Raw genomic sequence first — 288358 nt, 5'->3', positions numbered from 1 at the left:
AAACAAGGACATACTACCAACATGTGCTAAATCAGAAAAGGTAAGCAACCAAATGTCACAAGGTCTAATGGTTATTGTTACAATTGCAATAAATATGGTCACACATCTAACCAATGTAGGACAAATCTGCTAGCAATTATCAAAAGGCAAAATTCAAAGGGTTCTGTAAAAACTACAATTGATATGGACATAGTACCGAGAAGTGTTGGTTTAAGCAAAAGAACTATATGTGGTCTGCACACCAAGCAAATACTAGAAGCTACCAAACTCACATAGATCCTAACCGACAATATGCTGCAGTACCATGGGATTACAATACAAGGATATGGTGTGAATGTTGTGGAAGATATGGACATATAAGTGCCAACTGCTTTATAAGGTATGGAATGAACAACTGAAGATCATGGAGAAATCCTAGTATGACATATTTTCATTGTCACAAAGTTGGACACTTGGCTAGAGATTGCAGAGATCAACCTAGAGGAGACACTGAGGAAATAAAAGGCAAATTATAGATGATTTGGAAAAAGAAGGAAATTGTGTCAAATGAAGAAAGCACCTTATCTACCAAGTTAGGTGCACCTATTCCAAATTAATCGGTAAAGGTATGAAGGGACTACATTCTCTCAAGGTTAAATCTTAGCAGTTCCTATTTTATCATGTACTTAATTCAAAATCTGCATAACTAAAAGATGCATTACGAAATTTGAAATTTTATCAAGTCTTTTGGAAGCATGTCTAGTCGGTAAATACAAGAAGTCTGGCTACTCCGTAAAAGCATAAAAAAGAAGTGGTACCGAGTGCATTTAATGTTTTCTGACCTAACTACATGAAACCCGATAAGGTATATTGTATACTTAAAGCTTTTGCATGGTCATTTTACACTTACCAAGTTTTCAAGAAAGTAGAGCAAAGTGATTGAAAGGCGATCAAACCTCCTCCGAAGTGAAATTCAAGGTATTTACATCAATCACATTGCATTGTCAAGCTAGTTTACTAATCATATCAGTTGTGAATATCTGTTTTACATTTGTTAAGTGGAAAGCATCTTCCATTTAAAAGTTTTCAAACCCTAAGGATCTTTTGTTAAGTGGTTATCCAAAATTTGAAATGGTACCTAAGATCCAGAAGCCCGTTGTTGTTGAGAACATTGAAAAGCCCTCACTGAAATACTCTCTAACTCTCAAAGTAGCATCTGAATTGGATGATAAAATTGCATTTTCACTCATTCCAGATAGGGTTTTACTAGGTGAGAATGTTGACCAGATTCTTCACTAAGTGTCGTGTTGAGGAACTAGGTCATGTTGAAATCAAGGACATAGATGATGAATTGTATACGGATGAAAACTAGATAACAAGTTTGAACACATTAAAGTCAAGGGATTGATCAAAGCCCTAACCTACCCGTGAGTCATCAAACCCCAATGGGTTAAATTTGTTTTGAGCAGAGTTCATGATGACTTCATGTGGTTAGAGGAGCAACCATTCAAGATCACCAAGGAAATCATCCACTTGATCACCAGTTACCCTATTTTTGATCATGCCTGAGCTCAAAAAATGATATCACAAAAGGAATTGATCACTTTAACCAGAGTTGAATCTGATTGTAGAGGACTGAAATTGAACAATGTGACAGATGCAGAGATGAAGTTTTCCATTAGAGTAATAGGTTATTGTTTCTTTCAATCGGCAAGGGAAAATAGTGTACCCTATGAAGTAGTCGATTTAGCATATAAATTTGTGAAGAAAGGAATGAAAATTGATCTATGTGAAGTATTGTTGAAAAACCTGTTTGAGAATATCAACACCATAAGGAAGCCAAAGAATAACAACTCGACAAACACACTGAAGTTTGGATCACTTTTGGTATGCTTTTTTTTCTATTTTGAGAAATTCTTTCCATTAGTCGGTAATGTAGTTTGGGAGCTACACCGACCAATCACCCATCAAATCAATAACTTCATCAAATGGCTAGGTGATAACTTCAATGATATTATGGATGATTACTTTAGGAAGTTTCAAGAAAAGATGCATAACAGGTATAGAATTCCACCCAAGTTAGTAGAGAAATACAAGGATGATATATGCTTTGAAGTGGACACCGACTACTGCTATGTCAATGCTGTGGAACTGAGAACTCAATCTTTGCCACCTATGAGTTATGAGATTGATTTTGACATCACACAACAACAGATAGATTCTTTTCTTACATTACCAAGGCATGCTACCGAGTTGAGATACGGTACATATGAAGAAGTTAAAGAGAAAGTTAAGATGAGCATTATAGTACCAAAGGCTACAAGGAAAGCAACAAAAATGATCAAGGCATTAACGGAGAAATTTGGAGAAGGTTCTTCCTCCACACGTATCAAGGGCACTCTAGTCATCACTGAGGAGGAATCTGAAGCCCAAGAGGTAGCTATTACATTGAGCACCGAGTTGCCTAAAGGGAAAATTTTGAAAAGGAAGAAACAAGATACATCAAAGGTATCACTGACTCCTTTAGTAAAGTGCCCAAACACAAGATCATCTACAGCATCATCGAGTAAGAAACCAAAGAATGTTGCCGCACCAAAGGTAACAAAAACTTATAAGAAATCTACTCAGAGACTCATTTTGACTAAAGAGTCCAATGACACTGAATCTGAAGACAAAAGTAAATTTCTAATTGTCAAGAGTAAAAAGGAAGATGTACATAGTGTTGATAATTTTTGTGCTAATCTGAAGCAATATGGCGGATTTGGAGCATTCAGATATGTAAAATATGACTCCAGATCTAATGCAGAAAAGAGACAAATTGAAGAAGCCGTAATCTGCACTCTTCTGAAATTCTGATTGGTCCCATTGGAAGTAACTAATTCTCTTCCAAAAGAATTGTATTTGCATATTGATAACAGCCGGAAATATGCCATGGACTCAAAAAAGAAGATGAGAGAAAGAAGTCTGGTACATCTCTTTCTAGACATGTCGGTAGATGAGATCAATGAACATCTGAAAAACCACTAGACAAACTTCCTAGTCAAGCAAAGAGCCTTGAAATTGATGAATGGCCTTTATCTAGATGTAGAGAATGAGACCAAGGAAAAATGGTAGGAAATATTTTGAATCAAGAATGATGGTGAGAAAGTTGAAGTTGAAATAGCTGATATCATCGAGCAAGACCCTGCTAACACTATACAAATTGATGAGGATATCATGGACACTGAGGCACAAGAATAGGAAATGATAGAAGGGAATGCATATGCCAAACTGGTATCCAGTGAGTCAGTTTTGGAACAAGTTCAGCCCTGTCCTCTGGTCACTCAGCCTGTTTCAACTAAGGCCCCTTAGGATACTGAACAAGGAACAGAGGGTCACAAGTCTATAGAAGGAGAAGCTACTTCTAAAGCCACTGGGAAATAGACTTCTCAAGCTCCTTCTAGCATTGAAAATGTTACAACTGAGACCCCGAGCAAGGATTCACCGAAGGCTAGATTAGAGGTTCAAGAAATTGACAAAAGTGTTGCCTCTACCAAGCAACCTACCAAGGGTCAACAAGCCTCCCAAGCCATTGTGTTAGTTCAACTGGTGAAAAATAAAGAAAAGAAAATGAAAAAGCATAGTTTCAAATTAGATTTGTCAAAAGCAATAGTGTTGCCAAATGTAGACATATCCAAATTAAAAGGGAAAGCACTCATTGAATTCGGTGAACTATGCAAAGCCAAAGCAGAACAAGACAAACAAATGGCTATTCAAAAGAAAAACAAAGTACTTCAAAAGGTGAAAACACTATTAACAGATATGCTACCTAAAGCTACAGTGTCAAAAGATGCAGCCATCCATATTCAACTGGATGAACTCCTCAATTAGATCGAGACATCTAGAGTAGACGCATCTAAATATTTGAGCAAATTGAAGGACAAAGAGCTCACTGCAAAAATGATTGAAGAGGTACAAAAATCCATTGCTATTAGCAAAGTAAAACTTTTCAAATTTATTGCTGAGTTGTCCCCTCAACTCAAGCACATTCTTTATTTATTTCAAAAACTATGTACATTCTCTTTATTCATTAAAGATATCAAAAATAAAATAGAAGTGATTGAGAAAGAGATCACCAATATCTCAAATAAGTTGACCACTGAGTCAAATTCTATTCAGCATTTCTATACAAAGTTACAAAAGCTCATGGCTCAATAATTGGAACTTAGGAATGAACAGCACAAAATAAGGATAGACATTATGACTCTTCAAACCTTATTCATTCCACACTTGTCCTCCATCCAAGAACAAATCAACAAGGCCACCTCCCTATCCACTCAACTAGAGGGAAGCACCTTAGATGGACTAATTTCACTGTTAGCCGACATTACAACTCAAAATTCACTCATGGATAGTGTCAAGGATGCCCTCTCTGCCGCTCTTACCGATGCAAGGACAAAGTACAAATCCATTTTTGGCTAGTTGCCTCCATCAAATGGTAACTAAGTTTTGATGTTTGATAAAAAGGGGGAGTATAGTATCAAAGTATCAAAGGGGGAGTGTAGTATACAGGGGGAGTATACCGAGCAGAATGGAGTATCCAAATGCATAGTTAAATTTGACAGGGGGAGTAGTGAACCAAGCAGTGACAATCGAGAAGTTAATATAGAATATTGATCACAGTGCATGCATAATCAGAGTTTTGTATAGTATATTGATAAGGAGAGTATATCTGAATATACTATTTTATTGACAAATGTATATATTGTCTGATTGGTCAAATTTTGTAAGTATATAGATTTTTTGAGTTATGACTTTGAAAGGAGTTTTGTCAAACATTTAAAAACTAATGTCAAAAGGGGAGATTGTTACTACTTACTAAGTTGCCATTAGTTTTATGTCCAAAGTCATTCTATATACTCTAGTCGGTTACTACTACTGAAATATTCAGTCGGTTAGCATAGAGTAGTAAGTTATAGAAGAAAGTAGTCACAAAGCCTAGTATACACCGAGTTGTCTACCGAGCAGCAAAAATGATATACTGAGTGAACACACACCGAGTGAAACATGTTACCAAATTCATTTAACCTATACACACATGGGAAACGTGTTACAAGATCGAGGAGCAGGGAATCATTATCACTTAGGAAATTGCACCTTAAAGATTTTGTATGATCTTGAGGTCATCTATCCAATGAAATATTTTGTATGGTTATTCATTCAATAAATCATGTTTGTAAGATTGAAGCAATGAACAAATCATCGACATAAGAGATCTATTTATACAACATGAATTAAGGATCAAATATAGAGGTATATGAAGCAAGACATGTGTAATAGATAAGGAAGCACTGAGTATTGTGACTGTTAGAGACACAAAGGTCACCAAGAAGGATTTTAGAGAAGAGTCAAGGAACAAAGTAAATAGAAGGGTTTACCGAGGTATGCTATAAGCAAGGTAATCTCATTTTGAGCACATAGAATCTACTATAACATTTTAGATGTAAAAATGCAGATATTTGTAAAGATTTTATTGTAATATTTTGAGTTGTAAGAGAAACCTTTAATAGGTAAAAGACTCTAACAATGTCTATAAATTGTAAAAGCTTTAAATAGGGTAAGCTATCAGAAATAGCTAAACATGTATCTCTAACCGAGCAACCTTTATTATTGTAGTAGTGAAGTTGTGGGTGCCATCCCCACCACAGTTTTTCTCTGTAACCAAGAGTTTCTGCGTAACCAAAATATATGTGTTATGGAGTGAATCTATATGATTGTTATTTATTTGTTTTAGCTTTATGTTATGTTACAACAGTTTTTGGTTTATGCTTAACAATAAAGTTATTGTTGAAGAAAGATTTGAAGTACTAATTCAGCCCTCCCCTCTCAGTATATTAACTTTCCATATTGGGCCTAATAGGGCTGACATGAAGGAGTAACTCCCACTTATATTTTGGATGGGGCTAAGGGCTCAAAATGGGTCCCAATTAGGGAGGACCAGGACATTGTGCCCTAGTCCTAGTGAGGACCAAGGTGTGGTGCCCTGGTCCTACTCCAAATTGGGTCAGGTTTAAGGGCCTATGCAAGGTACAAGATGGAAAATAAACCTTGGTTGCATGGGGGAGGTATTAAAAAGTCTCGATAAGGAATGGGGATGAGAACACTAAGGTGAGGGCCCCAAATATGGTGAAAATTGAAAAGGGTGCAATTTTAAGATGATACACTATCTATCAACTTTTCATGGTTAGTTACTTCAAGAGATGAATGGAGGACAAGTGTCTATGGGTTATACATCTTGTTTGGTGGTCAAAATTATATTTTAAATGTTACTTTATGTTGGGATCAATCCTTGAATAATAAATTTGTTATAGGATGTCAACTTATTATGTTCCATTAATGGCAATTGATCCTCGCCTATTTTATTTGGGTTAAAGCATGTCTAGGAGGTGTGTTATCATCTTGTTAGAGCCTAATATTAATTGCGTTAATCTGTAAGCTATCTTCCCGATGTCATATTAACTCTTAGGGCTAGACTATGCCTTCTCACTTGTTTCACTTATTAGGTCCTATTATACCAACCTAATTGATATTTTTGATGTTTTGAAGCATATATAGTAGGGATAAATCATTTGAGAATTGTTAGTTTTTATTTGATGAAATAATAATGTGTGAATGTATTATTTTGAAATAAGAATTGATGTAATATTTATGAAGTGTGTAATGTTAGTGTGACAGTTTCCAATGCTTCTTCTACAAAAGTTCACCTTGTGAAATACTTTGTAATGTTGAGATACATTGTGATAATGCTATTTTCCTTGGAGAAGTGATCTTCAGTATGAAACTCATTGTATATTTCCCTAGAGGATAGCGTGCCTTAGCCTGTAAGTCCAACTAGAAGTGAGATTTCTTGGTAGTGTGCCTAAAATAGACATTCTAATACTTGTTTCATATATTGTCTTTTGATTCTCTCTCCCTCATTAGGTTTTACATGTAAAAAATATTGGTGCCTTTGTGTGGTGAATGCTCTAATATTTTCTTTATTTCTGTAAATCTTAATTTATTATTTCATGAGCTAACGATTGAACAATTAAGTATTAAAAAATGGGTGAGTTTTAGTACATGCTATTTTTCCCCACCCCACTTATCATCTGGTGTGCGTTTAAAAAACTTATGGAGGCTCTAACTATTCATAATGTAATGGAGATGGGATGGTCTCTTGGTTGGAAGAAGGTTATTTGTGAATCTGATTCATATATAATGGTGGATATGCTAAACAAGAAAATGTGAGATGGGGTTAATTGGTATGTTGCCTCTATTGCTAAGAATATTCTAAATTTGTGCTACTTTTTGGATTATAATTATTTTTGTCACATTCCTTGGGAGTGGAATAAAGTGACAGATTGCCTGTCTAAATGGGCTTAAGAGAACTTAGAGAGGTGGAATGTTGACAAATGGGGAATTTTATCCTCGGAGTACTTTGAGAACTTGGAGAAGTTAATTATAGAGGATAGTCATATTCAATTGTCCTTTATGTGGGATTCTTGTTGGAACTTCATCTTGCTAGTTGATTAGGTATCTTTGTTTGGTCTGTGGCCTTTTACTTTATACTTCTTACTATGATTTGAATAAGTGTTTACTCCTTTTCAAAATACATTTTAAAATGTGTGATCAAATATGTGCACTCTCTAAGAAATGGTAAATGGTACCCCTTAAAAACATCATGTATTTCATGTGTGTGTGTGGGAATTATTTTGTATGCCTCTTATGATAAGTTTTGGTTGGTGTTCATCCTTGAGCTACTTTTGAGAGTTTTGGTGTTCCCATTTTATATGGTCACTGGGTGGCCTTGGATTGTTGGTTGGATGGATTGCCTCATCACTTATAGGAGGTATTGATGAATTTGTTTGGTTGATGCTAGAGACCACTATGATAAAATTATTTATCCCTTTTGCATTAGCCTATTTTAATTATTTTTATGACACCCATGTTAATCTTTTTATTGTGAAAGCGTTTCTTATACGAATTGTATTATGAATGCTTACTCCATAATTGGTATGAGTGAAACCATATTCCCATGTGTCTTGTGTGTATGTTCTTGGAACTTGTGACATCTCCTAGCACAAGGGAGTGGACCTTCCCGGTTTTAAAAAATTGGATGGTGTGGTAACCACGATTGGAGATCAAAGGACTAAAGGATATAGGATCATGCTAAAGTATTAGCCCATTCTCTTTAGATATTTCTTGATGCACTTAGTTCTTATGAATATGTAAAATTTATAATTTAGTAGTCAATTTGAGTCCCATTTCAATTTAAATGTAGTATGATTAATTGGGCCTCTCCTTAAGATGGATTGTAATTGAAAATGAAAAGTGTATAGTGATATAGAATTAAGTTATATGATTCAGTGTGGGAGACAAACACAAATGCATCATGATATTTGTTCATGATTAAAGGTCGTTAATGTAAAATGAATGTAGGAAAATTTTCTTTTAGCTTAAAATCAATGTAACTGTATATTAGTTGAGTCTTCAACAGTGTTAGGAGTTTTTTGTCTATTTGTCTCACCTCTATATGTTTGTGTCTATAGTGTTAGGTCATTTCAAACCATTCAGACCTCTTGTTAATAGTTGTAAAAATCATAAAGTGTTGCACCATATTACCCTTTAGTACGAGTGAGGTCCTATCTCTAAACCTTGTAGAGTTCAACTTTTGTAAAAATTTAATGGTGTTTTGGGCATCTCTTGTTAGGCCTTTTCTTTAAAGGATTCTCTAAATTTTTGAAAGGGGTAACACTTATCAACAAACACCAATCACCCAGGGTTTATTATTAGCATTAATTTTTTTTAATGGTTGTTGGGATTTGGCCCCTAGGTTTTGTCTTTAACGATTAAGCCTCTTCTTGCTATGAGGAATGACTTCTCACTAAACCTCAATCCATGAAGTATTCCTTAAAGGGATTTTTTATTTATTTTAAATGGGCCTTGGACATCAAGCTTTCACTTTACAAACACCTATAGATTTGTGGATAAGGTAGCTTGAAACCCTAACATGCAATCCACAATAAGTCCTTATCAAGGTTATATAGTTCCCAAGTTCATCTAGCTTTGTTCGACAAGTTTTAAGCTTATTTGTTATGTTTTTGGAGAAATGGGATAGTTTGAAACCTCAATCTACAAAATTGGATACCCACATTGCATTAGGGGTAAGATCAAAGGCATACTCCCATTACCTCACAATATTAGGGGTAAAGTTGAAGGCCTGCCATGAATACCTCATAGTGTCGAGTGCAAGGTTGAAGTCCTACTTCTAATACTCCAATTGTTTATATCTTGTTAGAGGTTGGGTCTTTGGCATGAGTATTTTTTTCCTAAGGGAAATAATTATTCTGAACCATTGATCACCAAGGATTGACTAGGTTGAGAGGTGTAAGGCCTCCAATTTAGTAATTATTTGATGTAGGTTGTCCATTTGTTTAAAAAGGTCTTGTTGGTGTTTCCTTCATGTTATTATGTTCCAGATGACACTGATGGTATGATGAAAGAATAAGTATTCGATAGATTATTGAGAGGGGGGTGATCAGTAAACTAAAAAACTGATACAAACTCCCAAACTAAAAAATAAACTTATCAACAAATAACTCTGTCAAGATAATATCTCAAAGATTACCAACATCAAACAACATCATCTAGTTTGACTATTATAACAACTTAACAATAAACAACTTCAATCTTGTAAACATAAAAAATGCTTAATCATATGTCAACATATTCATCTGTCAATGCTTCCAGTTATCACGCCTTATCAGAATAGTTAAGTAGTTAATCAAATCAACAAATAAGATCATAACCACAAAAAAATTCACCATTTGACACAAATATTTATACGTGGAAAACCCAAATAGGCAAAAACCACGGTGAGATGAGAATCACAAGGATAGCTATCTGAACTCTTTTGAAGTTCACCTTATTAGGAGCCTAGCCTGTTAAAGCTTTTACAATAAGTCGTATTAAGAACTGATTCTGGTAGGAATCACCTGGTTAAGTGATTTACAAATATGCCTTGATGAAAAGAACAATACCCTGTTAGGAGTAACCTCACTAGAGGATTTGAGAATGCAAACCAATGGACCACCTTGTGAGAGGATTTAAGAAGTAACCAAGCTTGTTAGAGCTTACCTGGTTGGGGGATTTCAATTTTTGCTATAATTGTTAGAAAACAACAGGTTTTCTTGATCTGTTTGAATAGCACTGCATTTGCTTGATCATATCCTTCTTAAGATTCAATCTTCCTTTACTCAAACTGCAGATCCATCTACCGGTTAGGCAATCACACACTCAACCGATTTCTGCCAATCTTGCCAACTTTTCCAACTCTTAACAAAACAATATCATCGACCTTAAATACAAATCAACTAGGTCGGTAACACAACAAACACCTAATTCTCATCATCAAGATTACAAACAAGTCGATACAATCTTGATCATTAAAAATCATAACAATCTCTTCACATTAATCTATAAAATTCCAACCACTTCAGCAGACTTTATAACTCATCATGCGCTACACATTAGATGCAATCCACTTTTCTCCTTTCCAAGATAATAAACATGACAAATCAATCTGAACTAATCCTTATTCAATGATCACACATGTCTCCATCATTACTTCTCATCATTAGATCTTAAACCAACAAACTTGATCGGTTAGGGTTTAATAGAAAATAACTAGTAGGTTTTACCAATTACATAACATAGAAATGTTTAACCCTTTACACCAATTCAACTTACAAACTACCATATACTGGTTTACATCACTTCCTCAAATTTTATCATACTAGCTATAAAACAATAACAATAACAATAATAACATCAACAATATCATGAATACCATTCATCGGTTTAATTGACATCAATGAGAACATATCATTAATGCAATCTATATGCAAAATGCCAACAATCTCCCCCTTTAGCATTGATGGCAATACAAATAACAATGCCTCTGATTGTTGTTGTGGATTGGTGAATAGGAATCCTGGTTTACATTACCAAGTATTCACCATGCTCGGTCTATCTTCAGTCTATCACTGGTTCACCTAATCAGACACAATTCTTCTCCTCAATCACATGATTCTTGTCCCCCTTTGATAGCAATGCCAAATTGAAAGTAAAACATGTAATTCCAAATTCTCACCGTGCATCAACATACTGGAACTTGATGCTCCCCTTCTGGAATACATCCACTTCCAAAAACATCAATCCATGTAAGATTCTACAAGTAATTCAGGGACTATTGCAATCAACATCATACACAACTAACTTCATGAAGAGGGACATCCCCCAAATGACTTCTAAGATACTCAAAAGTGGTCTTAGGTAGAGGTTTGGTAAAGATATCTGCAAGATGCTCCTGGGTAGAAATATGCTCTAAGATAACATCTTTACTCTGAACTTTTTCTCTCAAAAAAGTGATACTTCAATTCAATGTGCTTGGTGCGAGCATGCAAAATAGGATTCTTAAAAATATTAATGGCACTTGTATTCTCACATAAAATCTTGATAGGTTTTGAGATCTTCATCTTAAAACCTTCCAAAATGTGCCTCATCCAAATAGCTTGTGCACAATTCATATAAGCTGCTACATACTCAGCTTCCATAGTAGATTGTGAAGTACAACTTTGCTTCTTACTACTCCATGAAACTAGCCTTCCTCCTAGAAATAATTCTCCCTCGGTAGTACTCTTCCAGCCACCAACATTTCCTGCCCAATCAGCATCAGTGTATGTCTTCAATTCAAACTTTCCTCCATATGGATACCATAAGCCATAGTCAACTATACATTTCAGATATCTAAAAATTCTCTTGGTTGCTATCAGATGTGCTTCCTTTAGATTTTTCTGAAATCTAGCAACTATACCAACTGCATGGGCAATATACGGCTGACTGTGAACAATATAGTGTAATTTTCCAGTCATTGATATGTATTCCTTTTCATCTACAGACTTAAATGCATCTTCCTTGGAAAACTTACAACCTGTAACTATTGGAGTTCCAACTGGTTTACAGTCACTCATGCCAAAAGTCTTCAAAACTCATTTCACATACTTAGATTGAGTAATGAAAATACCATTCTCCATATGCTGTATTTGTAAGCCTATGAATTTTTTTATTTCCCCTAGTAATGACATCTCAAACTCATTCTTCATTTCATTTGCAAAACTGTTTCTCATGACATCATTACCTTCAAATATAATGTCATCAACAAATACTTCACTGACCAGTATTTCATCTCCTTTAGACTTGAGATAAATGTTGTTGTCATCACCGATTCTTGCAAATCCTATCTTCATCAGATGTGTATGAATTCGTTCATACCATGCTATGGGTGCTTGCTTTAATCCATATAAAGATTTATGCAATCTGCATACCATGTCTTCCTTATCTGTCAATGCATAACCATCAGGTTGCTCTATATAAACCTCTTCTTCCAATATCCCATTCAAAAATGAAGACTTAACATCCATCTGGTATACCTTGAACTTCTTATGGGTTGCAAATGAAAGTAATATTCTTACTCCTTCCAGTCTTGCTACTGATGCAATAGTTTCACCATAATCTTCTCCTTCTTCTTGCACATAACCCTTGCAAACTAATCTTTCCTTGTTGTGAACTACAACACCATCTTCATTTAACTTGTTCCTGAACACCCATTTAGTATCTATAACATTCTTGTTTACCGGTCAGGGTACCAGTGTCCAAGTGTTGTTCTTCTCTATTTGATCCAATTCCTCCATATCTTTAATCCAATAATCATCACCAAATGCCTCCTTAGCACTTCTAGCTTCAGTGGTGGAGATCATGCAAGAGTTCTCTCTAATTCTCCTTCTAGTTAGTACTCCAACATCCTTATCCCCAATATTCTTCCCAGGACTGTGATTCAGTCTCACATATCTAGGAATAACATGATAATTCTCATCAGGTTCAGCTTCTTCATTATCTTCTTCCTCTAAATTTATTTATTCCGGTTGAACAAGTACATCAAGATTTGCTTTAGTAGTTTCTGATTTAACAATTTCAAGTTCCAAAAGAAAAATGCAAGGATCTTCTTCCTTTCTCTCTGAACTGGTTCCTTCTGAAATTTCAGGACATTCATCTACATGAACATCATCACTCTAAACAATTCTTTGTGTCTGGTTGTTGAAGAATTTGTAGGCCTTACTCTTGGTGGAATAGCCAGGAAATATGCCTTCATCACTCTTAGCTTCAAGCTTTCTTATTTAATCACCTCTTTTGATAAAACATTTGCTACCAAATATTTTAAAATAGCTTAGATCAGGTGTTCTTCCATACCAGTACTCATAAGATGTCTTGTCCTTACATCTTTTCACCACAACTCGGTTCATTGTGTAGACCGTTGTACTTATAGCTTCTCTCTAAAATGTTTTCACCACATTTCCTTGTATCAACATAGTTCTAGCTACTTCAACCACTGACTAGTTGTTCCTCTCTACTATACCATTCTATTGTGGTGTCCTTGGTGCAGAAAGATGCTGCTTGATACCATTCTCAACACAATACTTTGTGAATTCCTTAGAAGTGAATTCACTGCCTTGATCTGTTCTTAGACATTTTATCTTTTTTCTGCTTTCTTTCTCAGCTAAGGTTCTGAATGACTTGAATTTACCAAAAGCTTCATTCTTATCCTTCAAGAATGTGACTCACATCATCCTTGAACAATCATTAGTGAAGATCATGATATATCTATCACCTTGAATGCTTCTTGTTCTTATTGGTCCACATAGATTTGTATGAACCAAATCTAAGAAGTGCTCTGCTGAGAAGGACTTGCTCTTGAAAGTTGAAGAAGTCATATTTCATAACTGACATTCTTTACAAAGAGCATGAACCGGTTTTTCTATCTGAGGTAGACCTCTTACTGTCTTAGACTTGCTCACTTTAACAATGTTATCAAAGTTTATATGATAAAATCTCCTATGCCAAAGCTATCTATCATCTTTCTTTACAATCAAACAGTTGCTAACTTTAGGATTAAGATGAAATAGATTACCTCTGGTTTGTTTTTCAGTTGCAATCAATTCACCTTTGCTGTCAAAGATTTTGCACATACCATTTCTAAACTCCAGTGGGTATCCTCTGTCATTAAGTTGTGCCACACTCAAAAGATTGTGCTTTAGGCCTTCAACCCAATTGACATCTTCAACACTTCTCTTCCCATTAAGAGAAATAACTCCCTTACCTTTAACCATATAGGGTGAGTCATTTCCAAATCTGACAACATCGCCATCAAATTCCTTCAAGGAAAGAAATTTGCTTTGATCACCAGTCATGTGATTTGAACAACCACTATCAATGATCCAATCATCAGAGTTATCCATCCTAGACACTAGTTCCTTCTGATCTGATATCTCTTCCTTAATAGCTATAAACACAATATCTTCACTAGCATCATCATCAGATTCTTCATCAATAATACCACTGTCAATAGCTACAAGACAATCTCTCTTACCTTTACCCTTATATTTCTTAAATTTCTCTCTCTCGTGTTCATTTTCACTATTAGGGTAATTAGCTTCTATATGACCAATCTTATTGCAAGTAAAACATTTCAACAATAGCTTACCTCTATATTTCCCAGTGCCTCTAGGTAGTCATTTTTCCAACAATTCTTCAAGCTCCACTAAACTGTCTTTATCATTAGCATCTTTGTTGGATCTAGATTCATAGCTATGATCAGTATCTCTACTTCTTCTCATAGATGGGTTAGAGACAAAAGCTCTGAATGCAGATTCAGATTTTTGTACACTACCATCATAGCCATTTAGTTCAAAAGCAATAAGTTTGCCAATGATAGAGTCAAGAGTTACCTTTGTTTTGTCAATGGGTTTCAGCTCTTGAATAACTGCAACTCGGATAGCATATACTAGTAGCAGGGTTCTCAGTACCTTACTGATCACTGTGGCACCTTCCACTTTCCCTCCTGCACTCTTTATTTCACCAACTATCTCTTTTATTCTTTGACCATACTGTTGGATATTCTCATCTTCAGACATTCTCATGTCATCAAACTTTCCTCTTAAACTCTCCTCTTTAGCAATGTTAACATGTTCATCACCACTATAAATCTCTTCAAGTCTTTTCCATACTTCATATGCAGTTTCTAGACCATGAACATCTACATATTCAGCATCAGATAGGGAACTGATAATAGGCTCTAATGCTTGATGATTCTCTTGTTGTTCTTTCTTCTGATCATTAGTCAGCATTCTAGTAGGTGCAACATACTTAATTTCTACATGATCCCAATACTGACTTCCAAGACTCTTAATGTAAATCTTCATTTTGTCACTCCATATCCCATAGTTATCTTTGTTGAACTTCAGACCTTCTTTCTTCATCATGATCTACAAGATCTTTTGCTCAAGTTGTTAGGCTTTAGGTTAAAGAGGACCTGAGACACTCTGATACCAATTAATGGTATGATGAAAGAATAAGTATCCAATAGATTACTGAGTTGGGGGGGTGAATTAGTAAATTGAAAAACTTATAGAAACTCCCGAACTGAAAAATAAACTTATCAGCAAATAACTCTATCAAGATAATATCTCACATATTGCCAACATCAACAAACATCAACCAGTTTGTTTGTTATGACAACTTAACAATAAACAACTTCAATCTTGTAAACATATAAAATGCTTAATCATATGTCAACATATACATCTCTTAATGCTTTTATTTATCATGCTTTATCATAATAGTTAAGTAGTTAATCAAATCAACAAATAAGATCATAACCACAAAAACATTCACCACTTTACACAAATATTTATACGTGGAAAACCCAAATAGGTAAAAACCACGGTGAGATGAGACTCACAAGGATAGCTATCTGAACTCTTTTGAAGTTTGCATTGCTAGGAGCCAAGCCTATTAAAGCTTTTACAATAAGTCCTGTTAAGAATTGATTCTATTAGGAATCACTCGGTTAAGGGATTTACAAATATGCCTTGATGAAAAGCACAATACCCTATTAGGAGTAACCTCGCTGGAGGATTTGAGAATCCAAACTAATGGACCACCTTGTGAGAGGATTGAAGAAGTAACCAAGCTTGTTAGAGCTTACCCAATTAGAGGATTTCAATTTTTGCTGAATTGTTAGAAAATAATAGGTTTTCTTGATCTATTTGAATAGCAGTACAACTGCTTGATTAGATCCTTCTTAAGATTCAATCTGCCTTTACTCAAACTATAGATCCATCCACTGGTTAGGCAACCACACACTCAACTGATTTTTGCCAATCTTGCCAACTTTGCCAACTCTTGACAAAACAAAATCATCGACCTTAAATATAAATCAACTAGATCGGTAACACAAGAAAAACCTAATTCTCATCATCAATATTACAAACAAGTCAGTACAATCTTGACCATTAGAAATCATAACAATCTCTTCACATTAATCAAGAAAATTCCAACCGCTTCTGTAGACTTTGTAACTCATCACGCGCTATGCACTAGATGCAATCCACTTTGCTCCTTTCCAAGACAACAAATGCACCAAATCAATATGAACTAATCCTCATTCAATGATCACACATGTCTCCATGATTGCCACTCATCATTAGATCTTAAACCATCAAACTTGATCAGTTAGGGTTTACCGGTTACATAACATAGAAAGGTTTAACCCTTTACACCGGTTCAACTTACAAACTGCCATATACTGGTTTCCATCATCTTCCTCAAAGTTTATCATACCGGTTATAACACAATAGCTATAACAATAATAACATCAACAATATCATGAATACCATTCACTGGTTCAATTGACATCAATGACAACATATCGTTAATGCAATCTATATGCAAAATACCAACAAACACTTGTATGCATGTTGTAGTGCTAGTAAGACATGTTATAACATTATATTGTGTCCTCTTATAATAAAAATATACAATGGTCTCCTTTACCCAATGTCATTGGATCCATTAACCTCAAACAATCAAATAAATAGATCCATGAGCAAAATCTAGAAAAAAAAAAGTATAATAAAATAAGGGAACAATTGATGTCACCATCTCAAAATCATAATCTATTGGACTCCCTTATTTAATGAAGAAAGCTCCTTTCTCTATAATTTCCCTTAGAATTCAATATATTTTCTATGAACCTCAAAAAATATATCAATTATGATAATGTGTATGATTGAATGGAGAAAAGCCAAACATTTGACCATTTTAATTTTGACCTATTACTAGACAATAGAAATCAATCTTGTCACCCATAGATAGATTATGATTTTACCTCTTCTTTACTCTCCATAACTTTACAAGAACTTGTACTTCTAATTTTGAAAATATTACTAATTTTTCATATACTAATTGCTACCATATATTAGTAATTTTCATATTAATTTTAAAATCTACATATAAATCTTGGGTTTACCTTTTCTCATAGCACCAACAAATTATAACTTTGCTTGCTCCTTGAATGATACCACGACAATTGAACTTGCTAGATTATATTCTTCTTTTGTTTGAAAGTATACAAGTTGACGATCAATGGTAACAGATTGAAATTCCATAGTAAGTAACGTCCATAACCTACCTTGGAAAAAAAATTGATAGCATCTTTCATCTATTGTGGAATGAAAAGTATATCATGACAAAAGGTATCATTTTGTAGGTAACAACCAAGGCAATCATCATTTTAGATCAGGGGACCATTGTGAGATCTTAAAACTATACTTGAGTTTATTAACGTTACACCAAGGAGAGCTCAGCCCATAGCCATATTTGAGAAAGCGAAGGAATTATTAATGAATATCAAAAGCAAATAAACCACATTTATGAAAGAAGTTGGGCCGGCTTGAATTTCAAGTCACAATATATTGATAGCAAAATTGTTTTGTTCAAGTTAGAGTATCAAATTTCAAAATCCTTACTTATCTATTTGATTGTTCTCTTGACTTTTAGTGATTATGGAATATCTAAAAAATGAATTTGATTGAAAATATTATATGAACTAACATGGTAACTATGATTACATTAATGTAAAGAAAAATAGTAATGTAAATTTTATCATTTGATTTTCTATTGTTATTAATAAGATTTTGTATAATATATATTTTATGTACAACAAACAAAATCAAATTTGTCATGCATTATATTAATATTTATTCTTTTTAAAAAAAAATTCATTTTCTTTTTACATGTGCTTATTATTGATTGAATTCCATTCAAATTTGACTTGTTTATTTATTCACACTATAATTATAGATCTTTTTTAGTCTATATAAAAATAGAAATATGAATACATGTTCAATACAATTTCTTTTAACTTTAAAAAAAAATCATAATATAAAATTAAAATATTTAATCATTACATTATATGAACCAGTCAAAAGAAATTGCATTGAACACGTATACTCATTCACACTTTCCACATGAAGTTTAAAAAAAAAGTCCAAATCTTTTATATGATAACCCTGAATAAAATATAGATAAGACTACTATCAATTAAGATATTATGCTTTATAAAGCAAGCTTAATTTGACCTAAAACTAGCCGCCGGTCACAAAGTAAACAATGATGACATATGTGCCCTAAATGAGGAAGAAAGATGGGAGTTCAATGGGAATAGGGGTTGCAAGTGAAAAACAGACACAAAACTTGCGCCACTGTCATTACAATTAGCAGCACGGCAGCCATGGAACCAGCAACCAGCCATGGCTTGGAAAAATAAGCACTAACGAACTCACTCCAAAGTTTCTTGTATTTTCTTCTTGTGTACTTATGCAGCCCTATTCTGACGTCATCAATTGCTTTGCAGCCCTTGACATGGGCCATCCCTATACCCAATTTGAAAAGATTAGCCAGTTTTTGGTTGCCTCCAATGAAATTGTTAATCACGTCTGCGTTTCTGAGCACTGCAACATCCTCCTCGTTGTCTATAAGCTCTTCAATAAGCAACGCAAACTGAGTTATTGGTTTCGTAGCGTACCCTCTAACGCCCACTTCCATGGCAATGACGCTACGCACGACTGAACATAACTCCAGCGTTACCTTGAATTGTGGTAAATACAATGTTGATGTTTTCTCATCAAACCTTATCGATCGAATGGCTGAAGAATATTCAAGCGATCTTGTTGAAGAATAGTCGAGCGATCTTGTTGAATCTTGCCCGACTGCCCTATTTCTATCTTTAATGAGCACTGCCTTGATCTTCACTCCTCCGCACACGAGTTCCGATGCTGTTGGGAGCTTCAGGTACACCATATCCACAGTGTTGGAAGGGATCCTATTGGAGGAGGAAGAGAACAAAGAAGGATTACACAAACGTCCACAAATAGCTTTGATTGAATCAACGCAGACCTGCCTGTGATTTTGAGACGGCGGTGGCAAATCTAGCAGTTCACCATCGGCGAAGGAGCTAAAATCGCTGCCCACCATTGAGCGGTAGACTACTTCGAGAACATGACTCTTACAATACATGTTGTAAGAAACCCTGGGTTTCCACATAAAAACTTCATGTCTAGCCGCTCTCCAAAGCAGCACATTCATTAAGTTTTCTACCTTTTGTTTTGCAGCTTCAGTAGAACCCATCTGGAATTTAAGGAGATCTTTCAAAATCCATAGAGGTATTTGGTTTTCAAATAGAAGTATATCAGTCATTAGTCTTTCTCTCATGGGATTTTGAACATCGGCATCAAACACTCCATCATATTTCCACTTGAATGCACCCACTTCCTCTTCATAAAAACATTGAACATACTCAAATTGACATCCTTGGGTTTCATATGAATGCTGAGCATTCCTGTTAACTTTTACATAATTAACAATAAATTCATAAACAAAACATGCATCCCTGGTGACCATCCATGCTAGTTCTGTAGAAGTAAGGGGAATATATTCACCATAGAAAGACCTTATCTTCTTCTCCTTGAACAGTATGTGCTGTTCAACAATTGATTTCATAGAAACGTGTGGAAAACTCCTCTGGATCCTCTTTTGCATCCTTCGAACTGCCTCAGATTTGGACTTTTCCATGCCTTGCAGCTCCTTCTTCCCGTAATGAAAAGGGCCAATGGAAACAAGATGTGGACTGTATAAATCATCTTTGGAGTATGGCGGTAGCCTTGGCACTCGGAAGATCTGACCAGAGCTTACATTAGGTATCTCCTCTTCATTCATTGTGAGATCATACCCCACTTGAATTACACAGCTGCTATCACTGGTGCAGCTCTGAGGGTTGCTCGATTTGATCTCAACTATTACCATCCCTGACCATTTAAATTTTTCAGTTGATAGGCGCTCCCTTATGAAATAAATTACATATATGCGGAGATTGAATGATTGAATGAAATACTTAAAACAGAGTGGCCAGTCAAATATCACTAATTTTCTTTGCACACATTTCTTTTTCATTGACCAGATTTTTCTCGTCCAATACTCTCAGTCCAAAGTTTTTTTATTTTTGGAAAAAAGAGCAAATTACGTATGCCTATTGCCATTCTCTTGATTGACCAGATTTTTCTGGTCCAATACTCTCAGTCACACGTTTCTATTGCTTAAAAGAATAACAAAGAAAAAAAACACGTCTAATGTATCTTCCAGTAGGTATTGTCGTGGATTAGCAAAGCCTTGCATCCTCTTGTTAAGACTTTTAAATCAGCGTGGAAGTAATTGTTCACTCACGTTGTTCAATTTTCATCAGATATACGAGTTGAAGAATTATTCGTCTACCGTCTAAGTTACCGCAGTCTAATAATAATGAAAAGTGACTACACTAATAGAAATGATTTCCTAATTTTTAAATTTAAATGTGAAGTCTTTTATTAGTTCTATATTATATCTATTGAATTTTATTTTTCTATTAATTGAATTAATCATTGAAACAAATTAATATTCTTTCTCAAAAATCATAATATCTATATTCAATTTTTATTTTGAGTAATTAAAAAAACATCTTTTTTTCTGTTTTGATTAGTTTTAATAAATACAAAAATTAATTTTACATATTTTAATTCATTTAATATATTAAATCAAATAAAAGATTAATTGGTTGAAACAATTTTGTGTAGTATTTAAGAAATTTGTCATCCATCCTATCCCCAGAACTAATTTTCATTAACGTGTTGACCAGTGTTGTCCTATTAGTCTTGTATTGCATTATTAGCTAATAGATGGCAATCTCTTTGTCATTTATATTGGGATTTTAAATAAAGGTTAAAATTAATTGATAGATTAATGTTTATGTGATAGCCTTGACATCATTCAAAAAATAAGTAGCAATAATATTATTTATTTTGGTCAACAATGGAAAATACTCCATTTTGCCTATCGAAATGTGTTGGAAAATATGGTGCAATAGTTACGTCGATAGAAATATATGCTTTGGCTAATATATTTGAGGGTAGACAAAAGTTGGAAGAAGAAAACATTGCCCTAATTAGGAGAAATTATTTAGAATATATTTGAGTTAATCTTGAAATACAGCGAAAAACTGAATATGAACAGACACAACTTATAATTTAAAATATCAAGCCATGCAAAATGTTCTAGTTAAGCATCATATTTCTCCACTTCCTTATTCAAAGTTTGTTGCAAGAGATTTGATTTAGGATGTTTATGAAGTGGAATACTTTGGGTAAATAATCTGGCAAAATGTCTAAAGTTCCTTTCCCACTTAATTGGAGACATTCATTAGCCTCTCCATTTGGGATTACAATGGTACACATAGGAAACAAATCTACATGAAGTACATGCACATTGGAAATTGCATATGAAATGGTGAGAGAGTTTATGGTCTAGAGGTTGTAGTTATGATAAAATATTTTCAAAGAAACATTATAGTATGTATTGTCTATTATTATTTTCTATTCCATATCCATATTTAGATGAGTTTTGATTTCAAGATTAAAGGAAGGGTAGGATAGGCTACTACAACCATTAGAAAAGTAAGGCTTTTCAAGTCTGTAAACTAAGTTTTTCTCATCTTGTTTTAGAGGAAACACGAGGTATGCTCACAACTATTGGTACAATTTTGTCAAAATATTAGGTGTTAAGGCAACAAGATCTATAATCGGCAAAAGAACAATGTTGTGTCACCTTTGGGGCTAACTGGCATAGTTTGGCTGAACTATTTTCTTGCTGTGTGGCACCCATTATTGTGGTCGTGGTGATTAGATGGCACCAAGAGTTCAACCAAACTCAATTATAACTGTCAAGAGCTCAACAAAACTCACCTATGTGTTAGGTGATGTGGAAGCAAAATTACCATTTTGTCTGTATTTTTGAAACTTTTCACTTCTATTATGTTTTCGTCAGGCAGAATAGTTTTTTAACAAAAACAAAAAATTCCTTTTTGTAGAGCTTGAAGTCGACAATATGGACATATTTTTTTTAATATTTTGATTAATTTTAATATTTTTATTATTGAAACATTGCAAGTAGGGTTTTTAAGTTAAAAAAAAGGTTGATTTGAAATTAGAAAAAATATTAAATGATATTTAAAATTTAAAAAAAAATTACTTTTCACTAGATGAGAGAATCTTCTCGAAAAGGGTATATTTTTTTTTTTTATATAATGATATATTTAGTAGACAAAAGGTGATGCCAAATAAAAACTACTAAATTTAGCTATGTTGGACTTTAAATATTATTACAAGAAAAGGATATATTGAAATTTTTTATTTTTTTATTTTTTTAGCACTGCATATATATGTCCTCTATTTGGAAGGATTAAAATAAGTAAAAAATAAGTTCATTTTCATTTTTTTTGGTGACACCGACTAGAACCCATAACTTTCAGTATTTTTTAGGAATAAAAAATCTTTCTTTAAATATATTAAAAAAATGTCATTTTTTTTAATTTAAAAAATAAAAAACATAAATTTCATTAATATTTCTACATTTCATCAATTTACACTATTTTAAAATTCAATTTAGAAATGTCACTTTTATGCGATTGAAGTTAAACAGTTTTAGTTGTGTTGGCCACTTCCTTTATAAAAGGGTGACACAATATTGTTCTTTTACAATATAACTATAGGAACATGCTCAACTACTCATTCATTTTCCTTATGAAGCCATCAACTAAAACACTTATGAGAACCTGACATTTGTAGTGTCAACAAGAGAAGAAAATTATTTTTAGTCAAAGTTGCTTTGATTACTCATATTGCAAGCATCTCAAATTCAAGATCTTGCAAGATGATAGTCAAGCTTGAGAACCATAAGGTATCTAGATATATTAGATCAATCAAATATACTAAAACATTGAATGACAATTTGGATATGAGAGTGGCAAAAAAGATGTAGTGAGATTTGGTAGGCATGTATGGTGCAAAATAAAAAGTTTGTGAGGGAAAAAGTATAATGGGTTTAATTTTTATTATATGGAATAAAAAGAAACTGTACCAACACTAATGCTTGCTAATTTCCTAATATATTTTGATGCATTGATGAGCCATGGTGGAAAATGATGGACAAACAAGAGCAAAACATGGTGTTATCTACTTCAACAATGTGTAGGTCGCTAACCAAGTCCGACATCCTAGTTCGGTTAATCTTGTAAAATGTTTCCTTAAATAAATCCATATTTTAATAACAAAACATACAACTAACCCACTAAGTTTTTAATTCTTCCTCACCTCCATGTGGTCACAACTACAACAACAAAGTATGTTATAGCATTCATGTTTGGGGAAACATTTCTACTCCCAAAAACGATGAGCTTCATACACAATTAGTGTAGCTCTATTTGTTAGGATCCAAAAGAAAAAGATTAAATTATTTCAATTTAATCAATTTCTAAGTAAGGTTACATGATATGTTTCAGACTTTAAAATTATTTGGAAGGCAAAAAATGTCCAAATCAAGATCATACAAGAATAATTTGAATAAGAAACCACTTCTAATTATCTCATATACTAAAATCAAAACAAAATAATTTCAAACATTAGATAAAAATTGAAGTAATCTAAGATCCTAATTTTTTTATATATGATTAAGAATGAAGAATCATAAACTATTCATAAATTGAAAGAAACCCTACAATCTTTGAAACCAAAACTGGACAGAAATCAACTTCAAAGCTCCCACTGTAAACAAAGCTAAAAGATGAATGCCTCTTTAACTCATCATTTACTTTAAATTTTGTTTTATGCAAGACTTTCTTCGTCATTCAAAATATCTTTTAAGCTATAATTCAATTATATTTTCTTCCATGATTATGAATTTCATTATGAGGTACGATTCTGCTGTGGTTTAGAGTTTGTAACATACCTATTACTGGTAGAGATCTTAATATCTATACAACAATCAAACGCAGATAACAAATTTTCCATATTCTATCAGATAGTTCATGTGCCTTGTCTATCCTTCCACATTTTGCGTATATGTCTACCAGGGCAGTTGCGACTATAACGTCTGACAAAAATTTTCTATCCTATATGTTTTGATGGATGTCTATATCGTGTTCCAAAGCTCCTATTTTGGCAAAAGTAGGGAGGATACTGGTATTGGTTGTGGAATTTGGCTTTGCACATGCCAATTGCATCTGGTTCAAAGTTTCTAAGGCTTTTTCAATAAATCCATTTTTCTCTGTGAAATAGTTCACGTGCCTTGTCAATGCTTCTACATTTTACATAAATGTCTATCAAAGCATTTCCAGCTATATAATATCTGGTAAAAATCCCCCACCCTCTATCCTTTGATGGATATCCATACCCTATTCCAAAGCTCTCGTTTTGGTGCAGGCAGGGTGGATGCTGTAAAACCTACCAATTGCATTTGCTTGAATGTTTCTTAAGGTTTTTGAACAATTCTATTTTGTTCATATCCTCCAGTCATTGCAGTTCATGAAACCACATTTCCTTGAGGCATTTTGTCAAACAGTACACGTACCTTGTACATGCGTCTAGATTTTGCATACATGTCTATTATCTAATCAAAAAACCCCTTCCATTATGGTGTTATAAATATTCATACCCTGGCAAAAAGATCTGATTTTGGCACAGAAAGGGAGGATGTTGGCAAAGATTTTGGAGTTTGGTTTCATACCTGCCAATTGCACTTTCTTAAAAGTTTCTCAAGCTTTATCAACAAATCCTTTTTATGCATATCCTGCAATCCATGAGACGACATCTTTTTGAGGCATTTTGTCAAACAACTCACATGCCTTATCTATGCTTGCACATTTTGCATTTATGTCTACCAAGGGAGTCGCAATTGTAAAGTCTGATAAAACCCGCCTTCCCTTATGCTTTGATCGATGTCCATACCCTATTTGAAAGCTCCCAATTTGGCAGAGGCAGGGAGGATGCTGGAAAAGGTTATGGAATTCTGATTTACACCTGCCAATTGCATTTCATTAAAAATTTCTAAAGCTTTATCAACACATCCATTCTATGCATATCCTGCAATGACTGCAGTCCATGAGATGACATCTCTTTGAGTCATTTTTTCAGATAATTCATGTGCCTTTCCATTCTTCCACATATTAATACATGTCTATCAGACAATTTACAACTATAATATCTGACAAAAACCCTCCTTACATTATGCTTTGATGAATGTCCATACTCTGTTCCAAAGCTCCCATTTGGGCATAGGCTGGGATCATGCTAGAAAATGTGAACATAGTGGGTTGGAAACCTGTTTGTTACATATACTGAAACAGTATGACTACCTCGTTAGGATATCTGTATCTTCTGTATGCTGGGATAATCGTATTCCATAAGGCGTTATCATGTTCTTTCACATCTTTCCTTGGCGTACATGGTAATAAGCTTATTATGAAAAGTTGTGCATGTAACAAGGAAATAAGAATAAATAGTGGATATTTTTGCCTTGTAGAAAGGGTGTTCTTAAGAATATAGGTATGAAATAGTTGGGGATCTGTGGAGTAGTCTTCAGAGGTTTGTGTGTAGCAAGTAGAATGTTCAACGTCTCCTTTCAAGTAGATTTAGATGGGTATTATTATCCACATGTGAAATATAGAAAAACTAATTTAGTCCTTATATAAAGGATCAAATAAAATTATTTTTACCATTTAATTTAAAATTATATTTTAAAAATTAAACTAAAATAAATAATTCAAATAATATTCAAATTACATAATAAATGTAAAATATTGTAAAAAATAAAATAAAACACTATGAAATTATAACTCTTCTATTTAAAATTCTCTTTTAAATGCAGAGGGGTGTAGTTTTCTTTTGCATATAAGATAAATTAAGTATATCTTTTATTTCTAAATCTAAATATTTATTTTTAAATAAATATATATTGTGAACCAAAAATCGCTAACAAGATCTAGTTTCCATTTTCTTTCAACTACACTCCACATCAAATATGAAGGGAAGAAAATTGAAGAATGAAAACTTGATGACCTAAAGCAGTGGAACTAGTCATAAACCAATAAGAAAAATGGATTAAATAGATACAAACTATTGTATACTTACTGAAAGAGCTAGAGAAAATTAATATTAAATCATCTTTGAAAGAAAAAATCTTTGTAATCTACAATGTTGGGGTTATGAACACTATAGAAGGTGATGAAATACTTAGGGTAAAATCAACTATTTAGGTGGTATAAGGATTGGGAATTTTCCTTCAAGAGAACTCTAGGCTATATTTTCTTTGAGCAAGGATTGGTGTGAACATCTCAAAACATCCATGGTATCAATGACACTTGAAATAGGTCTTACATCTCCTGAACAAATAAATATATTAGATTATGATGTTTTACAAGGATTCAATTGTGTAGTTTTTGAGTCAAACTCATTGCCTCATATTTCATGAGTAGTGGCTCACATAAAACCATATCTCATGACCATGAATTATCCACTTACCACTCATCACATCTAGATGATTGGACAAGCATAATGAATCAATCTGGAGAAAATTGTCTTAATGCGTAACCACTACTACTAAACTAGAATATTGATCAATAAGAAAAAGAACGAAAGCCCTTCATTAATAAAATAAAATTTTAGTGGGAATGAAACCCATCACTCACTGTTATTGTTTACTTTCAATGCCAAACTTTAGGGTCAATCAAAATTTCAATTGCTGTTAAAATGTAGGCTTGATTTTACCAATAAAAAAAACTTATAAAATCCTCTACATGAATCCACTTTTCTCAATGTTCGTTATATTTTCTTCTCTAAGTATTACAAAATGGAATTTCTTTGGCAATTGATTTTTTCTTTTTGATATTGTATAGAGATTATAGAATCTCTTCACAAAGCTAATGTTTTCTATTAAATAACATTTTCTCCTTATTACAATGATGCAGAGATGAATCCTACTAGCAATCCTTATGATTCCTTGGTTGTTGCAAGAAATGGAGCTCCTACAAGAATCATTACTATTGCAATATTGAATCCATACCAAAATAAATGGACAATTAAGGGTAAAGTCACTACAAAGAGCCAACTCCGGTATTTTAACAATGTAAGAGGAGATAGAAAAGATTTTAGTTTTGACTTGGTTGATTTTGATGATGGTGAAATAAGGGTAACATGTTTTAATGCTATTGTAAAACAACTTTATGGGTACATAGACATTGGGAAAGTGCTTACAATCTCAAAAGGGAGACTCAAACCTGCACAAAAAATTTCAGCCATTTAAAGAATGACTAGGAATTTTTTTTAGAAATTAATTTAATACTTGAGGTGCATTTGGAAGTGGATGGATTAATACCAAATCACTTGTTCCATTTTACACTAATAAGTGGAGTTGAGAAAAGCAAAAGAAATTCTATGGTTAATATTATTGGTGTTGTTTTATCAATGATCCAACAAGCATGATATTAAAAAAGAATGCCATATAATTGAGAAAAAAAATCTTGAAACGAAAGACATGTCAACTTGTATGGTGGAGTTAACAATGTGGCGTGGTTTCTACAATTAGGAAGGCCAACAACTTGAAGAAATGTGCAATTTAGGAAATTTTTATATTCCCTTTATAAAGGCTACATGAGTTAGTGATTTTGGTGGAAAATTTGTGAGAACAATTAGCACAACTCAACTTCTTATAAATCTAGATCTTATAAAGTCACAAAAATTGAGATCTTATAGAGTCATTTGAAATGGGAAGAGAGGGAGGAGTGAGGGGAACCTAAGAAGGAGGAGCAATGGTTTCTACAGAGGGATATGTTGAGGATGACAAGGAAGCAGATAATGTAGATGAAGATTATACTCTTTCCTTCCCCGCTCTACCTCTTGTCATGGTTCCTATTATGTTGAAGGTGTGTAGAGGAGAGAGAGCTGCAAGATATGCATGAGTGGGGGGGTGTAGAGTTAGGGGCTCTATCGCTAAGGGAGTGGAAGATGAAGTTAATGAGGATGCGAGTGATCCCCACCCCCTTTTGGTGGTTTCCATGGTTTTTGGTTTAATCTTTTCCCTATGGATGGCATGCAGAGGTTTGAAGATGTGTGGGAGCTGGAGACAATGCCTATACATTTGTAGAGGAGGCCCTAGGGTCTGGATTTCAGGCAGGAAAGATGTTGTTGGTGTTGCAGATGAGGTCAATGTTGTTGGAAATATGGTTGAGGTGGGTTTAGGCTACCTGCCTCCCTACTTTTTCCTTTGGTCCTGTATTTGTGGGTGGGTGCCCCCATTTTTCTTCTTCTTTATTCAAGCTTTGGTTGTCCCCGTTCTACCAACTGTGGCCCTCCTTGTTGGCTTATATCAACTTTTTTAGCTTGAGGGATCTAGCTAGGGTTTCAATTTGGTGGGGTTTCCCTTTGACCCTTATGTGTGCCTCAATAGGATCCATATATTGGTTCCTATGTTCATTTTCGAGAAGAGTTTTATATTTCATGTCATTAATTTTGAGGCTTTTCTCAATGGCCATATGGAGGTGGACTCTTCTTGTTGGTATGGGTTTGAAAGGGACTTCAATTACCCTTTCTATTGACTTGGTGTTGATCTTGCATATTGAGGTGGAGATTTTTGTGGTATCCTAAATTATGCCTAGTGCATTTATGACACTTACGCATGGCGCCTATTGCATCAATGACGAACTCATGATCAAAATCCCACCACTTTTGCATCATGAGCCCCGAAGACAAAGTGCCTTTGTTTTCCCTAAAAACTCATTTTGAGAAGATGACAACATGACATGTAGATGTCTACATGCTGCACTAATGTCCTGATGAATCCATGAAATCTCACATCCTGCAAATAATTAGATGCCTTATGATGCATGTCCCTAGGCTCACTTTCAGTCATAACGACTCTTCACACTTCTTTCTAGTTTAAAACCCCTTCTTTGCTAATTTGGAGGGGTTCATCTTGCCTTTCTTTGCTCCACTCTCTTGGTTACTCTTAGCTCTCTTTGATCTCTTGATAGTCTCTTGAATTCTCTAAAAACACTATCAAACTCTCTCTATCTACAATGCTCTTGTAACTATCTTACAACAACAAGAACCTATCTCAAGCTTCATCATGCTCATATCTCAAAAATTTGGATTTGGCTATATGCCTTGTCTTCTCTTTATCATTTATCTATATTTTATCATTGTATGCAATTTATCTATCATATCTTTAAATGTATCTATCATCTAGGCACATTTAACTTATCATTTTTTAATTTTTTATCTAATTGCAATAGGGGTTTGCTTCCATTAAGAGGAGTATAGTTTCTATTTGCAGTTTTATCCATTATCTTTTATCCAACCTATATATCTAGCTATCTGTGGATCTAGAAACACTAAAACAGGGATCTGACTGAGGCAGGCCCCTATACAGCCCCAACATTTTCCCCCATCTCCATTTGTGCAGGTGACGAACAGGTTTTGGGTGGTTGCAAAGAATTTTGTGTTCTTTAGTTAGAATTTGTGTTCTCAAGTCATGCAGATGATAGTGTGTCATGCTTGCGTCCATGCACTGCTTTGGCATCCAAAACGCGAGACCTTCCTAGCTCTTTGGTATAACTTATTTTTAGTCTTGCACCTCCCTCTTAATTCAGATTTTTATATTTCATCATCTTTGCATGTTGATAGTTTACTTCATTTCTCTATTATTATAGTTTTTATTTTGTTGTTATCCCCTGGCTTACCCTTAGCACCAGTTTAAGTGAGGTAGCGCTGGATCTATTTGTCCTCTAAGATTCATCATCTTAAAGGTAACAAATATCATACTCTACATTTTGGTGAACCCAACGTGCATGCCTAATTTTGGATGATCTTTTTCTCTTAGAGTTTGATGCCTTTGACAAGGCATTCTCCAAGGATGATTTTGATGTGGGATGTGGTTTTAGATGACTTCTTAGAAGAACCTCTTCCCAAAAAATATGTAAAAGAAGTGTCATCCTCCATAACATCCTCATTCAAAAATAACAACTCCATGAATGTTATTGTTGTTTATGTGGCCCCTCAACAACCAAAGAGACCTTATATTCATGTGAGCATAGCAAGTCCTTCTTCAAAGAAAGTTAAAACCATTAATGAAAAAGCTTTTAAAGGAAAAACTTTTGATTTATACATGAGGTATACACAATCTATACAATAATCTTACAACACCATTTCTCATACTTATAATACTTGAAGGAATAAACAAAATTTTGATCAACAACAAGTTTCTTTACCACCTTCTCAATCTAGCCTTCCTCAAGTGCCTTTATCGGTAGAAAAGTGACCAAGTGGTTACGATCTGATTAAGAAACTTAAGGGTCCTCCCACTAAGATCTCACTATGGTATTTAATTTGAACTGCTCTGATGTACAAAGGTATGCTACATGAAGCTTCAGAAAATATTTTACTACCCTCTTCTACGGGGCCAGCAGATGTGAATGCATTGATGAATCACATTCATGCAGATTCAACGAATATCACTTTCTATCCTCATGAGATTACATGTCCAGAAGTTAGAAATTTGGTAGATCATCTAATGATAATTGTTCATGTGAATGGTGTTGGTATTAGATGAAAAATTATGGATATAGGCTCTACACTTAATTTTTGTGGCCTGGATTTGTTACCAAAAATCAAGGTGGATCTAGACTTTTTGGAAGCATCTTCCTTGTTTATCTGAAGGTTTGACAATAGTGGTAAAACCATTGTACGAACCATCATATATCCTTGAAGGTTGGGCATGTTACTATCTCAACCCTTGTACATGTGATGCCAGGTCCTTTGTTTTATAACCTCTTTTTGGGCTGATCATGGCTTCATGCTTTGGGAGTTGTATCATCTAGACTTTATGGATCTATGTAGTTTGTAGCTAACAAAAAAGTTGTCACAATCAAGGCTAACCCTAAAGCTATGCACCTTTGTCAAATAGCAGTAGTGGGTCAAGCCTCGGTTGTGCCTTCTTTTAAAAATTAAATACTTACCTTGTCCTCTTCAGTGATGACTATTGGCATTGAAGTTGTCATTGATGTCAACATGTATGTGTGCAAGGCTGATGAAGTTGTAGAAGAGTGACATTGTTGCCATTGATGCCACTATCAACTAGGTAGGTCAACTTGCAGGTAGCAGATGTAGTAGAAGAGATCACAGTGATTAGATTGATGGATTAGGTTGATGGATCAGGTTGATGAATTATTGCAGACTCCCACAATTCCATGTGACATGTCTATGGAGTTCCTATTAGATGTCCTAAAGCTGGGAGTGTGAAAACATGTATATCGCCAAGGCCCCATTGTGTTATACCAATCATATTATGATCTGATAAATAAGAAATACAAGCAATATTGGGATCACTATACTGATCAAGTGTTGTGTAGATGAAGTGATCATATCATAATATCTTATCTGATATCGTGTCATGTGGAGGAAAGTTTTATCAACATAAGTCATGCCGATGTCAAGTTGTGTGCAATTTATATCATATTGGAACAACTAATAAAGACAGTGTAATGAGTTTATGTTATACTAATAGAACTAACTACTTTTATATCATCGTATCAAAATAGCCTATGCTAACAAGGAGATCAAGGGTGTGTTTAAGAATAGCTACTAAAGGCAGGATGACTAATTTCCTCTATGTCGATAGACTAAACTATTCTGACATTTGCCTATCAGAATACCCTATGCCGATGCAAACATCATTGGATCACATATAAGATTTGGATAGCTATTCCGACAAAGGAGAACAAAGAGAAGACTCCCTGGTAAGGTCATCGGAATAACATATGTCAATCTGTTGAAGGACTGTGGATATGTAATTTTAGAGTAACTATGCCAACGTATGTTCAGGCTGGGTCATCGGAATGGGTTGTCTTGATGGGTTATTATCGAAATTTTAATTCGATAGTGTTAACTATTTTGATGGGATACCTTATGCCGATGAAGCTTGTCACTGAGGATTTTGAGTTTTGGGGTAACCTATGCCGATAAAGGTGAGTGGACAGTGTGGAATCGAAATAACTTATTCTATTGATCTAACATGTTTTTCCTATGCCGATAGTTATAACCATTCCAATGAGTGGTCATTTGGCCTGAAGTCTTTCAACTTAGGATAATATATGCCGATAAGGTCAATCAACATGGAGATTATGCTTCGAGATAGCCTATGGCGACAAGTGTAATCAGAGTTGAGTTTTTCATCAGAATAACCAATATCGACGAAAGGAACCAAAGGCTCACATGGTCATCTACATAGCTAGTGAAAGCGAAATAGAGGCAAGTGGTCATTCTGATAGTTAAAGCTATTCCGATAGAGATTCAAGGAGATGCATCAGAATGAGACAACCCAATACGAGTAACATGGAAAAAGAGTGGATCCGCATAGGTGTTTATAGTCAACCCGATGCATTTGCAGAGCCTATCTCCAAGCAACCCAATAGTCCACATAAGCCTTGACCAAGTCTGACCTGATGACATCGCCTGTACGGAGTGAATTAGAGGATGCCTATCAAAAAGATGAAAGGGCTATTTTGCCAATAGAATTGAAGATTGTAACCAACTTTGCAGCCCTATTTGTGATTTGATAGACTCAAAGTTCCACAAGTATGCCAACTAGGATTAATAGAGAAACCTGGATGTTGAATGTGATGACATGTATGCTCCGGGTGGTCAAACATAAATGCAAGGTTGTTGAACAAGGTGTTGATGGTCTAATGAAGCTATGATTGATCCAAATAGGGCAATTAGTTGGAGAATTCATTCATGGTGGATCTGTAGCTGACTGGTGTGTAGCTCAAGAACATCAGAATATCTTCACTCTACAAGATGTCTAGGCTAGAAGTAGGTGAAGATTACTAAAGATAGTAATCAAAATCTAGTGTTTGAACTAAAAAAGAAAGCTGTTGCAATTAATGATGATAGGCAAAAAATCTGTGGAGAAGATTTCGAAGATCAAATCTACCTAATCTATTAGATGTACATTTTAATTTCATCTCTCAGTGAGAATGTATGCATTCTCTCAAGAAAAAGTGTGAATGTGTATATGGCTGATGTGGGTGAGAATGTGGTGCATGGAATTGCCACGATGACGATTATGATCTAGTCCTCCTGGTTGAATCTAGCAGATCAATGTCTAAGATTCAAAATTAATCATGCACATAGGTGTCAATGATCAATCCAATGTGAACAGAAGAGCATAATGGTGAATGTGATATAACAGGGATTGTTTCCTTGCTGCGAGTGAATTGTGAAAAATTTGCTATGAAGTTAGACTCTAGGTGAGAAGAGAAAGCTATGAGTTGTTGTAGAACAAGAGATAGACTAATGTATGTTGGTGTGAGTGGGTTGCTGATCAAGGAAGAAGGTTGTCGCCAAAAAAAGAGGTTGAAAAAAAAGAGTAGATAGAGAGAGCGGTGAGAAGTTGCAGAAATAGAATAGAGGAGAGAAATTTTGAATAGAGTAGAGAGTATGGAAGTATGTCTATAGAGAATGGAAGAGTGAATAGATAAGAGAGTGTAGAGACTAAGCCATAGAAGGGCAGACCTGAGCATGAATTAGAGAGTGACAGAGACCTGATCTAAAAATTGCAGAGCTAGAGCGGACATAATAGTAAGGTAGAAAGTAGAGATTATGAAGAGAACATAGCATGGATCGGAGTGCAAAGAGCCAAGATAGCTAGAGGCTACAAGAGATTGAGCAAAGGTTGAAAGAGCAACAAAAAGAGAGAAGAGAAAAGAACAAGTAGAGAGCTAAGATTGAGGCATTAAGACCCGAGGACAAAAGAGAGTCAATCAATCTCAAGAGCATATTAGAAAGGTGTTGCAAAACCTCATTTGCAACTAGGTACATAATTTTTATTTGTTATTTGTACTCATTGTAATCTCTGAGTGGGTGCTCAGAGCTAGGGGTTGGTGCTCTTTTAGCTTGTATCCCATAAACTGTAGGGGTTGGTTCTCCTTGGGTTGGTGCTTCTTTGGGCTGGTGCCCATAAAATTTGTAACCAATGTATTTATTATGAGGCTGGATTGGAGAAGTAGACTCCAGTAGCATTTCTCATCAAGGATTTTCCCCACCATGGGTTTTTCTCTTACATTCTGGTGTTATGGATATGTCTCTTATGTGTGTGTTCTCATGTATTTGATACCTCTACTGATTTCTTTTTAATTAAAGTTATTAATACTTAGATCTTTTAGAAGCTGAAAGTTTTTATTGACTACCACTATTTCACCACCCTCTCAGTCATCCATTGTGTTCCAACAATAAATTCTACCTCTATTTCCTCCCCTAAAAAGGAAGAGAAGAAGAAGGAGGAAGTTCCTAAAAAGAAAGATTTTGTGAAGGATAAATCGCTTAGGGAGTAGGATTCTCTAAAAGAGGATTCCCTGAAAAACAAATCTCCTCAAGGTGCAAGCCTTCGAGTCTACTCCTATTAAGTCTTCTACAACTAAATCACCTTCTCCATCAAAGATAAATGAATGATAGGGTGATGATTGGGGTACCTTATATTTCAATGACTCTCATGTTGGTGAATATAATTTGAATCCCATCCATGTGAAGTTTCCTACGATTTCATTCACTTTGGCTACAAAAGATGACTCTGAATCCATAAACATAGGTGATTCTTATCATGTTGATCACCTTTTCTACATGAAACCTCATTCATTTAAGGAGTTGCATGATATTTATAGTCCTTGATATAAGCTTGTGTCACAAATCATTTATGATGGAAAAATTTGTTGACCTAATAATCAGGGCATTTGAATTCCTTTGGAAGCCGAACCTCGTCACCACAATACTAGATTAGGGTATCACCATATCGGTCGAAGGATGAAACTATGGTTAATTGTTATCATGATTTTGGTTGACCCTCTTACTCTTAAGCTTATTCATCCTGAACTTATTAACAACACAACATCACTTAAGTAAATTCCCCCATACCTCATTCTTTTAGAAGAGTCCTTGAAGGAATTCTTAGGCGCGCATGAGAATTTTCCATCTTATCACCACAAACATTGATTTGCTTACTATTTAAATACCCAAGCATACTTTGGGGAATCCATTGAGGAAAGGGCACCCTTATCTTATAACAAAGAACGTATACCTACATCTCATCTAGAAGATTGTAGTGTACTCCTTAGTGGGGAAAATATTGATGTCATTATGAGTAGTAAAACTCTTGACAAGGCCATCAAAGTCAAAAAATGTTTATCTTCTAAAGAGTTCATGGAGTATTTTGATATTTGACACCAATTCGTTGACATCTTTTCTTTGTCTTATAAAGAAATGCCAAGCATTGATTAGTCAATTGTAGTACATAATATTGTACTTAACCTCGATCCTAAACCTATGAAATAAAAGATGAATCCTTAGGTGGCCTTATTAGTCAAGACAAGATTACAAAAGCTTTTATAAGATGGATTTATCCATCCTATCAACTATTCACCTTGGATCTCGAACATAATCCATGTTAGAAACCCTGATGGTTGAATCTGCATCTGCATTGACTTTTGAGATATGAATAAAGCTTCCCTCAAGGATGAATTTTCACTCTTTAATACTGACATGATCGCAGATTCAACTACGAGTTATGCTTTGCTCTCTTTCATGGACTATTTTTGGGGGTACAACTAGATTCACATTAATTTGAAATATCAGTATAAAACTACCTTCACAATTCCTTGGGGAACCTTTTGCTATGTTGTCATTTCATTTGGGTTGAAAAATGCAAGAGAAACCTATCAACAAGCTATGACCTTGATATTACACAATTTCATCCATAAAATATTGAAAGACTATGTCCATGATATATTGGTAAAATCTATCGCTTGTCAAGTGCATGTTGGAAATCTTCAATTAGTCTTTGAAAGGATTCAATTATACAAGATGAGGCTGAATCCCCTTAATGTATTTTTAGTGTGGATGTCGGGTTAATTTTGGGATTCATTGTCTCTCGCTGAGGAATTGAGATAGACACTCTTAAAATTGATGCAATTGTAAACATGCCTCGACCTAGAATATCTCCCAGCTCCGTAGTTTGCAAGGGAAGATTCAGACCATTCATAGGTTTGTGGTGCAATTGGCTGATTGTACCCTTACTTTCACATGAAAAATAAGAGTTAATGATCATATCCTTAAATGGATTGAGGAATGCGAGGAAGCTTTTGATTCTATTAAAAATTGCTTGGCTAATCCTCCTATCCTAGTGTTGGTTATGTCTAATAGAACTTTCTTTTTGTATATATCCACCTTGTCTCATGCTCTATTAGCTCTGTTAGATTAATGTGATGATGAAGGTCGGGAGAGAGTAGTCTATTACATTAGTCATACTTTGATGGAATATGATACTCGATATTATGATGTGGAAAAACAATGTCTAGCTCTCATCTTTGCAACATAGAAGTTAAGGCCTTACATCCTTCATGAAAAAGCATGAGTTATTTCTAAGAATGATATCCTTAAGAATATCTTCTTAAAGCCTAATCTTTTAGGAAAGTTGGCTAAGTGGGTAATGCTACTCTCTGAGTTTGACCTGAAGTTCATAACCTAGAAGGCCATGAAAGGGAAAGTAATTGCTAATCAGTTGGTTGATGCCCCATCTAAAAAATGTTTTCCTACTTTAGATCTCCTCCTCGATGAAGATGCATTAACCATTGATCAATAACCCATGTGGAACTTGTATTTTTACAGATCGAGATGTCAGACTAGTTTAGGAGCGAGTGTGGTTTTGGTCTTGCCCAAAGGAAAACCAATCCCTCTTTCATTTCATTTAGAATTTCATTACACTAAAAACATCATTTACTACGAAGCCTTTATTGATGAGTTGCATGTCGATATTGCCATGAATGTGAAACATATCCACATCCATGGAGATTTTGAGCTTATTGTGAATCAAGTTACATGTGCATATCATGTTAATCTGCTAAAGTTATCTCAATATAATGATTTAGTATAACTATACTGAAATATTTCACTACTTATACAATGGACAGTATTTCATGGAGAGAAAAATGTCATGCAAATGCAATGGGAAGTGTTGCTTCCCTTTTAGGCCCAGACTTTGGTTAGGACGAATATCATTTTGAGGTAAAAATCCTTCACTCTTCGACTATAACTAATCAAACTCAATTTGATAGTTTCATGTGTGCTCACATCAATTCAAGAGAATGGTTTGCACACATTTACATTTATAAAAAAACTAAAAGCTTTTCTGATGACACCAGGAAGATCTCACGTTTAAGAATTTAGAAGTTGGCCGCTCGCTATATCCTCTTATCCAACCTCCTTTATCGAAATTATTATAATGGTCTTCTTTTACATTATTTGAAAAAAGATGAGATACCCTTTCCCTCTAGGATGCTCATTCAGGTTCCGGAGGTGGGCATTTTGGGGGAAAATATTTGATCGATAAGATGATTCACATGAAATATTATTGGAAAACAATAGAACAAGATTCCTTTTCCTTTTTCAAGAAACGCCCCCAATATCAACAACATAATAATTTGATTCAGGCTCCCGCACATGAACTCTAAACTCAAGCTTCTTCATTTCCTTTTCAGACATGGGGATGTTGAACACAGAGTACCACTGAGAGGGGGGGTGAATTAGTGGTTCCTAGTTCTATTCTTTTTCTGAACTAAATTGAAAAAATCAATAATGTACTTAATCACATAGACAGTCAAAATCGTAATATAAGAAAGAAAGTCAAAGTGACCGTGCACACACAACCAACTCACAACACCAGATTTACGAGGAAAACCCAATATGGGGAAAAACCTCGGTGAGAAAAATTGTTGAAGTCTACTGCTTCAATTCAGCCTCACAGTAAAACACAGTTACAAAGTTTAGGGCACCAACCCAAGGAGCACCAACCCCTGCACCAATCTCCAACTTGGCAATGTATATTGAAAAACTATTTGAGTACAATTTAGGCTTCTTACTGCAAATGAATTCTGTAGCTCTTGAATCAATAAACTTTCTGTTATCTTTCTCTCCTTCTCACACATAGTTTCTCAGTACACTTTGTCACACTGGGACGTTGCCTGCTCTGCCATGCCTTACCGATAAGGCTCAACTGGTCGACTATGAAATTATCAGTAGATTCCTCTGACCAGTCTTCCTACTTACTCACACTATCACTTGATCAAAACCACTTCTTGATTTTTCTTCTTTCAACTCCTCTCCACACCACTTTCTTTCCTAAAGCATCATCAATTTTCTGTACATTGCTCCATTTTCTTATAAGATGATTTCCTGTCCAAAAAAAATTCAAAATCTAGGCGGTTAGGGTTTCTTCACCATCTTTGAGGAAAATCAAACCTAGTCAGATCTTGCAAGATCTAGTCTCCTTGAAGTCCATCAGTTCATCTCCATCATTTCCATGCTTTTTAAGACATGTTTTACAGACAGGGGAAACACAATCCTTTATATAGATTTACATCTATCAAATTGCTATTAACTCCTCTGTTGTTTTCTTCTTGAAGTATTCTTTCAATCTGATCTTCTTGCTTTGATCCAGACACCAACTACTCCCCTGATCTTCCTTTGTCATTCCTTCTTCCTCAAGCCGCAATCAGTCTGATGCAATCCCTTGATTTGCGATTTCTTTATTAATAGCGAATATCTGTTTCATCAACCATGTGGATGAGGCTTCACCAACCACACCCTACTTGCCACCTCAACTTCACACTAATAACATGACTTTTCAATTTTCAGTCGGTTCGACAAACACATACTAGCAAAACCCTTTGCCAGTAGAGTGTTCTTCACCTATTGAACGATATAGCATCCTGTACTGGTTGTACATCTTATCATTTTGCCTCTTCATTATTATCCAAGCAACCATCTACCATGTTCCATCACCACCGGTTGACATCAATGACAACTACATGCCAAAATGCCAACAGGGGATTAGATGTCATTGGCAAGATATCTCCCCCTTCTTTTAAGGGTCATACCTTCATCATCATTGCTACAGATTATTTCACAAAGTCAATTGAAGCTATACTATTGAGATCCACCACTACTGACATGATCTGTGCCTTCATTATGGATAGCATGATTTCTCATTTTGGCTTACCTGCTACCCCTATTTCTAATAGTAGCATGCAATTTAAAAACCAAGAGGTCAAGCAGTTTCTCAAGAAATTTCACAATCAACATCATTTTTCTACACCTTACTCTCAATCTAATGGTCAAGTAGAAGCATCCAACAAGACTATTGAGAAAATTCTAAGACTGTTACTAAACATGGTGAACATTGGCATACTCAGTTGGTATATGCATTTTGGGCCTATCACACGAGTGTTTGTACGGTACAAGAACAATGCCTTATAACCTCGTATATGGTGTCAATGCAATCATACCTCTTGTATTGAAGTTTCCATCATTATGCATCTCCCTTAAATGGATTACCAATGATGATTCTTATCATACTCTTCATCTTAATCAGCTTGATTTGTTGGATGGGTGCCATTTTAAGGCTCTTAAACATCTTCAAGCTTACCAAAAGTCTTTGTCTAGACAACATAAACAAAGTGTGCTACCTTGAGCCTTCAAGATAGTTGACTTGTTTCTCTGTGAGAATCATAGAAATGTCAATGTGCCACCTAATAAACAATGGAAATTTAGCCCAAATTGGCTAGCTCCATATGTCATCACTTCTATCTATGGTTTAGGTGGCTATGGTTTATCATGTATAGATAGTATACCTCACAAAGAACCTGTCAATGCTCTGCACTTGCATTGATATTATGCATAGAAGACAAGACATATGTATCAGGAGTGTGATGCTTTTACTTATATGGGAGCTACGTAATGATATATATCTTCATCAACATGATATTTGTTCATCTTTGGGTTATGAAGTGACTATGCATATCTATGGTTGCATGTGTATGTGTGTATGTGTATACATGTTTTATCTATATCTCAAAACATCTATATAATGATCATCATGGAATTTAATCATGCATATAATCAACAATATGTAAATTAGATCATGATGTTTTATATCTAATCTGAATCATCCATCACATGAGCATATAAAATGACCATGTAAAGCAAAAAGTACATCCATCCATGATAACACAAGATAGCATCAGAATGATGAATCTCTTTCTTCCCCCTCTCACTCTAAAAGGGACATAGGTAAGGATCTTGTTGAGAGACTCCATGGTATCTTAGGAAAGATCTCCCTTTTGGAATGGATTCAAACTTCCCCTTCATACCATAGGTTGATTCAAGAAGCCTTTCATAAAATGGTTCCTCATCCTTCTTCTAAACCAAATATCACATTCTCACAAGATGGATTTCCTTCTATAGAGGTTACAAATAGAGATGATCCCCTTATGATTACTTCTCACATTTGTAATCAAAACATAAAAGGTACCTTAATTTATAATGGATCAGCACTTAACATTTGTCGTGTTGATTTATTAGACAAGATAAGTTGCAATCATTCTTCTATTCAACCTGAACCTCTTTTTGTTTGTGGCTTTCATAATGATCCTAGAGAGACACTTGGTATAGTCATATTGCCTATCATATTAGCACCCATGAATTTTCCTACTCCTATTCATGTCATGTCCAACCATCTTAATTATAGCCTTCTTCTAGGTAAACTGTGGATTCATGTTATGAAAGCAGTCATTTCTACTCTTCATTGCAAAATCAAATTTATATATCACAATGAACTTCATACAATCAAGGCTAATCCTAATCCTTATGACTTTGTTCATGATGAAGTAGGATACCTTTCTCTCTTTAATACTAATATTCCTTCAATAACATAATCCAACATCAATGATGTTTTTTTAGCAAAGAATTGGGGTACATTAGACTTTATGCCTTTTATGAATGGGTATAAAATCCCTCAATCTAAGGAAGAAGCCTTGAAGGAGCCTTGTGTGTCATATCCTAACTTCTTCTAAATCAAAACTCACGTCTCCTTCCAACACATGTCTTGATGATGATAAGGGTGTTGGAAATTTGGAGGAATTTATTATGTGTTGCATTGATGTTTTATCATTGATGGAAACACCAGTTGTTTTGGTTGTTTACCAGTTTCTGGTAGACTAGTTGGATTGTCATATTGATCTGGTATGTTTTGGTATGATTTGGTTTGTGGAATTGATTTGGATCTATAATTAATTCTATTCAGATGAATATCATGATCAGTTGGTTTGGGATTTGATGACTTAGGAGCTATCATTTATTCTAGTAAGCCTTTTGGTCACTGGTAAGGGTTTTACTGGCAGAGCTTTGTTGAATATGTAACGTGTTGGAGGATGTTCCCAATGTGTTACCGACAAGATTTAATGATTGGTGTACATTTTTTTTGGCCTAAGCCGACTTGGTTGATCATTGGATTGTGGGTTTATGTTATGAATCTATTGTATCATCTTTTAGTTGGCTGATGTAATTGTTTAGGTCCCGGGTTGGTATAAATATGATGTAAGATCTCTTTGTAGATCATGGTAATGGGATATAGCACTATCCATGTGCGAATAATGTTGTAATCATATGTAGAGGTTTTGGTTGATCATAGGTGATCGAATTGGCTTGGTAAGAGAGGTTTAAGACCTCTGGTACTTAGCTTAACCAAAATTGTTCTCAAGCATAGGAGATGTTATCTTTGCAGTTCACTCTTCTTTCTGAATTGTAGTTTGGATTTATTTTGTATTCAGTGAGGCTCCTTTTATGATGAGCATTTATCTCTAGGATATTGGCTTTTGTGCATGTGCAAGCCCCTCATTTTGTAATCACATACTACAGAATTATTATCTAACTATGGGTAGGCTTCCCACCATGGTTTTTCCCTTTACTCTCCACATACAAATCTTGGTGTCATGTGCTTTGGATGGATGGTAACTATTCTATGACTTTTGTTTATGTTTAATTGCTGTATCAGTTATTCTAGTATTTTGTTTATGCATTCCAGTATTCATTTTACGTGTTTTGGTCATAAGGATTTGAATGCTTAAAGATATGTAATCTATTGACAATTGATTCAACCCCCCCCCCTCCTCTCAGTTGTCCTCTAGTTATCTGAGTTATCTAACAATTGATATCAGAGCTTAGTCCTCTCTGCAGAAGCTTAACCACTTGAGGAAGATCCTATGGCATCTAGCAGTTCAAGTTCATCAAATACATTTGTAGCTATTTTCTGGAGAGAAATCCCTAGGCTTGATGGAACAAATTATAGGGTATGGAAGATTCGGATGGAGACTCATCTGAGATGTCTTGGAAAGGAAATTTAGGAGATCATTGAGAAAGGTGTAACCTCTTTTAGTCCAGTATCTTGCAATGCTCCTCCGGTAGGTCTGGATAAGGAACTTGAGAATGATTGTAGAGCTAGAAAAGCCCTTTTCTGTGCACTTTCTGATCAGCAAATAATGGGACTAACTGAAAAATCAACTACAAAGGCTATATGGGACAAATTGGAGACTCTGAATGAAGGTGACCCTACTGTTAAAATTGCTAAACTTGATGTTTACTGGGTGAGGTATGAGATCCTAAAGATGGAAGAAGAAGAAAGGATTACTACTTTTATGGAGTGAGTTAATGAGATTGTTTTGGGAATTCAATGTTGTGGTGGATCTCTGAGCGAAGATGAAATAGTTTCTAAAGTAATAAGAGATTTTCCATTGGCTTATAAGATGAAGGATACTATAATTAATGAGGTGAGAACTATGGAAAAAGCCTCTATTAATAAGGATACCTTGGTTGGGAAGTTATCTGCTTTTGAACTTGAGGAATTTGGACCTTTTGGAGCCGTGAATCTGAACTTGTTTTTCATGCTTCTACATAATCTACCAGAAAGAGTGATTGGAAATATCTATATGTGAAGGAACTAGAGGATATGAAGAAAGAACATGAAGAGTTTAAGAAACTTGAAGCCTTATTTGCTAGAAGAGTACCTAAAGGACCAAAAAGAAGTAAGTATGAAGGAAAATCACCTTTCGAATGCTTTGCATGTAATAAGATAGGTCATTTTGCATCTAGATGTCCTGAAAGGAATTCAAGATTTGAAGAAAGAGCTAGAAGATCTTTTAGGCTTAACCATGATTATCAAAACAAGCATAAGTACAGGAGGAACAAAGACAAATCATGTTACTATGCAGATGAGGAAGGTGTGACCGACTCTGATGATGAATCAACACAAGAATCAGTTAGTGGATCTAGCAATGGAAAGGAATGGGTATTTTTGGCTATAAAGGAAGATGATCTGGTACTTGAGGAGAAGGCCCTTACTGCTAAAATTGAATACAAGGATGAATGGGTGATTGATAGTGGATGTTCACATCATATGACTAGATATAAAAGGAAGTTATTATGTTGGCAAGAATTTGATGGTGGTCTAGTTAGATTTGGAGATGAAAAAACATGCATGATCAAGGGAAGAGGAACAATATCATTGGATGGTAAGCCTAAAAATGATTATGTTTATTATGTTTAAGGTTTAAGGCATAATATTTTGAGTGTAGGACAGTTGGTGGATAAGGGACTTCAGTTACAGTTCAAGGATGGAAAATGCAAGATTATCAACAGATCTAGATTGGAGATTGTAACTGGTACACAAACTAAAGGTAATATCTTTCATTTGAACTCCAGTGAGAGGACATGTTTGATTGTACAAATTGATGAGAGTTGGCTATGTAATAAGAGGTTGTGTCATGTGAATTTTGATTGCATTTTGAAGATCATTTCTACTAAGGTAGTGAGAGATATACCTAAGATTGTAAAGCCCTATAATCTAGTATGTAAGGAATGCCGAATGTGAAAGCAAGTCAGAACTTCTTTTAAGAGTATACAAGGAAAATCTAATGATGTTCTTGATCTTATTAATACTTATTTGTGTGGTCCTTCTAGAATCAAAAGTTTTTAGGGTGATAGATATTTCATGCTAATCATTGATGACTATTTAAGAATGACATGGGTTACTTTTCTAAGGGAGAAGTCTGAAGCATTTGAAAATTTGAAAATATTTAAAGCTAAAGTTGAGATAGAAATAGGATTGAATATTAAATGGTTAAGGTTAGATTAGGGTGGAGAATTCACATCCAGTTAATTTAATAGCTATTGCGAGAAGAATGGGATAAGGAGATAGTTGTTTGCACCCCAGACACCTCAGCAAAATGGAGCCATGGAAAGGAAGAAGAGAACTATCTTGGATGCATCTAGAACAATGATGATGGAAGCTAATCTGCCTCATGTCTACTAGAGAGAAGTTATAAGCAAAACATTATACACATTTAACAGAGTTCATATCAAAGGAGATACCGGTAAGACACCTTATGGGTTATGGTTTGGTCATACATCGACAATTAAGTATTTCAGAATCTTTGGTAGTAAATGCTATAGCAAAAGAGATTATTCCATTGGAAAGTTTGATCCTAAATGTGATGAAAGAATATTTCTCGGTAATTAAAATGAAAGCAAAGCATATAGATGTTATAAGAAAAAATTGCAGAGAATTGTGGAGAGCACAAATGTCAAGGTGGATGAGAAGAATAGAAGTTGAATCAAAACTTATGAGAGAGAACCGGCATTGGAAATGATCATAACTGAACCAATAGCACATACACCAAAAAATAATGTTGAACCAATTACTCAGACAGTATTAGAAAATTCAATAGTAACTGAAGATTAGGACAAAGGAACAAAAAATCAGAAGACTCATAGGTATGTAAGATTGAATCATTCAAAAGATCAAATCATTGGAGATAAAAACAAAGGAGTAATGATAAGAAGAAGGTTTGCAGGTGATGAGGTATGTTTTATTTCTCAAATTGAACCAGCATCAGTAATTGAAGCTTGTAAAGATAAATGTTGGATGAAAGCTATGGAGGAAGAATTAGATCAGATAGAAAAGAATAATGCATGGACTTTAGTTCCCTGGCCTAAAAATAAGAATGTTATTGGAATTAATGGTTTTTTAAGAATAAATTGAATGAAGATGGAAAAGTTGTGAGGAAAAAAGCTAGATTGGTTTGTAAAAGATATTCTCAAAAGGAAGGAATTTATTATGGTGAAACCTTTGCACCGGTAGCTAGGATTGAAGCTGTGAGATTATTTCTTGCTTTTGTTGCACATAAGAACTGCAAGGTTTATCAAATGGATGTTAAGTGTGCATTTATGAATGAAGATCTTGAAGAGGAAGTTTATATTGAGTAACCTGATGGATTTTCACTTTTAGATGACAAAAGTCAAAAACATGGTTTGTAGGTTAAAGAAAGCTTTATATGGATTGAAACAAGCCCCTAGAGATTGGTATGCAAGAATGGATAAATATATTTTGAAGCTTGATTTCACTAAAGGTAATGCTAATAGTAACTTATATTATAAGATCACTGATGATGATATCATTTTTGGAGGTGAAGATAAGTTGTGTATAGAATTCTCTAACAATATGAAGAATGAATTTGAGATGTCTATTATTGGAGAGATGAGTGTTGTATTAGGTTTTCATATTACTCAAACTGATAAAGGTATTTTCAGCTGTGAAACTAAGTATGCTAGAGAGTTGTTAAAGAAAGTTGGTATAAAAAATTCTAAACCGGTTGGTACACCTTTGGTTACAAGTCAGAAATTGACAAAGAAAGATGCATCTGTATCAGTAAATCCTACAAGGTACAAGTCTATGATTGGAGGTTTTTTATATCTGACTCAAACTAGACTAGATATAATGAATGCAATTTTTATTGTATCAAGATATCAGAGTGGTCCTACAGAAAATCATGAGAGTATGGTGAAAATGATTTTTAGGTATTTGCAGGGAACAACTGAATATGGTTTGTGTGTGAAAAGTGGAATACGTATCTGTAAAGCTATAAGACACGACACTTCAATTAAGTCATTACATGTATGGTTAGATAGATACAAGCATGAATAATAAAACCACAACAAACCGACCAATTGCCTACTAAAAGATGTAAGAATAGACTTGCTCTCAGATTTGTATAAGCAACACCAATGACTAGACTACACCAAGATGAAGGATTTAATCTATAAGAGCATGATATTAAGCTAAATGGATGCAAGATGGATGCTATATGGATGAATAGTAACCTATATGAATTCAAACAATAATAATTGAACTAAATATGCAAAAAGCTAAACTAAGATGTAATAATCTCAAAAAGCAAGCACAATATCTTCAATGACTCCAGACCAAAAACTGCATAATTACAATAAATCTCCAGGGTGTTTTGAATAAGAGATGAAGGCTAATTATAGAGAATCACAAGAGATACCAATGGTCAAGATCAATTAGAAATGAGTGGTTGAGATTATTCAGGAAAAAGTACAATTTAGGATAATTGAAATAATTGAGAGAACAAATTCAGTTAACCTTGGGATAGATTCCAATTATAGCTTGATTGAAATGCATTTAGATTATAAGTTTGAGTTTGCATTGGAGACAAAATGCAATTAATTCCATGCACTTGTGATAAAAATAGGTGATTCCATGCATATTCTTTAATTTATTCAAGAAAAGAGTCTTTTCAATGCAACGGAACTTCTTTTCTCAAAAGCTTTGAGTTCCAATATTAGAGAATGATTAATAATTCACTTTAATTGTTTCAATTCAATTCAATTATTTTATTTTATTTTCAAGAAATAATATCTCAAGTTTGATTTCTCTTTCAATTCAATTGTTTTATTTTATTTTCAATTTAACTCTTGCTTTGCATATTGATTCCTCTTTTGTAATAAATTAATTCTTTTATTATGATTAATGGAAAATTATTAATTAATTAAATATTCTAAGATATTTAATAAATTAAACAGGATAATTGATCAAAATAAATTTCTTGGAATGGTTTAATTAATTAAATAAATATTTAATTAATATAGAATAATTCACTTGCCATGTGACATTTAATGATTGAAGAATTAATAAATTATGTGCTCAAGATTGACTTAATTGTCTTTGGTTAGGACATTGGTGATGTTGTCGAGATTAGGGGCCCATGGTTTACGTGACCAATTTTAGGGTATTACATTTGTCCCACTTTGAATTAATGTGCGAGCTTGGTTCAAAGAATAGTTGATGTCTAGGAGATACCAGTTCTGAACATGATTGATCATGAACTAGATGAAGAGCGAGATGTTTAACTTGATTTGAAGCAATGAAGCTGAACAAAGTTGATTAAGGTGAAACCAATCCCAAACTTTATTGAACTAGGACCGATGAAGAGAAAAGATACCAAACCCAAACTTGATTGATCAAGAAGCAGATCCTACTAATCTAGAACTTGATTGATAGATACAGTGAGCAAAGATAAAATCGATCTTGAACTTGATGGATCAAGACACAATGAGCAAAGATAAACTGTCTAGCTTGATTTGATGTGATGAAACTGAACACCTTCTTAGATTGAGCGTGTGATCAAAGATACTCATTAAAATTTTGATTTAGTTTAAATGATTAATCAGCTTGATGAAAAGCAATGAAACTGATTAACATTAAGAGACTGATTCAGATGAAGACAATATCAGCTTGAATTGAAGTGATGAAACTGATATGCCCCTAGTGATAATAATTTGTTTAATTTTCTTTAGTTGAAAATATTTTTGCATGACTTTTGATGAAGATTTGAAAATTTTCTCGACTTTGAAGATGTGAGGTCATGAGGTCATGAGTACGCCCCCTCGGGAGCAAAATCCAAAGATAGCAAGGGTACATGATTTTAGGCAATTGTGGCGATGATAATGACTTGAGCACAAAGAATGATTCAGAGGAATATTTAAAGATTTAGCGGTGATTGTTGCGAAATTGAGCGTAAATTAAAGAAAGAATGAGAATGTGATGAAAGCGCTAAGTGGTCAGTATGGATGTATGTAATGTAGATGAATATGGATGTTTGTTTTTGTTTCTTTTCATATGCAAATAAATGATGAAAATGAGTAACTAGTAATGCAAAAAATTATTTTTTCTATGCAATAATATGAATGCAAACAAGTATATAATGAAATGTATGGATCTATATATGATGCTTATTTATGCAGCTAACATCTCAATACGCAAATACTCAATTGAAAAAATGATGAAAAAGAGACCACTTAGCCAAGAAATGATGATACTTCAAACCTTCATTCAGAAGATAAAAAGATCATTCATGTCTTGGGAATTCTTTTCATCCTGATGATGAATCACGGAGTGTGATTCGAAACGTTGATGGGAAAAAAATACACACAATCAAATCCAGAAAAAATACACTAGAAAGATCATTGTTATCATGCAAAAATTACTCTAAATGCAAAAAATGCAGAATGAATGCAACCTAACCCTAGTCACTAGATTTGGAATGCTTAATTTTCATCAATAAGTGTTTATAAACATAGAAGACAGAATAGAGTTCCTTCCTTTTCATGTGCAATATTAATTATCTTGTCTGCAATGACCCTTTTTTTGTTCATATCCTAGGACAAATTACGCATACATCCAGATTGCACATTTAAAGAAATTCCCTCAAAATGGACAAATAAATGATGCCAACCTTCCTGTAGCATACAAATAAGTGGAGTCGAGGTATGTGTGGCAATTTCACCTTAATGTGAAGGCACTTATCACAGACACCCAGCTGATTAGATGTTTCTAGATCATTGGAATCATTCCTACAAGCCAAAAACAAAGAAAATATTATTACCCCAATCCTTGCTCCTCTTAGTCAAGGTAGAATTCCTCGAGCTACTCAGAGGGATAATAATCGAAAACCAATATAAAAGACAACACACAAAGAAAATTTCATGCATATTTCAAACTATTCCATGATTGTTTTCAGTAATGTTGTTTTTCTTGTTTACTCAGTGATAAAAACTCTTCAGTAGTTAGGAGACAGGTGACTTACTTAGATTGGATGACTGGGTATTACTAACAGAAAGATGACTTGGTTGATACTACTTATGATACTTAAATTGCTCGATCGAATACCCTAAGACTAGGACATTGACCGGTTTCAAGTTATGAGGGTTCTAAAAGAACCAGGATGTCATAAAAGTGACTAAAAGATATGTACAAGTGAAATCAAAGATATAGAAAAGTGGGAAATGCCAACATTGCTTTGATAGATGGAGCACTTGAGTACAACAGGCACCTGTTTTCCAGGTTTTTGCTTGCTTGGCAAAGATTTTTTTTTCTTTTTTTCAGGACATTTTAGGATTTTTAGGATTTTTTTTCAAGATATTCTCAGCTATATAGGCTGCTAAGGAAGAGAATACTAGGGGAAGAATTTCTTCAGGTGGATGGTGTTGATCAGTTCACAGAGTTGTTCTCCTTTTTATGTTGAGATTTGATAGGCACCAAAGCCAAAGACTGCAATAATGATGTAGGGACCTAGCCAGTTGGGTTCAAACTTCCCTTTGTTGTCTCAAAACTATTGATTTTTAGGATTTTCTCCCAGAACAAGGTCACCAACCTAAAATTCTTGTTGTCGAACTTTCTTATTATATCCTTTAGACATTCTCTTTTGATACACTCAAATGATCAAACACCACTTGTCGATGTTCATCCAGCAACTCAAGTTCTTGCAATCTAGATATTCTATAGTCTTCATTAGTAACAAGACCTTGCAAAAAAAATCTCAAAGATGGTATTTCCACCTCAATAGGTAAGACTGCTTCGGATCCATACACCACAGAAAAGGAGTAGCCCCAGTAGGTGTTCTAATACTTGTTCTATAAGCCCATAATGCAGGATTGAGTTGCAGATGCCAATCCCTACCAGATTTATTTGTTGTTCTGTGTAAAATAGTCAACAAATTTTTATTAGATGCTTCAACTTGTCCATTACCTTGAGGATACTATGTGGATGACCAGTGTTTTTGATTTTTGAATTTTTCACAAAGCTCATCTAGATCTTTATTCTTGAATTGTCCTCCATTTTCAGTCACAATGGATGAAGGTATCCCATACCTGCAGATGATATAGTTAAAGATTAATAGAGGTACTTGTTTATGTTGGCATTTTTTATGTTTATGTTGTGATTGTCATTGATGGACACACACTTGCATTGAGATCCCCTTTTATATGTATGAGTTAGAGCACAACTGGTATTTGTTCCAATCGGTATGTTGTATTATAGTCCTTAGACTATTGGTGTTTTACAGAATGTGTTTCCTAGTTTGAAGCGGCATGTTGACCCCAAGCAGTTTGTGGATCCCAAGTGGTACGAGGGATTAAAGCGGCATCACACATTTTTACCAGTCTTCATTTTTGTCAAACCGACAACCGACATTTTATATGAATCGGTAATACTCTGTGATGAGTTACCAACTGACATTCTGTGATGAGTTACCATCCATCAATTGTTTGACAGTGTCGACACCTTAACAGTGCTTTTTGTGTGGTGGTACCAAGTATGTCCAGGTTCATTGAACCTAGGAAATTGTTATGTAATCCTATTGGACTGACATAAAATCAGATTCCTTTATAAGGACATCATGTCTAGGGTTTTAGGTTGTTGATGTGGTTGTAGCAAAAGTTTATGTTGTTGCTAGGGTTTAAGGTGGTTGAGGAGTTGGAGAGAATATGAATGTGTAGAAGACTGAAGTAATGCTGGTGTGCATTAGGAATGAGCTATCAAGAATCTAACCGAGTAGTCTATGCTACTAGGTAGATCAAACACTTGTTGATTACTCATATCTTTGACAATTTTGTAGCCCTTAACCGGGTAGGCCCAAAAGCCTTTTGTAAATCCTCTAACAAGGTGGTTCGCATCTGTGGATCTAAAATCCTCTAGCAAGGTAGTCTTTAATCGGACTTATCTCCTAACTGAGATTGAGATTCCTAACAGGATCTATTCTAGTAAAGAACATTGTAAGACCTTAACCGGTCTGGTTCCTATTCTACAGATAGTTACTTGTGAGTTCCATCTCACCGTGGTTTTTCCCATTTGGGTTTCCACGTCAAAATCTCTTATGTTATGGTGTTTTTTTTTCTGTGGGTGAATGCATTATTAGCTATTTGGTTTACATGTGTGTTAACTGGTTTGTCTGCTAAACTGTTTTACCTATTTACTATTAGTCTTGCAAAGTGTTTAAGTGCAGAGATTTTGGCATACTAATGCACCCCCCCTCTTAGTATTCATCAATTGGTATCAGAACCTACCTTTCTATAAGTTTAACCACTTGGAAAGAGATATGGGGGAATACTCTATAAGGGAACTTACACATCGGCTCACTCAGTTTGAGCAAGCCTATGATGATCTTATTGTCAACTACAAGGCATCTCAAGCAAAAAGGAGAGAACATGCTGAAAAGCTGATGGAGCTATCTGAAAATAGTTCTTCAGATGAAGCAGACATGGAAGCCCGAATTGCAGAAGTAAATAAGTTGAATGAATCAAACTCCAACTTGAGAAAGGAGTTGGAAGGACTGACTATCTAGATGTGTCAAGAGCTTGAGAACCGGAGGAAAGCTAAAGATCTAGGGAAAGAAAGAGATCATGAGATCTCCAAGCTGAAACAAGAGATCAATGCCCTAATTGCTCAACTCCATGCAAGCAAAGTGGAAAAGGAAGACATGCAAGGAGAACTAAACATTGCCATCTCTGAGAATGAAAACCCGTTGGAAACAAATGTTGCTATTTCCAAAGAACTCTCTGAGTCAAAGGAAATACTTGCTAAGTTCAACAAGAGTACTGTCAAGCTAGGGCAAAAGCTTGAATCTGCCAAACCAGTCAAGAATACCAATGTACTTGGTTATTTTGGTCATGAGGAAGGTGAGACCTCTGGTACAAATGCTGGAACGTCAAAGAAACAACTGACAACAAAGGATAAAGGTAAGCAAAAGTTTAAACCTGTTTGCTTCAACTATCTTAAAGAAGGACATACTGCAAATGTGTGTAGGAGTAAGGCTTACAACAATTTTCCTTATTTCCTAAATGATAAGCCTAGATCCTATAGATTCAATGGTAACTATTATGCATGCAACAAGTATGGGCATAGAGCATCTGAATGCAGGCCAATTATGAACAATATTGATAGATATCCTCAGAGGACCCAAGGAGCCGGTCCTAAACCTTTTGTGAACCGGAATCACAATCGGTTTAATGCTTTCAGTCATCAGCAAAGAAGCAGTAGCTATCAAGTGGCAACCGGATGGAGAGAAAATTGTATGGTCTGTCATGGTCATGGTCATACTACTACAACATGCAGAAGGAAGAATGGAAACATGAACAATGGACCTTGGAGAGCACCTGGATTGGTCTACTATCATTGCAACAAACCAGGTCACATTGCCAGATTCTGTAGATCAAGAAAGAACATATCTGATGATATACTAGTCACTCCGAAAGGAAACATTGATGTTGACACTGTTCAAGAAGACATGAACAAAAACTAGAAGAAGAAATCAATGGTGTTACAAGAGGAACTAGTTTCTACACCTAGTGTGGAAATCACAGAATCGACAAACTAAGCTTCAGAAAAAGCTTAGGGGGAGCAAATGGCGAAATGTTTCGAACCCCCGATTTACATCTGTAAAAGACCTTAACTGGTATGTGATACCTATCATTTGGCAGAAGACCAAAAATGATAAAAAGAAAAATTAGGGTTTACACCCTAATGGAGGAGCATTAATGATGGTAGGTGAGGAATATGTTTAAAAGTATTTTTCAAATCATTTCTCACTATCAGTTTTCGAATGAAGAAAACTTTTTCAAAGAGCAGAGCAACGAAAAGGCGATTTGAGCTGAGATTTTGAGAAATTGAGAAACCGCGAAGGAGATTCAAATTCAAACTGTAAACAGTCAAGTGGAGAACACAAAGTGGTGATTTAGCAATTGACAGAGTGTGAAGTGAAGGAGAATCTGCAAGCCCTAAATTCATGTGTTTCAAAAGGTATTTCTCAAGTTCTTAAAATTTCTATCATGGCTTCCACATCTCATACCAGTTCTAGTGCATCTATCGAGTTTGCAAGTTTTATTCAACAAAAGTCTAAGTATAATGCCCTATCACAAGTTCCGGCTAGTGTGATAGTAGAAGAGGGAATTTCTGACTACATATATTACAAGATTGAAGACCTAGGGTCTCTAGCTATCCACTCCCAGTTAGGTGTATTTTGTGGAAAGGATAAGAAGATCAAACTGGAGTATAATATTTTGGAGAAGAAGAAGCTCCACAATGTTGTTTACTTCTTGGAGGATTTCACAGAGGATCATATAAGGATCATTATGAGCAAAGTCCATGGTGACAAGATGTAACTGGAGAGAACACATGATATCACGTCGTTGGCAATTCATGTAGTCACCAAATTCTACAACATAGGGGAAGTACTAGCCCTAAGGACGGTAAGCAAAACTGAAATGTCCAAGCTCACCGGTTCAGTGAGCGACTCATGAGGCATGACAGTCAATTCTATCAAGGATGATCTGGTTAAGTATGCTTACATGGTGATAGGCTACCAAACATTCTCTGCTAGCAAAATTAACTCTGTATCTGCTGCAGCGGTAAATGTCACTCACTGAATGATAAAGGAGGATGCATCATTTGACCTATGCACCGGTATGAAGAGACAACTCCTGTTGAATCTGAAGTCGATCAAATAGGATAATGCACAAAGGTTCAAGTTTGGACAACTACTAGTTGGGTTGTTCTTCTATTTGCAAGGCTACTTTCTAGGAGTAGGAGATGTCCAGTGGTCTGCTGACCAACCGGTGACCAAGAAAATCAAGAAAAGCATTCAAGCAATTCGAACCAGTTACCCTAATGTTCTAAACAATTATTTTGATGAGTTCAGATGGAAAATGAGCCAAAGAATGAGGATATCAGGTGACATCATCAAGAAATATGAAGACGATATCTGTTTTACCATCCAAGTAGATAAATGCATAATGGAGGCTGTTGAGCCTAGACAGGAAGAAGTGGAGCCAATGGGCTATGAGGTGATGTATGATATGCTAGAATGGTATGCCTCTACCCTTATTGCCTCACCTCTTGATCCTAAGGCAAAGAGGACCGGAACCTATCTGGAAAGGGTTGTACCAGTCAAGGAACCCTCTATAAAGAAAGGAAAAGAACCTACAGTGAAGAAGGCAAAGGCAGTGCCTACAGCATCAACTTTGATTACTACTGCAACTCCAAAAGTGACCAAGCGGTCAATAGCCAAGAAGAAACTGGAAGCAACACCGGCTCAAGTCTTCGAAAGGAAAAGGAAGACAAAAACCAATACACCGGACTCAGAGGAAACTGTGTCTGAGGAGCAGCCCAAGAAGGTGAGACAGCCAAGAAAGAAGACAAAGAATGAACCGACAACATCTACACCGGTAAATATTGATATCTCCTCCTATAAAGCTTTGACACATTGTCAAAGAACAATAAAAAATATTAGGAGAAAATTGCTACATGATTTAATTGAGTATTTTGATGACTTTAATGATGATGAAAAGGAAACAGTTGAAAAGGAAATAATTCAGTATTTATGTGTTAATGGCCGGTCACCTTCAGAAATTAGATCTAAAACACCAGATTCTTTGTATAAGTCCTTAGAGAATAAATGGAGCATTTCCATAGAGCAGGAAGAGGAAATGAGAGAAAAAAATTTTGCTAAACATTTTCCTGATGTATCAAATTCAGAACTGTTCGATGTAATGAACAAATACAAAGGTCTTCATGAGAAGAAGAAGACTCTTGTTACTCAAATGGAAGGCTAAGGAAGTGCTCAAGGATACACACACTCATGCTCTACAAGCTCTAAAGATGCATCAAGTGGCTGAAGCCAACCAACAAGCTGAGAAAGAACTGGTTATAACAAATCTGGATGAAGCATTTGATGATGAAGGAAACCCGGTTGATGAACCGGTCAACACTATTGATGTCGATGCCCTGGATGTAGAAGATGTTACTCAGGAAACACCATCTGAGGCAACAAGATAGGAGCAATAGGCTGAACAAGTTGATAAGCAAGCCAAGGACAGACAGGAAGCAGCAAAGGAACAGGTCGAGCAGAAGAAAAAGGATGAAGAAGAGAAGAAGAAGGATGAAGAAGAGAAGAAGAAAAAGGATGAAGAAGAGGAGAAGAAAAAGGATGAAGAAGAGAAGAAGAAGAAGGATGAAGAAGAGAAGAAGAAAAGGTATGAAGAAGAGAAGAAGAAAAAGGATGAAGAAGAGAAGAAAAAGAAGGATGAAGAAGAGAAAAAGAAGCAAGAAGATGAAAAGAAAAAGAAAGGAGAGGAAGACAAGGAAGAGGAGAAGAGGAAGGAAGCAAAGAAAAGGAAGAAGGAAGAGGAGGACAAAGAAGAGGAGAAAAGGAAAGAAGCAGAGAAGAAAAAAGGAGAGGAGGATAAGGAAGTGAAGAAGAGGAGAGAAGTGGAGAAGAAGAAAGTGGAAGAGGATAAGGTAGGAGAAGCGGAAAAGAGCACCCAGATGGAGACTCCGAAAGCAACCGGGAGTCAAGCCAAACTAGCTGATCTCACAAGTCCTATCGATCTCCAGTCTACAAGTGAAATGGAGCTAATGCAGAGCATCAAGGTTGCTCAAGAGCGCCTTGAAATTATTTGAAGGAAGAAGAAGCAGGATTTAATTCAAGTGTCTATGGACACTCTTACCGGTTTGATACCCGGTACAAATCTTCCCAACACCGATTCATCACTAGCTAAACTTAAGCTCCTATGCATAGTAGTGGATGATCAGGTGCAGAGCCTAGAAGAGGTAGTAGAGGCAAATGGCAAGAAGGAGCATCAAAAAGCTCTTAACATAGCTCTAGTGAAGAAGTTGAATGAGCTCTAGTTTGAACTTAGGAAAGAACAAAAGGATATAAGGGATGCTCTAGATGAGGGAAATCTGCTACTCAGCAAGATCTACCAACCCCATTTGTTCTATGATGATGTGCTAGCTTAGAAGCAAAAGCTTCAAACAGACTTGTAGTCATACATGAGCACATTCAAGCCACCTTATGATTCATTTACAACTTATGGGCAAATCATTCACCGGTTTCACATCCAGTCAGCAAAAATGGAGCAAGAGATCAGCACCTAGTCTAGAGATTTGCAGGAGCTACAACTGGTTCTACTCCCATGATTGCAAATTCTTCAGAAGTGCTATCTGAACCTGGATGCCTTAACAGTTACATAGGAGATGAGCATAATTGATGCCATGGAAGAACAGGTCTCCTAGATGCAGATAGAAAAAGAAGTAGCCACCTCCCTACTTGAGTCCTGGTCTTTGTCGATAAAAAAATTCTTGTAGGACTTTAAATCTGTTTTTGACAAGTATTATTCCTTATTGTCATAAACTTTTATTATTTTAATATCAAATGAAAACAAGGTTGTTCAGCTGTACTTTTTCATTGTTGGCAAAGGGGGAGAAGAATTCTATTTGGGAGAAGTATCTGGTAATCAAAATTTTGATATATGCTTTGAATATCTCAATGTTTATGCTCTATATGCAAAAGTGTTATACATTGTATTATTAAAGGGATAGTGTATATGCTTAGGGGGAGCAATTTTGCTAATGGCATGATTTTGTTATAAAACACTTAGATGTCAAAATTTTATTTTCCTAAGTGTTGCCATCAATGCCAAAGGGGGAGATTGTTGGCATTTTTTATGTTTATGTTGTGATTGTCATTGATGGACACACACTTGCATTGAGATCCCCTTTTATATGTATGAGTTAGAGCACAACTGGTATTTGTTCCAATCGGTATGTTGTATTATAGTCCTTAGACTATTGGTGTTTTACAGAATGTGTTTCCTAGTTTGAAGCGGCATGTTGACCCCAAGCAGTTTGTGGATCCCAAGTGGTACGAGGGATTAAAGCGGCATCACACATTTTTACCAGTCTTCATTTTTATCAAACCGACAACCGGCATTTTATATGAACCGGTAATACTCTGTGATGAGTTACCAACCGACATTTTGTGATGAGTTACCATCCACTAATTGTTTGACGGTGCCAACACCTTGACGGTGCTTTTTGTGTTGTGGTACCAAGTATGTCCAGGTTCATTGAACCTAGGAAATTGTTATGTAATCCTATTGGGCTGACATGAAATCAGATTCCTTTATAAGGACATCATGTCTAGGGTTTTAGGTTGTTGATGTGGTTGTAGCAAAAGTTTATATTTTTTCTAGGGTTTGAGGTGGTTGAGGAGTTGGAGAGAATATGAATGTGTAGAAGACTGAAGTAATGCTAGAGTGCATTAGGAATGAGCTATCAAGGATCTAACCGAGTAGTTTGTGCTACTAGCTAGATCAAACACTTGTTGATTACTCACATCTTTGACAAGTCTGTAGTCCTTAATCGGGTAGGCCCAAAAGCCTTTTGTAAATCCTCTAACAAGGTGGTTTACATCTGTGGATCTAAAATCCTCTAGCAAGGTAGTCTTTAATCGGACTTATCTCCTAACAGAGATTGAGATTCCTAACATGATCTGTTACGGTAAAGAACATTGTAAGACCTTAATCGGTCTGGTTCCTATTCTATAGATAGTTACTTGTGAGTTCCATCTCACCGTGGTTTTTCCCATTTGGGTTTCCACGTCAAAATATCTTGTGTTATGGTGTTTTTTCTTCTATAGGTGAATGCATTATTAGCTATTTGGTTTGCATGTGTGCTAACCAGTTTGTCTACTAAACTATTTTTCCAATTTACTATTAGTCTTGCAAGGTGTTTAAGTGCAGAGATTTTTGGCATACTAATTCACCCCCCCTTTTAGTATTCATCAATTTACCGGTTTCTTTGATGAGCGGAATCACTTCTACCCTCTTAGTGAAGTACTCAGTGGCAGTTATGATAAACTTGTGTCTGTGAGATGATGCAGGATATATTTAGCCAATGAGATCAAACGCCCATTGCTGAAAAGGCCAATGTGTAATGAAGGGTATGAGATCCGTTGCTAGAGAATGTATGAGATTCCCATGTAGCTGACACTTCTCACAAGTTCTAGAAAATAATATAACATCTTTCTCCATGTCTGGCCAGTAGTATCCAACCCTTAGTAGTTTCCAAGCTAAATTTAGATTGTTTGAATGAGATCCACAAATACCTTCATGTACTCTAGATAATGCGCATTGGGACTCTTCAGTTTCTAAACACCTAAGAAAATTTCTATCCAAATCTCACCTAAATAGATTGTTAGAGATGGTGACATACAATAAAGCATTACGGATTAGGTTCCTTTTCTCATTACTGGTAAGATTTTCGGGGACAATTTGGTCTCATAGATAAGAGTAAATGTGTTTGTAGCGAGATGAGTCATGTCCAATAATAGAACAGACCATCTGGGACTTAGGAGAATCATAGGCAAGATAATATAACTCTTCCACCAAGAATTCAAAGCGAGAACTAGATTCTTGTAACTCTGGTATAGATGCCAAGGTGGCCATAGCATCTGGTGCTCTGTTTGCTAATCCAGGGATCTACTGAAATGACACAAAAGTAAAATATTTCTTGAGATCATCAACTATTCTCTTATAAGGTATTAGTTTCTCAACTCAAGTCTGATATGTATCATTGATTTAGTTGATAATTAGTTGTGAATCTCCATAGATGTGTAATTCGAGAACCTTCCATTCGATAGCCAACTTGATCCTGTTTACCAAAGCTTCATATTCTGCAATGTTGTTTGTGCAAGGGAAAAGAATCTTGTAATTTTTTGGGATATAATATTTTTGAGGGGTAATAAAAAATTATTCCAGCACCGGAATCATGTTGAGTGAAAAACCCATCAAAGAACATCTTCCATGATTGTTGAGTAAGGTGCATGATAGATTCATTGAGAAATTCTATATGCAAAGGTTAAGTGTCTTGAAGTGGAGCATCAACAAGTAGATCTGCAATTACCTTTCCTTTGATGAATTTGCATTCTACATATTCAATATCAAACTCTGTAAGAACCATGACCCATTTATTCAATCTTCCGATAAGTGTTGCTTTGCTGAGAAGATATTTGAGCAGATCAATCTTAGCTACTAGCTTGATGGAATGTGCTAACATGTAGTGTCTCAATATTTGTGATGCAAAGACTAATACCAAACATTATTTTTCTATTATAGTATAGTTCATTTCATAAGACACCAAAATTTTGCTGATATAATATATAGCTCTTTCCTTTTTATTCTCATATTGTTGCACCAGAAGTGCCCCTAGTGATGTATCGGTAGCTGATATGTATAGAATCAATGCTTTACCTTGAATTGGTGGCATCAATATTGGTGGATTAGATAGGTATTCCTTGATTTGTTGAAGGTTCTTCTCACATTCTTGATCTCATTTGAATGATATTCTTTGGAGGTGGAATTTCCATTATAGCTTGGACCTTCTTAGGATCAACCTCAATTCCTTTCTTTGAAATAATGTACCAAGTAATTTTTCTGATGTCACTCCGAATGCACACTTTTTAGGATTTACCCAGAGCTTGAATTTTCCCATTCTATCTAGTATGAGGTCTTGCTCTTGAATATGTGTCGATCTCTTCATAGTCTTTACTAAGGTATCATCAACATAATCTTCCATGTTTTTATGCATCATATCATGAAAGATAGTTGTTACTTCTCTTTGGTAAGTTGCTCCTGCATTCTTTAGAACAAATGGAATGACGTTCTGGCAAAAGGTTCCCCATGCATAGGTGAAAGTTGTCTTTTCTTGATCTCTAGGAGCTATTTTGATCTTATTATAACCAGAGAATCCATCCATTATTGAGTACAAATCATATCCAAGAGTCATATCCACTATCATATCAATATTAGGCAATGGAAAATCGTCTTTCGAACAAGCTTTATTGAGATCTTTGAATTCTACGCAAACCCTAATAGATTTGTCTGCTTTTGATACAGGTATTATGTTTGAAATCCATTCATTATAGTCTATAGCTCTGATAAATCCATCTTTTAGCATTTTTTCTAGCTTGGTCTTGACTAGCAGTGCCACATGAGGTGCATCTTATGGAGCTTTTGCTTGACTGGATTCACTCTTGGTCTAATAGAATGATGGTGCATGATAAGATTAGGATCTAGGCTTGGCATATCGAAGTATATCCATGTAAAGTTGATCTTCCCTTCTAAAAAGAGATTGCTGAAATCTTTTAATTCTTCTATTGACAGTGATTGAGCTAAGTGAATGACATGTGGTGTCTCTTGACTCCCAATATTTACTAGTTGAGTTGGTTCAATCAATATAGAAGACCTTTCCTAGAAGTGACTTGACAATATATCAAGTATCTCACCTTCAGGTACCTCAAAGAGGTTTTCACCCTTAAGTACATCCTTTATTTTCTTTATTTTTTATTCTGACACCTCTACAATGTGGTTGTCGCCATCAGATCTTTTCTTTTTCTTTTTAAATTTTTTTTTTTGAGACTAAGATACTTGATGTAATGCCCACCAAAATACCCCAGACAAATATAGCTAAAAACACACTAATTTAATTTTTTTTTTAAACAATACAACACATAACATCACATAAGCAATGCATCGAGCACACAACAAAATTTAAGTATTAAGAACATAGAATAATTCACTCAAGCTATTCAAACAATTACGCAAGCGGAATACAATAAATCATTACTACTATAGGGTATCTCAACAACATTACTTAATCTACCTACATAAGAAATAAGAATTTACTTTCTTCTAGTTCAATACCTCATAATCTTAATCATTATACACACATAGGTGCAACATAGCAATACCTAACACTCATGATATGCAACCTTCTTAATCTTTCATTTAATATGATATTCTATCTTTCAATGCACCACTATTTCTTTTTTCACTTAGATTCATTTTATACACCAAGTCCAAATGTTCCTATTACCATTAACCAAACTTTGACTATAAACATCACCATACACATACCAAGATTAATCCCTTACATTGCATTAACATAATTTCCATTTACAATTAACTTCTACATAGTCATTTATAATTCTATGCTCCTAGCATACTTATTACTTCATCATGATTCCAAAAGAACATAATGCAATACTCACAAAGTCTCCTTACAAATTTAACCCATAGCCTGTTTCATAATCATAAAATCTCTTACACTATATCAATTAACCAACAATCATCTCATTACAAATCAGGTAACTACATGAATTCATCTCAACACAAATTATGATACAATATCCTAATTCCATGACCACTAATAGCATCCACCAAATGGAGATATAAATTTAAACTATAACACATGATACACTATAATCCTTTCCTAAAAGACAAGCATTCATTTTACCATCTACCCATACACTTACTAGTAATTTCCATTAATCAGATTACCAATTCATTCACTAAGAAGATCCATACAATATTTTATAAGGAACCTTCAATTACACCCCAATCATTATAAGATTTCAATTCAGTCATGATATCACTGTCTACGAAGTATGATACTATAATTTTAAATTCTTTAATCACAACTCATAAACATGTCCTAAGATATCTTCCACCATTAATCAAACTCATACAACCTATCAAGGCATAACATTTCCTCTACTTAAATCATTAGTTAAAGACATCTTTTCAAATCAAATAACATTATCATAACATTTACCTGATTTACTTTTAACATGGTTCATCAAGAATACAAAATACATCATTTAGTTTCAAACAACAATACTTATCCACATCTCATGCATGAATTTCATTTAATATAAATATGTTACAATATAACTCAAGGTTCATCATTACAATCACATACCATAACCAAAAGATATCGCTATAACAAGAACAACATAGTCATTTCTCATATACATGACTTCTTTTACAACCGTTACATAACAATTTCATTACATAAATCACATCATCATTTACATTCTTGCTGCAATTATTGTCCATGACCAATCTAAAGAAGCATCCTCATCCATGTAAGAAGAATCAAAAGAGAGGAACATCCCAATGGTTTAAAAGCACCAACCAACCAACCATGTGGAACCAAAGGAACCACCCTCCGTGCTAGGAGATGACACAAGGTCCCAACACACACTCTACATCTAGGCTAACACTCAAAACCAAAGAGACTAACCAACAAAGACTCTCAAGCAAGAATTCACATAGATCCACAAGAATAAACTCCCAGAGGCGTAAAACTCATCAGGACATAAATGCATCCAATAAGCATAATCATAAATCATAAAGGGGGAACACATGTAGGAGTGGAGTGTCATCACATGCCATCCTCATAACATAATAACACAAGGCACTAGCATGATGGACATGTGGAGCCATCTCAACCTATGAGAGACCAAGGGAGATTAGCTTACCATCTTCATGGCCTTCTCATGCTTATCCTAAAACATCCTCCCTAGGACTAAACCATGAGGCTCAAAACTATTCATTATCTTGTTTAAATGAGTTATAATTTTCCCATCCCAATTAATTCATTATCAATGTTATCACTTGCTTACAAATCATGGAAAACTTCAATGTGCCTTGGTGGTCTAGACTTCATACATCCTTACAAGGAACCTCATGCCAGCCTATCTCTCATGACCTCAGTCATCACAAGGAAGCCAACTCCTCCTAACATGGCCCAACAATAATTCACAAGAGGCTCTAAAATAAAATACCAATCTGCAACATAACACTCATATGCATCTAATGGCTTACTCCCTAAAATAAGGATATTCAAGTAGACAAAATCACAATGAACCTCTTTGGAATACCACATCAAAAGCTATAATTAACCCTCAATAAAAAGCATCATAAATATCATAAAAGGCTTTTTATTCAAATCCAATATAAATCTAAGACAAAACTGAAAAACAAAACAACAACCAAACTCATATTCATAAAGCCTTATGACAAGGAAACTTGACACAGTCAAAGCTACAACAACATAAAAAAAAAAGCCTCTTGGCCAACAATAAACATAGGCATATCAAGCCATAAAATTTGTTGTCATTAATGAAAGTAAAACCACAACAAGGCCAACTCACTTGCTGCCCCAAAACAACAACACTTCCAACTCACCACCAATATCCAAATCAATCTCATAAATTCATTCACCAAAGATGCCAACTCCCGTGAATGCACAGGAAGGCCTATTTATCAAAAATAAAAAAATAAAACAAAAAGAAGCAAAACCATCCTTCAATCAAAATATTTCAAAAATATTATATTCCATACCTACCTTCCCAAAGTTCAAGAAAATAAAATATATTTTCTACATACCATAATCTTCCAGCCAATCAAATCCAAGGGTAGGTAAAATAAATTAAACCATTGACCTAGGGTGAAAATGACTTTTAAATAAAAAAATACAAATTGCCCCCTTTTAAATTACTTAATGGGTAAAATAATATTACCCAATAAATAAAATTTACTTCAACATTAAATAAGTAATAAATACTTGAAGGCCAATATTAAATGAAAACTCCATGTACGACATAGAACATAGAAGGCTTTCAGCAAACCCAGAAATACAAATATTTCCCACAAACTATAAAATAAAACCTTACAACAAATTTATGCCTTCATATATTTCCTTCCTCACTATACAAATTTAAGATTCAATTCTCCAAGCTCACACATTCAATCTGCAGACACAAAGCATACAGGAAAAATGTAAAATAAAATATAAAAAAGGTAGAATACATCTCCAACCTGCAACTCGTGTTATGGAAGAAGTTGAAGAAGAGATTCCACCAGCCAAACCAAATCCAACCCAACATCCAGCTAAAATCCAAGAGATAAGAAAACTTGCTGGAGAAAATTTTGTAGGGAGGAACCAACCCCTGAAAACTTCACGGGAAAGAAAATAAAAAGACAAGCATTAACCAAAAACCCTAGCATCAATCTCAGCCAATCAAAATATTCCAATCGATAATATATTTTACCAACCCCATGATATAATATAATTTTACCTACCTTTTTAAATTCAACCAATAAGAGAAGATGGTAGGTAAGGTAAATATAAATCATGCTTTTTACAATTTGGTGGGAATGTTTTATCATTTTATTATTTATACAACTCACTTAACATAAATGTCAAACTAATAAATAAAACATGAGCCACAATTAAATAAGTCAAATGGAGAAATTAAATTAAATAAACCAAAGGCTCATAAATGAATTAATGAACAGATAAACACTAAAAGCCAAATAAATATTAAAACATAGGTGATTAAATAAATAAATAAATAAATACCAATAAAGGTCAAATTACAAATAAATATAAAACACATCATAAGCTAAACAATAAAAATTAAATAAACATTTAAATATCAAATAATCAAATAACCAAAAATGCAAGAATCCAATAAATTAAATTAAACATTAGATAACCAAATAATCAAATCGCTATTAATCGAAATAATTAAAATAAACATCATTAAGTATTTAATCTTGCATCAATAATCAAATAGTCAATCTCAACATAAAAGGAATAATCAGGCAATACTAACATACTCACATCACAGAAGAAACCCAGCTTACTAAGTATCATGATGACTTGCGCCAAGACACTAACGACTCACACTGAACAACTTAGATCTAGAGTATGTGAGGGGAAATTGTGCCAAATCCGAAACACATACCATTGGGATTAAAGACATGCTCAGACTTGTGGAGCTAGGTGGAGTCGATGTCTGGTACCTGCAAATCCTGCATCCACAAAGAACGATACAACATATGCATCTATATATTATAACAGACAAGGGTTAGAGAGTCGCAATGACACATCCCGCTCACAATGAGTGATGTGGCATTGTCTCTATCACAAAGACAAATAGACAACAATCAAACACAACATATGATCAACTCATTATAGATAATCATTAAATATGGTTAGTACATAAAAACATCATCAAGTACATGATCAGTATAGTTCATGATTATAGTAAGACATGCAAAATTCATCAACACTTATGCTCATCAAAACACATGATTAATATAATCTTTCGATAATTAATCACATAATAAGTATATAGTGACTAATAAATCACACGATCAATAATGATAGTATCAACATCATATAAATCATCTGAAATAGCCTATGCCCAATAATGCCTATCATGCATGAATTAAAAGTCAACTCTAGTCAAAACAAGTAAAGTTGAGGGTGGACACTACATCCTCCCTCCTTAGACTTGACTTACTCCTAAAAGTTGTAAGAGATAGAGTTTCAACTAGCACACATAAATAAAAAACTTCCTTTAAACACAAACATATTATAATATTTTCCAACTCCAAGGAAGATAATGGCAACTAAATTTCCTCCTTATGCTTCAATTATTTGAAATAAACACGTTACACAAGAGGTAAATGAAGCACCAACTTCTATTAATTATGATATGTACACTAAATTGTTAAAATATTTACAAGGGAACTTCATTTTAAGCACGCTTGCAAATACAAAAATGTAACTTTAGTCAATGAGTTAAGCATCAATAAGAAGAAATCACTATATTTCACATCAATATTCATAGTAACACTCCTTCAGCATCTAGTTGCATGCAAATAGAGAGAGAGAGAGAGAGAGAAAGAGAGAGAGAGAGAGAGAGAGAGAGAGAGAGAGAGAGAGAGAGAGAGAGAGATTTATACAATATCTTACACATATGCACCTATTATATTATTGAACAAATCATTTCATAAGTCTAAATGAGGGAAAATTTACTAAAAATAAGCTTCCTCAAGTTAAATATGTTCTAGACATCACATGATAATCAAGCATATATATCCTATTTATTTTGAACAACAAATTTCATGGCATTCAAATATCCTAATTACCACCATGCTTACTTTGCACTATACTTTATACAAACATCAGTTGCAATCCTTATGTAATCAAATCATTCAAAGGGCATTCTTAATCCATTATGTGTACACAAAGATTTTGAAGGCAAGAAATCAACAACTGCTTTTTATTTAACTATTCCATAAATTTCAACTTCACAATTCCAAGGCACTTCTATCTACCGTAAACTTTAGAAAGTTACCAATAAATTTCATCTTATTAACACTTTTTGTTTACTTATCTAATAACAATATTATCTAATTGTTTTTCTTATTCTAGTACACTTTTCCACGATGTCCTCCCTCGCACACACTATCAGCGGTCCAGAATGAACATGATAGAGACAACACTGGCTCAACAATAAATCACAAGAGGCTCTAAAATAAAATACCAATCTAGAACATAACACTCATATGCATCTAATGGCTTACTCCCCAAAACAAGGATATTCAAGTAGCCAAAATCACAATGAACCTCTTCGGAATACCACATCAAAAGCTATAATTAACAGTCAATAAAAAGCATCATAAATATCATAAAAGCCTTTTTATTCAAATCTGATTTAAATCTGAGACAAAACTGAAAACAAAACAACAACCAAACTCATATTCATAAAGCCTTATGACAAAGAAACTTGACACAGTCAAAGCTACAACAACATAAAAAATGATCCTCTTGGCCAACAATAAACATAGGCATATCAAGCCATAACATTTGCTGTCATTAATGAAAGTAAAACCACAGCAAGGCCAACTCACTTGCTTCCCCAAAACAACAACACTTCAAACTCACCAGCAATCTCCAAATCAATCTCATAAATTCATTCACCAAAGATGCCAACCCCCGTGAATGCACAGGAAGGCCTATTTATCAAAAGAAAAAAAAAAAAAAAAGCAAAACCATCCTCCAATCAAAATATTTTAAAAATATTATATTCCATACCTACCTTCCCAAAGTTGAAGAAAATAAAATATATTTTCTACATACCATAAACTTCCAACCAATCAAATCCAAGGGTAGGTAAAATAAATTAAACCATTGACCTAGGGTGAAAATGACTTTTAAATAAAAGAATACAAATTACCCCCTTTTAAATTACTTAATGGGTAAAATAATATTACCCAATAAATAAAATTCACTTCAACATTAAATAAATAATAAATAATTGAAGGCCAATATTAAATCAAAACTCCATGCACGACATAGAACACAGAAGGCTTTCAGCAAACCCAGAAATACAAATATTTCCCACAAACTATAGAATAAAACCTTACAATAAATTTATGCCTTCATATATTTCCTTCCTCACTATACAAATTTTAGATTCATTTCTCCAAGCTCATACATTCAATCTGCAGACACGGAGCATATAGGAAAAATGTAAAATAAAATATTAAAAAGGTAGAATACATCTCCAACCTGCAACTTGTGTTATGGAAGAAGTTGAAGAAGAGATTCCACCAGCCAAACCAAATCCAACCCAACATCCAGCTAAAATCCAAGAGAGAAGAAAACCAAAACCAAGAAGAAAATATGCTGGAGAAAATTTTGCAGTGAGGAACCAACCCCCGAAAACTTCATGGGAAAGAAAATAAAAAGACAAATATTAACCAAAAACCCTAGCCTCAATCTCAGCCAATCAAAGTATTCCAATCTATAATATATTTTATTAACCCCACCATATAATATAATTTTACCTCCCTTTTTAAATTCAACTAATAAGAGAAGAGGGTAGGTAAAATATAAATCATGTTTTTTACAATTTGGTGGGAATGCTTCATCATTTTATTATTTATACAACCCACTTAATATAAAAGTCAAACTAATAAATAAAACTTGAGCCACAATTAAATAAATGAAATGGGAAAATTAAATTAAATTAACCAAAGGCTCATAAATAAATTAATGAACCAGATAAACATTAAAAGCCAAATAAATATTAAACCATAGGCGATTAAATAAATAAATACCAATAAATGTCAAATTACAAAGAAATATAAAACACATCATAAGATAAACAATAAAAATTAAATAAATATTAAATCATCATTAAAATAAATAAACATTTAAATATCAAATAATCAAATAACCAAAAGGGCCAGAATCCAATAAATTAAATTAAACATTAGATAACCAAATAATCAAATTGCTATTAATCAAAATAATTAAAATAAAGATCATTAATTATTTAATCTCGCATCAATAATCAAATAGTCAATCTTAACATAAAAGGAATAATCAGGCAATACTAACATACTCACAACACAGAAGAAACCCAGCTTACTAAGTATCATGACGACTTGCGCCAAGACACTGATGACTCACAATGAACAACTTAGATCTAGAGTATGTGAGAGGAAATTGTGCCAACTCCGAACCACATACCATTGGGATTTAAAGACACGCTCAGACCTATTGAGCCAAGTGGAGTCGATGTATGGTACCTGCAAATCCTGCATCCACGAAGAACCATACAATATATGCATATATATATATTATAACAGACAAGGGTTAAAGAGTCGCAACGACACATCCTGCTCGCAATGAGTGATGTGGCATTGTCTCTATCCCAAAGACAATCAGACAACAATCAAACACAACATATGATCAACTCATCATAGATAATCATTAAATATGGTCAGTACATAAAAACATCATCAAGTGCATGATTAGTATAGTTCATGATTATAGTAAGGCATGCAAAATTCATCAACACTTATGCTCATTAAACCACATGATCAATATAATCTTTCGATAATTAATCATATAATAAGTCTATAGTGAGTAATAAATCACACTATCAATAATGATAGTATCAACAACATATAAATCATCTGAAATAGCCTATGCCCAATAATGCCTATCATGCATGAATTAACAGTCAACTCTAGTGAAAACAAGTAAAGTTGAGGGTGGACACTACATCCTCCCCCCATTAGACTCGACTTACTCCTGGAAATCATAAGACACAGGGTTTCAACTAGCACACATAAATTAAAAACTTCCTTTAAACAGAAACATATTATAATATTTTCCAACTCCAAGGAAGATAAAGACAACTAAATTTCCTCCTTATGCTTCAATTATTTGAAATAAACATGTTACACAAGAGGTAAATGAAGCACCAACTGCTATTAATTACGATATGTACACTAAATTGTTAAAATATTTACAAGGGAACTTCATTTTAAGCACGCTTGCAAATACAAAACTGTAACTTTAGTCACTGAGTTAAGCATCAATAAGAAGAAATCGCTATATTTCACATCAATATTCATAGTAACACTCCTTCAACATCTAGTTGCATGCAAATAGAGAGAGAGAGAGAGAGAGAGAGAGAGAGAGAATATCTTACACATATACACCTATTATATTATTGAACAAATCATGTCATAAGTCTAAATAAGGGAAAATTTCCTAAAAATAAGCTTCCTCAAGTTAAATATGTTCTAGACATTAGATGATAATCAAGCATATATAACCTATTTATTTTAAACAACAAATTTCATGGCATTCAAATATCCTAATTACCACCATGCTTACTTTGCGCTATACTTTATACAAACATCAACTGCAATCCTTATCCAATCAAATCATTCAAAGGGCATTTTTAATCCATTATGTGTACACAAAGATTTTGAAGGGAAGAAATCAACAACTATTTTTTATTTAACTATTCCATAAATTTCAACTTCACAATTCCAAGGCACTTCTATCTACCGTAAACTTTAGAAAGTTACCAATAAATTTCATCTTATTAACACTTTTCGTTTAGTTAGCTAATAACAACATTATCTAATTGTTTTTCTTAGTCTAGTACACTTTTCCGTGATGTCCTCCCTCGCACAAACTATCAGCGGTCCAGAATGAACATGATAGAGATAACACTGGCTCAAGATTTGGGCCCACAATACATCGACACTTAAAATGGCTACCATAGACAACAAAAGAGGAGGTCAAAGGAAATATCCTCAAATCAATTCATTAAATTAAAAGAGAAGAAAAGTTGCCGGTGAAATCAATCAAGAAATTTAAGTGACAAGTGCCACCACAAGGAAAAAATAAAAGAAAGAAGAAATTAGTGGTCATCCAAAAGTAAATAAATCTAAAAAATACACATTAATCCTTACGACACATCACATAAATGAAAAATTAACTCAAAGCAAAATAAATGATTCATCCAACTCACATCACGAGGTAACCAACATTAGTCACACTAAAGGGAGTAATCGCTACACAAAATCCAGTGGTGAAATGCCTTGAATGTGTTAGGGAGTGCACGCTATATTTAAGACTTCTATTGTATCCGTATGTCCATATTACTTTTATTATTTTTTAAAGAAATTCAAATTTTCAAAAATATAGGCAATTATCCTTTATGAAAGTTGACATAGAAAGGAAGAGACAAAGAAACTATGCACTCACACTTGCACAAGGAATATACCCATACCATGAGTAATGATCAAGATATCTTATCTCTACCATGATCATACTCACCAAGTTATAACAGAAACAAAGGTTAGAGATTCAATTACTCACTTGATAGTAAACTACAACACACATTATTTCCATTAATGCACAAGTAATAACCTATAGAAGATTAGAAATTCCTTCATAAGGTCTTTAAGAAATTTAGTCAATCATATATTTAAACAAACAAAATAGGTATCATTACAAAATCCAAAGTTTAATATCAATTTCTACTCTTACCAATAATAATCTTCTGACATACTTCTAGTTATCTAAGTTAAGAATATCTCAGTCCCACTTCCATAACTTAGTTTTCTTTTCATCTAATACCACTTAAATTACAAGAACACATGCATCATTCTATTTAAAATCACTTCCTATTATTACTTGATTACTATCATTCACAGACTATGTATTTTCAACATTTCAAGAAAAATTGGCATTTAGAACCCCAACACAATATCACATAACTAATTATTATTTTATCTCATTAGAATTTGCTAAGGAAACACTTCTTAAAATTAAAATAAGGCAATGATATAGTAACCTTTCTTAATTTATCCATCTAGTTAAGAGAAATATTTATTCAATGCCACACAATTCCTACACAAAGCTAAAACTTTTATCTTGCCAAACCAAATAAAGACACAATGATATCATTTCGATTTCTACATATGCAATACACCAATCCTTTGTTCAATACATATATTTATCTCCTTTTAGTTTCGTGATATATTTCCTAATTAAATGATGGGATATTCTATTTAATCAATTTTTCCTCTAAAGAATAAGGATCATGAATGCAATACCTAAATTTTAGTCTCCAATGTAAATTAACTTCATCTAATCTTCCCTTTAACGTATACGAGTCATATTCATCATTTATTATCCAATTCTTCTGCTTAATATCAATAACCCCCAAGTATTTGTATCTTTTACCACAAGGAGAGAAGAGAAAGGAAGGGATATTGCCACACAAATCAATACACACAAATTTATGCAAACTCAGTTTGAATTTCCTAGTCATGCCAAATGCAGCTATCACTTTTAAAGGTATGCAATTTCAACTTCCATAAGATCTCCTACCCATACATGTGCAACTAGCAATCAAAAATCCTTTGATAGCTATGATTTCCTCAAACAATCTTTTATTACATACAAAATCACACATATACCAAAACAACCAATAGTTCTATGGGGAAATTATTACATTACCAACTAACCTCCTTACATTTCACATAAGAGATTAAATAAGGAAAAAGGCATTCCAACTACTTCTATTAAGCACCGCATACAATTCCTTCGATTTACACATCATGATCTATACTAAATTCTTCCTAAATGTATAATACAAACACTTCATCCTTCTATTCATAGGAAGATCAACATAACATACTAATTTTATGATCATCACATTAGTTAAGAGGATACACACACTCTTTTCTCAATCTACCACAAAATTAATTATGTATAAGGAAAACAACCCTAATCATCCAAGTAAGCACTACAAATTTATAGAGCAAGTAAGAACATATAGACACTTCTCTTATTCTGAAGACATGCATATTGAATAAATACACACTTTGCTTAAAGTTATGATTCCTATAAAGAATTAGAGAGAAACACAAGGCATAGATATCTAAGATTCCAAAAATTCCAATAACACTTCTTCTAACAGAAATATCAAAGAGTAACTTAATTCAAGTAACATCAAGGCACACTCACAAGAGTAATAGAAATCTCCTTAACCAGAGATCCCAGTGTTACAACTTGGGCTCTGATACCAAAAGTAGTGCCCACCAAACTACCCCGGAGAAACATAGCTAAAAACACGCTAATTTAATTTTTATTTTAAAACAATACAACAAATAACATCACTTAAGCAATGCAGCGAGCACACAACAACATTTTAGTATTATGAACATAGAATAATTCACTCAAAATATTCAAACAATTACGCAAGCGGAATACAATAAATCATTACTACTACCTCCCTAGGGTATCTCAACAACATTACTTAATCTACCTACATAAGAAATAAGAATTTACTTCCTTCCAGTTTAATACCTCATAATCTTAATCATTAGACACACATAGGTGAAACATAGCAATACCTAACACTCATGATATGCAAACTTCTTAATCTTTCATTTAATCTGAGATTCTATCTTTCAATTTACCATTATTTCTTTGTTCACTTAGATTCATTTTATACACCAAGTCCAAATGTTCCTATTACGATTAACAAACCTCTGACTATTAACATCACCATACACATACCAAGATTAATCCCTTACATTGCATTAACATGATTTCCATTTACAAGTAACTTCTACATAGTCATTTATAATTCTATGCTCCTAGCATACTTATTACTTCATCATGATTCCAAAAGCACATAATGCAATACTCACAAAGTCTCCTAACAAATTTAACGCATAGCTCATTTAATAATCATAAAATCTCTTACACTATATCAATTAACCAACAACCATCTCATTACAAATCACGTAACTACATGAATTCATCTCGACACAAATTATGATACAATATCCTAATTCCATGACCACTAATAGCATCGACCAAATGGAGATATAATCTTAAACCATAACACATGATACATTATAATCCTTTCCTTAAAGACAAGCATTCATTTTACCATCTACCCATACACTTACTAGTAATTTCCATTAATCAGATTAGCAATTCATTCACTAACAAGATCCATACAATATTTCATAAGGAACCTTCAATTATACCCCAATCATTATAAGATTTCATTTCAGTCATTAGATCACTGTATACGAAGTATGATACTATAATTTTAAATTCTTTAATCACAACTCATAAACATGTCCTAAGATATCTTCCACCATTACTCAAACTCATACATCCTATCAAGACATAACATTTTTTCTACTTAAATAACTAGTTAAAAACATCATCCCAAATGTAATACCATTATCATAACATTTACCCGATTTACTTTTAACATGGTTCATCAAGAATACAAAATACATCATTTAGTTTCAAACAACAATACTTATCCACATTTCATGCATCCATTTCATTTAATATAAATATGTTACAATATAGCTCAAGGATCATCATTATAATCACATACCATAACCAAAAGATATCGCTATAACAAGAACAACATAGTCATTTCTCATATACATGACTTCTTTTACAATCGTTACATAAGAATTTCATTACATAAATGACATCATCATTTACATTCTTGCTGCAATTATTGTCCATGACCAATCTAAAGAAGCATCCTCATCCACGCAAGAAGAATCAAAAGATAGGAACATCCCAATGGTTTAAAAGCACCAACCACCCAACCATGTGGAACCAAAGGAACCACCCCCCGTGCTAGGAGATGACACAAGGTCCAAACACACACTCTACATCTAGGTTAAAACTCAAAAACAATGAGACTAACCAACAAGGAATCTCAAGAAAGAACTCACACAGATCGATAAGAATAAACTCCCAGAGGCATAAAACTCATCAGGACATAAATGCATCCAATAAGCATAATCATAAATCATAAAGGGGGAGCACATGTAGGAGTGGAGTGTCATCACATGCCATCCTCATAACATAATAACACAAGGCACTAGCATGTTGGACATGTGGAGCCATCTCAGCCTATGAGAGACCAAGGGAGATTATCTTATCATCTTCATTGCCTTCTCATGCTTATCCTGAAACATCCTCCCTAGGACTAAACCATGAGGCTCAAAACTATTCATTATCTTGTTTAAATGAGTTATAATTTTCCCATCCCAATTAATTCATTATCAATGTTATCACTTACTTACAAATCATGGAAAACTTCAGTGTGCCCTAGTGGTCTATACTTCATGCATCCTTACAATGAACCTCATGCCAGCCTATCTCTCATGACCTTGGTCATCACAAGGAAGCCCACTCCTCCTAACATGGCCCAACATTAAATCACAAGAGGCTCTAAAATAAAATACCAATCTGCAACATAACACTCATATGCATCTAATGGCTTACTCCCCAAAATAAGGATATTCAAGTTGCAAAAATCACAATCAACCTCTTTGAAATACCACATCAAAAGCTATAATCAACCCTTAAAAAAAAGCATCATAAATATCATAAAAGCATTTTTATTCAAATCTGATATAAATCTGAGACAAAACTATAAACAAAACAACAATCAAACTCACATTCATAAAGCCTTATGACAAGGAAACTTGACACAGTCAAAGCTACAACAACATAAAAAAATGAGCCTCTTGGCCAACAATAAACATAGGCATATCAAGCCATAAAATTTGTTGTCATTAATGAAAGTAAAACCACAACAAGGCCAACTCACTTGCTACCCCAAAACAACAACACTTCCAACTCACCAGCAATCTCCAGATGCATCTCGTAAATTCATTCACCAAAGATGCCAACCCCCGTGAATGCACAGGAAGGCCTATTTATCAAAAATTTAAAAAAATAAAACAAAAAAAAGAAAAACCATCCTCTAATCAAAATATTTCAAAAATATTATATTCCATACCTACCTTCCCAAAGTTCAAGAAAATAAAATATATTTTCTACATACCATAAACTTCTAGCCAATCAAATCAAAGGGTAGGTAAAATAAATTAAACCATTGACCTGGGGTGAAAATGGCTTTTAAATAGAAAAATACAAATTACCCCCTTTTAAATTACTTAATGGGTAAAATAATTTTACCCAATAAATAAAATTCATTTCAACATGAAATAAATAATAAATACTTGAAGGCCAATTTTGAATCAAAACTACATGCACGACATAGAACACAGAAGGCTTTCAGCAAACCCAGAAATACAAATATTTCCCACAAACTATAGAATAAAACCTTAAAACAAATTCATGCCTTCATGTATTTCCTTCCTCACTATACAAATTTTAGATTCATTTCCCCAAGCTCACACATTCAATCTGTAGACATGGAGCATACAGAAAAAATGTAAAATAAAATATAAAAAAGGTAGAATACATCTCTAACCTGCAACCCGTGTTGTGGAGGAAGCTGAAGAAGAGATTCCACTAGCCAAACCAAATCCAACCCAACATCCAGCCAGAATACAAGAGAGAAGAAAACCAAAACTAAGAAGAAAACTTGTTGGAGAAAATTTTGCAGAGAGGAACCAACCCCTGAAAACTTCATGGGAAAGAAAATAAAAAGACAAACATTAACCAAAAACCCTAGCTTCAATCTCAGCCAATGAAAATATTCCAATCTATAGTATATTTTACCAACCCCACCATATAATATAATTTTACCTCCCTTTTTAAATTCAACCAATAAGAGAAGAGGGTAGGTAAGGTAAATATAAATCATGCTTTTTACAATTTGGTGGGAATGTTTTATCATTTTATTATTTATATAACCCACTTAATATAAAAGTCAAACTAATAAATAAACCATGAGCCACAATTAAATAAAATAAACCAAAGGCTCATAAATGAATTAATGAACCAGATAAACACTAAACGCCAAATAAATATTAAACCATAGCGGTTAAATAAATAAATAAATAAATACCAATAAAGGTCAAATTACAAATAAATTTAAAACACATCATAAGCTAAACAATAAAAATTAAATAAATATTAAATCATCATTAAAATAAATAAAGATTTAAATATCAAATAATCAAATAACTAAAAAGGCAAGAATCCAATAAATTAAATTAAACATTAGATAACCAAATAATCAAATCGCTATTAATCAAAATAATTAAAATAAACATCATTAATTATTTAATCTCGCATCAATAATCAAATAGTCAATCTCAACATAAAAGGAATAATCAGGCTATACTAACATACTCACAACAGAGAAGAAACCCAACTTACTTTGTATCATGACGACTTGCACCAAGACACTAATGACTCACAGTGAACAACTTAGATCTAGAGTATGTGAGGGGAAATTGTGCCAACTCTAAACCACATACCATTGGGATTTAAAGACACGCTCAGACCTATGGAGCTAGGTGGAGTCGATGTCTGGTACCTGCAAATCTTGCACCCACAAAGAACGATAAAACATATGCATATATATATTATAACAGACAAGGGTTAGAGAGTCGCAATGACACATCCTGCTCGCAATGAGTGATGTGGCATTGTCTCTTTCCCAAAGATAGTTAGATGACGATCAAACACAACATACGATCAACTCATCATAGATAATCATTAAGTATGGTCATTACATAAAAACATCATCAAGTGCATGATTAGTATAGTTCGTGATTATAGTAAGGCATGCAAAATTCATCAACACTTATGCTCATGAAAACACATGATAAATATAATCTTTCGATAATTAATCACATAATAAGTATATAGTGACTAATAAATCACATGATCAATAATGATAGTATCAACATCATATAAATCATCTGAAATAGCCTATGCCCAATTATGTCTATCATGCATGAATTAAAAGTCAACTCTAGTCAAAACAAGTAAAGTTGAGGGTGGACACTACATCCTCCCCCCTTAGACTTGACTTACTCCTAGAAGTTGTAAGAGATAGGGTTTCAACTAGCACACATAAATCAAAAACATCCTTTAAACACAAACATATTATAATATTTTCCAACTCCAAGGAAGATAATGACAACTAAATTTCCTCCTTATGCTTCACTTATTTGAAATAAACACGTAACACAAAAGGTAAATGAAGCACCAATTGCTATTAATTACGATATGTACACTAAATTGTTAAAATATTTACAAGGGAACTTCATTTTAAGCACTCTTGCAAATACAAAACTGTAACTTTAGTCACTGAGTTAAGAATCAATAAGAAGAAATCACTATATTTCACATCAATATTCATAGAAACACTCCTTCAACATCTAGATGCATGCAAATAGAGAGAGAGAGAGAGAGAGATACATTTATACAATATCTTACACATATGCACCTATTATATTATTGAACAAATCATATCATAAGTCTAAATGAGGGAAAATTTCCTAAAAATAAGCTTCCTCAAGTTAAATATGTTCTAGACATCACATGATAATCAATCATACATAACCTATTTATTTTAAACAACAAATTCCACGGCATTCAAATATCCTAATTACCACCATGCCTACTTTGCGCTATACTTTATACAAACATCAGCTGCAATCCTTATCCAATCAAATCATTCAAAGGGCATTCTTAATCCATTATGTGTACACAAAGATTTTGAGGGCAATAAATCAACAATTGTTTTTTATTTAACTATTCCATAAATTTCAACTTCACAATTCCAAGGCACTTCTATCTACCGTAAACTTTAGAAAGTTACCAATAAATTTCATCTTATTAACACTTTTCGTTTACTCAGCTAATAACAACATTATCTAATTGTTTTTCTTAGTCTAGTACACTTTTCTGCGATGTCCTCCCTCGCACACACTATCAGCGTTCTAGAATGAACATGATAGAGACAACACTAGCTCAAGATTTGGGCCCACAATACATCAACACTTAAAATGGCCACCATAGACAACAAAAGAGGAGGTCAAACGAAATATCCTCAAATCAATTCATTAAATTAAAAGAGAAGAAAAGTTGCCGGCGAAATCAATCAAGAAATTTAAGTGACAACTGCCACCACAAGGGAAAAATAAAAGAAAGAAGAAATCAGTGATCATCCAAAAGTAAATAAATCTAAAAAATACACATTAATCCTCACGACACATCACATAAATAAAAAATTAACTCAAAGCAAAATAAATGATTCATCCAACTCACATCATGAGGTGACCAACAATAGTGACACTAAAGGGAGTAATCGATATAGAACATCCAATGGTGAAATGCCTTGAATGTGTTAGGGAGTGCATGCTATATTTAAGACTTCTGTTGTATCCGTATGTCCGTATTATTTTTATTATTTTTTAAAGCAATTCAAATTTTCAAAAATATAGGCAATTATCCTTTATGAAAGTTGACATAGGTAGGAAGAGATAAAGAAATTACACACTCACACTTGCACAAGGAATATACTCATACCATGACTAATGATCAAGATATCTTATCTCTACCATGATCATACTCACCAAGTTATAACAGAAACAAAGGTTAGAGATTCAATTACTCACTTGATAGTAAACTACAACACACATTATTTCCCTTAATGCACAACCAATAACCTATAGAAGATTAGAAATTCCTTCATAAGGTCTTTAAGAAATTTAGTCAATCATATATTTAAACAAGCAAAATAGGTCTCATTACAAAATCCAAAGTTTAATATCAATTTCTACTCTTACCAATAATAATCTTCTGACATACCTCTAGTTATCTAAGTTAAGAATATCTTAGTCCCACTTCCATAACTTAGTTTTCTTTTCATCTAATACCACTTAAATTACAAGAACACATGCATCATTCTATTTAAAATCACTTCCTATTATTACTTGATTACTATCATTCATAGACTATGTATTTTCAACATTTCAAGAAAAATTGGCATTTAGAATCCCAACACAATATCAAATAACTAATTATTATTTTATCTCATTAGAATTCGCTAAGGAAATACTTCTTAAAATTCAAATAAGGCAATGATATAGTAACCTTTCTTAATTTATCCATCTAGTTAAGAGAAATATTTATTCAATGCCACACAATTCCTACACAAAGCTAAAACTTTTATCTTGCCAAACCAAATAAAGACACAATGATATCATTTCGATTTCTACATATGCAATGCACCAATCCTTTCTTTAATACACATATTTATCTCCTTTTAGTTTCGCAATATATTTCCTAATTAAATGATGGGATATTCTATCTAATCAATTCTTCCTTTAAATAATAAGGATCATTAATGCAATACCTAAATTTTAGTCTCCAATGCAAATTAACTTCATCTCATCTTCCCTTTAACGTATACGAGTCATATTCATCATTTATAATGCAATCCTTTTGCTTAATATCAATAACCCCCAAGTATTTGAATCTTTTACCACAAGGAGAGAAGAGAAAGGAAGGGATATTGCCACACAAATCAATACACATAAATTTATGCAAACTCAGTTTGAATTTCCTAGTCATGCCAAATGCAGCTACCACTTTTAAAGGTATGCAATTTCAACTTCCATAAGATCTCCTACCAACACACGTGCAGCTAGCAATCCCAAATCCTTTGATAGCTATGATTTCCTCAAACAATCTTTTATTACATACAAAATCACACATATACCAAAACAACCAATAGTTCTATGGGGAAATCATTACATTACCAATTAACCTCCTTACATTTCACATAAGAGATTAAATAAGGAAAAAGGCATTCCAACTACTTCTATTAAGCACCAGATACAATTCCTTCGATTTACACATCATGATCTATACTAAATTCTTCCTTAATGTATAATACAAACACTTCATCCTTCTATTCATAGGAAGATCAACATAACATACTAATTTTATGATCATCGCATTAGTTAAGAGGATCCACACATTCTTTTTTCAATCTACCACAAAACTAATTATGTATAAGGAAAACAACCCTAATCATCCAAGTAAGCACTACAAATTTATAGAGAAAGTAAGAACATATAGACACTTCTCTTATTCTGAAGACATGCATATCGAATAAATACACCCTTTGCTTAAAGTTATGATTCCTAAAAAGAATTAGAGAGAAACACAAGGCATAGATATCTAAGATTCCAAAAATTCCAATAACACTTCTTCTAACACAAATCTCAAAGAGTAACTTAATTCAAGGAACAATTCACAAGACTAATAGATATATCCTTAACCAGAGATCCCAGTGTTGCAACTTGGGCTCTGATACCAAATGTAATGCCCACCAAAATACCCCAGAGAAACATAGCTAAAAACACGCTAATTTAATTTTTTATTTTAAACAATACAACACATAACATCACTTAAGCAATGCAACGAGCACACAACAACATTTAAGTATTACGAACATAGATTAATTCACTCAAGCTATTTAAACAATTACGCAAGTGGAATACAATAAATCATTACTACTACCTCCCTAGCGTATCTCAACAACATTACTTAATCTACCTACATAAGAGATAAGAATTTACTTTCTTCCAGTTCAATAACTCATAATATTAATCCTTATACACACATAGGTGCAACATAGCAATACCTAACACTCATGATATGTAACCTTCTTAGTCTTTCATTTAATACTAGATTCTATCTTTCAATGCACCACTATTTCCTTTTTCACTTAGATTCATTTTATACACCAAGTCCAAATGTTCCTATTACCATTAACCAACCTCTGACTATAAACATCACCATACACATACCAAGATTAATCCCTTACATTGCATCAACATGATTTCCATTTACAATTAGCTTCTACATAGTCATTTATAATTCTATGGTCCTAGCATACTTATTATTTCATCATGATTCCAAAAGCACATAATGCAATACACACAAAGTCTCCTTACAAATTTAACCCATAGCTCATTTAATAATCATAAAATCTCTTACACTATATCAATTAACCAACAATCATCTAATTACAAATCAGGTAACTACATGAATTCATCTCAACACAAATTATGATACAATATGCTAATTCCATGACCACTAATAGCATCCACCAAATGGAGATATAATCTTAAACCATAACACATGATACATTATAATCCTTTCCTAAAAGACAATAATTCATTTTACCATCTACCCATACACTTACTAGTAATTTCCATTAATCAAATTAGCAATTCATTCACTAAGAAGATCCATACAATATTTCATAAGGAACCTTCAATTACACCCCAATCATTATAAGATTTCATTAGATCACTATCTACGAAGTATGATACTATAATTTTAAATTCTTTAATCACAACTCATAAACATGTCCTAAGATATCTTCCACCATTACTCAAACTCATACATCCTATCAAGACATAACATTTCTTCTACGTAAATCATTATTGAAAGACATCATTTCAAATCTAATACCATTATAATAACATTTACCTGATTTACTTTTAACATGGTTCATCAAGAATACAAAATACATCATTTAGTTTCAAACAACAATACTTATCCACATCTCATGCATCCATTTCATTTAATATAAATATGTTACAATATAACTCAAGGTTCATCATTACAATCACATACCATAACCAAAAGATGTCGCTATAACAAGAACAACATAGTCATGTCTCATATACATGACTTCTTTTACAACTGTTACATAAGAATTTCATTACATAAATCACATCATCATTTACATTCTTGCTCAAATTATTATCCATGACCAATCTAAACATGCATCCTCATCCATGCAAGAAGAATCTAAAGACAGGAACATCCCAATGGTTTAAAAGCACCAACCACCCAACCATGTGGAACCAAAAGAACCACCCCCCATGCTAGGAGATGACACAAGGTCCCAACACACACTCTACATCTAGGCTGACACTCAAAACCAAGGAGACTAACCAACAAGGACTCTCATGCAAGACCTCACAAAGAGCCACAAGTATAAACTCCCAGAGGCATAAAACTCATCAAGACATAAATGCATTCAATAAGCATAATCATAAATCATAAAGGGGGAACACATGTAGTAGTGGAGTGTCATCACATGCCATCTTCATAACATAATAACACAAGGCATTAGCCTGATGGACATGTGGAGTCATCTCAACGTATGAGAGACCAAGGGAGATTATCTTATCGTCTTCATTGCCTTCTCATGCTTATCCTAAAACATCCTCCCTAGGACTAACCCATGAGGCTCAAAACTATTCATTATCTTGTTTAAATGAGTTATAATTTTCCCATCCCAATTAATTCATTATCAATGTTATCACTTGCTTACAAATCATGGAAAACTTCAATGTGCACTGGTGGTCTAGACTTCATGCATCCTTACAAGGAACCTCATGCCAGCCTATCTCTCATGACCCCAGTCATCACAAGGAATCCTACTCCTCCTAACATGGCCCAACAATAAATCACAAGAGGCTTTAAAATAAAATACCAATTTGCAACATAACAGTCATATGCATCTAATGGTTTACTCCCCAAAACAAGGATATTCAAGTAGCCAAAATCACAATGAACCTCTTCGGAATACCACATCAAAAGCTATAATTAACCCACAATAAAAAGAATCATAAATATCATAAAAGCCTTTTTATTCAAATCTGATTTAAATATGAGACAAAACTGAAAACAAAACAATAACCAAACTCATATTCATAAAACCTTATGACAAGGAAACTTGACACAGTCAAAGCTACAACAACATAAAAAAATGAGCCTCTTGACCAACAATATACATAGGCATATCAAGCCATAAAATTCGCTATCATTAATGAAAGTAAAACCATAGCAAGGCCAACTCACTTGCTTCCCCAAAACAACAACACTTCCAACTCACCAGCAATCTCCAAATCAATCTCGTAAATTCATTCACCAAAGATGCCAACCCTCGTGAATGCACAGGAAGGCCTATTTATCAAAAATAAAAAATAAAAACAAAAACAAAAACAAGCAAAACCATCCTCTAATAAAAATATTTCAAAAATATTATATTTCATACCTATGTTCCCAAAGTTCAAGAAGATAAAATATATTTTCTACATACCATAAACTTCCCACCAATCAAATCCAAGGGTAGGTAAAATAAATTAAACCATTGACCTAGGGTGAAAATGACTTTTAAATAAAAGAATACAACTTACCCCCTTTTAAATTACTTAATGGGTAAAATAATATTACCCAATAAATAAAATTCACTTCAACATTAAATAAATAATAAATACTTGAAGGCCAATATTAAATCAAAACTCCATGCACGACAAAGACTCAGAAAGACACAAAAGGTTTTCAGCAAACCCAGAAATACAAATATTTTCCACAAACTATAGAATAAAACCTTACAACAAATTTATGCACAAAAGGTTTTCAACAAACCCAGAAATACAAATATTTTCCACAAACTATAGAATAAAACCTTACAACAAATTTATGCCCTCATATATTTCTTTCGTCACTATACAAATTTTAGATTCATTTCCCCAAGCTCACACATTCAATCTGCAGACATGGAGCATACAGGAAAAATATAAAATAAAATATAAAAAGGGTAGAATACATCTCCAACCTGCAACCCGTGTTATGGAAGAAGTTGAAGAGGAGCTTCCACCAGCCAAACCAAATCTAACCCAAGATCCAGCCAAAAGCTAAGAGAGAAGAAAACCAAAACCAAGAAGAAAACTTGCTGGAGAAAATTTTGCAGAGAGGAACCAACCCCCGAAAACTTCACTGAAAGAGAATAAAAAGACAAACATTAACCAAAAACCCTATCCTTAATCTCAACCAATTAAAATATTCCAATTTATAATATATTTTGCCAACCCCACCATATAATATAATTTTACCTCCCTTTTTAAATTCAACCAATAAGAGAACAGGGTAGGTAAGGTAAATATAAATCATGTTTTTTACAATTTGGTGGGAATGTTTTATCATTTTGTTATTTATACAACCCACTTAATATAAAAGTCAAACTAATAAATAAAACATGAGCCACAATTAAATAAATCAAATGGGGAAATTAAATTAAATAAACCAAAGGCTCATAAATGAATTAATGAATGAGATAAACATTAAAAGCCAAATAAATATTAAACCATAGGTGATTAAATAAATAAATAAATACCAATAAAGGTCAAATTACAAATAAATATAAAACACATCATAAGCTAAACAATAAAAATTAAATAAATATTAAATCATTATTAAAATAAATAAACATTTAAATATCAAATAATCAAATAACCAAAAAGGCAAGTATCCAATAGATTAATTAAACATTAGATAACCAAATAATCAAATCACTATTAATCAAAATAATTAAAATAAACATCATTAATTATTTAATCTTGCATCAATAATCAAATAGTCAATCTCAACATAAAAGGAATAATCAGCCAATACTAACATAGTCACAACACAGAAGAAACCCAGCTTACTAAGTATCATGACAACTTGCACCAAGAAACTGACGACTCATAGTGAACAACTTAGATCTAGAGTATGTAAGGGGAAATTGTGCCAACTCTGAACCACATACCATTGGGATTTAAAGAGACGCTCAGACCTGTGGAGCCAGGTTGAGTTGATGTCTGGTATCTGCAAATCCTGCATCCACAAAGAACGATACAACATATGCATATATATATTATAACAAATAAGGGTTAGAGAGTCACAACGACATATCCCGCTCGTAATGAGTGATGTTGCATTGTCTCTATCTCAAAGACAGTTAGACAATAATCAAATACTGCATATGATCAACTCATCATAGATAATCATTAATAAATATGGTCAGTACATAGAAACATCATCAAGTGCATGATTAGTATAGTTCATGATTATAGGTAAGGCATGCAAAATTCATCAACACTTATGCTCATCAAAACACATGATCAATATAATCTTTCGATAATTAATCACATAATAAGTATATAGTGACTAATAAATCACATGATCAATACTGATAGTATCAACATCATATAAATCATCTGAAATAGCTTATGCCCAATAATGCCTATCACGCATGAATTAAAAGTCAACTCTTGTCAAAACAAGTCAATTTGAGGGTGGACATTACACTTGATATTTGTTTCAGTCATTTTCTCACTTTGTTCGCTGGTGGAAGACTCCATTGGTTCAACTGCATTAATGTAGTAGGATAACGTGTAATTATTGGAAAAGATAGGTAAATTCACAGGTTGGTCTTGTAGACTACAATCAATTAGTTCAAGATGTACCAAGGATAAAGTTTGAATAGCTTCGAGGGAGTTCACGGTATTATCATCATAATTTCAGACCGACAAGTCGAGTTCTAGAAGACTACCTTACGTAAATGTCCCAAGACCAGGAAGCGTTACAACATGATCATTGAAGTGTACGTTAATATTTATTTGACCTAATCCAATTGACCTACTCCTAGCACCGTTCTCTATGCCAGGATGGACTACATATCGTGGTTTGACAGTAACAGGATCAATAGATAGATTCCCAACATTTATGACTGAGCAGTCAAAGTTTGATGTTGAATATATAGAACTATTGTCGGAGTCATCAGAGTCATATGATGAAGTTTCTAACTCTTCTTCAAGTGATTAAGTGAAAGTATGTGTAGTGTCAATACCTACATCTTTGATGTTGCAAGTTCCTTCATGATTTGTTTAATTTATCACTTGTATATGACATACTTTTTGACATAACCTTGATGGTTCTGTGACTCTCTATCGTCTACTCCATTCAGCTTCTTCTAGACTAATGGTTGGCTTTGTTTCTGTAGCTTCCAATTCTTTTTGTGTAGTTCCATACCTGATTTAGAGGATTGTACAAAGAGACCATCATATATGACATTTGGAGTGGAAGTCTGTGGCTTCATAACCTCTGATGGTTTTCTTGACTATTTGGTGATGGAGGAAGAGAGATTAGTGAAAGTACTGGTTCTATCTTGTATCCATCAATGCCAGTATCTGTAATTTTCAATTTCTTTTCTAAATCCTTCATCAAGCTTTCTGAACTGTCAGTTGTAGAGGTTACTCTATTATGAGGCACAAAGGTATAACACTCTTTGTCAATGCATTACAGGGGGAGTTTGTATCAGTAGGGATACTGACTTCAACTCTGTTATAAGGAAATTTCAAGCACTGATGATATGTAGATGGAACTGCCTTCATTTCATGAATCCATGGCCTGCCCAGTAAAATGTTGTATGAAAGAGGGAGATCAAGCACCTGAAAAATAACATCTCTTTCCGCACGTCCTACCTTGATTGGTAATAGTACCAGACCTTTAGAGGTTCTTTCTTCTTCATCATAAGCTTTTATTGTTATTTTCTTGGCCGGATCAATGACATTTTCAAAAAAGCCCAGTTGTGTAAGCAGATTATAGGTGCAAATATTCAACCCAGAGCCTCCATCTATCAAAACACGTTTAACTCGGTGTTTATGGATCATAGCTTCAATGTGAAATGGCTGGATATGTGGGTGATTCAATGAGATGTCATCTTCTTCAGAGAAAGTGAGATAATGAGGAGAAGTCAGGTGACCCACCATAGATTGAAACCGATCGATATCTAAATCTTTTGGGACAATAGTAGTGAGCAACACTTTGTCTAGGATTTCTTTATGAGTAGAAGAGATTTTGAGCAATTCAAAGATGGAGATTTGAGCATTCATTCTTTTTAATTGTTCGACAATGCTATAACCAGGAGAGAATAATGAAGCCAGCAACTTGGATTTAGCCATGATTATATATGTTTGTCTATTTGAAGAAGTTGGTAGGTTTGATGATGTTTGAGCGGGACTTGAAGAACTGGCTCCTTGGAGAGTGACTTTCTTTTGAGCACGGGTAACAACATTTGCATTTTGTGATTTATTTTGTTATCTTTGATTATTATCACATTACAATATTTAGGTTGGGAAGACTCAATCATGTTGATCATATTTTCATTGTTGGTATATATGTAATTAACTTTGACACCTCCTTTTGACTTTGAGGAGTCGCCTTGTTCATAAACAGGTAAGGGATCTTTAAAAGATTTGTGATCAACATTGGTTGTGTGATTCTCGACAACATTTTTTCCAGGATCAATGATATCTTGAATCTCATGTTTGAGCTTCATGTAGCTATTTGTGTTATAGCCTTTGTTTCAATGGTATTCACAATATTCGTTTTCTCTCCACCATTTTGGTTTGACTTCGAGATCATATGGCCTAGAGTTTTCTGGTAAGGTTATCAGATCATTTTCCAATAAAGTTTTGAAAGTGGATTCGTATGATTTTTCCAGAGGAGTGAAGTCGCATTTAGGTTTCAAAAGCCAAGGTTTCTCTTTAAACCACTCTTTTACTTTATTTGAAGGATTTTTCGGCTACAATTTCAGTTGCTTTGAGTGCTTGTGTGCCACTAGCTAGATTAAATATCGTGGATTTTGATTTTGCTTTAACAGTGTCTACCATGCCATCATTAACAACATTTTTATTGTTGTCTTTGCCATATTTCTAATATTTGATCTTTTCTTTGGAACTAGAACCTTGTTGTGTTTCTTTCCAAATTGAGATATCTCCCTTCTTTATAAGCACATCTTCCATTCTGAGGGTGCTATCTACCATTTTATTGAATGAAGGGTATACTTGCATTTGAATACTGTATTTCAACTCAAGGATCAAATTATTGCCGTAGATATCCATCTTCTTAGAATCTGGAATAGGCTATGAATATCTAGAGAACATCTTTCTCCATCATTGGAGGAAAGTGAGAAACGGCTCCCCTGTTTTCCATTTGGTATTACAATCCTCAATCATAGTGATGGGGTGATGAATATTATAGGAGTATTATTGTAGAAACAATTGGATTAATTATTCAAAAGTTTTTATTCCCATAGGTAGGTTTGAGAACCATTCCATAGCATTCCCTCCTAGACTTCTTGAGAAAAGGTGCATGAGATATGTTTGTTCATTCATGAACTCCATACATAAAGCACAAAATTCTCTAACATGGTCTTGAGGATCTAAGTTGCCATCATATTTGTCAAATTTTGGAATGTCCACTGATGAAGGAAATAACGACATGTAAAGGTTTTTATCAAATGGAAATGGGCATATCATGCTCAAAGAATATTGTTTTGATGATTTATCCTTGTTTTTCAGTTCTGTGATTTCAGTCTGTAATGTTTGCAATTGTTTGTTTGCCATTGCTAAGGGTGTCTCTTCCTCTTTAGTGATGAGGGTTTTAATGTTACAACAAGTAGGAAGTTTAGCACCTTTTTTTGCTATTTCTAGAAAATAGTCTTCTTTTTCTCTGGCCATGATAACCTTCATCATTTTTCGGAAACATATATCCTTTTGACATTTATGTATATCAATTTCTAGACGTTCAGAGGCTTCAGATTCGCCTGATGAGGAATCACTGTTGGTAGTATGGATACTGAGATTGTCATGAGCAACGTGTTTTTCTTGTCTTGTTCTAGATATGGTGGGAGACAAGGGTTGATCAAAAATTGTTGTACTTGATGATTAAGGTTTATTACTAATAGGGTCCTCTATGTAAAATGGATTATCTTGATATGAAAAGGATGGTCCTTTGCCTCTATCGACTTTCTTATGAGCACTTCTAGTTTGAGTAGGCATTTTTATGACTGATGTGACCTAGAGTTGTTTTTTATGTAGAAGTCAAGATCAATTTTGGAGCTAGTTGTTTGTTTAACATATTATTTGAGAGAAGAAACTAAGATTTAGTCTGGTTTCAAGAAAGATCTATCCCGTTGTTGGTGAACAGATTGTCCTCTTACTTAATTTCTCTTAATTTACTCTATGCCCAATGTTATGAAGAGAACAGAATCTTTCACTACAGTTGAGAAAGTATTAGTTTCATTTTAACTTCCTCTCTGAATTTTTCTAAAGGTACAGCTCCCTTATCTGATTTACAATGAATTCATTTTTTTTTATACGATTACACTTTTTCCTGAAAGTGCGTAAGGTTCTCTCAACTACTCCTAGGTAGTGAGGTAATTACAAAATACAGATCACAGATAGAAAAATTCACATATATATAATCAACAAAATCTATTTCAAAGAATGGATTTTCTGCTAGATTTTCCACATATATCAAGACAGAAAATAGATGAACTTACAATTAACCAACAGCAATAAGGAAATTCCGAATCGCTGAATTATCTCCACAAAGTGATAATAATTCAACACTCAGAACACAAAGTTTCAAAGCATAACTCAAAATCTTTCATATATGTATATCCAACTTCAATGCACAAAGTCCTTGGAAACTAAAACATGCATATACTATCCTTCATCACTGTTCTTCGAAAAATCTATATAAAAAAAAAACTATATTTAACTTCCTATTCTTTCCTATTCTATATGCCCTCCAAAAAAATCCCCTGAAATAGTTTAATGCCCCAGCATTTATAGTTATTTTTGAAATCCCGAAGGGCCTCCCGTAAAACTCAGCCCTATCAGTTTAATACAAGAAACCATTATAAAACTTAAAAGCAGTTAACGAAAAGATAGAACGCCAGCAGGTGATGATTCAATTTCCGCTATATTCACCGGTTTCTTCTTCATTTCCGACGGTCTGACATACCAGCTTCCAGCTCTGGAAAGAAGACATGAATTTTTGCGTGGCCTATGAGTGCGGATTCTTTAAACTCATCAGCCGAGCTCTACATGCATCCTTCTGCCACCTGTATTCCTTCATTTTTAGGCTCTGACATGGCATCAACTTCTCATTGAGGCGCAGCATGGATTCTATACCTGCCAATGAAGTGAAATCATCGACCTTGGGCGTTTCTTTGTCCCTAATCCGCTCGACTGCTTTGGTGAAACTTTTAGTTAACACTTCAATGTCCATGTTGCCTTCATCCAATTGTAGGATGCCTGTGGGGTTGACAGTCTTCATATCCTTAACCAGTTCCTTATGTATGTCTGTGATTTGATTCTTGATGCCCTGGACTTCTTTGATGGCTTCTTGGTAGATGGACTCCTTCCAGCTCATATTACTTTTCAGGATAAATAAGGTGCACGGGTCCACGGCCTTCATGGAGTTTTCACCTAAGAATTTGAGAACTCCAAACTTTTCAACCTCAATTACCCGGGAAACTATGGTTTGACACCGTGACAATTCTGTCTCCCATACTGGTATCAAAGTTTGAATCTCTTCGAGCAATGCTTCACCCTCGAAATAGATGCTAGTAATTTCTGAAATAAACTTATTCCCTTGCTCTAATATGTTATTTACCCAACTAACCACAGCGTCAGACAATAATTTTCCCCTCTGCGTCTGTTTCATCAATTGCTGGCTTTCGGCAGAATTTGGGTCGAATGGCTGAGGCAGCTAGATTATTGAGTTAGGCCCTAAATTAGTCAACGAATTGATGTATGTGGCCATCGTCACCACCATTGCTTTCAGTTCTTTCTTCTCTTTAGAATCTTTTTCTGATTGAGTGAGCATGTGGTCAGCAGAAAACTTAAAGAAATTATTGCCAGTATTCCTGTTAAGGGTACCTAGTTCAATAGAAGTGACTTTGAATCCTTCCTCATCAATTTCCCCTGACTCCCTTTTCTGCTTATAAGTAGCCACTTCCGCTATGATTTTCCCCATCACCGGATCCTTAGTGAGACAAGCATCCGTTTTCATTTTCTTTGCTTTAGACCCTCTAGCCGCGTACCTAGTGACAATGTCCTTTACTGGCGAGGCCACTGGTTGTAAACTCCATTTCTTATTGATTGAATTTGACAACCATAAAGGAACAGTGGGAGTGGTTGATACCATCTGAGTATCTTTAGTCAGAGTCAAGAACTTGGGTTGATCTACCTTTGGTGTTTCAATGAATTGGACTTCATCGTCTGCTTCATCTCGAAAAGGAGACTTGTCACTTGAATCCCGCTCTGGTGATGTCATTTTCTGCTTCTGGGAACTAGGCTGCTTCAAAGCTTTGTTCCTGGAATGGGATCTCGTTCTAGGAGCCGTGACTTGGGAAGGGAACTTTATTTTCTTATCTGAGGCCAATGTATCACCTGCAACATGAGAAAGTGGAATGTCAGATTGAAGCGGTTCCGAGAGAGAAATCACCTTAGTAGAAGACTCAGTGATGTTTCCAGTCTTTTTCCTCTGCAGCCAATCATCCGTATAAGTTAATATGGATCTGGCTCTCCAATTAATATCATCATCTTCCTCCTTGCTCCAATCAACTGTCAAGAATTTTGTTTCATTTGATTCTTCCCATTCGGGTTCAACTAGACATGAACCATCCTCAACGATCCCTTGTGTTTTGAACTTCAAATTGAAAGAATTAATTTGCTGCAGGGTGAGTCTAGAATGGTCCTTTTTCAAGACTTCTTCTTCATTTTCACAATCTTCCCATAAATCTTCTAGCTGCGGAGCAACTGTTGAGTTGATTTCAAGGCCGAGGGTTAGAGCTGCATATCCTTTACTGTCGAAGTTTCTCCTGCTACGATAGAAACCAAAATTGAATCCCAGCAAATTGCTTCCGATGATGGAAGCGTCATTCATGTTATTACACACCAGAGAGTGCAGCTTGATAGGGAAGGCCGTTTCGCATTTATCCTGAGGGAGGTTATCCTTAATAACAGCAGAAAGTTGCCTGCACAATTCGTCTAAAATGAAACAATCAAGGACATATCGAGGTAACCTCACAGGTTCTTCCTCAAACCCTCTGATTCTCAAATATGTGAACCTGGGGAACTGAATAAAAGAACTCCCATAATGTTGAACCAGCTTCAGCGATTCAGAAGAGAGTCGTGGCATCTGAACACCTTCTAGAGCCAAATAAATTTTTTCAAACAATATATCATGCACTTTACGGAAATCCTCCAGGACTCTGTCTTTTTGCAACAACGGGCAATATTGGAAAATGGTCATTTCCTCATTCCATACCTCATGTGGAAGAGCGGCGAGATCATAGGTGCAGGCAATACAATAAGTCAAATATGAGGCCATACGGAAATCTTCTCTAGATTCTTTGGCGCGTTTGAGCTGGCTTCTCAGGGAAGTGGCAATAATCTCCGCCCAATCTATCCATTGTTCACCTTTTAAGATAATTTCAATGTACCTATACATCCATTCTTCGAACAAACATACATCAGCTGAACCTTTCACCCTGTGTAATAATACCACCAGGTCATGTATGTGGGGTTTCATGTGGCTTCTAGTAACGACCTTGGGAAGTCTAGACCCCCCTCCATAGTTAACCTTGGTCCATTTCCTGGCAAGAGTGTTTCGGTACACACTAGGGTTTTCCCGATACTCAGCTTCAGCTTGAATGGGCGAGAAAACGGAAAAGGTACTTGTTGTTAATTTCAAAACAGAAGAAATGGTTTCTCTGGAGACAGAAAGTATGACATTACCATTTTTGCTTACTATGCTCTTGCTTCTTACATCATAATGGTCAATGCAGAGTTGTAAGAGTTCAGGGTGTACGAAGGCAGGGGGAAACGCAGTGGCTTCAATTAACCCACTCGTTAATATTTCCATACATCCCTTAACCTCTTCCGTATTCGCAAGAAAACTTGCTTGAAGGTTTTCCACATTTACCCCTTCTAAATTGATATCACAAATCACTGGTCTTTTACATTCAAGGCTAGAAACATTACCGAGAAAATGCATAACCGACTTCATTCTTAACTTAAACAAGCAAGACTTCTTTCAGACAAACCTTTGAAAATAACAGTTTTGCAGAACAGAACAAAGGTTACCAAACTCTCACCTGTTTTCCATTGAAAAGCAAATAATCTCCTCTAGCTTCCCTAACAGCTCCTTTTCTCCGAAATCAGACCCCCTCTCCTTTATCCTTTTTCTTTGTTTTCGGATAACTTACCAGGCAACTAAATGAAAATTTATCACAGGGGAATTTTATACATGAGAAAATCAGATAATGATGGTTTATCGGCTCACATCAGGATTGACATGCTCGAGGCGTTGATGCATAAATGCCTCGATTAATGATTTACCCTTCCGCATGAGTTAATAATAATTTATTTCGTGCGATATCCAGTCTTGCATGAAATGAAGGTTTACTCACACTCATTACAATGATGCCCTTTTCCTTGAAAAAGAAATAAAATCTTTTGATTTGACATGCCGACGGGACCATTGATTGCTCTGAGAGAAAGGCGGCGCAACGTACTCCAAAAATAAACTCCTGACGTCGGTACTTGCCAAAACTGCTTTGAATAGGTTTGAACCAAGCTTCAAAACGGTTCAAAGTGTTTCAAAAAGGACCACCGCGATAAAGATACTTCCTGCCAAAGAAAGAGTGTTAGTATGAAAAATTTGGTCGAATTACTTTGAACTACTTCGAACCGAGGTTCGAAATGATTCGAAGCGATTCACAGGGAGGGGAGCAATGACCGTGGAAACTTGCGACCTTGACCAACTTTATTCAAAAGACGATAGATACTTAGATGGTAAAGAAGAGACCTCGAATAAGATAGGTGGAATTTTTAAAGGGGGGACCTTTGAAATAATATGGCGACTCTAAACACAACTAACATCCGTGTAAGATGTGATCTAAGTTACCTACTTTGATTTGAGAGAAGTGAGTAAGACTCAGTCTGGTTTCAGGAACGATCTAACTTGTGTAAGATGTTATCTAAGTAACTCAAGTTTGATAAATGGATGATTGAACTAGCTAAAAGATGATCAACAAAATCGTGCAACACAATGATAGAAGTACACTATTTAGATTTGTTTATGCTCATGATGATGATAACCAGTTTTATGCTTATTGTAGACTATTTTCAAGCAATTTTGATTGTTTTGGGTTGACAAAATCAGAGATTCGTACGTCAGGGTTTACAAGACCAGTCGACAGTTAATAGCTTCAGGACGATGAAAAAAGTATTTCATATGAGTTTTCATCTAGGTTCGTACGACAGGTGGGTATACCTTAGACAATAAACTGATAAATGTGATTATTTTTCATACGACACAGGACCAGGGCTCAGGTGATACTTCCCTAAGTAGGACGATAGTTTATTAGATTTCGTACGACAAAAAATTGAGTCTTAGATGACAGACTGTAAGGCTTGATGAATTTTCATACGAAAATAGGTATTTAGCATGACGATAAATCAGAAGACTCGTACGATAGTTTACTGGATAGAGGCAACACTTTTGACAAATAGAGTTTTCAATGACTCATGACTACCAGTTTTGAGATGGACTGAGTCTTTGATAGCGGATGTAGGTTAGTTTATGACATGGATAGAGTTTTGACCACTAAGATAGACTAGTTTTTGATACAGATAGATTTTTGACCACTGAGTTGTTTATTGTTTTCTCCAGTTTTGGTATTCTAGTTTCAATTTTAGCGATGAAAACATAGTAAATATGCAATATGTATAATAACTTCAATCACAGCATGCTAACCCTATGGAAATTGGTGAGAGAAGAAAACCTTTGCTTGTTGACTTAGGTACATACCTAATAGTTAATTAGAATACGGTTGCTGAGTCTCACACAATGGATTCTCAATGTCGTATTGTAAAGCGAAAAATCGCGATCGAACCCTAGTTGTTCTCCCCTCTTCCAACTCCGAGGAGAGAGAAGGGAGGTTTGCTAGGATTCGATGGTTTTCACTTAGGGGAGAGACTTTACATTCAAAAGAGGGGTTGAAACCCACAAGATCCAATCCCCACACAATGCAAGATTGGATGCTAAGTGTGTTTCAAGGGTCAAGACAGCAAGGCTACCCTCTTTTGTAAAGAATATTGATAAAGGAATTAAGCTAAGCATGCATAGAAAGTGACAAAGATTCGCTTATAAACTAAGTTAGGGATATAGTATGAAGCTGTGGACCTGGAATTAGCAGTAAAATGTCGATACGGCACTGTCCTACAAATTTGAGCAAAAGTTGTTGGGACGATGGCACCCGGTGCCACGGTCCTCCGAAAAATCAGCGAAACGAAGGGGGATCTGTTCGTCCCTGCACAAGGATTCCAGATCTTCAATTTCAGCCACGTACCTGCAACCTACACACAGAAAAGCAAAGACGATTGGGGGGTTAGGGATTAGGGGTTTGCCTTTAGGTCAAACCCTGGTTTTGGAATTAACCAAGAAATGAGCAAGAGCTGTAAATGTAAATGACTGTAAAACAAGTACTAATACCTTGTTCTAAGGATGTTTGTATCCTTATGTGCAAAGGTTTAGATGTTGTATGTTATATGTTGTAGCATATAGTATGTTGTATGTGATCTCCACTTCAATGGTTGAATACTTGTCTTGAATGCAACACTGAGCCTTGAATGGAGACTTGGAATGAATGCTTGAATGTTTGAATGCTTGAATGCTTGAGTATAGTTTCCATGCTTTGTACACATATCCTCCTCATGCCAAATGAGAGAGAAAAATGTAGTTTATATACTTGTCAATTAGGGCTGATAGACTGATTTTCCCGACCTTAGGCCGACCAGGAAATGTAATTTCCAAATTGCAAACAAAAAGACCCGCAATCTCCTTAGGAGACCGGGCCCAAAATAGGACCCAGGGACCAGGGCGCTGGGCGCCATGGTCCTCGGGACCAAGGCACTGGGTGCCCTGGTCCTGAGGGACCAGGGCGCTGGGCGCTCTGGTCCCACCTCCCGGGACAGCAGGGTGCAAGGAGGTTCAGGCCAGGGTGCTTGAAAAATGCAGTTTTCAGTGTCGTGAGCAAGTTTCGGGGTCTCCATTCAGGTTGCATGTTGCATCGCCATCGTGAAGACCGAAATGCAGTCGAAATTGCAAGTGTCGCAATTTTAGGACGCTACATTTAGCCCCCACTTTAGCGGGAGTATGTATGCTCATACTTCCGGTAAAGTACAAGGAAACAATATTGAAAGACTTTCACCACGTCAAGGAGGCAAGACACACCAAGCCCCCAGTGGACTAAGGATCTTACGACTTCGATTGACAAAGTAAAAGGGAAGATCACGAGGAAGAACCATGACTGTCAGTAGTAAGGTTCCCTCACTATGAGTCATGCAAGAAAGATATCAAAAATTTTCAAGGCAAGGCTAAATTTACCAAGAAATTTTCAAGTATCTTGAAAAGATATGAACGGGATGTATGCCCCCCTACGTTAAAGCGATCGCACACGCCTCACCGGGGGTGATTGTTTTAACGTAGTGATACATATAAGAATGAGAAAGGAAAGGAGCACGTCATCGCAAGGATTTAGCCCCCAAGTGTGAGATAAACCCAAGGATAATAGACACAAAACACAAAGCACGAGGTGACTTCGCTTTCCTCGGGGTCAGTATGCTGTATGATAATTCATGTATATATATCATATGTATGTATGCATAATTGTTCTTCATTCCCCAATCAAGGAAGGTCACCTAGAAGAAGGGAACACATGTGTCTTTTGAGTCAACATGAGAGAGATCGAGAGATCTCAATACTTTGCATCGTCCTCAAGTAGACAACACTAAGGAAAACAAATAGAAGAATGAGAATAACATATAGAAGAAGTAACAAAAGAGAGGAGGAGAGAATCTGCTATGCTAATGTAACTAGTCTAGCACGTCATCTACCCCCCAATCTTGTTGATCAATGTTTCGAGAAGGTAGGAAACACGCTAGAGGAGGAACATCCAACACAGCAGATGGAGCTATCACAAGATCCAAACACGGGCTATGTTCATGTTCCGAGCCACATTGTTCTTGTCTAGGAGCTAGGATAAGTGCTTTAGAAAATTCATTAGATAAATGGTTATCAACATCAACAAGTTCATATTCACTATCAGAAGCAAGAGGAGTAACATTTTCATCATGAATAACATTTTCATCCATATCATCATCAAGATTTATAAAAATAGGATCTTTAACTCGCACCGGATCGAGACCATCATGCATCTTATGTTTAGGAGATTTAGGCTCAATGTCTGGCTGAGGAGAAAATGGAATAATGCTTGTTGAAGGTGTTTTTGGAGATTGCAAAGTTTGAGCTCTAAGACGATGCTTTCGCCAGCGTTCACGTGCAGAACGATTTTGTCTAGTCTTAGTAGGAAGTGGAGAAGATTGAGGAGGAGGAATGTTCTCATCCTTAGTACTTGGGTGTTTAGGTTGTGGTCTCTTAGGCTGGACAATAGGAGAAGAAGAAGGTCTCTTCTCTCTATAAAAAGAAGGAGGAGGAACTGCTCCATATAAAGGAGGAATTTTTGGTTTAGGGAGAAGACCAAGTCCATCATGATGAGGAGGTATAGGTCTACTCTTAGGAAGTTTATTAGGCATAGACATAGTCACATCCATAGGGATGGGTTGGGAATCTTCTTGAGGAAAGACATTAGTTTTATCTTTCAAAGGAAGAACTTCCTTCTCAAGAATGATAGGAATGTCAAGTTTAGGTGTTCTAGGTTCACTTAGAGATAGGATCATATCTATTTTCCACTTTTGATAAGATTTGAAAAGATGATCACTTCGCGGAGGAAGAGATTGGAATTGTTTAGGCCAAAAGTAATCAATAGGAACACTAGAAGTTCTTTCAGCTGGTTTAAAGAGACTATGATTGACAGTAACAACTTCACCATTATGGGGAAATTTCAAACACTTATGAATAGGAGAAGCAATAGCTTTCATGGAAGATAGCCAAGGATAACCAAGCTTCACACGAAATTGTTCGGCAGATGGAATAATAGCAAAGTTCACATCAAGAGATTTGTTATGGACCTCAATAGGCAATGTAATAGAACCAATTGCAGGAGAAGAAAATGCATCAAATAATTTCACCATCACATCTGTTTTGTCATATATCACTTGATTCAATTGCAAAGTAAAAAGGAATTCTTCAGTAATAACATTAATCATGCACGAAGGATCAATAAGCACTCCACGGCAAGGTGTGTTCTTAACTTTTGCAACTATGTATAAAGGACCATCAGGTGCCCTAATGGTTTCACTGGAATCAAATGTGATGGAAGGTTCTTTAGGGATTTCTTGCTGCTCTACAAAGTTAATCACATTCGGAGTCATAGACACAAGACCATCAGATAAGAGAGAGGAATCATTATCCTCAATTGCATTAGAGGTATGAGAAGGTAATGGATCAGTGAAAATCTGAAGATTTTGGTTAGGAGGAGCTACAGATGTGTTGCCTTTATCATTCACTCCAGAAACAGAAATAGTATTATTATCAATCAAATCTTGAATTTTACCCTTTAAAGAGAAACATTTTTCAGTATCATGCCCAGGCTGACGATGAAATTGACAAAAAGATTTGTTATCAAAATAAGGTGAAGTAATCTTTGCAGGATCAATTTGCCTTATAGGAGGAAGAGTAAGCACATTTTGTTCAAATAACTTATTCATAATACTATGCAATGATTCATTCAAAGGAGTATACTTTCTTTCTTTCTTGAAAAATTTAGAAATAGGAGGCACACCTGATGCTGCATTCACATTGTTGTTGATGATGTTTTCATTGAATTTGATGGATTCTCTGTTCGGTTTAAACTTCCCAAATGGTTGTTGACTGCTATCACCCTTATCACTCGGAGCCATAGGATGTGATTGTTCCATTTGACTCATAGTCAGTTGATAATTGTGAAGAGTTGCACACAACTGTTGGAAAGAAGTAAACTCAGAAAACAGAAGTTTGTCTCGAATATCTTTTTGTAAATTAGAAATAAAGATTCTTTGAATATCATTGTCAGGCACTGGAAAAGAAATTTGAGCATACAAATGCTTATATCTACCAATGAAATCAGTCACTTTTTCTTTAACACCTTGTTTACAATGCATTAAATCAATCAAAGTAACTTTAGGACTTATATTGTTTTGAAATTGTTGAATGAAAGCATTTGCAAGTTGTTCGAAAGAATTAATAGAATAAGAAGGCAACGAGCAATACCATTGTAGGGCTTTGTCTCTTAATGTTCTAGTGAACAGTTTTGCAAGCAACCTTTGGTCATAAGCAAAATCAGTACAAATTGTTTGAAAAGTCTTAACATGTGTTAGAGGATCTCCTTTACCATTATAAAGTTCCAAATGCGGGATTTCAACATGTTAAGGAGGGATAGCTCGAACAATGTCAAGAGAAAGTGGGCTCGCAACGTCAAATGTGGGCACACTAAACTTAGATTGATTCATAGAGGCAATTTGTTGCTGTAAAGAAGAGACAGTTTGTGCAAGATTGTTAATGGTCGCTTCAGTCGAAGAATTCATATTGGATGTGTTAGATTGAGATGGAGGTGTTATGTTATTGAAAGAAGGTAAAGAGTAAGGTGGTGGGACTCTATGATAATTAGTCATAGGAGATGATTGGGCAGGAGGAACACTACAAGGAGGAATGGAATGGTTAAACGAATTGCCCCCTTGCGTCATGTTCATTTGTGGTGATATAATAGGCACACTCATTGAAGGAATGAATGAAGAAGTCGGATTGAATGAAGGAAGAGGGTTAACTGAAGAAGAAGGGTTGCCCCCATGACTAGTGATCACAAGAGGAATGTCTTGTGTAGAAGTAGCCATTATGTTTGATGTAAAGGTAGGTATGCTAGCAATAGGAGTTGTCAAAGGAATAGAATGATTGACTTGTGTAGGAGGTTGTGTATAACCTAAATTTTCAGCACAACTCTTCATAGGCATCACATTTGAATCCACAATGTGTGCAATACCACACAAAATATCAATTCCATTCTTATCACTTTGAAGCATACGTTTTAGACCCTCAACTAAAGGAAGAGCTTGACTATCAGGGTATTCTTGAGACATCCATTGTCGAAAATCGTCAAATTGGTTATCCAATTTCAAAAGTTGTTCTTCAGAAACCTCATGGAGAGCTTCTTCATCATTAGGAGGATTAGAGGAATTACCCATGTCCTCGTTAAAAAGGCTATTCAAATTAGGTTCCATCTCCTCAGTAGTTAAACCTTGGAAAGACTTAATTCTACGGCTTCGCCTAACGGGAATAGTGTAAGTAGGGCTTATTGTTGTAAAACTCATGCACTAGAGAGAGAGAGAAAGTTTTGAATTTTAGAGGTAGCAATTTTCAGTAAAATCAGCCAATCTTCTAGATTTAAGCTGTTAAATGCAATCACGACAGTCTCCCGAAATTTCGGAAAAAAATGTCCGGGACCGTGGCGCTCGGAGTGCAACACGGTCCTTGCAACTTTTTTCAAAATTTGTAGGGATGAAAGGTATGATGATTTTAGAGCTAATCTGAAAAAATTGAGTGATTTTACGATCTGTAGATAGGCCAAATTAAAGTTGCAATCTCGAAATTGAACCCTACCAAGATTGTCGAAAAATGCAAAATTTGAATTTTGAAAAAGAGAGGGAAACTGAAATTTTGAATTTTATGATTTTAGAGGGAATGTCAAGAGCAATGCAAATTTTGAAATTTGAAAATTGACTCAATTTCACGTAAAATTCAATTTTGAAAGCGGAAATCAAAGTTGTTGTAATTAAGCACTTAATTTCAAAAGTCACAAATTGCAAGAATTTGAATAAAGCACTGAAATTTTTAATGAATGATAACACACTTTTCAGATTTAGGACAGTAAGAACACAATTTTGACACAAAATTTCAATTTCAATGATTTTTGAATGTTTAAAAGCCTTAATCCAAGCAATCACAAGACCAACTTTGACTGTAATTTTGAAGGTGTTATATTTGATAAAATCAGCCAAAATTCTGGATTTTAGCAGGAAAATACAGTAAGATCTTGCTCCCGAAATTTTGAAAAAAATGTCGGGGATGATGGTGCTTGGCGCCACGGTCCTCGCAACTTTTTTCCAAATTTTCAGGGATGAAAGATGTGATTTTATTGTGGAATCCAAAGTTACAGCTGATTTGGAGATGTTTTGATCAGTGAAATTGTCGGACAAAGGTTGAATCAAGAGGGTTTCAAAAATTAGGGTTTTGACACTTAACCACTTAGTTTTCAAAATTAAAGCATAGATATGAATTGATAATTTGCAATAGAAGGGCAGATCTGAAACAAGCATTAACATTTAGACATTTCACAAGCTTAATTACTAAAAAGAAATTTTAGGGTTTTAATGCAATCACCTCTAAAATTTTGCAAAAGATCAAACATGGAAATGTAATCAATTTTTTCAGATCTAAGCATGAAAAATCAGAAAGGATGTTCACATCGGGTTCACCAAAATGTAAAGCGGAAAATCGCGATTGAACCCTAGTTGTTCTCCCCTCTTCCAACTCCGAGGAGAGAGAAGGGAGGTTCGCTAGGATTCGATGGTTTTCACTTAGGGGAGAGACTTTACATTCAAAAGAGGGTTGAAACCCACAAGATCCAATCCCCACACAATGCAAGATTGGATGCTAAGTGTGTTTCAAGGGTCAAGACAGCAAGGCTACCCTCTTTTGTAAAGAATATTGATAAAGGAATTAAGCTAAGCATGCATAGAAAGTGACAAAGATTCGCTTATAAACTAAGTTAGGGATATAGTATGAAGCTGCGGACCTGGAATTAGCAGTAAAATGTCGATACGGCGCTGTCCTGCAAATTTGAGCAAAAGTTGTCAGGACGATGGCGCCCGGCGCCACAGTCCTCCGAAAAATCCATGAAACGAAGGGGGATCTGTTCGTCCTTGCACAAGGATTCTAGATCTTCAATTTCAGCCGCATACCTGCAACCTACACATAGAAAAGCGAAGATGATTGGGGGGTTAGGGATTAGGGGTTTGCCTTTAGGTCAAACCCCGGTTTTGGAATTAACCAAGAAATGAGCAAGAGCTGTAAATGTAAATGACTGTAAAACAAGTACTAATACCTTGTTCTAAGGATGTTTGTATCCTTATGTGCGAAGGTTTAGATGTTGTATGTTATATGTTGTAGCATATAGTATGTTGTATGTGATCTCCACTTCAATGGTTGAATCCTTGTCTTGAATGCAACACTTAGCCTTGAATGGAGACTTGGAATGAATGCTTGAATGTTTGAATGCTTGAATGCTTGAGTATAGTTTCCACGCTTTGTACACATATCCTCCTCATGCCAAATGAGAGAGAAAAATGTAGTTTATATACTTGTCAATTAGCGCTGATAGACTGATTTTCCCGACCTTAGGCCCACCAGGAAATGTAATTTCCAAATTGCAAACAAAAAGACCCGCAATCTCCTTAGGAGACTGGGCCCAAAATAGGACCCAGGGACCAGGGCGCTGGTCGCCATGGTCCTGGGGACCAGGGCACTGGGTGCCCTGGTCCTGAGGGACCAAGGCGCTGGGCGCTCTGGTCCCACCTCCCGGGACAGCAGGGTGCAAGGAGGTTCAGGCCAGGGTGCTTGAAAAATGCAGTTTTCAGTGTCGTGAGCAAGTTTCGGGGTCTCCATTCAGGTTGCGTGTTGCATCGCCATCGTGAAGACCGAAATGCAGTCGAAATTGCAAGTGTCACAATTTTAGGACGCTACACGTATTAGCTGACTTCAAATGCTAATGGGGGCACGATATGGCAAGTCTCTTGGGAGATTGACTATCTCTCATTTACAAAGATTATCCCTCCTTTCGAAGGTGAATCGGGTAGTCTATATCTTATAGTTCTTAGTCATAAATTTCATTCGAAATTAACCCTTGAAATCATGCAAGCATGATTGAGGCCTATATCCCAACAAGGTAATGAAACAAGTTGTAGTCACGTAAACATGATTGAGACTGTGAGGCCCTATAAAATGCTTGACATAAGAGATCTCAAAGAGAAAACTCAAATAATCTCATCCTCTAAGACTTTAATCAATAAGAGGCCTATTTATTATAGTGAGTTAGAATACCCAAGTCCAGTTGTACTCACTTGGGTCATTCTCATAGGGTGATTACTTTTTCCCACTATGACAAGACCACTAAAGGTACACAAATCTCAAACTTTATAAAAATCCTCAAGGGTCTGGATTTCTAATTGTCTATGTAGATAAGAGCATACTCTTCTACCTCTCAAAAATTTCTTTAAAAATGAAGCACAGATTTGTTCATTAACCAGATAGAAATTTAGCTACCTAAAATGACTTTAAAGAATACACGATGTTTACTCAAATCTCCTCAGGTATCCTACAAAGATAATGAATCAATAGTCATATTGTCTTTGTTTTGCAAGCATATTCTTTGACAAGCATTCTACAAAAACTGATTAGGTTATAAAAATTCCTCAGACAAATGAACAAGCCAGGGTCAATGTTAGTATGATAAAAATTTGAATAAGAAATCCTGAAGAATGAAATCTGCTTTTAACCCAAAAATACATAATACCATATGATGATTCTCACTGAGTCGTATGATAATTTGTATGAGATCCCATGATATCTGCAGTTTGTCGTTTGGGCATATGGGAAATATCGTATGATATTTAGCAGTAACTATATGAACAAAATTCCGAAAAAATAGAAATCTAAAAAAAAAAAAGATAAAGTTAGTCTTCGAGGTCAAAAGATGTAGTCTTATGCCCCACAGTAGGCACTAGAAATGTGTGTATGAAAAGTGGAATAAGTATCTGCAAATCTGTAAGACACAACACTTCAATTAAGTCATTACATGTATGGTTAGATAGATATAATCATGAATAATAAAACCATAACAAATCAACCAATTGACTTCTAAAAGATGCGAGTATAGATTTGCTCTCAGATTTGTATAAGACATACCAATGACTAGACTACACCAAGATGAAGGATTTAATCTATATGAGCATGATATTAAGCTAAATGGATGCAAGATGGATTCTAGATGGATGAATAGTAAGCTATATGAATTCAAGCAATCATAATTGAACTAAATATGCAAAAACCTTTAAGTTCCAATTTTAGGGAATGATTAATAATTCACTTTAATTGTTTTTTTGATTTTAAGTTATCTCAATTTAGAAGAAGAAATCATATCTCAAGTTTGATTTCTCTTTCAATTCAATTCTTTATTTTATTTTCAATTTAACTCTTGCTTTGCATATTGATTCCTCTTTTGTAATAAATTAATTCCTTTCTATGATTAATGGATAATTATTAATTAATTAAATATGCTAGGATATTTAATAAATTAAACAGGATAATTGATCAAAATGATTTTCTTGGAATGATTTAATTAATTAAATAAATATTTAATTAATATAGAATAATTCACTTGCAATGTGACATTTAATGATTGAAGAATTAATTAATTATGTGCTCAAGATTGATTTAATTGTCTTTTGTTAGGACCTTGGTGATGTTGTCGAGATTAGGGACCTATGGTTTAGGTGACCAATTTTAGGGTATTACATTTGTCCCACTTTGAATTAATGTGTGAGCTTGGTTCAAATAATAGTTGATGTGTAGGAGATACCAGTTCTGAACTTGATTGATCATCAACAAGATGAAGAACGAGGTATTTAACTTGATTTGAAGCAATGAAGCTGAACAAAGTTAATTAAAGTGAAACCAATCCCAAACTTTATTGAATTAGGACCAATGAAGAGTAAAGATACCGAACCCAAACTTGATTGATCAAAAAGAAGATCCTACTGATGTAGAACTTGATTGAACTAGACACAGTGAGCAAAGATAAAATAGATCTTGAACTTGATGGATCAAGACATGATGAGTGAAGATAAACAGTCCAGCTTGATTTGATGTGATGAAACTGAACACCTTCTTAGATTGAGCGTGTGATCAAAGATACTCTTTAAACTTTTGATTGAGTTTAAATGAATAATCAACTTGATGAAAAGTGATGAAACTGATTAATGTTAAGAGACTGATTCAGATGAAGACAATATCAGCTTGAATTGAAGCAATGAAACTGATATGCCCCTAGCAATAATAATTTGTTTAATTTTCTTTAGTTGAAAAGATTTTTGCTCGACTTTTGATGAATATTTGAAAATTTTCTTGACTTTGAAGATGTGAGGTCATGAGGTCATGAGTATGCCCCCTCGAGAATGAAATTGAAAGATAGCGAGGGTACATGATTTTAGGCAATTGTGGTGATGATAATGACTTGAGCACAAAGAATGATTTAGAGGAATATTTAAAGATTTAGCGATGATTGTTGTGCAATTGAGCGCAAATTGAAGAAAGAATGAGAATGTGATGAAAGCGCTAAGTGGTCGTAATTGTGCGAAATTGACTAGAAGAATGATCTTAGATTTTGATTTTGATCCCAAAAATGGAATCAGGATGGGAGAATTAGCTAAGGATACAATTTTCATGTCCATCGGAGAAAGTTAAAAAATTAGGGTTTTGGCTATATAAGGGGTCCAAGTGTCATTTACAATCCATTTTAACCTCCCAAGTTTGAAATTTGAAAAAGCCTTCTGTGAAGAAAATGGTCATTCCAATCCAAGAGCTTCAATTTGAGCACAAGAGACATCACAACAAACCATAGAACTATGAGCCAGCGGTAAGTAATCAATTTGAAGCCTTTGCATTTCATCAATTTTGAATTTTGGTTGAATTTTTTTGTTTTTTCATGTCGTTCAAAACCAATCATTGTCATTTTGTCATGTGAGATGATACTGTCTCTCATACGACAAAATGTCCTTTTATAGTTTGTCGTATTATGCCATATGTTTGATCGTCTTGGGTCATCCCAAGTATCGTACAAGGGTTTGCTTAAAAGACCATTTTATCATGCAAATGCATGCATTTTATCATATGGGAGTCTTTTATCATGCTACATGAATTCTTGACTCGTACAAGTTTCTGCTTACACTGTGAAATGTTGTATAGAAAACAATGAGCATTTTTAAGGGCCAAAACATGAAACTTTTGATTTGGCATTTTGTGTATTTGGTTTTGCGTATTATTTTACATGTTGTATAGCATAATTTGGATGACTTGTTGATGCTTTATTGTTTGATATTTGTAGGTTTGATTGCCACATATCTTGTTTAGGTGTGTCTATCCTCCTACTATGAGGCTAGTCTGTGAGCTATCTGATATAGATAGAGCACATATTGATTTATGTGGCTTTACTCACGTATTAGATATGCCTAACATCCATGTGAATCACACGATGCTTACTGCACTTGTTGAGCGATTTCATTGTGAGCATAACACATTCCATTTACGAGTTGGGAAGATGACCATCATGCTAGAGGATGTTTATAGGATATTGAGGATTCCATTTGTTGGGGATAAGGTCGCCTATGATTCTACTCAGCATCCTATTATATTAGCCCTCAGACACATATTTCATGATGAAGACATTCTTGAGCGGGCTATCAGCTAGGATGATATGATGGCTAGATACAGTGAGAAGTTTCCGCTGGCATGTGTATTACCAGGGTTCATTGGTTGCTTTGTTATGCCAAACAGGGGACAACAGGGCTTCTTATGTGGCTGGGCTAGGATGCTAGAGAGACTTCTGACTCATCCAGAGATTGGGGTGGGGTTCATGCCTATTAGCCCACATGTACCGTGAGATGCATGAGATTACATACAGGGATGGGAAGAGCATGGCAGCAGGAGTGTTGGTTCTGCAGATCTGGGCTAGGGAGCATATCCCAGTTTATAGACCAATTGTGGATGATGCCAAGGATCCACATCAGTCGATCGTTTATCGATATTCTGGATACGTTACTCAACCCCATCTAGGAAATATAGAGTTTTGGCGATGACAGCTTGATCATCTGTTCATTGTTGTATTGAGACTGTATAGGGGTCTAGAGCCGTGGGATGACTAGAGAGCTCAGCGAAGAGATATGTTTATGACCCATCCACTTATTGGTAGATCTGTTATGGTGATTGACCAGTTTGTTATATCTTGGGTTATGAGGTAGTATGGCAGGCTTCAAGGGATTTCATAGGAGTTCACCACCTATGCCTGTTATGGGGACGAGGATAGATGAGGATGGGCTCTTGGGTTGTCATACACATTGAGCATGTAGGATCTTGTTGGATTGCAGTGGCTTTGATGGGACTATCTAGAGGATATTACAAATGTAGGGTTATTGCCCCAATACAGAGATTGGTTCTAGCATCATTCGTTCCCTAGAGTCACAGATCTAGCTGAGCATGCATCTCTTATAGAGGAGGTTGAGGATGAAGGTTTTGCATAGATATAGGGATAGGGATGGAGAGAAAAAGCTCCTAGGTGGATAGGTGGTGATCCTAGTGCGAGTAGCATCAGGGTACTGGCAGGGGGAGATAGAGGCAGAGAGGAGAGGGTGGATCCCTTAGAGTTGTTGGTGTGGGAGTTAGTGGTGCTAGGGCAGCAGAGGGTGGAGGTGAGGAGGGGCGAGTAGCTCCTAGATAGGTTTGGCAGTGGAGGGATGAGCAGGGTGGAGAGGAAGGTGAAGATCGAGGCAGAGATGGAGGTGGAGAGCCTGTTAGGGGGTAGAGAGCAGTTGGTCCATTATGCTCTATGAGAGCCAGATTAGCAGGTCTGTAGTCACAGTTGATAGTAGCTCAAACACAGCTTGTCGAGTGAGACCAACAACTGGAGGAGGTCAGAGCAGAACGAGATACTCTCTAGTGAGAGGTTTTGCACCAGATGAGTCGCACAACATACTATGTTGCAGCTTATAGTGTGCCAGTTCCTATAGCGTAGCAGGTTGTCCCATATTCTCAGTATATGGCATGATCTGAGGGAGCTCAGGCACCTAGGCAGGATGCTGGTCTGTAGGCTCCACCTCCTCCACCACCTGGCAATGAGGGAGAGGCAAAGAGCTATATTTTATAGCTCTTAGATTTTGTTATATACCAAATTTTTTTGTAGCCTATACGATTCTTACTCCAATGGGAGATTGTAGATAATAGTTGATATCATTTGTACCTTGAGACTTTTATTCATACTCCGAGATATTTATGATGATATATATGAGATCTTGATTTGATTTCATCATACTTATGTTGATTTATTATGAGATGTTTTTCTATATGCTTTATTCTATATATATGCATATTTGTTCAGTATGGATGTATGTAATGCAGATGAATATGCATGTTTGTTTTTGTTTCTTTTCATATGCAAATAAATGATGAAAATGAGTAACTAGTAATGCAAAAAAAAAAATTATGCAATAATATGAATGCAAACAAGTATATAATGAAATATATGGATCTATATACGATGCTTATGTATGCAACTAACATCTCAATACACAATTACTCGATTAGAGAAATGATGAAAAAGAGACCACTTAGCCGAGAAATGGTGATACTTCAAACCCTCGTTCAGAAGATAAAGAGATCATTGTTATCATGCAGAAATTACTCTAAATGCATAAAATGCAGAATGAATGCAACCTAACCCTAGTCACTGGATTTGGAACGCTTAATTTTCATCATTGAGCATTTATAACACATAGAAGATAGAATAGAGTTCCTTCCTTTTCATGTGCAATATTAATTATCTTGTCCACAATGACCCTTTTTTCGTTCATAGCCTTGGATAGATTATGCATACATCCAAATTGCACATTTAAAGAAATTCCCTCAAAAAAGACAAAGAAATGATGCCAACCTTCCTGTAGCGTACAAATAAGTGGAGTTGAGGTATGTGTGGCGATTTCACCTTAATGTTAAGGCACTTATCATAGACACCTAGCTGATTAGATGTTTCAAGATCATCAGAATCATTCCTACAAGCAAAAAACAAAGAAAATATTATTACCCCAATCCTTACTCCTCTTAGTCAAGATAGACTTCCTCGAGTTACTCAGAGGGATACTAATTGAAAACCAATATAAAAGACAACACACAAAGAAAATTTCATGCATATCTCAAACTATTCAGTGATTGTTTTCAGTAATGTTGTTTTTCTTGTTTACTCAATGATTAAAACTCTTCAGTAGTTAGGAGATAGGTGACTGACTCAGATTGGACGACCGGGTATCACTAATAGAAAGATGACTTGGTTGATACTACTTATGATACATAAATTGCTCAGTCGAATACCCTAAGACTAGGACATTGATCAATTTCAAGCCATGAGGGTTCTAAAAGAACTAGGATGTCACACAAGCAACTAAAATATATGTTTTCCAGGTTTTCACCTGCTTGGCAAAGATTTCTTTTTTTTCAGGACATTTTAGGATTTTTAGGATTTTTTTAGGACATTTTTAGCTATACAGGTTGCTAAAGTAGAGAATACTAGGTGAAGAATTTCTTCAGGTGGATGGTATTGATCAGTTCATAGAATTGTTCTCCTTCTGATATTGAGATTTGATAGGCACCAAAGCCAAAGACTGTAGTAATGATGTAGGGACCCAGCAAGTTCGGTTCAAACTTCCCTTTGTTGTCTTGAAACTGTTGAGTTTTAGGATTTTCTCTCAGATAAAGGTCACCAATCTTAAATTCTTGTTGTTGAACTTTCTTGTTATATCCTTTAGACATTCTCTTTTTCTACACTATCAAATGATCAAATGCCACTTGTCAATGTTCATCCAGCAACTCGAGTTCTTGCAATCTAGATATTCTATAGTCTTCATTAGTAACAAGACCTTGCAAAGAAACTCTCAAAGACGGTATTTCCACCTCAATAGGTAAGTCTGCTTCAGATCCATACACCAAACAAAAATGAGTAGCCCCAGTAGGTGTTCTAATACTTGTTCTATAAGCCCATAATGTAGGATTGAACTACAGATGCTAATCCCTCCCAGATTTATTTATTATTCTATGTAAAATAGTCAGCATATTTTCGTTAGATGCTTCAACTTGTCCATTACCTTGAGGATACTATATGGATGACCAGTGTTGTTTGATTTTGAATTTTTCATAGAGCTCATCGAGATCTTTATTCTTGAATTTCTCCTCCATTGTCAGTCACAATGGATGAAGGTATCCCATACCTATAGATGATATAGTTAAAGATTAACAGAGCTACTTGTTTACCAATTGCTTTGATGAGTGGAATTGCTTCTACCCTCTTAGTGAAGTACTCAGTGGTAGTTATGATAAACTTGTGTCTATTAGATGATGCAGGATATATTTAGCCAATGAGATCAAATGCCCATTGTTGAAAAGGCCAATGTGTAATGAAGGGTATGAGATACCTTGTTGGATCATGAATGAGATTCCCATGTAGCTGACACTTGTCACAAGTTTTAGAAAATAATATAGCATCTTTCTGCATGTCTGGCCAATAGTAGTCAGTCCTTAGTAGTTTCTGAGCTAGAGTTAGACCATTTGAATTAGATCCACAATTACCTTCATGGACTTCAGATAATGTGCATTGGGACTCTTCAGTTTCTAGACACCTAAAAATATTACTATCCAAACCTCACCTAAATAGATCATTAGTGATGATGACGTACCATGAAGCATTTCAGATTAGGCTCCTTTTCTCATTACTGGTAAGATTTTCAGGGACAATTTGGTCTCGTAGATAAGAGTAAATGTGTCTGTAGTGAGATGAGTCATGTCCAATAATAGAACAGACCATCTGGGACTTAGGAGAATAATAGGAGAGATAATGTAACTCTTCCACCAAGAATTCAAAGTGAGAACTAGATTCTTGTAACTCTGGTATAGATGCCAAGGTGTCCAGAGCATCTGGTGCTTTGTTTGCTAATTTGGGGATCTGCTGGAAACACACACAAGTAAAATATTCCTTGAGATCATCAACCATTCTCTTATAGGGCATCAGTTTCTCATCTCTAGTCTGATATGTATCATTGATTTAGTTGATAATTAGTTGTGAATCTCCATAGATATGTAATTGGAGAACCTTCCATTCAATAGCCAGCTTGATCCTATTTTCCAAAGCCTCATATTCTGCAATGTTGTTTGTGCAAGGGAAAAGAATCTTGTAAGCCTTTGGGATTTAATACTTATGAGGGGTAATAAAAAGTATTCCAGCACTGGAATCATGCTAAGTGAAAGACACATCAAAGAACATCTTTCATGATTATTGAGTAAGGTGCATGATAGATTCATCCCAAAATTCTATATGCAAAGGTTGAGTGTCTTCAAGCAGAGCATCAACAAGTGGATCTGCAATTACCTATCTTTTGATGGCTTTGTGTTCTACATATTCAATATCAAACTTTGTAAGAACCATGACCCATTTAGTCAATCTTTCGGTAAGTTGTGCTTTTTTAAGAAGATATTTGAGCAGATCAATCTTAGCTACTAGCTTGATGGAATGTGCTAACATGTAGTATCTCAATTTTTGTGATGCAAAGACTAATGCCAAACATGCTTTTTCTATTATAGTATAGTTCATTTCATAAGACACCAATTTTTTTCTGATATAATATATAGCTCTTTCCTTTTTATTCTCATCTTGTTGTGCCAGAAGTGCCCCTAGTGATGTATTAGTAGTCGATATGTATAGAATTAATTCTTTACCTTGAATTGGTGGCATAAATATTGGTGGATTAGATGGGTATTCCTTGATTTGTTGAAGTTTCTTCTCACATTCCCGATCCTAGTTGTTTGTAACTCCTTTCCTTAATACAATTGTGAAGGGTTGAGCTTTATCTGCTAGCTGAGAAATAAAGTGCCTGATTGACAAGAGATGTCCTTGTAAACTTCTCATTTGAATGATATTCTTTGGAGGTGGAATTTCCATTATAGCTTGGACCTTATCAGGATCAACCTCAATTCCTTTCTTTGAAATAATATAACCAAGTAGTTTCCCTGATGTCACTCTGAATGAACACTTTTTAGGATTTACCCGGAGCTTGAATTTTCCCATTCTATCTAGTATGAGGCCTAGCTCTTGAATATGTGTGGATCTCTTCATAGTCTTTACTAAGGTATCATCAACACAATCTTCCATGTTTTTATGCATCATATCATGAAATAGAGTTGTTACTTCTCTTTGGTAAGTTGCTCCTGCATTCTTTAGCCCAAATGGCATGACGTTCTAGCAAAAGGTTCCCCATGCATAGGTAAAAGTTGTCTTTTCTTGATCTCCAAGAGCTATTTTGATCTGATTATAACCAAAGAATCCATCTATTAATGAGTAGATCTCATATCCAACAGTGATATCCACTATCATAGAAATATTAGGCAATGGAAAATTGTTTTTCGGACAAGCTTTGTTGAGATCTCTGAAGTCTGTGCAAACCCTAATAGATTTTTTTGCCTTTGATACAGGTACTATGTTTGAAATCCATTCTGCATCATCTATAGCTTTGATAAATCCATCTTTTACATTCTTTTCTAGCTCGGCCTTGACTAGTAGTGCCATATGAGGGTGCATCTTACAAAGTTTTTCCTTGACTAGTTTCACTTCTGGTGTAATAGAAAGATGGTGCATGATAAGATCAAGATCTATGCCTGGCATATCGGAGTATATACATGCAAAGTTGATCTTCTTTTCGAAAAAGAGATTTCTAAAATCTTTTAATTCTTCTCTTGATAGTGATTGAACTAAGTGAATGACATGTTGTGTCTCTTGACTCGCAATATTTACTAGCTGAGTTGGTTCAATCAATATAGAAGACCTTTCCTAGAAGTGACTTGGCAATATATCAAGTATCTCACCTTCAGGTGCCTTAAAGAGGTTTTCACCCTTAGGTACGTCCTTTATTTTGTTTATTTTTTATTTTGACACTGTACAATGTGGTTTTCACCATCACATCTTTTATTTTTCACTTTTTTTTTTTTTTGCAACTAAGATACTTGATACTTGTTTTAGTCATGTTCTGACTTTGTTCGTTGGTGGAAGACTCCATTGGTTCAACTGCATTAAGGTAGTAGGCTAATGTGTAGTCATTGGCAAAGATAGGTACATTCATAGGTTGGTCTTGTAGACTACAATCAATTAGTTCAAGATGTACCAAGGATAAAGTTTGAACTGCTTCAAGGGAGTTCATTGTATTATCACCATAACTTCAAACCGACGAGTCGAGTTCTAGAAGACTACCTTGCGTAAATGTCTCAAGACCAGGAAGTGTTACAACATGATCATTGAAATACATGTTAATATTTATTTGACCTAATCCATTTGACCTACTCCTAGCACTGTTCTCTATGCTAGGATGGACTACATATCGTGTTTCGACAGTAACAGGATCAGTAGACAGATTCCCAACATTTATGACTGAGGAGTCAGAGTTTGATGTTGAATATATAGAACTATTTTTGGAGTCATCAGAGTCATAGGATGAAGTTTCTGACTCTTCTTCAAGTGATTAAGTAAAAGTATGTGTAGTGTCAATACCTACATCTTTGACACTCCAAGTTCCTTCATGATTTGATTAATTTATCACTTGTATCTGACATACTTGTTGACATAACCTTGATGGTTTTGTGACTTTGTCATCTATACTCCATTCAGCTTCTTCTAGACTAATGATTGGTTTTGTTTTTGTAGCTTCCAATTCTTCTTGTTTAGTTTCATACCTGATTTGTTCTGTCCTATTAGAGGGAGACATGGTAGGGGAAGAATTTTCTTGTGTTCTTCCTTCCTTCAGCTTTTGGTCATAATCTTCTTGTCTTTTTAGTCTTATTTATTCTATCTCTATTTGTAGCTTTAAGAATAATAGCTCTTGTGTGTCATCTATGATATCATTGGACTCTTCTAGAGTTTTTGTACTAGATGTATCTGAGAGATGATCTGGACCCCATTCATACTCGTTTGAGTCAGTTTCTGAATCATCTACTTGTTGTCTACTAGTGTATGCAACTAGAATTTTCAGTGGTGCAAACAATTCTCTGATTCTTTCTACCTCTTCTCTCATATCCTCTGGGACTTATACTCCTTGTAGTGTTGTAGTTGATACCATTGAAACTTGAGTACTAGTTGTTTTCTCTCTCTTTATTGCTAGTTCTTCTTGTTCCTTTTGATACTCTTCTTGAATTTGTTGAGTGTTTATTTCCTATGTAGTTGAAGGTAGTATCTTTTTCTTCCACTTAGACTAATGTTGGGAAGTATGTTTCTAGTTTAATGTCTTTCCTAGATTGTATCCTAGTCCAACTTTATCATTTGTAGACTTAGTTTGTAGATGAATAGGTTTAATAATACCTTCTTGATTTTTTCCCAGAGGATCAGTACCTGAATATCCCATGCGTTGAATCATTTTATAGCCTAGACCATATTGCATTGGGAAAATCTTAGAATGTCGTGCTTGTTTGAAAAGTCATTTGAGAACAACATTCTCTTCTATTTCATCTGCAAGAGAAGTAGAGGATTGTATAAATAGACCATCATATATGACATTTGGAGTGGAATTTTGTGGCTTCATAACCTCTGATGGTTTTCCTAACTGTTGGTGATGGAGGAAGAGAGATTAGTGAAAGTACTGGTTCTATCTTGTATCCATCCATGCTAGTATCTATAATTTTCAATTTCTTTTCTAAATCCTTCATCAAGGTTTCTAAACTGTCAGCTATAGAGACTGCTCTATTATGAGGCACAAAGGTATCAACACTCTTTGTCAATGCATTACAGGGGGAGTTTGTATCAGCAAGGATACTGACTTCAACTCTGTTATAGGGAAATTTTAAGCATTGATGATATGTAGATGGAACTGCCTTCATTTCATGAATCCATGGCCTACCTAGTAAAATATTGTATGAAAGAGGGAGATCAAGCACTTGAAAAATAACATCTCTTTCTACAAGTCCTACCCTGATTGGTAATAGTACCAGACCTTTAGAGGTTCTTTCTTCTTCATCATAAGCTTTGATTGCTATTTTCTTGGTCGGATCAATGACATTTTCAAAAAAGCCCAGTTGTGTAAGAAGATTATAGGTACAATATTCAACCCAATGCCTCCATCAATCAAAACATGTTTAACTCGATGTTTATGGATCATAGCTTCAATGTGAAATGGCTAGTTATGTGGGTGATTTAATGAGTTGTCATCTTCTTCAGAGAAAGTGAGATAATGAGGCGAACTCAGGTGACCCACCATAGATTGAAATCGATCGATATCTAAATCTTTTGGGACAATAGTAGTGAGAAATGCTTTGTCCAGGATTTCTTTATGAGTAGAAGAGATTCTGAGCAATTCAAAGATGGAGATTTGAGCATTTGTTATGTTCAATTGTTCGACAATGCTATAACCAAGAGAGAATAATGAAGCCAGTAGTTTGGATTTAGCCATGATTGTATCTATTTGTCTATTTGAAGAAGTTGGTAGGTTTGATGTTGTTTGAGAAGGAGTTGAAGAACTGGCTCCTTGGAGAGTGACTTTCTTTTGAGCATGGGTCACAACATTTGCATTTTGTGATTCATTTTGTTTATCTTTAATTATGATCACATTACAATATTCAGGTTGGGAAGACTCAATCATGTTGATCATATTGTCATTGTTGGTATAGGTGTAATTAACTTTGGCACCTCCTTTTGACTTTGAGGAGTCACCTTGTTCATAAACAGGTAACGGATCTTTAAAAGATTTGTGATCAGCATTGGTTGTGTGATTCCTGACAATAATTTTTCGAGTGTCGATGAGATCTTGAATCTCATGTTTGAGCTTCATGAAGTTGTTTGTGTTATGACCTTTGTTTCAATGGTATTCACAATATTCATTTTCTCTCCACCATTTTGGTTTGACGTTGAGATCATATGACCTATAATTGTCTGGTAAGGTTATCAGATCATTTTCCAATAAAGTTTTGAAAGCGGATTCGTATGATTCTTCTAGAGGAGTGAAGTCACGTTTAGGTTTCAAAAGCCAAGGTTTCTATTTAAACCACTCTTTTACTTTATTCGGTGGATTTTCGGTTGTAGTTTCAGTTGCTTTGAGTGCCTTTGTGTCACTAGATAGATTAAATATCGTGGATTTTGATTTTGCTTTAATAGTGTCTACCACTCCATCATTAACAATATTTTTGTTGTTGTCTTTGCACTATCTACCATTTTATTGAATGAAGGGTATAATTACATTTGAATACTGTATTTCAACTCAGGGATCAAATTATTGACGAATATATCTATCTTCTCATAATCTGGAATAGGCCATGAATATCTAGAGAACATCTTTCTCCATTGTTGGAGGAAAGTGAGAAAGGGCTCTCCTGTTTTCCTTTTGGTATTGCAAAGCTCAATCATAGTGAATGGGTGATGAATATTATAGGAGTATTGTTGTAGGAACAATTTTATTAATTCTTCAAATGTTTTTATTCCCATAGGTAGGCTTGAGAACCATTCCATAGCATTCCCTCTTAGACTTCTCGGGAAAAGGCACATGAGATATGTTTGTTTGTGCATGAACTCCATACATAAAGCACAAAATTCTTTGGCATGGTCTTCATGATTTGAGTTGCCATCATATTTGTCAAATTTCAGAATCTCCGCTCGTGAAGGAAATTAAGGCATGTAAAGGTTTTTATCAAATGGAAATGGGCATATCGTGTCCAGAGAATATTGTTTTGATGGGTTATCCTTGTTTTTCAGTTCTGTAATTTCAGTCTGTAATGTTTACAATTGTTTGTTTACCATTGCTAAGGGTGTCTCTTCCTCTTTAATGATGAGGGTTTTATCCTTGTAACAAGTAGGAAGTTTAGCACCTTGTTTCGCTAGTTCTAGAAAATAATCTTCTTTTTCTCTGGCCATGATAACCTTCATCATTTTTCATAAATATTTATCCTTTTGACATTTATGTATATCAATTTCTAGAGGTTCAAAGGCTTCACATTCGCCTGATGAGGAATCACTGTCAGTAGTATGGATACTAAGATTGTCATGAGAATCATGTTTTTCTTGTCTTGTTCTAGATATGGTGGGAGACAAGAGTTGATCAAAAACTGGTATACTTGATGATTAAGGTTTATTACTAATAGGGTCCTCTACATAAAATTGGATTATCTTGATATGAAAAGGATGGTCCTTTGCCTCTATCGTCTTTCTTACGAGTACTTTTGGTTTGAGTAGGCATTTTTACGACTAATGTGACCTAGATTTGTTTGTGATGTAGAAGTCAAGATCAATTTTGGAGCTAGTTGTTCATTTAATGTATTATTTGAGAGAATAAACTAATATTTAGTTTGGTTTCAAGAAAGATCTATCCCAGGTAAGATGTGATCTAAGTTACCTAGCTTGATTTGAGAGAAGTAACTAAGACTTGGTTTCATTTCAGGAACAATCTATCCTATGTAAGACGTTATCTAAGTAACTCAAGTTTGATAAATGGATGATTGAACTAGCTAAAAGATGACTGACAAAATCATGCAACATAGCGGCAGAAGTACACTGTTTAGATTTGTTTATGCTTAGGATGATGATAACTAGTTTTATGCTTGTTGTAGACTATTTTCAGGCAATTTTGATTATTTTGGGCTGACAAAATCAAAGATTCATACGTCAGGGTTTACAAGACTAGTTGACAGTTAATAGCTTCAGGATGATGAAAATAGTATTTCGTATGAGTTTCTGTCTAGGTTCGTACGACAGGTGGGTATACCTCAGATGACAAACTGATGAATGCGATTATTTTTTGTATGACATAGGACCAGGGCTCAGATGATACTTCCCTAAGTAGGATGATAGTTTATCAGATTTTGTACGACACAGAATTGAGTCTTAGATGACAAACTCTAAGGCTTGAGGAATTTTCGTACGAAAATAGGTATTTAGCATGATGATAAATCAGAAGGTTCATACGATAGTTTACTGGACAAAGGCAAAAATTTTGACAGATAGAGTTTTCAATGACTGACGACGACCAGTTTTGAGATGGACTAAGTTTTTGATAGTTGATGTAGGTTAGTCTATGACATGGATAGAGTTTTGACCACTAAGATAGACTAGTTTTTGATACGGACGAAGTTTTGACCACTGAGTTGTTTATTGTTTTCTCTAGTTTTGGTATTCTAGTTTCAGTTTAAGGGATGAAAATACAATAAACACACAATATGTATAATGAATTAAATCATAGCACGCTAACCCTATGTAAATTCTTGAGAGAAGAAAACTTTTGCTTGCTGACTTAGGTACACACCCAATAGTTAATTAGAATATGGCCACTAAGTCTCACGCAATGGATTCTCAATGTCGTATTAGCCGACTTCAAATTCTAATGGGGGCATGATATGGCAAGTCTCTTGGGAGATTGATTATCTCTCTTTCACAAATATTATCCCTCCTTTCTGAGGTGAACCGGGTATCCTATATCTTATAGTTCTTAGTCAGGAATTTCGTTCGAAATTACCCCTTGAAGTCATGCAAGCATGATTGAGACCTATAGCCCAACATGGTAGCGAAACAAGTTGTAGTCACGTAAACGTGATTGAGACCGCGAGGCCCTACAAAATGCTCGATATAAGAGATCTCAAAGAGAAAACTCAAATAATCTCGTCCTTTAAGACTTTAATAAACTGGAGGCCTATTTATTATAGTGAGTTAGAATGCCCAAGTCTTGTTGTACTCACTTGGGTCATTCTCACAGGGTGATTACTTTTTCCCATTGTGACAAGCCCACTAAAGGTACACAAATCTCAAACTTTATAAAAAGCCTCAAGGGTCTGGATTTCTGATTGTCTATGTAGACAAGAGCATACTCTTCTACCTCTCAAAAATTTCTTAAACAATGAAGCACAGATTTGTTCATTAACCAGATAGAAATTTAGCTGCCTAAAAAAGAGTTTAAAGAATACACAATGTTTACTCGAATCTCCTCGGGTATCCTGCAAAGATAACGAATCAATAGTCATATTGTCTTTGTTTGACAAGCATATTCTTCGACAAGCATTCTACAAAAACTGATTAGGTTGTAAAAATTCCTCAAACAAATGAACAACAAGCTAGGGTCAGCGTTAGTATGATAAAAATTTGAATAAGAAATCCTGAAGAATGAAATCTGCTTTTAACCCAAAAATACATAATATCGTACGAGGATTCTCACTGAGTCATACGATAATTTGTATGAGATCCCATGATATCTGCAGTTTTTTGTTTGGGCATATGGGAAGTATTGTATGATATTTAGCAATAACTGTACGAACAAAAATCTAAAAAAATAAAAATCTAAAAAAAAGGAAAAAGTTAGTCTTCGAGGTCAAAAGATGTAGTCTTATGCCCCACGGTAGGCGCCAGAAATGTGTGTTTGAAAAGTGGAATAAGTATTTGCAAATCTGTAAGACACAACACTTCAATTAAGTCATTACATGTATGGTTAGATAGATATAATCATGAATAATAAAACCATAACAAATCAACCAATTGACTTCTAAAAGATGTGAGTATAGACTTGCTCTTAGATTTGTATAAGCAATACCAGTGACTAGAATACACCAAGATGAAGGATTTAATCTATATGAGCATGATATTAAGATAAATGGATGCAAGATGGATTCTAGATGGATGAATAGTAAGCTATATGAATTCAAGCAATCATAATTGAACTAAATATGCAAAAATCTAAACTAAGATGCAATAATCTCAAAAAGCAAGCATAATATCTTCAATGACTCCAGAGCAAAAACTGCATAATTACAATAAATCTCTAGGGTGTTTTGACTGAGAGATGAAGGTTGAATTTATAAAGAATCACAAGAGAGACCAACGGTCAAGGTCAATTACAAACGAGTGGTTGAGATTATTCAAGAAAAAGCACAATTTAGGATAATTGAAATAATTGAGAGATCAGATTCAGTTAACCTTGAGATAGATTCCAATTATAGCTTGATTGAAATGCATTCAGATTATAAGTTTGAGTTTGCATTGGAGACAAAATTCAATTAATTCCATGCACTTGTGATAAAAATAGGTGATTCCATGCATATTCTTTAATTTATTCAAGAAAAGATTCTTTTCAATGCAACTGAACTTCTTTTCTCAAAAGCTTCGAGTTCCAATTTTAGAGAATGATTAATAATTCACTTTAATTGTTTTTCTGATTTCAAGTTATCTCAATTTAGAAGAAGAAATAATATCTCAAGTTTGATTTCTCTTTCCATTCAATTCTTTTATTTTATTTTCAATTTAACTCTTGCTTTGCATATTGATTCCTCTTTTGTAATAAACTAATTCCTTTTTTATGATTAATGGAAAATTATTAATTAATTAAATATGCTAGGATATTTAATAAATTAAACAAGATAATTTATCAAAATGATTTTCTTGGATTGATTTAATTAATTAAATAAATATTTAATTAATATAGAATAATTCACTTGCCATGTGACATTTTATGATTGAAGAATTAATTAATTATGTGCTCAAGATTGATTTAATTGCCTTTGGTTAGGACCTTGGTGATGTTTTTAAAATTAGGGGCCCATGGTTTAGGTGACCAATTTTAGGGTATTACAGATATCAGAGTGATCCTAGAGAAAATCATGAGAGTGCGGTGAAAAGTATTTTTAGGTATTTGCAGGGAACAACTGAATATTGTTTTTGGTATCCTAAAAATGATTTTACATTATGTACATATACAAAAGCAAATTGGGCTGGAAATGTTGATGATTAGAAGATAACATCCGGCAGAGCTTTCTTTCCTGGAAAGAAACATGTTTCATGGATCAACAAGAAAAATTCTTGTACCTCTTTATCTATTGTTGAAGCTGAGTATGTTGTTGCTGCTACTAACTGTACACAAGTTCTATGGATGAAGAAAATGTTGAAGGATATACAGGTGGATTATAATGAACCAGTAGTTATTCACTGTGATAACTCTGCTTCTATTGATATATCAAAGGATCCGGTATTTCATTCTAAGACAAAACACATATCTATCAAGTATAACTTTTTGGAGGAGAAGGTGGAAGCAACTAAAGTCAGACTGGTTTATGTGAACACTAAAGTGTAGATTGCAAACATCTTCACTAAATCTATTAATGGTAAAAATGGAAACAACAATATTGAAAGACTAAATAGATTCAACCACAAAAACCCTAGCCTAACAACAACAAAGATCCACGATAACATATGAAGATTACCTAAGACAATGTAAATCAAATGAAATCACAAAGATTATACTATCACATGTCCAATAGGGATTGGATCTCTATTCTTCCTATCTCCATTGATCTTGCTTGATATATTTGCTCTCAGATTTTATGTGTGCACAAGAGCTCAACAAAGAACAGAAATATGGTTGCAAGTAGGCTTGATCACATGTGAAAATTCAAAAACATAGTTGGGGAGTCACCCGATTAGGGTTGATAATGAAGGAAGCATCTCCTTATATAGAAGACACTATAAGAAATGGAGGGATAAGATTGAGAGGTGTAAAAGATAAATGGTCGGCTAGGATTAGAGGGTAGGTAGAGGAAATAAGAAAATAATGAGAGGGTAGGTAGTGTAGGAATTAAGAGATGAATGACATGTGTCATGGGTAGAAAAGGTTAATGAATTAATTAAATAAATAAAGATTTATTTAATAAATAGAAGAAGTAGGATCAATTAAATAAATAAGAGTATTTATTTAATTTAAGAGAAAAGGGATAATTTAAATAAATAAATAAATTTATTTAAATGAGAAATAAGGCTAGAAGAGTATAAATGAATTAATTAAATTAATAAAGATTTATTTAATTAATAGAAGAATTAAGCTAAAATAATTAAATAGATAAAAATATTAATTTAATTAGACAGGACAGTTTTGGGTGTCTACATTTTGCCCCTCTTTGAGACAATGCAACTTGTCACGTTGTTTCAAAGAAGATAAGATGAATTGATACAAAGTTTCCCCAAGATGGGAATGATATGCCCCCTCAAGAGATTGGATGAAAATGTCTGAAAAGATCACAGACAATCTCTCGATAATAAAGAAAGGGTAGAATGGACTGACCAAATAGGATAGAGTGACAGAGTCACAGGATAAAGAAGACTGACTCGGGAGACTCTTGCTAGGGTAGTCTATAAGATAGACTATTAGGGAAAACATCCTCATTGTCATCCACACACCTAAGAGATCAGAGTGCAGAGAGAGCAAAGAGCAGTCAGCAGCGATGGCATTGGTGCCTAGATTTGATCGTGTTTGCTGATATCAGAGGCCAGCAAATGCAGGAGAGTCGGTGAGTACCACAAAACCTCCTTCTACCTTGCTGCAGTAGTTGTTGTCATAAATGCATGCTAGGTAGGTCAATAAATGTGCATTGGGTAGGTTGCAAAAAAATGTCAAGCGAGGTAAAAACACTAAGGCGTGTCTGCGTCGTTGCTAGGCACATCTATGACTATAATAGCATCTATGTTCAATGCGAGCATGTCTATGTCTTGCACACGTGTTTCTACAGGACAGGTGCGTTTGTGAAGTATGTAAGCGCATTTGCATCATGAATGCGCATTTATGTCTTTAAGGTCAAATCGACAGTTCTGTGATAAACATACATTGTCGATTGGATAAGCTGCTGAGAGGATACACTCAAGCAAGTCCTCTAGGGAAGACTAGGATAGCAGATAGGGCTAGCACTGAAAATTCTATGATAGAACATACATTGCCAATCAGGAAACTACTCAAGAGGATACACTCAAGAAGAGGCCCTAGGATAGGATAGAGCAAGGCACTTTGTAATGAACAAGGAATACCATAGAAATTGATAATTTTGTGATAGAACATACATTGTCAATTGGATTAGGCTAAAATTGACAATTTTGTGATAGAACATACATTGTCAATTGGACAAGCTACTCAAGAGGATACACTCAAGTAGGTGCCCTAAAGATAGGATAAAATCAGCACTTTGTGATGAACATGGAATGCTACTAGGATAGAAAACATCACTTTGTGATGAACAAGGAGTACCACTAGGATAAAAAGTAGAACTTTGTGATGAACAAGGAGTACCACTAGGATAAGAAGCAACACTTTGTGATGAACAGGGAGTACCACTAGGATAAGAAGTAGCACTTTGTGATGAATAGGGAGTACCACTAGGATAAGAAGCAACACTTTGTGATGAACAGGGAATGACACTAGGATTGACACTATTGATTTGCTTGATTGTAGGAGGACCTACCAATGTTGGAGTCACGACAGAGATTCCCGTCAACTTAGAGTTTATGACCATAACTAACACTCAAGGATATAGAAGTAGTTGCGGCCATGGGGTTGTGATACATTATGTATATGCCTGAGTTTCAGGAAAATATGGGATTGTTGACTGCATTAACTGAGAGATGTCACTCAGAGACTTGCACATTTCATTTGTCGATGGGTAAGATGACAGTCACCTTGGAGGATGTGTATAGAATACTGCAGATACCGATCGATGGGGAGTTAGTTCCTTACGATTGAGAGGGAGACAGGGATGCACTGAGATGAGTGTGTCAAGATCCAGGACTAGAGATGAGGGCTATACATGTGGCTTGGGATACCATGACAGCAATAGGATTGGCGCTACTGATGGTGTTGGGAGGAGTGATCAGCAAATTCCTCTATCCTAATAGGGTGACACGAGGGTTGGTTGTGGGATGGGGGAGGACTCTAGATACATTGGTGGCAGAGCAAACCAAGTTTGCATGGGGGTTGTGTCTGCTGACACACTTGTATTATGAGTAGCATCAGTTTGTTTGTCATGGATCAACAAGATTGGGATGCGGGGTGACATTGTTGTAGGTAGGGCATATGAGCATCTATCGGTTACATGTCTGATACAGTTTAGAGGTAGGGGACATGGGCACAATTATGTGTATTTATATGATATGATTACGTCACAACCATGGATTGGGAGACTGGAGTATTGGCGCAAGGTTATCGATGAGATAGACATTGTGGTATGGAGGTCATACTTAGACTATGAGTAGTGGGAGGATGATGTAGTGGAGTTGTCATATGTATTCAAGAGCAGGTATCTGATAGGGAGGACACCATATGTGATTGAGAGGCAGTTGATAAATAGGGTATGCAGGCAGTTTGGCAGGATACAGCGGATGCCACGGGGTTCAGGGATGTATGCATAGACAATGAGGGATCAAGTGCATTTGGGGCCATTGCTTTCTTATGATCAGGATATGACACAGATGGTCGAGATGGTTCCCATGCCTTGGGATATATGGGTAGATATAGAGGATGCAGGGATGGATGCACAGTAAATTGCATATTGGGGAGATCATCCCTTTCCACGGCTAATGAATCTAGGGGAGCCGATAGAGGGAGATGGTGGAGGTGATGGAAATGATAGTGGGGATGGAAGAGGTAGAGGCCGACGGCAGAGGCAGGATGCAGTGGCAGAGAGGAGAGTGGCTTAGAGGAGAGAGGGTAGAGAGGAGAGATAGACTCATGTAGTGAGGGGTAGAGGTGGATTGCCATTATAGGTGCTAGTAGCATAGGTTCCCAGAAAGGTACAAGCTCCTAGATAGGTACAAGGATGGGGATAGGGATAGGGACAAGGATAGGAGTAGCCACAGGAGCAGCCACAGGGATAGGGTGAGGGGGGAGAGGAGGAGGATGAGCTACTATCCTTGAGGAAGATCTACCAGGGACAAGTAAATGAGATCCAAGATCTGGAGAGGGAGATAGCTGAGGGACACTAAGCGGGAGAGGGATCGGGCTATTTAGCACTATACAGAGGCTGAGATAGCACTGAGGGTAGGGAGGCAGTAAATAGAGGACACAAGGGCCATATACGCCTATGTTCTATAGGCAAGGAGGAGATAGGCTATTGGAGAGACCTATACTATGGAGTGGTGCCACTAGATTAGTGGGCTAGGAGCTTCCGGAGACCATCACGGATGTTGACGACCTTTGGAGGGATAGATAGGAGATAGGCATCTAGCGGTGGGGTCATGGGTCCTCCACCACCACTAGATAGAGAGGGTAGGAGAGATGATCCTGGGGCAGGTCCTTCTAGGGCTCAGACTCCATCGAGGCTAGTCGACTCTGAGGGAGGGAGTTCATCATAGCCTTAGAGGGCTCCCTATGTATCAGTTTTGTACCATTTTTTGTATGACGATGTAGACACCTTCGGGTGATTGTGTAGCCATATGTATTTTGACATCATTGTATCATGACACTTATGATTTTTTTGATGTATATACGAGATGGTTCATCCTTGCGGCAGCTATATGCATGTGTATCTATGTGATGTATGTTTCTATGTGATGCTTATGATATGGATGCAAATATGTACATGAGGAAAGGCAATACTTTTGTTCCTTTATGTTTTTAATATGTTATGCCAATGTGAATGTATGAAATGCAAATGAATATGCTAATGCAAATAACTATTTACATGATGAGAATGTAAAATGTGCTATCATGTGTTGTGTGCAGAATGTGATGCAATTGTGATATCTATATGAATGAAATGCTAATATGTGGTAATGTAGGTGTAAACTATATGAAATGCAAATATTTTTGGCATGTCATTGTACTCAGTCATGTGATAGAAGGCTACACAGACTCAGGAAAGACTATGGAGGTCAATCAAGAAAGGGGGATTGAAGATAGAATATATGAAAGTGAAAGAGCTTCTTGTGCTATTATCATCATTGAGCTTTATTATGGCAAGTAGGTTATGACAATCTGGGTATATGTTCGACCCAGAAAGTCATTGTACCTATTTGCATGGAGATCAGACAGTTGCAAACAAGGAATGCCCTAGTTCATACTAGACTCATAGTGTCCTCATATATTTTGACGAGTCATAGCATTACTAAGAGACAATTCATAGATAGCAAAAGAAAAATAGGTGACGATACCCCATCCTTGCCTTTCTAGTCAAAGACATCCTGGAGATAAAATCTCTAGTCAGAGGCATCCTGGAAAAGCTAAAAGACATGTTACCAGAAAGATAAAATCAAAAGAAAACCAAGAATCGACACCAACATCCACTGTAGTCCTCAAGTTTAGTGTCTCCTGTCACTTGTATAAGTCTATTTGATTGTGGTCATAATGTTTACTTTCACAAAAGGATATATAGCACTGAATGATAATGTTGTTTGAGTCTATTGAAAGATTTGATTTGTTGAAGCCTATTGTTGTTGTTGTGTCTCATCTAAAACTAACTAAATCCATGCAATTGATACTTTATTGTGGAGAAGATAGAACTTTATTGCGGATTGGCGGTGCAAATGTTGCTTTATTGTGGATTGTGCGTGGATAGACTGTAAAAAATTGGAAGAAACCATACTCCTTGAAACATGTGATGCACTTAGTTCCACACCCATCACTAGACATAGGATTTTCCTTAGCCACAGATAGGATCTGATTTATTATGGATGGAAAGGGGTGAAAAGGAGGGATTATTATGAATGGCTAACCAATCTTGGGTAGATCAATAACAAGACATGATGGGAATGGGTAAGTTTATTATGAATGGATAGGCTATGAGTGTGTGGAAAGTGAAAGGAAGAAATGGAATCCTGAAGGAGGGAGGAGCAATGTCTCTACACATGGCGCTGGTGACCCGGTTTTCCCCATGGTACTTGCCCAAGGTACCACTGAAGTGGTTTTCACCATTGGACAAATTTTTATTTTTTTTAATTTTTTTTAAAATTAGGATACTCTGAAGAGCTATGTGTAAAACCTATGAAAGTGCATGTTGCTAATAGGATCCTCCAAAGGTTCTCCCTCTATATTTGAGATTTGATATGCATTGGATCCATAGGATGTTGTGATGATGTAAGGACCAAGCCAATTCGGTTTGAACTTTCCCTTCTTCTCTCTGTCTTGCTGATTTTTTGGTTTTTCCTTGAGAACTAAGTCACCCACTTAAAATGTGCAAGGATTCACCTCATGGTTGTAAATGTTTTGTTCCTTAACTGAATGATTTGTATCTCCCTTGATTATCTTCCTTGATAAAGGAACTGAGATAGAATTACTAGTGTGTTGACTACACAGGCCTGTATGCGTGTCACCTAAAGAAGTTTGGGCATCACTGACAACAAAGTCCTTCAAGGAAGCTCCATTAAAGGTCCATGATGTCTCGCCAGAAGGTAATGGATGTGTGGAATAAGTAGATGAGGAATGAAGGCTTATGATTGTGAAAAGAAGTGAATGTAGCATAGCATGATGGAGACTTAGGATCAACAAGTGTTCTTTTTTACTTGAAATTTTAGAACTTTTTTCCCCTAGTTATTTTGATATTATGGGAGATCAACTCTTGTTCTTTTTTCTTCATAGGATTTTTATCCTTGACTTTGATTTTTGTAGAGTCCAATAGGTTTTGATTTTTATTTGGCGTAAAGGCCTTTTCTTTATTTTTGACTTTTATATTTTTCTTTTCAAAGCTTGATTTTTCATCCCTGATGATAGGGGCTTTTGTAATTCTTGTTGATCCAAGTCTGGGAGAGGAATGTAAATGGAAGGAATGGATGAAATAGTAAGGCTATGTGAGTTCTCAAGAGGGCTGGTGATAGGCTCATTAGATTCTAAGAGTTCAACCACTCTTAGGACTATTGATATCAAGAGCTGCTTGCACCAGTAGAGGAGATTTGTATTCCGACTTAGTAGCCACAACACTAGGTGGTTCACACCGAATTCCTTGATATTGAAAATTGTTTATAGATTGTTCCTATTGACTGAATACCTTAGGAGATATTGGGATTTGATCAATATAAAAGATATACTCACCACATCCCAAGTCTTTAACCTTGAAATTTTCTTTGAGCTCTGCTTGTTTGGATGTAGAAGATTTTAAGGATTCTGGATCAACATATTTTGAAGATGGAACAACTTCTCGATTGGCTGGAATTATTATTTCTAATCTAGGTCATAGATTGTTGCAATATATGAATGGATTTGGGTAAGCTTTGATGGTCACTTCAACTCCATTGTATGGAAACTTGATACATCAATGATATGTAGATGGTACTACACTCATCTGATGAATCCATGGACGTCCTAGCAGTATGTTATATGTGAGCTCTAGATCAAGGACTTGACAAACCACATCTTTTGTAACTAGCCCAACTCTGAGAGGTAAGGTGATTGTGCCCTTGGATGAGTGCTCTTTGTCATCATATGCCTTGATGGTAATTTTGTTTGTAGAATTCATAGCCTTTTCAGAATATCCCAATTGTTTAATACTACTCAATGTACCAATGTTTAGACCTACTCCTCCATCTATCAGGACTCATTTTAATTGTTGTTTGTGTAGGAAAGCTTCAATGTGTAAAGGTGCATTATGTGGTTGGATTACGAAGGCATCATCAGCTTCAGTGAATGTAAGGGAGTGTGGAATGGAAAGGTATCCCACCATGTCTTGAAACTGGTCCATGTTCAGATCAGTGGGGATGGAAGTGTCTCTCAAAGTTTTGTCAAAAAATGGCTTTATGTGTGGGGGATATGCATAAAAGTTCAAGGATGGAGGTAAGCGCAGGTGTTTTCCCTAACTGTTCTATAAGGTCATACTCAAGTTTGGTTGCTGAGGAAGTGATGTTTTTAGCTGGAGCACCTTGCAAAGTGAATTTACCTCAATGAGTTGTAACATTACATTTAGAGGTGGGTTCAGAAGAAGTTCCAATGCCTTTTAGGACAACCTTGGGTCTTTGGGTAGAATTTTCAGGTGTTTTTTCCTTTATGATAATGATAGAGACATAATTGTCCATCAAAATGTGATTAGTAGTTAAATCACAGTTATAGGATGCTCTAGTATAGTTGGTTTGGTCATCTGTGGCTTTGGATTTTCCCTTGTCATGTTTTGGGAATGGTTCTTTAAAGATTTCATGTTCTTGGTTAGATGAGTGTCCCTCGATCTCAATGTCACCTCTATCAATAAGATCTTGTATAATGTTCTTCAAATGATGACAATTTTCTATTTTATGTCCTTTTCTCTTGTGATATTCACAGTATTCATTGTCATTCCACCAATTTGGTTTGACCTTTGGCTCATATGGAGGCATATCCAGAATTGTTATTAATTTGTTTTCCACTAGCTTCTTGAAAGCTGACTCAAGTGGTTCTCCCAATGGGATGTATTTCCTTCTTGGTTTTGAAGTTGTTTGAGTATTCACTTGATTGTTTGTAGAGCTTGATCCAGAAAAAATGATTTTGGGTCGTACTGTATTGGCATCAACAACACCATCATTGATTGTGCTCTTTTTTTTATTCCAAAATGTTGGCTTGTCTTTTCCTTTAAAGTCCTCTTTGTTTTCTTTGAATATTTTGATGATGCCTTGCTCAATTAGGACCTTCTTTGTTGCTAAGCCTTTTTCAATGATGTCCTTGAAGGTGGACAAACAAGCTTTTCTCAATTCATAACCAATGTATTTGTTGACATTTTGGATGAACATCTCTACCATTTGTTTTTGTGGAATTTCACAAGAGCATCTGCTAGCTAGATTTCTCCATCTTTGTAAAAATGATGAAAAAAACTCTCCATCCTTTTGCTTGGTGTTGCACAAAGTAGTGACTGATATGTCTGTCTCTATGTTGTATTAGAAATGTTGGATAAATGCCTCTGCTAAGTCACCCCATGTCTTAATTCTAGGTGGGAGTTGGGAGAACCATTTCATATCTTGATCACCTAAGCTCTGTGGGAATAATCTCATCAAATATGTCTCTTATGTTGCTACCTCAATGCAAGCTATGAAAAATTGTCTTATATGTGCCTTAGGATCCCCTTTTCCTTTGTACTTATCAAACTTAGGTGTCACAAAGTATGTAGGAAATGGATGCATTGGAATTCTTTTGTCAAATAGATAGGGACATATATCTCTCATTTTGTAAGTTGGCTTCATTGTATTTATGTCCTCCAAATTCTTTTGTAAGTCCTTAATTTGTTGTTCCAAATTGTTATTAGGTGGAGATCGACTTCTTGGACCATACCCAATGCCTGAACCACTGGGTGGAGGAGAATGTTGCATATATGGATGGTATTGATCATACACATGTTCATATGGAGGAGGTCTATAGTGATGTTGCGTATAAGGACCACTTGGTATAGAATCATGATGAGGAATGAAATATCTATTTTGTCCATGTATACCATACTCTACAAGCATGTCATGAGTTTGTTCTAATGTGTTGCCCCCAAATTTGATGCGGGGTTTCCTTGTGTCCAAAATTTTATCATGCCTTTGGATATCCAATTGCTTTGATGGTTGGTCCTTAGCATTGGTATGTGATTGAGTATTATTTTCTATATAAGACTTCCATAATGGTCTGCGAAGGTGAGTATCATATGCTTGACCATGTGAATGTGGGACCTCTGGTTTTTGAAACAAAGATGATGGTGATTCAAGCACCATATGTGGTCCTCTATTTCCTCCACTATTAAGCCTCCTTTGATCAATGTTGAGGTGAGGTTGTTGCAAAGGTCGATGTTCCATTATTTGAGACATATCAAAATCATGAGGTATCTTGATTCCACTTTGTGCCATCACTTGTAAGAAATATTGTCTATCTCTTCTCATGATTTCTACAACCAATCTATTAAAATGGGGATCCATGATGGAGTCTTCCACTTATGCTGAATGTACAGAAAAGTTGTCCATGTTGTCATTGTGTGTATCATTGCTGGTTGTAGTGTCCATGTTCTCAAGATTTGGAATGTTTCTATAGGCATCCATGTTAGGTAATGTGGTATGATCATAATTGAAAAAGACATCATTGTCATACTCATAGGCACTCATGTTTGCAGACTCTTGAGTCTCTTTAGCTTCTCTCCTAGATTTTTGGGAACAGGTTTCAACCATGAACTAGGTCTTGACCAAGATGTGTGAGACTAGATGAAGATGGAAAGAGTATGAAAGACCAAGAGTTGGATGGAATGTAAATGAATATGAGGTTTACTTGCAATGTCCAAAGTGTAAGACCAAGTATGTATGTAGTAGAGTAGGTGTGGCTTCCAAAGAGATGATAGCTTTTCTTGATGAGGTAAGTTGACATTGACTCTAAGTAAGACCAACTGAGACCCAAAGGTGATAGACCTTGATGAGGGACCACTTAGAAAAATGTTGTTGTATGTAGTGTGTTGACAAAGCAAGATGAGGACAAGCAGGTGACCTTTTGACTAAAATTTTAGATAAATGTGAATGTAATGTAAGGTGTAAATCAATGATGAACTTTGTGAGACCCAAAAATAGGTTGAATTCTAGATGAAAACCCGGAGGGATAACGTAGGAAGCTCAATAAGTCTAAAACTCACTACTCTTGTTTGTTGGACTGTAAATTTTTCCAATTTTGAACATAGACGTGCTTGTATACTTCATAGATGCGGTTAAATGACACAGACATGGTTGAACACTACACATACACGTTTTTGAGATTTTATGAATGCAATTTTCTTTAGGATGACAAAGATGTGTTTCTGTACTTCACAGATGCGGTTAAATCACATAGACGTGTTTCTGTCAGACACAAACGCGTTTCTGGAAACTGATTGCAATTTTTTCAATTTGTGAAGTTGTTGTTGTGACCAAATCTGAATTTGTTTGACTATTTTTCGTGACAAGAGGACACAATGTTGATGAAGACTCAATGTTTGTAAGTGTTTAGACTCAAAATGACTCAAAGAAAAGTGTGTTGTTTGATGTAAAAATGTTTTGCATACACTTGAAGACACAATGTTTTGATGTTTGATCTTGAATGTTTGAATGTTTAAAATAAGACAAGCACAATTCATATGGTTGGCCAAGAAAATAGTTGTTGATCCCACATGGGGTTTCCCCCGAGGTTATGCTATTCAGAGTGGATACTTAGATGCTTGACCCCACTAGCTCCACCCTCGTCACTCACTTCTCCAGGGCAGCCAAACATCAGTCCCCATGAAAACTCCCTATGGAAAACTTTGTATCTCTACTAAGAACCGTATGTGTGTGGGCCGCTCTACAGGTCTGACCTCCTGCCCCAACAACTAGAAGGATTTTGGCTTTCTAAAATAAAAAGGTGCTAGTAAGGGCATCCGCTCATGTGGCCATACATGTGGCACTTTCAGCTCTGTAAATACAGAAGGCTCCCAGTCGGTAGGGGTTATGCCCTACAACTAATCAAATAAAATTGATAAAATGGGTTTATGGGGAGACATAGTGCTGGTATGAACTAATCAGCACACGTTACCCATGGCTTTCACCATGCATACAGTTATTTATAGTGGTTTGAAAGAGGTGGGTTTTCCTCGCTACCACTTGGATCATTCCCTCCTCACTAGTAGTCCTAATGACCACATGGGGAGACAGGCCCTCTAGAGACTAAATAAAAAGAGCCTATTTCTCAAGACACAAAAGACATTGGTTCAATTTTAGTGCACCAATTGAAGTGTTTGCTAGTCTATGAAAACAAGGCACATAATAGAGATCAAAAACCCTTGCCAAAGTTCTGCAACAAATATTTGTTAGTAGTTTTGTAGTATTACCCCTCCTGCAAGCACAAAAGTTAGGTAAAATTTAGATCCAAAAGACTTTGTGAGAAAGGGGCTTTCAACAATGAGATTTACTTCAAGGACAAGCTACACCAACTTGTTAGCTAGATCACAAGATATTAGCCCAAATAAACCAGATTTGAAATCAAATGACGAAATAAAGCCTCGAAATTGGATTTAAAAAAAACAAAAAAAATTGAAAGATGTAAAATCCAAAACACGGACATGATTAAACCTAACGCAGATGCAGCATAAAATCACAAACGCACCTAAATCCGTCGCAGACATGCCTAGATAACACATACGCGACTCCCAAACATAGATGTGTCTGAAAGGTTCACATACACGATTTGAAAATAGAGACGCAACCCTACAATCTACATAATAAAATAAAATAGTGTCGAACACAGACACGATTATGAAGGTCACATACATGATAGAAAAGAAAAAACGCAGTTCCAGAATGCGCAAATGCAAAACTATCAAAATATTGTCAGAAATTTCGGATCTGCAACTTCCAAGACACAAAATCTACAACAAAAGATGTTAAATGCAAAAGGGACAAGAGTCCCACCGGGCGTGCCAAAATGTTTATGGTAAAAATGGAAACAACAATATTGAAAGATAAAATAGATTCAACCACAAAAACCCTAGCCTAACAACAACAAAGATCCACCATAACATATGAAGATTACCTAAGACAATGCATATCAAATGAAATCACAAAGATTATACCATCACATGTCCAATAGGTTTTGGATCTCCATTCTTACTATCTCCATTGATCTTGCTTGATATATTCGCTCTTAGATTTTATGTGTGCACAAGAGCTCAACAAATAACGGAAATGTGGTTGCAAGTAGGCTTGATCACATGTGAAAATTTGAAAACATAGTTGGGGAGTCAACTGATTAGGGTTGATAATGAAGCAAGCATCTCCTTATATAGAAGACACTATAAGAAATGGAGGGATAAGATTGAGAGGTGTAAAAGATAAATGGTCAACTAGGATTGGAGGGTAGGTAGAGGAAATAAGAAAATAATGAGACGGTATGTAGTGTAGGAATTAAGAGATGATTGACATGTGTCATGGGTAGAAAAGGTTAATGAATTAATTAAATAAATAAATATTTATTTAATTAATAGAAGAAGTGGGATCAATTAAATAAATAAGAGTATTTATTTAATTTAAGAGAAAAGGGATAATTTAAATAAATAAATGTATTTATTTAAATGAGAAATAAGGCTAGAAGAGGATAAATGAAGTAATTAAATAAATAAAGATTTATTTAATTAATAGAAGAATTAGGCTAAAATAATTAAATAAATAAAAATATTTATTTAATTAGATAGGACAATTTTAGGTGTCTACAAAACCTTTGTCTAAAGAATCATTTGAGTACTTCACAGAGAGATTGGGGGTTTATACTCATACGGTAGAGACCTGAGTGATGTTGACTGGCATCAGTCTGGTATATATTATCAGAGCTATTACTCATTTTGGATTGATGTGGTGGTGCTACTACTCAGGGGGAGTATTCAGCTATGAGAACCAGAGGATTGATGATTTTTTTTTGGATGTTTATGTCAGATTTTTGACATTGATGTCAAAGGCGGAGAGTTATTCTGGTGAAAAATATAAGAGAGATATATTCGTTAGGGGAGTTTTGTTTAGAGCTTCATTGCTATATCATTATGTGGGAGATTATTGGATGTCTTCCATAGGGGGAGACCTTTTTGGCATTTCTTGGCACTTGGATGTTTTTCACATATAGTGTTGCCATCAATACCAAAGGTGGAGTTTGTTGGCAATTTGGAGGAATTGATTATGTGTTACATTTACTTTTTATCATTGATGGAAACACTGGCTATTTTGGTTGTTTACCAGTTTCTGGTTGGTTCTGATAGAATGGCTGGATTATAATATTGATCTGGTATGTTCCAGTATGCTTTGGTTTGTGGAATTGATTTGGATCTGTCATTCATGATATTCAGATGTTTATCATGATCATTGGATTTGGGATTTGATGACTTAGGAGCTATCATTTGTTCTAGTAAGCCTTTTGGTCACCGGTAAGGGTTTTACCGACAGAGCTTTGTTGAAGATATTTTAATGCACGTCATAAATGGTGTTGGTGCAGCTTCTAGATGACTTTTGGGATGTTGTTGGTTATCTTGTTTGTGGTCTTGTTGATTGGTGGTGTTGGATTTGGTTTATGATGAACTATTTTGGGTGTGGTGCTATCTAGGATATGGATCAGTTTATGTAACGTGTTGGAGGATATTCCTGATGCATTACTGGGGGGATTTAATGATTGGTTTACATTTTTTTGGCCTAAGACAACTTGGTTGATCATTGGATTGTGGTTTTATGTTATGCATCTATTGGATTATCTTTTAGGTGGCCAACCTAATTGTTTAGGTCTGGGTTGGTATAAATATGATGTAAAATCTCTTTGTAGATCATGGTAATGGTATATAGGACTATCTATGTGGGAATATTGTTGTAATCATATGCAGAGGTTTTGGTTGATCATAAGTGGCCGAATTGGGTTGGTAAGAGAGGTTTAAGACCTCTGGTACTATGCTTTACAAGAACTATTCTCAGGCATAGGAGATGCTATTTTTGCAGTTCACTCTTCTTTCCAGATTTTAGTCTAGATTTATTTTGTAGTCAGTGAGGCTCCTTTTGTGATGAGAAGTGCACTCTAGGTTGTTGACCTTCCTACATGTGTAGGCCCCTCATTTTGTAATCACATACTTACTATAGAAGATCTAACTGTGGGTAGGTTTCCCACCATGGTTTTTCCCTTTATCGGTTTTTCCAAATACAAATCTTGGTGTCATGTGATCTGGATGGATGGTAACTTTTTTGTGATTTATGTTTATGTTTAATTTCTATATTAGTTATTCTGGTATTTAGTTTATGCATTTCAGTATTGAGTTTATGCATTCCAGTAATAAGGCTTTGAATGCTTAAAGTTCTATAATTTGTTGACAACTGATTCACTCCCCCCCCTCTCAGTTGTCCTCTGGTTATCTGAGCTATCTAATAGAGGATTCTTTAGATTTTGATACTAGGAATGAACCCTCTCCTCTATATATTTCAACATCTATGTATCAACACAATGGATATGGTTTAGGATGTGTGCAACAAAGTTTTGATAGTCATGTGAAATCTACATCAATGTCTTCTTACAACTTCTCATCACAAAAAGAGAATATATTATTTGAGATTCCTAAATCCAACTTGATTAATTTACCTTTAAAAATAAAAGAAATAATAGTAAAAAAAATCAACACAATTATTCTTTTAACAAGTATCATCAAATCCCTAGCCATGCCACAAATGAATGTCATGATTTAGTAGATAAAATTCAACAACTTATTGTAACTGGTACCCTACAAATACTAGATGGAAATGAGTTGTACTCTCATATTTTTCCTTTCACATAACATTTAAGTTCCTATTATGTTTCTCTTAATAATGTAACATTGGTAGCATTCTTATTTGGGGCTCATTGTCATTCATGGTGGTACAATTTCAGGTGTAATCATACTCTGGTAGCAACATAATAGTAGTTTTTATTCTTGTCTCCATGCTTGGGGGTAGTAACATCTTTTCAATCATCCTTCTCACTTTATCTTGGTGAAGTAGGAGCTTTATTAAGGATCTCTTATCGAGCGTGGAGGTTTATATCCCTATCGAGGATCTCCTTCCCCTTATTGGAACAAGTATCCCTAATGAGGATCTTATCTTTGCCTTATAAGTGCATATACTTAATTGGATCTCTTCCTTAGTGTTGAAAGTCTATGGTCATTCATCAAAATCTTCTCTTTATTTAGTTGTATCTTTTATAATGAACCCTTCTATATTGTGATATGCATCCCTCTTGAGGATCTTTTGCTTATTTTAGAAGAGTGTTGCTTTTTTAAATGATCTCTCTTTGGTGTCCTTGTATCCATGCTTTGGGGGAAAGAATAATGGTTCAACTCTCTCTCTCTCTCTCTCTCTCTCTCTCTCTCTCTCTCTCTCTCTAAAGATTTCCTTTTTCCTTGAGTTTCATCTTTCATAATTTGATGTCATTTCTTATAAGTGTGTATACATTCCTTTTTTGAAATGGTGTATATTTTATGAAAAATCTCTCCTTAGTGAAAGTGTGTAATCCTAAGAATCTACTTTGGAGAAGGTGTGTATTCTAGTCCTCTTATCCTTCCAAGATGTCATCTTTATTAAGGATCTCCTCTACTCTTTGAGCTAGACATATTTATGCAAAGATCTCTTCATCCTTTGTTAATCATGCATCTCTCAAAAGGATCTCTTTATATTTATAGTAATATATCTCTTTTACAATTATCTCATCCTTGCCTAAAGAAATAGATCCTACTCAAGAATATTTCTTTCTATCTTGGAGTGCATGCATTATTTATTAATGGATATTCCCTTGGTGTTAAAGGTGGGTGTCCTTGTTTCTATCTACCTTAAGACATAATCATAGGACTATGTTGACATCTTAAGGTGGGGGGGGCTACTCTTGGAGGTAGATATCTTTATGCAAAGATCTATTCATCCTTTGTAAATCATGCATCCCTCAAAAGGATCCCTTTACATTTGTAGTAAGATATCTCTTTTACAATTATCTTCCTTGTCTAAGGAAATGAAGCCTATTCGGGAGTATTTCTTTATAGCATGGAGTGCATGCATTATTTATTAATAGATATTCCCTTGGTTTTAAAGGTGGGTGTCCCTATTTCTATTCACCTTAAGACATCATCATAGGACTATGTTGACATCTTAAGGGTGGGCGGGGGCATATATGTAGCCTCCTGGTTGCATTTTGACTATCAATTATCAATATGGGATTATTGCATACTCATGTTTCATCCATATTTTATCCATAATTATAGGATTATTGCATCCTCATTCTTAATCCTCATTTCATTTATCAATATGGGATTATTGCATCGTCATGATTAATCCTTATTTCATTTATCAATATGGGATTGTTGCATCCTCATGCTTCATCCTCATTTTATGCATCAATACATGTCTTAAATAGGTTGAAGCACGGTTGAAACTAGAGGAAACAAACTCTTATATCAGGTGCTATACACTTGAAACCAAACATCACTTGCAAACATGGACAAGGATGAGTGGAACAAGCAGAATAGGGCTAGACTATTCCTACTCTCCTCCTCCACATGGATCACCTAGGTGCAAACATCTAGGGGTGAGGTATCTATGTTCTCCTCTTCTTCATCATTCTTCTCATGGATCACCTAGATAAACACATCTAGTGTGTATTCATTCTCTCTCTTCTTCTTCTCATGAACTCATAGCTTTCCTATTGATATTTCATGAATGATGTTTTCTTTTCTCTTTTATGCGATTAGTGGTTGAGACATTTTAATATCAAGGTCTCTTTGGCTAGTTGACTTGAGGTCTTGTTTTTTGTTCTTATCTATTGTTTCTTGTGTGTCCTTTTATCTTTTTGTCTTTATTTTTGTGTGCCCTCACATATGTTTGAGTGAGATAAGATCCTAAGATTGGGGGCTTGGTTCCTCAAAATTAGCAATGTCTTATAATCCTTGTGATTTTGCTCCACATTCCTCATCTTCTTAATCTCTCTTTCTTCTAGTTTATCATGCATATGTGTGTAAGCTCATACTCCCACTAAACTAGGCGCTAATGTAGCATCCTAAAATTCCACCCTTTTCTATTTAGACCACATTCAGGGCTCTCACCTTAGCGCCTTCATCCTTATGCTTCATCAGGACCTAGTTATGCCCCTACCATGCAATAATGGCATCAATATAATATTTTACATTACTTGGACCCCTTGTCCTGGCCCTAAATTGGGGTAAGACTAGGGCGTGGTTGCTTGGTCCTCCTCAACTGGGCCCTAATTTAAACAATTTCCCCTATCTCAAATTTGATCGGGAAACCTTTCCTCATGTCATCCTATGTCAGAAAATTAATATGTTTGATGATAGGCAAGTATATAAGGAGGCCTTCCCCTCTCATTTGGGCAATAGGTGAATAAGGTGATAATGCAGGTATTGAGAGAACTACACTCAATCAATCAATCATTTGAGCATTGAATCATTCATTATCAAGAATCTCTAGTTGTCTTCAAGGCTACATATTATTCATCTATTAACTGTGGAACAACATTACATCATTCATTTACAAGCATGTGTGTGTGATTAGGTTTTTGTCATGTTCATGCCATTTCATACAAGATATGAGATTTCATTCAAGAAGCAATGTATCATCATCATTCATTGTAGGTCTGAAGGTATACCTTTCTATCATTTTATTTCAAGCATTTGCAATATTTCATTCAAGGTTGATTCCCAACCAAGGTTTGACTTAGGCAAAACCCTATTCCCAACCTTTTCCCCTTTCTTTTTGTGTGCGGGAAACAGGTGCACAACTATTCTTCTCAAATTAAGCTTTATTTGCAAAGACAGAAAAACCCTTGTTGGCTTGTAGAAAATTTAGAGGACCAAGACTTGCACCACAGTCCCTACATTTTTGGAGCATTTTTGCAAGGCGGATCCAAAATAGCTTATATTATTCAGATCCAGGTGCACGACAAAATCCTGAACATGTAGCTCATTATTTTCTTAGTTTTGTCTTAAAACTCAACACTTTATCCTAAATCAACATTTCAATTTATAAAAGATATAAATATTAATCCAATCCATTTAGCATTCAGTCCTTATTTGATTTGTGATTGAATTTAGTAGATTCCCTTTCCCCTTTTGAATGTAATGTCCCTTAGTGAGAAACTAGTGGTTTTCATTCTTTTGGTTGGAAACCCTAAATTTTTCCACATTACAACACACACACACACATATACATATGTACATATATATGTGTGTATATATATTGTATCTGTATACATGTATATATGTATATATATGTATATATATATACATATATACATACATATATGCATACATATATATGTATATATATGTATCTACATATATATACATACATATATATATACATATATATACATATATATGTATGTATATATGTATGTATATATATATGTACATACATATATATACATTCATTCATACATACATACATACATACATATGTATGTATGTATGTATGTATGTATGTATACATATGTATGCATATATATACATATATACATATACATATTGTAGTCACATAAATCTATCCACTTAATTAAATGAATATTTAGTATTTATTTGACTATTTAACCATCAATCAATAATTAATTAAATTAATATATTTAATTAATTCATCTTAACCCTCTTCTCCTATTAATTAAATAAATTATTCAATTTATTTGATTTAATTCACTTAACCAAATTCAGACCATTAATTAAATAAATAAATCATATTTATTTAATTAAATTTTCTCTCACATTTAAATAAATTAATATTTATTTAAATCACCTTTATCCTCCACCCACTTGCATTTTCCTACAAATGCAAGTTGCACAACTATTTTAAATAAATTATTTATTTAAAATCCTATTTATCCTCACCCACTTGAAACCTTTAATGGTTTCCCTTAAAGTCTTCAAACTTAATGGCTTCCTTCTAGAGTCTTCTCAAACCTTTAATGGTTTCCCTTAAAGTCTTCAAACTCAATGGCTTTAAAGTCTTCAAACTTGATGGCTTCCTTCTATAGTCTTCTTAAGACTTTAATTGCTTCCCTTAAAGTCTTCAAGCCTTTAACGGTTTCCCTCAAAGTCTTCAAGCATTTTAATGCTTTATCTTCCTTTTTTCTCATTTAAATAAATTAATATTTATTTGAATATTTATCCAAATGCAAATTACACCATTTAATTGAAATAAATGATTTTATTTTAATTAAAAATACCAAAATTCCTCCCACTTGCATTTTCCTACAAAATCCACTTGCATGCCTAAACCCCTTCTAGATTCTTCTAAACCTTTCCTAATTAACCTAATCCATCCCCTAAATATTGTCACATTCCTAAGCAAACTGGAGTCACTTCTCAAAGACTCCAAAGTCTTTGAAAAGCAATTAATGATTTGTGTGTTCAACAAATTAACCTCTAAAGTCTTCCAAACCACTTATGGCTCTTACATGACCATTAATTGTTAATTCCACTTGCACCCATGTTTAAGGACTTTGACCCCTAACTTAACCTTCATGTAACCCATGTGTCTTCTCAAAGCATTTATTTCTTTGACTAGGGTAACCATCATGTCCCCTCAAGCATTTAATGCTCCTTATCTCTCCTCTCAAGCCTCCTCATGGTGACACTTGTCAACATGGGATTGGGTTGAAAGTCTCACATGGATTGAATATCTTTCAATCCTAACCCTTGTTAAGATTACTCAATCTTAACCCTTCATTTCCCCATTTCTTCTATAAATAGAACCCTTCTCCTCAAGCAAAAAAAGGAAGCATTAGAGTATTGTTGTTATACTGGCATTAGCATAGAGCTTTTTCATAGCATCACTATCTACACTTGCATAGCATTTGCTTATCATATTCAACCATCTTGAATCTCCATATGGCATCCATGGCTAGTGCTAAAAGCTGAGAGCTACACTCATTTGGGACTTGGAGAGGGGAGAAACAAGGGAGAAGCATCGAAAGGCATCATGGAAGCATCTTAGGGAGGCTCTTCTCCTTTCTTTTATTGTGTTAAACTTCTTTCATGCTTTTTTGAAATCTCTTTTGATATGTTTGGAATGGTTTTTAGTTCTTTGTTTTGTTTTTATGGTTGAAACTAACTTATTAACATTGAACTTTTTTGTTGCCTTGTCCCCATTTCCATGACATCACATATACATATACATATATTTATGTATGTAATATATGTATATATACATATATATACATATACATATGTATGTATATATATATTATACACTCTCTCATTATATCTCCATCTCCATTGGTATCTTCCTCTCAAACTCTACCTCCTTACCTCCTCTCTCTTATTCCCCTTCATTCTATCTCTTCCTATTGCAGAAATAACATGGGCCTATTTGTAATGAATCTTGACTATCTTTTTAATTCGAAGGTTTTTTTTCTCATGTTTAGATTCCTATAAGTGTATGCATAATTCATTTGAAGCTATCACTTCTCCATTTAGACCTTTCTTGCACAATTTGTTTTTGCTAAATGTCCTACCAATTGACCTCATGTACTAAATAAATGTATGTAAAAATAGAAAACAATGTTCCTAATTGACATCTCATAGCTCTTTAATGTACCCATTGCAGATGAAGGTGGAATTACTAGTTTTTCTCTTAATTTACCTTAACTCCTCTATATGCTTTATGTTCACATGGAAGTTTCCAAATCAGGATATGCTTTTTAATGTGAGAAACTAGTTGTTATTGAGAGGGGAGGTGAATTAGTAATAATAATAAACTGTAATCTTTCACCAATCTAAAAACAATTCACCAAAAATAGTTCATAACCAGTACCGGTAGCTGATCAAATAGTCTCCAAATCAAATTTACCAAAACATTACCGGTAGCTACTTAAGTGTTCATCATTAAGAAAATATAGTAAAGACATCAAATGAATAACTCAACAATCTATCTATAACATGAACATAAATATTTTTTATGTGGAAACCCAAATGGGAAAAACCATAGTGGGAATTGATACCCACAAAATGTTTGCACTCTTTTGAAATGCACCATGTTAAAGGCCTAGCCTGGTTAAGAGTAGACCCTATTAGGAGTCACTTGGTGAAGGGATTTTAACCTTAGCTCTGTTAAGATCTCTAACTTGTTAGGAGTAATCTTGCTAAAGAATTTAAACCCAAGTTAATGAGCCACCCGGTGAAGGGATTTACAAGATTAGGCCTATTAGGACCTACCCGGTTAAGGGATTTTAATACTACTACAACTGTTAGGAAATAATAGGTAAATGATCTAATCAATGCACTCTCTTCTTGCTAGTATAGATCCACTTAAGATCCAATCTATTTCACACAGGTAGAAACCTCAATCTAGTTCGACACACTCTCCTCTGATCACCGACAATCAATCTCATCTCAAAGTCGACCTAAATACAGTTTTCAACTAGGTCAATTACAAAACTATAACTCATCAACAAGATACAATAAATTTACATTTCAGATCATTAAAGATCATTACAAATTATTTACAGATCATCATATAGATCATTACAACAAATTTTAAGACAATTTTAGTTGTTGAATGATCAAAACACATCACCGCACATCGATCTAATAAGTTATAAAACCCTTATCACATTCTACTAAGCACTTCGCTATTTCCCAAGAAATTTGATCCTTGTACATGATTAAATGCAATCTTATCATCACACACGGTTTCTGACATGTCACCACTAAGTAATGAACATGATAAAATTCACCACAAAACCATAAAACATCACTAGTCAAAGATCTTGTTAGTCGTTCTCAAACCCTGCACTGAATAAACAATAGTCAATAACAAAGATGACTTCGGGTTCTCCAAACATGATGCGGTTCCTTTTGGGTCTCAAATCAAAATATTGGATATGTTCTAAGGAAATTCCAAATCCTATGATCAAACCCCCCAATTGACTTGGCCAACTTATAGATTGAACCTATTTAGTTGTTAACTCTCTCACTTCAGGCTCTACAAGACCTAGGCGGGTATACCTATTCACTAGTGGCTTTTGATGACTAGTGCCTTTTATAGAAGATTGAGTATCTTGATCTAACTTCCTCTTATCTCATAATGGAATAAGTTCCTAGGATAGAGATATAGCAGATGAGTTCAAGATTGTTGTTTTGGAAGCTATTCGATCTTTGTGCTTGAAATTTATGTGTATACACTATTGCTAATCTATTCTATATTTCCTACTCAGCTACTCCTATTTCTTTAAAGTAAAATATGAACTAATATGGTGATAAATTATATTTTATAGATTACTAGTGTCTTCTTCGTTGTTTGGGCTACAAAGTCTTTATATTTCTTTAGGAATTATTGTGTAAACTTATGAGATAGTTTTTAAACCCACCCCTTTTGGAAAGTTTGTTAGTTATTGTTTCTTATGAGCTTTACTTTTATGTTTATATTGTAAACCGCTTGAATGAATTTAACCTTAACTTTAAGAGACCATCCAAGGAAGAATTATAGGGGACAATTAAAATTCACAAGTAAATCCTTTTGATCCAAATCTACAATATGGAACATAAAACTTCACTGGAAGAACACAAATAACCTTATCTCCTTTAGATAATATCACAAGAAACTGCTTGTAGAAAATGCAGTAATCCACAACACATACGTAAAAGAAAATGACTGATTGTATTATATATTCATCAAAATGGTACAATGGTGAGCCCAAGGCTATCATCTATCTCTGTCCCTTAAATATTACAAAAATTTCCTTATTTATATGAGAGTATACAATTTCACCAAGAGGTGTGACTATTCAGTATGTAACTACTAACTAGTGCTTTTGTTAACAAAGTGAAAGATAAACAAATTTAACATCCCCACATGTTCTATGTATTTGTCATCTTTGTACGCTACAATATCATTGTTCATTCTCCTCATGTCAGTTTCTATCAAGAAATAATTAGAGAGAATGTGTTTCACATAAGGTGATAAATCTTTGCCTCGGTCCAATCCTGCTACTGCTCGATCCTTGTCATTAATGAATTCTTGTCTCCACTGCTCCAGCGACACCACTTCACCATCATTGTAAAAGGAGGGCACCCTAGGGGTATTCCCATCATCCAATCTTTGAAGCTCATTTCTTAATCGATCTGCAAACTCATCATGTGACTTCAAGTAAGTCTCGGCTTCAATCCTCTCACCAGGAGTCATTAAACTGTCATCATTCATCATCTCCTACAACTGTGATCTGAGTCTTTCATGTTCCCTCAAAGATTTGGTTGTCCCAGTGTATGTCTTCCAATAATTCTCTACAGCTAGAATCACACTCCTGAATCTATGCTCAATGATTTTATAAACAAACTTATCCATCTTTTGCTGCATCTTTTCTATTTGCCGAGATGATTTTTTTGCCTTGCTCCTCCAATATATTGCATCTGTCCAGGTTTCCATAGCATCTTGGTCAATACCATATGACATTCCTATTTCACAAGTGCCTGTCTCAATCTGTAGTAGTCATGCTTGCAGTCTTTGCCTCTCTTCATCAGCCTTTTCATATAGGTTCTTATATGTAGAGTTTTCTCTAACAAGAAACTCTATCTGATCCTGATTTAGCTTGGCCATATCCAAGTTTAGTTTGGTAGTGATTCTAGGATTTGTCCTCCCAACTTGTTGTATCATCAAATGTCTAAAAGCTTCCTTTGTGTCAACCAATGTGGGCCTCTTATTTTTAGGATAGATAGCCCATTGTAAAAGAGCCTTTTGATCTGGATCATATCCTAATCCCCTAAAGAGCTTATCAATTTCATCTAGCATTATTTGCTTACTTGGATCCTATTTTTTGAGAAAACCATCAAATAATAGGGAAAACTTCATATCCCATCCAGAATACAATAGTACACCAGCCTCCTTAAGCAACTGTCTCCCTTTTTTAGGTGTCATTTCCTTCATTGCGAGGTCCATTTCCTCCTATAGCTTTTGGACCTGTTGCTCTTCATTGCTATCTTTTATGATTTTTATGATCTATAGTCCTTTATGTTGATACAACAATGTGGTAAACTCTTTGGAGGAAATAAAATCACTATCAGCAATGAAATCCTCATGTTTCAAGAATATAATATCAGCAACCTCTCGGACATCGAACTATCCTGTTGTCAAATCTATCTGTGTACCCTTTTCAAAACCAAGAGGGTAGTTTTCTCTAGCAGAAAATGGAATAGCATCAGATGTAGAAGCAGGGGACATATGAGTTAAAGGTTCTATACTTCTAATGGTATCAATTTATTCCCCAAAGACATGAGGGGGAACTCCTTCAAGTATTTCCAATTCATGCTCCATAAAATTGTAGGCCAACTCCAAAGGGTCCTCAATCTTTTGCAATACATCTTCATTCATTTTACCTCTAAAAAGATTCCATCTGTAGGCTTGCATCACCTTCTCAAATCTTCCTCTTTTTGCTCTAGCCTCTTCTCTACCAATGTTCTTAATGAGATCATCTGACAAATATGACTTATGTTCTCTAGCCTTTAGCTTCTGTGATGACCAGGTTGTCCTTATATATCCCCCATGATCAAAATTTGGCCTTGGATCTCCCATCACCATGCCATAATAATTCAAATTTGTTTGCAGCAAGCCATAACTTTTGGAACTTTTCACAATAAAGTCTAAAAAAACTAACAATCCAGGCACAATTGACTGTTTCCCATGGTTTGTCAGATGCTTTGCACTCACAATTGACAGTTGCCTCACAATTTCCAGGCAAGCCACTTTGTTAGGTACTGTAAGTGGCAACATATATGGTCTTCCTTCAAACTCGTACACCCTTATTTGCGTGCAATCTAAAAAACAATACCAATCTCCCCAATTATGGTCAATTGAGGAATCTTCATCAGAATCCTTAGGTCTTAAGAATCTCTGAATTTCTAGTGCAAGGGCATGATCACATGGACAACCCAACAATCTATACAATGTTTTAACAAAGAACTCTTCAAAGTGCCAATACTGATTATTGGCATATCTCTGGTCCCATGAGGAAACCCATAATTGAACCAATTTTCTCACTCCAGCCTTGTCATGGGATCTGACACATAATTCTTCTGGCCACAATCCTTCATCTTGTCCAACATATAAGAGCATATGCATAAGAAGGGAATAATACTTAAAGTGCACATTGATCACATCCCCTTTCAACTTCTCCAAACCATGATTTAGGGCCTCAATGAGGTAAGCAGTAAAATCAAAGAAGCGGGTGTTAGGTCCCAGAGACAACTGAGAGGGGGGGTGAATCAATTGTCTAATAAATTCAAACCAAAAACTAATTAACCAACTTAATTCTTAATACCGGTAAACTAGTTAAGTATGCCGGTAGACAGTGTTAATAGTAAATTGCTATACCGGTAAGAATTAATGCATGAAACATAAACATAAAGTCATCCACAACACATGACACCAATATTTGTACGTGGAAACCCTGTAAGGGCAAAAACCACGGTGGGAAACCTTACCCACAATCAGATGATACTACTACAGATAGTAAGTGTACATAAATGGGGTCTGCACATGTAGAAAGGCCAACAACCTAGAGCTCACTACTCAATCACAAAATGGGAGTCACACTGACTACAGTTGGATGGTTAAATCCAATAAGAATGTACTACACAAAATAACATCTTCATATGCTGGATTCAGTACTAGTGTAATACTGATATGCTTCTACAAAAACCTAACTTCACCTTCAAATGATGTCTTCATGTATATCCCTGCTTGATCTCGCATATACCTTCACTCAATTCTTTTTCGCATTCCACACTTGATCTTACAAATAAGATCTTATATTTATACCATACCCTAAGACCAATTTTAGTAGGTTGGCTCTACAAGGTATTACAATAAAACATTTTACATACAATATCATATCCAATGCAATAACCGATTGAACATGTCGGCTTGATGCATTTACAACACTAATAAATCATTTCCATAGCATGCCATGTTGATCTAGAAAAGATAAACCTGTCGGTGTAACCCTAGATAAACTGGACCTATTTGCTGGTAAAAGAAAATATGCAAATATGAATATACCAATGATTAACTCTTCAAAACAAAGTGTCTGAATGATGTCTTCAACATTACTGAGTGTCTTCCATATCATTCCAGGTACCAGTGAACCATATACTAGTAACTGTTGCACAGTTTTACTTGCTTGCCGGTGAATGTTGTTGGATCTTCAAAGTAGGTGTTGACATCAATGACAAAACCATACCAAAATACCAACAATCTCCCCCTTTGGCATTGATGGCAACACAAGATGGAAAAACCATCAAAGTGCCAAAACACAAATGCCAAATACAAAAAAAGAATAATCTCCATTTCTCCCCCTGGGAGTAACATGTGTTTATCCAAAGATTTATTTTCAATACCAATCCCTCCTTAAATGTGTTTTTCAAAATATCTCCCCAAAAAGATAATGTGTTTTTCCATAGATATCTCTCCCCCTTTGACATCAAATGCCAAAGTCAAGTTTATACAAAATACCAACTACTCCCCCTGAGAAGTAGCTTCCTCATCAAATATCGGAATAAAATATTTGTCTTTTTAATTCTGTCGGTTGATGACAATCATCAACTATCTAAGTCTCTACCAGTGGTTGTATGACTCCAAGCTGATCTCTGAGATATTCAAAAGTTTCCTTAGGCAAAGGTTTTGTGAAAATATCTACAAATTGTTCTTTAGTATTCACATAAACTAGTTTTATCTCCTTTTCTTCAACTTTTTCCCTTAGAAAATTCAGTTTGATAGAAACATATTTAGTTTTAGAATATAATACCGGATTCTTAGATATATCAATTGTTGCAGTGTTATCACAATATATAGTAATGGGTTCCTTGCATTTTACCTTTATGTCTTTCAACATTTGCTTAAGCCATAATACCTATGTACAATTGGTTGCTGCTGCAACATATTCTGATTCTGTTGTTGATAAAGATGTACAACTCTGTTTCTTACTCAACCAAGAAACTAATCTCTTTCCAAGAAAGAATGCTCCTCCAGTGGTACTTTTTCTATCATCTACATCTCCTGCCCAATTTGCATCTGTGTATGCACATAGATCAAAATTTTCATCTTTAGTATACCATAATCCAAGATTTTTTGTGCCTTGTAGGTACCAGAAAATCCTTTTTACTACTGATTCATGATTTTCCCTAGGATTACTCTGAAATCTAGAAACAATACATACTGCATTAATAATATCAGGCTGGGTTTGTGTCAAATATAGTAAACCTCCTATCATAGATTTGTATCTAGTTGGATTAATAGGTGTAGATTCATCCCTTTGAGATAATTTGTCATTTGTAGTCATAGGTGTGCTTACCGGTTTAGAGTTCTCCATCCCAAATTTCTTTCGTAATTCTTTCAAGTACTTGGATTGACTCAAAAATATACCTTTATCAGTCTGTGAAATCTGCAAACCTAAAAAGAATTGTATTACTCCAATCATAGACATTTCAAATTCTTGTTGCATTTTAAGAGAAAATTCCTTACATAATCCATCTTCTCCTCCAAAGATTATATCATCAACAAATACTTCAATAATCAAGATGTCATCATTAGTTACTTTGTAATATAAATTGCTATCTGCATTTCCTTTAGTAAAACCAATCTTTAAAAGATACGTATCCAACCTTGCATACCAAGCTCTTGGGGCTTGTTTCAATCCAAACAGAGCTTTTCTTAACCTGCAAACCATATCATTGTCATCTGTCAAAGAAAATCCATCAGGTTGTTCAATATATACTTCTTCTTCAAGATCTCCATTCAAAAATGTACATTTAATATCCATTTGATAAACTTTGTAGTCCTTGTGAGCTGCAAAAGCCAAGAATAATCTAACTGCCTCAATTCTGGCTACCGGTGCAAAGGTTTCATTGTAATCAACTCCTTCTTTCTGAGAATATCCCCTACACACTAGTCTTGCTTTATTTCTGGCAACCTTACCATCTTCATTAAGTTTGCTTCTAAATACCCTTTTAGTTCCAATTACATTTTTATCTTTAGGCCAGGGAACTAATGTCCAAGTATTATTTTTCTCAATTTGTCCTAATTCTTCTTCCATAGCTTTAATCCAAAATTTATCTTCACATGCCTCGTGGATAGATGATGGTTCAATTTGAGAAATAAGACATACCTCTTCATTTGCCAATCTTCCTCTTGTCATAACTCCTTTAAATTTGTTTCCAATTATCTGATCTTCAGAATGATTCAATCTTACATACCAGGGTGTCTTAGTTTGTTGTTCTTCAATTATTGTTGAATCTTTTGATGATACCAGGGTAACTGGATCTTCATTCTGTACCGGTGGATTTAGTATAGGTTCATTTGTCACAATTTCTATTGTCGATTCAGAGTCTATATATCTTGAAGTTCCTCTGAATTGTTCATCAATCTTTACATTTGTACTCTCAACAATTTTCTGCAATCTTTTATTAAAACATCTATATGCCTTACTCTTAGATGAATAACCAAGGAATATTCCTTCATCACTTCTAGGATCAAATTTGCCAATATACTCATCTCTTCTAATATAACATTTACTTCCAAAAATTCTGAAATACTTAAGAGTAGGAGTGTTACCAAACCATAGTTCATGAGGGGTCTTACCGGTTTCACCTTTGATGTGAACTTTGTTGAATGTATAGACAGTAGTGCTAACTGCCTCTCTCCAATACACGTGGTAGACTTGCTTCTGATAACATACTTCTAGCTGCATCCAAGATAGTTCTATTTTTCCCTTCAACAACTCCATTTTGCTATGGTGTCCAAGGTGCTGATAGCTATCTTCTGATTCCATTCACTTCAAAGAATGTATTAAAGTCCTTAGATGTGAATTCTCCTCCTTGATTTAATCTTAAACATTTGTTTTTCTTACCGGTTTCATTTTCAACCATTGCTTTGTGTGAGACATGGACCAACTCTGATACCATGTGAGATTTTGCCAAGATCAAGAGGCAATGGAAAGCATAAATAAGAAAGAACAAAATAGATGATAGAAATAGACTGTATTCTATCAAGATAAAAATACTGATCAACTGGATCATCAATCGATACATACAATGAATATGAGCTTGCTTATATATGCAACCATATATGGATATGTGAGCACACAAACATGACATGTGGCTCAATAAAAAACAAGGGTAGGTAGGAAATAGGTGTGGGTAGGTAGGAGAAATAATATAATAGTCCACATGAGGTGGATCACCCACTGAATGTGGAGTGTAACAACAAGATCAACACCATAAAAGGTGGAAATTCTCCTACACACACTATCCCAATGTGGCACAAACACCCAAGTGTCTCATACCCAAACTACTATGAATGCATTTCCTAAGTAAACTTAAGTAAAGTGTAATAATATCCATGATGAATAATTATTTACACCAACACCCCCCCTTAAGTGCAACTTAGGGGGATGCACTTAAGTCTACAATGCAACTAAGAAATGCAAGATAGAGAGAGGCACAATCACACAAGACACCCCTCCAAAATACTCAATCAAGAAATCCCCCCTAAATGGTGATTTTGGCACTTTATACTTAGTGCATATACAATGGGCCACATGCAAAACAAGGCAAAGTGGACTTCTGATTTCAATTTACAACTTCTCAAAATGAGATCTAAGAGACTTCAGCAAATACTGCTAGTGATCTAAACTAAGATCCAAGCAAAATGCAAGTACCAAATACAAAAAATACAATTTCTACTTAAAATTACTGCAAACAGATGGCAGATTATGAAAGTAGATGAAAAAATATGTACTTTCAAAAAAAACGACACCTGAAAAGGAGTCCATATGAGCCCAAATGAAGCCTCCAAAGTTGTAAAAATCAAGATTTCACGATTTCTAAAAAACCTGTATCCAAAAATCAGAAAACTTCTACACCACTGTACAAATCATGAAATTCTACCCCAAAACAAAAAAAATTGCTCGAAAAAACGAGTCCAGATGAGTGAGATATCGCTATTTGAAAATTGCCTGCAAAATTATAATTTCTGGAAAATTTCCGTCATAGCGTGAAACTTCAAATGCCTCTAGATTTGGCCTCTGAAGTCCGATTTGGATGAAACAAAAGACAAAACTGACTTTCTTGGTCCTCCTCAATCGAATGGTGACCTCAGATTTGACCCATCAAGCTTCAATAGTAACCTACAATAGAAAGTTCCAAAATACACAATACCAAATAACATCAAATTTCTCTCAATTAGCAAACCAATGACACTCTAATGGCTTTGATACCATGTGAGACATGGACCACCTCTGATACCATGTGATATTTTGCCAAGATCAAGAGGCAATGGATAGCATAAATAAGAAAGAATAAAATAGATGATAGAAATAGACTATATTCTATCAAGATAAAAATACTGATCAATTGGATCATCAATCGATACATACAATGAATATGAGCCTGCTTATATAGGCAAGGCTATATGGATATGTGAGCACACAAACATGACATGTGGCTCAATAAGAAACAAGGGTAGATAGGAAATAGGTGTGGGTAGGTAGGAGAAATAATATAATAGTCCAAATGAGGTGGATCACCCACTGAATGTGGAGTGTAACAACAAGATCAACACCATAAAAGGTGGAAATTCTCCTACACACACTATCCCAATGTGGCACAAACACCCAAGTGTCTCATACCCAAACTACTATGAATGCATTTTCTAAGTAAACTTAAGTAAAGTGTAATAATATCCATAATGAATAATTATTTACACCAACACTTTGAATAGTTTGAACTTTCTAAGTGCTTTTGATTTCTCTCTGAGAAAAGTAACCCAACACATTCTAGAGTAATCATCAATAATTAGCATGACATATCTATCACCTTGCAAGCTTCTAGTTCTAGCTGGACCACATAAATCAGTGTGAATTAAATCAAGAGCATTATTGGATTTTTCTGGAATACTTTTGAAACTAGCTCTAACTTGTTTTCCAAATTGACAATCCTTACAAATTGTATTCTGAGGTTTCACAATTTTAGGTAGATCTCTAACTACCTTAGAAGTACTGATTTTTACCATGCAATCAAAGTTTACATGACATAGTCTCTTATGCCATAACCAACTTTCATCTATGTGTGAAATCAAGCATGCCTTTTCACTGTTATTCAAATGAAAGACATTGCCTCTAGTCTGATTACCAGTTGCGATTTCCAAACCAGTTCTATTCATGATTTTACATTTTCCATTTTTAAATTGTAACTGAAATCCCTTCTCAACTAATTGTCCAACACTTAAAAGATTATTCTTTAATCCTTCAACATAGTAGACATTGTCAGTGTTATGCTTACCATCAAGAGATATTGAACCCTTACCTTTGATTGAACAGGCTTTTTCATCTCCAAATCTTACTAAACCTCCATTGTATTCTAGAAAGTTCAAGAATTTACCTTTATCTCCAGTCATATGATGTGAGCATCCTGAGTCAATAATCCATTCATCCTTTGCTTCAACTTTAGCTGCTAGGGCTTGTTCTACCAATTGAGAAGTAGGTGCCAGTTGATCTTCTGTTATAGCAACAAAAACCCATTCATTGTCTACTAGATCCTAATCAAAATCATCAGTCACACCTTCATTAGCAATGTAAAAAGATTTGTCTTTGTTCTTTTTAAATGTGTATCTCTGATATTCAGGATTAGGCTTGTATGTTCTTCTAGCGTCTTCTCTTAGTCTAACATGTCTATCAGGGCATCTTGAAGCCATACGACCAATCTTATTGTAGTTAAAACATTTAAAGGGTGCTTTACCTTCATACTTACTTCCAATTGGACCTTTTGGCATTTTCCTTGCAAATAGTGCTTCAAGTTCTTCAAGCTCTTCATTCTCCTTTCTGGTTTCTTCAAGTTCTCTTGCATAAAAGGCTCTCCAGTCTGATTTGTCAAATGATAGAGCAGATGAAGTTGATGCTTTAAAGGCCAAATCTGTCTTTATAGTAGCAACAGGACCAAATTCCTTAATTTCAAAGGCTGAAAGTTTTCCAATCAATGTATCCCAAGTTACTAATGTATTAGGCATTGTTCTTAACTCATTTATAGTAGTAACCTTCATTTTATATGCCGGTGGAAAACCTCTCAAGATTTTTGAAACAATTTCATCCTCACTCAGAGTTCCTCCACAACATTTAATACCCAAAACAATTTCAATTACACTTTCCATAAAAGCAAAAATCCTTTCATCTTCTTCCATTTTTAGATGTTCATACCTGACTCAGAAGCTTTCAAGTTTTGCAATTTTGACTATGGAATCTCCTCCATTCAATGTTTCCAAGTGATCCCAAATAGCTATAGCAATAGACCTATCTGATAATCCCATGATTTGTTGATCTGATAATGCGCTCAAAAGTGCTTCTCTTGCTTTGCAATCATTTTCTTCATCTTTAGCTAAGGTAGTTGGAGCAGTCTGACCAGCTACAACAATAGTATAACCATTCTTAGTAACTTCCCAGATGTCTTTACCAATGCAATTCAGATGTGTCTCCATTCCGATCTTCCATATCCCATAGTTGGTTCCATCAAGTTTAGGACTGTCCTTCTTGAAATAATTAGTAGACATTGGATCTCCTCAAGTTGTTAAACTTCTGTAGAAGAGGACTAGGATTTGATACCAATTGTTAGGTCCCAGAGAGAACTGAGAGAGGGGGGTGAATCAATTGTCTCATAAATTCAAACCAAAAACTAATTAACCAACTTAATGCTTAATACCAGTAAACCAGTTAAGTATGCTGGTAGACAGTGTTAATAGTAAATTGCTATACCGGTAAGAATTAATGCATGAAACATAAACATAAAGTCATCCACAACACATGACACCAATATTTGTACGTGGAAACCCTGTAAGGGGAAAAACCATGGTGGGAAACCTTACCCACAATCAGATGGTACTACTGTAGATAGTTAGTGTACATAAATGGGGTCTGCACATGCAGAAAGGCCAATAGCCTAGAGCTCACTACTCAATCACAAAATGGGAGTGACACTGACTACAGTTGGATGGTTAAATCAAATAAGAATGTACTGCACAAAATAACATCTTCATATGCTGGATTCAGTACCGGTGTAATGTTGATATGCTTCTACAAAAACCTAACTTCACCTTCAAATGATGTCTTCGTGTATATCCTTGCTTGATCTTGCATATACCTTCACTCAATTCTTTTTCGCATTCCACACTTGATCTTACAAATAAGATCTTATATTTATACCATACCCTAAGACCAATTTTAGTAGGTCAGCTCTACAAGATATTACAATAAAACATTTTACATACAATATCATATCTGATGCAATAACCGATTGAACATGTTGTCTTGATGCATTTACAACACTAATAAATCATTTCCATAACGTGCCATGCTGATCTGGAAAAGATAAACCTACTGGGTAACCCTAGATAACTTAGACCTATTTGCCGGTAAAAGCAAATATGCAAATATGAATATACCAATGATTAATTCTTCAAAACAAAGTGTCCACACGATGTCTTTGACATTACCAAGTGTCTTCCATATCATTCCAGGTACCGCTGAACAATATATCCTCCTGGTGAACCATATACCAGTAACTATTGCACAGTTTGACTTGTTTGCCGGTGAATGTTGCTGGATCTTCAAAGTAGGTGTTGACATCAATGACAAAACCATACCAAAATACCAACAGCGGGGGTCTCTAGACAGCAAGTCAACACAAATGACCATGGCTACAATATCCATTAAAGGATGGGCTTTTATCCCTAGAACCTGAGCAACACGGTAATAGGTATATTTGAAGTAAGGGTGGAAGGAGCTGACATCATAAGGGGCTTTGTCATCCTGACCTAATGGCACTAAAGACCCTGCATTTCTAGGCCTGTGAATGGGGAGTCTCTATCTTTTGTAAATGCATTCTAGGTTAAAGTATTCACTCGTTAGTTTCTTGAGGTCAATTGGTTCCTCAAACCCCAATCTAACTCAAACATGGTGTCAATAACCTCTCTTTTAATTGAAAGAATCAGCTCGCCCATATAATTATATATGGTTTGGGTTTTAGGGTAATAGTTGTTTGACAAGGCTTTCATGAGTTCTACATTTACAAAAACATTAGCCACAACCAATTTGCCTAGGTTTAATTGTCATAGATTATTTATAGGCTGAGGAGCAACTCTTCTGGCATATCCATATAAAAACAAGTCATATCCCCTTAATGCGGTCCATGTGTCTCCAAGATCCTCAAATCTATCCTCTAGACCTTCCTCATCTACCTTAATATTTTTAGACCTTAAACTGGATGATGGCCACTGATCAATCAAATCTTGGGCCAAGGAACACCCTTCCTTCTTCTATCTTTTAGGTGTTTTCGTCTATGGTGAGAGGTTCCTTTCCCTTTCTAGTTTTACTAGCTTTAGATGATGACTCCATTTTAATTTAAGAAGAAGCTTTTTATATGGATAAGTTACTTGAAATTTGTGAGCCTTCTCTATGAATTCATCCAATTTCTATTTCTGGTTCATCACCTGTGGATTCTTCAGTACTGTGTCCTTTGTTACCAATTTATCACTTATGGAGAATTGAGCAGTTAGTAATGGCAGTTCAATAATGGTCACTTAGATATACATTTGAATTAAATGGTAATGTGACCTAGCCAAGATTTTATTCTGATATTCGCAACAATTAATAATCACTTCGATGAAAACATGTTTTTCAATCACTAGTTTTTTTTGTCCATCGATCCCTTTATTTCCATCGAAAATGCTCTTGCCTCAAATATCATGTCGATGAGGTATTTTCACCTTTTATCAAAATACTGTATTCGATGAGAATGTCTACCTTTTCATTGATACATATCCTATACCAATTGGCTTCCATAACTCCCTCTTTCTTTCCATCGAAACATATTTCTTATTGATACTATTGTACCCTTTCGATGAATTAGTATATCATTTTGTCGAAGCCCTTCTTTATTCAATGACCTACTTTTATTAGCATCTCTCATTAATGAATTCATTAATGGTTTCTTCGATAAAATTCCCATTGGTGAAACAACATGTATCAGTGACTTGTCTTTTGGTCTCCTTGAAACTCATATCCTATCGATATCTTTCATCGATGAAACTTTCTTTTGTTTGATCGCATCACTCTTTCGATAAGACCGTTATTTTTTATGAGTCTCCTATGTGTTGAGCCGATAGCATCACTTCCTCGAAAGCCTTTTCCCGTCAATGAGACCCTTTCCACTTTCTTCGATATTCTTTTGTTGATGGAATCATTTCTTTCGATGAGTTCCTTTTTAAGTTCATCGGTACTCCTTTTTCTTTGATAGTCATTTTATATCAATGAGACATTGTTGGGTCTCATCGATACCAATTGAATTTGAATCTTTCGATAGGATGCCATCACATTTATTCGACAACTTATAGGATACTTTGTTTTGGTAGGAAAATGATGGGTTTTTCTTAAAAATGGAGGATTTTATGATTTAATTTCAGAAATCAAGAAATTTTATTTAATTTAGATTTGGTGCTCAACAGTTCCAATCGTAGACTCATTAAAATTTTATAAGCATACATTCCAAACCGCAACACCTAACTCAACACCAATTTCTACCACAACCATCTCCTTCACTGTTCCTGCTTACCGGTTCACTATCAACTTAGCAATCATTCCATTACTGGTTAGAATAGATAACTTAGATAACTTAGATGATATACCAAACATAAACAAACATGGTTACCATCAATGAGAACACAAATAACTGATAATATCACAATTATATCATCACCAACAATCCTTTAATATATCATCAACATCCTTTACCAGTACATCATCATCTCCATTAGTTATGCCAATATGCCAACATTCTCCCCCTTTGGCATTGATGGCAACACTAAAAGAATACAACACCAAAACAATCAATTGATGAAAAATAACAGGAACTCATCATGCCATGATGTACTGATCTGTTCTTCACTTCATCTTCTTCTTTGATCTTCTCCTCCTTTGCACTACTTCTCCCTGTCATTGTTCTTCTCCTCATGACTGTTAAATTTCTTCTCCCCCTTTAACAACAATGCCAAAGGTGCAAAGGCATCTTTTGTCTCCATTTTTGTTGCTTCATTTCTACCACTCCCCCTGAGTGTTGGTATTTTGGTATGGTTTTGTCATTCATGTCAACACCTACTAACATTTATCAACTTTGACACTTTAAAGAATCGGAAATGTTCACCGACAAGCAAGTGACTTATACACAGTCACCGATATCTGGTACACCGCCAGGATATGATGTTCACCGGCACTTGGAATGACATGAAAAACACCTGGCTATGTCGAAGACATCATTTGGACACTTTGTCTTGGAGATTTGTTCATTGGCATATTCGTATTTGCATATTTATTGTTATCGGCAAATAGGTCTAGGTTATTCACCATCAGGCTTATCTATTCTAGATTAGCATGACACGATATGGAGATGTTTTATTATTGTTGTAAATGCATCAAGCCGGCATGTTGAATCGGTTATTGCATCGGATATTGTTTTATTTGTAAATTGATTTTATTGTAATATCCTTTAGAGCTGACCTTCTAAAATTGGTCTTAGGTTATGATATAAATGTAAGATCTTATTTGTAAGGTCAAGTGTGGAATGCAAAGGAAGAAATAATTCGGTATATACGAGAATAAGAAGAGCTTTACATGCAAACATCATTTGAAGGTGAAGTAGGGTTTTTGTGAAGACAATCAGAACTACACCGGTACTGAATCCAGCATAGTAAGATGCTATTTTGAGCAGTACATCCTTATTGGATTTAACCATCCAATTGTAGTCAGTGTGACTCCTATTTGTGTTTGAGCAGTGAGCTCTAGGCGCTTGGCCTTTCTGCATGTGTAGACCCCATTTGTATACACATACTATCTGTAGTAGTATCATCTAATTGTGGGTAAGGTTTCCCACCATGGTTTTCCCCTTATAGGGTGTCCACATACAAATATTGGTTTTATGTGTTGTGGATGTTATTGTGTTTCTATTTCATGCATTAATATTTACCGGTACTGTAATTAACTAATAAAACTATCTACCAGCATAAAAGTTGGTTAAGTTGTTTTGGTTTGAATTTATTTGACAATGGATTCACCCCCCCTTCTCTCAGTTGTCCTTGGGACCTAACACTGAGGAGTATCCCACTTCTCATCAATCCACCATGAAAGATATTCAAGAATTCTACTAGATTGATGCATCACTAGCATCCTAGTTGATCTTGGGTAGCGGTATAACCCCTACCTTACCTCTGAGATATTCAAAGGTAGCCTTAGGTAATGGCTTGGTAAATATGTCAGCCAACTACTCCTTACTTGACACATGCTCCTATCTCACTTTCTTTTCGTGCACTCTTTCTCTCAGAAAGTGATACTTCAATTCAATATGTTTAGTCCTAGCATGCAATACCGGGTTCTTAGAAATGTGTATAGCACTAGTGTTTTCACAACGTATGATCACCAATTCTGTCATATCCTACTTCAATCATTCCAAGACATGTCCCATCCATATATCTTGTGTACAATTCATGGATGCAACTACATACTCTACTTATGTTGTAGACGGAGAAATATAAATCTATTTATTGCTAGTCCAAGATACCAGTCTACCACCTAGAAAGAATATACCACTGGTTGTGCTCTTCTAATCATCTACATTTCCTACCCAATCAACATCAAAGAATACTTGTAAAGAAATATTGCCTCCATATGGATATCACAATCCATAATCAACTATCCCTCTTAGATATCTGAATATTCTATTCACTGTTGTCATATGTGTCTCCTTAGGGCTCTTCTGAAATCTTTCTACTAAGCCAACTGCATGGGCAATATCTGGTCTACTATGAGCAACATAATGCAATTTCCCAATCATAGAATTGTATTCCTTCTTGTCCATTGAGGGTGAATCATTTTCTTTTGAAATATGCAATCTGTAACCATAGGTGTTCCAACAAGTTTACAGTCTTCTATTCCAAAGGTCTTTAACACTTGCTTCACATACTTATACTGACTGATAAAATACCACCTTTCATCTGTTGTATCTGCAAACCAATAATTTTTTTTATTTCACATATCAGATACATCTCAAACTCTTCCTTCATCTCATCTGCAAAAGTCATATTCATATCATCATTTCCTCCAAATATGATGTCATCGACAAAAACTTCTGCAATCAACATCTTGTCTCCTTCAGTCTTCAAACAAATATTGTTGTCCTCACTGGTTTTTTGAAATCCTATCTTTATCAGATGTGTATGAAGTCTTTCAAACCATGCCCTTGGTGCTTTCCTTAATCCATATAAAGCTTTATGTAATTTTCATATCATATCCTTGTCTTCAATCAATGCAAACCCATATAGTTGTTCAATATACACCTCTTCTTCAAGAATACCATTTAGAAATGCTGATGTTACATCCATTTGGTAAAATTTTAAACCTTTAAAGCTTTCAAATGCAAGTAGCATTATAACTCCTTCAACCCTAGGAACCGGTGCAAATGTCTCTCCATAATATTCACCTTCTTCTTGTGCATACCCTTTGCAAACTATTCTTGCCTTGTTTCTAACAACTTCACCATCTTCATTCAGCTTGTTTCTAAATACCCACTTTGTACCAATCACATTTTTATCATCAAGTCTAGGAACAAGTGACCAAGTATTGTTTTTCTCAATCTTATCAAGTTCTTCATTCATTTCCTTTATCCAATAATCATCCTTAAGAGCTTCTCTCACTGTCTTCAGTTCAACTATGGAAATCAGACATGCACTTTCTCTGATTTTTCTTCTAGTCTGTACTCCAACATTCTTGTCACCTATTATCTGGTCCCCAGAATGATTTAACCTTACATACCTAGGTATAACTTGTTCTAGTGCAATAACCTCTTCTTGTTCTTCATCTTCTTTATCTTCTATTGGTTTAGCATCTTCATATGCCCTATTCTACTCAACATCTTTCTGCACTTCTAGTTTAATAATCACAAGTTTGTGTTCATCATCTGCTGGATCAGATTTGCTAGTATCACCAGGGTCATCAGATTACTCATCAATGTTTACTTTCACACTTTCCACAATCTTCTTTGTCTTTTTGTTAAAACAGTTTAATGCTTTTATCCTAGTAGAGTAGCCAGGGAATGTTCCTTCATCACTTTTAGGGTCAAATTTACCAGTATAATTATCTCTTTTTATAAAACATTTGCTGCCAAAAACTTTGAATTAATTGACATTAGGAGTTCTACCATACCATAACCCATAGGGTGCCTTGTCATTACCTTTCTTCACCAGTACTTGGTTCAATGTGTATACTACAGTGTTGACTACTTCTCTCCAAAACATCTTAGGTACATCTCTTTGTATCAGCATAGTCCTTGTTGCTTCACCAATGGTTATGTTTCTCCTTTCTGCAATTTCATTCTATTGTGGTGTCCTTGGAGCAGATAACTACCTCTTTATTCCATTTTCATCACAATATCTCACAAACTCATCTGATGTAAACTCTCCACCCCAGTCAGATCTCAGGCACTTAAGATACTTACCGGTTTCCTTTTCTACTAAGGCCTTAAATGCCTTGAACTTTTTGAAAGCTTCTAACTTTACCTTTAGAAAAGTAACCCACATCATCCTTGAAAAATCATCAATAAATAACATGAAATACTTGTCACCATTAAAACTTCTAGTCCTCATAGGACCTCATAAGTGAGTCTGTACCAAATTTAGAATATGCTCATAAGAAAAGTATTTACTCTTAAAAGAAGATGCAGTCATCTTACCCAACTGACATTCTTTACACATCACATTGTCTAGTTTAACAAGTTGTGACATACCACTAACCATATTTGACTAGCTGACCTTAACCACATTATCAAAGTTCACATGACAAAACATTTTATGCCATAACCATATATCTTCAACCTTAGCAACCAAACAATTGTTTACACTATCATTTAGATGGAATAAGTTACCTTTAGTTTGTTTACCAGTAGCAATCAGTTCTCCTTTGCATCCTAAAATCCTGCACATTTCATTCTTAAACTCAAGATAATAACCTTTGTCATTCAACTAACCAACACTCAACAAGCTATGTTTTAAATCTTAAACCCAATATACATCATCAGGATTAATTTTACCATTCAAAGAGATAGATCTTTTAGCCTTTAACCATACAAGGTGAAGTGTTAGCAAATCTTACTACACCACCATCAAATTCTTTAAGAAAAATAAACTTGTTCTTATCATTGGTCATGTGGTGTGAGCTGATAACTCAATGATGAACGAATAGTACCAAACCAGTATTGAGAGGGGGGGGTGAATCAGTACAGACAAAAAGTTCACTCTTGAACCGGTTTGCCAGCAGACACTATACATTGACAGACAAACAGTAACACCGGTTCTAAAACATAGTACAAGCAGCAAAGCCCAGAATAATTAAGACAAGCATAAACCAGTTGACCCTTATCTTCTCATACAATCTAACACTTCACTTCCATTTCACCTTAATGCATGAACAAGTAATCTACCATCAAAGATATACTTATAAGAAAATAGATCAACACGATTCACTGCTTGATAGAAAGCAACAAAGCATCACAAGAAGATGACATCACACATGACACATAATTTTCACATGGAAACCCAACTAGGAAAAACCACGGGGGGGATGGATACCCACAAGATTTTTTTTGAACTCTTTAGAAGTCCGCTTTATTAGGAGCCTTGTCCAGTTAAAGACTAGTACAATAGGTTCTGTTAGGAACCAATCTTGCTAGGGATCACCTAGTTAAGGGATGGCTAGAATACCTAGTTAAGGGTTAAACCCTGTTAAAGGTTACCTTGTTAAAGGATTTCAAGAACTCAATGGTTTTGAGTCACCCTGTTAAAGGATTTACAGCAAGCCAGTTAAAGCTACCCTATTAAGGGATTTCTCAACTATTGAAGTGGTTAGAGATCAACAGGTATTACAATGATGTGGTAACAACACTCAATGCCAATGCATATCCGCTTAAGCTCATCTTCACCTTTTGCACTTACACTCTATAGGTATCACTTCTCTCCTCTGGTCTGGCAAGAATCACATATCCCTTCACTTGGATACACACACACAACTTTTGCCAACAATCCTAGAAAAAATCACAACATCGACCTTATAGGAAAACAGATAGGTCGGTAGCATAAACCCTAAACCCTAAACTTGTTAGGTTAAGGAATTCAAATGGTTCAATCCTGACCGTTGAGCACACTGCATTAATCGCCATTGTTCATTTTCCATCGATTTCATGGCAGCTGATAACTCATCACATGTTATCACCATTTACAGACTTCGCACATTCCCGAGGTAGATAGGAACAATCTCCTTCATGCAAGATCCTTCACGTGCACAAGGCTGATGTGGAAACATGATCTGTTCTTTGTTGCAATGCTAACTCATCACACAAAGTCACCGATTGAGCCACACAGGCTTGAAGCACCTCAACCGAAAACCCTGAGGTTGAGACTACCAACCAGTAGTCATACTAAGCTTCCATGTGTTGGTTCCCATAACCATATGCCGGTTCACCTTGAACAAACACACCGCTTCACTTTGGCACAAATGTCAGTTCACAGTGTTATATCGGTTCTCTTCTCTTCATCATATTGACATCAATGACAATACATAGTGTCATTATGTCCTCATTCCAGTTCACATAATGCCAACAATCTCCCCCTTTGGCATTGATGGCAATATACAAAGATATCTCTCTGCTTCTCATCTTCTCCCTCAATTTCTGCAAATATCTTCTCTACTTCTCTTCTTCTCCCCCTTTGACAACAATGCCAAAGTAGAGGCACAAGCTTCCCTGTTCCATTATGTTGCTCCCCCTAAGGAGTAGCATCCTTCAACACATCAATCCTGAAGAAAAATTTGACTATGCAATACCTGACTGATGTGGAGCATATACCTTTAGTTCACCTCCTAAAGGGGGCAACACCCCTAGTTCACCTCTTAAGTACATAAATGTAGCCTTTGGGAGAGGCTTGGTGAATATGTCTGCCTACTGTTCCTTACTGGAAACATGTTCCAGTGCAATCTCTTTGTTCTGAACCTTTTCCCTCAAAAATGATACTTAAGCTCAAAGTGCTTGGTTCTAGAATGTAAAACTGGATTCTTGGAGATATTAGTTGCACTAGTATTGTCACAACATATACTTACCGTGTCCAAATACAGGAACTTTGAAGCCATTTAATACATGCTTCATCCAAATTGTCTGTGTGCAGTTCATGAAAGCTGCAACATACTCTACTTCCACTGTAGACTGAGAGATACAACTCTGCTTCTTACTCAGCCATGAGACCAGTCTACCACCAAGAAAGAATGCACCACCAGTTGTGCTTTTCGAGTCATCTACATTACCTGCCCAATCAGCATCTGTGTATACTTTCAAGTTGAAGTCCTTGCTATATGGATACCACAATCCATAGTCAACAATTCCCTTCAGATACCTAAGAATCCGCTTGACTACAACCAAGTGGGATTCTCTTGGGCTTTTCTGGAACCTTGCAGTAATGCCTACTACATGTGCAATATATGGTCTTCTATGCACTACATAGTGCAACTTACCAATCATTGATCAATATTCCTTCTCATCAACCAATGCTGAGTCATCCACTTTGGATAGTTTACAACTAGTCACCATCGGAGTACCAACCGGTTTGCTATCTTCCATGCCAAAGGTCTTCAAGAACTCTTTGACATACTTGGACTGAGTGATAAAGATTCCATATTTCATCTGCTAGATCTACAGTCCAATGAAGAACTTAATCTCCCCTATGAGTGACATCTCAAACTCTTTCTTCATCTCATCTGCAAACTCATGACTCATCTTGTCATCTCCACCAAAGATAATATCATCAACAAATACCTCATAGATCAGGATTTGATCTCCTTCAGACTTCAAGTAGATATTGCTATCTTCACTTGTTCTCTCAAATCCAATCTTCACAAGATGGGAATGCAGACATTCATACCATGCTCTAGGTGCCTGCTTTAGACCATATAAGGCTTTATGTAGCATACATACCATGTCACTATCTTCAGATAGGGCAAACCCATCTGGTTGCTCTATATAGAGCTCCTCTTCAAGTAGACCATTTAGGAATGCAGATTTTACATCCATTTGATATACTTTGAAACCTTTAAAAGCTACATATGCAAGAAGCATACAAACTCCTTCCAATTTGGCTATAGGAGCAAAGGTTTCTCCATAGTCTTCTCCTTCTTCTTGGGTATATCCTTTGCACACCAATCTAGCTTTGTTCCTAGTCACTGTGTCATCCTCATTCTGCTTATTTTTGAAGACCCATTTGGTACCAATGACATTTTTATGCTCTGGTCTAGGTACCAAAGACCATGTACCATTTTTCTCTATCTGGTCAAGTTCCTCTTCCATTGCCTTGATCCAGTCTTCATCTTTATGAGCCTCTTTGAATGTTTTAGGCTCAAATTCAAAGATCATACATGAATTTTCTCTGACTTTTCTTCTTGTAAGGATTCTTGCATCCTTATCTCCTATGATCTTCTTAGGATCATGATTCCGCTTGACATACCGAGGAATGGTCTTGATGGATTCCTCTTGCTTTTCTTTTTCATCCTCATCTCCATCAGTATCAGCATCTACATCTACCGATGTAGAAACACTATTACTAGTACTTGGTTGACTGATAGCTGGCTCCTAGAAGGTTACAACCGGTTCATTTACCGCTTGCTCACTGCCAGTTTCCTCAGTTTTCTCAGAGGTTTCATCAACTCTTACATTGGTACTTTCCATAATTCTCTGAGTCCTATTGCTGAAACAATTGAGAGGTTTGCTCTTAGTGGAATATCCTAGGAATATTCCCTCATCACATTTCGCATCAAATTTGCTCTGGTGTTCACTCCTCTTGATGTAACATTTACTACCAAACACTCTAAAGTAGCTAACCATAGGTGTTTTACCGGTCCAATACTCATAAGGAGTTTTATGCTTACCTTTCTTGATGAGTACCCGGTTCATTGTGTAGACTGCAGTGCTCACCGCTTCTCTCCAAAAGGTGTGAGCTACCTTTCCTTGAATCAACATGGTTCTAGCTGCTTCAACCACAATTTGGTTATTCCTCTCTACTAGGCCATTCTACTATGGAGTCTGGGGGGCAGAAAGTTGTCTCTTGATGCCATGTTCTTCACAGTACTTTTTGAATTCACCGGAAGTGAATTCCTCTCCTTGATCAGTTCTCGGGCACTTGATCCTTTTACCATTTTCCTTCTCCACTAATGCTCTAAAGGCTTTGAACTTTACAAAAGTTTCAGACTTATCTTTCAAGAATGTGACCCACATCATTCTTGAGTAGTCATCAGTGAGAATCATGAAGTACCTATCAGCTTGCACACTCCTAGTTTTCATAGGACCACACAAATCAATATGCACAAGATCAAGCAAATTGTCAGCAATGAAAGATTTACCTTTAAAGGTTGAGGAAGACATTTTCCCCAATTGACACTCTCTGCACAAGGTGTTATCCGGTTTGCTTAGCACCGGCAACCCTCTAACTGCCTTGATCTTACTAGCCCTCACAATGTTATCAAAGTTTACATGGTAGAGTCTCCTATGCCATATCCAACTATCATCAAATTTAGCCATAAGACATTTACTTATATTTGCATTCAGTTGAAATAGGTTACCTTTGGTCTACACTCTAGTGGCCACCAATTCACCACTCTTTCCTTTGATTCTGCAAACTCCATTCTTGAATTTCAGAGTGAGGCCATTGTCATTCAACTGGGCAACACTTAGGAGATTGTGTCTGAGAACATCAACCCAGTACACATTGTTAGCACTACTCTTTCCATTTAGAGAGATGGACCCTCTGCCTTTGACCATACATGGCGTATCATTGGCAAAGTGAACCACACCACCATCATAATCTTCCAAGGACATAAACTTGCTCTGGTCACCAGTCATATGGTGAGAACAACCACTGTCAATGATCCACTCATTGGAATTATCAAACTAGGAGACAAGAGCCTTCTTGTCTGATACATCTTCCTTGACAACAACAAACACAATATCTTTATTTTCTTCATCCTCTAATTCCTCATCTGTGACACCTTCATCAACTACCACAAAATAGTTTCTCTGGTTTCCTCCTTTGAATTTATTAAACCTTTTCAATTTGTGCTTGTTGTCTCCATTAGGATAGTTTACAACAATATGTCCTATCTGGTTACAAGAAAAGCATTTCAAAGGTAGCTTGCCTTTGTATTTGTCAGTTCCTTTAGGAAGTTTCCTTGCAAGGAGAGCTTCAAATGCCATAAAAATCTCCTCATCATCCATTTCTCTGCTCTGCCTTGGTTCACCACTAGTGCTAGCTTCTTTTCCTTTTCTAGATGGTACAACACAAGCTTTAAAAGCTGATTTAGTCTTTTGAACACTACCATCAAAACTATTTAGCTCATAGGCTGTCAACTTTGCAATGATGGATTCTAGGGATACCTTAGTCTTGTCTATTGATCTTGGCTCCTGAATAGCAGCAACCCTTATTGCATAGACCAACAATAGGGATCTCAAGACTTTGCTTACCACAGTGGAATCATCCATTTTACCACCTGCACTCTTGATATCTTCGACAATAGTTTCGATTCTTATTCCATACTGTTGAATGGTCTCACCTTCAACCATCTGCATGTCCTCAAACTTCCCTCTAAGACTTTCCTCCTTAGCTTGTTTTACATGCTCATCACTGCCATAGATATTTTCAAGAGTATCCCATACCTCTTTGGGATTTACCTTATCTTGGACATCAATAAACTCAATGTCAGATAAACTACTAATTAGGGCTTCCATGACTTGCCCATTCTCCTATATCTCCCTCTTTTGGTCATTGGTGAGAGTACCAATAGGGGCAACATAGGCACTCTCAACATAGCTCTAGTATTGAGAACCCATGCTTCTGATGTATATCTTCATCCTGTCTTTCCATATACTAAAATTTTCCCTATTAACCTTTGGACCTTCCCTCTTCATCAATTGACTGGGATCTTTACCTCAAGCGGTTAAGCTTATAACATAGAGGACCTGGATGACGCTCTGATACCAATTGATAACTCAATGATGAACAAATAGTACCAAACTGGTACTAAGAGGGGGGGGTGAATCAGTACAGACAAAAACTTCACTCTTGAACCAGTTTGCCAGTAGACACTGTACATTGACAGACAAACAGTAATGCTGGTTCTAAAACAGAGTACAACTGGCAAAGCCCAGAATAACTGAGACAAGCATAAACCGGTTGACACTTATCTTCTCATACAATCTAACACTTCACTTCCATTTCACCCTAATGTATGAACAAGTAATCTACCATCAAAGATATACATATAAGCAACTAGATCAACATGATTCACCACTTGATAGAAAGCAACAAAGCATCACAAGAAGATGACATCACAAATGACACACATATTTTTCACATGGAAACCCAACTGGGAAAAACCACGGTGGGGATGAATACCCACAAGATTGTTTTTGAACTCTTTAGAACTCCACTCTATTAGGAGCATTATTCGGTTAAAGACTGATACAATAGGTTATGTTAGGGATCACCTAATTAAGGGATGGCTAGAATACCTGGTTAAGGGTTAAAACCTGTTAAAGGTTACCTTGTTAGAGGATTTAAAGAACTCAATGGTTTTCAGTCACCCTGTTAAAGGATTTATAGCAAGTCGGTTAAAGCTACCCTGTTAAGGGATTTCTCAACTATTGAAGTGGTTAGAGATCAACAGGTATTACAATGATTTGTTAACAACACTCAATGCCAATGCAAATCTGCTTAAGCTCCTCTTCACCTTCTGCACTTACACTCTATAGGTATCACTTCTCTCCTCTGGTCTGGCAAGAATCATGTATCCCTTCACTTGGATACACACACATAACTTTTGCCAACAACCCTAGAAAGAATCACAACATCGACCTTATAGGAAAACAGATAGGTTGGTAGCATAAACCCTAAACCCTAAACCTGTTAGGTTAAGGAATTCAAATGGTTCAATCCTGACCGTTGAGCACGCTGCATTAATCTCCATCATTGTTTTTCCACCAATTTCATGGCGGCTGATAACCCATCACACATTAGCATTGTTTACAGACTTCGCAAATTCTTGAGGTAGATAGGAGCAATTTCCTTCATGCAAGATCCTTCATGCGCACAAGACTGATGTGGAAACATGATATGTTCTTCGTTACAATGCTAACTCATCACACAAAGTCACCAATTGAGCCACACAGGCTTGAAGCACTTCAACCGAAAACCCTGAGGTTGAGACTACCAACCGGTAGTCATACTAAGCTTCCATGTGTTGGTTCCCATAACCATATGCCGGTTCACCTTGAACAAACAAACCGCTTCACTTTTGCACAAATGCCGATTCACAGTGTTATACTGGTTCTCTTCTCTTCATCATATTGACATTAATGACAGCACAGTGTCATTATGTCCTCATACCGGTTCACATAATGCCAACATGAGCAACCACTGTCAATGATCCATTCATTGTTGTTTTCAATATGAGATACTAAAGCCTTCTTATCAGACAAACCTTCCTTAACAATAATAAAGACAATCTCATCATTGTCTTCATCCTCAAATTCCTCATCATTAGCACCTTCTTCCTTTGTAGCATAACACTATTTCATTCCTTTTCCCTTATATTTTCTATAAACTTATCCTTTTGATCACTTTTTAGGATAGTTTGCAGTTATATGTTCTATCTTGTTATAATAGGAACACTTAAGAGGAAGATTGCCTTTGTACTAACCAGTGCCTCTAGGAAGTCATTTTGCTAATAAAGCTTCAAACTCAATTAGATTATCTTCATCATCCACATTAGCTTTTCTACCACCATGATGACTTGACCTGCATTCATTGCTATGAAAAACATCTTTCCCTTTTCTCACCAGTGCACTAGATACAGTTGCTTTGAAAGCATATTCTGTCTTAGGTACACTATTATCAAAACTATTCAACTCAAAAGTAGTGAGATTATGTTACCTCGTCATTCATACTTCATAATAGGAGTAAATCACCCTATAACATTTATTTGAAAGCCACGTCTTTCTTGGAATTCCTCGGTTCAATCTTTAATCCATTTGTAGATTGTCTTTTAATCTGAAACATCAAGTTTTAATGATCGTTTTGAACCCCGTGAACTCATTGAACCTTTTTGAAGCAGGTTCATAATGTTCATTTAGGTTCTGCAGGTTCTTAGGTGTCTAGGGGGTTTTCATACTAATATTCACTCAAAGTGTTTTGCAACGGTTCTTTTAATGGTCATGTTTGGCAGTGTATTATATCATCTCTCTCCAGGCTGTGAACTCTTTGAACCTAGTTCAAATGGTTCGAAGGTGTTCATCATGTTCAACGCGATTCAAAGGGTCAACAACACTTAACATAGTTAATACTTTCAGAAGAGAATTTTCTTGGCACGGTGTATGCCTTGAACTACTTGAACTCTGGTGAAGTCAGTTCAGATTGTTCATGCGTGTTCAAATCAGGTGGGTCCCATGAGCAAAAAGACATGGTGGTGCACTTATTTCCAAGTATGATGAAGATTGAACCATATCTCGGGTGACGTTAATTGTTTGAGTTTTTGAGGCAAGTAATCATTTTGGGACCTGGCAATTAATTCAAAAATGCCGCCATGCATTCAATGCGTGCGTGCGATGTCCAATCCAAAAGCTCAGCACATTTAAACAAATGATTGGAATTAATGCACTTAATAAGTATGTATCATTGTGTTGGTGAACAGATTGTCCTCTTACTTAATTTCTCTTAATTTACTCTATGCCCAATGTTACGAAGAGAACGGAATCATTCACTGCAGTTGAGAAAGTATTGATTTTATTTTAACTTCCTCTCTGAATTTTTCTATAGGTACAGCTCCCTTATCTAATTTACAATGAATTCAACTTTTATAATTACACTTTTTCCCGAAAGTGCATAAGGCTCTCTCAACTACTCCTAGGTAGTGAGGTAATTACAAAATACAGATCGCAAATGAAAAGATTCACATACATGTAGTCAACAAAATCTATCTCAAAGAATGGATTTTCTGCTAGATTTTCAACATATATCAAAACAGGAAATAGATGAACTTACGACTAATCAACAGCAATAAGGAAATTTTGAATCGCCAAATTATCTCCGCAAAGTGATAATAATTCAACACTCAGAACGCAAAGTTTCAAAGCATAACTCAAAATTTTTTATATATGTATATCCAACTTCAATGCACAAAGTCTTTGAAAGCTAAAACATGCATATACTATCCTTGATCACTGTTCTTTTGAAAAATCTATTTTAAAACTATATTTAACTTGCTATTCTTTTCTCCTCTATTGCTAATCCCCCTAAACAGTTTTATGCCCCCAGCATTTATAGTCGTTTTTAAAATCCCGAAGGGCCTCCCTTAAAACCCAGCCCTATCGGGTTAATACAAGAAACCGTTATGAAACTAGAAAGCGGTTATCAAAAAGATAGAACGCCAGCGGGTGATGATTCAGTTCCCACTATATTCGCCGGCTTCCTCCTCATTTCCGACGGTTTGTCGTACCAGCTTCCAGCTCTAGAAAGTAGACATGAATTCCTGCGTGGCCTGTGAGTGCGGGTTCTTTAAACTCATCAGCCGGGCTCTACATGCATCTTTCTGCCACCTGTACTCCTTCATCTTTAGGCTCTGACATGGCATCAGCTTCTCATTGAGGTGCAACATGGATTCTATACCTGCCAACGAAGTGAAATCATCGACCTTGGGCGTTTCTTTATCTCTAATCCGTTCAACTACTTCGGTGAAACTCTTGGTTAACACTTCAATGTCCATGCTACCTTCATCCAATTGTAAGATGCCTGTGGGGTTGACAATCTTCATGTCTTTAACCAGTTCCTTATGCATGTCTGTGATTTGATTCTTGACGCCTTGGACCTCTTTGATGGCTTCTTTGTAGATGGACTCCTTCTAGCTCATATTACTTTTCAGGATAAATAATGTGCACGGGTCCGCGGCTTTCATGGGGTTTTCACCTAAGAATTTGAGAACTCCAAACTTTTCAACTTCAGCCACTCGGGAAACTATGGTTTGGCACCGTGACAATTCTGTCTCCTATACTGGTATCAAAGTTTGAATCTCCCCGAGCAATGCCTCACCCTCCGAATAGATACTAATAACTTCAGAAATAAATTTATTCCCTTGCTCTAATATGCTATTTACCCAACTAACCACAGCGTCAGACAACAGTTTTCCCCTCTGCGTCTGTTTCATCAATTGCTGGCTTTCGGCAGAATTTGGATCGAATGGCTGAGGTAGCTGGATTATTGGGTTAGGCCCTAAATTAATCAGCGAATTGATGTATGTGGCCATCATCACCACCATTGTTTTCAATTCTTTCTTCTCTTTAGAATCTTTTTCTGATTGGGTGAGCATGTGGTCAGAAGAAAATTTAAAGAAATTATTACCAGTACTCCTATTAAGGGCACCTAGTTCAATGGAAGTGACTTTGAATCCTTCCTCATCAATTTCCCCTGATTCCCTTTTCTATTTATAAGTAGCCACCTCCGCTACAATTTTCCCCATCACTGGATCTTTAGTGAGACAAGCATCCATTTTCATTTTCTTTGCTTTAAATCCTCTAGCCGCATACCTAGTGACAATATCTTTTACTAGCGAGGCCACTGGTTGTAAACTTCATTTCTTATTGATTGAATTTGACAACCATAAAGGAACAGTGGGAGTGGTTGATATCATCTGAGTATCCTTAATCGGAGTCAAGAAATTGGGTTGATCTGTCTTTGGTGTTTCAATGAATTGGACTTCATCGTCTGCTTCATCTTGAAAAGGGGACTTATCACTTGAATCCCGCTCTGGTGATGTCATTTTCTGCTTCTAGAAACTAGGCTGCTTCAAAGCTTTGTTCCTGGAATGGGATCTCGTCCTAGGAGCCGTGACTTGGGAAGGAAACTTTATTTTCTTATCTGAGGCCAATGTATCACCTGCAGCATGAGAAAGTGGAATGTCAGATTGAAGCGGTTCCGAGAGAGAAATCACCTTAGGAGAAGACTCATTGATGTTTCCATTTCTTTTCCTTTGCAGCCAGTCATCCATATGAGTTAATATGGATCTGGCCCTCAAATTAATATCATCATCTTCCTCCTTGCTCCAATCAACTGTCAAGAATTTTGCTTCGTTTGATCCTTCCCATTCGGGTTCAACTAAAAATGAACCATCTTCAACGATTCACTATGTTTTGAACTTCAATTTGAAAGAACTAATTTGCTGCAAGGTGAGTCTAGAATGATCCCTTTTCAAGACTTTTTCTTCATTTTCACAGTCTTCCCATAGATCTTCTAGCTGCGGAGCAACTGATGAGTTGATTTCAAGGCCGAGGGTCAGAGCTGCATATCATTTACTATCGAAGTTTCTTCTGCTGCGGTAGAAACCAAGATTAAATCCCAGCAAATTGCTTCTGATGATGGAAGCGTCATTCATGTTATTATAGACCAAAGAGTGCAGCTTGATAGGGAAAGCCGTCTCCCATTTCTCCTGAGGGAGGTTATCCTTAATAACAACAGAAAGTTGCCTGCACAATTCGGCTAAAATGAAACAATCAAGGGCATATCGAGGAAACCTCACAGGTTCTTCCTCATATCCTCTGACTCTCAAATATGTGAACCTAGGAAACTGAATAAAAGAACTCCCATAATGTTGAACCAGCCTCAGTGATTCGGAAGAGAGTCATGGCATCTGAACACCTTCTAGAGCCAAATAAATGTTTTCAAACAATATATCATGCACTTTACGGAAATCCTCTAGAACTCTGTCTTTTTGCAACAACGAACAATATTGGAAGATGTTCATTTCCTCATTCCATACCTCATGCGGAAGAGCGGCGAGATCACATGCACAGGCAATACAATAAGTCAAATATGAGGCCATACGAAAATCTTCTCTAGACTCTTTGGCGCATTTGAGCTGGCTTCTCAGGGAAGTGGCAATAATCTCCACCAAATCCATCCATTGTTCACCCTTTAAAATAATTTCAATGTACCTATACATCCATTCTTTGAACAAACATACATCGGCTGAACCTTTCACCCTGTGTAATAATACCACCAGGTCGTGTATGTGGGGTTTCATGTGGCTTCTAGTAATGACCTTCGGGAGCCTAGAACCACCTCCATAGTTAACCTTGGTCCATTTCCTGGCAAGGGTGTTTCGGTACACACTAGGGTTTTCCCGATACTCAGCTTCAGCTTGAATGGGTGAGAAAGCGGCGAAGGTACTTGTTGTTAGTTTCAAAATAGAGGAAATGGTTTCCCTGGAGACAGGAAGTATGACATTACCATTTTTGCTTACTATGCTCTTGCTTCTTACATCATAATGGTCAATGCAAAGTTGTAGGAGTTCAGGGTTTACGAAGGCGGGGGGAAATGCAGCAGCTTCAATTAACCCGCTCGTTAATATTTCCATACATCTCTTAACCTCTTCCGTATTCGCAAGAAAATTTGCTTGAAGACTTTCCACATTTACCCCTTCTAAATTGATATCACAAATCACTGGTCTTTTACATTCAAGGCTAGAAACATTACCGAGAAAATGCATAACCGACTTCATTCTCAACTTAAACAAGCAAGACCTCTTTCAGACAAACCTTTGAAAATAACAGTTTTGCAGAACAGAACAAAGGTTACTAAACGCTCACCTGTTTTCCATTGAAAAGCAAATAATCTCCTTTAGCTTCCCTAACTGCTCCTTTTCTCCGAAATCAGACCTCCTCTCCTTTATCCTTTTTCTTTGTTTTTGGACAACTTACCAGGCAACTGAATGAAAATTTATCACAGGGGAACTTTATACATGGGAAGATCGGATAATGATAGTTCATCACCTCACATCAGGATTGACATGCTCGAGGCATCGATGCATAAATGCCTCGATTAATGATTTACCCTTTTGCGTGAGTTAATAATAATTGATTTCATGCAATATCCAGTCATTCATAAGACGAAGGTCTACTCACACTGATAACAATGATGCCCTTTTCCTTGAAAAAGAAATAAAATCTTTTGATTTGACATGCTGACGGGACCATTGATTGCTTTGAGAGAAAAACGGTGCATCGTACTCCAAAAATAAACTCCCGTCGTCAGGACTTGCCAAAAACCACTTTGAATGGGCTTGAACCGAGCTTCAAAATGGTTCAAAGTATTTCAAAGAAGACCACCGCGATAAAAGATACTTCCTACCAAAGAAAGAGTATTAGTATGAAAAATTTGGTCGAACCACTTTGAACTACTTCGAACCGAGGTTCGAAATGATTCGAAACGATTCAAAAGGGAGGGGAGGTCTGATCGTGGAAGCTTGCAACTTTGACCAACTTCTTCAAAGGATGATAGACACTTAGATGATGCAGGGGAGACCTCGAATAAGATAGGTGTGGTTTTTAAGGGGGAACCCTCGAATTAATATGGCGACTCTAAACGTAACTAACAGGGGCTCTGTCTGGGGACTATGTATGCGGAATACACAGAGAACTCAGAAACAGGAGATAGAACTCAACACAGCAGACAGGAAAAAAAACAACAAGAATGAGAAAGCTAGACACAACAAAATACTATGTACACAGCAGGGGACATCAAAACTTAGAATTTGACCAGCTTCAAATCCTGCCCATTATATGTAAAAGGCAGAACTGTTCCATCTGGGTATCTCAAACGGAAAGTGTTAGGACCAACAACTTCTGAAATAAAGAACGGACCTTTCCAAAGAGATTCAAATTTTCTGTGTGCTCCCTTTGGTTCTTTCCTCTTATCCCACAGGAGTACTTCATCATTCTTAAGGAAATTTCTTGGTCGGGCTTTCCTGTCAAAAATGCGCTTCACATTCCTCTGGTGTTCTATGATGTGATCAACTAATCTGTTCCTCTCATTTTCCAACTTGTGCAGATACATGACTCTCTTCTCCAATGAATTTTTAAAAAATTGATCTTCGATGACCGATTGCAATTTAGCAGCTGATAACTCTAGGGGTAAAGATACCTGAGCTTCGATCTCATATACTAATTCAAATGGAGCCATCCCAATAGCTCTTTTTGGTGTGATCCGATCTGCCCACAATGCTTCATAGAGCCTTTTGTGCCAATCTCGGGAATTGTCAGATACCAATTTTTTTATGATGGCCACTAGATTCTTATTGCTGGACTCTGCCTGCCCATTTCCCTGTGGGAAATAATCTGATGAATGTGCCAATGACACACCATGCTCGTAACAGAAAAGTGATATTTCTTCTGATGAGAAATAAGTGGCATTATCTGAAACCACTTTCCGAGGTACACCAAATCTAACAAAAATTTGCTCCATCAGAAATTCACATACCACTTGAGAGTTAGATTTCTTCGTTGGAATTGCCTCCACCCATTTAGTGAAATAGTCTGTCGCTGTTAGAATGTAGATATGTCCAACGCTTGATGGAGGATTTATAGGTCCAATAAAGTCGATGCCCCATTATTGAAACGGTTCATCAATTACTACAGGTCTGAGAGGTAATGCTGCTAATTGAGGACGTCTAGTAAAAAGTTGACATTTCTCACAGTTTTTCACAAATCTATAAGCATCTTTGAACATACCTGGCCAGTAAAAACAATTCCGGAGAATTTTAAAGGCAGTAACAGTGGATGAAAAGTGTCATCTGCAAGCCTTAGAATGGTACGCTTTTAACAATTTTTCTTGTTGCTCTGCATCCACGCATCTTAAAAATGTTCCATCGATTCCCCTCTTATATAGAACACCATCTGAAATTACATATTTGGCAGCTTTCAGCCTGAGATTCCGTTTATCTTTATAATTCATGTTTGATGGGCATTCACTGTATGAAAGAAAATATGCAATGTCAGAGAACCAAGGATCTGTTAGACTGACTAGTAAAACCGTATGAGCTTCATCAGATTTACCGGGAGACACATCTCTATTCTCAGCTATCATTTTGCACAAACCATGCCCCCTTACCAGAGAAGTAGGTTTGATTGTTAAATCATATTCTTGCACTTTAGCTACCCAAGTCGCTCGTTTATTCATTCCTACTTCTTGCTGAGTCAAGATGCTTTTGACTGCGGTCTCGGGCACATATACAACATAATGAGAGTGCAGTATGTAATACCTGAATTGTTTCAATGCCCTCACTACAGCAAAGGCATGTTTTTCTGTTGGACTATAATTTAATTCATGCTTCTTTAATGGAACACTCATGAAGGTGATTGGAGCTTCTTTTCCTTCATCATTGGGTTGGGTTAAAATACTAGATAGAGAATGTTTAGAAGCGTAACAATAAATAATGAAGTCCTTCTCAAAATTAGGGCTTACCAGCATTGGAGCACTTGCGATAGCTATTTTGATATCTTCAAAAGCTTTCTTACCCTCTTCTTGCCATCTGAAAGGACGTTTCTCGCTCATCATGTCCAGCATGTATCTCACCTTTTCAAAAAATTCGGGTACAAAACTTCTCAAGAAATTGATCTGACCAAAGAAAGATTTCAAATCACTTCTATTTGTAGGCAGAACCAGCTTCTGTATTGCTTTCACCCTCTTTGGATCGATTTTTACACCTTCTTTAGAAACAATATGCCCAAGCAATTTACCTTCTTCAACGAAGAAAATAGACTTCTTCGGATTCAAAGATATACCATGCTGTCTACATCTTTCCAGCACCTTCTCTAAGTCTCTCAAATGATGTTTCCTTCTTTTAAAATAGACAGTTAAATCATCAAGATATATAACAATTATCTTATCTCGCAGGTCTTTGAAAGAGGAATTCATCGCTCGCTGAAAAGTAGCTCCGGCATTAATTAGACCAAAAGGCATTCGGTTGTAAGCAAAAGTACCCCAGGGAGTGATGAAGGCTATTTTGTGTTGATCTTCTGGGGCGACACTAATCTGATTATATCCTGAGTAACCATCCAGCATCGACATTACTTCGGATCCAACTACTGACTGCAAGACATGATCCATAGCAGGAAGCGCATAGTTATCTTTGAGGCTTGCTTGATTCAGATTCCTAAAGTCTACACAAATCCTTATCTCACCGTTCTTTTTCCTTACTGGAACAATATTTGCCACCCATGTTGAATGATGTATTGGGTAAATTATACGAGCCTTCAACATCTTTTCTACCTCTCTAAAAATGGCTTCTGAAACTTTGGGGTTGTAATTTCTAAGCTTTTGTCTGAAGGTGGTGGCTCCTGGTTTCAATGGTATATGATGCACGAATTCACCATTTCTGAAATTTTTTAAGTCACCATAACCCCATGCAAAAACATCTTGATATTGGATTAAAAGCTCAGATAAGTTCTTCTTTTCCCTTGCAGAACATGTTTTGCCTATAGAGATCAGCTTAGGATCCTCTTTACTTCCAATGTTGATATTGTCATGTTCCTCTTTATTTTCATTAGAACCAGCATCTTTCTTTATAGTACTGTCATCCTTTCTACCAAAAAGATGTTCTAAAGAAACCAGGTCTTTGGGAATTCTATTTCCTTGAAGTTGGATCACTTCCCCTGTTTCCATTGGTTCTTCACCGATTGGCTTGCCCCCACGTTCAGATCCTTCGAAAAGGATTTTAGCGAAATCTCCTGCGCATGCCATGAATTCTTTTAATTGTTCATCATCATTAAAGACCTGCCAATGATTAATATTATCTGGGACTCTTGGTCTGTATAACACCTCAATCCTGTAAGTATTGTTTTTGAATTCGGAATGGGGTAATAATAAAGATGCAGAGACAGCTAAAGAATCAGCTTTGGTATTTTGAGCACGAGGGATGAATTCAATAGAAAAAACTTCAAATGACTCAATTTCATCTCAAACCAGATTTCTATAATGCCTCAGTCGATCATTTTTTACAGAGAATTATTTTCTCACCTGCTTGACAATGAGTTCAGCATCCCCTTTTGCTTTTAACTGCCTTATCCCTTTTCCCTTTGCTTCTTGTAGACCTAGAAGTAACGCCTCGTATTCTGCTGTATTATTTGTATTATGGAAATCCAGCGTAAACGAGAAAGGGAAAATTTCTTCGGAAGGTGATATGAGTACTATACCAGCACCTGAGCCTGAGTTCGAGCAACTTCCATCAAATTCTAAAGTCCACAGGGTTTCTTCAGCACTTACCATGTTCTCTTCACATGACTTCTCGAGTAAGATGATGTAATTCCCGAATTGACACTCCTCATATAATATCTGTGCTTTAGGATTGTCAGAAGGTACCACAGTATATTTGTTTTTCGGCTCAGTCTCTAACTTTATTTTCTTCTTTCCTATAGGAATATATGCTTCGGACCAGTCCATTTTAATTTCTCCACCTATATCCTTGCAGAAAGTTCTGCTAAGTAGCATCCCATAGCTAGCTGGAATATCAGCTACCAGAATAGTAAGCTTCACTCTCTTTTCAGGGCAAGCGTAAAGGACAGCTTGTACATCTTTCACTTGGCCAACCAGGGGTACCTGCTTCCCATCCATAGCATAGCAACACCCAAAAGTTTTTGTGAGCTCCAAACCAAGGGCTTTTGCAACTCGCTGAGGCATAATATTATCTGATGCTCCAGAATCAATAATACAGTTACTAAGCCTTTGACCGTTTAATAACAAAGATATATAAAATGGATTGGGCTTTTTCTCGTCCGTTTCTTTTTGAACAGAATTAGCAGTAGCTTCAATGTTCTTTGAGCATCTCTTGGATACAAAAGTGGGTTCATCAACAGCTCCTACATCTTCGGAAACATTATCTGTAACATGTGCACTAGTGACTGAACTTCCCTTCACGTATTGAACCAACTTGTCTAACTCTTTAGGATTAAGCTTTAAATATTCAGCTGGTGAAATGGATATAGAAAAAGTTTTACAGAATTCCACAATGTCAAAAGCTGAGGCACTAGCTTTCGTTTCAGCCCTGAACAAAATCTTAGGTTCCATAGTATCAGTCTAAACATGCTCCTTACCTTTAGAATTTGATACATTTGGGGTGTTTCCAGGATAGAATTTTTGATTCCGTTGGCCTCTAGTCATGACTGTGCAGGCAGGTTCTTGAAGTGTTGTAAAAACATCACCTCCTCTCTCTGAATCAGATTCATATTCTAGGAAGTAACTACCAGACTCATCTTTTTCTACATCTTCTCTTTCAATCATCGCTTCTGTCATAAGAGCACTCTTTGCTAGCTGAATACAATTTAGCTAGTCAGGACATTCTCGTTCATCATGATCTGAAGTCATGTGGAAAGAACACATTGTTTCTTTAGGGGCTTCTTCGATTTGTAGTCTCGGCTGAGGAGCAGTTAATAGGGGAGTTCTCCCAAAATTTTGAGACTGCTGTCGTCTTTGAATGTCTTGGTAAGGGGAAGGATACTGATTATGTGTTTTATTCTGCTGCCTCTTCATCATTGCTATGTCATTCATCAGTTTTTGTAAGACTGGGTCTGTGGGTGTAGCAGATGAAACGGTCCCGGGAGTATGTACCTCTCTTTTCCACTTACCGGCATTAATGAATGCATCCTCCAGTTGAATAGCCAACCTCTGAGCAGCGCCTAAATCAGCACAAGCATCTTTAATAAGATGAAAACTTATATCTGCTGGAATGGCATTAATGAAAAATGATTTCTGATTTTCTTCACTAGGTCTTGACGTCGTGGGAATTCTTTGAACCAATCTATTGAATTTGGCTACAAACTCTCTCATAGGTTCATGCATATCTTTCTTCATTTGACTGAGTTGGGAAAACAGAGAACATTCATTTTCAGGGGTTTTAAATCTATTTTCAAAGGCATTTTTCATATCATCCCAACTAGTAATAGAAAGATGGGGCAAATGATTGAACCAATCAGCAGCAACATCAGTCAAGGTTCGCACAAACAATCTCACAACAACCTCCTGTGTAGGGACGCTTATAACAGCACAAGCAGAATGAAAAGCGCTTAAGTGGTCGTCTGTTGAGACCTTGCTATCTCCACTAAACTTGGGTAAAACTTCAGTAGCTCCTTTAGGAAGTGGTGCAGGATTCACACCTAAATTCAGTGGACCTATGTTCTGTCCCCAAGGTTGATTAGCAGCCATGTTGGGTGGTACAACTTGCAAAGGTGGAATTGATATATAGGCTGGAACAAGGGCACTCAAAGGAAGCAAGGATTGAACCAGAGGTGAGAAGGGAGAAGGCTTTGGTGGTGAGCTAGGCCTGCTTTGGGATTTAATCTGCTTCTTTTTAGGGTCGGTAAAATCTGGCAAGAGTTTTAGGTTTTTCAAGAGCTCAAAGTTCTCATCAAGAATTCCCTTTTCTCTTTCCCCTCTTGTGTATCTACGAGTAGCCAGTTTCTAAACTATTGGTGCGTTCAAGGTCTTGCGGGTGCCTGGGCTAGTCTATTTACAACAGCAGCCTCCTGAACTTCTGGCACTCTTCTCAAGAACTCGGCTCTTTCTTCCTCTATTTCCAGAACAACTAATATTTGCTGATAGTGTTGACCACTTCTACGTTTTCACCAAGCAGTTGCCGCTAAGTCTGAAATTATGTCTTCTTGAGTATCTTCAAATCGAAGATTGGGTTTTAATATAGGAAAGGCCTCGTTATGTTGAAGAACCATGGTTATACATTGCATTTGAAAATTAAGCTTCCTTCAAAAGGACTCGATATCCCCAGCAGAGTCGCCAAAAATCTGTTGGTGAACAGATTGTCCTCTTACTTAATTTCTCTTAATTTACTCTATGCCCAATGTTATGAAGAGAACAGAATCATTCACTACAGTTGAGAAAGTATTGATTTTATTTTAACTTCCTCTCTGAATTTTTCTATAGGTACAACTCCCTTATCTAATTTACAATGAATTCAACTTTTATAATTACACTTTTTCCCGAAAGTGCATAAGGCTCTCTCAACTACTCCTAGGTAGTGAGGTAATTACAAAATACAGATCGCAAATGAAAAGATTCACATACATGTAGTCAACAAAATCTATCTCAAAGAATGGATTTTCTGCTAGATTTTCAACATATATCAAAACAGGAAATAGATGAACTTAGGACTAATCAACAGCAATAAGGAAATTTTGAATCGCCAAATTATCTCCGCAAAGTGATAATAATTCAACACTCAGAACGCAAAGTTTCAAAGCATAACTCAAAAATTTTTATATATGTATATCCAACTTCAACGCACAAAGTCTTTGAAAGCTAAAACATGCATATACTATCCTTGATCACTGTTCTTTTGAAAAATCTATTTTAAAACTATATTTAACTTGCTATTCTTTTCTCCTCTATTGCTAATCCCCCTAAACAGTTTTAAGGCCCCAGCATTTATAGTCGTTTTTAAAATCCCGAAGGGCCTCCCTTAAAACCCAGCCCTATCGGGTTAATACAAGAAACCGTTATGAAACTAGAAAGCAGTTATCAAAAAGATAGAATGCCAGCGGGTGATGATTTAGTTCCCACTATATTCGCCGGCTTCCTCCTCATTTCCGACGGTTTGACGTACCAGCTTCCAGCTTTGGAAAGTAGACATGAATTCCTGCGTGGCCTGTGAGTGCGGGTTCTTTAAACTCATCAGTCGGGCTCTACATGCATCTTTCTGCCACCTGTACTCCTTCATCTTTAGGCTCTGACATGGCATCAGCTTCTCATTGAGGTGCAACATGGATTCTATACCTGCCAACGAAGTGAAATCATCGACCTTGGGCGTTTCTTTATCTCTAATCCGTTCAACTGCTTCGGTGAAACTCTTGGTTAACACTTCAATGTCCATGCTACCTTCATCCAATTGTAAGATGCCTGTGGGGTTGACAATCTTCATGTCTTTAACCAGTTCCTTATGCATGTCTGTGATTTGATTCTTGACGCCTTGGACCTCTTTGATGGCTTCTTTGTAGATGGACTCCTTCCAGCTCATATTACTTTTCAGGATAAATAATGTGCACGGGTCTGCGGCTTTCATGGGGTTTTCACCTAAGAATTTGAGAACTCCAAACTTTTCAACTTCAGCCACTCGGGAAACTATGGTTTGGCACCGTGACAATTCTATCTCCCATACTGGTATCAAAGTTTGAATCTCCCCGAGCAATGCCTCACCCTCCGAATAGATACTAATAACTTTAGAAATAAATTTATTCCCTTGCTCTAATATGCTATTTATCCAACTAACCACAGCGTCAGACAGCAGTTTTCCCCTCTGCGTCTGTTTCATCAATTGCTGGCTTTCGGCGGAATTTGGATCGAATGGCTGAGGCAGCTGGATTATTGGGTTAGGCCCTAAATTAATCAGCGAATTGATGTATGTGGCCATCGTCACCACCATTGTTTTCAATTCTTTCTTCTCTTTAGAATCTTTTTCTGATTGGGTGAGCATGTGGTCAGAAGAAAATTTAAAGAAATTATTACCAGTACTCCTATTAAGGGTACCTAGTTCAATGGAAGTGACTTTGAATCCTTCCTCATCAATTTCCCCTGATTCCCTTTTCTGTTTATAAGTAGGCACCTCCGCTACGATTTTCCCTGTCACTGGATCTTTAGTGAGACAAGCATCCATTTTCATTTTCTTTGCTTTAGATCCTCTAGCCGCATATGTAGTGACAATATCTTTTACTGGCGAGGCCACTGGTTGTAAACTTCGTTTCTTATTGATTGAATTTGACAACCATAAAGGAACAGTGGGAGTGGTTGATATCATCTGAGTATCCTTAATCGGAGTCAAGAAATTGGGTTGATCTGTCTTTGGTGTTTCAATGAATTGGACTTCATCATCTGCTTCATCTTGAAAAGGGGACTTATCACTTGAATCCCGCTCTAGTGATGTCATTTTCTGCTTCTGGGAACTATGCTGCGTCAAAGCTTTGTTCCTGGAATGGGATCTCGTCCTAGGAGCCGTGACTTGGGAAGGAAACTTTATTTTCTTATCTGAGGCCAATGTGTCACCTGCAACATGAGAAAGTGGAATGTCAGATTGAAGCGGTTTCGAGAGAGAAATCACCTTAGGAGAAGACTCATTGATGTTTCCATTTCTTTTCCTTTGCAGCCAGTCATCCGTATGAGTTAATATGGATCTGGCCCTCAAATTAATATCATCATCTTCCTCCTTGCTCCAATCAACTGTCAAGAGTTTTGCTTCGTTTGATCCTTCCCATCCGGGTTCAACTAAAAATGAACCATCTTCGACGATTCCCTGTGTTTTGAACTTCAATTTGAAAGAACTAATTTGCTGCAAGGTGAGTCTAGAATGATCCCTTTTCAAGACTTTTTCTTCATTTTCACAGTCTTCCCATAGATCTTCTAGCTGCGGAGCAACTGATGAGTTGATTTCAAGGCCGAGGGTCAGAGCTGCATATCCTTTACTATCGAAGTTTCTCCTGCTGCGGTAGAAACCAAGATTAAATCCCAACAAATTGCTTCCGATGATGGAAGCGTCATTCATGTTATTACAGACCAAAGAGTGTAGCTTGATAGGGAAAGCCGTCTCCCATTTCTCCTGAGGGAGGTTATCCTTAATAACAGTAGAAAGTTGCCTGCACAATTCGGCTAAAATGAAACAATCAAGGGCATATCGAGGCAACCTCACAGGTTCTTCCTCAAATCCTCCGACTCTCAAATATGTGAACCTAGGAAACTGAATAAAAGAACTCCCATAATGTTGAACCAGCCTCAGTGATTCGGAAGAGAGTCGTGGCATCTGAACACCTTCTAGAGCCAAATAAATGTTTTCAAACAATATATCATGCACTTTACGGAAATCCTCTAGAACTCTGTCTTTTTGCAACAACGAACAATATTGGAAGATGTTCATTTCCTCATTCCATACCTCATGCGGAAGAGCGGCGAGATCACATGCGCAGGCAATACAATAAGTCAAATATGAGGCCATATGAAAATCTTCTCTAGACTCTTTGGCGCGTTTGAGCTGGCTTCTCAGGGAAGTGGCAATAATCTCTGCCCAATCCATCCATTGTTCACCCTTTAAAATAATTTCAATGTACCTATACATCCATTCTTCGAACAAACATACATCGGCTGAACCTTTCACCCTGTGTAATAATACCACCAGGTCGTGTATGTGGGGTTTCATGTGGCTTCTAGTAATGACCTTCGGGAGCCTAGAACCACCTCCATAGTTAACCTTGGTCCATTTCCTGGCAAGGGTGTTTCGGTACACACTAGGGTTTTCCCGATACTCAGCTTCAGCTTGAATGGGTGAGAAAGCGGTGAAGGTACTTGTTGTTAGTTTCAAAACAGAGGAAATGGTTTCCCTGGAGACAGGAAGTATGACATTACCATTTTTGCTTACTATGCTCTTTCTTCTTACATCATAATGGTCAATGCAAAGTTGTAGGAGTTCAGGGTTTACGAAGGCTGGGGGAAACGTAGCAGCTTCAATTAACCCGCTCGTTAATATTTCCATACATCCCTTAACCTCTTTCGTATTCGCAAGAAAATTTGCTTCAAGACTTTCCACATTTACCCCTTCTAAATTGATATCACAAATCACTGGTCTTTTACATTCAAGGCTAGAAACATTACCGAGAAAATGCATAACCGACTTCATTCTCAACTTAAACAAGCAAGACCTCTTTCAGACAAACCTTTGAAAATAACAGTTTTGCAGAACAGAACAAAGGTTACTAAACGCTCACCTGTTTTCCATTGAAAAGCAAATAATCTCCTTTAGCTTCCCTAACTGCTCCTTTTCTCCGAAATCAGACCTCCTCTCCTTTATCCTTTTTCTTTGTTTTTGGACAACTTACCAGGCAACTGAATGAAAATTTATCACAGGGAAACTTTATACATGGGAAGATCGGATAATGATAGTTCATCACCTCACATCAGGATTGACATGCTCGAGGCGTCGATGCATAAATGCCTCGATTAATGATTTACCCTTTCGCGTGAGTTAATAATAATTGATTTCATGCGATATCCAGTCATTCATAAGACAAAGGTCTACTCACACTCATAACAATGATGACCTTTTCCTTGAAAAAGAAATAAAATCTTTTGATTTGACATGCTGACGGGACCATTGATTGCTTTGAGAGAAAAACGGTGCATCGTACTCCAAAAATAAACTCCCGCCGTCAGGACTTGCCAAAAACCACTTTGAATGGGCTTGAACTGAGCTTCAAAATGGTTCAAAGTATTTCAAAGAAGACCGCCGCGATAAAAGATACTTCCTGCCAAAGAAAGAGTATTAGTATGAAAAATTTGGTCGAACCACTTTGAACTACTTCGAACCGAGGTTCGAAATGATTCGAAACGATTCAAGAGGGAGGGGAGGTCTGATCGTGGAAGCTTGCGACTTTGACCAACTTCTTCAAAGGACGATAGACACTTAGATGATGCAGGGGAGACCTCGAATAAGATAGGTGTGGTTTTTAAGGGGGAACCCTCGAATTAATATGGCGACTCTAAACGTAACTAACACATTGCTTTTTCTATAAGGTATGAAGGGATTAATTCTCTGAAAATTCATTTCTCATTGCTATGGAGTTACTTTTCTCGGATAGAAGGTTTGTTTGTTGGTAGTCCTCCGATTGCTCTCAACTGTGAAGGTGAGTTTGTTTCCTGTCCTCTCCAATGATTTTTACCTGCTTTTCCTCCCTCGTAATAAGATTTGCTAAGAAAATAAGGCTTGTCATTTATGAATTATGAAGTCCACATTGTACCTTTTCAGGAACATTTTTAGTCTTGCATGTACAGAGCCCATAGTCAGTGATACAGACTTAAAAGGGGAAAATCTTGAAGTTTTAAAGGAAAGGGTGTTCAAGGGAATTGATGGTTCCTTGGTGTGGAAATTTTGAGTAGTGGTCTCATAGAAGCGGCAACCTTCCCCCCAGCTATCCCTTGCCCAGAACTGGTTAGAGAGTGTATTGCTAGGTATGATCCAATTTTTGAAACAATCAAAAGACATAATAGTGAAACCCTCCTTGCCATTAACTGCGAAGTTATTTCCTCCATTTTTAGACTACCCGATTACCAGTTCTCAAAATTTTCTCCCACCCAATCAATTACTGAGTTCAACACAAATAGAATCGGGCACCAGAATAATGTAGCGAAATATTGGTTGAAGGTTCCCCAAAGGGGTGGCTCCGGGTTGCCCAAGAATCCCAACAAGAACCATATGCTTCCCAAATTGATGATGTCATGTTACTATTGCACTGAGTTAGAGGCTCGACAGAGGCCTATAGTTTCGACGACTAGATTTATTGCCATGTACAACTGGTATTTGAAGGAAAGCAATACCTCAATTTGGCAGAGTTGATTGCTGATTCCATGAGGGATCAGCTGAGTATGGCCAAATAGTTCAAGAAGAATTTCTTCATGTCTTCATATTTGATATATTGTTTGGTGTGTGTTAAGGAGATAGTGTGAATACTTAGGCAGCTCACTAAGGGAGAGGTCTCTGTATATGATTTTTACCCTATGTTACAAATGGATAATACTTTGCAAGACTTTAGGAGGGTACATAATACCTTCCTGGGAGATTTGTGTTATGAATTAAAGAACATGAAAACCAAGAGGATGCATAGGCATTAGTGAAGAGATTTGGTAGTTTCTTTATCAAGTTCCTTCACTTTTGCTACAAAAGAGTAGGTAGTTTTGAGGAAGAGCCCTTCAAGCTTCCTCGTTTTTGTTCAAATTGTTTTGTTTTGGAAGAGATTTGTAAGTAGTTGGCTACCTTGATTAAGAAGGCTCAACCCAGAGATAAATGGGAGGATCATTTTCCTATTTAGTTGGGTATTTTATCCTGTAGTTCAATGTCAGATGCTTTGAGCATTGGAGCAGACTTGAAAAACTTCAATTTTCCACTATACCATGAGAGAAAAGACTTTGACAATAAAGGTTTCTCACGAAGTCTTGGTCTGATGTCGTACCTCCCAATTCCACATCTAGAGGACTTTTGGGAAGATTGTAGTGATGAGCTCGAGGTGTTCAAGAGGGAAAACATGAGAATGGTGTTGGAGCAAGTAATTTCACTATAGCCAAAGCTTGACATAAATGGGCTTGAAGAAGATTACCTGGAGCTGTTTGAACCCGGATACTTAGTCCAAGTTGAAACTGCAATGTCTTGCATCGACTAGGATGTGGAAGAAGAGCATGATATACAACTAAAAACAAAAAGGGTTTTGGAGAGAACCACAGAATGGGTTGATAGGAAGAGAGCAGTGAGATTAGGCGCCAAGTCTAACTCTGCGAGAAATAGTGAGGTTACTCTCCATTCACCAAAGCATATTTCTAATCACACTTCTACGTTTGTTCATGCAGGTAAGGATAAAAAGCCATCTCACATTAGGCACAAGCCTAATCTGGCTCTGGACTTCTCTGCTCCTTGACATGCCAGGTCATGAAGTAGTGCACAGAAAAGAATGGACCAAACCAAAGATATAGAGGCGAAGGATAAAATTCCTGATGCTCAGATATTTGAAGTTGAAGACCTTGACAGTGATATTGTCAACACCATGGATTCCCATGCAGTTACGTAGCTGTGACACCACCCTCTAAAGTGATCAGAGGAACAACTAGTTCGAGTGCAACTCCTAAATGGCTAACCACTTCAATAAGAAAAAAATGGAGTTTCATTCCTGTGACCATTCCAATTCAGGACATGGTAGTTAAGTACACAGAGAGGGCCCCAAGCCAAAGAGGTTCAAAACAACTGCCTGACTGGATAATGATGAAGGAACCAGAAAGTGGGTTGCCGAGATTGCCTCATACAAGCCCAAGTACGAAGATAAGGAAGTTAGTGCAGAGGATTTTGAGATCACCAAGGTGGAGGTTGGGAACATGAGTAAGGATTTGGATAATCATTTCTTCCAGGTATCGGCTAAGAAAATGCTCACCAGGTCAGAAAAAGATGGGTGGTAGAAGAAAGAGCTAAAGTGACATATAAACATTCTCCCTCAATTCATTGATAACATAGGTTGTTTCAGGGCACTTCCCATATCCCATGCTACAAAGAGCTTTGATCCTACTTCACTAGAGAATAAAAAGCTAATGAGTCAGGTTCAATGAGCTAAAAGCATTGCAGAGGTTGCAGAGAGATGGATTGAAGGAGTAATTAAAGATGGGGAAAAATATATCACAAGCTCCAGGAAGTTATGTGATGAGATGCAGAGCCTCATTGTAGAAATTCAAAACTAGATTTTGCCATGGGAGAAAGAGGAACATAAATGGGAAAATGTCTTGCCTATGCTCACCAAAATAGAAGAGTAAGGAGCCACCAAATTCCTGATAGAGCATTCAATCAAGTTGGTAACCGATGAATGCCAACTCTTTGTATTGAAAAAGACCATAGTGTGGCGGGTACTCACCTTCAAGTCTGTGATTTCCAATGCCAAAACTTCAGTTTATGAACTTCAAGACCTTCAATGCAGTTTAGTTAATGACAACAAAGTGATTAATCCAGACCATGATTGGCAGCTGGGGATTTGTGGGTTGAACACACATGATGCAATAAAGGCTTTTAGTCTATACATGGAGAAAATTAAAGCTAAAGGCAATTTCACCCCTGAAGATATAACACAAGTCGCCCGAATCGAGTCCATGACGTTTATCGGTAACAATTAGTTACCGAAGCATGTCGAGAAAATGGTGAAGCACAGATGGAACAAAGAAGCTACAAAGGCAAAAATCAATGTTATGAAGAATATAAACCAATCTATAATCCAGGAACTTGCAACTACCCACGATGCCCAAGAAAGCGGAGGAGAAGATGACGATGGAAAAGGAGCATAACATGTTGTTAATGCTCTGTTTTTATGTATTTTTCATGATTGTGCAAATGACTTCGGGACATCTATCCCAAATATACTCTGTTGGTTTTTGTAACTGATTAAGAGGAGGTCGAGTTTTCAGGGAGACCTCCTCTGTTCTAAAGACTATAAATTAGATTAAGATAGACTGAAAAAGGGTTAGATTTTGGTTAGAATTTTTGTTATCTTTTACTTAGTTTTTCTCATTTTAGAAGTTTTGTTTTGTTGAAGGAAGTCATCAGACTTTAAAAATCTAGAATTGAAAAGGATTTTTACATGTATTGTTGTGTCTTTGTCACATAAGATATATATATATATATATAATATCATATTATTTTTTGGGAGAAGGAAAACCTTTGAGTTTTGAATATTTGTAGTGATATATCTTTGCATATATTGATCTAATCAAATGACAGTGATCGCCTTTCTAATGCAGAATGTTATTATTATTCTGGGACTCCTTCCTGTGAGATTTTAAAAGATAAGTGCTTGAAAATAGATTTTATTTCTCTTATGTATTTTTATGATATGTTAAATTGGTGTTCTGAACATTGTTTCCATCACTTCCATTTGTCATGTTGAAGCATTTGAAGAATAATTTTTCTCTGAAATATGTGTTAATCATTATCCTCTCATCTAAGAATGAGGTAGGTAGCCTTACGTGCTTTCAGGTTAAAAGCATACCAATTAAATTTAATTAGATTATTCCTTGAATAACTGATGGAGGGAACTGTACCTATCAAAAATTCAAAGGGAGGTAGTATATGTTACACTTACCCAACTGTTTAGTTGAAATTTTGTCATTAAAAGAAGGTGACAAAGTTTGAAATTAATTAATTTGAAGAAAGTCAAAAATTCGTTCACTAACAGATTTTTGGCGACTCTACTGGGGAGACGTCAAACATTCAATAGATCAGCGTGCTGCAAGCATGTTAGAATTGAACTCATAATCAACAGTATCAACAGGTTTGCTTTGTCTAAGATAAATTTCCATAACTCAGGAATATTGCTGAGGTCGAAAGAATTGTTTAAAGACCTTAGAAACCCCAAGAGATGACAACACTAGATTCTCATCGTTATACCAGATCACAAAGGAGAGAGGGAGTAATTGATAATTATTTTGAAGTATTGTAAGGGTTATCATTTGCCACAAATTTCACTCCCAAGAGAAATGCTAAAAGTAGACCTTCCTCTCCTACCAAAACCACTTCTACACCTTCCTCTTCAAGCCACTAGCAAGCACTAATGCTTACTAGAGTTCAAGCCCCTCCCCTGGTAACTATTTACCCTAATTTTGTTATGGCCCAACCATGTGGTGCCACAGTCAGACCTCTTGCCCTCGGAGCCCATAATCTACTTCCAAAAGGGGCAAGGGATGCTTTACCTAAGTTTAATGGGGATGGACAAGTCTCGATTGAAGAACACTTGAATTCTTTTAATGTAGCTACTGGGATACTGGGAGTACAACATGAGGATGTGGCTGTTAGGCTTTTTCCTCAAACTCTTACTGAGGGAGCAGTAAATTGGTTCAGTCATCTGCAAGGGGGATCTATAACTGATTGGCAAACAATGAAAACTTCTTTTGAGAAATAGTTCAAGAGCATTGATGATAAGCACTCACTATTGGCTCAACTCACACAAATGAAAAAAGAGATTCATGAGCTAATGAGGGACTATGTAGCCAGGTATAATAAGATTATCCATAAAATTCACCAGGCTAAAAGACCAACTACTGAAAATCAACAATGTTTCTTTATAAACTCTATGCCTCCCGATGTTGGTTTCCATCTCAGAAGAAATAGGCCAACTGATCTTGATAATGCACAAAATAAGGCTATAGAACTCGAAGATGATCTAATAACAGATGGGAAATGGAGAAAGGATGTGCAAATTCCTCAAGGTAAACCTCAAGCTTCCACCTCTTCAACTGATCCAGTTGTTCAAAGGCTAGTCAATGATATGATTACTTTGAAGAGGCAGATACCGAAACCTAGAGTTTCCTACCCACAACCCTATCAAGATATAGGAAAAAAACAACCAAACTAGTATAATTATGCGCGATATTTGCAATTGCCCGCTACCCCGCAAAGATTGCAAATAGAGGCCCCTCCTAATAAGGGTGCTATGTTCTCTTTTCACCTCACTACAGATCATGATGGGAGTTCTTGTCCTGATATGATAAGGCATGTTCAAATGAAAAACACAAAGGATGAACTAGGTGAGTTCACTATGATGAATACTAAGAGGGGGGGTGAATTAGTATGCCAAAAACTACTGCACTAAAACACTTACACAGTCTAAAGATAAACCGGTAAAGTAGTCTAATAGTCAAACTAGTTACCACAAATGCAAACCAAAATGTGAATAAATTATTCACCCACAAAAGAAATACAACCATAACAGAGGATATTTGATGTGGAAACCCAACTGGGAAAAACCACGGTGAGATGGAACTCACAAGTCACTATCTGTAGAATAGAAGCCAGACCGGTTAAGGTCTTACAATGTTCTTCACCAGAATAGATCCTATTGGGAATCTCAATCTCTATTAGGAGATAAGTCTGATTAAAGACTACCTTGTTAGAGGATTTTAGATTCACATGTGTGAACCACCTTGTTAAAGGATTTTACAAAGGCTTTGAGGCCTACCCAGTTAAGGGCTACAGACTTGTCAAAGATGTGAGTAATCAACAAGTGTTTGATCTATCTAATAGCACAAACTACTTGGTTAGATCCAGTATTTCTAACAGCTAATACATTCCAGCATTACTTCAGTCTTCTCTCTCTCTCTCTCTCTCTCATAGTTACAACTTGATCTTCCCCAATAAGATCATTCTCTACTTCCACCTTAAACCCTAGCTCAACATTAATCCTTTTTGCAACAACTTAAAACCCTAGACATGATGTCCTTTTAAAGGAATCTGATTTCATGTCAGTCCAATAGGATTACATTACAATTTCCTAGGTTCAATGAATCTAGACATACTAAATAACATGACACAAGAATCACTGTCAATGTGTCGGCACCACCAAACAATCTGTGGATTGGTAACTCATCACAAAGTATTACCGGTTGTCGGTTTGTCACAAATGAAGACTGGTAAGAATGTGTTGTGCCTCTTTGCTCCCTCGTACCACTTGTGATCTGCAAACTGCTTGGGGTCGACATGCCACTTAAGACTGGGAAACACATTCTGCAAAATCACTAGTCTAGAGACTAGTATACAACATACTGGTTGCAACAAATACCGGTTAAGAACAAGCTCATACATATAAAGGGGATCTCAATACAAGTGTGTGTCCATCAATGACAATCACAACATAATCATCAAAAATTCCAACAATCTCCCCCTTTGGCATTGATGGCAACACTTAGGAAAATAAATTTTTTACATTAAGTGTTTTACAACAAAAATTGGCCATTAACAAAATTGCTCCCCCTAAGCAGATACACTATCCCTTAATCAATAGAGTGTATAGTAATTTTACATATAGAGCATAATCATCAGAGCATATAACATATATCATAGCATATATCAAAATTTCAAAATAGATACTTATCCCTCTGATATACTTCTCCCCTAATATATCAAAATTTCAAAATTTTAAAACCAAAAACTAGATATACTTCTCGCCCTTTGCCAACAATGACAAAGTACCGCTGAAAAACCTATTTCCATATATATATAAAAGAGTTTATGACAATAATAAATAATACTTGTCAAAAACTGCTTTATAGTCCTGCAAAAATTGTTTCATGGATAGGGACCAAGACTCAAGTAGGGAGGTTGCCACTTCCTTCTCTGTCTGCATTTGTGATACCTGTTCCTCCATGGCATCTATTGTGCTCAGTTCTTGTGTGATTGTCAGGGCATCTAGGTTCAGATAACACTTCTGAAGAATTTGCAGTTGTGGAAGTAATACCAGTTGAAGCTCCTGCAAATCCCTAGACCTTGTGCTAATCTCTTGCTCCATCTTGGCTGATTGGATCTGGAACCGGTGAATGGTTTGCCCATATGCTGCAAAGGAGTCGTAAGGAGTCTTGAATGTGCCCAAGTAGGACTGTAAGTCCATTTGAAGCTGTTGCTTCTTGGCTAGCACATCATCACAAAATAGATGAGGTTGACAGATTTTGCTGAGTAGCAAGTTTCCCTCATCCAAGGCATTCCTTATGTCCTTTTGATCCTTTAGCAGTTCAGTGCTAAGCTCATTCAACTTCTTCACTAGAGCAACATTAAGAGCCTTTTGGTGCTCTTTCTTTTCATTAGCCTCTGTTGCTTCTTCTAGACTCTGCACCTGATCATCCACTACAGTACATAGAAGTTTGAGTTGTGCTAGTGATGAATCAGTGTCAGGAAGATTAGTACCAGGGATTAAACTGGTAAGTGTGTCTATAGCTGCCTGAATAATATCTTGTTCTCTTTTTCTTCAAATGCCTTCAAGGTGCTCTTGGGAAACCTTGATGCTCTGCATAAGCTCAGACTCACGTGCAAATTGGAGATCAATGGGGCTCGAGATAGCAGCCGGTTTGGCTTGGCTACCGGTTGCCTTAGGAGTTTCCATCTGTGTGGTCTTCATTGCTTCAATGGTCTTGTCTGCTTCTTCCTTCTTTTTCTTCTCCTTCTCTTCCTTTTCTTTCTCCTTTCTTTGTTTCTTCTCTTCCTCTTCCATCTTCTTCTTGTCTTCTTCTTTCTGCTTCCGCTCTGCTTCTACTTTCTTCTTTTGTTCCTCCTCTTCCTTCTTCTTCTTCTCTTCTGCTTCATTCTTCTTCTGTTCTTCCTCTTCCTTTTTCTTCTTCTCCTCTACTTCCTTCTTCTTCTTCTCTTCCTCTTCCTTCTTTTTCTTCTCCTCTTCTTCCTTCTTTCTCTTTTCTTCCTTATCTTCTTCTTCTTTCTTTTCCCTGTCATCTTCTTGCTTCTTCTTTTCTTCATCTTTCCATTTCTCCTCTTCCTCTTTTCTCTTCTCTTCCTCTTTCCTCTGTTTCTCATCTTCATCCTTCTTCCTTTTCTCTTCTTGTTCTTTTGCCGCTTGTTGTGTGTCCACAACTTGTTCACCACCCTGATTGGCCTATTGCCCCTGTTCAGTTCCCTTAGAAGGTATGTCCTAAGTGACATCTTCTACATCCAGGGCATCGACATCTATGGTGTCGATTGGTTCTTCCACTAGGTTTCCTTCCTCATCAAAAATCTCATCTGGTTTGGAAATAACCGGTTCCTTTTCTGCTTGGAGGTTGGCCATTCGAGCTTTGGGAGAGCTGATAGCATCGGCCATATGCTGATGTGTATCTTTTTCAACATCATCAACTCTCCCCTCCAACAACTAGAGTCTTTTTCTCCTTGTGAAGAAGAGACCTTTATTTTGATCCAGGGCATCAAACAATTCTGAATTTGAGAGTTCGGGGAAGTACTGTGCAAAAACTTTCTCCCTAATCTCTTGTTCCTTTTCAATGGCAATGCACTAGTTATTATCCAATGCTTTAAATAATGAATCTAGTGTCTGAGATTTAATCTCTGATGGTGACCGGTCATTTTTATATAAATAAAGAATGATTTCCTGTAGTACTTCATCTTTTTCCTCACTATTGAATTCATCATAGTAATCTATTAAATCATGAAGTAATTTTCTCCTAATATTTTTTACTATTCTTTGACAATGTATAAAAGGTTTGTAAGAGGAGATATCTATATTTACCAGTGCGGATGTTGCCGGTTCATTCTTCTTCATCTTCTTTGTCTGTCTAGCCTTCTTTGGCTGTTCATCAGACTCAGTTTCTTTGGAGTCCAGTTCATTTTCCTTAGTCTTCCTCTTTCTTTCGAAGACTTTTGCCGGTGTTACCTCTGGTTTCTTCTTTGTCAGTGACCAATTGGTCACTGTTGGAGTTGCAGTGGTAGCCGGTGCCGATGCTGTAGGCATTGCTTTAGCTTTCTTAGCTACCGGTTCTTTTCCCTTCTTCACTGATGGTTCTTCAACCGGTGCAATCCTCTAAAAGTAGGTTCCGATTCTCTTAGCCTTTGGATCAAGAGGTGAGGCAATAAGGGTTGAAGCATACCCTTCCAGCATGTCAAACATGACCTCATAGCCCATAGGCTCCACTTCCTCCAATCTAGGCTCAACAGCCTCCATTAGACATTTGTCCACCTGAATAGTGAAGCATATGTCATCTTCGTATTTCTTCACTATGTCACCTGAGATTCTTACCCTCTAACTCATCTTTCTTCTAAACTCATCAAAGTATTTGTTCAATACCTCAGGGTAGCCAGTTCCAATGGCTTGCACACTTTCCTTTATCTACTTGGTTATCGGTTGGTCAAGTGACCACTGGACATCTCCTACACCCGGAAAGTAGCCTTGGAAATAAAAGAACAACCCTACTAGTAATTGTCCAAACTTAAACCTCAGTGAGTTGTCCTGCTTGATTGCCTTAAGATTTAGCAGGAGTTGCCTCTGCATGCCAGTGCATAAGTCAAATGATGCATCCTCTTTTATCATTCGGTAAGTGGCATTTACCACTGCAGTAGATACAAAATTAATCCTGTTGGCTGAGAATGTTCTATATCCAATCACCATGCATGTGTATTTCACTAGATCATCCTTGATAGGATTGACTATCATGCCCCGTGAATCACTTGTTGAACCAGTGAGCTTGGTCATTTCCATTTTGCTCACTTTTCTTAGGGCTAGCACTTCCCTTGTGTTGCAGAAACTGATGACTACATGAATTGCCAGAGGTGTGATATCATGCGTCCTCTCTAGGTACATCTTGTCACCATGGACTCTGCTCAAGATGAGCCTGATGTGATCCTCTGTGAAGTCTTCCAGGAAATATACTGCATTGTGGAATTTCTTCTTCTCTATGACACTAAATTCCGGTTTGATCCTTTTGTCTTTTCTGCAAAATAGACCTAACTGAGTATGAATGGCTAAAGACCCTAGGTCTTCTATTTTGCAATCAATATAATCGAAAATTCCTTCTTCGACTATGACTCCAGCTGGAACTTGTGACAAAGCATTATACTTGGACTTCCTCTGAATGAAACTTTCTGACTCAATGGATGTACTTGAACTAGAATGAGATGCGGAAGCCATTGAAGAGTATTTCAAGAACACGAAAAAATACCTTTCAAACATGAATTTAGGGCTTCCTAATTCTGCTTTACTTCGCTCTCCATCGGATGCCAAATCACCGCTTTGAGTTCTCTACTACCACTTGCAAACTAGATTTGAATCTCTTTCAAGGTTATCCAATTTCTTGAAATATAAGCTCAAATCACCTTTTCTTCGCTCTGCACTTGAAAACTTTTCTTCACTTGAAAACAGATAGTGAGAAATGATTTGAAAAGTGCATTTATACATGTCTCTCACCTGCCGTCATTAATGCTCCTCTATTAGGGCGTAAACCCTAATTTTCCTTTTTACCATTTCTGGTCTTCTGCCAAGCAATAGGTATCACATATCGGTTAAGGTCTTTTACCGGTGTCAACTGGGGGTTCGAAAGTATTTCGCCATTTGCTCCCCCTAAGCCTTTGAGGCTTAGTTTGCTAGTTCTGATATTTCCACACTAGGTGCAGAAACCGGTTCCTCTTCTGACAATATTGGTTTCTTCTTCCATGTTTTCTTCATGTCTCCTTGAAATTTTTCAACATCTATTTCTCCTTCCTGAGTGACCGGTATATCATCAGATATACTTTTTTTGCTTCTATAGAATCTTGCAATGTGACCCAGTTTGTTGTAGTGATAGCAAACAAGTCTAGGTGCTCTCCAAGGTCCATTGTACATGTCTCCATTCTTCCTTCTGCATGTTGCAGCAGTGTGACCATGACCATGACAAATCATACAACTTTCTCTCCATCTGGTTGCCGCTTGATGACCACTGCTTCTTGACTGATGATTGAAGACAATAAACCAGTTGTGGTTCCGGTTCATAAAAGGTTCAGGACTAGTTCCTTGGGTCCTCTAAGGATATCTTCAAGTGTTATCCATTACAAACCTGCATTCAAATGCTCTATGCCCAAACTTGTTGCATGCATAACAATGACCATTGAACTTATTGGATCTAGGTACATTGTTGATAAAATAAGGAAAATTATTGTAGGCTTTGCTCCTACATACATTGGCAGTGTGTCCTTCTTTAAGACAGTTAAAGAAAATAGGATTGAATTTTTGCTTACCTTTTCCTTTGAGTGTCGGTTGCTTCTTTGATGCTTCAGCATTTGTTCTTGATGATTCTCCTTCCTCATGTCCAAAAAAACCAAGACCATTGGTATTCTTTGCCACTCTAGATGACTCAAGCTTTTGCTCTAGCTTGACTATTCTTTTGCCAAACTTAGCAAGTATTTCCTTTGACTCAAAGAGTTCTTTGGAAATAGCAGTGTTTGTCTACATAAGACTTGCATTTTCAGAGATGGCAATGTTCAGTTCTCCTTGCATGTCTCCTTTTTCCATTCTTCTCTCATGAAGGCAAGCAGTTAGTGCACTAATCTCATGTTTCAACTTGGAGACCTCATGATCTCTGTTCTTTACCAGATCTTCCACTTTTCTTTGGTTCTCAGGATTTTGACTAAACCAAATAGTCAGTCCTTCCAACTCCTTTCTTAGATTGGAGTTTGAATCGTTCAGCTTATTCACTTCAACAATCATGGCTTCCATGTTAGCTTCATCTTCAGAACTACTTTCAGATAGTTCCATCAGCCTCTCTGCATGTTCTCTTCTTTTTGCTTGAGATGCCTTGTATTTGACCATAAGATCATCATGGGCTTGCTCAGACTTAGTGAGCTATTGAGTAAGTTCCCTCAAGGTGTATTCCCCCACATCTCTTTCCAAGTGGTTAAACTTATAGAAAGGCTAGCTCTGATACCAATTGATGAATACTAAGAGGGGGGGTGAATTAGTATGCCAAAAACTACTGCACTAAAACACTTACACAGTCTAAAGATAAACCGGTAAAGCAGTCTGACAGTCAAACCAGTTACCACACATGCAAACCAAAATGCGAATAAAGCATTCACCCACAAAAGCAATACAACCATAACACAGGATATTTGACATGGAAACCCAACTAGGAAAAACCATAGTTAGATGGAACTCACAAGTCACTATCTGCAGAATAGAAACCAGACCGGTTAAGGTCTTACAATGTTCTTCACTAGAACAGATCCTGCTAGGAATCTCAATCTTTGTTAGGAGATAAGACTGATTAAGGACTACCTTGTTAGAGGATTTTAGATTCACATGTGTGAACCACCTTGTTAAAGGATTTTACAAAGGCTTTGAGGCCTACCTGGTTAAGGGCTATAGACTTGTCAAAGATGTGAGTAATCAACAAGTGTTTGATCTATCTAATAGCACAAAATCCTTGGTTAGATCCAGTATTGCTCACAGCTAATGCATTCCAGCATTACTTCAGTCTTCTCTCTCTCTCTCTCACATAGTTACAACTTGATCTTCCCTAATAAGACCGTTCTCTACTTCCACCTTAAACCCTAGCTCAACATTAATCCTTTTTACAACAACTTAAAACCCTAGACATGATGTCCTTTTAAAGGAATCTGATTTCATGTCGGTCCAATAGGATTACATTACAATTTCCTAGGTTTAATGAATCTAGACATACTCAGTAACACGACACAAGAATCACCGTCAATGTGTCGGCACCGCCAAACAATCGGTGGATTGGTAACTCATCACAAAGTATTATCGGTTCATACAAAATACCAGTTGCTGGTTTGTCACAAATAAAGACTAGTAAGAATGTGTTGTGCTCCTTTGCTCCCTCATACCGCTTGTGATCTACGAACCGCTTGGGGTTGACATGCTGCTTAAGACTGGGAAACACATTCTGCAAAATCACTAGTCTAGAGACTAGTATACAACATACTAGATGCAACAAATACCGGTTGAGAACAAGCTCATACATATAAAGGGGATCTCAATACAAGTGTGTGTCCATCAATGACAATCACAACATAATCATCAAAAATGCCAACACACTGAAGCAGAGAAAATTCAAGAAGTACCTGGCGACTCTAAATCATTCTACCTTGAATATGAATCAGATTCAGAAAGAGGTGGTAATATTTTGGCAACTCTTGAAGACCCTGCATGTGTAATCCTTACAAGGAATAAACAAACCTCCCAACCTGCTCCTTTTGCGAGCTCTTCTAGAGCTAATTTCAAAGGTAAGGACCCCACAAGTAGTGATTTTTCCTCTCATGCAAAGACTCTTGAAGTTAAGATTTTACAAAGAAATCTTGAAAGTAAAAATAATTCTTCTTCTTCCTCCTCCTTTGACATAATTGAATTTTGTAAAGCTTCAACTGTTCAACTTTCTACTGCTGAATATTTGAAACTGAACCCAAAGGAACTAGACAAACTGGTCAAGTATGTAAAAGGAGATTCTTCTGCAGAGTCCTCAATGCATAAATGTGTGATGGATAGTGATTTGTTTACTGCTGAAAAACCTACAACTGTTCTATGCCCTTCTACTGATTTGACTAATCCCCATGCTTTTCACAATGCTGAAGATAGGCTTGACATTGAAGTTCTGAAACCTGAACCTTTTTACATCTCTCTTCTCCTGAATGGTCAGAAGCTTAGCAATTGTATAATAGATTCAATAGCATCATATAACATAATGCCTTCATCTATTGCCATGTCTTTAGGTTTAACACTCACTAAGACATTTGGGAGATGTTATTCAATGGTCCCTCTTATTGGACAGGTAAAGGATGCTCAGGTAGTGCTAGCAACATGTCTTGATAAAAGAGCAAAACTGACTATTTTGGTTGCTAACATTCCTGCAAGTTATGGGGTGCTCTTAAGTATAACTTTTTGTAAAGAACTTGGAGGTGAAATTAATATGGACTGGTCAAAAGCTATCATTCCACTTGGAAAACAGAAAATCAAACTTCAACCCAAACCAAAAAATAAATACATAGTCTTTCCCTTTGATAATCCCAAAGCCCAAATTCTATTCCAAGAATGTGAATTTGGAAACTATCTCACTTGCACCTAATAAAAAAGAATTTGAAGCAGTTGATGAACATGGTAGATTGTGGCAGATGGAATTTGATGGAAGTTGCGCCAACTCTGGCTCTAGAGTAGGGGTAGTTTTGTTGTCCCCTAATGGTAAAATTTTTCCTTTTTCTTTCAAGTTGGATTTCAAGAATACTAATAATACTGCGGAGTATGAGGCATTACTATTAGGATTAAATGAAGCCAAGTGTAAGGGCATAAAACTACTCAAAGTTAAAGGGGATGCGGAGCTGATTGTCAGATAGGTAAGAAATGTCTATTCAGTTAAGAATGATAGATTGAAACATTATAGAAATAGGGTTCGGGATGAGATAGAGTTTTTTGATGCTTTCTCAATTGAAGCTATACCAAGGGATCAAAACACTAGGGCCGATTCGTTGGCCATTTAAGCTTCTCTTTTGTTACCACACCCAGACTTTAAGGATGATTCTTATAGTATTGAAATGATTTATAAACCTAGTGTCCCTGATAATGTAAACCATTGGCAAGTATTTGATATAGATTCTTAGATTAAAGACTTTCTGGAGTGCGCTCGTTCATTTTCCCAATCATATTTTGAAGGTTCCAAAGATAGTTGCAAGGAATTTAGTTCGGATCCAGGTACTGATTCTGAAAAGAATTTCATTCAGCTTAAAGGGAACAAAATTCCAAAAGGGCTAGTGACTCTGGAGAGGTTTTTCACTTGAAATGATGTGTTCAGAGGCAAGAAAGCTCCTGAGGATGTCGAGAAAGGAAGTTGTGAAAAGATTAATCTTGGTGATGAATGTAATCCTAAAATGGTAACAATTGGCAAATGTTGCTCTTCTGAGGAAAAATGAATACTTAGTGGGCTACTGAAGGAATACATTGATGTATTCACTTGGTCCTATGATTATTTGAAGGAGTTTAGGAATGGGCAGTTTCAACATCAAATTCTGTTGAAGCCTGGTGTTTCTCCTTCTAGACAAAAATTGAGAAATTTCAATCCCATGATGGCAAACGCAATTTTTAAAGTGGTAGATAAAATGCTTAAAGCCAGAATTATATATCCAATTCATCACTCTACCTAGGTAGCCAATATTGTGCTTGTGAGGAAGCAGAATGGGGAAATTTGAATTTGTGTAGATTTTCACTGTCTGAATTAGGCAAGTCTTAAGGATAACTATGCTTTACCCAATATGGATCATATTTTGCAGACAATATCTGGGTTGGAAATGATGTCAATGTTAGACAGCTTTTCTGGTTACAATCAAATTAGTATTGCAGAGAATGAACAACACAAGACAACATTCATCACTCCATGGGGAACATTTGCATATAATCATATGCCATTTGGTTTGATAAATGCCGGAGCAACTTTTCAAAGGACCATGGATTCTTCTTTTAGGGATTTTCATGACAGAATTATTATTGTTTACCTAGATGACTTGATAGTGTTTTCTAAAGATAGGAAAAATCATCTCAAAAATCTGAGGGCAGTTCTGCAACATTGTCGAGAGCATGGAATCTCCTTGAACCCAAAGAAGTCAGTTTTATGTGTAACTGAGGGCAAATTGTTGGGGCATATCATTTCAAAAGAAGGTGTCAAGATTGATTCTGAGAGAGTCAATGTAATTCAACATCTCATCTTACCTTCAAATCAGACTGGAGTAAGGTTCCTTCAAATCAGACTGGAGTAAGGTCTTTCTTTGGCCAGGTGAATTTCCTAAGACGGTTTGTACCTGAATTCACAGAAACTATCAAGCATATCATCATCTTGTTGAGAAAAAGGCATCCTTTCAAATTGACTGAAGAAGCCAAAGAAGATTTTGAAAGAATCAAGAGTTCAGTTGCTAATGCGCCAACTCTCATGAACCTGAATTTCAAAGAGGATTTCATTATATACTGCTATGCCTCAGAGAATACAATATCGGGAATATTGTTACAAGTAGATGAATCTGGGATTGAAGCACCTATAGCATTCATGAGTGTTCCTCTCAAGAAGTATGAGCTTAAGTATTCGCTCTTAGAGAAACAAGCCTTTGTTGTGGTTAGAGCTATAAAACAATTTTGGTATTACATTTTGCACTCTCATTCTGTGGTTTTGGTTCCAAATTTTGCAGTGAAAAACATTTTAACTCAGTAAGAAGTCAGACTCAATAAAAGAGCGACATGGGTAAGCAAAATTCAGGAATATGATCTAGACATTTGCCCTACAAAGATGGTTAAAGGACAAGGCTTATGCAATTTAATAGAAGAAAATAAGATGGAAACAAAAAAAGAGTTACCATTGACCCTATTTATTGGATTGCAAGATACGTGGTTTTTTGATGTAGCCTACTATTTGACTTATGACAGCTGCCCAAGTCGTTTGTCAACTAAGGAGCAAAGGAATCTCAAGTTAAAAGCAAATAAGTATGTTATTCGGCAAGATGTCTTGTACAAAAAATGTTTGGATGGTACTTATTTAAGGTGTGTGAATAAGCCTCAACAACAAAAGCTTTTGGAATTTTATCATGATGAAGCCTGTGGCGCGCATTTCTTATCCTCTATGACTACTTTTAATATTTTAAGAAATTGCTTTTATTGGCCTGGTATGTTTCGGGATGCATATGTTTATGTTAAGGGATGTGAAAAATGCCAACTCTTTTCTGGGAAACCATATTTAGCAGCTCTACCTTTAAGGCCTGTGGTAATAGATGAACCCTCCAAACAATGGGGTATTGATTTTATTGGGCCAATAAATCCTCATTCCAGTGCTGGTCATACGTACATTTTGACAGAAATAGATTATTTTACTAAGTGGGTGGAGGTTGTTCCCACTAAGAAGGTGAATTCAGAGGTCGTATGTAGCTTTCTCAAGGATTGCATTTTGGTCCGTTTTGGGGTCCCTCAAAATATTGTTGCAGATAATGCATCATATTTCTCCTCTGAAGAACTGACTATGTTTTGCTATGAACATCAAATTACTCTCTCACATTCCTCCGATTACTTCCCACAAGGTAATGGATTGGCAGAATCAAGCAACAAGAACTTGGTAGCAATTATGAAGAAGCTGGTTGATGAAAATGCTCAAAACTGGCATAAGAAGCTATATGAAGCCTTATGGGCGGACATAATTATGCCTAAAAGAGCCATTGAAATGACACCTTTTGAGCTTGTGTATGGGATTGGCATGAAAATTTCTTTACCCCTAAAATTATCGGCAGCCAAACTTCAAATAGTAATCAAAGATTCCTTTTTATAGAATGCTCTAGAGAAGAGGGTTATGTATTTGATGAAGTTGAAAGAAGAAAGAGAAATATTAGTGGATAGAATTACTGAGCATCAAAATAGAGTGAAGAAGATCTTTGACATGAGAGCTCGGCCAAGAGGTTTCCTTAAAGGAGATGAAGTACTGTTATGGGATAGAAGGAAAGAACCAAAGGGCGCCCATGGTAAATTTGACTCATTGTGGAAAGGCCCATTCAAGATCTGTGAAGTGGTAGGACAAAATTCTTTTAGACTCAACTATTCTGATGAAACGGCTATGCCCTATACCTATAATGGGCAGGACCTCAAGCTCTACAAACTATGAAATCTGTGATTAAGAGTTCCTATATATAGTAGTTTAGGTGTTTTGTTTTGTGTCTGTTAGGTGTGGGTCCTCTTTTGTCTCCCTTTCTATTTTTAGCTGTGCGAAACCAGAGATTTAGAGTTCTTTGCATTTTCCTTCGCAAAAATACAATCCCCAGTCAAAGCCAATGTTACCTCATCATTCATCCTTCATAACAGGAGTAAATCACCCTATAAAATTTTATTTGAAGTCCTCATCTTTCTTGGAATTCCTCAATTCAATCTTTAATCCATTTGTAGATTGTCTTTTAATCTGAAATGTCAAGTTTTAATGATTGGTTTGAACCCCGTGAACTCATTGAACCTTTTTGAAGTAGGTTCATAATGTTCATTTAGGTTCCGCAGGTTCTTAGGTGTCTAGGAGGTTTTCATACTAACATTCACTCAAAGTGTTTTGCAGTGGTTCTTTTAATGGCCATGTTCGGTGGTGTGTTATATCATCTCTCTCTAGGCTGTGAACTCTTTGAACCTAGTTCAAATGGTTTGAGGGTGTTCAACATGTTCAACATGATTCAAAGGGTCAATAGCACTTAACATAGTTAATCCTTTCAGAAGAGAATTTTCTTGGCATGGTGTATGCCTTGAACTACTTGAACTCTGGTGAAGTCAGTTCAAATTGTTCATGTGTGTTCAAATCAGGTGGGTCCCATGAGAAAAAAGACATGGTGGTGCACTTATTGCCAAGTATGATGAAGATTGAACCATATCTCAGGTGATGTCAATTGTTTAAGTTTTTGAGGCAAGTAATCATTTTGAGAACTGGCAGTTAATTCAAAAATGCCACCATGCATTCAATGCGTGCATGCGATGTGCAATCCAAAAGTTTAGCACATTTAAACTGATGATTGGAATTAATGCACTTAATAAGTACGTATCATTTCTTTTTCTATAAGGTATGAAGGGATTAATTCTCTGAAAATTTGTTCGTCATTGTTGCGGAGTTACTTTTCTTGGATAGAAGGTTTGTTTGCTGGTAGTCCTCCAATTGCTCTCAACTGTGAAGGTGAGTTTGTTTCCTATCCTCTCCAGTGATTTTTACCTGCTTTTCCTCCCTCGTAATAAGATTTGATGAGAAAATAAGGCTTGTCGTTTATGAATTATGAAGTCCACATTGCACCTTTTCAGGAACATTTTTAGTCTTGCATGTATAGAGCCCATAGTCAGTGATACAGACTTAAAAGGGGAAAATCTTGAAGTTTTGAAGGAAAGGGTGTTCAAGGGAATTGATGGTTCCTTTGGTGTGGAAATTTTGAGTAGTGGTCTCATAGAAGCAGCAACCTTCCCCCCAGCTATCCCTTGCCTAGAACTAGTTAGAGAGTGTATTGCTAGGTATGATCCAATTTCTGAAACCATCAGAAGAGATAATGGTGAAACCCTCCTTGCCATTAAGCGCAAAGTTATTTCCTCTATTTTCAGACTACCTGATTACCAGTTCTCAAACTTTTCTCCCACCCAATCAATTACTGAGTTCAATGCAGATAGAACTGGGCACCAAAATAATGTAGTGAAATATTGGTTGAAGGTTCCCCAAAGGGGTGGCTCTAGGTTGGCCAAGAATTCCAACAAGAACCATATGCTTCCCCACATTCATGATGTCATGTTACTGTTGCACCAAGTCAGAGGCTCGACGGAGGCCTATAGTTTTGATGACTGGATTTATTGCCATGTACAATTGGTATTAGAAGGAAATCAATACCTTGATTGGGCAGAGCTGATTGTCGATTCCATGAGGGAGCAGCTGAGTATGGCCAAATAGTTCAAGCAAAATTTCTTCATGTCCTCATATCTGATATATTGCTTAGCATGTGTTAAGGGGATAGTGGTAATACCTATCCAGCTCATTGAGGGAGAGGTCTCCGTATATGATTTTTACCCTATGTTACAAAAGGATAATGCTTTGCAAGACTTTAGGAGGATACATAATGCCTTTCTGGGAGATTTGTGTTATGAATTAAAGAACATGAAAACCAAGAGGATGTATGAGGATGCACAAGCATTAGTGAAGAGATTTGGCAGTTTCTTTATCCAGTTCCCTCGCTTTTTCTACATAAGAGTAGGCAGTTTTAAGGAAGAGCCCTTCAAGCTTCCCCATTTTTGTTCACATTGTTTTGTTTTGGCAGAGATTTGTAGGTAGGTCGCTACCATGGTTAAGAAGGCTCAACTCAAAGATAAATGGGATGATAATTTTCCTATTCAGTTGGGTATTTTATCCTACAGTTCAATGTTAGATACTTTGAGCATTGGAGCGGACTTGAAAAACTTTAATTTTCCACTGTACCATGAAAGAAAAGGCTTTGACAATAAAGGTTTCTCACGAAGTCTTGGTCTGATGCTGTACCTCCTAATTCCACATCTAGAGGACTTCTGGGAAGCTTGTAGTGATGAGCTCGAGGTGTTCAAGAGGGGAAACATGATAATGGTGTTGGAGCAAGTAATTTCACTACAGCTGAAGCTTGACATAAATGAGCTTGAAGAAGATTATCTAAAGTTGTTTGAACCCGGATACTTAGTCCAAGATGAAATTGAAATGTCCTGCATTGACTAAGATGTGGAAGAAGAGGATGATATACAGCTAAAAACAAAAAGGGTTTTGGAGAGAACCGCAAAATGGGTTGGTAGGAAGAGAGCAGTGAGATTAGGCGCCAAGTATAACGCTGCGAGAAATAGTGAGGTTCCTCTGCGTTCACCAAAGCGTTTTTCTAATCACACTTTTATGCCTGTTCATGCAAGGATAAAAAGCCATCTCACATTAGGAACAAGCCTAATCCGGCTCTAGACTTCTCTGCTCCTCAACATACCAGGTCACGAAATGTTGTACAGAAAAGAATGGACCAAACCAAAGATATAGAGGCGAAGGATAAAATTCTTGATGCTCAGATATTTGAAGTTGAAGACCTTGATAGTGACATTCTCAACACCAAGGATTCCCATGCAGTTACCATAACCATGACGCCACCCTCTAAAGTGATCGGAGGAACAACTAGTTCGACTGCAACTCCTAAGTGGCTAACCACTTCAGTAAGCAAAAAATGAAGTTTCATTCCCGTGACCATTCCAATTTAGGACATGGTAGTTAAGTACACAGAGAAGGGCCCCAAGCCAAAGAGGTTCAAAACAACTGCCCGACTAGATAATGATGAAGGAACCAGAAAGTGGGTTGCTAAGATTGCCTCATACAAGCCCAAGGATGAAGATGCGGAAGTTAGTACAGAGGATTTTGAGATCACCAAGGTGGTGCTCAAGAACATGAGTAGGGATTTGGATAATCATTTCTTCCAAGTATCAACGAAGAAAATGCTCACTAGGTCAGAAAAAGATGGGCTGGAGAAAAGAGAGCTAAAGTGGAATATAAACATTCTCCCTCAATTCATTGATAGCATCAGTTGTTTTGGGGCACTTCCCATATCCCATGCTACAGAGAGCTTTGATCCTACTTCACCAGAGAATAAAAAGCTAATGAGTCAGGTTCAATGAGCTAAAAGCATTGTAGAGGCTGTGGAGAGATGGATTGAAGGAGTAATTAAAGATGGGGAAAAATATATCACAAGATCGAGGAAGTTATGTGATGAGATGTAGAGCCTCATTGCAGAAATTCAAAACCAGATTTTGACATGGGAGAAAGAGGAACATAAATGGGAAAATGTCTTGCCTATGTTCACCAAAATAGAAGAGTACAGAGCCACCAAATTCTTGACAGAGCATTAAATAAAGTTGGTAACCGATGAATGCCAACTCTTCATATTGAAAAAGACCATAATGTAGCAGGTACTCACCTTCAAGTCAGTGATTTCCAACGCCAAGACTTTTGTTTATGAACTTCAGGACCTTCAATGCAGTTTAGTTAATGACAACAAAGTGGTTACTCTGAACCACGAGTGGCAGCTGGGGATTTGTGGGTTGAACACGCAGGATGCAATAAAGGCTTTCAGTCTATACATGGAGAAAATTAAAGCTAAAGGCAATTTCACCCCTGAAGATATAACACAAGTCACCCGAATTGAGTCCATGACATTTATTAGTAACGATCAGTTACCGAAGCATGTCAAGAAAATGGTGAAGCACAGATGGAACAAAGAAGCTGCAAAGGCAAAAATCAATGCTATGAAGAATCCGAACCAATCTATAATCCAGGAACTTGCAACTACCCACGACGCCCAAGAAAGCGGAGGAGAAGATGACGATGGAAAAGGAATATAACGTGTTGTTAATGCTCTATTTTTATGTATTTTTCATGATTGTGCAAATGACTTCGGGACATCTATCCCAAATATACTCTGTTGATTTTCGTAATTGATTCAGAGGAGGTCAAGTTTTCAGGGAGACCTCCTATGTTCTAAAGACTATAAATTAGATTAAGATAGACTGAAAAAGGGTTAGATTTTGGTTAGAATTTTTGTTAGCTTTTACTTAGTTTTTCTCATTTTAGAAGTTTTGTTTTGTTGAGGGAAGTCATCATACTTTAAAAATCTGGAATTGAAAAGGATTTTTACATGTATTGTTGTGTCTTTGTCACATAAGATATATATATATATATATATATATATATATATATATATATATATATATAAAAGATCATATTGTTTTTTGGGAGAAGGAAAACCTTTGAGTTTTGAATCTTTGTAGTGATATATCTTTGCATATATTGATCTAATCAAATGAAAGTGATCACCTTTCCAATCCAGAATGTTATTATTATTCTAGGACTCCTTCTTGTGAGATTTTAAAAGATATGTGCTTGAAAAGAGATTTTATTTCTCTTATCTATTTTTATGATTTGTTAAACTGGTGTTCTAAACTTTGTTTCGATCACTTCCATTTCTCATGTTGAAGCATTTGAAGAATTATTTGTCTCTTAAATATGTGTAAATCATTAGCCTCTCATCTAAGAATGAGGTAGGTAGCCTTACGTGCTTTCAGGTTAAAAGCATACCAATTAAATTTAATTAGATTATTCCCTGAATAACTAATGGAGGGAGTTGTACCTATCAAAAATTTAGAGGGAAGTAGTATATGTTACACTTACCCAACTATTTAGTTGAACTTTTGTCTTTAAAAGAAGGTGACAAAGTTTGAAATTAATTAATTTGAAGAAAGGAAAAAATCCGTTCACTAACAACTTACCAATCAATGAATCAACAATACCCTTATCATCATCTTCGGATCTTTACCTCAAGTGGTTAAGCTTCTGCACAAAGAAGACCTAATGCTCTGATACCAATTGTTAATGTGAGTAATCAGTTGTTACTGAGAGGGTGGGGGTGAATTAGTAATAACAATATACTACAATCTTTCACCAATCTTGAAACACTTCACCAAAAATAGTTCATGAGTAGTACTGGTAGCTAATCAAATAGTCACCAAATCAGATTTACCAAAACATTACCGGTAGCTACTTAAGTGTTCATCATTAAGAAAATATAGTAAAGACACCAAATGAATAACTCAACAATCCATCCACAACATGAACATAGATATATTTCACGTGGAAACCCAAATGGGAAAAACCACGGTGGGAATTGGAACCCACAAAATATTTGCACTCTTTTGGAATGTGCATTGTTAAAGGCCTAGCCTAGTTAAGAGATTTACAGTAATGCCCCTGGGTTAAGAGCAGACCCTGTTAGGAGTCACTTGGTGAAGGGATTTTAACCTTAGCTCTGTTAGGAGATCTACCCTGTTAGGAGTAACCTTGCTAAAGGATTTTAACCCAAATTAATGAGACACCCGATGAAGGGATTTACAAGATTAGGCCTATTAAGACCTACCTGGTTAAGAGATTTTAATACTACTGCAACTATTAGGAAATAACAGGTAAATGATCTGATTAATACACTCTCTGATTGCTAGTATAGATCCATTTAAGCTCCAATTTGCTTCACACATGCATACATCTCAATCTGGTTCAACACACTCTCGTTCTTTGATCACCAACACTCAATCTCATCTCAAACTCAACCTAAATACACTTTTCAACTAGGTCAGTTACAAAACCCTAACTCATCAACAAGATACAATGAATTTACATTTCAGATCATTACAGATCATTACAAATCATTTACAGACCATCATACCGATCATTACAACAAATTTTAAGGCAATTAAAACTATTGAATGATCATAACACATCACCACACATCGATCTGATAAGTTGTCAAACCCTTATCACATTTTGCTAAGCACTTCATTGTTTCCCAAGAAATTCGATCCTTGTGTGTTCTTAAACGCAATCTTGTCATCACACACGGTTTCTGACACGTCACCACTAAGTAATGAACATGACAAGATTCACCGCCAAACCATTAAACATCATCAGTCAAAGATCTTGTTACTGGCTCTCAAACCCTGCACTGAATAAACAATAGTCAATAACAAATATGACTTTTAGTTCTCCAAACATGATGCAGTTCTAGCCATAGACTCATTACAATGTCATAATCATACATTCCAAACCACAACACCTAACTCAACACAAATTTCTACTACAACCATCTCCTCCATTGTTCCTGCTTATTGGTTCACTATCAACTTAGTAATTATTCCATTACCAGTTAGCCTAGATAACTTAGATGATATACCAAACATAAAAAAAAATGGTTTCCATCAATGACAACATAAATAACTAATCATATCACAATTATATCATCACCAATAGTCCTTCAATATATCAACAACATCCTTTACCGATACATCATTATCTCCATCAGTTATGTCAATATGCCCACAATGCTTCCTCATTATTTTTAATTCATTGCAATGTGTATTCCTTAAGATTTGTACATGTATTCTGATAGTTGACATTGATATAATGATGTAATTATCTACCATGCCATTGTATTGATATTTCTAAGTAAACTTTTATATTCATGCCATTCTTGTGAATCAATTTTCTCCCACCTCTCTACCTATCTCTCTCCTCTCCTCCTCTTCTCTCTCTATTTATTTATTTCTTTAATTTTTACTATATCATATGAGAGACCTTGTGCATAATAGTTGCAACATGAGTTTCTATATGCATCCCATTCAGTGACTTGTTTTCAAACTATTTCACCACTATCCACTATTGTTTATAGGGCTTGGGAAAGGTCTGCATGGTGTTGGTGTTTTGATGCTTTCAATTTAGACACTAGATTGCAAATGGTTAATCTATTTTGTGCTAGTCGACCTAGTAAATCCTCCTATGTGGTTTGGAAAGGGTTTATCTGAGGATTATGAGGCTTATTTTGCTGATGGGGATTATTTTGTTAAGGGGGTTATTTTGTTGAGCATCTGATATCAAATTTACAACATAAAATAAAATAAATAAAAAACTCCCACAAGATTTGTGGTTCAAGAAGAGTTTATGGACACAAATTTACTGGGAGAATAGATCTATCATAGTCTCCCATACCATGTTCATATGATCATATAAACGCATCATTACTACAACATGTAGGTTGTCTATAGTTACTCTCTCTTAACAATCACCATATCAACAATGAAACCTCAACATCTATCACTAGTTAGGGACCACACATAGGAAAACACATATTACCAGCAAGGTTGACATCAATGATAACACATATTTCCAACACTATGCTCTTCATTACATTATCAGGCTTTCTAGGAAATACATATCATATTCGAGTATAAGTATTTCTAAGTTCAAAAGGAGTTGAAACAAACAATAGAAGGGAATAAATCTGTCAAGATGTCCAAGTTGATAACAATGGTTTTCAAGATTCAGCCAACTTGACTCTAGTAATTTCATGTAGGTTTCCATAATATCTTGTGTTTTCTAAGTTTTTATAATGATACTAGGTAGAATCTATGTCATCCTGTGAAATCTGAAAGTGTGTTTTTTATCAAAATCTTATAGTTGAAATATAATTGAATATTTATTAGCACAAATGAGTGCATGATCAATGTATAAATAATAATGTATTTATACATTTGATCATGTAACCATTTGGTATCTAGATTACTCTAGGTGAACTAGTGGGATAGATAAACATTTCTTTAATGGTCTTTTCCATGGCATCCTATGAATAAACTTAGATTTTGATCACATGAAACATATAAATAAATAGACAGATTATGATTACTAAATTTGTGACCTTTAATTTATTACACAATTAAGACCAATAGTAACAAAAATTGTTTGCATCATTCTCTACAATAAATAGCTAAGTAAATTAATCAAAACTACAAAAATACAGAGGATAAATATACATGATAATTACCTTCATTTCATGGAAAATTGAAGCCATTATAATTTATACAGTTAAAACCTAGGTAAAAGAAAAAATATAAGCAACATTACTTCTTGTTAATTTGAAGATTAGTTAGTTATGAAACTTAAAAAGGTGGGAAGTTAGTTATAATAGAGAATATATAAACACATATATAAAGGTTATCACATTATGTATATTTGTGATGCAGGAGCATCCTCAGTCGATGAGTGATCTTGCATCAACAAAAAATATTTCCTATCTTGTTAGTTCTTTGTCCAGTTTCAGTATTCTTACCGGTATGTGCTGGTAGTTGCTTGTTCTTCATGGTAGATCTTGTTTGACATTTACTAGCATTTTCATAAGGTTGATTCCAGATTTCTAGTTTATTTGGGTTCTTCTTCAGTCAATTATAACTTCTGTTTGGTTGTTTCTTGGTTCCTAGGACAATTCTTGTGCTTATCGGCTGGTTTTCCTTCATTACCGGTGCAATTCTTGGCTTGTGGATCCATCTTGGGTCTTTTCCAATGTTCTTTGGTGTGTGGCCGACCTTCCTGCTGAACCACATCACTTGGTTGTTATTTTCCGAAAGGATTTGTTAAATCTTAGGACTGACCTAATTACACATTTTATTTTCCAGCATTGGTGAATGTAATCTTTTGAGGTTGACCCAAATATGTTCTGATGGGTATAAATACAATGTTATGTAATCATTTATCTGGGCAAAGGAAGTAGAACAAAGAATAAGGATTGAGATTCACATGTTGTGATCTGATTGATCTTTGGAGACCCGGTTGGGTTGTTTCTAGCTTGAAGCCTACATGTAACCGGCTAATTACTGGATGTTCTTTGTTGACAATCTGATGATTACCGGATGATTGCCGGAAGTTTTATGACTTGAATATGAACTATTTATATGAATTTGTTATGTTTTCTTACTACTTCTGTTGTGTCTCTTTTGCTGCATAAGTCAGTTAACTCTTTTGAGGGTTTTTATCAGTTATGGTTGCATCAATTGGTATCAAAGTTAATAGTGGACCGAATGGTGAAAGATCCATTTGCGAGCATTTAGGCACTCCTTGAGGTGGATAGATTACCAATTGGAGGCAGGCTACATGTGTGTTCAATAGATCGTTGAGGGGAGGTAATTGAAACTGGTAGTTAGATCGACGAGTTGAGGTAGTTCACCAGAGTGGAAGGAGAGATGTTGTCGAGGAGGAAAAACCCCCAGAGGATAGAATAGATGATGGAAGACTTCAAGAATAAAGTGAGGAATGAAATTTAGAATGCTTTGGATAGTTTGTGAAAAAACTCCGACTCTAAGGATGAGCATGAGGAAGCTAGTGAAGAGCTTGAGGAAGTTGAATGACCAGAAGATGAGAGAGAGGAAAGATTCCTAAGAGTAGTGGTGCAAGCAAGTAAAGTGCATAAAGTTGAGGTTTCTAACTTTTTTGAAATACTGAACCCGAAGGATTCGATCAATTGGATCAGAGAGTTGGAAGATTACTTTGAGTTTAAGAATGTCAAGGACCCACAGAGAGTCTGGTTAGCATAGACCAAGTTTAAGGGGCATGCTTCCTTATGGTGGAAAGACTTGCATAAAGACAGAGTGGAGAACGGTGAATTGAAGATCACCTGATGGAGATAGATGGTTGAAAGGTTGAAGGCCAAGTTCATACCGAGAGACTATGAACTAGAGTTGTTCAAGAAGTTAGAGAACCTGAAATAGAGAAACATGACTGTGAAGGAATATATTGAGGAATTCTACAATGTGGTAATCGGATCTAGACATAGAGATGGACAAAGAAAAGGTGGCAAGGTACATCAATGGACTTGCTTTTAACTTTCAACATGAGATGAGCATATTGAAGATTTCAATAATTGAAGAAGCTTACCAGTATCCTTTGAAGGCTCAGGAGAAGGTGAGAAGAAGACAACCGAATAAGGGAAAGGAGAAATTCAAGATGAATGATAGTATGAAGAAACTAGTTGAAGAAGAGGATGCAAAACCTAAGTGTAGAAAAGAACCGGAACAAAATACACCAAGGAAAGGTAGCAACAGTATTGGTAGAGAATTTCTTGGCAAACGTTTCAAGTGTTGAGAAAATGGACATAGAGCCTATGAATGTAAGAAAGGAATGACAAGAAGTTGTGTGGAAAATGAAGAACTAGATGGTGCTAGATCTGACTGTGCACCGGAGCAAGGTGAATTGCTTATGTTCAAAAGAAAGGATCCTAGATCTACTTAGAGGAGGACTCTTTTTTGGACTGTATGCAAATCAGGTGGTAAGTGTGACAAGGTCATTGTAGATAGTGGAAGTACTATTAATTTAGTATCTAATGAGATGGTTGAGAAGCTTGGGTTGATGAGGCTTGATCATCCTTGTCCTTATGAGGTAAGTTGGTTACAAGATGATCAAAAAGTAGAGATAAAGGAGTAGTGTTGGCTGGGTTTCAATATTGGGCCTTTCAGAGATGAAGTTTTATGTGATATTGTGTCAATGAATGTTTGTCATGTCTTGTTAGGAAAAGCTTGGTAGTATGATAGAGGAGCTATTTATGACTGTAGAAGAAACCTAGTTACTATTCAAAAGGATGGGCAGAAGTTCATATTGATTTCTTTGGAGGAGGAATAGAAGGAGGTGAAGAATGTGAGTCCTCAGAAAAGTTGCAGGAAACCAGTGGTAGAGCTTATATTGAAATATTTGATAGAACCGATTGTAGAGGTTATACCAGAGGTTTTGAAGAAAGATATGATAGAACTAGTTGCAGAGGTTATACTGGAGGGTGACATGAGTTGGTAGAAGGATCTGACAGATGAGTTTGATGGATAGATGTAACCGATCAACAGAGAGCTCATGGTAACAAACCGGATGAAGTCTTGTGGTAGGAAAAATCCTGAGTTGCAGAAGAAAGAAGGAAATACAAAGGGAGAATGTATACATATGAAGAAAAGAAAGAAAAACAAAGGGAGTCAAAGGCTAGAGAAGCAGGTTGAAGCACCGAGAGAGATAGAGCAGAGATTGGCACATATAGATGTTTGGATTAGAAATGAGCATGGGATCTTCATCCCGAATCCTTTTATATGTTCATGAGTTGCCTCTCATGGAACATATTTTTTCTACCTGGAATGCCTGATGGAGGATCATCCTCAGCCGATGAGCAATCTTACATCAACCAAAAAAATATCCTTTCTTGTTTAGTTCTTTGTGCAGTTTCTATATTCTTACCGGTATGTAGTGGTAGTTGCTTGTTCTTCTTGGAAGATGTTGTTTGCAGTTTCCTAGAGGTTTCATGTGGTTGATTCCAGATTTCTAGTTCATTTGGATTCTTCTCTGGTCAGTTATCGCTTCCGGTTAGCTGTTTCTTGGTTCTTGTGATAGTTCTTGTGCTTACCGGTTGATTTTCCTTCATTAACGGCATGGTTCCTGGCATGTGGATCCATGTTGGGTCTTGTCTGATGTTCTTTGGCATGTGGTTGACCTTCCTACTGAACCGCATCACTTGGTTGTTATTTTCTAGAAGGATTTCTTAAATCTTAGGGCCGACCTAATTACACATTTCATTTTCCTGCATTGGTGAATGTAATCTTTTGAGACCGACCCAGATATTTTTTGATGGGTATAAATATGATGTTATGTAATCATTTGTTAGGGAACAAGAAGTATAACTAGGAATAAGGATTGAGATTTTCATGTTGTGATCTGATTGATCTTTGGAGACTCGATTGGGTTGTTTCTGGCTTGAAGCCTGCATGTAACCGACTAATTACTAGATGTTCTTTGTTGATAATCTGATGATTATCGAATGATTGCCTAAAGTTCTATGACTTGGATATGAATTTGTTATGTTTTCTTACTTCTTTCGTTGTGTTTCTCTTGCTGCATAAGTCGGTTGACTCTTTTGAGGATTTTTACCAGTTATGGTTGGATCAATTTGTAATATACATACATGTGATATATCGTTTCTTTAATGCCTTATTTTAATTGTTTTTCATAATAATGGCTACTGTATAAATCATCATTTTGTCCTTATTATGAGTTTAAAGGAAAATTACTCATAATCATGCATAAATCTGATTTTTACTTATCATGTCTTTTTTAAGAATGTATGCTTGCATATATGTATATATCAATCCATAGTGATTTCTTGTTCTTCATAAATGATGACATCAATGGTGCATTATAAAAGCTACGTAGAATGATGGAACTATTACGATTGCATAAGAAAGTCATGAAATGATGCGTTATAACAATAATTTAGAATGATAAACTAATAGGAGTGTAGGTAAAATATATTAAAAAAGATGCCATTAGTGATGTATTTAACAACCATTTAGAATGTTGATTTCATTATGTAATGTCCCCTCTTTAGGATTTAATAGTTGAAAGATGTTATCCTGTTATTGTTCCTCGTAGGCTAATGCAAATGGATTGGGGACTCTGGAGTAATTAATTAATTAAATGAAAAAAAACTTAAGTCATACTTAAATACATTTAATTATTTATTTTTAATTTGTTATGACACCCATATTTGAAATGAATGAAAGATTTTAATATTTATTTGTATTTCTTAGTGAAATGGCCATATGTTTTAAGGGAGTCAGAACGAGTTATTCTGATGTTTTATTCCTTTCCACTACTTAGCATTAAAGTGGACTTGTAAAATAATAATTTTTCCTTCTATTGGCATGCATAGTGGGAGATTTATGGAATTAAATGAATTTGCTAAGTTTGGAGGTAGGAAAGGAAATAAATATGAAGCTTGGTGGGGGTTTCTTCCCATGCACAAAAGAAGAAATTGTAAGAGTTGTTTGTAGGGATTTCGGACTTTTGTAGAGCATTGGAGGTTGCCTTGTCTTCATGAGTGAAAGACCTCACAAGGACAAAATTTGAGTATCTCATCTAGAGGGAATATTTGGGCTTCATTTTAGTAACTTTGTTGAAGTTCTAGTGTTGGGTTTGTTTGTTAGGAAATCATGAAGACATTTTATATATTATGAGATGCATTACTCTTTTCTGAAGGGGTTATTAATAATTTGAAGGTATTGTTGAAGCTCTCTTTATTCCTTGAGAGTTTTTGTAGCCACATTGTATTTTGGAGAGTTTGGGTTTCAAAAGAATCAACCTATTTGGAGGTCGTAAAAGTTTTGTATGCAACTAAGTTGAAATGGCCTAAAATCAGGTTTCTAGTTAACTTGGATTTTTGGAGTTTAATTTTGTTGTGGATAGTCAACTCAAGAAAATATCTTGTTAGCGCGACTATGTCTACTCAAGAAGCCATTTATGGTGATCCATCAAAGTTTGAATTTATTTGCAAAATCATTGGAAATAAGGGTCACTGGTTTTGAATAATGCAGCAACTATTTTCTAAGATTTTGGTGGGCTAATGTAGTGTGGAAGGAGACAAAACTCAGAAAATACTAATTGCTAAAGCTGAATTTAAAGTTTGCAAGGTGTTTTGGGTTGAATGAACTGAAATATTATTTGTTGGTCATGCAGGTTATGTTTGATGATACTCTAAAATTTTGCCAATTAGTGTTTTCAACTCTTATTTGTGGGGATCAATTTTTTGAGTTAGTTGAAGGCATCTTCAAATATTCTATGTCTAAATGGAGTGATGGGTTGAAGAATATAAGATTCCTCTTGTGAGATTGATGTTAGTAGTAGACTTCTCATACTTTATAGTAAGCTACCTAAATGATAATATCTTGATTAGAAGTTCTAAGCATTAGAAAGGAATATACCTTCATCTATCAATTGCATAAATATCTTGTTGGATGCCTTGAATTGGAGGATTCAAGTTTGAAGTGGAAATTCTTACTTCTATTAAAATTCTGATCAAAATTAGAGAAGATTCCAAATCTAACAAACTCCAAGTATGTTGTCTAAATAAGTTACATTTGGTATTCGTGATATGTTTCAAGCCCTTCACTCGGATATGTGAATGTTTGTAAACTATCTCTACTTAAAATATATCAATAGTAAACTTTCAAAAATTGGACAAGAACTCTCAATTGTGTCAACCACAATATTTTTGGGGGGCTGAAAATTACAATGGTATAGGAGCTTAGTCTAATTTCTTGTAGGCTATTGGGATGAGTGATGCATTTTAGCATGCCTTATTATTATCTCAAAAGGGTTAAGTTGAATCCAAGCCTTTAAAATCAATCTAATAATAATCAAATTTAGGAGTTAGGTAAAGGGAATATGGCTGATTGGGATCACAAAGACCATATTGATCCCACCTTGAGGGATGTTCTTAATGGTCTTTATAGAGGACTGTGAGATACACAACAAACTATACCTCTTTTACTAGATTTATTGGCAGAATAGTTGATTGAAAATAAGAATAACAAAAACAACCATGGAAATAATAACAGAGGCCCAATAATGGAAACAATGATGTAATAGGAAAAAATTGACAAGCAGTGGGACTAACTAGCATCATACCTTTAGTGGGACTACAAATTTTAGGCCTCTTATGCCTAATTTAAACCAAAGGAATAACATTCCAACAAACAATGAAGCATCAAAACTAGAGTATCATGCACAAGTTTGGAGAGATTAGAATGGAATGGACGATGAACTCTAGGTTGGAATGCCACTTCCTAAGTATTCATCCTTTAGGAGAGAAGTAGACTACATAGAGGTGGGCATGATAGACCACATAATCAAGAGTTACGTAAGAAATTGGTTAAATTGGCCATTCCATACTTTGATTGTTTTGGAAAATTAGCTATAGGAGCTTGGGTACAAAAGTTGGACTATACTTTTGGCTCACTACAATGGCTGATGACGAATCCATCAACTTTGCAATTGTGCATTTAGAGGGAAGTTCTCAAGAATGGTGGTACCATGGACTCATCACCTTGGGTCGTGATTAGATTATTTCTTATGGAAATTTTACAGAGACTGTTGGTATTTTGGATGTGTTGCACTGGTTTTGTCATTGATGTCAACACTTATCAAACACCTATCAACACTTGGAGATCTTTGGTTATGTTCACTGGCATGTTCAGTGACTTATGTATAGTCACTAGTATCTGGTTCACCAGCATGTTATATTGTTCACTAGCACTGAGGATGACTTGAAGACTACTTGGTTATGTCGAAGACATTGTTTGGACACTTTGTTTTGGTGATTTGGTTATTGGTCTAATCGAGTTTGCATATTTTCTATTACCGGCAAATAGGTCTAGGTTATGGACCGATAAGCATTATCTATTCCAGATTAGCATGACACATTATGGAGATGATTTGTTATTATTGTAAATTCATTGAGCCAACATGATGTATCACATATTGACTCATTTGTAATTGATTATATTGTAATATTCTTTGTAAGCTGACCTACACATTTGGTCTTAGGTTTTGGTATATATGTAAGATCTCATTTGTGAGATTATGGAGAAGGTGTGAGATAGGGAATGTAATAAGGTATATGCGAATATAACCAGAGCTATACATATAGACATCATTTGAAGATTCAAGGAAGGTTTGGACAAGGCAATTAAAGCTTAACTGGTATTGAATCCAACATATGAAGATGCTATTTTGAGTAGTACGTTATCATTGGATTTAACCATCCAATTGTAGTTAGTGTGACTCCCATTTTGTGATTGAGCAGTGAGCTCTAGACAGTTGGCCTTTCTACATGTGCAGACCCCATATTGTACACACATACTATTTGCAGTAGTATCATTTGATTGTTGGTAAGGTTTCCCATCATAGTTTTTCCCCTTATAGGGTTTCCACGTACAAATCATTGTACTATGTGTTGTGGATGTTATTTGTCTTTCTGTTTCATGCATTAAACTTTACTGACATTTCAATTAATTGTTAAACTATCAACCGACATAAAGTTTGGTTTATCGATATTATGCATTGAGTTTGGTTAAGTTATAGTTGGGTTGAAAATTAATAGACAATTGATTCACCCCCCCCTCCCCCCCTGTCTCAATTGCCTCTGGGTCCTAACAATTGATATCAGAACGTAGTCCTCTTTTTGCAGAAGTTTAATAGCTTGAGGAGATTCTATGACAACTAACTATTTTAGGAAGGATAGTTTAAAACTTGATGGAACTAACTATGGTAGATGGAGGATCAGAATGGAGACACATCTGAATTGCATTGGTAAAGACATATGGGCTGTTACAAAGAATGGCTATGTTGGTCCTACATAGAGTCAACCTAATCCACCAACCTTGGCTAAAGATCAGTTAATGATTGCAAAGCAAGAGAAGCACTTTTGAGCATATTGTCAGATCAGAAAATCATGGGATTATCAGACCAATCTACTACTAAAGCTATTTGGGACAATTTGGAAACATTAAATGAAGGTGATACCACAATCGAAATTGCAAAACTGGAATGCTTCCAGGTCAGGTATGAAAATCTAAAAAATGGAAGAAGATGAAAGGATTTCTGCTTTTATGGAAAAAGTTAATGAAATTGTTTTGGGTATACAATATTGTGGAGGATCCTTAAGTTAAGATGAGATTGTTTCTAAAGTTTTAAGAGAATTTCCACTGGAATATAAAATGAAAGTAACTGCTATTAATGAATTGAGAACAATGCCTAATACATCAGTATCTAGAGATACTTTGGTTGGAAAACTTTCAGCTTTTTAACTTGAGGAATTTGGTCATGTTGCTACAATTAAGATAGATTTATCTTTTAAGGCATCATCATCATCTACAACATCATCATCATCTAAAAAATATGATTGGAAAGAACTCTATGCTAGAGAACTTGAAGACATCGGAAGGGAGAATGAAGAACTAGAAGAGCTTGAAGCACTATTTGCAAGGAAAATGCCTAAAGGTCCAACTGGAAGTAAGTATGAAGTTAAAGCACCATTTAAATGTTTTAACTGCAATAGAATTGGTCATATGGCATCTAGGTGTCCTGATAGACATGCAAGATTAAAAGAAGAAGCTAAAAGAACATATAAGCCTAACCCTGAATATTGATGAAAGTTGGTGATGGAATAAGAGACTTTGTCATGTAATGTATTGTGAAAATTAGTACAACTAAGGTAGTAAGGGATTTATCTAAGATTATAAAACCTCACAATCTGGTATGTAAGGAATGTCAATTTGGAAAGCAAGTTAGAGAAACTTTTAATAGTATTCCAGAGAAATCCAATAATGTTCTTGACTTAATTCATACTGATTTATGTGGTCCAACAAGAACTAGAAATTTACAAGGAGATAGATTTTTATGCTAATGATTGATGATTATTCTAGAATGTGTTGGGTTACCTTTCTCAGGGAGAAATCAGAAGCTTTTCAGAAATTCAAACTATTCAAGGTAATGGTAGAGAATGAAACCAGTAAGAAAATCAAATGTTTGAGATCAAATCAAGGAGGTGAATTCACATATAAGGAATTTCATACATTCTATGAAGTGAATGGAATCAGAAGACAGCTATCAGCACCTCAGACACCCTAGTAAAATGGAGTTGTGGAAAGGAAGAAAAAAACTATTTTGGATGCACCTAGAAGCATGATATCAGAAGAAAACCTACCTCATGTGTATTGGAGAGAAGTAGTGAATACCACGGTTTACACATTCAGCAGGGTTCACATCAAAGGTGAAATCGGTAAGACCCCTCATGAACTATAGTTTGGTAATACTCCTACTCTTAAATATTTCAGAATATTTGGAAGCAAATGTTATATTAGGAGAGATGATTATATTGGTAAATTTGACCCTAGAATTGATGAAGGAATATTTCTTGGTTATTCATCGAAGAGCAAGGCATATAGATGTTTTAATAAGAGATTGCAGAAAATCATTGAGAGTGCAAATGTAAAGATTGATGAATAGTTTAGAGGTAATTCAAGGTCCATGGACTCTAAACTGGCAATTGAGATAATCACAAATGAACCTACACTAAGCACACCGATACAAAATGTTGATCAAGTTACACTGGTATCATTTGAGAATTCCACAGTGACTGAAGAACAACAAGTGAAAACACCCAGGTATGTAAGATTGAATCACTCTCAAAGTCAGATAATTGGAAATAAATATCAAGGTGTTATGACTACAGGAAGACTGGCAAATGAAGAGGTATGTTTAATTTCTCAAATTGAACCGACAACTAATTTTGAGGCATGTGAAGACAAACATTGGATTAAGGCTATGAAGATGAATTGGAACAAATTGAAAAGAATAACACATGGACATTGGTTCCCTGACCTAAAAACAAAAAGGTAATTGGACCTAAATAGGTATTCAGAAATAAAGCAAGATTAGTGTGTAAGGGATATTCATAGAAAGAAGGAATTGATTATAATGAAACCTTTGCACTGGTAGCTAGAATTGAGGCAATCGGACTATTCTTAGCTTTTACAGCACACAAGAACTATAAAGTATATCAAATGGATGTTAAATGTGCATTTCTGAATGCTGATCTTGAAGAGGAAGTTTACATTGAACAACCTGAAGGATTTTCTTTGATAGATGACAAAGATATGGTTTGTAGGTTAAGGAAAGCTTTATATGGATTGAAGCAAGCTCCTAGAGCTTGGTATGCTAGATTGGACAAATATCTTTTGAAGCTTGGTTACACTAAAGGTAATGCTAATAGCAACTTATATTACAAAGTGACTAATGATGACATCTTGGTTATTGAAGTTTTTGTTGATGATATCATTTTTGGAGGAGAAGAAGGATTGTGTAAAGACTTTTCTAATAAGATGTAGGAAGAATTTGAAATGTCTATGGTTGGGGAGATAAAATTCTTCTTAGGATTGTAGTTTTCATAGACTGATAAAGGTATATTCATAAATCAATCAAAGTACTTAAAAGAAATACTAAAGAAATTTTGTATGGAAAACTCTAAACCGATAAGTACTCCTATGACTACAACTGATAAACTATCATTGAAGGATGAATCAACACCTATTAATCTGACAAGATATAAATCTATGATTGGAGGTTTACTATATTTGACACAAACAAGACCTGATATTATGAATGCAGTATGTATTGTTTCAAGATTTCAGAGTAATCCTAAGGAAAATCATGAATCAGCAGTGAAAAGGATTTTCTGGTATCTACAAGGCACAAGAAATCTTGGTTTATGGTATCCCAAAGATGAAAATTTTGATTTATGTGCATAAACAGATGCAAATTGGGCAGGAGATGTAGATGATAGAAAGAACACCACCGACAGAGCATTCTTTCTTGGTAGCAAATTAATTTTATGGTTGAGCAAGAAACAAAGTTGTACATCATTATCAACAACAGAATCAGAATATGTTGCAGCAACAACTAATTGTACCCAGGTATTATGGATTAAGCAAATGTTGAAGGACATAAAGGTAAAATACAAAGAACCTATAATCATTTACTGTGATAATATGGCAGCAATTGATATATCTAAGAATATTTCACTGTAAAACTAAACATGTTTCTATCAAATTCAATTTTCTAAAGGAGAATGTTGAAGCAAAAGAAGTGAAATTGGTTTATGTGAATACTAAAGAACAGATTGTAGATATTTTTAATAAGCCTTTGCCTAAGGAAACTTTTGAATGTCTCAGAGAACAGGTTGGAGTTATACCCTCACCGGTAGAGACTTAGACAGTTGATGCTTAGCATCAAACCGACAGAATTAACACAAATTTTTTTTTTTCAGCTTTGATGAGGAGAGCTACTTCTCAGGGGGAGTAGTTGGATAAATTGGATAAGTTGGTATTTTGTAATAAGTTCTATGAACTGTTTGTATCTGGTTTTTGTATTGCTTTGGCATTTGATGTCAAAGGGGGAGAGATATCTATGAAAAAACACATTATCTTTTGGGGAAAGATTATTCATTGGGGGAGAGATTGTTACTCTCTGTATCTGTACTTTGATTTCTAGATAATGATCTCTTTGGGAGATTGTTGGTTTTTGGTTTTTGGCATTTCTTTTTTGGCACTTAGATGGTTTTTTTATCTTGTGTTGCCATCAATGCCAAAGGGGGATATTGTTGGTATTTTGGATGTGTTGCACTGGTTTTTTCATTGATGTCAACACTTATCAAACACCTATCAACACTTGGAGAGCTTTGGTTATGTTCACTGGCATGTTCAGTGACTTATGCATAGTCATCAGTATCTGGTTCACCAACAGGTTATATTATTCACCGACACTGAGGATGACTTGAAGACTACTTGGTTAGTCGAAGACATTGTTTGGACACTTTGTTTTGGTGATTTGGTTATTGGGGTAATCGAGTTTGCATATTTGTTGTTACCGGCAAATAGGTCTAGGTTATGGACTGGCAAGCGTTATCTATTCCAAATCAGCATGACACGTTATGGAGATGATTTGTTATTATTGTAAATGCACTAAGCCAACATGATGCATCACATATTGACTCATTAGTAATTGATTATATTGTAGTATTCTTTGTAAGCTGACCTACACATTTGGTCGTAGGTTTTGGTATATATGTAAGATCTCATTTGTGAGATTATGAAGAAGGTGTGAAATAGGGAATGTAATAAGGTATATATGAATATAAGAAGAGCTATACACACAGACATCATTTGAAGATTCAAGGAAAGTTTGGAGAAGGAAATCAGAGCTTAACCGGTACTCAATCCAGCATATGAAGATGCTATTTTGAGCCATACATTATCATAGGATTTAACCATCTAATTGTAGTTAGTGTGACTCCCATTTTGTGATTGAGCAATGAGCTCTAGGCAGTTGGCCTTTCTGCATGTGTAGACCCTATATTGTACACACATACTATCTACAGTAGTATCATCTAATTGTGGGTAAGGTTTCCCATCATGGTTTTTCCCCTTACAGGGTTTCCAAGTACAAATCTCTATGTTATGTGTTGTGGATATTATTTGTCTTTTTGTTTCATGCATTAAACTATACTGGCATTGCAATTAATTGTTAAACTGTCAACCAGCATAAAGTTTGGTTAATTTATATTTGGGTTGAAATTAATAGACAACTGATTCACCCCCCCCACCCCTCTCAGTTGCCTCTGAGTCCTAACAGAGTATAATATAAATAGCTGACAAGGGAACTCAATTATGCTTCAAAGAGTTTTCTTTAATTGAAACAATGGAGTTATATGGACTCATACATAGCTTATTTTCAAAGGTTGTTAGTGATGGTCATTGATATATCTGAAAGAAGGTTGGTTGTTCTTTTTATTGATGGGTTGACCAAACCTTTAAGAGGTTGGATTAAGGCCCTTAACCGACCCACTCTATAGGTTTTCATCAAAATGGCAAGGGACATGAAGCCATCTATCTCTAAAAATAGATTTATGTCAAAGGGGTTCTTGAGAAAGAATGACACGGACGAAAAACACTCTCATAACTACTCAAATCAGAATAATAGAGTGTCTACAAGGAAAGATGAAGAAGAGATCAATGAAATTAAAAAGAATAAATTATGTTTCTAGTGTATAGAGCCTTGGGACCCATCCCATAAGTGTGTATTCAAGGCAAAGGCAAATAAAATTCAGTACTTTACAACAAACAAAACAATCTTAGAAAAATTATACCAACAAGCTAATTCAGAGAGAAGTGAAGGCGGGTATCTCTTCAGAAGAGTTTGAAAGGGAGGAACAAGAAAGGAGCATGCTTTCCCAAATATCTATCCTCAAGAAAAATAAAACAATCACACAAATTGATATAGGTGGTACAAACAATTTTATTGTTTTGGGAGTAGTTGCATGGAGAGGACTCAAAATAGTGGATTGTGAGGGATTTAGAGTGATGGTTGTTGATGGATTCACTCTCATTTGTACTAGAAAGATATGAAAATTAAGAATTAAATTGGGTGAGTATAAGTTCAAAGATGAGTTCTTTGTGGTGGGTATAGGAGAGACAAATGTTCTCCTTGGTATTGAGTGGATTCAATCTATAGGGAGGTTCTATATGAATTTACATTAAATGGAAATAGAATTTTTGAATCAGGATGTAAGAAATTGTTATTAAGAGGTATGCATAATGGTAGACAACAAATTGTGACCTTTACAAGGATGGAGAGACTACTTAGGCATGAGCAAGTAGAGTGGGTAGCATGGTGCATTATTTTACCTTTAGATATAGAGTAACAGAAAAGGAGTTACCAAGTGAATGGTGAGGCTTTATTGTCTAAGCACAACAAACTCTTCAATAGCATACCATTTGGGAGACCTCCTAGTCGTAGGATTGATCATACCATTGAGCTAGAGGATACCAAACTAATTATTACTAAACAATATAGGCATCCAAAAATAAAGAAGGATGAGATAGGGAAGGCCATCAAAGAGTTGATTGAGATGGGACACATAAGGCCTAATAAGAGACCCTTTGCATCTTTCATGGTGTTGGTTAAAAAATAAGGATGCTACAATGAGGATGTGTGTTGACTATATGGCTCTCAATAAGAAAACCAGCAAGAACATGTATCCAATCCCATGCATGGATGAGTTGATAGATGAGCTACATGATGCATGTTACTTCTCCAAAATTGATTTTAAATTAGGTTAACATCAAATTAGAGTTAGATTGGAGGATGTGGAGAAGACAAAATTTTGTTGTCACTTTGGGGCTTATGAGTTCTTTGTTATGCTTTTTGGCTTAAACAATTCACTAACTACTTTCTAATATTGTATTAATAGGGCGTTCAACAAAAAACTTCATAAGTTTGTTCCAATATTTTTTTTATGATATATTGATATTCAATAAGAAATGGGAAGTGCACATGAGGCACTTGGAAGAGGTGCTAAGAATTATTGAGAGAGAGTCTCTATTTGCCAAGGAGTCAAAGTGTGAGTTTGGGATGATATAATTACTTTACCTTGGTCACATAATTAGCTCCAAGGGTGTGTGGATCCAAAAAAAATTAGAACAATAGTTGATTGGCCTCTTCTTACAAACCTTTCACAACTCAAGGGTTTATTTGGATTATGTGGGTTCTACAGGAGGTTTGTGAAGGGATTATCATAGGAGGCTACCCCACTTATTGATTTAACCAAAAAGGGAGCCTTTGTTTGGTCTACTATATTGAAAAAATATTTTGATTAGTTCAAACAAATCATGAGCTCGTGCCTTGTTTTGGTCATTCCAATTTTTTCCAAGTATTTTGAGCTTGACTATGATGCTTCAGGTGAGCGGATAGGCTCTTTTTTAATGTAAGATAATCATACTATAACTTTTTAGAGAAAAAAATTAAGAGGTGTGGAGAGAAGTTATTCAATATATGACAAAGAGATGTTGGTCATCATGCATGAAATGGCCAATTGTATACCTTATCTTGTGGGAGGCAATTTCACCATGAAAACTATTCACAACAACCTCAAGTGCTTTCTAAACCAGCAAGACGTGAATTATAGGAAGCATAAATGGGTCAAAAAACTCCAAGATTATGATTTTTACATTGTTCAAGGGGAAAATGAACATAGTTGCTAATGCACTTTCTAGGAGACCACATCTATGCTCTATAGTTGAGATAACAATAGATTGGAGAGACTAAATTACAATTGAATATGCTAAGATCACTTGGGATTATATCATTTTGGAGGGTACTACACAGGATGACAGGTATATAATTTTTTAATGAGCTCGTCATTTATAAAAGGCCTAATTATTTTAGTACCCACTTCTTGGTTTAAGATAATAGTCATAAGGTCATTTAATGATATTACCTTGGTTGGTCATCCAACTTTTTTCAAGACAAATAAGAAAATCCAAGAAAGGTTCACATGGAAGGGACTTAAGAAAGAGGTCCTTAAGTATGTTCAAGAGTGTCCCATATGTCAACAAAAAAAATCTGAGCATACATATACTACTAGTCTGTTGCAATCCTTGTCCATTCCCAATTAGAAATGGGAAAGTGTTTGATGGGATTTATCATAGGTTTTCTAAGGTGCAATGGAAGGATTGCATCTATGTTATGGTGAAAAAAATTAAAAAAAATTTGCCCATTTTTTTTCTATTTCAGTAGTGTATATAGTAGCTCAAGTGACAAATTTATTTTTTAGAGAGATTTTCAGACTACATGGATTACCTAGGAACATAATGAGTAATAGGGACAACAAGTTTTTAACCTTGTTTTGCTAGGAAATTTTTAGATTGAGTGGGATTGAGCTCACTCGTAGTTGGTAGCACCAATTATTACATAGAGACTGATAGACAAATAAATTATGTCTCAGGTCAGAAAAAGGCATGGGTGATATGGCTCTACATGGGTGAGTAATATTACAACTCCATGTACCACATGATAGTTAAAATGTCACCATTTATGACCTTGTATGGTTATGAGCCTCTTATCTTAATGGGTTTATTATTTGGGGACAACAAAGTCCCTAATGCAAATAATTTATTACAACAGAGCAAAGACATTATTGTTGAACATTTAAAATATTGAGAGGGGAGGGGTGAATCGGTATTAACTTGAATTTACTAAAACTTTTAAACAACCACCCACATAACATAACATAGTTGCCAAAGTAAAATGATCAGTAAATAAAAATATAGTACAAAAAATAACACAAAGATTTATACATGGAAAACCCAAGATGGGAAAAACCACATAGAGGATTAGCTCTCAAAATTATGGAGCTAGTTACAGTAATATAGGGTGGCTCACTATCAAATGTACTCACTATCCAAAGTAAAATGGATCACTGACAGAAGATGTCTTAGAGCCAATATTACAAAATTTGAATTGTTAGGATTGCATCTAACATGTGCATGAGATCTAGTTCCACTGAGGTGCACAATCACTTTCACATTCACTATACATAATCACTTTGAGATTCACTATATATAATCACTTTCACATTCATTATACAGAATCACTTTCACTATAATAAATTTCACATTCATTATACATAATTACTTTCACGATACACTATAGATCGCATATAATGATCAAAGATCATATATCAATACTTCATAAAGCAAATGTATATATCAAACAATGACTTCATGAAGATGGCTTGATCAAAGTAAAGGTTAGATCAAAAAAACCTGTACATGCTACAGTTGAATGGATCTTATCATACCAAAGAAGTTAGTGAAAGCATAAAAGAGCTTCTCCAAACATCAAGGAATAAAAATAATTAATCAAAGCTAATAAACTATTGATGATTTCAGAGGGGACTAGATCAAAACTTTCACACAGAGCAATGCTCATAGGCAAGATACAGTATTACTAGACCCATAACTGTGCTATAACAAAACATTAACACCTGGAATATCAGATATAGATGTTAGATCACATACAAAATAGGATCCTAAAATATTGTAGTGATATCTAGTATTGTGGAGCAATGCAAACCCAAAAAGGAATATGCTAGACCCAAGTGAATACTAGAGCTTGCAAAGCTTGTACTAGACTATGCGAAAGTCATGTTGTTGGATTACAAAATCATCAATGATATCAAGGACAATATTTTAACAATCTCACCCTTTGTGATTGATGGCAACGCAATGACTAACATATACAAAATTGTCCTTCTATTGCCTTCAAATATTATATACAACTATTAGTCCCCCTTTGGAATTAATGGAAAAGGGTACGGAAATAAAATGTTGTATACAAAAACTTCCACAAAGGAAAAAAATGAACTAACTGGAGGACTGTTTGATTTTCTGAATGTGTGTAGTCCAACTACCTATATTGTTCTCCCAATGTCGAATGACATCTATTAGAAATTTTGTTTGCACTTGGAGGGAAATGAGAGTTTATTCTCCTTATTCAATGGAGTTGGGCTAAGAAAAAGTAAATTATTGTGGCTTAGATAAGGCATGACTCATCAGTGAGATGCAATCACTACACATGTCGCTTAATTGTCCAAGATGAAGGATAATATTGGCGGGCTCTAATGCTAAATTTGAAAATATTTCTTATGCAGTTCCTTAATGGTTGATATACTAAATCTATTAAGATCCTGAGATAGATGAAATGTATGAAAAGAATGTTTTAATTTTGACTCAATTGAGTCAATCTCCTCACGAATGCTTTTTGTGGTCTCTAGATACTGCATACTGTATAGATATACTGTGTTTCCACCAGAGAGACACACCTAACCTTGAGCAATAAGGTCAGAAATATTTTTAGGTCTTGTTGCACATTTGGATTTTAAGTCCATTGGGAGCTTAGCTTCCTTCTCTTGAGAAAATTTGGTTTCCAAAATAGTGGAGTAGTTCTTCAAAGAATTTAATTTTTTTACACTTATCTAGACTAGAGGCAGATAGATCAATATTACTATCTGGGATGGAACTTTGTAGTGCTATTTTTTTCTCTTCAATGACCTTGTTTGTTTTGTTCAACTCTTCAAAAATATCTCTCTTAAAAGAAGCGTAAATGCCCTCTCCAATCTAAAACTTTTGGAATGGATCTATCTTGGTGAAATCAACAATTAACTTGGAAGAAGTAATGGGATGGAAAGATAATGGTGCAATAAATAAACTCTTTGAATAATTATTGAGGGTATTGGAGCTAGTACCCACCTCTTCTTTCTCTTTGTTGTCAACCATTGTGACACATTTCTCAAATGAGGTCTTTACTTCTCTCTTTTCTTCCATTATACCCTCCTTCTCTTTTAGGTTGTTTGAGAGGACATCAACAACTTCAGGGATATTTATCAAAGGATTTTCATCCATTACAATGTTATTAGAAATAGTATTATCAAAAACTATATCTTCATAAACAACATTTTCAATGGCAATGTTGTCAACAATAGCTTCAGTAAGCACATTTTTTGGACCATCAACAACTACAAAAGATCTAGTTTTTCTTGCTATGCCCTTGATGAATTCCATAGTTTTTGTCTTCAATTTTTTGCAGCTCACAATTTTCCATAAGAGCATAAAATCTAAGCTTGGTTTGGAGCTCTAATTTGCACACTTGTAAAATCAAATCCTTATTATCTTTAGATAAGAGTATTTGCAACAACTTCCAGAGAAAATTTCTTAATTTCTTAATCCTCTTCAATTGCCTTTTCCCTAATCTTATCCAAAGATTCCCAAAGATCTTGTGGTATATCCTTTTAAAAATCTTCTAGAATAACATTTAATCTAATACAATACTGAATGAAATCTTTTATAATTATTTCCATATCCTCATTGTCAACCTCATTAAACATATTGCTTACTTCCTTAAAATATCCTTCTATTCCTATCATATTAAATAAATATTCTAGTTCCGTGGGATCCTTGACTATTTTCTTATCTTTTCCTTTCCATACCCGAATTTTGAATCCTTTTGCTTCAGATTCTTTTGATTCTTCTTCTTCTACATCAATGATATTTTCTTTAAATTCTCTAGGCTTTCCTCTCCTGGATGGAGTGGATGTGGGAATCTCCTTTTTCCTATTAGCTAGTTTTTCATTCACTTCTACTAGAGATTCCTTCTCCTTGGCAGGGGTACTATATCAACCAAATATCTTTCTTGATCTCTTAACCTTCTCAACTTATTCATTAGTAACACCATCTTGCTTCAAAGGGTCATCAATAACCTTTTGAAAAAATTTCTTCCTACCCTTCTTGGTTTGTTCCATGTACATCTTCATGGACTTTTCTTGAGCTATCTCAAACCTTTCTTGAGTTTCATCAACAACACTTTCTATTAAATTTTTTGCAATTGTCTCCAATATCTCCTTTGAAACTTCATAGCCTAATGCTAGAATCCAATTGGTTCTTCAAACAACGACTTCCATAATGTACTTATCTATCAAAATCACAAATATGATATCATATTTGTACTTTTCACAATAGACTTGGGAATCCTTTCCCTATTATGTATTTTATATTGGGAGATGTAGAAGAATGAGGTAAATGCTTCTTCTTGCGCAATGTAATCTTGAAACTTCCTCATTTTTTTTACAATCTAATGTGCCAAATGAATGTATTAAATCAAAAACACCTTTCCAATTATGGGAATCTCCTATACATGAAATAAAATAGGACACAAAATGATAGGGTTACATATTTGAATGGGTACTTCTTCTCTTTGCATTTATTTAGGTTTTCAAGAAATTTTTGTTTTAGTATCTCGCAGAAGTCATAATCAACATTTTTGTCGACCATTTCATAAGCCATCTTGACTAATGTTGCTGAAATCGAACCTTGTTGGTGTAGATCTTGTTAACAATCATCAATAATGCATACTGGGTGACACGATTTGTAATAGTGCTAACAGATTGAGAACGTTCATCAAAGGTTGCATTGGTCAGATTCTCAACAACTTTCTTCTTTGCACCCTTAGGTGTCATAATAACACCTGAGTCACTTAATCCAGAGACAACCTTCATCATATTCTTAGTAATCTAGAATGGTTCTTCATGCCATATGAATTCATCATGGGATCTTCTCATAGACATTTTGACCCATTTATCAAGGCATAAATTAAGAAAATGGTTCCATACATCCATCTTCTTGTCAACTAGGGTTCGATATTTGAGGTTAATTTTGAAATTGTCTCCAATTATCTCATCAGACCATACTTTTTACAATTTTCCATGGTCATATTCTTCAAACTTTACATGAATGTAGGCCCTAATGTACTTAGTACAAATCCAAAGGAAATGCTTGAAGGTGCACCCATCAAATCATTTTCAAGTGATTTGTTCAAGTATTCCTTGAAGCTAGGTTGGTTGTCAGTGTTAATATTAATAACATTGGTAGTATTCATGGATGTAGATGCTAAAATTAGCAAATCATAAGAAAAAAAATACCTTTTGTTGCTTGTCGATAAACCCTAATTCTTAAGTCGCCTTTTTGCTCCTTAAAGTTTCTTTCACTTCGAGTAATAAATAACTTAACAAATTCTCCTTTTAATGTTTTTCAACCTACTTGCATGTAATAAATGTAGAGACATAGTATAGTATTATTTTACAATTTACTCATTCTATCTATGTCAATAGAGAACTTATAGACCTCTACATTTAATCACTATATATTTCTTTCCACTTGAATCTTCATTAATTCCAATATTTCTACATGTTGTAACTATAGCCTTGTTCTCTTTGGAAGGAAAAAGATATTTCATGATTTGTCCCCCCTGGTCCAAAGCCTTTTACTCTTAATTGCTAGAACAAGTGTCTACATTGGAGCTAGGTGAAACCTTGACTTCCTTTATCCTCCAAATCTTCTTCATCTCGGCCTTCACATCTTCCTTGTTGATTTTATTTACTAGTTCACTTGTCACGGTTTCTTCTCTTCTACAATATCTTTCAATATGTCCAAGCTTGTTACACTTGTAGCATTTATTGCTTCCTTGTTCTTGTCTTCACTTGGACTAGTTAGCCTTATTTACAAACATTTTAAATGTATATTAATGACCTATGAAATGATGATTCTTACATTGACTAGATTTGTGACCATGGTTGTTACAAGTATAATATATATTGGAGAAAGATTTAATATTTTGTTTCATTCTCTTTCTACATACAAATTCTTTATGACCTAACTTATTGCAATTGAAAAAATAACCATTAAAAGAAGTGTTTCTTTTAATTACTTGTTGCTCGACCAATGACTTACCTTTATCATCCTTAGTGAACTTACTAGATTCTACTTCTTTTGTCAGAGGTGACCATACTTTTCTTTTTATCTTGCATTGTGAACTTTTATTAGTTTCAAATCCTAAGCCATTCTTGTTTTCTAGAGACCTTTGCACAGCTAACATCTGATCAAGTTTTTTTTTTAACTCATTTTAAGTTTGTCCTCTTGTTTCTTTGATTTATCCAGATCTGATTTTAGATTTGTGACTTCTTGTTCAAGATTATTGCATTCCTTTGATTTCCATTTAACCATGTTGTTTAAGTACTCCTCTGTTCTTTCATCTTCTTCACTCTTGTCTTTTAGATCTATAATAGTGTTGTTTTCTTTCTCGAGGTCTTCACTAACTTCCTTATGTCTTTCTCTGAATTTTTTGATTTTCTCTCTCAACTTCTTGATGCATTCATTTATCAATTGAGCCTTTTCACTTAGATCTCTATTATCATTTTCAACACTCTTGAGGTCTTCAAGAGAAGTTATAAGTTCTCCATTTACATCTACATATCTATTGTAATCCAAAGTATATATATGTGTCATATGTTCAACTTGCTAGGTCTCCTTCAAGTTATTAGACTCTCTTAAAGGACCAAGCTCTGATACCAATTGTTGAACATATAGAATATTGAGAGTGGGGGGTAATCAGTATTCCCTTGAATCTATTAAAACTTTTAAACAACCATCCACTCGACATAACTTAGTTGCAAAATTAAAATGACCAGTAAGCAAAAATATAGTACACCACATAATACGAGATTTATACATGGAAAATCCAAGACGAGAAAAACTACCGAAAGGATTAACTCTCAATATTATATAACAGTTACAATAATATAGGGTATCTCACTAATAGATGGACTCACTATCCAAAGTACAATTACGGACTACTAGAAGATGGCTTGCAACCAATATTATTAACTTTGAACTCTTAGGATTGCATCTAACATATGCATGAGGCATTGAGATATAGTTCTAGTGAGCTGCATAATCACTCTCATATTCACTGTATATAATCACTTTCACATTCACTATACATAATCACTTTCACATTCACTATACATAATCACTTTCACTATACACTATAGATCGCTTATAATGATCAAAAATCATATATCAATCTTTTCCAAAGAAATTGTATATATATCAAACTATGTCTTCATGAAGTTGGCTTGACTGGAGTAAAGTTTAGACTAAAAAAACCTTTACATGATACATCTCAATTGATCTTATCATATCAAATAATTAGACCAAATCATAAAACAACTTCTATATACATCATAGAATATACGTGATTAATCAAAGCTAATAATTCGCCGATGATTTTGGAGGGGACCAGATCAAAACCTTCACATACATAAATGTCGATAAGCAAGGTACATTATTAATGGACTCATAATTGTGCCACAAGAAAACATTACCACCTTAAATCTCAGATATAGATGTTATATCACAAATAAAATAGGTTTCAAAAATATTATAGAGATATCTGGTATTGCAGAGAAATGCAGACCCAAGTGAATATTGGAGCTTGCAGAGCTTGTACTGGACTATACTAGACTCATGTTGCTAGTTTATAAAATCACAAATGACATCATTGACAATATTCTAACAATCATGAGACATTTTAAGGGAAATTTAAAATAGGCCCAAAATCAGTAGAAGCAATATGCAGATCAACATTGCATTGAGAGGAATTTTGAAGTTGGTAACATGGTCTACCGGAGTTTGTAACCCTATAGGCAGTCCACACTCAAGAAGAGTGGATTGAAGAAGTGAAGCCACAATATAATGGCCCATTTAGGATCTCCAAGAAGATTGGATAAGTGTCTTATGAGTTGCAATTACCAACAAATAGTAAGGTACATGATTTTTTTCATATTTCTCACCTCAGAAAGACACTGGGTCATAATGTAGTGCATTCTTTTGAGTTGCACCATTGGATGAAGAAGGTAATCTAATTGTTATTCTAGAGGAGATCATTGACACAAGAGAATATACTCTTAGGAGGGGTTTATTAGATAATACTTGGTGAAGTGGAAGAACTTTCTAGTGGAACATGCTACATGGGAGAGTGAGCACATTTTTCAGCATCCAAAACTGAAATTTCTTAAGGGCAAGCAATTGTGGGGAGTGAGGATTGCAATTTTCCCTTCCTATGCCTCAATTGTTGAAATATGTTAGCCAATTATTATTCCCCATAGGATAATGCAAAAGGATTGGGGGACTTTTGAGCAATTAATTAGTTAAATACAAAAGAAATCTTAAGTCACACTTAAATGCATTTAAATAATTATTTTTAATTTTTAGTGGCACCCAAATTTGAAATAAATAAAATATTTTAATATTTATTTGTATTACTTAGTTGAATGGTCATATATTTTAAGGGGGCCATAGGAGTTATTTTGTTGTTTTATTTCTTTCCACTACTTGACATTAAAGTGGAATTCTTAAAATAATAATTTTTCCTTATGTTGGTGTGGGTAGTGGGGGCTTTATGGAATTAAGTGATTTTTCTAAGTTTGGAGATAGGAATGAAAAGAAATATGAAGCTTGGTGGGGATCTCTTGCCATGCGTAGAAGAAGAAATCATAAGAGTTGTCTGTAGGGCTTTGGGATTTTTACAGAGCATTGGAGGTTGCCTTTTCTTCATGAGTGAGACCTCACCAGGACAACGATTGATTGTCTCATTCAAAGGCAATATTTTGGCTTCATTTCAATAATTTTGTTGAAGTTTAAATGTTAGGTTTGTTGTCTAACAAATCATGAATATACTTTTTGTATTCTAAGATGAATTATTATTTTTTGAAGGAGTTATTAATAATTTGAAGGTATGGTTGAAGGTTTGTTTACTCCTTGAGGGTTGTTGTAGTTGCATTACATTTTAGAGAATTTGGGTTTTGAAAGAATTGACCTATTTTCTGGTCTTAGAAGTGACATAGAACTAAGTAGAAAGGGCTTGAAATTAGGTTTGTGGTCAACTTGGATTCCTAGAGTTTAATTTTTTTTTCGGTACTCATTTCAAGAAAACATCTTGTTAGGGAAATTGTATCTAAGCTATCATTTAAGGTGATCCATTGAGGTTTTAATTTATTTGCAAAATCATTTGAAAGAAGGGCCATTGGTTTTGAATAATGGAGTGACTATTTTGCAAGAGTTTGGTGGGTTGATGTGGTGTGGAAGGAGACAAAATCTAGAAGAGACTAATTGTTAAAGCCAAATTTGGAGTTTGCTAGGTGTTTTGGGCTAAAGGAACTGAAATATTATTTGTTGTCCATGTGGGTTATGATTGAGGATAGTTTAAAATTTTATTTACTAATTTTTTCAACCATTGTTCATGGGAACCAATTTTTTGAGTTGGTTGAAGGAGTCTTCCAATATTATGTGTCTAATTGGAGTGTTGGGTTGAAGGATTATAGCTTCATCTTGTGAGATTAATATTAGTGTTGGGATTCTCATACTCTGTAATAAGCTACTTGAGCAATAAGAACTTAATTCAAAGTTCTAAGAACTAGAAAGGAATGGACCTTCATTTGAAAATTGCATAAAGATCTTGTTACATGCCTTGTGTTAATTCTATGAGGATCCGATTAATACTGAGAGGGGGGGTCAATCAATATTAATACCAACTTGAAACTTTAAACCCAAATCAAACTTACAACAAATCTAACTTCATTTACCACATATACCAATTCATTGAATAGTATCGATAATCACTGATAAATCTCTTATAAACTTCTATAACTGGTGTATTCAGAAATAACGAATAAACTAAAGATAATCAATAACATCACATGGAAATCATTCCACACATGAACACCATATTTTTGACATGGAGACCCAAACAAGGAAAAACCAAGGTGGGAGTTAGTACCCACAAAGATTTGTACTCTTTTTAAGTATGCTCTGTTGGGATCTTACAATACACCCTGTTAGGAGTCACTCGATTAAGGGATTTGGATGTGCATCCCAATTATGAGCTTAATGACCTATTAGGATCAACCTCGTGAGAGGATTTACCACTATTTTTGAGAGCTGCCCTATTAGGGGATTTACAAGATTAAGGCATATTAGAACCTACCCAGTTAAGGGTTTTAATCTGTTGCAACTATTAGGAAACAATAGTGAAAAAGTGATTTGTTACTTTCACTTCTCAGCTTGCTAAATCAGATCCAATTATGGTCTACCATCTGCAACTCTCAGACAGATCTCACCCTTCTCTAGTATAGCTTCACACTCTTCTTTAAGACCATCGACACAATGAACATCAACTAAGCCAACATAAATAATACTTTCCACTAGGTCGGCCACTAAACCCTAAATTACATCATATATCTTTACAAATCATTACAGATCATTATATGGATCATTAAAATCAATGAAAAATCAATATCAGTCATTGAATGATCATAAGTTGTCATGAAAAGTTGACATGGTACAAAGTCAAACCCTTAGCTCATTCTGCTAAGCAATTTGCACATTCCCAAGAAATTCGCTCTCCAAATACACCAAAATGTCTTTCAAACATTTCATGCAGTTTCATCCACATTTATATCAACATGTAGACTTGATGTTGATCACCAACATACCAAAAATTAGTATCGATTTTATGATTTCTTCTCTGGTTCTAAAACCCTACTAAAATCCTAGCAAGACTTCATAAAAAATTAGAAACATGCCTTCTGATAGTCATCATAAGATGCGGTTTCGGTCAGATACTCATTACCATGATAAAATCTTACACTCCAAACCACAAATCACCAATCATCAACAATCATCCACTTCAAGTAAAACATCTATACATATACCAGTTAAAGTCTTATTTCACAATCTTCTGTATATTGTTGGTAAACCCTGTCTCCGGTAGACTAAATCACTTAGATGACAAACCAAACATCAAGAAATATTAGTTAACATCACTTGCCATCAATGACAACACAAATAACTTATCAAGTCATCTAATCACAAAATCTTAATCTCTTCATGACAAATAGTCTTCTATGCTCTTCCGATTTAGTCATCAGTCTTTAACTGCATCACCTCATCTGCATCAGTTATGCCAATCATTCCAACAATCTCCCCCTTTGGAATTAATGGAAAAACCATCACTATTACACCATCACTGCTACTTGTTGTCGGTATCATATCATCTACCAATCTCCTCCTTTTGTCTTCCCCCCCTAAATCAATACTTCTCTAGCTTCTCTGATGCTTGTCCTCTCTCAAATCTAATCTTGTTCTTCTCCACCAAAACCAATACTTCTCCAGCTTCTTCAATCCTTGTCTTCTCTCAAATTTGATCTTGTTCTTCTCCCAACTCTGATCTTGTTCTTCTCCCCCTTTGACAACAATGCCAAAGGTGTATGTGCATCACTAATCTTCTTTACTACTACTTCTATCATCATCATCTCTGCTAAATAAATCATTATATCCAATCATTATATCAAATCATTAAATCAGAGCTTTATATTCGAGCTACTCCCCCTACGGAGTAGCTTGCACCTCATCAATCCTTAGTGAAGAATAAACATTAGATCCATAGGATTGATACATCTCCATCATTCTAGTTCTTTCGATGTAGTGGTCTATCCCCTAGTTTACCTCTAAGAAACTCAAAGGTAGTCTTCGGTAAGGGCTTAGTAAAGATAACAACTATCTGATCTTTACTCTTCACATATTCCATCTTGACCTATTTTTCTTGAACTCTTTCCCTTACAAAATCATACTTCAATTCAATGTGCTTGGTTCTAGCATGAAGTATAGGATTCTAAGAAATATTTATTACACCTATATTATCACAATAGATAGTCACTGGTTCAGACATATATATTTTGAATCCTTCTAGCACATGTCTCATCCATATTGTTTGCATGCAATTCATGGATGCAGAAACATACTTTGCTTCAGTTGTAAATTGAGAAACACATGTTTGTTTCTTGCTCGTCCATGTCACTAATCTTCCACAAAGAAGAAATTCTCCACCGGTTGTGTTTTTTTTATCATCGATATTACCTGCCCAATATACATCAATAAACACATCCAAATTAAAATCTCCTTTATATGGATACCATAAACCATTGTCTATTGTGCCTTTGAGACACTAAAAATTTCTCTTCAATGCAACCAAATGCATCTCCTTAGGCTCTTTTTGAAATCTGGCAACTAATCCAACAACATGAGCAATGTTTGGCCTACTATGAACAATAGAATGCAACTTACCAATCATAGGTTTGTACTCTTTTTCACAAACAACAAGAGAAACATCTTGTTTGGACACCTTACAGCCTGTCACCATTGGTGTTCCTACCGATTTGCAATCTCCCATAACGAATGTCTTCAACACCTCTTTGACATACTTGCTCTAACAAATACAGATACCACCATCCAGTTGTTGGACCTGTAACCCAATAAAGAACTTTATTTCACCGATTAGAGACATTTCAAATTCCTTTTTCATTACATCAGCAAAATCCATACACATCATCATTTCCACCAAACATAATGTCATCTACAAACACTTCTTCTATCACCATCTTATCTCCATCAGTCTTCAAATAAATGTTTTTGTCCTCACTAGTATGTTGGAATCCAATTTTGATCATATGTGCATGTAACCTCTCATACCATGCTCTCAGTGCCTGCTTTAGACCAAATAGTGCTTTATGCAATTTACATACCATGTCTTTATCATTAGATAGAGAAAATCCATCCATCTGTTCAATGTAGACTTCTTCTTCTAGAATCCCATTTAGGATGGCTGATTTGACATCCATTTGATAAAATTTGAATCCCTTATATGCAGAAAATGCTAGCAGCATTCTCACTCCTAATCTAGCAATCGGTGTAAAGATCTCAATATAATCCTCACCTTCTTCCTATGTGTACCCTTTGTAGACTAATCTCACCTTATTTCTTACAAGTTTTCCTTATTCATCCACCTTATTCCTACAAACCCATTTTGTTGCAATTACATTCTTATCCTTCAGTCTAGGAACAAGTGACCATACCTGATTCTTCTCAATTTGATCTAATTCTTCATTCATTGCATTAACCCACTCATCATCTTTTAGTGCTTTCTTTACTATTTTGGGTTCTCAAGCAAGATTTTTCTTTGATTTTCCTCCTTGTTTGCACACCAACATTCTTATCACCAATTATTTTCTCTTGTGAATGGTTTAATCTAACATACCTAGGCAATACTAGTATTGGTTCTGCATCTTCTGCATCTTGTTCTTCATTTTCTTTATTATTGTCATCACTTACTAGTTGAGAACCCAATTCTCCATTTGTCGATTCTTCATTGTTATGTGCTTCTGGTTCAATAATCACAAGTTTCTCATCATCTTTTTTAGGCTCAGATGTACTAGTCCCTTCTAACTTTCCAGAGAGATCATCTACCTTCACATTAGCACTTTCAATAATCTTCTTACTTTTCTTATTATAACATTTATATGCCTTACTCTTAGTAGAGTAACCAAGAAATATCCCCTCATCAAATTTCTCAGTGTGATTATCTTTTTTAATAAAACATTGACTCCCAATTTTTTTGAAATAACTTACACAAAGACTTTTTTCATACCATAGCTCATAGGGTGTTTTTTTGTTACCTCGTTTTACTAGTACCCAGTTTAAAGTGTATACAATAGTGCTAACTACTTCTCTCCAAAACATTTTAGGTACATTACCTTGTAATATCATGGTTCTGGCAGCTTCAACTATTGTTTTGTTCATCCTTTCTACTATGCCATTCTGTTGTGGTGTCCTCAGAGCTAACATTTGTCTCTTGATACCATATTCATCACAATACTTGACAAATTCATCAGATGTGAATTCTCCTCCCCGATCTGATCTTAAACACTTCAAGTTCTTACTAGTTTCATCCTCAACTTGAGCTTTAAATGATTTAAATTTACTAAATGGTTCTGATTTCTCCCTCTAAAATGTCACCCACATCATTTTAGAATAGTCATCGGTGAAAATCATGAAATACCTATCATCATAATAGCTCTTTTTTCTCATAGGGCCACAGAGATTAGTATGTACCAAATCTAAAAAAAAATCTCAAAAGTGCAATTCTTGTCCTTGAAAGAAATAGAGGTCATCTTACCAATTTGACAATCTTTGCATATTATATTATCTAGTTTAACAAGTTGGGGCAATCCTCTTATAACACTTGACTTTCTTACCTTAACCAAATTATCAAAATTAACATGACAACATCTTTTATGCCACAACCAACTATCTTTCATTCTTGCAACCAGACAATTATTAACATTACTATTCAAATGGAACAAGTTACCTCTAGTTTACTTCCCGATAGCAATCAGTTCACCATTAACTCCAAGAATTCTGCAAACTCCACTTTTAAAATCAAGCAAATAACCTTTATCATTGAGCTAAACAACAATTTAAAGATTGTGCTTTAGACCATCAATCCAAAACACATCATCAACATTACTCTTCCCATTTAGAGAAATTGAACCTTTACCTTTCACCATGTAGAGAGAGTTATTTCCAAATCTAACAACACCACCATCAAATTCATCAAGGGTTATGACCCTAGTGTTGTCTTTGGTCATGTGGTGTGAGCAGACACTATCTATAATCCATTCATCACTATTCTCCATATAAGATATCAGTGCCTTTTCATCTGTCAGTTCCTCCTTCACGGCTACAAACACAATTTCCTCATTGTCATCTTCATCTTCAGACTCCTCATCGGTCACACCTTCATCTTCAGACTCCTCATCGGTCACACCTTCATCTACTGCAACATAGCATTGCTTTTTGCCCTTTCCTCTAGATATTTTCTAAATTTCTCTTTCTTGTCAGCATTAGGACAATTAGAAACAATATGACCAATTTTACTACAAGAGAAATGCTTCAAAGGTAGCTTTCCTTTATACTTACCGGTGCCTCTTGGAAATATTTTTGCTAGAAGTGCCTCAAGTTCCATCACCTGATCTTCATTGTCTTCATTTCCCTAGTTACTTCCATGAATTGACCTGCACTCATTATTTTGACATGTAGCTTTTCCTTTTCTAGTAAATGAATCAGTAACAAAATCTTTAAAGGTAGATTTAGTAGATTTTGTCACACTATTGTCAAAACTATTCAACTCAAAAGTTGTAAGCTTACCAATTAATGAATCAATGATTACCTTATCCTTTGAAATAGATCTAAGTTCTTGGATTGAAGATACTCTTATAGCATACTGAGGCTGAAGAGTTCTAAGCATTTTACTTACTATTGTATCATTGACTATTTTACCTCCAGCACTCTTTATGCCACCAACAACTTCTTTGATTCTCTGACCATACTGTGCAATATTTTCTCCTTCAACCATTCTCATGTCATCGTATTTTCCTCTCAAGCTTTCCTCTTTGGCTCTTTGTACATGCTCATCTCCTCCATAGATTATATCTAACTTTTCCCAAACCTTACTTGCAGTTTTCAATCCTTGAACATCAATATATTCTAAATCAGATAAAGTACTAACAATAGCTTCTAAGGCTTGCATGTTCTCTTGTTTCTCTTTGAGTTCATCTGGTGTCAAGGGAGTAGTAGTAGGAGCAACATATTTTGTTTCAACTTTCTTCCAGTATTGTACACCAAGACCTTTGATGTAGATCTTCATTCTATCTTTCCATATCTTGTAGTTATCCTTTTTGAACTTAGGACCCTCTTTCTTCATCATCTTAACTTCCTCAAAATCTTTTCCTCAAGTGGTTAGGCTTTCTGCACACAGAGGACCAAAGCTCTAATACCAATTGTTAATTTTATGAGGATCTAGTTAATACTAAGAGGGGGGAGGGGGGGGGGGGGTGAATCAATATTAATACCAAATTGAAACTTTAAACTCAAATATAACTTCATTTACCACATATGCCAATTCATTAAACAGTACCGATAATCACTAATAAATCTCTGATAAACTGCTATAACCAGTGTATTCAGAAATAATGAATAAATAAAAGATAATCAATAACATCACATAAAAATCATTCCACACATGAAAACCATATTTTTGATGGGGAAACCCAAATAGGGAAAAACCACGGTGGGAGTTAGTACCCACACAAATTTGTACTCTTTTGAAGTACACCCTATTAAGAGTAGACCCTATTAGGAGTCACTCGATTAAGGGATTTGGATGTGCAGCCCGGTTAAGAGCTTATAGACTTGTTAGGATCAACCTCATGAGAGGATTTACCACTCTTTTTAAGAGCTACCATGTTAGGGGATTTACAAGATAAAGGCCAATCAGGACCTACCTAATTAAGGGATTTAATCTACTGCAACTGTTAGGAAACAACATTGAAAAAGTGATCTGTTACTTGCACTTCTCATCTTGCTAAATCATATCTAGTTATGCTCCACTATCTACAACTCTCAAGAAAATCTCACTCTTCTATGGTATGGCTTCACAATCTTCTCGAAGACCATCGACACAATGAATATCAACTAAGCCAACATAAGTAATGCTTTCCACTAGGTCGGCCACTAAACCCTAAATTACATCATAGATCATCACAGATCTTTACATATCATTATAGATCATCAGATAGATCATTACAATCAATTACAAATAAATATCAATCGTTGAATGATCATAAGTTGTCTCGGAAAGTTGATATGGTACAAAGTAAAACCCTTAGCTCATTCCGCTAAGCACTTTGCACATTCCCAAGAAATTCGCTCGCCAAATGTGCCAAAACATCTTCCAAACATTTCACACGGTTTGTGCCACATTATCATCAACATGTATACTTGATGTCAATCACCGCCATACCAAAAATCATTATCAATTTTATGATTTCTTCACCGGTTCTAAAACCATACTAAAACCTTGGCAAGACTTCATCTGAAATTAGAAACATGCCTTGTGATAGTCATCATAAGATGCAGTTCCGATTAGATATTCATTACCATGATAAAAGCTTGCATTCCAAACTGCAAGTCACCAAGAATCACCAATCACCGACTTCAAGTAAAACATCTCTACATATACTGATTAAAGTCCTATTTCACAGTCTTTTGTGTACTATTGGTAAACCTTGTCTCTGGTAGACCAAATCACTTAGGTGACAAACCGAACATCAAGAAATATTATTTGACATCAGTTGCCATCAATGACAACACAAATAACTGATCAAATCACCTAATCACAAAAATCTCAATCTCTTTATCATAAATAGTCTTCTATCCTCTATTGGTTAAGTCATTAGTCTTTAACTGCATCACATCATCTGCATCAGTTATGCCCATCATGCCAACACCTTGAAGTAGAGGATTTAAGTTTGAATAGGAAATTCTTACTCATGTACAAATTCTAATCAAAATTAGAGAAGATTCCAAATCTAAGAAACTCCAAGTATAGTGTCTGAATAAGGTCCCTTAGTATTTCTGATTTTGTATCTATTACAAGCCATTTGCTTTGTAATGTTTAAATTTAGATAAATATCTTACAAGCCCCTCAATGGCATAAGTAAATGTTTGCAAACTATCTTTTCTCAAAATACATCAACATTATTCTATTGCAAAAATTGGTCAAGAACTTCTAATCATTCCAAACGCACAAAAAATAATTTTGGGGTTGAATACTACACACAAGTTGCATCAAATAGGCATGTAGAGTTATTAAAGATGGGAGTTATCAATATTTGAGAATAATTAGCCTCCATTAAATAACATGTAGAATGTGAATTAATCTAGCATGCATATCAAAATCCATGTAGAAACAAATGAGAAGTCATCTCCTAAGAGAATGCATATATATAGGATGAATGGTATATGATTTATTGTGTGTAGGAAAATATATATTTTTAGGAAGGGGTGTTAAATGTGGAATAATAGAGAAGGATGATCCTATGTTCGTAAAAAATCCACGTTTTAAAAGTGCTTTGACCAAAGCTTAGTTCATTGGAATTGATGAATTTCCTAACAAATTTTACTTAATATGTTTATCTATCCCATCCTAATAATATGCAATTGTATTATAATATAGTATATGTGTATGTAGATGTATCAAGGTGCATCATAGTTTCCATCTTGCCATTGTTTTCAGGCATCTATGCTATTCATGCAAGGTCGGTGATTCTTGATGTTAAGAATAACTCTGAGAAAGCATAATTGCATTATGGTTGGGTAGAAAACTGCTTGGGTCATGTTCTTCGTCCTTAACTAGTAATTGACTATATGATTGGTGGTGAATAAGGACAATTGTATTTCAAATTATTTTTATCTTGTAAATTGTACTTTCCTTGTATTTGTATCTTCATGGCATGTAGGTCACTTCCATTGTATTCACAACTCATGTATACGTTCTTTCCTAGAACAAGCACTTGAACTCCATTGAAAATTGTTATTGTAATTTTCCAGTGTAATTTTTATATTTATATTATTAGAGTTTTCTTGATAATAATTCATATTTTATGATTTTCTAAATGAGTTAAATTAAAATAATTTAATTAATTGATTTTCAAGGACCTTACAATTTCCATCTTGTAACAAGCTTGTGAAAAAAATAGATACTCTAATAAAAGAATACCTTTCTTCTTATTAAAAAATATACAATCATCACCTTTACCCAATTACATTGGATTCTAATCTTTAGGATGTGTAAGGATATGTTGAAGAGGAGGTTCTCAGATTGACCTTAAGGACTAACTATGATAGACCCTCACTAGGCTAGTGTGCTCATGGACCTTCTGCCAAACCCACGTTGGACGTGTGTTGTAGATAAAAATCATCATTGGCATGTGCTACTCATAGAATTTGTGTTAGAGCCAAGCAGGTCTTTCATGCTTGGTGTTTTTGTATTAGACGCACATGGGTCTTTCACTCCCATGGGCTTAGGGTCCCTATAGGGCTTCCATGCTCATGGTTTTGGACTATTGGATTCAAGGATGAGGTCCCCCAATTTTGGCCTCACTTGGAAATTGGGCCAAGATGAAAATCCATGTATCTAACAAAAATAAAATAAAAAAATAATTCTATTTTTTCATTAGGCACATGTGGAGATGGAACTGTTAATGCATTATTATTATGTATCTCTTTAGGAACCAAAGAATTGTGTAAACATGTCAATGGAAATTTTATCTTTAAAGAAGGCTAAGATATTATTCTTGTTCTACATAGGTTTATTTTTGAGATTTTCTATAATGTATTTTTTGGTCTCAAAACACCAAATTGTTAATTATTATCCTCTAAGTAATAATAGTGTATTTAAATTATTAAATTCAATTCAATTTATATAAGATCGCCTCATAATTACAATAATTAATTTGACTTTACTCTTGTTGATGTTTCATAGTGCACATATCAATATGTACCCATTTATCTAGAAAAATTTTACTCATCCCTACTTCCCTATCTCAACCTCATCAAACACAAGTAATCGTTTTATCATTTTAGGTTACTATGAAGACCATCTTAGCTCACATTATAATTGGATTCTAGTAGTGAAAATTAACTTAAGCCATTTCCCTAGATCTTAATTCTAAAATTAAAGTCAATGAGCTCGATATGATTGATGTAGCTTTGGACTATTTTATTAATGTCTCTATTCTCATTTTATGCTAAAATAATAATGAAAATGCATATATTGAAGGTTTTGTGAGAAGTGTGACAATAATAGAGGAGATGTTCTCTAGTTGTTGATGGTTTGATTTTTTAACACTGTAAGTTCAATGTGTAATATATTTTTGAATACTAATTCATGTAGCTATTAGTTTGTTTATTTTTTGATAAAGATAAATGGGTTTTATCGGGACCTAAAACCCAAAGTTTTACAAACCAAGGTTGGCAGCCAACCAAACATTAAATAGAAGCAAAACAGGGGACAAACCCAAAGCCAAAAACAACACGAAAAGCCCCAAAAATAGGAAAAAGCACTCAATTGAGAGAGTGCACAAATTCATAATTCTTTTGAATAATCTTCTTGTTTATTTTCTCTAGATCCTCCATGATGAATTTAGAGGTACCCTAGTCCTAGCTCCGGCTCCTAGTCCTAGTACAAGGACTCGAGATAGTCTTCCCTCCAGTAGCACTCTCACCATCCTCCGAAGCATTATTTTTCTATTTTTCTCCTAAGGGAGGATCACTGACTATGGGTTTGGTTCTATAGTTTCCAATCATGGTTGTTACTCATCGCCTCCCTCCTGATTTAGACCATATTATTCAAGTTGTCTTTGATGTCATCCACATAGTCTTCCAGCTTAGCAATTATGAACTTGTGGTTAATCTTTATAGTTTTGACATCATGAGACAACTACTCAATCATGCTCATGAGCTTCTCAGTTTTACTAGGCCTAGGGGAATCCATGAAAGTATCAATAACATCCTTAATCCCATCTTTCAGGGTTCCAATTTCCTTACCAACCCACTTCCAGTAGCTCTCTTGGCCCCTAGTGACCTCCAAAATCAGGTCTTCCAGCATCTTCTCCTCCTCTTAACCACCTTCATTATCTTTATTCATGGTCCCATGTTCCCTGTTATCCACATTGATGGGGTTGTCTAACCTAATCTCATGGTCCTTGTGTTTGGAACTACTTGACTTGGTCAATTTCATTTTATTCCTGATGGGTGGCTCCAAGTCTTGCATTTTCTTGTTGCTGGACTTAAACTTGCTTATTGACCACCTTGGAGGATTGATTTTCCTACTGTTGTTAGTTTTAGGGGTCACCATAGGCTCCCCTCTTCTTTATTTTGTCTATACTCAGGTTCCTCCAAATCCTTGATATCACAGCTACCAAGGGTAGTGTCACTATCGTTCTCATCCATCTCCGTATTAGGAACAAACTGCACCTTAGGGTTAGAGGAAGAAATGTGGGTTTTATCCATGGGGGAAGGTTTCACTTCATGAGCTTTGGTGGACTCCATGATTGACATGATAAGAGCCTCATGAAGCACCAAATTATCTTGGTTCTCAGCATGTTTGGCTAAACTATTTTCCTAGGATGAAACCAAGTAGAAAGGGATGGAGATAATTTTACCATGCCTAAAATGGTTTAAAATTGTAAAATGATATGAGAAAATACTAGCAAATCTTCCATCAAGAGTGATATACCTCATGATGAATTCCGCCATGTCAGCCTAGAGGGAATTCAGGTCTTTCTTGTTGTAGCCACCATCCACCATTTTTGTCAACCTCTATAGTTCCTTTTCCTTGTCAAAAAAAGAATCAATGGCCTCGTCACCCGACTTCCTCTCTCTATAAAATTTCTTGCCCTCAGTAGCAAGTCCAGTAACAGTGGCAACCAGGGATTCGTCAACACAAAATTCTGCCCCATAAACAGCCAACATGCCCTTTTTCCACCCTTTGACAAAAATTTTAGTAACTATGGGAGAGTCACCATGTAGTCTCTCCAAATAGGGAACCATCCCACCATTAGAGGTTTCCTCCTAGACCTCCTTATTCTTTAACCACTTATCGTAGGTCACGGGTGCATGCCTATTCTTGTCACTACCCATTCTATTACGCAGGCAATCTAGACAACTGCAAAACCAAAAAAAAGAAAAACCAGAAACAAGGTGAACTGAAGTTTCTAGTGCTTCTCAAAGTTGTAATAATTTGAAATACCTTCCTAATGGTGCCCATCCCATCATAATCTCTTGGCATTAAAATCATTTGTAAGTCCAAAGATATCGACATCATTTCTTAGTAGGTCACATAGAGTTTTTAGGAAGGTTTCCCTTCCTCTCTACCATCTAACTACCACGTTTTCAACAACCAGGTTGGTAACATGATCTGCCAGTTTAGTTCCTTTCCAGAAAACATGCAAAATCTTGAACTCCTCCAAACTGGAAATCATTTGAAGACAATCCTTAATCGGGTTCAAAATGGTCCAGTTTGGCTCTATACTACCCCTAATGCATTTCACAATGTTGAGCATGTCACTTTCCAACTAGACTTATCTAAAGTCTTCCTTTCTCGCCATGTAGGAATAATATATCAATTAGATTAAAAAACTGAATCTAGGACATCTAGTTTTTATACTTAGCAATAATAATATTTAAACTTGTTTGTAATCTATAAAATTAAAATTAAGTGATTAATTTTAATTATTTCTAAAATTAGTAAATTTAGAATAAGGTCTACCCATCCAACTAACAATATTAGTAATGTCTATATTCTTACTAGGAAAATAGTAGTTAAAGAAATATTATAGTATGAATGAGATTAAAAAAACTTTTGAAGAATCATTGCCAAAGTAATGTTAAAGGAAAACAAATTCCATCAAATTTAATGTATCCATAGTATGGATAGGTCTATTTTTAGAAAGGGATAAATATATAGTAGGGAATGTGTGATTGGCAAGGTAAGATGAATCATGAGAGTATATTAGATAGTTGTATTTACATATTTCTACCATAAAATGCAATTAATTTTTTTTGAAATGGTAAAAATATTTTTAGGATGAATTTAATGACCACCGGGATAATTGAATATCAAGTGGTAATATTAACAATAGAAAAAAAAAATTCCTTTGTTGTTGGTATTACTATTGAGGTGGATTCCAGTAGTAAGGGATCCCTTCCTCTCTCACCTATGCATGGTGGTCCTTCTAAGGTGGACTTGGTAGTTTGGCTCATCCTTGAAGATTGTTTTATTGACAGTGGGCCTATTGAGGTGGACCTAGTTGATGTATTTGTAGGAGATCTTCCCATGAGGTTATTGGGATCCTTCCTACCCCTTTCCATTCCTATCAACATAGTGGTTTGTAGTGGTCTCAACTGTAAAAGGTTTTAGGGTTCCTTTCAAAACTTGATGGTTCTTTTAGTTTTGGGTCATTCTTTGATGGTGTTTTCTGTTGTTCAAAGTGTCCTTCAGCATAGAAGATTTAGGGATTCCTTTCGAATCCTGATTTTCTTTTCGTAATATTTGTGGTCTCCTTCCTTGTTTGATAAAGTATCTACTCAAGGTGGTCCTCCTAGTAAATGGTTATAGGAAGCCTTTTAAAATCCAGTGTTAGTTGACTATTCCCTTGGATGATTCAAGTTTTTAGTGAATGGGTTTTTGTTTGGAAGATGGTATGGGGTTTCTTATTAAACCCCTCAATTATGAATATGTGAAGCTTTTAATGGGGTCAAAGCCCTTGTTCCCATTCATTTCTTGCTCTAGTCAAAATCTTGTTTTAAAAAAAATGTTCTTCTCTTTTTTTGTTCTAGTTGTCTCACTTCTTATGAGTACCTCCCTCTTATTTGCCTAATTGGCTATTCTGTAAGGGTTCGAGTCCTCTCCCATTTTATCTAATAAAAATAATTGAAAGGAAATAATCATAACCAAACAAAACACTTGGAATTAATGTCAATTTGAGTATAAAATTGATTTCTTATCCTATAATTGAATGACAATCAATAGCCTTCTTAAATAATGCTTATTATCTAAGTGATAGTTGTGTTTTCAATAATTATTATTACCAAGGAATCCTCAAGTGCATGATATGAAAAACACTTATTTGTTTTATATGGGAGTGACTACATTAAGTTTTGGTTTTGGAGTTTGTGTCATGTCTTTGGTTTTCAGTTGAGTGTTATGGTCATTTAATATTATTTAAACATGGCATTGCATCTTACTTTTATTAGTAAAATAATACGTTGATAAAATAATTTCCTACATAACCTAATGAGAGAAAATAATGCATGGAAGTTTAGAGAATAAACATATGCTAATACAAAAAATATACTACAAGATAAGACAAAATACACCCTAATAAAATCCTCAAAAGAGAAAAACTAGCCTCCAAACACATCCATACACAATGTATACTGAAAATTATAAATATTGCAAGACAAACACAATCTCCATGAATACTTCTAAAATATTTATCTCCTCTAGTGCTTGTTAGGGTTTCAAGCAGATCCGAAGAAAAGATGAACTAACAATTATATGCAGATTTAAATACAAAAGATAAAGAAATAAAATAGGACACAGATAACATAGAGATTTAACATGGTTCACCCAGAATGGGTTACGTCCACCATACACAGTCGTCCAATCTTTCTTATTATCCAGCAAAAATAGTACATCAACCTCAAAATGCCTTAAGCATCCTAGCCGCTTATAACATGCATTTTTAGGGCAACAAACAAAGTCAGCCTTTTTAGGGTTTTATTACAATGTCGGTTTTCATCAACAAAAAATGGCCTAACCAGAATCAGTTAATAATATAGAATACAAAGAAGGAGAAAATCTTTCAGGGGGTCTACTTGACCTTGTAGAACGTCTAACACTTGCAGGAGTTTGTGGGACATTCTGTTGTTGCTAAGCATCAGTTACCTGTGGCATTTCATTTTCAGGAATCTCATCCAACACCACATGTTCTTGCTTGTCTTGTTTATGCTTCTTTTCCTGCATCTGTTCTTTATACATAACCTTCTCATTGAATATAACATCTCCACTTCTAATTATTTTCTTATTTTTAAAATCCCATAACCAATAGCCATATTCATCTATCCCATATCCAATGAATGTACATTTATGATATTTAGCATCAAGCTTGGTTATGTTTTCTTTATCAACATAGACAAAAGCTTCACAACCAAAGGTTTTTCAGAAAAGAATAATTCACCTTTTTACTAGTCCATACCTCCTCTGGAATACCACCATCCAAAGGGGTTGAAGGTCCTCTATTTATCAAATAGATGACAGTATGTACAACATCTGCCCAAAAATGTAAGGGCAATCCAACATGCAATCTCATGCTCCTTGCGCATTCCATGATAGTCTTATTCATTCTCTCTGACACACCATTTTCTTGTGGAGTTCCTAGAACTGTCTTCTGCTTTCGAATCCCATTTAAGGAGCAGTAATCTTCAAATACTTTGCTACAATACTCACCTCCATTATCCGATCTAAGACACTTCAACTTCTTTCCTGTCTCATTCTCAACCAAAGCTTTGCATTTCTTAAAAGTTTCAAAAACATCTGATTTTTGTTTTAGGAAATATACCCATGTTTTTCTGGTTGAGTCATCAATAAAAATAACATAATAACAAGAGCCACCAAGAGATGATACCTGAGCCGGTCCCCATACATCTAAATGCACAAGCTCTAACTTCTCACTCTTTTTCTCTTTCCCAACCTTGAGAAATCTGACTCTTTTTTGTTTGCCATAAACACAGTTTTCATAGAATTCTAAATCAATCTTCTTTAGTCCTAGCAATAGATTTTTGAAGTGAAGGATTTTCACCCCTTTCTCACTCATGTGCCCAAGCCTATGGTGCCACATTATTGAATCTGTTCTTGCAACATCTATTATTGTTGTCCCTATAGTAACTTTATCTATAGCAGCTAAGGTAGAGTAAGTGTTACCAGTACACAGATATAATGTGCCTACTTTCGCACCTTTAGCTACTACTAATGATCCTTTAGTGACCTTCTAGATATTGTCTGAGGAGGTAACTATGCAACCTTCACTACCTAGTTGCCCTACAGAAATTAAATTTCTTCTTAAGTTAGGAACATGTCTTACCTCTTGCAAAAACCAGTCATTTCCATTCTGCAACTTGATCTTTATCTTTCATTTTCCAACAATTTGACAGGGCTCATCATCACCCAAATATACATGTCCAAAATCACCTTGAACATAATCTAGAAAATATTTTCGATGGGGTGTAGCATGAAATGAAGCCCCAGAATCTATTACCCAAGAATCATTAACGTTATCCAAACATAAGATTAAAGCATCTTGTAAAGTATTACTCGCAATATTAGCTTCCTTACTGTCATTTTCATTTTTGTCTCCTTCTTTGTTTTTTCAAGACCAACAATCTTTCTTTAGATGACTAGGCTTTCCACAGTACCAACAATCTTTCTTTCCTCTAGATTGAGAGCGTCCTTTCTTTGACTTCCCTCCTGACTTCTCATTCCAAGGGCCTTTTCCTCTTTCCTTTGATCTTCCTCTGTTCTCCACATTCAAAACACTACTTGATGATGTTGGAGTCTCACCTGTGCTTTTCCTTCGCATTTCCTCGCTTAGGATAACACCAACAATATCATCAAATATCAAAGTATTTTTACCAGAGACAGAGTTACTTACAGCCATAACCAAGCTATTCCAGCTTTATGGTAAAGAACATAAAATCAAGAGAGCCCTAACCTCTTCTGCAAAGGTAATTTTTACCAAAGACAATTGACTAGTAATTGTATTAAATTCATTTAAGTTCTCCACTACAGATTCTCCCTCTCTCATTTTCAAATTAAACAAATGCTTCATAAGAAATACCTTATTCAAAGTCGAGGGTTTCTCATACAACTTAGCCAATGTCGCCATCAAATCTATAGTCATTTTTTCTTCTGTGATATTGAATTCTACATATGGTGCAAGGCACAATTGAATGGATCCCAGTGCCTTTCTATCTAAAATGTCCCACTCTTCATCTGACATTGTGGTCACTTTCTTTGCCTTTCCTTACAATGGCCGCCACAAATCCTTTTGATACAGGTAATCCTCCATCTGCATTTTCCATAACTAATAATTTTGGCCATTAAACTTTTCAACCTTGAATTTGGAATCCTCCATTGCTCCCACTCAAATCTGAAAGTCCTGCCAATTTACAAAAAACCTCGTTCTGATACCAATTGTTAGGGTTTCAAGCAGATCCGAAGCAAAGATGAACTAAAAATTATATGCAGATTTAAATATAAAAGATAAAGAAATAAAACAAGACACATATAACATAGAGATTTAACATGTTTCACCCAGAATGGGTTATGTCTAGTATGCATGTGTACTATGTCAAGTTATAAAACTTTAAACTTTGACACTCTATTTGGGCTTCTACTTTAGTATGCCTTCTCATGGGTTATTTTAAGCCTATTTGGGTTGTATCTTATCATACATAATAATGTCATATGTTAATACTAAGACTAGTACATGTATATCCCAAGTCCTGATACTCTACCACTTCCTTCTCTAGTCCCTAATTGAGAGGATTAGGGTGCCTAACACCTTAGTCCTTCCAAAAGGGGAAAAAATTCAAACATGTGTGAGTATAGGAGAAAGTGGAAAAGGAGATGAGAGCTCCTGACTCTCTAGATGAGGTACATAACCATCTATTGAAATTTGAATGTTAGAATCACATTCCTACCACCGCATGAAAAGAGTGGAAATCCACCTTGGCACAACTCAAAATTATGTACAAGGAAATCTTGCCTCCAACATAATGAGTTGCATTGCTAGTAAAAATATTATGTATATACACGAGGAGTTGTATAAGTGTTGTAGTGAAGTGTTTTTTTTTTTTAGGAGTACTCATGTATAGTTTATAGAAGGATAATTCAGTTGGGGGGAGTATGTACAATTCTATTTTTTGTCGATATCACATCTTTTGTGTTTTATGTCATTGAAGGGGGGGGATAACAACTAAGGGGGAGTTTGTATAGGATTTTGTAGATATGTACATATTATTGATATCAATGACAAAAGGGGGTATGGTTTTAGACTCATTGGGAGAATGTTGACAATTTACGTTATCATTAATGTCAACACTAATGTCTTGTAATATATTTTCCCACTTAGTTTGGATAGATGGAGAATGTGTTAATGATAATATGTTGGGTATAATGAATGATAGTATCTTGGAAGATATTTTGACAATCTATTCATTAATGGAGAAGTGAATCTAGAGCCTTATCAATTGATAAGATATTGGTCTAGAGTTCATGGTATGTGTAATTTCTCACAGTAACTTATACTCATAGTGAAGATACTTTTTTTTGAGTTTACATGGCTGGGAGATGACTTGTTTCTGTTATGATATGGTTTCATGATAGAAGATTTGATGAAAATGACTAAATGTTAATACACTCTATGACTACAAGTTAGTGTTTTTCTCTACTTTTCATTGCGTTCCATAATTTTTCTGTATAGATCTAGAATTAGGTTTGGTGATGATTTTTGGCATTCCATCAAATTTTCAATTGATTTTATTGTCTATAAAAAAGGTTATGTATTTTTTATCTTTTCATCCCAATTTGACAAAGGAACAATTTTAGGTTATACAAAAGAATGCTTTGTATTCTCCTTCATTGATAAATTTGATAGTGCATCTTTAAGGACATGGTGAAACAGTGTCTTGGACCTATGCAAATAATTTTAGGTATCTTGGTGAAATGGTAAATGATTTATTATTTATTATTGTTACACAGCCCATTGCTTCTTCACAATGTTTGTTATATAAAAAATCTATTACTTGTGTATCAACATTTTGTGAATAGTTACTTCAAGAGATGAATGGAGGACAAGTGTCTATGGGTTACATATTTGTTTTGGTGGTACACATTATATTTTGGATGTTTGTTTATGTTGGGATTAGTCCTTGAATAAGCAGTTTGTTATAGGATGTCAACTCAGTATGCTCCATTGATTGTGATTGATCCTCACCTATTTTATTTTGGTTAAAGCATGTCTAGGAGGTGTGTTATCATCTTGTTAAATCCAACTATCAATTGTGTTAATTTTCAACCTATATTGGTGATATATTATTAATTTTTAGGGCTAACCTATACCTTGTCACATGTTTCACCTATCAGGTCCTATTATATTGACCTAATATATATTTTGGGTGTTGTGAATGATATATATAAGGGATAAATTGTTTGAGAATTGTGTACTTATAATTTGATAAAAGTAATTTACGAATATATCTTTTTGAAATAAGAATTAATGTAAAGTTTATGAAGTGTGCAAAATCAATGTGATAGTTTCAATGCTTCTTCTACAGTAGTTCAACTTGTGAAATACTTTCTAATGTTGAGACATGTTGTGATATTGTATCTTGCCCTAGAGAAGTGATCTTCGATCATTAACTCATTGTCTCTTTCCCTGGGATAGTGTGCCTTAGCCCGCAAGTGCAGCTAGACATGAGCTTCCTTGGTAGTGTGCCTAAAATAGATATTCTAATAATTTTTTCATATATTATGATTTGATCCTCATTGTCGTTGTTACCTATTTTTATCCCATGGTTAAAAATAGCTCGAGTCAAAAGTGTAGGGACTTGTGGGTAAAATATTTTTGATAAAGATAAACAGGTTTTACAGGGACCTAAAACCCTAAGTTTTACAGACCAAGGCCAACAGCTAACCAAACATTAAACCTAAGCGAAATAGGGGAAAAACCCCACATAGACCGAATGCTAAAAAATAAAACAAACAAAGCCAAAAAACATGGCAAAGCACTCAACTGAGAGAGTGCACCAATTCAATATTCTTCTGAATAATCTTCTTGTTAATTTTCTCCAAATCCTCCATGATGAATTTGGAGGTTCCCCGGTCCTGGCTCTGACTCCTAGTTCTAGTGCAAGGACCTGAGATATTCTTCCCATTAGCAGCACTCTATCCACCCTCTGATGCATTCATTTTCTGTTTTTCCCCCAAGGGAGGATCATTGGAAATGGGTCTGGATCTGTAGTTGGTCATCATGAAATTGACTTTCTACAAACCATCAACACTACTATTCATCTCTGCCCTAGTGATTTCCACTAGATTGTTTAGGTTTTCCTTGATATCATTCACATACTCTTCGAGCTTATCAATTATGTGCTCATGGAAGACCTTCATAGTTTCTGTTGGATACAATTGTTTAATTGTGTATTGTCTTTGATGTTACACAAATGTCATATCAGTCTACCGAGCTTAGAATGTTCGGCAAGGCAGTTAGACAGAGTCTACCAAGCCCAGAACGTTTGGCAAGGCAGTTAGATAGAGTCTACCTAGCACTCCAGAATGCCATACCGAGTTCACAGTCTTTACCGAGTTCAGTCGGTCTTCGAAGAATATGTGAAGGAAAGTCAGTCTTTACCGAGTTCAGTCGGTCTTCGAAGAATATGTGAAGGAAAGTCAGTCTTTACCGAGTTAGCAGTACTTACCGAGTTCAGTCGGTTACCGAAGAATCAGCAGTGTTCACCGAGCATCAGTGAAATGTTTATGCAGCCGACCGAAGCAATATTTATTGAAACTTGTATATGTAGCCGACCTATGTAATATTTATTGTAACTTGTAATTGGGCCGACTTGGTAACCTGAATGGTATATATGAGAGATCAAGTTGCGATTTCGAAGTGTGGTGAAGTGTGAGAAGTATGGAAATGTGAAGGAGCAGAAATGTGCGAATTCTGATGAAGGATCAGTGATATCCTTGAGGTGCAGAAAAGATATATGTGATCAGTAAGGATCTATTGGCACAGAATAGAGATCTGTATCAGCAAGATAAGTTGTATTTAATTCAGATCACTTCATTGTTGCTTTCTAACCATTGTAGCAGTGATACCGAAATCTCTTAATAGAGTTGGTCTAACAACCATTTTTGTAAATCCTCTGACAAGGTGACAATTCAGTTGAATTGTTCTTAAGACCTTTCACAAGGCCACTCCTAGCAGGGTGATTAAATCCTCTAACAGGGTCACACCTAACAGTGTGTTTTGTAACCTTTAACAGGGTTGGCTCCTAACAGGGCTCACTTTAGAAGAGTGAAAATCAGTAACTAGTTACATTGGTGGTTTTCCCAAAATTGGGTTTCCACGTTATATCTGGTGTTACTTGTGTTCATGTTATTCGTTTTATGCATGTTAATGTTTAGTGAACAATGATAAGTTAATTTACCAATTTTCAGTAGTTTATATTTAAGACATCTAAGGGATTTGTGGATTTATTTTTGTGGTAACTGATTCACCCGTCCCCTCTCAGTTACTCCATCCATATTTCCAACAATTGGTATCAGAGCTTTCAGTGCTTGTAGGAAGGATTTCAAGGATCTAAGCTAAAGATCAAGATGTCTTACAAGAGGGAAATTCCAAGGCTAAACAGAAATAACTTTTCAGCATGGCAAGGTCTCATGAGACTCCATTTGGCTTCCATTGGAGATACAGGATTGACACATCTTGACACAGAATATGTGACACCCACTGGTACACTAACTGTTGCTGATATTGCTGCAAAGAAGACTCATAACACCATGATGATAGACATTGCATCTGCCCTAAGCTATGAAGAGTTTGATGATGTCAAAGATTGCAAAAGTGCATTTGAAATGTGGAACAAGCTGAAAGATATCTATGGTGGTGATGACAATGTGAGAAGAGCCAAAGCAGAAAGCTTGAGAGGACAGTTTGATCAATTAAAAATGAGTGAGGATGAAAATATTGCAAAATATGTTGAAAGAGTCAAAGCCAGTGTCAGTGCAATCAAAGCTTCTGGAGGTGATATCTCAGAGGAAACAGTCATAAGCAAAGTTCTCAGAACATTACTATCCATTTATGCAATCAAAGTTTCTGCAATTCAGGAAAGAAGATGTGAAGCAAATCATAAGATAAATTTAGAGGCCATAGTTGGAAGATTAACTGCATTTGAGTTAGACAACTATGACAACTATGTTCCAGCTTCCAAAAACATGGAATCAGCATTTGAAGCTAAGGTTTCACTCAAGGAGAAAGACAAAAAGAAAAAGGAATCTCGGTCAGAAAGTGAAGATGAATCAGAACCAAGTTCAGACAGTGATCTTGAAATAATTGAAGCTCTTCTAGCAAGGAAATATTCCAAAGGCAGAGGAAAATACAGAGGCAAAGTTCCTCTAATTTGTTTTTCATGTGATGAAGTCGGTCATATTGCTGCTAGATGTCCAAACAAGCAGAGCAAAGATGAGAAGAAAGATCACAAATGGAATGGCAAAAAGGACTACAAATCATTCAAAGTTTATCAGATGGATGTTAAATCTGCATTTCTTAATGGTATATTGGATGAAGAGGTTTATATTGAACAACCTGAAGGTTTTGCTGATCCACAAAAGAAGGACATGGTCTGCAAATTACATAAAGCATTGTATGGTCTGAAACAAGCCCCTAGAGCATGGTATGAAAGATTGCATAACTATCTTATTCAGATTGGATTTCAAAGAACTAATGATAACAGTAGCTTGTATATCAAGGAAGGATCAGATAACAAAATTGTCTTAGCAGAAATATTTGTAGATGATACTATTTTCACAGGAAATGATGATCTTTGCAAAGAATTTTCAGTACAAATGAATAAGGAATTTGAAATGTCTATGTTTGGTGAGATCAAATTCTTTGTTGGTCTTCAAATTCAACAGAACAAAAATGGTATCTACATTACACAATCAAAATACATCAAAGAGATACTGAAAAAGTTCGGTATGGAAGATTGTAAACCAGTTGGAACTCCTATCTGTACTGGATTGAAGCTTACCAAGGAAGATGAATCACAAGAAGTAGATCAAACACTGTATAGATCTATGATTGGAAAGCTGCAATATGTTGTTCATACTAGGCCAGATATTGCTCTTGCAGTTGGTATTGTTGCAAGATTCTCAGCAAAACCAAGAGAAAGTCACATGACGGCAATCAAAAGATTAATGAGATATTTGAAAGGAATTGAAGAGTATGGATTATGGTACAAATTTGGAGGAAATTTTGATTTGAAAGTATTTACTGATGCTGATTGGCCAGGAAACATTGATGACAGAAAAAGTACAAGCGGAGGAGCATTCTTTCTAGGAAAGAGATTGGTTTCCTAGACAAGCAAAAAGCAGAACTGTATATCCCAATATACAGCAGAGGCAGAATATGTTGCTGCAGCAGTAAATTGTTCAAATGTTGTTTGGTTTAAACAGCTATTGGCAGGCATGAAAATGGAAATCAAAGAACCAATTGTTATGTTCTGTGATAATACAAGTGCAATTGACATGTCCAAGAATCCAGTGATGCATCCCAAAACCAAGCACATTGCAATAAAATATCATTTTGTCCGAGAATTGGTGCAGGACAAGGAGATCAGATTGGAATATATTCACACAAAGGAACACATTGCTGACATATTCACAAAACCATTGGCTAAGGATGCATTCTTGTATCTAAGAGGTAAGTTAGGGGTCACTCCCCTATCTGAAATTCACTAAAGAAAAGTTTTAGTGATGCATCAACTCATCCTAAGTGAAAAATCTACTAGTTGATGCAGTATAATCAGGAAAATATTGCATATGAATCAGTACAAAAGGTACATTATAACTCAGATGAAGTCTTATTGTATTTGGCATGTGTTGTCAAAGAGGGAGAGTTTTACTGTCATATCCTACTAAAATTTGAAAGAAAGTTCATTAAGATAAAGAGGGAGAGTTGTTTGATAAAGAGGGAGAGTTTTACCGTCCAAAGATGAAGTTACTTCACAGAGGGAGATTATTGAAAGAAGGAGTGTTCTCTATCCAAAGGAAAAGATATGTTGGCATGTTGCTGTCATAAAAGAAAAGACCTGTTTTCAAATTTCATTCTGCTATGACATGTTGTGTTGCCATCAATGCCAAAGAGGGAGATTGTTGGATACAATTGTTTAATTGTGTATTGTCTTTGATGTTACACAAATGTCATATCAGTCTACCGAGCTCAGAATGTTTGGCAAGGTAGTTAGACAGAGTCTACCGAGCTCAGAACGTTCGGCAAGGCAGTTAGACAGAGTCTACCTAGCACTCCAGAATGCTATACCGAGTTCAGTCGGTCTTTGAAGAATATGTGAAGGAAAGTCAGTCTTTACCGAGTTCAGTCGGTCTTCGAAGAATATGTGAAGGAAAGTCAGTCTTTACCGAGTTAGCAGTACTTACCGAGTTCAGTCGGTTACCGAAGAATCAGCAGTGTTCACCGAGCATCAGTGAAATGTTTATGCAGCCGACCGAAGCAATATTTATTGAAACTTGTATATGTAGCCGACCTATGTAATATTTATTGTAACTTGTAATTGGGCCGACTTGGTAACTTGAATGGTATATATGAGAGATCAAGTTGCGATTTCGAAGTGTGGTGAAGTGTGAGAAGTATGGAAATGTGAAGGAGCAGAAATGTGCGAATTCTGATGAAGGATCAGTGATATCCTTGAGGTGCAGAAAAAATATATGTGATCAGTAAGGATCTATTGGCGCAGAACAGAGATCTGTATCAGCAAGATAAGTTGTATTTAATTCAGATCACTTCATTGTTGCTTTCTAACCATTGTAGCAGTGATACCGAAATCTCTTAACAGAGTTGGTCTAACAACCATTTTTGTAAATCCTCTGACAAGGTGACAATTCGGTTGAATTGTTCTTAAGACCTTTCACAAGGCCACTCCTAGCAGGGTGATTAAATCCTCTAACAGGGTCACACCTAACAGTGTGTTTTGTAACCTTTAACAGGGTTGGCTCCTAACAGGGCTCACTTCAGAAGAGTGAAAATCAGTAACTAGTTACATTGGTGGTTTTCCCAAAATTGGGTTTCCACGTTATATCTGGTGTTACTTGTGTTCATGTTATTCGTTTTATGCATGTTAATGTTTAGTGAACAATGATAAGTTAATTTACCAAGTTTCAGCAGTTTATATTTAAGACATCTAAGGGACTTGTGGATTTATTTTTGTGGTAACTGATTCACTCCTCCCCTCTCAGTTACTCCATCCATATTTCCAACAAGTTTCAACATCCTGAGATATCTTTTGGATCATGTTCATAATCTTCTTAGTTTTACTGGGCCTAGGGGACTCTGTGAAAGTTTCAATAATTCCCTTAATCGCATCTTTCAGGATTCCTATTTCCTTATCCACCCACTTCCAGCAGTTATCCTCCTTTTTCTCGCCTTCATTCTCCTTATCCACATTCCCCTATTTCTCATTATCCACATTGATGGGGATGTCCAACCTAATCTTGTGGTTGAAGTCTTTGAACCCACTTGATTTGGTTAATTTTTTTTTCTTTTTGGTAGGGGGCTCCAAATGTTGCATTTTCCTACTGCTACATTTGAACTTAGTTGTGGGTAAAATGTTATTGAGCTAACATTTTGATTTTATTTCCTCACAACAAGAAATCAATTTTTTTCAAAAACTTACAAGTCAAACAACATGCTGGAGTTATACAAGATAGTGTTTTGCAAGTTGTATGAAGGACTAAAAGTTCAAAGCAAAGGTCTCCACGTTGCATGGCGAGTGTTAATGTATTACCTTTGAAAGGGAATGTTGTTTTAAATGAAAGAACAATCATAAAAGCTTTAACTGCAGTATTTTGTTGAGTTACCCTTGGTTTAGTCAATGAGTTGAAGTTGAAGACCCCACGTAGGAAAGAAGCCCTAGTTTTCATGATGGACAAAGCTTTGAAGAAGCAGTTTGAAGAGTTTCAGTGGCATTTGAAAGGGGGAAATGATCTTAACAACATGTTCTCAATCTCTTCATCGCAATGCACATGAATGAAATGAGGTATGCTAGTTTCTTCCATTTGCAACTATTGTTCTCTATCACTGCTTGGAAAGCTAAGCGTGTTGCTTACATATTTTTATAAGAATATCAGGGTTCTCTCATATTATTCACAGAAATATAGGTTATGTGAGAGCCCATTTAGTATTGATCTTCCATTATTTCATAGCCAAAATCAATAGACCTTGAATTAAACAAGAATTCTTATGTATATATGGCTATTTTCTTGTACGTGTATGAGCAATTATATGAGAAAAGGGCATTCCTCAATATCAAGTGCAGCCATAAAGAAGATCACAATGCCAATCTGAAAAACCCATGTTGAAAGATATATGACTAGTCCTCACAAACATGGAGTAGTCCCTAAAGGAAATGAGTGCAACCCAAGTCATGCCATCAAAATCTTGAGGTTGTAGCAGCATGCAGTCATGAAGGTATAACAAAGAAAATACAGTGATAAGTGTAGTCCAAAAAATCTCTTTGGCAAAGTGCATGGCATTGATAAAATCATGCTTATCAATTACAACCACAAGCTAAAGTGATAAGGGCCATGAAGATGATATCGGTGATAAAATAAAGAGATATCATTCATTTGTATGGATAAAAGGATAGTTTTGACAACCTTACAAATGAACAAGAATACAACTCACAGCCTTATTGTCTCTCATGGACAACAAAACTAATCTTTTCATCAATCTTTTTATAGGGGTCTTAATAGGAAATGAGTGCATGAGAAAATAACAAGACACCAAAAGTTGTAGGAGTACAGATAAGAAGATATTAAGTTTTTAGACACTGACATGACAGTCAAGGAAATAAGAACACTCATGGCCTTGTGTCATAGTGAATACATCAAAAAATCAAGAAGAATAGTAGCATACAACTTACTACACAAAAGAACATTAAAGAGAACCATGACAGTGATGTCAAAGACAAGAGTCATAAAGAGTCAGAGCCTACCAAGTACTACAGAGTAGCCTAAATCTGCCTCATAGTAGTGAAGATAAACAATAATAGTGAGCTTCAGAGAGACAAATCTCAGAATATTATTGGCAACCAGTAAAGAATGACAAAGGTTGGAAGTGCATTTAGGTTACAGTCATAGTGACACATGAGAATTAGTTGGAGGCCTCAAAGCAGGGTCAGGAATACAATAAAAGGTCTAAAAGCAAGATAATGATAGCATTATATGATAGAAATGATAGATAAATTATGAGCAAAAACCCAATGATGATGCATAAAAGTTGTCAATATCAATGAAATCACAGTCATTAGAAGATAGTCTTCAGGCATATGGCAATAGTCCCAGCTTCATACACTTCAATGCCTCAGTGATAATCAAAACACCATCAAATCAAGGCCTTATAACAGTGCTAAAGAAGAGCAGTCCCCTGTCAAAACTCAGAGCATAAATAGAAGGTTTATTAAAGGACAACTAGAGCAATGATAAAGCATTGAGCAATTTTATTTTGATTAAGAATCATGGAGCAATATTGATGGCAGACGTGAGAGGTTATGAAAAATCAATATCAAATGAAGATTAAGATTCAATAGAAACTTGGGACTATTAGCCCATACATGAAGAATGTAGCCATAATATGACTAAAGCAGCCCAATAGTCAAAAGTCTCAGACCTGTCACTGGCCGAGAGTAGTATGTTTTAAGACTTTTTGATAAGACAACAGAGATACTTATATTTCAATCAAAGGTGCTTATGAAGTTGTTCCAGACATTATAATTCACAACGACATAGTGATTAGCAAGAACAGTCTACTATGCCCTAAAAAGATAGTAAATATGGAAGCCAAAAGGATAGTAAGATGAAAGATCCAAGGAGGTATTAGACCCTATCACAAGGAGTAGAAATTAATGGATATCTTTTACAAAGATAGCAATGACTATCCTAGTCATGAAACATTCTCAAAGCAAATTCAAGGTGTAAATACAAAATTACAGTCAAAGGTAGCCATAGAAAGACTGTTAAAGACTTCAGCAATCCAAAGGGTATAGAAGGTATCAAATAATTCAAAAAGGCTGCATTACTCATGGTCAAAGAGAAACTAATGAAGAAAAGTACAGTGAGTCTATTCACTATCAAAGCTAAAAGCCTTGAAATAGAGATAAAGTATTTTTGTGATAGTTTATGAAGGTCATTGAAGCTTCAAGAATACGTTGTTGCAACAATGTTAGAGAGATAGTAATCACAATCACAAAGAGTAGCATGATACAATAACGACCATGATGAAGACAATGTTGTAGTCATAGAGATATGAAGTGTGATCACAAAGCAAGTCACTGAAGAAAGGTTTTCACTTTATAGTCATCAAAGAAGAGCAATAAAGTTTGAGAAGCCCTATAGAGCCAAAAGACTATCACAGATAGTAATGTGCACATTGTCATGACAATCCAAACTACATTTTTGACAGAGCACCAATGCTATGAAGCTCACAAGAAATCAGTGGAAAGATGAAAAGAAAGATCAGAATGTACAATCATGAGGTGGACTTAGAGTTGCTATCCTTTGAAGATGAATAAATATAGGAACCAATCATGTTTGATAATCATGAAGAATGTAATATCAAATATAAGGAATTAATTGTAAATGTAAAATATGGTGAAGACATAGACCTTTGATGTCATGCACTCAGATTGAGAAGTCACAATTACCTAAATCATGCATCAATGTAAGAGGAAGCTTAAGAAAAGAGGTAAAATTCTGAGTCTACAATCTATGCATCAGGTATGGCCTTAAAAAGCGGAAGTTTGAAGTCTCCTCCAAAAATTTCACATCAGTTGAGGTGTCCTTATGGGTCACACATCACTTAAGACCACTCTTGGAGAACCTAACACTCGGTTCACATAAGTTTTGAAGCCTTTAATGCATGATTTCCTCTCAAATTCGACCCCAAAACAAAGATCATACAGGTTGGAGAAGATTACAAGGTCGGGACAATTAGTTCAAGCCAAGTTTCAAGAAGGAGAAGAAGTTCATCATAAGTCTGATCCTTTAACTGATTTCAAACTTCCTTTCTATAAGTCTTCTCTTCTATCTTCATTATTCTAGTTTTTTTTTACTACCCTTTGCTTTTCATCTAGGCATGAAGATTGTAGCTCATAGAAGCATTACTAGCTGTAAAATTCCTTTATATTTCAATAATAGCAAGCAGTTCTCCTTCTCAATACTTTGTGTATTGTGTTTAGTAATTGATTTGATAATGTTTTTGTGATTCTTTCTTAGAATCCTTTGATGTTTTTTTTTTAAATAACATTAATGCAAGAAGATACATAGTAATACAAGTTATAGATTGTGTTCAGCTAGTATTGGTAGTTTGAAGTTGTGATAATTATACTTTATTTTCTTTGAAGTAAGCTCTAAAATTAGTCCTTTTCTATGAAATATTGATGTATTGCATGCTTAGTTGAGATGTGATGAATAAGATTTTTTTTGTTGAAATGCATTGTGAGTCAATGTAGTTGATAAAGCTTCTCAGATATTTGGTGCATCACCTCTTAGGATAGGTTTATATTCAAGAAAATCTTCCTATCCCTTTTCCCAGAAAGTCAAGTTTGTAGGAAGTTTCATCGAAGAGAACCAACTCACTCTGGAGCTTGATTTCCACCATAGGCAACCCACAGGCCTAGAAATCATCCCATGTTTTACAAGATTGTTGGCATTTCAGCTTGAGTGTCATGGGTGCAATGTTGGTGACAACAATCATTTTTCTTTCATTGTGTTTTCCATGTAAAAAATATTGGTGTCTTTGTGTGGTGAATTCTCTACTTTTTTCTTTATTTTTGTAAATCTTAATTTAGTATTTCATGAGCTAATGAATGAAAAATCAAGTATTAATGAATGGATGAGTTTTAGTACATGTTGATTCCCCCCACCCCTCTTATGATCTAGTATGTGTTCAAAAATCTTATGGAGGCTCTAACTATTCATAATGCAATGAAGATAGGGTGGTCTCTTGGTTGGAAGAAGGTTTTTTGTGAATCTGCTTCATAGATTGTGTTGGATATGTTGAATTAGATAATTTGAGATGGGGTTAATTGGCATGTAGCCTTCATTGCTAAGAATATTATAAATTTGTGCTACTCTTTAGATTATATTTATTTTTGTCACATTCCTTGGGAGTGGAATAGAGTGACTGATTGCCTAGCTAAATGTTAGGCTTCATAGAACTTAAAGAGGTGGAATGTAGACAACTGGAGTCTTTTATCCTTTGATTACTTTGATAAATTGGAAAATTTAATTATAGAGGATAGACATATTCAATTGTTCTTTTTGTAGGATTCTTGTTGGAACTTCTTCTTAGTAGTTGATTAGGTGTCTTTGTTGGGTCAGTGGCCTATTACTTTGTACTTATTACTATTATTTGAATAAATCTTTACCCCCTTTTCAAAAGATGTTTTAATATGTGATATTGAATATTGCATTTTCTAAAAAATGGTAAATGATGCCCCTTAAAAAATATCATGTATTTCATAAAAAGTGTGTGTGTGTGTGTGCATTATTTTTCATGCCTCTTATGACAAGGTTTGGTGTTTGTCCTTGAGCTACTTGTAAAGCGGAAAAATCGAACCCTAGTCGTTCTCCCCTCCCCAACTCCGAGGAGAGAGAAGGGAGAGTCACTAGGGTTGATGGTTTTCACTTAGGGGAGACTTTACATTCAAAAGAGGGGTTGAAACCCACAAGATCCAATCCCACGCAATGCAAGATTGGATTCTATATGAGTTTCAAGGGTTAAGACATCAAGGATACCCTCTTTTGTAAAGAATGTAGATAGAAAGATTGAACTAGGAATGCATGTAAAGTAAGAAAGATTCGCTTATAAACAGAGATACGGATATGATATGAAGCTGCGGACCTAGAATTAGCAGTAAAATGTCGAGACGGCGCTGTCCTGCAAATTTGAGCAAAAGTTGACGGGACGATGGCGCCCGGCGTGCACACGGTCCTCCGAAAAATCCGCGAAACGAAGGGGGATCTGTTCATCTCTGCACAAGGATTCCAGATCTTCAATTTCAGCCGCGTACCTACAACCTACACACAGAAAAGCGAAGACGATTGGGGGGTTAGGGATTAGGGGTTTGCCCTTAGGTCAAACCCCAGTTTTGGAATTAACCAAGAAATGAGAAACGCTTGTAAATGTAATGTAAAACAAGTACTAATACCTTGTTGTAAGGATGTTTGTATCCTTATATGCGAAGGTATAGATGTTGTTGTATGTTGTATGTTGTAATATGTGATCTCCTCTTCAATGGTTGAATCCTTGTCTTGAATGCAACACTTAGCCTTGAATGGAGACTTAGAATGATCAATTGCTTGAAGGAATACTTGAATGCTTGAATGTTTTCCACGTCTTGTACACATATGTCCTTCCTCCTCCAAATGGGAGAGGAAATGTAGTTTATATACTTGCCAATTAGGGTTGAAAGACTGATTTTCCCGACCTTAGGCCGACCAGGAAATGTTATTTTCCAAATTGCAAACAAAAAGACTCGAAGTCCCATAGGAGACTGGGCCCAAAATAGGGCCAGGGACCAGGGCGCTGGGCGCCATGGTCCTGAAGGACCAGGGCATTGGGCGCTCTGGTCCCACCTCCCGGGACAGTAGGGTGCAAGGAGGATCAGGCCAGGGTGCTGAGAAATGCAGTTTTTGATGTCATGGACAAGTTTCGGGGTCTCCATTCAGGTTCAGTGTTGTGTCGCCATCGTGAAGACCCAAATGCGGTCAAAATTGCAAGTGTCGCAATTTTAGGACGCTACACTACTTTTGAGAGTTTTGGTGCTATAATTTATATGGTCATTGGATGGCCTTGGATTTTTTATTAGATGAATTTCCTCATCTCTTATGGGAGCTATTGATGAATTTGTTTGGTTACCATTTGAGACATTATGATAAATTTATTGTTTCCCTTCCACATTAGCCTATTTTAATATTTTTTTATGACACCCATGTTCTAATTTATAAAAGGTAGGATAGGACCATACCATTGCAAAGTATTTCATAACTAGAGAAAAGCATCACCAAGGGTGCATGAGAAGGGTGCACAAAACAGACCCAACAAACATAGACCAACAAAAAACTACTAACACAAACTAAAATAGAGACAAAGCTAGTAATACAAAATGTACAACAAAACCATCAAAACCAACCAACCAACATGTTAGTAAAATTTGAAGTGCCCGTGGTGAAAAACTCAATTGCAGCACTTGGAAGCACAAATGAAAAGTTTGCCCCAATAGCTAACTTTGGAGGATTATTACTTAAAGCATGTTCACTTTTATGCAAAATCACTTGGTAGGCAAAATTACCTTTCATGTGTAAGAATCTACATCCTTTTTCAGTCTCTTATGATCATATTTGGCATATCTTTGAAGTATCAAGTTTAAGGGTTGAAGAAGGATTTCTTATCTCCACATTTTCTATTCCAAAAGTTGCACAAAGATCAACTTTGACCTTTAATAATGAGCAGATGAAATGAAGTTATGCAAATTCCTTTGGAAAACTTGTTCACGGTACCTTGATAAATTCACATGTCTAGTGGCAACCTCCTAGGTGAACCTTTGGTATTTTTCTTGGGGCAATGAACTGGTCTGAATCAGATGAGTTTGATGGGTGCAATTTTTTGAAACATTGGAGTAAGCATAAAATATTGTACCTCATTGGGTGATGTCAAGCAAATCCATTTTATAATATATGATTCCCATAGTATTAGTCAACATGCTTATTCAATCTCATGGTCTCATGATGAGGTTTGGTCATCTTTCTAGGCTACACAACTTGTTTTCATCATAGTACAAAAATGGAAGAAAGCAAGTTTTAATGGGAATCTACTTCATCTTTTTCACCCAAAAGAATACAAATGTTGTTCAAAGTCAATTCCATGGCAAAAATGATTTTCAAATGAAAATTTTTTACCTAGACCCACCAGAGGAATCGATGCACATCACAAGATGATAGGGTAGGGTTTTTAGATTGATTATTTTAACCTCAAGGAGAGTTTATTGTTTAAGTCACTTTTGTGATTTGAAAAATTATGTTTAATTAAAAGGGGTAATTCAATTTTATTTTAATTTTAAATAATTTGAATATGAGATTGGCCATTGACATTTGGGGGTAAAAAAAACGTTATTTAAATCACTCAAAAGATTTAAATATTTTGCCAAAATGTGCGGTTGCAAAGTTTTAAAAAGTATAAAGGTGCAATTGTGAGTGTGGAGCCCATTCTTCTTGGTACCTGAAACAAAGAAAAGTGGTGGAATAAAAATACATTGCCAAGTTAGATTTTTCAATCATATCGAAGAGACTTGCATATAGGGGAATGGACCCAGTAGTTGTGCACCCTAACTTCATGCTTCGCAAAATCCTACTTGGAAATTTCAAATCACTTCAATTTTTTTATAGCAGCTTACTTGGCAAGTCCCCTGCTTATAACTAAGGTTTCAGGACTACATCATCAAATATGATGCCACATCAACATGCTTTTTGCCAAGGTGTCCAAAACAGCCCCCAAAAAAGGTGAGACCAATAGGCGTGCAAAGGAGACCCCAATAGTTGTACAGCTGACATGGCATCACCTGATTGGTTACTTTTTATAATATTAGTACATTTCTTAACAACTATTGGTACATTTCCTAACAACTGTTGGTTTTATTTGTTCAATTTTTTGAACAAAAGGTATCAACAACCCTCACAACAATTGGTACATGCTCAACTACTGGGTCCTTTCCCCTATCGGAGAGAGGACTTTGAGGTCTCTTCAAATCTCATAATATGTTTTTTTAGTGTGGGACCTAAATCATAGGGGAAAAATTAACGCATCAAAGGGATGATTTTATTTTTCCTTTGATCTCGATGAAACGTGATAAACAAATTATGAAAGGTTTTTTTTCATCGAGGAGGCTCTTGTAAATCATGAAGACATTTTTAGGGTCTCTTCAATGAAGATGTTTATAGGAAATGGATTAGGGTTAGAAGTTTTTGCCCTAACTTAGATGTATTAAAAAATGCTAAGTTTTGTTTCAACACGTTCATGCGGTCACGTGAGTTTGATGAATGAGAGTTGTACATACTTCAATCATGTGAGAACATTACACATATAGTTGTACATACTTCAATCATGTGAGAAATTTTGAAAAATCAAAGAACTTGGTAATCAAACCTGTATATTAGACACGATGTAAAGAAGTGATTTTTTGTTTCATTGAAGGAGAATAATTTTACTGGTAAGGGGGTAAGGGTGAAATGGCAATACAGTTAATAATTTCACTCAGTAACTTGGTTTTACTTAGAGGTAAAGTATTTTTCACAGAAAGTTTCAAATTGGTAAAAACATAGATAAAGGTTTAATGTTACAATAAAATGTATTTGTCAACAAATGAAGAATTTTCATGGGAATGTAAATGGGAGAACAAAAAGAAGAATATTTATGAGTTAAAGATCAAAGGTTTATTTAATGGAATAATTAATTATTTAATGACTTTGGTTTTGAATGTTAAGTGAATAAGTTTTCCAGGAGTTGTAATGGTCTGAAGCGCTCCCTTGATATAATAAAAGGAAATCAGGACCATGTAGAGAGGGAGTTAGAATTAGAATGAGAACTATAGGAGATACGTATTGTAAAAAAAATTTTTGAAGCAAAGCATTGGAAGCAGTGCATATGGTGTTATGAATATTGGTTTAGCTTTTGTGTTTTGAATTTATTATCTGGTTGTCTCGAACTTGAGGTTTTTCTTATCATTTAAATCAATATATCAAGGATATACTTTCATTTATCAAAACACATTTGTTATTTTTGTGCGATTCATTTGATTGGCTTCTATAAGGTAGAACTAAATTCATTCAAATAAGTCATAGTGATTTGAGAGATTTTATTTGGATTAAAAATAATGTCTGGGTAATAAACCTCCTTGCTTGTTTATACAAGTTATAAACATTAAAGTGCCAAACAAATTGAGTTATGGCTAGTAATAAGACAAATGTTTCTTGACTCTATTGCCCACTGGAAGAAAGGCATTGATCCATAAAACCCTAAAAGATAAATTCTTAAAATAGATCACATTCATATACAATTTCAATTTCATGTTTTAGAAGTAAGAGTAGGAGTAGGGGTTACATTAATCTCTTTCAAACATTCATGCCACTTTTAAGTAGATGATGATTTGATTTAAAATTTCATAAGGAATTATAATCTTCTCAATCATCAAAAGAGTACACCCTCGTAGGCAACGTAGAGCCTAAAGAGAACATGATTTTGATCTTTATTGCTTGAATATTGTTTGTTGGCTAAATCGAGTGTTCAATCCACACATAAATATCAACATAGTTTTAGGGTTTGACAACCTATAATTTTTGGAATCAACATACCAAAGGCATAAAGAGATGGCCTATTGGGTGTTGGCAATTCCTTCCTATCATACCATAGATAAACTAAGAATTTTGTTAGAAAAGGAATTTTTTTTGTTTGTATCTTAAGCAAAAGTAGGTGTACACTAGAATCCAAAGTGTCCTTAATGATATTTATGATAACCATGAACTAATCTTGTTATTATGGATTAATTTCTTGTATGAAGTGTATTATGAGTATTCTCCATTATTAGTATGAGTGAAACCCTCTGCCCATATGTCTTGTGTTTGTGTGTGCTTGTAACTTGTGGCATCTCCTAGCACAAGGGAGTGGACCTTCTTGGTTTGAAAAAATTGGATGGCATGGTAACCACCATTGGAGATCAAAGGACTAAAGGATATAGGATCATGATCAATTATTAGCCATGCTCTTTATATATTTCTTCATGCACTTAGTTTTTATTCATATGTGAAATTTATAATTTAGCAGTCCATTTGAGTCTCATTGCAATTAAAATATAATATAATTTATTGGACCTCTCCTTAAGATGGATCGTAATTGAAAATGAAAAGTGTATAGTGTTCTAAACTTAGTTTACATTATTCGGTGTGGGATCCAAGAATGAATGCATCGTGATATTTTTTCATGCTTAAAGCTTGTTAAGGTAAAATGAATGTAGCAAAATTTTCTTTGAGCTTAAAATGAATGTAATTGTATATTCGTTGATTCTTTAATAGTGTTATGAATCTGTTGTTTGTTCATCTCACCTCTACATGTTTGTGTCTAGAGTGTTGGGTTATTTCAAACCATTCCAAACCTCTTGTTACTAGTTGTAAAAATCACAAAGGATTGTACCTTCTTACCCTCTAGTAAGAGTGAGACCCTATCTCTAAATCTTGTAGAGTTCAAATTTCTCAAAAAAATTTAAGTGTTTTGTGCTTCTCTTGTTAGGCCTTTTCTGTAAAGGCTTTTCTAACTTTGTGAAAGGGGTAAGGCTTATCAATGAACACCAATCATCCATGGTTCATTAGTAGCATTAATTTTTCTTAAGGGTTGTCTTGATTTTTCCCTCAACTTTTTTCTCGAATAATTAAGCCTCTTCTTGCTATGACGAATGGGTTCTCACTAAACCCCAATCCTTGAAGTGTTCCTTAAATCACTTTTTTCTTTAATTTTAGTGGACCTTGGGAATCAAGCTTTCACTTTACACAAATTAATAGATTTATGAATGAGGTAACTTTAAACCTTGACATGTGATCCACAATAATTCCTCATCTAGGTTCTATAGTTGCCAAGTTCATCTAGCTTTGGCCCTTAGGGTTTGAGTTAATTGTAATGTTTTAGGGTAAATTAGTTAGTGTGAAATCCCAAGATACAAAATCTGATACCCATGTTGCATTAGGGGTAAGGCCAAAGGCCTACTCCCATTACCTCTCTACATTAGGGTTAAGGTCGAGGGCCTACCATCGATACCTCATAGTGTTGGGTGTAAGACAGAAGGCATACTTTTAATAGCTCAATTATTGATATAAGCTTTTCAGAGGTTGGAGGTTGGTCCTTTGACATGAGTATTACCATCCTTGGGGAAATAGTTATTTTGAACTATTGATCACCAAATATTGACAAGGTTGATAGGAGTAAGGCCTCTTGTTAGTAATTCTCTGATGCAGGTTTTCCATGTGTTTGGAAAGGTCTTGGGTATTAATGAGTAGATTTGATGAGAATATGCATAATCTTACACATTGTCTTAGAAATTCGCAAAGTCAACGTCTAGTTGTCAAGAAGCATTGGCTCCTTGTCATTCCATCATTGAGGCTAGACTTAGTATTATATTCTGCTTCAGATTGAAAAGTATAAAAGTTGACGAGCAATGTCAACAAATTAAAATTCCATAGCCTACCTTAGAACAACTAAATTTTGATAGCATCTTTCATGTATTGTGGAATGAAAAGAAATCATCACAAAAGGTAACAACCAAGATAATCATTATTCTAGACTGTTAGACTCTCACTGTGAAGCTTAAAACTACACTTGAGTTTATTAACATTATAGCATTATACCAAGGAAAGCTTAGCCCATAACCATATTTGAGAAAGCGAAGGATGTTAGATAGTTCAAATAACCAAAAGACAACTGAGAGGGGGGTTGTGAATCAGTTGTCACCAGATTACCAGAACCTTAAGCAATTAAAAATTTAATACCAGAACCCAAAAGATCAATACCGGTATGCATAAACCAATTACTGAAATAGAAGATATACCAATTAAGCATAATCAATAATCAGAGAATAAATACGATCCACATGACACCAAGATTTGTACGTGGAAAACCTGGTAAAGGGAAAAACCATGATGGGAAGCCTACCCACAATCAGATAAGACTTCTGTAGTAAGTATGTGATTACAAATGAGGGGCCTGCACTTGCAAGAAGGCCAACAGCCTAGAGCACATTGCTCATCACAAAAGGAGTCTCACTGACTACATAGAAATTCAGACTATAATCCGGAGGAAAGAATGAACTGCAATGATAGCATCTCCTATTCCTAAGTACAGTTATAGTTAAGCTCAATACCAAAGGAATAAATCTTTTTACATAAACCCAGCTCAATCACCAATGATCGACCAAATCCTCTACCTGAATGATTATTACATTATTTGCTCCTATTCCATTCCACAATAATCTACAATGAGATATTACATCATATATATACAAACCCTCGACCACAAACAATAAGGTCAACCACTAGACAATAAACAATTACATAATTACAAAACATGTCATCCTGAGACCAAACAAATAATATCCAGCCCATAAGACATCCCAAAAATACACCAAGAAGTCCAATAAGCACGTAACATTAAGTTGGTCCATAACCTAGATAAACCGGGACCCAATTTAGGTCCACACACGCTAAAGCAATGATCCCAATCAACCAAGTATCGAACACGATCACCATCAGCATCATGAATCTCCACTAGAGGCTGCACCAACACCACTTATGCATAATGTCAAAGATCTTCAATAAAGCTTTGTCAGTGAAACCCTCGCCGAAACAACAAACCAAGCTTACTAGCATACATGATAGCATCTGATCACTAGAGCAAAACCAACTGAATGAGCATGAATCTAAGTACCATGAATAATCCAATTTCATAAGCCAAACATACTGGAACATACCGGATCATGATGATCTAACCAAACAACCTACCGGGACGAGATGAATATCAGTAAACAACCAAAACAACTAGTGTTGATATCAATGACAAAAAATCAATGCAACACATAATCAGTTCCTCCAAATGGCCAACAATCTCCCCCTTTGGCATTGATGGCAACACTAGATGTGAAAAACATCGAAGTGCTAAGAAAATGCCAAACAAGTCTCCCCCAATGGAAGACATCCAACAAATTATCCAAGATGATATAACAATGAAGTTTTGAACAAAAAACCAAAATGCCTCTGTGAATGATATCTCTGTAAAGCTCTATTTTTCACATATATCTCTCCCCATTTGACATCAATGCCAGAAATCTGACATATCTATCAAAGAAAAAATAAAAACCACTAAACCACAAGGCTAACTACTCCCCCTAAGTAGTAGCATCCCCACATCATTCTGAATTGAATAATATCTTTGATAATGCATGTTGGACTGATGCAAAATAGCATCAATCAGTTTTCTGCCAGAGGGGCAGAAACCCCTAACCTGTCTATGAGGTACTCAAATGATTCTTTAGGTAAAGGTTTAGTGAAAATATCCACAATCTTTTCTTTAGTGTTCACATAAAGCAGTCTAACCTCATTTTCTTCCACCTTTTCCTTCAAAAAATTTATACTTAATAGATATGTGCTTTGTCTTAGAGTGAATTACTAGAATCTTTGATATGTCTATAGCAACAGAGTTATCACAGTGAATAACTACTGGTCCAATGCAATACACTCTAATGTCCTTCAACATTTGCTTCATCCATAGAAATTGTGTACAGTTTGTAGCAGCAACAACATACTCAGCTTTAGCAGTAGATAAAAAAAAGTACATGATTGTTTGTTGCTGATCCATGAAACCAACTTCTTTCCAAGAAAGAAATCTCCACCAGAAGTACTTTTCTAGTCATCAACATCACCTACCCAATCTGTGTCTGTATATGCACATAAAGTAACGTCATCATCCTTAGGGTACCATAAACCATATTTATATGTACCTTGCAAGTATCTAAAAATTCTTTTCACCGCACTCTCATGATTCTCTCTAGGATCACTTTGATATCTTCATGTAATGCAAACAACATTCATTATATTAGGCCTAGTCTAAGTCAACTATAGAAGACCTACAATCATAGACTTGTAGGATTTACCCCTGTAGACTCATCTTTCCTTGACAATTTCTCACTAGTAACCATAGGAGTACTTACTAGTTTAGAATCTTCCATACCAAATTTCTTCAACATCTCCCTAGCATACTTAGTTTGATAGATGAAAATACCTTTATCAGTTTGAGTAATTTACAAACCTAAGAAAAATTTCATTTTCCCAATCATAGACATTTCAAATTCATTCTCCATATTTTTAGAAAATTTCATGCACAACTTATCTTCACCTCCAAAAATGATGTCATCAAAAAAAACTTCAATAATCGATATATCATCATCAATGACTTTATAGTATAGATTACTGTCAGCATTACCTTTAGTGAAACCAAGCCTCAAAAGATATTTATCTAACCTTGCATACCAAGCTCTAGGTGCATATTTCAATACATATAAAGCTTTCCTTAACCTATGAACCATGTTTTTATCATCTAAAAGTGAAAAACCATCAGGTTGCTCAATATTAACTTGTCCATCAAGATCCCCATTAAAAAATGCACACTTGACATCCGTCTGATAACCTTGTAGTTTTTATGTGTAGCATAGGCAAGAAAATCCTAGCTATAGGTGCAAAAGTTTCACTATAATAAATTCCTTCCTTCTGAGAATATTCTTTACAAACCAATCTAGCTTTATTCCTTACAACTTGTCCATCTTCATTCAATTTATTCCTAAAAACCCATTTAGCTTCAATAACATTCTTATTTTTAGGTCAGGGAACTAAAATCCATGTGTTATTCTTCTCTATCTAATCTAATTATTCTTTCATAGCTTTCATCCAACATTCATCTTTACATGCTTCAATTATTGATTTTGGTTAAACTTGATAAATTAAACATACCTCATTAGCTACCAATCTCCTTCTTGTCATCACTCCATTGTTCTTATCCCCAATGATTTGATCTTCTAAATGATTCAACCTTACATACCTAGGAGTCTTTAGATTCTTTGTTCCTCTTTTCGGTTATTCAGTTACTATCGAATTTTTTGATACTGTCGAAGTAATTGGTTGAACATTCTATTCTAGAAAAGGTGTTACCAGTTCAATTATCATCATTTCCACTGTCAGTTCTTGGTCATAAACTCCGATTTGACTTCTATTCAATTCATCCACCTTCACATTAGCGCTCTCCACAATTCTCTGCAATCTCTTGTTATAACATCTATATGCATTGCTTTCATTAGAATAACCAATAAATATTCCTTCATCACATCTAGGATCAAATTTTCCAATGATATCATCTCTCCTGATATAACATTTACTACCAAAGATTCTAAAATACTCAACTATAGGTGTATTGCCAAACCATAATTCATAAGGTGTCTTACCGGTTTATCCTTTGATATATACTCTGTTGAATGTATAAACTATTGTGCTCACTGTTTCTCTCCAGTAGATATGAGGTAGATTACCTTCCATCATAATTGTTCTAGCAACATCCAAGATAGTTTTGTTCTTCCAAGTTCCACAACTCCATTCTGCTGAGGTGTTCGAGGAGCAGAAAATTGTCTCCTAATCCCATGGTTCTCACAAAAGTTATTAAACTCATCAGATGTGAATTCTCCACCATGATTTGACCTTAAACATTTAATCTTCAATCCTGTCTCAGTCTCAACTTTAGCTTAAAATATTTTAAACTTTTCAAAATCCTCATCTTTCTCCCTTGGAAAAGTAAGCCACATCATTCTTGAATAATCATCAATGATTAGCATAAAATATATATCACCTTGAAATATTTCAACTCTAGTAGGGCCACACAAATCAGTATGAATAAGATCAAGAACATCATTATATTTGTCTTGTCTACTCTTAAAAGAGGTTCTGACCTATTTTCCCATTTGACATTCTTTACATACTAGATTATAGGGCTTCATAATCTTAGGTATATCTCTAACTGCCTTAGTTGAACTGATCTTTACTATGCAATCAAAATTCACATGCAATATCCTTTTATGCCATAGCTAACTCTTATCAATTTGTGCAATTAAACATGTCTTCTCACTAAAATTCAAATGAAATATATTACCTTTCGTCTAAGTACCGGTTGTAATCTCCAATCCAGATCTATTAATGATTTTGCATTTTCCATCCTTGAATTGTAATTGAAATTCCTTATCCACCAATTGTCCTACAATGAAAAGATTATGTTTTAAACCTTCAATATAATAAACATTATCAATATTGTGCTTACCATCTAATGATATAGTTCCTTTTCCTTTGATCATACATGCTTTGTCATCTCCAAATCTAACCAAACCGCCATCAAATTCTTGCAAAGATAGAAACTTCCTTTTATCTCCAGTCATATGATGTGAACAACCATTGTCAATTACCCATTCACCCTTATCTTCAATTTTAGTAGCAACTACCTTCTCTTTAAGTACATTCTCTTTCAGTACTAGACCATCTTCCTTGATAGCCAGGAACACCCATTCTTTTCCATTTCCAGAACCACTAGCAAAGGCTTGTGTCGGTTCATCATCAGAATCAGTCACACCTTCCTCATCTGCTATGTAACATGATTTATCTTTGTTTTTCTTGTACTTATACTTGTTCTGATATCCAGGGTTAGGTTTAAAAGATCTTCTAGTTCTCTCTTCAAATCTTGAATTCCTTTCAGGACATCTAAAAGAAAAATTACCTATCTTATTACATGCAAAACATTTAAAAGGTGCTTTTATTTCATACTTACTTCCTACCGGTCCTTTAGGTACTCTTCTAGCAAATAGGGCTTCAAGTTTCTCAAATTCTTCATCTTCTCTCTTCATATCATCCAATTCCTTTTCATATAAAGCTTTCCAATCTTTCTTGCCGATTGATGATGTAGATGCATGAAAAGCAAGTTCAAACTTCACAGCTCCGAAAGGTCCAAATTCTTCAAGCTCAAAAGCAGATAATTTCCCAACCAAAGTATCTCTATTGATAGAAGTATTAGCCATTGTTCTCAATTCATTAATTGCATTAGCCTTCATCTTATAAGCCAATGGTAAAGCTCTCAGAACTTTAGAAACTATTTTATCTTCACTCAAAGTTCCACCACAACATTGAATTCCCATAACAATCTCATTTACCCTTTCCATGAATGCAATTATCCTTTCATCTTCTTCCATCTTCAAGTTTTCATATCTCACTTGATAACCATCAAGTTTAGCAATATTGATAGTAGGGCTACCTTCATTAAGAGTCTCCAACTTGTCACATATAGCCTTTGTAGATGATTTATCAGTTAAACTCATTATTTGTTGATTAGAAGGTGCACACAAGAGGGATTCTCTTGCTCTACAATCATTCTCAAGCTCCTTATCCAAGTTTGTCGAAGGAGGATTGACATATGCCGGATTAAAAGGTGTAATGCCATTCTCTGTGATTTCCCAAATTTCCTTACCAAGACATCTCAGATGAGTCTCCATCTGAATCTTCCAAACTCTATAATTTGTTCCATCAATCCTAGGAATAGCTCTCTGAAAGATAGCTCCAAATGAACTTGAAATTTTAGTCGCCATAGGATCTTCCTCAAGAAGTTAAGCTTCTGCAGAGAGGACTAGAGCTCTGATACCAATTGTTAGGCAGTTCAAATAACTGGAAGACAACTGGGAGGAGGGGGTGAATCAGTTGTCACCAAATTACCGGAACCTTAAGCAATTAAAACTTTAATACCAAAGCCAAAAAGATCAATATTAGAATGCATAAACCAATTATGGAAATAGCAGATATACCAATTTAGTACAAGCAATAATCAGAGAAAAAATACCATCCACATGACACCAAGATTTGTACATGAAAAACCCAGTAAAGGGAAAAACCATGGTGGGAAGCCTACCCACAGTCAGATAATACTTTTACAGTAAGTATGTGATTACAAATGAGGGGCCTGCACTTGCAGGAAGGCCAACAGCCTAGAGCACACTAGTCATCACAAAAGGAGTCTCACTGACTACATAAAAATCCAGACTACAATCTGGAGGAAAGAATGAACTACAATGAAAGCATCTCCTATGCTAGAGTACAGTTCTGGTTAAGTTCAATACCAGAGGACTAAATCCTCTTACATAAACCCAACTCGATCTCTAATGATCGACTAAATCCTCTACCTGAATAATTATTACATTATTCGCTCCTATTCCATTCCATGATATTCTACAATGAGATCTTACATCGTATATATACAAACCCTCGACCACAAACAATAAGGTCAGCCACCAGACAATAAAACAATTACATAATTACAAAACGTGTCGACCTAAGACAAAACAAATAATATCCAACCCATAAGACAACCTAGAAACATATTGAGAAGTCCAATCATCCCGGTACCCAATTTAAGTCCACACATGCTAAAGCAATGATCCCAATCAACCAAGTCTAGAACACAATCACCATCAGCATCCTGAATCTCCACTAGAAGCCGCACCAACACCACTTATGCATAATGTCAAAGATCTTCAATAAAACTTTGCTGGTGAAACCCTTACCGGAACAACAAACCAAGCTAACTAGCATTCAGGATAGCTTCCGATCACCAGATCAAAACCAACTGACTGAACATGAATCTAAGTAGCATGAACAAGCCAATTCCGTAAGCCAAACATACCAGAGCATATCAGATCATAATGATCTAACCAACCAAAAACCAAACAACCTATCGGGACCAGAAGGATACTGGTAAACAACCAAAATAGCTAGTGTTGACATTAATGACAAAACATCAATGCAACACATAATCAACTCCTCCAAATGACCAACAAAATAATTATTAATGAATGTTTAAAGCAAAAGAACCATGTTTATGAATGAAGTTGGGCTGGCTTGAATTTCAGGTCATAATATATTGATGACAAAATTATTTTATAAAAAATAGAGAATCAAATTTACAAATCTGTAGATGTTAGACAAGGCATATTATTTGTTTGATTGTTGTCTTGAACTTAAGTGATTGTGGGATATCTAGAAAATGTATTTGTTTAAAAATATTATATGAATTAATGTAGAGAAAAATAATAACGTAAATTTTATTATCTAATTTTCTATTGTTATTATTAATGAGATTTTTTATAATATATATTTTCTCCACAACATACAAAGTCAAATTTGTCATAGCATTATATAAATATTTGTTCTTTTTAAAAGATTACTTCATTTACTTCTATTTTGAATGTGTCCATTATTGATTGAATTTCATTATTATTGATTGAATTTTATTCAAATTTGACTTGACTATTGATTCCCTTAATAATTTTTAATCTTTTTTAGTCTATATAGAAGATAAGAATATGAATACAAATTCAATACAATTTCTTTGACTTTAATAAAAAATAATAATATAAAAAATAAAATATTGAATCATTATCTTATATACCACACTTTATAAACAAGCAAGCTTACTTTGACACAAAACTAGCCGCCGGTCACAAAGTAATCTATGATGACGAATGAATCATTGACCAGAAATTTTTCTCCTACAGAAGTGGAGAAGGGGAAGAATGATGGAGTTCAATGGGAATAGGGGTTGCAAGTAACAAACATACACAAATCTTGTGCCACTGTCATTACAATTAGCAGCACGGCAGCCATGGAACCAGCAACCAGCCATGGTTTAGAAAAATAAGCACTAACAAACTCACTCCAGAGCCTCTTATACTTTCTTTTCGTGTACTTATGCAACCCTATTCTAACGTCATCAATTGCTTTGCAGCCCTTGACATGGGCAATACCTTTACCCAAATTGAAAAGTTTAGCCAGTTGTTGGTTGCCTCCAATGAAATTGTTAACCACATCTGCGTTTCTGAGCACTGCAACATCCTCCTCGTTGTCTATCAGCTCATCCATCAGCAACGCAAACTGAGTCATTGGTTTAGTACCGTACCCTCTAACGCCCACTTCCATGGCACTGATGCTACCCAATACAGAATATAACTCCAGCGTTACTTTGAATTGTGGTAAGTACAAAGTTGATGTTTTCTCATCAAACCTTATCCATCGAATGGCTGAACAATATTCAAGCGATCTTGTTGGATCTTGCTCGACTGCCCTTTTTATATCTTTAATGAGCACTGGCCGGATCTTCACTCCTCCGCGCACGAGTTCCGATGCTGTTGGGAGCTTCAGGTAGACCATATCGGCAGTGTTGGAAGGGATCTTATTTGAGGAGGAAGAGAGTAACGAAGGATTACACAGACGTCCAGAAATGGCTTTCATTGAATCAGTGGATTCCCCAAAGCAGATCTGACTGTGAGTTTGGGACGAAGGTGGCACTTCTAGCAGTTCAGCATCGGCGAAGGAGTTAAAATCGCTGCCCAGCATCGACCGGTAGACTACTTCGAGAATATGTTTCTTACAATACATGTCGTAAGAAACTCTAGGTTTCCACATAAAAAATTCATGTCTAGCCGCTCTCCAAAGCAGCATATTCATTAAATTTTCTACCTTATGTTTTGCAGCTTCAGTAGAACCCGTCTGGAATTTAAGGAGATCTTTCAAAATCCAGAACGGTATTTGGTTTTCAAAAAGAAGTATATCAGTCATTAGTCTTTCTCTCATGGGATTTTGAACATCGGCATCAAACACAGCATCATACTTCCACTTAAATGCACTCACTTCTTCTTTATAAAAGCATTGAACATACTCAAATCGACATAATTGGGTTTCATATGAATGCTGAGCATTCCTGTCAACTTTTATATAATTAACAATAAATTCATAAACAAAACATGCATCCCTGGTGACCATCCATGCTAGTTCTATAGAAGTAAGGGGAATATATTCACCATAGAAATTCCTTATCTTCTTCTCCTTAAACAGGATGCGCTGTTCAACAATTGATTTAATAGAAACGTGTGGATTACTCCTCTCGATCCTCTTTTGCATCCTTCTAACTGCCTCAGATTTTGACTTCTCCATGCCTTGGAGCTCCTCCTTTCCATAATGAAAAGGGCCAATGGAAACAAGATGTGGACTGTACAAACCATCTTTGGAGTATGGCGGTAGCCTTCGCACTCGGAAGATCTGAGGAGAGCTTACATAGGATATATCCTCTTCATTGATTGTGAGATCATGCCCCGCTTGAATTACACAGCTGCTATCACCGCAGCTCTGAGGGTTGCTCGAATTGATCTCAATTATTACCATCTCTGTTCGTTTAGATTTTTCAGTTGATAGGCCAGCCCTTAGAGAGAGCATGAAGTAAATTACATATATGTGTGGAGATTGAAAGAAATACTAAAAAATTCGACCATCATAGCACACTTTTCTTTTTCCTTGACCCGATTTTTCAGTCAAACGTTCTTATTTTTGGAAAAAAGAGCAAATCACATATGCCTATGAGTGGTAGCTGAAAGGACTACTATTCTTTAGACTGACCAGATTTTTCTTGTCCAATACCCTCATTCAAACGTTTCTGAAATGTGATGAGATTTATTTACTTTGTCGACTAAGGACTCCCCCCTCCCCCTACTAGTGAAGATGTGATATCTAATTAGATTGCATTTCCTCATTGGTTTCTAATGAGATGAATGAGGCCTTCATTCATCCCATCTCAATGTAAAAACTAGAGGAAGTAGTGTTTCATATAAAAAAAGAAAAGTCCTAGGTTCTAATAGATTTTTTATTGAATTCTTTAATGAGTTATGGGAGGCTATCATATTGGATCTTTTAGAGGTGGTTCATGAATTGCAAAGAAATAAGCACATGTTAAAAGATAATTTTTTTTTTATTTTTTTTTTCTTCTTCTAATAGTTTTAATCATTTTAGATCCATTGTTCTTTGTAATGTGGTTTATAATGTTAGGACTAATTTGATTGCAAAAAGGCTCAAGTCATGTCTCAAAGGTCTTATTTATAATGAGCAGGGCCAGATTCTTGATGGGATTATGATTAGTGCAAAGGCTATTCGTTATATGGTGACCTTTAAGGAGAAAGTCATGTTCATCAAACTTGACATGGCAAAAGCTTATGATATGGTTAAATGGATTTTTTTATTGAAATTTCTTTTGGCATTTGGATTTGGTGGTGATTGAGTTAATTGGATCATGAATTGTGCTACTTATACCTCTCTTTTGTTCCTTATTAATGGTGAGTCATTTTATTTTTTTAGTGGTTCTATGGATCTCTGACAAGGGGATCCTCTATCTCCTTATCTGTTTATTGTCATGGTTGAAGGGCTTTGCAGATTTATCAAGTCTTAAATTAAACAAGGTTTGATTTAGGGTTGGAGCTGGTGCAAAAGTTTTCCCCCTCATTCTCACCTTTAATTTTTTGATGATACAACCTTGATGGGCATGACAAGAATCCATGAAGTAGTGAATTTTAGGGTAATTTTGGATACACACTTGGCAGCCTTACGTAAAAAAATTAATGAGGTCAAATCTCATATATTCTTCTTTAATACCCCTTCACTTATTGAGAGCTATATTTTTCAGATTCTTAGATTTCAAATTCATTCTATTCCTTTTCTTTATCTTGGGATTTTTCTTGCTACTGGATTTCAATGTAGAGAATATTGCTAGGAGGTTCTTAATAAGTTTCACAAGAGGGTTGGCCATCGGACTTGCAAATGGATTTCATCTATTGGGAGAGTGTCTCTTTTGAAGTTGGTGGTCGATGTTATTAAAACATACTTTGTGAAGGTTGCCCTTTCTAGCTTTGTGAAAGAGTTTGATGCTCTTTCTTGTTAGTTTATTTGGACTAGTAATATTCTCTCTTTGAAGCGGAGCTTGTTCAAGTGGGATTTAGTTTGTAGGTTGACGCAAGCAAGAGGTCTTGGGATCTGGTCTATTGGTCTAGTTGGCTAATTTTTAACTGTCAAGTTGTATTGGTGGTGGTGTACTTGTTGGGGGAAAGACTGGGCTAAAGGTCTTACTCTTAAGTACCTATGGGGAGTTGACTACTCTAATGTTCCTTTATGTAGCCATGTTGGAAAGTGATATATGATTTGGGATACCATAAAAAATGGGAAAAAGCTCATAAAGCAGGGTCTTTTATAGATTTATAATAAGAGTTTAAAAGAACTTTTTTGGCATGATTCTTGGGATGATCATCACCCTATTATTTAATTTTTTTCTCATTCGTAGTCCCTTTGTAATATTTTGACTGAAGCTAGTTGGAGTAAGGTGGAGGATTTTAAGATAGTTAAAATCAAGGGTACATTGGTGGCAACCTATTGGAAGGATTCTCTAGAGTGTCCTCTAGGTGGTACAAAGGATCATTTGGAGTCAGAAGGCATCTTAGCTTGTAGACTTTGTAGTTCCCTCAAGGGTAGAGATACTGTTGCTTGCAGTATTGACCTAAAGGTCAAGTTCGCTCTTAGCTCAAATAATATAGAGTTAGATAAACAATTACATGGTTAGGTTCACGTGCCTTGGAGAAAGCATGTGTGGAATAAGTCCTCTTGGCCAAAATGTAGTTGTTTCCTTTGGTTGGTGGCCCAAAATAAGTGCCTCACTTGGGATAATTTGTGAAAGAGAGGCTTACAATGCCCTTCTATCTATTTTCTTTGTAATAATAGCAAAGAATGTACTTCCCATTGATTATTTCATTTTACATACTCTAGGGAGATTCAATAGCTATCAACTTTTGTGTGAGGGTGGAATCATGTCTATGTCCATGCCACTTTTTAGTTCAGTTTTCAGAAAGTCTAGGTATGTCTCCAGCTAAGACATATTTTTTGCATATTTAATGGTTTATTAGCCTCACTTTCATTATTTGGAACCTTCAATTTAAAAGGAATAAAAAGATGTTTCAAGATTTGAAAATTGTGGATATTCAATTGTGAAGAAACATTATTAGCATGTTTTAGGAGAGTTTTTCAGTAAGTGTGATATTTCTATGATAGTGGATCCTAGTCATTTGACGACTAGGTAATTTGAATTTGGTTAATAGAAGTTTGGGTTTTTTTGTAGGTAGAAGACCTTGGCAAGCCAAACAAAAGATTCATTGGGAGATGCAATGGTTTCCTCCTCTTGAGGGATTTTGTCTTATTGATGTAAAGTTAATGAAGTGTGTCAAGTCAGTGTGACCGTTTTAGATGCTTCTTCTATAATAATTCACCTTGTGAAATACTTTATAATGTTGAGATATTGTATCTTTCCTTGGAGAAGTGATCTTTAGTATGAAATTCATTATATCTTTCCCTGGGATAGTGCAAATTAGCGTGCAAGTCCAATTGGAAGTGAGCTTCCTTAGTAGTGTGCCTAAAATAGACATTCTAATACTTGTTACATATATTGTGATTGGATTCTCTCTGTATTTTTTCCCTCATTGGGTTTTACATGTAAAAATTCTTGGTGTCTTTGTGTGGTGAATTCTCTACTCTTTTCTTTATTTCTATAAATCTTAATTTAATATTTCATGAGCAAATGAATGAACAACTAAGTATTAACAAATGGATGAGTTTTAGTACATGTTGATTCCTCCCACCCCTCTTATCATCTAGTGTGTGTTTAAAAATCTTAGGAAGGCTCTAAATATTCATAATGCAATGAAGATAGGATGGTCTATTAGTTGGAAGATGGTTATTTGTGAATCCAATTAAAGTAGATTGTGGTGGATAAGATGAATGAGAAAATTTGTGATGGGGTTAATTGGTATGTAACCTTCATTATTAAGAATATTCTAAATTTGTGCTACTCTTTGGATTATATTTCTTTTTTGTCGCATTCCTTGGGAATGGAATAGAATGATAGATTTCCTAGATAAATGGGCTTAGGAGAACTTAGAGACTTGGAATGTGGACAACTAGGATATTTTATCCTTAGAGTACTCCGAGAATTTGGAGAAGATAATTATAAAAGATAGTCATATTCAATTGTCCTTTTTATGAGATTCTTGTTGAAACTTCTTCTTGTTAGTTTATTAGGTGTCTTTGTTGGGCTTGTGGCCTTTTACTTTTTACTTCTTGTTGTGATTTGAATAAATATTTACTCCGTTTTTAAAATATGTTTTAAAATGTGAGATGAGTATGTAAATTCTCTAAAAACTGGTAAATGACACCCCTTTTAAAGAACATCATGTATTTCATAAAAAGTGTGTGTGTATGTGCACATTATTTTTTCATGCCTCCTATGATTAGTTTTGGTTGGTGTTCATCCTTGAGCTACTTCTAAGAGTTTTGGTGTTTCAATTTTATATGGTCACTAGTGGCCTTAGATTGTTGATTGGCTCATAACTTATAGGAGGTATTGATGAATTTGTTTGATTGATGCTAGAGATCATTATGATAAATTTAGGGTATCCCTTCTACATCAGCCTATTTTAATAATTTTTATGATACCCATGTTAATCTTGTCACTGTTGAAGCATTTCTTGTGTGAAGTGTATTATGAATGTTTACTCCATAATTTTTATGAGTGAAACCCTCTTCCCATGTGCCTTGTGTGTGTGCGCGCGCTTGGAAATTGTGACATCTCCTAGCACAAGGGAGTGGACCTTCTTGGTTTCAAAAAAATGGATGGTGCAGTAACCACCATTGGAGATTAAAGGACTAAAGGATATAGGATCGTGATCAAATATTAGCCCATTCTCTTTAGATATTTCTTCGTACACTTAGTTTTTATTCATATGTAAAATTTATAATTTAGGGGTCCATTGAGTCTCATTCCATTTTAAATGTAATATGATTTAGTGGACCCCTTCTTAAGATGAACTATAATTGAAAATGAAAAGTGTATAGTGGTATAGACTTAATTTACGTGATTTAGTGTGGGAGCCAGCCACGAATGCATCATGATATTTTTTCATGCTTAATGGTTGTTAAAGTAAAATGAATGTAGAAATTTTTTATTTGGGCTTAAAATGAATGTATATTGTATATTAGTTGAGTCTTTAATAGTGTTATGATTTCTTTGTCTATTTCTCTAACCTATATATGTTTGTGTCTACAATGTTGGGTCATTTCAAACCATTCAGAACCTCTTGTTAATAGTTGTAAAAATCATAGTGTTGTGCCATCTTACCCTTTAGTATGAGTGAGATCCTATCTCTAAACCTTGTAAAGTTTTAATTTTGCAAAAAATTCTAAGTGTTTTGGTCTTCTCTTGTTAGGCCTTTTCTTTGAAGGCTTCTCTAAATTTGTGAAAGGGGTAAGGCTTATCAACGAACACCAATCATCCATGGTTTATTAGCCTAGCATTAATTTTTCTTAATGGTTGTTGGGATTTGGCTCTTAGGTTTTTTCTCTAGCAATTAAGCCTCTTCTTACTATGAGGAATGACTTCTCAGTAAGCCCTAATCTCTGAAGTATGCCTTAAAGGGATTTTTATTAATTTCAATGGGCCTTGGACATCAAGCTTTCACTTTACAAATATCAATAGATTTGTGAATATGGTAACTTGAAACCCTAACATGCAATCCACAATAAGTGCTCATCAAGATTCTAAAGTTCGTAAGTTAATCTAGATTTTGCCGACAGTGTTTAAGCTTATTTGTTATGCTTTTGGGGAAATGAGATAGTTTGAAACCCCAAGCTACAAAATTTGATACCCACATTGCA

The 288358-nt window shown here is 35.5% G+C and overlaps 1 protein-coding gene across 1 annotated transcript; it reads right to left on the bottom strand.

Annotated features, from left to right (window-relative positions):
• Positions 1 to 18606: 18606 nt before the first annotated feature.
• Positions 18607 to 20256, bottom strand: LOC131037983 (UPF0481 protein At3g47200-like). The gene has a single exon (XM_057970275.2). It carries the CDS (start codon positions 20254 to 20256, stop codon positions 18607 to 18609), a length of 1650 nt encoding a protein of 549 aa, XP_057826258.2.
• Positions 20257 to 288358: the final 268102 nt, after the last annotated feature.

This window comes from Cryptomeria japonica, chromosome 11, assembly GCF_030272615.1.
Source record: "Cryptomeria japonica chromosome 11, Sugi_1.0, whole genome shotgun sequence".
Classification (NCBI taxonomy): Eukaryota; Viridiplantae; Streptophyta; class Pinopsida; order Cupressales; family Cupressaceae; genus Cryptomeria; species Cryptomeria japonica.
Note: the sequence above shows the minus strand (reverse complement) of the source record. Positions and strands in the feature narration are given on the sequence as shown.

Bases quoted from the DNA above. Each gene is read 5' to 3' on its own strand.
- LOC131037983 (XM_057970275.2), bottom strand. From the start codon at position 20,256: ATGGTAATAGTTGAGATCAAATCGAGCAACCCTCAGAGCTGCACCAGT.